General features: G+C 49.2%; 10 protein-coding genes, 1 long non-coding RNA gene and 2 pseudogenes across 21 annotated transcripts; 10 read left to right on the forward strand and 3 right to left on the reverse strand.

Moving 5' to 3' along the window:
• The first annotated feature begins 11,605 nt into the window (after positions 1-11,605).
• On the forward strand, positions 11,606-40,244 carry TMEM39B (transmembrane protein 39B). Of its 5 annotated transcripts, none has more exons than XM_030823302.1 (9): positions 11,606-11,758; positions 13,637-13,763; positions 14,287-14,506; positions 15,399-15,482; positions 15,800-15,954; positions 29,336-29,672; positions 32,284-32,471; positions 37,602-37,722; positions 39,812-40,244. In XM_030823302.1, exons 1-9 carry the CDS (start codon positions 11,755-11,757, stop codon positions 40,052-40,054), a joined length of 1,479 nt encoding a protein of 492 aa, XP_030679162.1. In that variant the 5' UTR covers positions 11,606-11,754; the 3' UTR covers positions 40,055-40,244. The 5 variants fall into 5 exon arrangements, with proteins under 5 accessions (XP_030679162.1, XP_030679163.1, XP_030679164.1 ...); XM_030823303.1 differs by lacking the exon at positions 39,812-40,244 and adding an exon at positions 33,155-33,257 and having other exon boundaries at positions 37,602-37,687; XM_030823305.1 differs by lacking the exon at positions 11,606-11,758 and adding an exon at positions 12,413-12,581.
• Positions 40,245-45,700: 5,456 nt separating this feature from the next.
• Positions 45,701-116,905, forward strand: KPNA6 (karyopherin subunit alpha 6). Its single transcript, XM_030823307.1, has 14 exons — positions 45,701-45,812; positions 94,748-94,881; positions 97,000-97,092; positions 97,493-97,592; positions 98,717-98,811; positions 99,835-99,966; positions 101,047-101,135; positions 102,376-102,475; positions 102,791-102,954; positions 103,667-103,745; positions 106,529-106,654; positions 107,573-107,700; positions 110,258-110,436; positions 111,084-116,905. The coding sequence occupies exons 1-14, from the start codon at positions 45,809-45,811 to the stop codon at positions 111,269-111,271; spliced, it is 1,611 nt and encodes a 536-aa protein (XP_030679167.1). The 5' UTR covers positions 45,701-45,808; the 3' UTR covers positions 111,272-116,905.
• A 3,098-nt stretch (positions 116,906-120,003) lies between these two features.
• Positions 120,004-138,189, forward strand: TXLNA (taxilin alpha). The gene is made up of 11 exons (XM_003276358.3): positions 120,004-120,105; positions 120,656-120,856; positions 121,573-121,908; positions 124,538-124,629; positions 127,960-128,130; positions 130,070-130,264; positions 132,218-132,337; positions 132,566-132,640; positions 133,108-133,200; positions 133,993-134,088; positions 134,831-138,189. Exons 2-11 carry the CDS (start codon positions 120,688-120,690, stop codon positions 135,122-135,124), a joined length of 1,641 nt encoding a protein of 546 aa, XP_003276406.1. The 5' UTR covers positions 120,004-120,105; positions 120,656-120,687; the 3' UTR covers positions 135,125-138,189.
• A 2,078-nt stretch (positions 138,190-140,267) lies between these two features.
• CCDC28B (coiled-coil domain containing 28B) lies at positions 140,268-145,247 on the forward strand. 2 transcript variants are annotated; one of them, XM_003276359.1, is made up of 6 exons: positions 140,268-140,591; positions 141,792-141,978; positions 143,747-143,913; positions 144,046-144,239; positions 144,458-144,480; positions 145,051-145,247. In XM_003276359.1, the coding sequence occupies exons 2-6, from the start codon at positions 141,815-141,817 to the stop codon at positions 145,103-145,105; spliced, it is 603 nt and encodes a 200-aa protein (XP_003276407.1). In that variant the 5' UTR covers positions 140,268-140,591; positions 141,792-141,814; the 3' UTR covers positions 145,106-145,247. The 2 variants fall into 2 exon arrangements, with proteins under 2 accessions (XP_003276407.1, XP_012366686.1); XM_012511232.2 differs by having other exon boundaries at positions 144,458-145,244.
• A 102-nt stretch (positions 145,248-145,349) lies between these two features.
• IQCC (IQ motif containing C) lies at positions 145,350-148,525 on the forward strand. The gene is made up of 5 exons (XM_030823308.1): positions 145,350-145,593; positions 146,022-146,165; positions 146,366-146,618; positions 146,860-146,978; positions 147,098-148,525. The coding sequence occupies exons 1-5, from the start codon at positions 145,552-145,554 to the stop codon at positions 147,914-147,916; spliced, it is 1,377 nt and encodes a 458-aa protein (XP_030679168.1). The 5' UTR covers positions 145,350-145,551; the 3' UTR covers positions 147,917-148,525.
• Positions 148,526-148,625: 100 nt separating this feature from the next.
• DCDC2B (doublecortin domain containing 2B) lies at positions 148,626-156,315 on the forward strand. The gene is made up of 9 exons (XM_030823310.1): positions 148,626-149,197; positions 151,396-151,447; positions 151,886-151,962; positions 152,193-152,324; positions 152,606-152,752; positions 152,870-152,909; positions 154,891-155,026; positions 155,543-155,646; positions 155,905-156,315. The coding sequence occupies exons 1-9, from the start codon at positions 148,932-148,934 to the stop codon at positions 155,998-156,000; spliced, it is 1,050 nt and encodes a 349-aa protein (XP_030679170.1). The 5' UTR covers positions 148,626-148,931; the 3' UTR covers positions 156,001-156,315.
• On the reverse strand, positions 154,572-155,634 carry LOC115837532. The gene is made up of 2 exons (XR_004032546.1): positions 155,242-155,634; positions 154,572-155,143 (listed from the first exon to the last, which is right to left on the reverse strand). It is a non-coding gene; the product is annotated as an uncharacterized LOC115837532 (long non-coding RNA).
• Positions 156,316-162,501, reverse strand: TMEM234 (transmembrane protein 234). The gene is made up of 4 exons (XM_030823309.1): positions 161,930-162,501; positions 161,205-161,271; positions 157,380-157,472; positions 156,316-157,070 (listed from the first exon to the last, which is right to left on the reverse strand). The coding sequence occupies exons 1-4, from the start codon at positions 161,954-161,956 to the stop codon at positions 156,976-156,978; spliced, it is 282 nt and encodes a 93-aa protein (XP_030679169.1). The 5' UTR covers positions 161,957-162,501; the 3' UTR covers positions 156,316-156,975.
• EIF3I (eukaryotic translation initiation factor 3 subunit I) lies at positions 157,067-171,560 on the forward strand. The gene is made up of 14 exons (XM_003276360.3): positions 157,067-157,327; positions 161,781-161,831; positions 161,966-162,095; positions 162,420-162,507; positions 162,601-162,693; positions 164,118-164,205; positions 164,494-164,559; positions 166,526-166,675; positions 166,758-166,885; positions 168,834-168,944; positions 169,064-169,153; positions 169,461-169,534; positions 170,891-170,983; positions 171,079-171,560. The coding sequence occupies exons 1-14, from the start codon at positions 157,153-157,155 to the stop codon at positions 171,158-171,160; spliced, it is 1,419 nt and encodes a 472-aa protein (XP_003276408.3). The 5' UTR covers positions 157,067-157,152; the 3' UTR covers positions 171,161-171,560.
• Positions 171,561-171,654: 94 nt separating this feature from the next.
• On the reverse strand, positions 171,655-181,537 carry LOC100584554 (annotated as a pseudogene).
• Positions 181,538-184,272: 2,735 nt separating this feature from the next.
• LOC115837533 lies at positions 184,273-184,580 on the forward strand (annotated as a pseudogene). Its single transcript, XR_004032547.1, has one exon. The product of XR_004032547.1 is annotated as a 40S ribosomal protein S29 pseudogene (transcript).
• Positions 184,581-186,393: 1,813 nt separating this feature from the next.
• FAM167B (family with sequence similarity 167 member B) lies at positions 186,394-188,401 on the forward strand. The gene is made up of 2 exons (XM_003276362.3): positions 186,394-186,905; positions 187,908-188,401. Exons 1-2 carry the CDS (start codon positions 186,645-186,647, stop codon positions 188,142-188,144), a joined length of 498 nt encoding a protein of 165 aa, XP_003276410.1. The 5' UTR covers positions 186,394-186,644; the 3' UTR covers positions 188,145-188,401.
• A 2,231-nt stretch (positions 188,402-190,632) lies between these two features.
• LCK (LCK proto-oncogene, Src family tyrosine kinase) lies at positions 190,633-224,128 on the forward strand. Of its 5 annotated transcripts, none has more exons than XM_030823313.1 (13): positions 190,633-190,733; positions 210,793-210,902; positions 211,206-211,287; positions 211,453-211,543; positions 211,781-211,879; positions 212,028-212,131; positions 213,715-213,864; positions 214,138-214,290; positions 214,408-214,587; positions 217,785-217,861; positions 217,954-218,107; positions 218,192-218,323; positions 223,473-224,127. In XM_030823313.1, the coding sequence occupies exons 2-13, from the start codon at positions 210,798-210,800 to the stop codon at positions 223,673-223,675; spliced, it is 1,530 nt and encodes a 509-aa protein (XP_030679173.1). In that variant the 5' UTR covers positions 190,633-190,733; positions 210,793-210,797; the 3' UTR covers positions 223,676-224,127. The 5 variants fall into 5 exon arrangements, with proteins under 5 accessions (XP_030679173.1, XP_030679175.1, XP_030679172.1 ...); XM_030823312.1 differs by having other exon boundaries at positions 190,654-190,733; positions 217,695-217,861; XM_030823314.1 differs by lacking the exon at positions 190,633-190,733 and adding an exon at positions 210,586-210,695 and having other exon boundaries at positions 223,473-224,128.
• Positions 224,129-229,225: the final 5,097 nt, after the last annotated feature.

The raw sequence follows: 229,225 nt of genomic DNA on the forward strand, positions 1-229,225 counted from the left end.
CCCATTCTTTTGACCTATTTGTACATCTCACAGCCACAAGTGCTTTGAAATATTAAAGCATTATGTTTGCATGAGGGGTTCATCTAGGATGACAGATCATCTAAGTTTACCCAAGAGAGAGTTTCTGGGATATGGGACTTCAAGTGCTAAAACTGGAAAAGTCACAGGCCAGCCTCGATGAGTTTGTCACCCTGTGTTTACATTAGATGCTCTGAGTCCAGGGCTGACAAGGGAGGAGTTTGGGGTGGGGAATTAGGGAATCAGATGGCATCCTCATCATATATAAATGGAGGCACAGAACCTGAGTCACTGACTGAGGGGCCAGTGTTAGGTTCCTAGACCGCTAGGATTTCTACTCGGGAGCCACAGAATTTTATAGGAAAGCTTACAGGGCTGAAGCCAAACAGATCTGAATTCAAATCCCAGCTCATCGTTTGCTTATTTCCAAAGCTTGTTTTATTTTATTTTATTTATTTATTTATTTATTTATTTATTTATTTGCTTTTTGCTTTAAGAAGAGCTGTAGAGCCTGTTTACTCCATCAAAGTAGGATAAGAATTGCTACCTACTGGCCGGGCGCGGTGGCTCACGCCTGTAATCCTAGCACTTTGGGAGGCTGAGGTGGGCGGATCATGAGGTCAGGAGATCGAGACCATCCTGGCTAACATGGTGAAACCCTGTCTCTACTAAAAATACAAAAAATTAGCCGGGCATGGTGGTGGGCGCCTGTAGTCCCAGCTACTCAGGAGGCTGATGCAGGAGAATGGCGTGAACCCGGGAGGCGGAGCTTGCAGTGAGCCGAGATTGTGCCACTGCACTCCAGCCTGGACGACAGAGCGAGACTCCGTCTCAAAAAAAAAAAAAAAAAAGGAATTGCTACCTACTGAATGGGACCTGAGAAGCAAATGATGTGTCTGAAATGCCTGGCATGGGGTCTAGACACGATACTCTGAACCCTTGAGTTTCCCTCCTCCTTTTTTCCCAGGCTTGTGGGTCTTAGCCAGTCCTGTCACCTGTCACAGCCTTCATCTTCCTCCTGTTACCACTTACGGCCCTTGGGATCTTCCTTTGAGAGTCCCGACTTTTTGGGCTTGGCCCACCCACCCAGCTGCCCTGTATGTCAGTCACCTCCCCTGTAAGCTGAGAAGGGATGACATCAGCCTTTCCCTCTTCCCCCCTCCCAAGCCTCTAGGCTGTTTTGAGCCATAAATATTTTAGCTGGGCCTTTCTCTGGCTGTTGCCAAGGTGATGGGCTCTCAGGGGACTGGGGTGGGAGTGTGGAGGTGGGGCTGGCAGCCTGGGGCCTGGCAGCAGAGCTGGCCCTGGAGGAGTGGGTATGAGGCCTGGCCAAGAGCCAATGCTTGCAGCTTGACAAGCAGGCTGTTGCTCCACCTGCCTGCCTTCCCTTTCCTCGGCCTCTCAGAGCCACTCCTGTTGCCTACAGGCCCACTTCTGCCCTTGGCTGCTGCTGTTCGACCTCAGGTAAATTGTTCACTGTCCCTAGGCTTTCATTTTAATATCTGTAACAAAAATCCAAGGAAGTAAAGGAGGTTTTGTAAAAATGCTGTAAGATGCCAGGCTAGTGAATCGTGATTGGAGAAGCTAGGTCCCACTGCCCTTTCTGATAGACCTAAAGGCTGAGGTCTTGATGCCACGTGGATGTCACCCTAAAGACAGCTCTTAGACATGCCACTCTCTCCCCTTCCTCCTTCCCCATGATGCATCCCTTACTCTTTTTTCTAAAGTTCCCAGGTCTAGCTAGATGACCTGGCCTGCCATGGGGTAGCGCAGGAAGGAGCTGCCTGGTGGCTTATGAGCAGAGTTGAGGGTCTCTTTTGCTTGAGATACAGAAATTCAGGTCCCCAAACTAGATCTGGCCCTCATCCTTCCCCACCTCACCTCCTTCTTGGTGACCTTACATCTGGCTAGCTGCTAAATTCTAGGTTGTGGCAGCATGCCCCACCCCCTCCCCTTGGGATGGGTCTAAGAAGGCCCATAGAGGGGGCACTGGGATCCATTCCCTGCCCTACCGTTGAGAATCGCTGCAGTTGTATCCAGGATTCCACATCTTATGCCCAGCTTAATTTCTCTGTTGTACTTGGAGTTCAGGTTTCTTTGTATCAGGCTCTCTCTGGTGGTGGAGATGTGCATTGCAGAAAAATAAGATAAATGAGAGGCTGAATTTCAGGCCACCCTGAGAGGTGGGTATGGTTTACACTAAGGAAAAGAATCTATGTCTCCAACTCCTAATAACATCCGCTCCATTTGTCACGTCTCTCCCATGTGTCTGCTTCTCTCCATTAATCCTCATAACATAGTAACTTTCATAATTGTACAGATGAAACAGGCTTAGAGAGTTGAAATCAAGTCCCAATTCTTTACTGTGTGTAAAGAATCAAGTGATCATCAAGTGATCTGAATTGAACCTATTTTTCCAACCTCATCTTCAATTATTCTCAAGCCAAACTGGACTCACCCTTCTGGAACATAGCCTATTGACAGTCCCTCTATCTTAATTACCTTGAATACATTACCTGCCAAAATCTTACCTCTTTTTAAACTAAAGAAATACGATATTTTCTGGGTTTTCTATAGTTTACATATATTTGTAATAAATACAAGATGTGGGAAGACGAATGTCTGGATGAGAATGAGGGTGGGGGGATTGCTTGACAGGTGGGAGGTTGTGTGGGGAGACTAATGTATACATGGAGTGAGAATGGCCCAGGAAACTGGAAGAACATGAAGACACCTAGATTCTCTGGTATTGAGAATCAGATGTAAGTATTCTTGCTGGCAAGAGAAGGTGAAAGCAAATCCCTGGTGGGCTGGGACCAGGCTGCAGGCGACATTTTTTTCAAAGCCTTCAATCTTAAATTCACATTAGTTTGTTTTGTTTGAGATGGAGTTTTGCTCTTGTTGCCCAGGCTGGAGTGCAATGGGAAGATCTCAGCTCACCACAGCCTCTGCCTCCGGAGTTCAAGCGATTCTCCTGCCTCAGCCTCCTGAGTAGCTGGGATTACAGGCATGCGCCACCATACTCGGCTAATTTTGTATTTTTAGTAGAGACGGGGTTTCTCCATGTTGGTCAGGCTGTTCTCAAACTCCCGACCTCAGGTGATCCGCCTGCCTCAGCCTCCCAAAGTGCTGGGATTACAGGCGTGAACCACCGCGCCTGGCTTGTTTTTGTTTTTGACACAGGGTCTCGCTCTGTTGCCCAGGCTGGAGTGCAGTGGCACAATCTCAGCTCACTGTAACCTCCACTTCCCAGGTTCAAGTGATTCTCATGCCTCAGCCTCCTGAGTAGCTGGGATTACAGGTGCACAACACCACACCTGCCTAATTTTTGTGTTTTTAGTAGAGGTGGGGTTTTGCCATGTTGGCCAGGCTGGTCTTGAACTCCTGGCCTCAGGTGATCTGCCCATCTTGGCCTCCCAAAGTGCTGGGATTACAGGTGTGAGCCATCATGCCCAGCCCACATTAGTTTACTTTGTACTTCACAGTATATCCATGTTTTAATCAAAATAACTAATGCTTCAATAGCACTGAATGTATGCCACGTTCTAGTCTAAATACTTTACGTAGACTTTCAAACCCATAATTCTTGAGGAAACTGAGACCCAAAAAGGTTAAGTAACTTGCTAATGTCATACAGCCAGTAGGTGATGGGGCTAGGAAGTTTGGCTCCAGAGCACGTGTTCTTAATGCCTGTGATTTGATGTTGAAAATTCTGCCTTATAGGCCGGGCGCGGTGGCTCACGCCTGTAATCCCAGCACTTTGGGAGGCCGAGGCGGGCAGATCACAAGGTCAGGAGATCGAGACCATCCTGGCTAACGCGGTGAAACTCCGTCTCTACTAAAAAATACAAAACATTAGCCAGGCCTGGAGGCAGGCACCTGTAGTCCCAGCTACTCGGGAGGCTGAGGCAAGAGAATGGCGTGAACCCAGGAGGCGGAGCTTGCAGTGAGCCGAGATTGCGCCACTGCACTCCAGCCTGGGCGACAGAACGAGACTCCATCTCAAAAAAAAAAAAGAAAAAGAAAAGAAAATTCTGCCTTATATTTCCATTGAATAAAACTGACATTCCAGAAAGCTGCATTGTGTTTTATCCTGCGGATTCATCACTTCTGTGTACCACCAGAGGTCTGCATAGTCTGGTCTGAGAACTGCTGATTTAAGGCCAGGCGCAGTGGCTCATGCCTGTAATCCCAGCACTTTGGAAGGTCGAAGCGGACGGATCACCTGACGTTCAGGAGTTCGAGACCAGCCTGGCCAACATGGCGAAACCCCAACTCTACTAAAAATATGGAAATTAGGTGTGGTGGTGGGTGCCTGTAATTCCAGCTACTCAGGAGACTGAGGCAGGAGAATCGCCTGAACCCGGGAGGCAGAGGTTGCAGTGAGCCGAGATCATGCCATTGCACTCCAGCCTGGGCAACAAGAGCAAAAGTCCATCTCAAAAAAAAAAAAAGAAAACCTGCTGATTTATAGGACAGATTTGGGCCAGGTGTGGTGGCTCCATTTTGTAAACCCAGTGATTCGGGAAGCCCAGGCAGGAGGATCATTTGGGCCCAGGAGTTGAAGACCAGCCTGGGTAACATAGTGAGACCCTGTCTCTACAAAAAAAAAAAAAATTTTTTTTTCTTCTGAGATGGAGTCTTGCACTGTCGCCCAGGCTGGAGTGCAATGGTGCAATCTCAACTCGCTGAAACCTCCACCTCCCAGCTCCAGGCAATTCTCCTGCCTCAGCCTCCCAAGTAGCTGGGATACAGGTGCACACCGCCATGCTGGTCTAATTTTTTTTTTTTTTTTGTACTTTTAGTAGAGACGGGGTTTCACTATGTTGGCCAGGCTGGTCTCGAACTTGTAGTCTGCCCACCTCAGCTTCCCAAAGTGCTAGGATTACAGGCCTGAGCCACCACGCCTGGTCAATTTTTTTTTTTTTTAATTAGCCAGGCACAGTGCTGTGCACCTGTAGTCCTAACTACTCCGGAGGCTTACGTAGGAGGATAACTTGAGCCCAAGAGTTGGAGGCTGAAGTGAGCTATGATTGCACCACTGCATTCCAGCCTGGGTGACAAAGTGAGGCTGTGTCTCTAAAAAACAGGACAGATTTGCCAACTTTTGGCCATGGTCCCAGAATAACATGACCAAAGAAGAGATCTCAGCTTCCAGTACCCAGTGACAGGATTGGCTTAGAGCCAGTGGCATTTCCTCAAAAACTGAAGACTCCTGGAAGGGCCAATAGATAGCAAGTTTATCAGGAAATGAAGGCTCAGGGAGGGGAAGTGAGGGTTTCAAAGTTACAAAACAGCTGAGACGTGTGGCCACAGGTCTGGAAGACAAGAGCCTAGCCAAAATCCTGCCGTCTTACTATTTTCTCAGAGATTGGTAATGATTGTATGTGGGATATAAAAATATTTTTTACAAAAGAAAAGATAAACGCCGGGCGCAGTGGCTCACGCCTGTAATCTCAGCACTTTGGGAGGCCGAGGTGGGTGGATCACGAGGTCAGGAGATCGAGACCATCCTGGCTAACACAGTGAAACCCCGTCTCTACTAAAAATACAAAAAATTAGCCGGGCGAGGTGGCGGGCGCCTGTAGTCCCAGCTACTCAGGAGGCTGAGGCAGGAGAATGGCGTGAACCCCAAGGGCGGAGCCTGCAGTGAGCTGAGATCGCGCCACTGCACTGCAGCCTGGGCGACAGCGAGACTCTGTCTCAAAAAAAAAAAAAAAAAGAAAAATATTTTATCCAGGGAAACTGTAAGGGGCAGATTTGAAAAGGACAAAAACCCTAGGTGTTTCAGGTAGATTCTATGATAGAATTGTAGATTCTAGATTATTTCAGTTGCAGTTGTCAAACACCAGGCACAAACTGGCTTTCTGCAACAGAAAAAAATCCATAAAAGCTTCAGGTATGGTTGGATCCAGGATTCAATCGATGCCATCAAGAAAGTGTCGGGCCAGGCATGGTGGCTCACGCCTGTAATCCCAGCACTTTGGGAGGCTGAGGCAGGCGGATTGTGAGGTCGGGAGTTCGAGACCAGCCTAACCAATATGATGAAACCCCATCTCTACTAAAAATACAAAAATTAGCCGAGTGTGGTGGTGCACGCCTGTAATCCCAGCTACTCAGGAGGCTGAGGCAAGAGAATTGCTTGGAGCTGGGAGACGGAGGTTGCAGTGAGCTGAGATCGTGCCATTGCACTCCAGCCTAGGCAACAGAGCAACAGCAAGACTCCATCTCAAAAAAAGAAAAAAAAAAAGTGTTTTGGCTGGGCCTGGTTGCTCACACCTGTAATCCCAGCATTTTGGGAGGCCGAGGCAGGAGAATCACATGAGTTCGAGATCAGCTTGGGCAACATAGACCTTGTCTCTCCAAAAAAAAAAAAAAAAAATTTTTTTAATTAGCCAGGTATGGGCCAGGCGTGGTGGCTCATGACTGTAATCCCAGCACTTTGGGGGGGCCAAGGCTGGCGGATCACCTGAGGTCGGGAGTTCAAAACCAGCCTGATCAACATGGAGCAACCCTGTCTCTACTAAAAATACAAAAATTAGCCGGGCATGGTGGTGCATGCCTGTAATCCCAGCTACTCAGGAGGCTGAGGCAGGAGAATCGCTTGAACCCGGGAGGTGGAGGCTTCAGTGACCTGAGATTGTGCCATTGCACTCCAGCCTGGGCAACAAGAGTGAAACTCCATCTCAAAAAAAAAAAAAAAAAAAAGCCAGGTGTGGTCACGTGCACCTGTAGTTCCAGAAACTCTGGGGGCTGAGGTGGAAAGATCACTTGAGCCCAAAAGGTAGAGGCTGCAGTGAGGCATGAACACACAATTGCACTCTAGCCTGGGTGACAAAGCAAGACCCTGTCTTGAAAAGAAAAAGAAAGAGGCTGAGCACAGTGGCTCACGCCTGTAATCTCAGCACTTTGGGAGGCCGAGGAGAGCAGATCACAAGGTCAGATGGAGACCATCCTGGCTAACACGGTGAAACCCCGTCTCTACTAAAAAACACAAAAAATTAGCCGGGCATGGTGGTGGGCGCCTGTAGTCCCAGCTACTCGGGAGGCTGAGGCAGGAGAATGGCGTGAACCCAGGAGGCGGAGCTTGCAGTGAGCAAGATCGCGCCATTGCACTCCAGCCTGGGTGACGGAGCGAGACTCCGTCTCAAAAAAAGAAAAAGAGAAAGAAATGTCTACTGATCTCTTGACCTTTTTTTTCCTTTTGAGACAAGGTCTCTGTTGTCGAGGCCAGAGTGCAGCCTCAAACTCCTGGGCTCAAGGAATCTTCTAGCTTCAGCCTCCTGAATAGCTGAAACTACAGGCATGCACCACCATGCCAGGCTAATGTTTTAAATTTTTTGTAGAGATGGATCTTGACTTCCTGGGCTCAAGTGATCCTCCTGCCTCCACCTCCCAAAGCACTGGGATTATGGGCATGAGCCACTGCAGCCAGGCGTTTCTTGATTCTTCTGTGTTTCCTTCATTGTCGGCTAAATAATTCTCAAAAGATGGCAAGATGGCCACCAAGACCTCCAAGTTTATAACTTACTTGCTCAGCCAGCCCAGAGGGGAATAAAAATTTCCTTCCCAATAGTTCTAACAAAGATCCTGGGATTGCACCTCATTTGGGCTGACAGGTCACTAATCCCCTCCTACTCCTCAACAGCCCCAACCAGTCACTAACTAGCCTTAGGAGGCAGGGATATTGGAATGCTTTGATCTGCCAAGCCTGTGTCTTCTGCCCACAAAGGAACTGCAAAGTCAGGTAACCCCACCAAACCACACATACTGAGAGAGTCAGAGGAAGAGTAGTTCCCCAAGGGAAAAATCAGTGTTCTTATGAGAAGGAGGAAGAATAGATGCTGAACGGGCAACTTCAGTAGTCCACCACCACAAGGTGGCCTGGAGCCACAGGTAATAGCTGGGTCACATTCATGGCAGTCCATACAAGTGCACTTACCTCCCCCCCTTTTTTTGAGACAGGGTCTCACTCTGTCGCCGAGGATGAATGCAGTGGTGCGATCGTTTCACTGTCATCTCAAACTCCTGGGCTCAAGTGATTTCTCTCCCTTCAGCCTCCGGAGCAGCTAGGACTGCAGGCACGCACCCACCATACCCGGCTAATTTTTAAATTTTTTGTAGAGACAGGGTTCCCCTGTGTTGCCCGTGCCGGTCTCAAATTCCTGGACTCAAGTGATCCTCCCACCTCAGTCTCCCAAAGTGTTGAGAAAGTGTTGAGATTACAGGCATGAGCCCCTACACCCAGCCTCTAACAGAATTTTGTTTTTTTCTTTTTTTCTCTATAAGAATTTCTATGGCTGGAAAAAAGAACTCCCAGTCCTGCCTTCTTCTTTGCTTGTTGAGCCAAGGATAGTCATTTTCCATCCCTGGGCCACTTTTCCCCTTGAAGGGAACGACTGACTTGGTGTAAAATCTGTCATAATTGGCCGAGCGCAGTGGCTCAAGCCTGTAATCCCAGCACTTTGGGAGGCTGAGGTGGGTGGATTATAAGGTCAGAAGATCGAGACCATCCTGGCTAACATGATGAAACCCCGTCTGTACTAAAAGTACAAAAAAATTAGCCGGACATGGTGGCAGGCGCCTGTAGTCGCAGCTACTCGGGAGGCTGAGGCAGGAGAATGGTGTGAACCTGGGAGGCGGAGTTTGCAGTGAGCCGAGATTGCGCCACTGTACTCCAGCCTGGGTGACAGAGTGAGACTCTGTCTCAAAAAAAAAAAAAATCTGTCATAATTTAAAAATATACATCTGTTGAATTGGACTCCATATTTTCTTTTTTTTTTTTTTTTTTTTTTTTGAGACAGAGTCTCACTCTGTCGCCCAGGCTGGAGTGCAGTGGCGCAATCTCGGCTCACTGCAAGCTCCGCCTCCCGGGTTCAAGCAATTCTCCTGCCTCAGCCTCTCCGAGTAGCTGGGACTACAGGCGCCCGCCACCACGCCCGGCTAATTTTTGTATTTTTAGTAGAGACGGGTTTCACCGTGGTCTCGATCTCCTGACCTTGTGATCCGCCCGCTCGGCCTCCCAAGTGCTGGGATTACAAGCGTGAGCCACCGCGCCCGGCTGGACTCCATATTTTCATTAGTGCAGCCTAAATACCTTGGAGTCATCCTTTTCTCTTCCACACACACTCCTATCCATTTTGTCAACAGGCCCTGTTTTGTTTTTGTTTTAATTTTTTTTAGATGGGGTCTTGCTACATTGCCCAGGCTGGAGTGCAGTGGCACTATCACGGCTCACTGCAGCCTCAGTTTCCCAGGGCTCAAGTGATCCTCATACCTCAGCCTCCCAAGTAGCTGGGACTACAGGCGCATGCCACCATACCTTGCTCATTTAAATTTTTTTTTTTCTAGAGACAGGGTCTCACTTTGTTGCTCAGGCTGGTCTCAAACTCCTGGGCTCAAGCAATCTTTCCACCTCAGCCTCCCAAAGTGCTGGGATTACAGGCATCAGCCACCATAGTCAGCCCAACAGATCCTGTAGACATTACCTTCAAATCCAGAATTCAACCATGTCTCACCATCCCACCCAACCTGGTGCAAACGATCAACATCTCTTGCTAAGATCATTGCCACAGCCTCCTGCCTGGTCTCCCAGCTTCCACCCTGGTGCCCCTGCAGTCTATTCTCACCACACAGCTGGAATAGTTCTTTTAAATAGAAGTTCAAACCCTATAATAGCTCTGCATCTCATTCAAAGTAAAAGCCACACAGCCCTAAATGATCTATCCCTTCCCATGTCCTACTCTTATATCTATACCTATGTCACACTGGCCTCCTTTTTATTTCTTAAACACACCCTCTTGGCTGGGCACGGTGTCTCACGCCTGTAATCCCAGCACTTTGGGAGACTGAGATTGGCAGGTCACTTGAGGTCAGGAGTTCAAGATCAGCTTGGCCAACAAGGTAAAACCCCGTCTCTACTAAAAAGTACAAAAATTAGCCGGGCGGGGTGGCGCGTGCCTGTAATCCCAGCACTTTGGGAGGCCAAGGCAGGCGGATCATGAGGTCAGGAGATTGAGACGGTTCTGGCTGACATGGTGAAACCCCATCTCTACTAAAACTACAAAAATTTAGCAGTGTAGTGGCACACACCAGTAGTCCCAGCTACTCGGGAGGCTGATGCAGGAGAATCACTTGAAACCAGGAGGTGGAGGTTGCAGTGACCCGAGATCACACCACTGCACTCCAGCCTGGGGACAGAGTGAGACTCCGTCTCAAAAAAAAAAAAAAAAAAAAAAAAAACCCAAAAATTAGACCAGGCGCCGTGGTGCACACCTGTAATCCCAGCATTTTGGGAGGTCGAGGTGGGTGGATCACTTGAGGTCAGGAGTTTGAGACCAGCCTGGCCAACATGGTGAAACCCCGCCTCTCCTAAAAATAGAAAAATTAGCCGGGCGTGGTGGTGCGCGCCTGTAATTTCAGCTTGTTGGGAGGCTGAGGCAGAAGAATCGCTTGAACCCAGCAGGTGGAGGCTGCAGTGAGCCGAGATCGAGCCACTGCTCTCCAGCCTGGGCAACAGAGACTCCATCCCCCCGAAAAAACCAAAATAATAAAAGAAATACACCCTCCTGCCTGAGGGACCTTGCGCTAACTATTCCCTCTGCCTGAAATGCCCCCTTTCTCCAGAAATCTGCACGACTCACTCACTCATTTCCTTCATGTGTTTACTCAAGTCAACTCTGAAGCCTACTCTGCCTGCCCTATTTAAAACTGCAGCCCCATCCCCCTTTCCTGTTTTTCCTTCACACCAATCATTCCCTTCTAACATGCTACAGAATTTACTAATTTTGTTCATGTCTGTCTCCTCCCACTTGACTGTAAGCTCTATGACTATTAATATCTACTAATTCATTCAATTAATTGAATACTGCTATTAAGTGCCAAGCACTGTGCTAAGCAATGGAGCTACAAGATGCCTAAAACCGCTTGTAGGTCTTGTGAGGGAAGAAATCCTAATGACAATAAATGTAGCTCATTTAGTGACTGCTTCTCCAAACATCACGATGGCTAATACTAACACAGACTCAGTTCTGCACGCTCCGTTTCATTGAACTCTCACCGAAACCTTCACGGTGACCATCAGCAGCCTCATCGTAAAGCATAAAAAACAAGATTGCAAGGCTGGGAAATGGCAGAGTCAGGATCTGAACCACGGTGTTGACAATGAGAACGGCGAGTAACGTCAAATGTGAGAAATATTTAGGACTTAGGCTCAAAACACTAAGGCAAAGATCAGACGTCGGGACCGAGGGAGGGAGGAAATGACTCCTGGGTTTTGACTGGGGTGGACTAAAGCGCAGTGAGGCCGAAGAGAAGGATGAAGCGCAAGGTGGGGCTGGGCTGGAGGTGCCCGCGGACCGCTCAGGGATATGGTCCACCCTCCCCCGCTCGCCGCCGCCCCGGTCCTGGAGATGCTGGGAGAAGACACGCACGGGAAGAGCAGGAGGTGGGTTCCGTTCCCCTCCCTCTGGAGTCTCCTCAGCAGCAGCTGCAGGAAGGGCGTGGGGGACCGAGAGACAAAGAGCGCGCAGGCACCGCCTCCGTCCGGGCGGCCCCTTTAAGAAGCGCGCGCCAGCTGCCAGCCCGCCTTGTATGCAAATGTAGCAGCGCGGCGGGAGCGCGCGGCTGGTACCCGGGACTGGGCTGCGGCGGTTAGTCCTCTCCCGGCCGCCGTCGCCTCCGACATATTGCCCGCAGGAGCTGCGGCGGCGAAGCGGAGAGCACCGGGGGGAGGAGATGGGTGAGCAGACCGGCTCAGGCTCGGCCTGGCAGCGAGCGGGCGCGCGGGTTAGGATGGCCAGGCTGCTAATTGCTGCCCCACGCGGACAGGAGCCCGGGTGACGGGAGGGGGAGGGGATGCGAGCGCAGACGGGATCCCGCCCCCTCCTGTCGTTTTGCGGGGTGGGGCCTTTGTTGTGGGGGCGGGACATCGGACGGTGGGCGGGGCTTCTACGACGAAGCCCTGTGGGGGCTTGGGCTTCGGTGAGGACCCGCTGGTCGGGGCTAGAGAGGGGGGCGGGGCTTAGCAGTGGGCGTGGCTGCAGCGCTAAGGGCGGAGATTCTGGGCAGGGGGCGCTAGTGCAGTCGGCGTTTCTGGGCGGGAGGGGCTTACACTGGGGGCGGTGGGGCGGGGACACGTCCGACTGAGGGAGCCCGTTCTGGAGTGGAGCTTCTGGGCTGAGAGGACTTTTATTGGCTTGTGGGCGGGGTTTCTGGGCTGACAGTTGTGTGTAGGCGGAGCTTCTGGGCTGAGGGGCTTTATGTGGGTGCAGAGCTTCTAAAGAGAGGAGAGTGGGTGTGGGCAGAGCTTCTGGACTGGACTAAGGGTGTTTGTGTGGGATTTTCTAAGCCAAGTATAGTAGCGTATGAACAGAGCTTCTGGTCTGGGGGTTTATGGAGGACAGAGCTCTTCGCCAGGTACTTTTTAGGGACTTGTGGAGGTTTATAATTTTGGGCATACATCCAAGCCCAAAATTGGCTCCGAAGTGTGGGAAACGCTTCCGAGCTGAGATGCTACGGCGTGGGGTGTATGTGAATGGAGGCTGCTGTGTTACTGTGAAGAGGTATGAACAGGTTATAACTTTTTAAAAATATGTATATATGTATATATATATTTTTAATAGAGACCGGGTTTCGCCATGTTGCCCAGGCTGGTCTCCAACTCCTGGCCTCAAGCGGTCCTCCCGCCTCGGCCTCCCAAAGTGCTGAGATTACAGTCGTGAGCCACCGCACCCAGTCAGGTTGTGACTTTTTTAGCTGCTTAGGAGCTTCGTGCCGAAATTTTGTGCATGGGAGCTTGGGCTAGACTGCTCAGCCAGTAGGTCCAATTTTTTGGTCCACAGCCACAGGATTCTCGCAGCCATATCCTTGGCTCTTTATTGAGGCCCTGGGTCCTGCCCATGAGATGCCAGAATGCCCTTTGAGCTGAATCATGGGGCCCTGGATGAAAAAGCTGCCCCAAAGGTACCCAGAGTTATAGGCCTCCAGAAACTTATGTCTGAATGGGGCCCAATGTGTACCAGAGTTGAGAGCACAGGACCCAGCCACGATACTGTGACATAGTGTGAGCTGAGTTTCCTAATGTGTGAAAAAACCTACCTTGCTGGGTTCATTCACTCATCAACATATACTTGCTGGGCACTGTGGTAGGGGGTATAGCAGTGAAAAAGACAGATAAGGTAACTGACCTCATTGACCTTCCATTGTAATAGGACAGACAAGCAATAAGCATATTAAATAAATAAGATAATTTCAGAGAGTGAATTGTGGTGGAAAAAAAGAACAGAAATTGCAGAGAGTGGTGGAGAGAGTTACTTCAAAATTTCAGAAATGGCTTTCCCGATAGGATATAGTAAGTGCTAGAGGTAGCAATGAGCTTGGCTTGCTGAGGAAAGAAAGATCAAGATGTTTAGAGCATGAGGGGGGATGGCAGAGGGTGGGTGTGAGGTAGAGAATGATAGCGGATGAAGCTGAAGTTGTAAGAAGGGGCCAGATCATAGGTCTCAGGGAGGATTAAATGATAAAGTGAGATACTAGGTGACTGGTAGCTGGTATCATTGCTGTTATCCTTGATATATGCCCCCTGGCTTGAGGCTCTATTTTATGTTGAGCCCCACAGGAGGACGAAGAGGTCCCAACAGGACATCTTACTGTCGAAATCCACTCTGTGAGCCGGGATCCTCGGGGGGCTCTGGTGGAAGCCACAGTTCCAGCGCATCGGTGACCAGTGTTCGTTCCCGCACCAGGTAAACCACCTCTCTGTCTCACCCCTCACTGTGGCCTCACAGGGACAGTGTGGACAGGGCTCTCTCTGACTAGATTCTAAGATGTGAAATCCTAGATGCCAGTGAGGGCTTAGAGGGAGTAATCAGCAGAAAAGACCCAGAGGGAGCTCAGTTGAGGGTGATCACTTGGACAGTGCAGTGGGACATGGTAGAATAAATCCAAAGGCCTGGATTCTAATTACAGCTCTGCTCCAGATTTGCTGATGGCTTGCACAAGTTGCCTCCCCTCTCTGGACCTCCTTTTCCTCATCTGTAAGATGGACCTAATAATTCTTTCTCTCCTAGGGGGTGTCGTAAGACCTGAATAAGATTAGGGATAGGAAAAGGCTTTGTCGGGTTCCTTTGTGTGACAAGCAGGATTAGGAAGACCCCGTCCTTGCTATGAGCTGCTTTTCTCATCTTATCCCGCAATCCTTTGCCTCGGAAGCGCTTCCTGGTAGGGTTCTCAGGTCAGCTGCTGATGTTTTTCCCTCCCCACTGTCAGGAGCAGTTCTGGAACAGGCCTCTCCAGCCCTCCTCTGGCCACCCAAACTGTTGTGCCTCTACAGCACTGCAAGATCCCTGAGCTGCCAGTCCAGGCCAGCATTCTGTTTGAGCTGCAGCTCTTCTTCTGCCAGCTCATAGCACTCTTCGTCCACTACATCAACATCTACAAGACAGTGTGGTGGTATCCACCTTCCCACCCACCCTCCCACACCTCCCTGGTAGGTACCCAACAAGGGTGTGTGTGTGTGTGTGTGTGTGTGTGTTCTGGTTTCATTTAGCATATCCTACTAAGCACCACTGTGCACTTGGCTCCATGCTGAACATGGAAGGTGCTGCAGGAACAGGAAACTGATGATTCACTGAATACTCCTAGTGTGTTTCGTAGCACATTGGGCACTGTAAGTGTATGGGAGATGAATCTGACAAAGATTTTGCCTAAAGGAGTTCAGAGTCTTTTTCTTTTCTTTTTTTTTTTTGAGACGGAGTTTTGCTGTTGTTGCCCAGGCTGGAGTGGAATGGCGCAATCTTAGCTCACTGCAACCTCCGCCTTCCAGTTTCAAGCAATTCCTCTGCCTCAGTCTCCCGAGCAGCTGGGATTACAGGCATGTGCTGCCATGTCCTGCTAATTTTGTATTTTTAGTGGAGACAGGGTTTCACCATGTTGGTCAGGCTAGTCTCGAACCCCTGACCTCAAATGATCCACCCACCTCAGCCTCCCAAAGTGCTGGGATTACAGGCGTGAGCCACTGCATCCGGCCAGGAGCTGAGAGTCTTAATCCAGTAGTGGAGATGAACCACAGGCATACATGAGTGCTTCAAGGGGAGGAAAGACTTCAGTGCAGAAACAGTGTAGGGACAGGGGCATGTGTGAGCAGAGCAAGAGGGCTCACATACCACTCTCTTATCCCCAGGGACTGTCCCACTTCCCTTCTCGGGGTCCTGTCCTACTCCCGTAGGTAATTTCCTGGCCTGACTCAGCTGGAGGCCGATGCAGGTCAGAGAATGAGGACAGTCTCTGTGGAAAGAAATGGGCAGGGGGAGGTGGGTATGAAAAAAGCCTGCGTATGGGCAAGGGGCCCACATGACCCCCAGGCCTCTGCCCCCTGACAGAACTTCCATCTGATTGACTTCAACTTGCTGATGGTGACCACCATCGTTCTGGGCCGCCGCTTCATTGGGTCCATCGTGAAGGAGGTGATTGGGTCCTAGAGGCTGGCCAGGGACTTTGGGATTCCCCTTTTCCCCTGGGGATGCCAAGGAAACATGCCCAGCCCTTCAGCCTTAGGGTATTTCCTTGGGGCTCCCTTTGGACTTGGTTGAAGAACATTAGTTACATCCCATCTTAGAGTTTACTGGGCATCAAAGAGAAGGATTTACCTTGCCAGGTTCTGCCAAGCCTGCTGTGCCACCTCTCCCTGGGTGGGATCACAGGTCATGCTGGGTGGGATTTGGGCACAGCCCCTTCGGCCTCCATCCAAGGCCCCATCCCGTCCTATCTTGCCCTGACCCAGGCTTCTCAGAGGGGGAAGGTCTCCCTCTTTCGCTCCATCCTGCTGTTCCTCACTCGCTTCACCGTTCTCACGGCAACAGGCTGGAGTCTGTGCCGATCCCTCATCCACCTCTTCAGGACCTACTCCTTCCTGAATCTCCTGTTCCTCTGCTATCCGTGAGTACCCCTCACTCCACCCCTCACTGCCCAGCACCTGGCCCCTGACCTCTGCCCTGACCGTGGCTGGCTCACCAGGCCTCCATATCTGGAAGATCGGAGGCAGGCAGCAACATCCTCTCACATTGTCTGATGACACTCACTGAGGTCAGGATAATTAGCCTTTTTTTGCAGAAGAAACTGAGGTGGCATAATTTACCCAGCTCTCACTAGGGGGGAGGTCAGAATGGGACTCAGATCTGCATATATATCCCAAAGGAACATTCCCAAGAGGGAATGCATGGGCTTTGTCTCTCTCGCTCTTCCTTTCCCCTCTCTCTGGTTCTTTCCCTTTCTCTGTGTCTCTCTTTGTGTATCTCAGTGTTTGTATAATCTCTTGGTATCTCCCTGAGTCTGTGTGCCGGCAAACAGCTGCATGGTTGCATGTCTCTGTGTGGGTGTCGATGCATGAAGCATGTGTGTGTGTGCCTGCATATGCATGTGTGTATGCCTTTGTGCCTGTTTTTGCTCTCTTTCTCCATCTCACCAGACCCTAGATTGTTGAGGATGGAGAGACTGTTTTGGGGATGTGCCCAGGACTGCCCATTTCTGGCCTTGCATCAGGGAGAACTTTGGTGAGGTGCTGGATCTGGCTGCTTCTGGGGAAGGCTCCTGGCTGCCTGAGCATTAACAGTCATTTCCCAACCCCAGGTTTTCTGGTTCACAAAATTCTTCAAGCTAGGTCAATCCTGGTCTCATGGGAAGCTTCAGAGCTGGCACTTCCCCCTTTCTACCCTGCATGTCCAAAAAGGCACTGGCATGGGAGCCCTGTCACACTTCCTTCAGTTATATCTACTTTTTAATTGTAAGAGTGACATGTGGCCAGGCGCAGCAGCACACATCTGTAATCCCAGCACTTTGGGAGGCCAAGGCAGGCAGATTGCTTGAGTCCGGGGGTTTGAGACCAGCCTAGGCAACATGCTGAAACCCTGTCTACTAAAAACATAAAAAACTAGCCAGGTGTGGTGAGGCGCGCCTATAGTCCCAGCTACTCAGGAAGCTGAGGTGGTCGAGGCTGCAGTGAGCCAAAATTGTGCCACTGTACTCTAGCCTGAGCAACTGGAGTGAGGTCGTGTCTCAAAAAAAAAAAAAGTGACACGTGTGTCTTATAAAAACATTAAACTTTACAGAAGCTTTTAACATGGAAAAAGAAAGTCCCACATAGTCTTATTCCCCCAGAAATCCATTACTGGCAGCATATTTTCCCAAAATATTTTCTGTGCAAGTACACATGCGTGCAGTTTTTTTGTTTGTTTGTTTTTGAGACAGTCTTGTGTCACCCGGGCTGGGGTGCAGTGGCACGATCTCAGCTCACTGCAACCTCTGCCTCCTGGGTTCAAGCAGTTTTCCTGCCTCAGCCTCCCAAGTAACTGGGATTGCAGGTGCCCACCACCACGCCTGGCTACTTTTTGTATTTTTAGTAGAGATGGGGTTTCACCATGTTGGCCAGGCTGGTCTTGAACTCCTGGCCTCAAGTGATCTGCCTGCCTCGTCCTCCCAAAGTGCTGGGATTACAGATGTGAGCCACTGTGCCCGGACACCTGCAGTTTTTTAAAAAACAAAAATGGTATTATGCTATGCATGATGTACAATTTATCGCACTTTTCACTTAATCATATAACAGATATTTTTCTGTGCCAGTACATATGGGTCTGTCTCATTATTTTATTTTATTTTAGAGATGAGGGTCTTGCTGTATTGCCCAGGCTGGAGTGCAGTGGCTATTCACAGGTCTGTTCCCACTACTGATCAACACAGGAGTTTTGACCTGTTCTATTTCTTTCTTTTTTTTTTTTTTTTTTGAGACAGAGTCTCGCTCTGTCATCGAGGCTGGAGTGCAGTGGCACGATCTTGGCTCACTGCAAGCTCTGCCGCCCGGGTTCACACCATTCTCCTGCCTCAGCCTCCCGAGTAGCTGGGACTACAGGCGCCTGCCACCACGCCCAGCTAATTTTTTGTATTTTTAGTAGAGATAGGGTTTCACCGTGTTAGCCAGGGTGGTCTCAACCTCCTGACCTCGTGATCTGCCCGCCTTGGCCTCCCAAAGGGCTGGGATTACAGGCGTGAGCCACCGCGCCCGGCCAACCTGTTCTATTTCTAACCTGGACCAGTTCATCCCCTCCTTAGGCAACTATGTGGTCCCCCACTCCCAGGAGGTCACCATACAGATGCTGAACTTTGATGCAGGCACCTCAGCGGCATAGCACATTATAGCCTAGAATTCCTCAGCTGAAGCAATCCTCCCTCCTCAGCCTCCTGAGTAGCTGGGACTATGGGCATGCACCACCGTGACCAGCTGCCTCATCTTTTTAATGGCCTCACAGGATTCTATGTTATAGAATTTTCACAATTTATTTGTCTTCTATTGGCAAACTTTTTTTTTTTTTTTTTTCTGAGATGGAGTCTTGTTCTGTTGCCCAGGCTGGAGTGCAGTGGTGCAATCTCAGCTCACTGCAACCTCCAACTCCCGGGTTCAAGCAGTTCTCCTGCCTCAGCCTCCCAAGTAGCTGAGATTACAGGCATGCTCCACCACGCCCAGCTAATTTTGTATTTCTAGTAGAGATGGGGTTTCTCCATGTTGGTCAGGCTGGTCTCAGGTGATCTACCCACCTTGGCCTCCCAAAGTGCTGGGATTACCTTGGCCTCCCAAAGTGCTGGGATTACAGGCATGAGCCACCATGCTTGGCAATTTTTTGTATTTTTAGTAGAGATGGGGTTTCACCGTGTTAGCCAGGATAGTCTCGATCTCCTGACCTTGTGATCTGCCCACGTTGGTCTCCCAAAGTGCTGCAGTTACAGGCTTAAGCCACCGTGCCTGGCCTACTGGCAAACTTTTAAGTTGTTTCTAGCTTTTCCTTATTCATAACAATGAGGCATATATCTTTGTGTATGTGTCCAATATCTCTGCACAGTAGATTCCCAGAAGAATTAACTACACCAAAAGATGGATTCATTTAGATTTTTCATAGTTATTAACAAATTGTCCTTCGAAGGGTTGCACTGGTTAGAACTTAAGAGTTGCCTACTGGGCGTGGTGACTCACGCCTGTAATCCCAGCACTTTGGGAGGCTGAGGCGGGTGGATCACGAGGTCAGGAGATTGAGACCATCCTGGCTAACACGGTGAAACCCCGTCTCTACTAAAAAAATACAAAAAATTAGCCGGGCTTGGTGGATGGCACTTGTAGTCCCAGCTACTCGGGAGGCTGAGGCAGGAGAATGGTGTGAACCTGGGAGGCGGAGCTTGCAGTGAGCCAAGATCGCGCCACTGCACTCCAGCCTGGGCAACAGAGTGAGACTCTTGTCTCAAAAAAAAAAAAAAAAAAAGAGTTGCCTTAATTTGACAGTTTATGGTTACTATCTGGTGAATCTTTTCTTCCTGGATGCAGATAACACCCAATGTCCATATTATGCTTTATTTTTCATTATTTAATTTAAAAATGTTTATTGACCAAATATAAACATATTATAAAAAATCAAATCCAATAGTAGTAAAAAGCTCAATGAAAACCATTGCTGGGCACAGTAGCTCATGCCTGTGATCTCAGTGATTTGAGAGGCTGGGGTGAGAAGATTGCTTTAGCTGGTGAGTTTGAGGCCAAAGTGAGCCATGATCACACCAGTGCATTTCAGCCTGGACAACAGAGTGAGACCCTGTCTCTAAAAATAAATAAATAAATAAATAGAAAAACATTAGTCTTCAATCCCACCTCCAGATTTTTAGTCTCACTCTTCAATGGAAGTCTCTTTTACTTTCTGGGTTTTTTTGTTTATTTGTTTGTTTGTTTGTTTGTTTGTTTAGAGACAGAGTCTGTAAACCTATTATCCAGTTCCAAAGTGCCACTGCACTCCAGCCTGAGTGACAAGACCCTGAGTCAGGGTCTGGCTCTGTTGCCCAGGCTGGAGTGCAGTGGTGCAATCTCAGCTCACTGCAACCTCTGCCTCCCAGGCTCAAGCCATCCTCCCACCTCAACCTTCTGAGTAGTTGGGACTACAGGCATCAGCCACTGTGCCTAGCCTGCTTGTTCTTTTTAAAAATTTATTTGTTGGCCAGGCGCGATGGCTCACGCTTATAATCCCAGCACTTTGGAAGGCCAGGGCGAATGGATCGCTTGAGGTCAGGCGTTCAAGACCAGCCTGGCCATCATGGTGAAACCCTGTCTCTACTAAAAATACAAAAATTAGCCAGGCGTGGTGGTGCACGCCTGTAGTCCCAGCTACTTGGGAGGCTGAGGCAGGAGAATTGCTTGAAACTGGGAGGTGGAGGTTGCAGCGAGCTGAGTTGGCACCACTGCACTCCAGCCTGGGCAATAGAGTGAGACTCTGTCTCAAAAAAAAGAAAATTATTGATTTATTTTAGAATTGAATAAGAGGTTTACATAGTTAAAATTCAGAGGGTTTAAAAGAGTATACCATGAAAAAGTCTCTTGACTGCTGCCTCCCAGCCACCCAGTTTCCTTTCCAAGAGGTAATTATCAGTGTTTTTGGTTTCTTGTATATCCTGGAAACAAATGTTCCATGCATATACAAACATACCACATACACACATATGCAAGTGTATTGATGCCCTGCAATGACAGATGATTTAGCTCACCATCCCATCCTTACTGTTCACAGTAATTGATAGCTTTTAATATTTTTAATTTTCTGTTGGTTATTTTTGTCAGTAGTATAATTATCCCTATCCTTTTTTTTTCCATCAACAATAGTCAGTATCTTGAATCCTTTTTATGTAAGACAAGAATATTAGGCACCCTACCCAACCACTTTTCCTCCCCTCTTCCTCTTTTCACTTCCTGGCATCTGTATTTTTACTTTTATATTGTCAAGCTTGACATTCACATTCTCCTGTGTAACCACGTTTAAGCCTTCCATTCTTTGTCTGAGCCTAATTCTGAAAATTAAAAACCAGTATGTGGCTTTGATATAATTATGTGTATGAAAATATCATTCACTCCAGGGCCCAGTAGTATGCATACATTGTATTTCTTTTCTATAGTTACAGAGTTACAGTCTTGGACCTCTTTATTTATTTATTTTTATTTTTATTTTATTTTATTTTTTTTTGAGATGGAGTCTCGCTCTGTCACCCAGGCTGGAGTGCAGTGGCGCGATCTCGGCTCACTGCAACCTCCGCCCCCGAGGTTCAAGCAATTCTCCTGCCTCAGCCTCCTGAGTAGTTGGGATTACAGGCGCGCTGTAATTTTTGTACTTTGAGTAGAGACAGGGTTTCACCATCTTGCCCAGGCTGGTCTTGAACTCCTGACCTCATGATCCACCCGCCTCGGCCTCCCAAAGTGCTGGGATTACAGGCGAGAGCCACCACGTCCGGCCTTTTATTTTTTTTTGAGATGGAGTCTCTCTGTCACCCCGGCTGGAGTGCAGTGACACAATCTCAGCTCACTGCAACCTCTGCCTCCCAGATTCAAGCAGTTCTCCTGCCTCAACCTCCCGAGTAGCTGGGATTATAGGTGTGCACCACCATGCCCAGCTAATTTTTTGTATTTTTAGTAGAGACGGGGTTTCACCATGTTAGTCAGGATGGTCTCGATCTCCTGACCTCCTCATGCATCCACCTCAGCTTCCCAAAGTGCTGGGATTACAGGTGTGAGCCACCACGCCCAGCCTTAAAGGACTTCTTTAAAGGACCTGTACTCCCAGCTACTCAGGAGGCTGAGGTATAAGAATCGCTTGAACCCAGGAGGCAGTGGTGCAATCTCAGTTATTGCAACCTGTGCCTCCCTGGCTCAAGCCATCCTCCCACCTCAGCCTCCCAAGTAGCTGGGACTACAGGTGCAGGCTACCATGCCCAGCTAATGCCAGAGGTTACAGTGAGCTGAGATTGTTCCACTGCACTCCAGCCTGGGCAATAGAGCAAGACCCTGTTTCAGACACACACACACACACACACACACACACACACACACACACACACACACACAAATGTTCCTAGTGTCAAGGTGAAATGGTTTTTCTTACATTCCGTCAGTTACTTAAAATCATAGCACATTTTAGTTTGCTTCATGTTTACATCATAACTTTCTTATATGGCTTTTTATTTTTCTTGGACTTTCTAATTGCCTTTCTTTTTTCTTATTGACAAAAGAATGATGAGCCTTCATCATATCCTCGTTTATCCAGCCTCTCAGTCATACTGCCTGTTGCCTGGAGTCCATTTCCTCCTCCCTACTACCCCTTACAAAGGTGTCCCTCCTGGAGCCCTTCCTCCTCCTGCTGCAGTCTGGAGTGTTTGCTCTTTAGGTCTGCGGTACAGCTCTTAGCCTGGGACTTCCCTTCGCTGCCCTCCTGGGTTGGACCCCCTGCTTCCTGAATCCCATGCCTTCCTCTTTCTTGGTTTTCTTATTTTGCTGGAGTAAATTATCAGGTAATTACCTTAACAATGGGTACGCTGGAGATGAGTCCTTGCATGTCTAAAAGTGTGTTTGTTCTGCCCTCATACTTGATTGATAGTTTAGCTGAATGTAGATTTCTTTTTTTTTTTTCTTTTTTTTTATTTTTGAGACAGAGTCTCGCTCTGTCACCCAGGATGGAGTGCAGTGACACGATCTCAGCTCACTGCAACCTCCGCCTCCTGGGTTCGAGTGATTCTCCTGCCTCAGCCTCCTGAGTAGCTGGGATTACAGGCACGCCACCATGCCCAGCTAATTTTTGTATTTTTAGTAGAGACGGGGTTTCACCATGTTGGTCAGGCTAGTCTCGAACTCCTGACCTCGTGACCCGCCCACCTCTGCCTTCCAAAGTGCTGGGATTACAGGTGTGAGCCATCGCCCCCAGTCTCAGTGTAGATTTCTAAGTTCAAAGTCACATTCTGAGAACTTGTGCAGTTATTACTCCATTGTCTCTAGTATCCAGTGTTGCTAGTGAGAAGTCTGTTGCCAGTTTTGAGTTTGATTCCAATTCTTTTATAGATGACTTGTATTTTCCTTTCTGAAAGCATTGAGGATATTCTGTTTATCTTTTGATTACTTGAAATTTCAAAGGATGTGTCTGTTGTGGGACTTTTGTCATTCATCCTATCAGGACTCTAGGACTTTTTTAACCTGGAGATTTGAGTACTTTTTTAGCTTGGGGAAATTTTCCTTTGATATTTCTTTGATAATATCTTTCTCTCAATTTTTTCTATTATCTCTGGATTTCTGTTCATCAGATGGTAGACCTCATAGATTGGTCATCTTTTTCTCCTATATTTCTCTAATATTTAATCTCTCTCTCTCTCTCTCTCTTTGTATGTGCATTGCCTTCAGAGAGATTTCCTCAACTTTATCTTCTAGCTTTTTTACTGAGATTTTTTCAGCAATCATATTTTTCATCTCTAAGGCCTCTACGTTTGCTGATTGTTCTTTTCTCATAGCATGCTATTCTTGTTTTAAAAATCTCTTATTTGGCCGGGCATGGTGGTTCATGCCAGTAATCCCTGCACTTTGGGAGGCCAAGGCGGGCAGATCACAAGGTCAGGAGTTCAAGACCAGCCTGGCCAACATGGTGAAACCCCGTCTCTACTAAAAATACAAAAATTAGCTGGGTGTGGTGGCGCATGCCTGTAATCTCAGCTACTCGGGAGGCTGAGGCAGGAGAATTGCTTGAACCCGGGAGGTGGAGGTTGCAGTGAGCCAAGATTGCGCCACTGCACTCCAGCCTGGGCGACAAGAGCGAGACTCTGTCTCAGAAAAAAAAAAAAAAAAAAAAAAAAATCTCTTATTTTCCTCAATTTTGTCTTTTCACTGGGGTCAATTTTTCTGTTTCATGCTGCTTGTTTTACAAGTATAGTTGGCTTCTTTGCTTGTCTCTTTATATGTAAAAATGAAGGACTGAGTAGCAGGAGTGCATTTTCTTTTTCTCTGTCATTGTTTAAGGGGGTGGGAGCTTTGACTGGAAGCTCTAAGTACATGGGCAGGGCACACTAACTGGCAGGCTTTGCTTTGAGGATGAGTGAGTGAAGTGCTGGTTGTTAGGCTTTGAGCCTCCGTAGGCCAGAAAGGGAGCGGTGGGGGTGTTACTCTAAGATATCGCCATTAGAGACCTCAATTCTCAGTTTACTCAATTTCTTTAGAAAAGAATCCTTCAGGGTGTGTTGTATGAGGTGAGTAGGGGAATAAAGGGACTGATTCTTATAAATCAACATGGGTCATTGTTTAATCCCATTTATTCAGCCCTGCTCCCCACTTCATCTTCTATCATATGTGCCCACTTCAAGCCAGAGTCTCTCTTGGGTCACTCTGGGTAGATAAGCTCCCACCTCCAGTCCAGTTCGCTCATGGCATGTTCTAGACCTGTACCGTCCAGTTGAGTAGCTACTAGCCCCCCGTGGTTATTGAGCACATGAAACAGTGTAGTCTGAGTTGAGATGTGCTCTAAGTGTAAAATACACACCGATTCTGAACCCTTAGTACACACACACACACACACACACACAAAAGAAAGCAGGCTGGGCATGGTGGCCCATGCCTGTAATCCCAGCACTTTGAGAGACTGAGGCAGGCGGATGGCTTGAGCTCAGGAGTTTGAGACCAGCCTGGGCAACTTGGCAAAATGCCATCTCTACCAAAAATACAAAAATTAGCTGGGCATGGTAGCCTGCACCTGTAGTCCCAGCTATTTGGAAGGCTGAGGTGGGAGGATGGCTTGAGCCTGGGAGGTGGAGGTTGCAATAATCTGAGACTGCACCACTGCACTCTAGCCTGGGAAACAGAGCTAGGCCCTGTCTCAAAAAAAAAAAAGAGAAACTTAAGGCTGGGCACAGTGGCTCACACCTGTAATCCCAGCACTTTGGGAGGCCAAGGCAGGGTGGATCGCTTGGGCCCAGGAGCTTGAGACCAGTCTGGGCAACATGGCAGAACCCTGTCTCTACAGAAAATATAAAAATTAGTTGGGCATGGTGGCACGCACCTGAAGTACCAGCTACTTGAGAGGTCCGAGGATTGCTCCTGAATAGCTGGGACTACAGATGTGTGCCAGCACCTGAGCCTAGGAGGTAGAGGCTGCAGTGAGCCATGATTATGCCACTGCCCTCCAGCAGCCTGGGCAACACAGCAAGACCCTGTCTTAGTAAAAAAAAAAAATGAAAGTAAAACATCTCAAAATATTCATTATATGTTGAAGTGATAGTATTTGCATGTATTGGGTTAAGTAAAATAGAATCTTAAAATTAATTTCAGGAGGCTGATGCAGGAGAATCTCTTGAACCCGGAAGGCGGAGGTTGCAGTGAGCTGAGAACACGTAACTGTACTCCAGTCTGGGGCACAGAGTGAGACTCTGTCTCCCAAAAAAAAAAAAAAAAAAAAAAAGGCCAGGTGCGGTGGCTCACACCTGTAATCCTAGCACTTTGGGAGGCCAAAGCGAGCGGATCACCTGAGGTCAGGAGTTCGAGACCAGCCTGACCAACATGGAAAAACCCCGTCTCTACTAAAAACACAAAATTAGCCAGGCGTGGTGGTGCATGCTTGTAATCCCAGCTACTAGGGAGGCTGAGGCAAGAGAATCACTTGAACCCGGGAGGCAGAGGTTGCAGTGAGACGAGATCATGCCACTGCACTCCAGCCTGGGCAACAAGAGTGAAACTCTGTCTCAATAATAATAATTTCATCTCTTTTTTTTTTTTTTTTTTTTGAGACGGAGTCTGTCGCCCAGGCTGGAGTGCAGTGGTGCGATCTCTGCTCACTGCAAGCTCCCCCTCCCAGGTTCACGCCATTCTCCTGCCTCCCGAGTAGCTGGGACTACAGGTGCCTGCCACCACCCCCGGCTAATTTTTTGTATTTTTAGTAGAGACGGGTTTCACCGTGTTAGCCAGAATCGTCTCGATCTCCTGACCTCGTGATCCACCTGCCTCAGCCTCCCAAAGTGCTGGGATTACAGGGATGAGCCACCGCGCCCAGCCCATCTCTTTTTTAATGTGGCTAAATTATGCGACTCTGGTGGCGGGTGCCTGTAGTCCCAGCTACTCGGAGAGGCTGAGGCAGAAGAATGGTGTGAACCCGGGAGGTGGAGCTTGCAGTGAGCCAAGATCTCACCACTGCCCTCCAGCCTGGATGACAGAGCCAGACTCCGTCTCAAAAAAAATAAAAATTATGTGACTCATCTTTCTGTTGGAAAGCAGTGCTCTAGACCATGACTGCTTCTTCGTCTGTCATCATGTCTCCATCTGCTTTCTAAATTCGTCAGAATCATTTGTGCACTGATGACCCTTGCTTCCATTTTTTTTTTTTTTTTTCTGATACAGATTTATTTTCTACTTTGATAGACTCACATGTAGGGTGGAGGAGATGGGAGGGAATCTGCTATCATGCCTATGAAGCTGCTTCTAACTTCTAACCTGTCAGAGCAGTCTGTCACCAAATAATTTAATTGATCATAGGACCTATCTGCAGTCCTTCTTAGAGACAAAGCCAGCGAGATTCTTTAAGTTTAACCTGGAGACCTTTGTATGTTCACACAGGTGCCCCCACCCCCTCATTACCACAAGATAGCCTGAAGAGTATTTCAGGAATCCCATTTTAGTCTTTTTTCCTGTCCCCATAGAATCACTGGCCTCTTCCTTTTCTAGTCAAAATTCTATTGATCATCGCCAGAAACTATGCTAGGGGTTGTTGTAGGACTAAAAGACAGTATTTATGAGAACACTAGTGTAATACCTTGCTGAGAGTGGGATCAATACAAGCTATGTAATTTAGGGCAAGTTAAGGAAACTGAGGCTCATAGAGGTTAAATAACTTGCCATAAATCACAGAGCTAGTAAGTGGCAGAGCTGGGGTTTTTTTTTGTTTGTTTGTTTGTTTGTTTTAGACAGGGTCTCATTCTGTCACTCAGGCTGGAGTGCAGTGGTGTGATCTCAGCTCATTGCAGCCTTGAACCCCGCTAGGATCAGATGATCTTCCCACTTCCACCTCCCAAATAGCTGGAACTATAGGCATGTAGTCTGGCTACTTTATGTATTTTTTGTAGAGACAAGGGTTTCGCCATCTTGCCCAGGCTGGTCTTGATCTCATGGCTCAAGCAGTTTCTCTACCTCTGACTCCCAAAGTGCTGGGATTACAGGTTTAAACCACCACACCCAGCCCAGAGCTGGGATTTTGATCTAAGCCTGTTTGACCCCAAAGGTTATGCTCTTGACCACAGTTCTGTTTTTATATTATGGACTGTACAGTATAATTGAGCACAATTCTCTAAGCTATTTTATTTAGCCTTACCACAGGAAAAATGGTAGCATCCCTATTTTACAGACTGGAAAACAGAAACTCAGGGAGGCTAAATGACTTGCCAGGGACACTCAGATATTTCTTCTTGGGACCCCCAGAAAAAAGTAAAAGGAGATTTTTTTTTTTTTTAGATGGAGTCTCACTCTGTTGCCCAGGCTGGAGTGCAATGGTGTGATCTCGGCTCATTGCAACCTCTGCTTCCTGAAATGTAGCATTGTCAGCCGGGTGCAGTAGCTCACACCTTTAATCCCAGCACTTTGGGAGGCTGAGGCAGGTGGAGGTCAGGAGTTCAAGACCAGCGTGGCCAACATCATGAAACCCCATCTCTACAAAAATACAGAAATTAGCTGGGCATGATGGCAGGTGCCTGTAATCCCAGCTACTCGGGAGACTGAGGCGGGAGAATCGCTTGAACCCAGGAGGCGGAGGTTGCAGTGAGCCAAGATCGTGCCACTGCACTCCACCCTGAGCAACAGAGTCATACTCTGTCTCAAAAAAAAAAAGAAAAGAAATGTAGCATTGTGATCAGCCCTAACTCCTGGGGGTAGCCCAGGAACCCTTGTGGGGGTGTGTAATTCTGAGGACCTGGGGAAACTGAGAGGCCCCAAGCTGAAAAAGGGAATATTTATGAAAGCCCCTACTATGATGGGCGTGGCACTTACTCACTTTCTATAATTACTCTTCTAGACTATGGGCCCATCTAGTTTTCTCCGCATACAATGGCAGCCACACACATAATTAGCTCCAGCCCTGCTCTCAGGGTGCTGCTCAGGGAAAAAGATTTGTTCTGTTCAAGGGCCCATTTCAGTGCCTGGTACGTAATAAACATAAATATTTGTTCCTGAACCGCCCTCCTCTGCAAACTAAAGAGCTGTTCCATAACGACTCATCACTTACACCTCTCTTGTGTGTGTATTTTATTTTTTTTTATTTTTTGAGAGAAAGTCTTACTCTGCCCGGCCAGAGTGCAGTGGCACAATCGTGGCTCACTGCAGCCTCAACCTCCTAGGTTCAGGTGATCCTCCTACCTCAGCCTGCATAGCTGGGACTACAGGCATGTACCACCATACCCACCTAATTTTTTGTTGTTGTTTTGTTTTTTTTTTTTTTGAGACGGAGTCTCACTCTGTTGCCCAGGCTGGAGTGCAGTGGCGCGATCTCGGCTCACTGCAAGCTCCACCTCCTGGGTTCACGCCATTCTCCTGCCTCAGCCTCCCGAGTAGCTGGGACCACAGGCGCCCGCCACCATGCCTGGCTAATTTTTTGTATTTTTTAGTAGAGACAGGGTTTTATCATGTTGGCCAGGATGATCTCAATCTCCTGACCTCGTGATCCGCCCGCCTCAGCCTCCCAAAGTGCTGGGATTACAGGCGTGAGCCATTGCGCCCGGCCCATACCTGCCTAATTTTTAAATTTGTTTTGTAGAGATGGGGTCTCACTATGTTGCCCAGGCTGGTCTTGAACTCCTGGGCTCATGTGATCTTCCCACCTCGGCGTCCCAAAGTGCTGGGATTACAGACATGAGCTACCGTGCTTGTCCTCTGTGTACACTTTTAACTAATTACTCATAATGATTTGTTGAGTAGGTGCCTTGATCTTTGGTACCAAACAGTTCTGATTTTGAGCCCCACCCGCACCTGCCCTATAACTTCCTAACTAATGTGTAAGCTTTGGGAATTTACTTCACCTTTCTGAGCCACGGCTTCCTCAGCTGAAAAGGGGACAAAATAACAGTACCTGATGAATAGTGTTGTTATGAGAAAAGAATTTGCCTGAAAGCATTCGGTGCAGTGCCTGGAACATAGGCCATGCCCAGCGAATGTGGGCTGTTGCTGTTGTGAGTCATCCCTAGGCTGCGAGTGCAGGGACTTGTCTCTTGCTTCCTACTGTAGCCCCAATGTCAGCAGTTCTGCTATACCCCTAGTGCTTGGCACGTACCAAGTGGTAATACATGTGCTGAATGACTGGCCATTGGATGGGGGGTGGATGGATGAAAGGACTGGTAAATTCTCCCCGCTGGGCAGCCAGGAGAGCTGAGGCCCAGGAAGGAAAGAAGATCCCCTCAGTGGCTGAGAGTTGGGATCCTGGCCCACGGGCAGGCCTTCCCTCACCACCGTCTTCCCCAGCAGGTTTGGGATGTACATTCCGTTCCTGCAGCTGAATTGCGACCTCCGCAAGACAAGCCTCTTCAACCACATGGCCTCCGTGGGGCCCCGGGAGGCGGTCAGCGGCCTGGCGAAGAGCCGGGACTACCTCCTGACACTGCGGGAGACGTGGAAGCAGCACACAAGACAGCTGTATGGCCCGGACGCCATGCCCACCCATGCCTGCTGCCTGTCGCCCAGCCTCATCCGCAGTGAGGTGGAGTTCCTCAAGATGGACTTCAACTGGCGCATGAAGGAAGTGCTCGTCAGCTCCATGCTGAGTGCCTACTACGTGGCCTTTGTGCCCGTCTGGTTCGTGAAGGTGCGTAGCTCAAGCCAGGGAGGGAAAGGGCCTAGCTGGGACCTGACCCTGCTGCCTGCCCTACGTGAGTTCTCCTGCTGGCCTAACTAACTATGCGTTTTTGATGTGATTTCCCATCTCTTCTCTGGAGGACTGGAGCAACTACTGTCTCCATTTTATTTTTTATTTTTAGAGACCGGGTCTTGCTCTGTCACCTACACTGGGGTGCAGTGGCACAATCATGGATCACTGCAGCCTCAATCTCCTGGTCTCAAGTGTTCCTTCTGTCTCAGCCTCTTGAGTAGCTGCGACTACAGGCATGAGCTACCATGCCCAGCTAATTTTTAAATTTTTTATAGAGATGGAGTCTCACTGTGCTGCCCAAGCTGGTCTCAGAATTCCTGGTCTTAAATGGTCCTCCTGCCTCAGCTTCCCAAAGTGTTGGGATTACAAGCGTCAGCCACTACATCCGCCTGTATCCATTTTCTTTTACTTTTTTTATTTTTTCTTTTACTTTATTTTTTTGAGACAGAGTCTCATTCTGTTGGCCAGGCTAGAGTACAGTGGCACGATATCAGCTCACAGCAACCTCCACCTCCCAGGTTCAAGCAATTCTCCTGTGTCAGCCTCCCAAGTAGCTGGGATTATAGACATGTGCCACCAGGCCCAGCTAATTTTTGTATTTTTAGTAGAGACAGGGTTTCACCATGTTGGCCAGTCTGGTCTCAAACTCCTGGCCCCAAGTGATCCACCCACCTTGGCCTCCCAAAGTGTTGGGATTACAGGCATGAGCCACCGTGCCCGAGCCTGTGTCCATTTTAAAGTGAAGAGAACTAGACTCACTGAAGGGAAGTGACCTATCCAAGGTCACCCAGCCAATGAGGGAGACACGGCCTTGTTATTCATAATACTTATTACAAAGACTAGTGAGTTTGTATTTCAGCAGCTAGTGTGACACAGACATGTCACAATGCCTGGTTTTATCATTTAGTAAGGAAGCCAGTGTTCATCCAGATTTGAGTGATCCCAAAAGCCTGTGCTCTCTTTGTCCTAACCTCTCAGTCTCCTGGGAAGGTACCTCCTCAGCTGCAAGCTGCAGTGGGCTTGAGAGAACTTAATGCCCTTTTCTGAGACGGAGTCTTGCTCTGTGCCCAGGCTAGAGTGCAGTGGTGCAATCTCGGCTCACTACAAGCTCCACCTCCTGGGTTCACGCCATTTTCCTGCCTCAGCCTCCCGAGTAGCTGGGACTACAGGCGCCTGCCACCTCGCCTGGCTATGTCTTTTTTTTTTTTTTAGAAGGAGTCTCGCTCTGTCGCCCAGGCTGGAGTGCAGTGGTGTGATCTCGGCTCACTGCACCCTCCACCTCCCAGGTTCAAGCAATTCTCCTGCCTCAGCCTCCCAAGTAGCTGGGATTATAGGCACGCACCACCACACCCAACTAATTTCTGTATTTTTAGTAGAGACGGGCTTTCACCATGTTGGCCAGGCTGGTCTTGAACTCCTGACCTCAGGTGATCCACCCACCTCAGCCTCCCAAATTGCTGGGATTGTAGGTGTGAGCCACCACGCCCGGCCCTTTTTTTTTTTTTTTTTTTTTTTTAAGACTGGGTCTTGCTGTATGGCCCAGGCTGGAGTGCAGTGGTGCAATCTTGGCTCACTGCAGCCTTTGCCTCCTGGGTTCAAGCAATTCTCCTATCTTAGCCTCCTGAATAGCTGGGACTACAGGTATGCGCCACCATGCCTGGCTAATTTTTGTATTTTTAGTAGAGACAGGGTTTCGCCATGTTGGCCAGGCCAGTCTCAAGCTCCTGACCTCAAGTGATCCACCCACCTTAGCCTCCCAAAGTGCTGAGATTACAGGTGTGAGCCACCGTGCCCGGCCCTTAATGTCTTTTGAGCACCTATAACATGCCTGAAGCTTTCATAAGTGTTACAGTCCTCCTAACACCTCTTGGAGGTGGTTCGTAGTTGCTCTTTTTTTTTTTTTTTTGAGACGGAGTCTTGCTCTGTCGCCCAGGCTGGAGTGCAGTGTCATGATATCGGCTCACTGCAACCTCTGCCTCCCAGGTTCAAGTGATTCTTCTGCCTCAGCCTCCTGAGTAGCTGGGACTACAGGCGCACGCCACCACGCCTGGCTAATTTTTGTATTTTTAGTAGAAACAGGGTTTCACTATATTAGCCAGGCTGATCTCGAACTCCTGATCTCGTGATCTGCCCACCTCGGCCTCCCAAAGTGCCAGGATTACAGGTGTGAGCCACCGCGCTGGGCCTAGTAGTTGCTCTATCCTCATTTGACAGATGAGGAAACTAAAGCACAGAGAAGGTAAATGACTTGCCCAGTGTCACATAGTAAATAAGCAAAAGAGCCAAGATTTGAATTCAGGTCTCTTGGACCCCAGAGCCTGTTCTCTGGCTCAGAGTGGTGGGCAGTAGGAGCAGATTTCCTTGTAGAAAACCAACTAGTGGGCACAGGGCCTGAGCCTTCTTTGTTGGGTGTTTGATTCTTGGTTTCAGGCTATTCTGAGGTCTCCCCGGGACTGTCCTAACCTCTCAGTCAGGTAGAATCAGGGAAGGAAAGGGAATGAGGCCATTATGGGGATCCCAGGCCTCACCCACCTTCTGCTACCCCCAGAACACACATTACTATGACAAGCGCTGGTCCTGTGAGCTCTTCCTGCTGGTGTCCATCAGCACCTCCGTGATCCTCATGCAGCACCTGCTGCCTGCCAGCTACTGTGACCTGCTGCACAAGGCCGCCGCCCATCTGGGCTGTTGGCAGAAGGTGGACCCAGCGCTGTGCTCCAACGTGCTGCAGCACCCGTGAGTCACCCTACCCTGCTCAACCCAATCCCAGCCCTTCCGGTCAGCATCTGGAGTCACTTGTCCACCCGCTGATTAACTTATTCAGTTAGCAAATAGTTACTGAGCGTGTCTTGTGTATTAGGCCAAGTGTCCAGGGTGGGGTATGGTGGGGCCTGACACACGTTCCCTGTCCTTGGGTAACTTGCAGTGTACTGAAGACAGGAGGGGAATGATGGTAATTCATGGACTTGTTGACGTTCTCTTTGCTGACCGTTTATTCACTCATTGCCTTACTTGCTCATGCTTCACTCTTCTCTTACGTGCTCACTCATCCCCTGGGTCATTACGTCACCTACTCTTTCAGCAGACATTTGCTTCCACCCAGTCCATACCAGGCCTGCGGATGTACCAGGCAAAAGAGGTTGGACTTTGACTTACGCCTAGCGGGGATAGAGGATTTTTAGCAGTGGAGGGACCCATGCCAAGGTGTGCTTTAGAATCATCAGCCTGGTGCCAGGATGTGGTGCTGTGCTAGTTGATGCCGAACCCTGGCCAGGGAGGGACGAGATGGGCAAAAGAGACCTGCTGCAAGAAGGCACTGCACCCGGAGCAGACGCAGAAGTCACACTGCTCAGGGGCCCTTTTCAAAGTACTTTTCCCCCCAGGTTATACTAATTTTCCTGCCTGTATTTCCCCAGTAGACTGGAAGCTCCTCAAGGCCAGGATCACCTCGGAAGCACATCTGAGTCTTGGGCCCAGGACAAGGCTTGGCAGAGAGGAGGCCCCTAGGACAGGTTTGCAGAGGTAGGCCCACCAAGGAGCAGAGATGCAAGCAAGGCCATAGAAGCTAAGCCTCCTGGTGTTGGCCATGCGTGTCAGTCAGGGTCCCTTTCAGGCTCTGTCCTGGAGGTCCAGAAGAGTGACTGGGCATTGCTGATGGGGCCAAAAGGAGGTTTGGCTTAGCCTTGGGCTCTGAGGGGCGGGAGGAATAGAAAGATAGAACATAGCTGAACATGAGGATATACCTGTCCATGGCTCACCGTGGTCCTTCGCGTGGCTTCCCAGATGATGAGCTGGGTCCTGCCAGATGTTTCTGCCTCATCTTTTACCATGCCCCCAACCCATCCTCTGCTCTTCAGCAAAGCAAAGCAAATCTCCTCAGGTTCTCATATGCTTTATGCACTTGCGCCTCCAGGCTTTTGCATGTGATGTGTCTTTTGCTTGGGATGGTCTTTCCATTCTTTCTATCCTGATTAACTCCTATTCATCCTTTAGCACTTTGCCTCCTCCAGGAACACTTTCCTGACCATCCAGAATGGGTTCAGTGCCCCTCCCCTATAAGGGGCCCCTCCTTTCAGTGGCCCATAATACCGTGATCATTGCATTTAATGCTTTCTACTATGTTTGCTTAATTACCTGCCTGTCATTTCAGAACTGAAAGTTCACAAAGGTCAGGGCCCTTGCCTGTCTAGCACTCAGTTGTCTCCTCAGGCCTTTTTTTTTTTTTTTTTTTTTTTTTTTTTTTTTTTGTGAGATGGAGTCACGCTCTGTTGCCCAGGCTGGAGTGCAGTGGCACAATCTTGGCTCATTGCAATCTCCACCTCCTGGATTCAAGCGATTCTCCTGCCTCGGCCTCCCAAGTAGCTGGGACTACAGGTGTGCACCACCACACCTGGCTAATTTTTATGTTTTTAGTAGAGACGGGGTTTCGCCATGTTAGCAAGGCCGGTCTCGAACTCCTGACCTCAGGTGATTCACCCATCCTGGCCTCCCAAAGTGCTGGGGTTACAGGCGTGGGCCACTACGCTTGGCCTAGGCCTTTCTTTTTAAGGTGAAATTTCCATACAATGAAATGTGCAATCCTTTTTTTTTTTTTTTGAGACAAGGTCTCACTCTGTCCTCCCAGGCTGGAGTGCAGTGGTGCAATCACAGCTCATTACAGCCACAACCTCCTGGGCTCAGGTGATCCTCCCACCTCAGCTCCCAAGTCACTGGGATTACAGGCACATGCCACCACGTCCAGCTAATTTTTGTTTTTTGTTTTTTGTTTTTGTTTTTTTTTTTTGAGACGGAGTCTCGCTCTGTCGCCCAGGCTGGAGTGCAGTGGCGCAATCTCGGCTCACTGCAAGCTCCACCTCCTCGGTTCACGCCATTCTCCTGCCTCAGCCTCTCCGAGTAGCTGGGACTACAGGCGCCCGCCACCACGCCCGGCTAATTTTTTGTATTTTTAGTAGAGTCGGGGTTTCACTGTGGTTTCGATCTCCTGACCTCGTGATCCGCCGGCCTTGGCCTCCCAAAGTGCTGGGATTACAAGCGTGAGCCACCGCGCCCGGCCAATTTTTGTATTTTTTTGTAGAGACTAGGTTTTGCCATGTTGCCCAGGCTGGTCTAGAGCTCCTGGGCTCGAGCGATCCACCCACCTTGACCTCCCAGAGTGCTGAGATCACAGGCATGAGCCACTGCACTTGGCCTACAAATCTTAAAGGGTACAATTCTTTCAGTTTTGATAAAGGTATATATGCTCATGTAACCCACCCCTCATTCAAGATATAGAACATTTCCAGCCTTTCAGAAAATGTCCTCATGGCCCTTCCCAGTGATCTTTCCCCCAAGACAACTACCTTTCTGTTTTCTTTCACGAGAGGTTAGTTTTGCCTATCATAGAACTTAATATAAATGAAATCGTGTCCAACTTCTTTTTTTTTTTTTTTTTTTTTGCGACGGAGTGTCACTCTGTCACCCAGGCTGGAGTGCAGTGGCACGATCTTGGCTCACTGCAATTTCCGCCTCCCAGGTTCAAACAGTTCTCCTGCCTCAGCCTCCCGAGTAGCTGGGATTACAGGCCTGTGTCACCATGCCCCGCTAATTTTTTTTTTTTGTATTTTTAGTAGAAACGGGGTTTCACCATGTTGGCCAGGCTGGTCTCAAACTCCTGACCTCAGGTGATCTGCCCACCCTTGGCCTCCCAAAGTGCTGGGATTACAAGTGTGAGCCACTGTGCCCAGCCAACTATTTTTTTTTTTTTTAATGAGTGAGTCAGCAAGGCAAGAGCATTGGGTTGAGAAGGGGGCTGCTTACAGGCCCTTGGGTCTTTCAGTCCTCTGGTCCAGGCCCTTGGGATTCCTGGGAGATCTCACAGGACATTATAAGAAAGCTCACTGGGCTGGGTGTGGTGGCTCACGCTTGTAATCCCAGCACTTTGGGAGGCCAAGGCGGGCGGATCACGAGGTCAGGATATCGAGACCATCCTGGCTAACACGGTGAAACCCCGTCTCTTTTAAAAATACAAAAAATTAGCCGGGCGCAGTGGCGGGCGCCTGTAGTCCCAGCTACTCAGGAGGCTGAAGCAGGAGAATGGCATGAACCTGGGAGGCGGAGCTTGCAGTGAGCTGAGATAGAGATAGCGCCACTGCAGTCTGGCCTGGGCAGAAGAGCGAGACTCCATCTCAAAAAAAAAAAGAAAGCTCACTGGTCCCACCATCTCATTCACATGCTCACTAGGGCCTCTCTGTGCCAGGCCTTGCGGCATGCTCTGAGGACACAGGGATGGATTAGATCCTCCCGCTCAAGGGCGCTCAGCCTAGCGAGGTACACAGATGGAAAATAAATAAATGACCAGCATTGGGGAATGTGGACTAGTAGCAGGAGATGCAGGGAACAATTAAAGGATGCCAGACGGGCCAGGCACGGTGGCTCATGCCTGTAATCCTAGCACTTTGGGAGGCCGAGGCAGGCGGATCACCTGAGGTCAGCAGTTCGAGACCAGCCTGGGCAACATGGTGAAACCCCGTCTCTACAAAAAATACAGAAAAATTAGCCGGGCGTGGTGGCGGGTGCCTATAGTTCTGAGGCAGGAGAATCACTTGAACCCAGGAGGTGGAGGTTGCAGTGAGCCAAGTGCCACTGCACTCCAGCCTGGGCAGCAGAGTGAGACTCTGTCTCAAAAAAAAAACACTCATAGGTGGGAACTGAACAATGAGAACACTTGGACACAGGGTGGGGAACATCACACACCAGGACCTGTCGTGGGGTGGGGGGAGGGGGAGGGATAACATAAGAGAAATACCTAATGTAAACGACGAGTTAATGGGTGCAGCACACCAACGTGGCACATGTGTACATATGTAACAAACCTCCATGTTGTACACATGTACCCTAGAACTTAAAGTGTAAAAAAAAAGGATGCCAAACTCTAGGGAGTTTGAGAAAGGCTTTGTGGAGGAACCTGGGTTTTGAAGGATGATGAAGAGCTTACCAGAAGGATTAGGCTTTGGCAAGGGCAATCCAGTTGGAGGGAGCAGCTTAGGGAGAGACATGAAGCAGTACAGAGTGCTGGAGGAACGAGAAACAGCATGAGCTGTGTGGTGAGGGTTGTGGAAAGCCACACAAGATCTCAGAGGCCATGCCAAATCCTTGGGGCCTTGACCCCAAGGGAACTAGGAAGCCTTCAAAAGGTTTTGAGCAGGACCAGGCGCTGTGGCTGACGCCTGTAATCCCAGCACTTTGAGAGACCGAGGCGGACAGATCACCCGACGTCAGGAATTCGAGACTAGCCTGGCCAACATGGTGAAACCCCATCTCTACTAAAAATACAAAAATTAGCTGGGCATGGTGGCAGATGCCTGTAATCCCAGCTACTCAAGAGGCTGAGGCAGGAGAATTGCTTGAACCTGGGAGGTGGAGGTTGCAGTAAGCCAAGATTGTGCCACTGCACTCCAGCCTGCGCGACAAGATCAAAACTCATTCTCAAAAAAAAAAAAAAAAAGCCCACAAAGAGTTTGAAGCAGAGGGTGGTCAGGCCGAGCTTAGTATTTTACAGAGACCACTCAGACAGCTGTGTGGTGGACCACCTGGAGGCAAGAGGTGAGACCAGACGAAGCAAAGGGACCCAGAGAGGAAAAGGGTTTTCTCAACAATCTCTTAGTAATTAGTGTCAGCCCTAGACCACCTAACTTACAGTGCAGTGGATTCCTCATGATTCTTACCCCACTTTACAGAGGAGGCAGCTGAAACCCAGAAAAGGAAAGTCAGTGTGTCTAAGTGATAGAAATGGGGGTAGAGCCCTGGTGATTCCCTCCTGCCCATTCTTCTGGTATCCCTCTTGTGGGTGAGCTGGGGATAAGGGGCACCATTGAACTGTGCCTCCAGGTGGACTGAAGAATGCATGTGGCCGCAGGGCGTGCTGGTGAAGCACAGCAAGAACGTCTACAAAGCCGTAGGCCACTACAACGTGGCCATCCCCTCTGACGTCTCCCACTTCCGCTTCCATGTGAGTCTCCTCCCTGGGGAAGGAGGGTGGGAGGATCTGCAGGGCAGGAATGTGATGTCATTGCAAGAGAAAGCTATTTTCAGTATTTCCCCAATCCACAGGAAGACAGTGCACACATGTAGCACAAGGACAGCCATATAAATTGTCACTTAATAACTGCAGCTCGGCCGGGCATGGTGGCTCACGCCTGTAATCCCAGCACTTTGGGAGACCGAGACAGACAGATCACCTGAGGTCAGGAGTTCAAGACCAGACCAGCCTGGTCAACATGGTGAAACCCTGTCTCCACTAAATATACAAAAATTAGCCAGGCATGGTGGTGGGCGCCTGTAATCCCAGCTACTCGGGAGGCTGAGGAGGGAGAATCACTTGAACTCAGGAGACGGAGGCTGCAGCGAGCCGAGATCACACCACTGCACTCCAGCCTGGGCAACAGAGCAAGACTCATTCTCAAAAAAATAAATAAATAAATAACTGCAGCTCATTTGGTTGTAGATCTTTGAGAACATTGGACAGAGGGAGAGAAGATGATACAGTAAAAGAAGGGGCTCTTGGCAGTGAAAGACAATACTGTCTCCATGTGCCTTCCTACTCAGCCTTACCCTGAACCTTGTATGTGAAAGATACGCTAGGCTTATCTCTGTTTTTAGATACTGAAATCAGCGTGGAGAGTTTAACTTGTTTTTTTTTTTTTTTTTTTTTTTGAGACGGAGTCTCGCTCTGTCGTCCAGGCTGGAGTGCAGTGGCGCAATCTCGGCTCACTGCAAGCTCCGCCTCCCGGGTTCACGCCATTCTCCTGCCTCAGCCTCTCCGAGTAGCTGGGACTACAGGCGCCCGCCCGGCTAATTTTTTGTATTTTTAGTAGAGACGGGGTTTCACCGTGGTCTCGATCTCCTGACCTTGTGATCCGCCCGCCTCAGCCTCCCAAAGTGCTGGGATTACAAGCGTGAGCCACCGCGCCCGGCCTGAGTTTAACTTGTTAAAGGGTGCCTTCTTGGGAAACTTGAGAACTAATGGTAATGACTCATGGCTTAGCTATGGAAAGGGCTGCTCAAAATTATCTAAACTAGTAATCTCTATTTTTTTTTACTTTCACTATGAAATCCCCTCCCCCTTTTTTTAAAAAAACACAATCGGAGGCCAAAATCCAATATACGGGACCTCCCGGCACTGCTGTGTTTGGAGGAGTTAGAACCCCCTTCACTTCCTGCTCACCCCCACTGTAACTCCTAAAGGATCCCCATGAAACCTGGGGCTCTAAGGGACACGGCATGAGAAATCACTGACCTAGGCTGATGTCTTCATTTCACAGTTGAGAAATCCAAGCCCCAGAGAGGAAAGGGACTTGCCCAAAGTATTGCAACCTGTTAGGTGCAGAGCTGAGCCTGACATCTTGGTCTCTTGGCCTCCCGTTTCCTACCACTTCTCCTGTCCTGTAAGCAACTCTTGAGATTTAGGTACCTTGGCCCCTGTGGAATAAAAATCCCTAGACACTGTGCACTCTTGTGAACTGATCCGAGATTTTTTTTTAGTCCCTACATTCTACCTTGCTGTTGAGAGTGAGCTGTTGCCATGTCCCTTGGCAGCTTCCAGCCTAGCTAGGGATGTACCTATGAAGTAGTAGGTAATTCAGGCTGTGGAGTCTGTAATAACTTTCCATGCCTATGTCATAGGATTCTAATTTGTTCAGGCCCAACAATACCCAGGAGATGACATTAAAAGGTGTTGATTTTATTGAGGGTCAGTGGATGAGGGAGAAAAAATTTTTTAAAGGTATTGACTTTAGACCACAAAAAGAGTTTGAGAGAGCAAGCAGAACCTGTCGAGAAAGACTTCCTAGGGGAGGTAGAAGTTGAACAGGATCTTAGATGACTTACGTCAGAAGCAGCAGTCCTATCAGGAGGAATACCACAAGCAAAGGCAGATGAGGTGGCAAAGTCCACATCCAACCCCAGAAAGTCTTCGTCCCCACCCATGTCTGCATGGGGCCCCAAGAGCCTGTCCCCTTCACTGGCCCACCCAGAACCCCCATCCAGGAGGAAGGTTTCTGGAGCACACCTTTTAGCCGTGCCCACCCCCTTCCGGGCAGTTCTTTTTCAGCAAACCCCTGCGGATCCTCAACATCCTTCTGCTGCTGGAGGGCGCTGTCATCGTCTACCAGCTGTACTCCCTAATGTCCTCAGAAAAGTGGCACCAGACCATCTCGCTGGCCCTCATCCTCTTCAGCAACTACTACGCCTTCTTCAAGCTGCTTCGGGACCGTCTGGTACTGGGCAAGGCCTACTCATACTCTGCCAGCCCCCAGAGAGACCTGGACCACCGCTTCTCCTGAGCCCTGGGGTGACCTCGGGGACAGCGTCCAGGCTTCAGCCAGGGGCTCCCTGGCAAGGAGCTGTTGGGTAGGAGTGGGGGGTGGGGGGACAAAAGACAAAAAAATCCACCAAAGCTTTGTATTTTTGTTACGTACTGTTTCTTTGATAATTGATGTGATAAGGAAAAAAGTCCTATTTTTATACTCCCAAGAAGCCTGTGTCCTGTGGTTCTTTCCCTTCGTGTGTGTGAGACCTATTGCAGAGGTGTGGGATTCTGGTTTAGGAAGCCCCAACATGTGGCTTCTGAAGCCTCTGTGGGTACTGCCTTCTTCAGTAGAGAGGAGATGAGAAGGCACTGGAGGCCGTGGTAGCAGTGATAGCTACTGCGAACTGAATGCTCACTGTGTACCAGATGCTGCTCTGTGTGTATTTCAGGCCTTGCCTTAATCTAACTTTTCTGATAACCCTAGGAGGAAAGTGCTGTCACTCCAATGGATGAAGAACTGGAGCTCAGAGAGTTACAGTGACTTGCCCATAGTAACACAGCTAGGAAGCGGTAGAGCTGGACATAAAACCTCTGAAAGACCGGGCACAGTGGCTCAAGCCTGTAATCCCAGCACTTTGGGAGGCCGAGGTGGGCAGATCACTGGAAGCCAGGAGTTCAAGACCAGCCTGGCCAAGATGGCAAAACCCCGTCTCTACTAAAAATACAAAAATTAGCCAGGTGTGGTGGTGCATGTCGGTAGTCCCAGCTACTTGGAAGGCTGAGGCACGAGAATCACTTGAACCTGGAGGCAGAGGTTGCAGTGAGCTGAGATTGCGCCATTGCACTCCAGCCTGAGTGACAGAGCAAGACGCTGTCTCAAAAAAAATAAAATAAGGCCGGGCGCCATGGCTCACACCTGTAATTCCAACACTTTGGGAGGCCGAGGCAGGTGGGTCACCTGAGGTCAGGAGTTTGAGACCAGCCTGACCAACGTGGAGAAACCCTGTCTCTACGAAAAATACAAAACTAGCCAGGCATGGTGGGTGGCGCATGCCTATAATCCCAGCTACTCGGGAGGCTGAGGCAGGAGGATTGCTTGAACCCCAGAGGCAGAGGTTGCAGTCAGCCAAGATCGATCCCGCCACTGCAATCTTGCAGTGCCAAGACTGAGCCAAGATCCAGCCTGGGCAACAAGAGCAAAACTCCATCTCAAAAATAAAAAACCTCTGGAAGATGACACTACTATCCCGGCAGAATGTGATGTCTTGATCATCTCAGCATGCCGTCACTGAGACGCTCCTTGCTGGGTGTTACGGTAGATGGTGAGGATGCCAAGACGCTGGAACGAGCAAGTAATACTACACGGGGATGAGCCCAAGAGTTACAAGGTACAACAGAGCAGAGGGGAGAAAATGCTTAATGTTCCCTGGGCTTCTTCGAGGAGGGGATAGTCTGAATTGTATTAGCCACTTCCTAGGTGGACAAGAGAGGAAAAGGGTGTTTCAGTTAGAGAAGCAGGCAAATGTAATAGTGCACGTGAAGTAGCACATAGATTTAGAATATCCTGGTGTGTTTCGGGGAAGGTAAACAGAATGTGGATCTTAGAGCAGGAAGGATTTAAAAAAAAGTGGAGCGGGAAAGGTCAACAGAGGATGGATCAGGGAGGACCAGCCGTCCTAGGCTAGCAAAGGTGTACGAGCAGGGTCACGTGCTAGAGAAGAAACAGCTGCTTGTAGGGTCACTGCCTCCTATGGGCATAGGATGGAGGGTTCAGGCTGAAAGGAGAGGAAACGTGGACACTCAGCCATTCTCATCTATTCAGCCCACGTTCCCTGAGCCCTTCTTGGCCATAAGGTATGCAGACGAGCTCACAATGGTATATGGGAGACACACACCTCAACAAATATTTTTGGTGCCTCTATTGAGGCAGACGCTGTGCTGAACACTGGGATGGTTACAGAGATAAGGAAGATACTGTCCCTTCCATAGACAACAAGGAGAGATGGACACACACTGTGAGCAAATTTGGGTGTGAAATGCTAAGGAAAATCAGTGTCCATTTCCTCCTGTAGTAGCAGAGAAGGCAGGTGCCCTATCTGGAAAGACAGGCTTACCCAAAGAGCTGATAGCTGAGTTCGGTCTTGAAAGTGAGTAGTTCTCAGAGTCGGGCGCGGTGGCTAACGCCTGTAATCCCAGCACTTTGAGAGGGGCGGGGGCGGGTGGATCACCTGAGGTCAGGAGTTCAACACCAGCCTGGCCAACATGGCAAAATCCCGTCTCTACTAAAAATACAAAAATAAGGCCAGGCGCCATGGCTCACGCTTGTAATCCCAGCACTTTGGGAGGCTGAGGCGGGTGGATCACGAGGTCAGGAGTTCGAGACCAGCTTGGCTAACACAGTGAAACCCTGTCTCTACTAAAAGTAACAAAAATTAGCTGGGTGTGGTGGCAGGCACCTGTAATCCCAGCTACTCGGGAGACTGAGGCAGGAGAATTGCTTGAACCCAGGAGGCAGAGGTTGCAGTGAGCCGAGATCACGCCCCTTTACTCCAGCCTGGGCGACACAGCTAGACTCTGTCTCAAAAAAAAAACAAAAAACAACAACAAAAAACCCAACAACAAAAAATTAGCCGGGTGTGGTGGCGCATGCCTGTAATCCCAGCTAGTCAGGAGGCTAAGGCGGGAGAGTTGCTTGAACCCGGGAGGTGAAGTTTGCAGTGAGCTGAGATCATGCCATTGCACTCCAGCCTGGGCAACAAGAGCAAAACTCCGTCTCAAAAAAAAAAAAAAAAAAAAAAAGTGAGTAGTTCTCATGGTTAAGTGGGGAAGGGAGGGCACGCATTCTAAGCAGAGGGAACAGCATATGCAAAGGCACATGAGAAGATAGGTGCATGTTTGAAGAAATGTGGTTCTCCAAATATGGTTGGAGTCTGCGTTGCCTGGTGGGGAGTGTCCCAAGAAGCAGGTAAGGACCAGTCTATGTGCCAGATTAAAATGTCTGGACATTACCTAAGGGCAGGCAGTAGGAAGTTGCTAAGCAGAAGAGTTATACTGTAAGGTTTCTGTTTTTTTTCTTTTTCTTTTCTTTTTTTTTTTTTTAAATGAGACAGCCTTTCTCCGTGTTGCCCAGGCCGGTCTTGAACTCCTGGGCTCAAGCAATTCTCCCACCTCAGCCTTCCCAGTAGCTGAGATTACAGCTCTCTGCTTTTCAGGAGATAGTGGGTGGGAGTCAGAGAGTCTGGAGGCAGGAGGCCAGAGAGGAGGCAGGCAAAATAGAACAGGGCAAAGTGATGACGTGTCACCTTAAGCAGGGGCAGTAGGAAGGGAAATATAGTGCGCCCCTTCCTGACCTCCATCCTACAGTTTTCCTTTTGATTTCTTTGCCTCAATAAAATGGGCCAGGCGCACAACTAAAGTTGGCAATTTGTTGTGACAGGCCCTCGTTCTGCTTCCAGAAGATAGATCCCTCTGTGTCTTGAAGATATAGCCTGGCTCTGTGTGTCGAGGTGGGGGACAGGAGGGCTGGCATGTCATGGAAAAAGAAAGGCCTAATATGTACTAGCCATACGTCCCATGATTGAAAAGGCATATGATCAATAAGAGCCTCAATTTCCTCATCTCTAAAAGGGGAAATCATGTCCCTTGCTCTGTGTAACTCAATTTTTTGTTCATTCGTTTATTCATTCAATAGTTATTTATGGAGCACACACAATGTGCCAGATTCTGTGCTAGGTGCTGGAGATACGGTGGTAAACAATATAGAACCCACCCCTGCCTTCAAGGAGCTTGTTGTGAGGATAAATGAAATAATGATTATGAAATCACTCTGTCAACTATACTGCATGGGTCTCATTGTTTTTCTTTCTTTTTTTTTTTTTTTTTTTGAGACAGAGTCTCGCTCTGTCACCCAGGCTGGAGTGCAGTGGCACAATCTCAGCTCACTGCAAGCTCCACTTCCCGGGTTCACGCCATTCTCCTGCCTCAGCCTCCCGCGTAGCTGGGACTACAGGCACCTGCCACCACCCCCAGTTAATTTTTTTGTATTTTTTTTTAGTAGAGACAGGGTTTCACCGTGTTAGCCAGGATGGTCTCGATCTCCTGACCTCGTGATCCGCCCGTCTCGGCCTTCCAAAGTGCTGGGATTACAGGCATGAGCCACCATGCCCGGCCTTTTTTTTTTTTTCAGAGACGGGGGATCTTGCTATATTGCCCAGGCTGGTCTCGAACTCTTGGGCTCAAGCAATCTGCCCGCCTCAGCCTCTTAAAATGCTGGGATTACAGGAATGAGCCACCACGTCCAGCCTATTTCTTTCTCTCTCTCTTTCTCTGTCTTTTTTTTCTTTTTTTCAGAGACAGGGTCTCACTCTATCACCCAACCTGGAGTATAGTGACACAGTCATGGCACTGCAGCCTTAACCTCCTGGGCTCAAGTGATCCTCTCGCCTCCCAAGTACAAGTGCGCATTACCATGCCTGGCTAATTTTTTTCTTTTAATTTATTTTTTGTGGAGATGGGGTCTCACTGTGTTGCCCAGTCTGGTCTTGAGCTCCTGGCCTCAAGTGATCCTCTGGCCTCAGCCTCCCAAAGTGTTAGGATTACAGACAAGCATGAACCACCACATCTAGCCCTATTATCTATTTCTCATCTCCCAATAAGATTGCAGCCTCAACTAGGGCTACCTGTGTAGGCCTAATCAGAAAACCCGAGTTTAGTCTTACTTCTTTGTTTCCTTCTCTCCATAGCCTCATTGAGCAAGGCACTTCCCCTCTCTAGATGATTCGTTATTCATATTCAGCCCAAGGTCTGTGATTGTTGTTTTTGTTTTTAGAGACGGAGTTTTGCTCTTGTCTCCCAGGCTGGAATGCAGTGGCACAATCTTGGCTCACTGCAACCTCTGCCTCCCGGGTTAAAGCAATTCTCCTGCCTCAGCCTCCTGAGTAGCTGGGATTACAGGCATCCGCCACCACGCCCAGCTAATTTTTGTATTTTTAGTAGAGACCATGGGCAGGCTGGTCTCGAACTCCTGACCTCAGGTGATCCGCCCGCCTCCGCCTACCCAAAGTGCTGGGATTACAGGTGTGAGCCACAGTGCCCAGCCGATTGGTTTCAACTATTAAAAGAAGGGATAAACTGGCCCGGCGCGGTGGCTCAAGCCTGTAATCCCAGAACTTTCGGGGCGGGCGGATCACCTGAGGTAAGGAGTTCGAGACCAGCCTGGCCAACATGGTGAAACACCGTCTCTAGTAAAAATACAAAAATTAGCCAGGCGTGGTGGCAGGCGCCTGGAATCCCAGCTACTCGGGGGGCTGAGGCAGGAGAATCGCTTGAACCCGGGAGGCAGAGCGTGCAGTGAGCCGAGATCGCGCCATCGCACTCCAGCATTGGGGGAGAAGAGCGAGACTTCGTCTCAAAAAAAAAAAAAAAAAAAAAAAAGGAGGGATAAGCTTCTGGGAGAAAAAGTTCCGGGGAAAGAAATCTCACTATAAAAAAGAAATAGTAGCACAAACAGCTGGGAACTCCTAGACACACTTAACTTTCTTAGGTATCCCTCCCAGCCACTCCTTTCGTATTCATTTCCACTCCCCACCTTTAGCAGCTGCGGTCTCTTTAAGTGCGCACTTTCGGTGTAGTGATAGGCGGTTGGGCCAATAACGCGTTTCGTCCTGGAGTTAACTGGTTTGTCCCTTTCGCGCTGCCGTCCTGCAGGTCCGCCATATTGTCTGCTGAAAGCTGCCGCTGAAGCTGCCGCCGCTGCCTCCGCCGCCCAGAGTGAGCGAGCGGAGCCGCGATGGGTGAGTGAGGAAACCACGCAGCAGGGTTCTTGGGCTCGGGGAGTGTCAGGGCCTGGGATTTGGCGAGAGCCTGTCTCCGGTCTGCGGAAGATGTCTGCATCCCCTCTACCCAGGTCTGAGGGGAGTAGTCAGGCCGGGAGTGCCCCTCTTGCCAGTTTTGGGCCGAGCTGGGGCCCGTGCTGGAAGCAGTCCTTTGGTGCTGGTTCCGGGGACACCTTGGCACGCCTGGAGTCCCCCACATGGTGGCCTCGGGCAGGAGCCCACGTGTTCCTGGGAGGTAGGAAGGGGCCTGCTCTCTGTCCTGCGCCCAGACTGGGGCTGGGGGACGGGCTCCCGGCGGCAGGCCTGGGCGGCGCTAGGGTAGCTTTCTCCTGGGTTGTGTTTGGCCAACGTGCGTCTTGACTAGATTCAGTGGCTCCCCTGAACTCAGGGAAGTCCTACCTACGTAGCGAGGTGGAGTCCTCTGGTGAGGGGACGCCAGGCGAGCCAGCACCAGGCCGGTAAGCATGGGCAGCCAGGCCGAGGGCAGCTTGCGCCGCCGAAGGCCGGGGGAACGGAATCAAGGCGGAATAGTGTGGTTCCGTTGGGCTCAGACTGGCATCCCTCGTGATGGTAGAGCACCAAAGGCCGAGTCCTCTTGGCCGTTTTTAGGTTGGGGACTTTAGGTTTCTGGGCTGGCCCTGGTAAGGAGAAAAGGAGCGACCTGTTGATCTTTCCGAGGGGACTCCGGCTGGCAAGGCCTCTGTTGAGAGAGAATACCATGGCGAAGTCTTTGCATTTAGAGTCAGAACCAACAGTGGTAATTCCTCTAAAGCAGTAAAAATTGTGAAATTTGCTAAGCTCTTTCTACGTACGGGCATCGTTCTGATTGCTTTACATGTCTTGTTTTACTTAATTTGTACAACCTAAGGAAATAGATGCTACCATTATTGCCATTTTACAGATGTGGAAGCCGAGCTTTACAGAGGTAAAGTAACTTACCCAGGGTCATGCAGTGGCTAAGCCAGGGTGAACACTCCAAGCCTAGATTGTAACTGCTGTTTGTTGTTGTTGTTGATAGAGTCTTGCTCTGTCGCCCAGGCTGGAGTGCAGTGACGTGATCTCGGCTCACTGCAACCTCCTGCCTCCCGGGTTCAAGCGATTCTCCTGCCTCAGCCTCCCGAGTAGCTGGGATTACAGGCGCCCACCACCACGCCCGGCTAATTTTTGTGTTTTTTTTGGCAGAGACAGGGTTTCGTCATGTTGGCCATGCTGGTCTCGAACCCCTGACCTCAAGTGATTCACCTGCCTCGGCCTCCCAAAGTGCTGGGATTACAGGTGTGAGCCACTGCGCCAGCCTGTTTGTTTTGTTTTGTTTTGTTTTGTTTTTTTTAAATGACCTGGCCCTCTAGTGGTTGGGCAGGGAGAAAAGGGGAAAAAAGCTTTTAACCCTAGGCAAAGTTGTAAATGTGTTTGGGTTTTCTGTTTGTTTATTTTGTTTGGTTTTGCTTTTTGTTTTTGCATGTGGGCCCACTTTGAAATCTTTTTTTTTTTTTGAGATGGAGTCTGGCTCTGTCGCCTAGGCTGGAGTGCATTGGCGCCATCTCGGCTCACTGCAACCACCTTCCTGGGTTCACGCCATTCTTCTGCCTCAGCCTCCTGAGTAGCTGGGACTACAGGTGCCTGCCACCACGCCTGGCTAATTTTTTTGTATTTTTTTGTATTTTTAGTAGAGACGGGGTTTCACCGTGTTAGCCAGGATGGTCTTGATCTCCTGACCTCGTGATCTGCCCACCTCGGCTTCCCAAAGTGCTGAGATTACAAGCGTGAGCCACCATGCCCGGCCACTGTGAAATCCTTTTTCTGAACGAAACTGAAAGAATCCAGAGTGAATTGATAACTCTAATTATTGTGTGTGGGGCAAGCAAAATGAGAATCTGGAATTGAATTTTTTTTTTTTTTTTTTTTTTTTTTTTTTTTTTCTGAGAAGAAATTTCACTCTTGTCTCCCATGCTGGAGTGCAGTGGCCGGATCTCGGCTCACTGCAACCTCTGCCTCCCGGGTTAAAGCAATTTTCCTGCCTCAGCCTCCTGAGTAGCTGGGATTACAGGCATCCGCCACCACGCCCAGCTAATTTTTGTATTTTTAGTAGAGACAGGATTTCACCATGTTGGCTAAGCTGGTCTCGAACTCCTGAGCTCCGGTGATGCGCCCGTCTCGGCCTCCCAAAGTGCTGGGATTACAGGCATGAGCCACCACGCCTGGCCTGGAATTGAATTTTTTAAGATCTGTGATTCTAAGGAAGCAGAAATTATTCACTTGAGCTTCAAGGCAATGACTTTAGAATCAGATCTGGTATTGGAAGTCACTTAAATGTCAGACACAACAACACATATGGAAAGCATCTAGCACGGTCCACAATAATGTTTTTCTTCCTTTCTGAGCCTTCCTTTTCTCACCTCTAGAAAGAAGGGGTGGGGCTGTGTTACCAAGATATTTGGGGACTAAATAAGAGAATGGCATTTGGGCTGGGCAGGGTGGCTCAAGCCTATAATCCCATAGGCCGAGGCGGGTGGATCACCTGAGGTCAGGAGGACGACACCAACCTGACCAATATGGTGAAATCCTGTCTCTACTAAAAATACAAAAATTAGCCGGGCATGGTGGCATGCTCCTGTAATCCCAGCTACTTGGGAGGCTGAGAAGGGAGAATTGCTTGAACCCGGGAGGCGGAGGTTGCAGTGAGCCGAGATCGTGCCAGCCTGGGCAACAAGTGAGACTCCCTCTCAAAAACAAACAAATAAACAAAAAACAGATAACAGGGCGGGGCGCGGTGGCTGACGCTTGTAATCCCAGCACTTTGGGAGGCCGAGGCGGGCGGATCACGAGGTCAGGAGATCGAGACCACGGTGAAACCCCGTCTCTACTAAAAATACAAAAAATTAGCCGGGCGTGGTGGCGGGCGCCTGTAGTCCCAGCTACTCTGAGAGGCTGAGGCAGGAGAATGGTGTGAACCCGGGAGGCGGAGCTTGCAGTGAGCCGAGACTGCGCCACTGCACTCCAGCCTGAGCGACAGAGCGAGACTCCGTCTCAAAAAAACAACAACAACAAAAAAAAAAAACAGATAACAGTGTTTGGAGCCTAAAGGGCTCCATGAATATCAGAACAGATTCTTTTCCACTTTCAATAATGTTCCTTTCCTTTAAGCACTGGTTTCCAGGTTTCCCTATTGAGTAATAAGTCTGATAGGCCTTTCTTAGTAGCTGGAGCTTCATCTTTCAGTGAAAAAAATTTAGAGGGTTTTATGTTATAAACTTTGTTATAAATTTTATGTTGGTCTTCAGTTTCAGAAACACTGTTGCCTCAAAGGGAAGGAACTAATGTTTAATAAGCCCAGTGAAATAAGTAGAGATTTACTCAGTTTTATAGATTTGGAAACTGCCTCAGAGAAGATAACACAGCCAGTAAGCCACAAAGCCAGGAGTAAGATTCTTACCCATTTTGCAGCACATCAATCTATAAGACTTAAGGCTTTAAGAAATAAAGTTAGTCCTATTCTGGTACAGTTCAACATGAAAGTTCTTCAGTGGAGGAACAAAACCTGACCAAGGTCTCCAAGGGGATTTTTAGCCTAGAGTCAGGTAACTTCCTCTTTCCAGCTCCATCTCAGTTACCTCTCCCTCATCGTAGCTTGTCTTTATGAATGTCAGCTTTTTGTTTGTTTTATCTATACCCCATGTAGACCAAACTAATGCATTCATTTAATTCTAACATCTAACCTAAGGTATCTTGGGTTATCTCCATTTACACTTATAAACTGAGGCTTTGAGAAGATGAGGTGACTAGTCCAAGGCTAGTATTCTGGATCCTTTGGGCACAGGAGACACTAACACAGCCTGCCTTCACATGCCCACAAGTACGGAACCTGCTGTATTTCACTGCCTCTTAAGTGTACTCTTAGTCTATATCCTACTAGCTCAGTCGTATATCCTACACTATTTCTGCTATGCCACACTTCATTACCCTTAACAGACCTTTGCAGTGATTTCCCTGCCACTAGGTGTCCTGTAGGGGTGATATTTGTAGCTCTGGAGATTGCTTTATTCTGACTCTCTAGCAGAGACTACAACCTCATGAGTCTTGGCAGACACTACTTGTCTTTTCACTATTACTACTACTTTGCTAACTGGGAATCTGGCCACCCTTCCTTACCCCAGGGGGTGGGTCTTGATATAAACTCTAAACCAATCATTGTAACTCTAGCTCCCTAGACAGTGATTGATTTAGGCATGGGCATATGATTCGGTTCTTGCTAATTAGATGGGAAGGGAAGCCTGGGGAACTTCTGGAGAAGCCTTCCTTATTTAAAAGAGACTTGCCAGCTTTTATTTTATTATTTTTTGCCAGTTTGTATTTTAACCCAGGTTGCAAAATGTGTGAGCCACAGCAAAAGACAGAGATGGGAAAGCTATAATAGTAACAATACCCAACACTTGTATAGAAGTTACTATGTGCTAGGTACTCTTCCAAGTAGAGGCATACCTCAGAGCTAAGGCAAGTTTGGTTCCAGACCACTGCAATAAAGCAAATATAATAAAGCAAGTGACACGAATTTTTCTGTTTTCCAATGCATATAAAAGTTATCTTCATACTATATTGTAGTCTCTTAAGTGTGCAATAATACGTATAGTAAAAGTACCTCTTTTATTTATTTATTTATTTTTTTGAGACAGAGGCTCGCCCTGTCACCCAGGCTGGAGTGCAGTGGTGTGATCTCGGCTCACTGCAACCTCCACTTTGTGGGTTCAAACGATTCTCCTGCCTCAGCCTCCTGAGTAGCTGGGATTACAGGCACCCACCACCACACCCAGCTAATTTTTGTATTTTTAGTAGAGACGGAGTTTCACCATGTTGGACAGGCTGGTCTTGAACTCCTGACCTCATGATCTGCCCGCCTCAGCCTCCCAAAGTGCTGGGATTACAGGCATGCATGAGCCACCGTGTCCAGCCGAAAGTACATATCTTAATTTAGAAATACTTATTGTGAAAAGTTGCCATTCGGTTAGCTGTAATCGTTGCTGGTGAAGGGTCTTACCTTGATGTTGATGGCTGCTGAGACTGATCAGGGTGGTGATTGTCTGGGGTGGCAGTGACAACCTATGAAATTTGTGACATCAGTTGATTCTTCCTTTCACTACAGATTTCTCTGTAACATGATACTGTTTGATAACATTTTTCTCCACAGTAGACCTTTCAAAATTAGAGTCAATACTCTCAAACCCTGCCACTGCTTTATCAACTAAGTTTATGTAATGTTCTAAATCTGCCAGTCTTGGTGGCTCACGCTTATGATCCCAGCACTTTGAGAGGATGAGGTGGGAGGATTGCTTGAGCTCAAGAGTTTCAGACCAGCCTGGGCAACATAGTGAGACCCCGTCTCTAAAAAACATTTAAAAAATTAGCTGAGTGTGGTGGCGCATGACTGTAGTCCCAGCTACTCAGGAAACTGAAGTGGGAGAATCACTTGGACCTGGGAGGTTGAGGTTGCAGTGAGACGTGAGTGTGCCATTGCACACCAGCCTGGGCGACAGAGCAAGATCTTGTCTCAAAAACCCCAAAAATCCTTTGTTGTCATTTCATGTAGATGTGTATGTATGCATGTATATATGTATTTATTTTTTTATTTATTAAGACAGGGTCTCACTCTGTCATACAGGCTGGAATGCAGTGGTGCTATCAACAGCTCACTACAGCCTTGAATTCCCAGGCTCAAGCAATCCTCCTACCTCAGCCTCCTGAGTAGCTGGGACTATAGGCATGCACCACCGCACCCGGCTAATTTTTTTAATTGTTTTTAAAGAGTGTTGCCTAAGCTGATCTTGAACTGGGCTCAAGTGATCTTCCCGCCTTGGCCTCCCGAAGTGTTGGGATTACAGGTGTGAGCCACCTTGCCCAGCCTATTGTCATATCAACAGGATTAACGGCATTTTCACAAGGAGTAGATTCCGTCTCAAGAAACCGCTTGTTTGCTCACCCGTAAGAATAGCTGCTCATCCATTCAAGTTTGATTGTGAAATTGCAGCAATTCATCACATTTTCAGTTATCTAGTTCCCACATTTTCTAGTTTTCACGTTGTCTTGCTGTTTCCACCCCATCTGCAGTAACTTGCTCCATTGAAGTCTTGAACCTCTTAAAGTCATCCACGACAGTTGGTGTCAACTTCTTCCAAACTCTTATTTATGGTGATATTTTGACTTCTCATGAATCGTGAATGTTTTTATAAGACCTGAAAGTTGAAATCACTCCTTAATTCCTACAGAATGGATGGATTCTGTATGGCCACAGAATGGATATTGTGTTAACAGGTGGGAAAACAACATTAGGCCGGGCGCCATGGCTCACACCTGTAATCCCAGCACTTTGGGAGGCCAAGGCGGGCGGACCACTTGAGGTCAGGAGTTCGAGACTAGCTTGGCCAATGTGGTGAAACCTTGTCTCTACTAAAAATACAAAAAATTAGCCTGGTGTGGTGGTGCACACCTATAATCCCAGCTACTCTGGAGGCTGAGGCAAGAGAATTGTTTGAACCTAGGAGGTGGAGGTTGCAGTGAGCTGAGATCACGCCACTGCACTCCAGCCTGGGTGACAAGAATGAAACTCTGTCTCAAAAAAATATATATATATATTCAGTAAATCAAGCTGTAAACAGATGTGCTGTCATCCAGGCTTTATTCCATTTATAAAGCAGCAACACAGTGGATTCAGCATACTACATTTTAAGCTTCTGAGATTTTCAGAATGGTAATCGAGCACTGACTTCAACTTAAAGGCCCCACCTGCATTAGCCCGTAACAAGAGAGTCAGCCTGTCATTTGAAGCTTTGAAGCCAGGCATTGACTTCTCTCTAGCTGTGAAAGTCCTGGATGACATCTTCCTCCAATGGAAAGCTGTTTCTTCTACGTTGAAAATCTGTTGGCTAGTGTAGCCACTTTCATCAATGATCGTAGCTAGATCTTCTGGATAACTTGCTGTAGCTTCTACATCAGCACATGCTGCTTCACCTTGCACTTTTTTTGAGACAGTGTCTCACTCTGTCACCCAGACTGGAGTGCAGTGGCATGATCTCGCTTCACGGCAACCTCTGTCTCCTGGGTTCAAGCAATTCTGGTGCCTCAGTCTCCTAAGTAGCTGGGATTATAGGTGTGCACCACCATGCCCAGAACATTTTTGTATTGTTATAGAGACAGGGTTTCGCCATGTTGGCCAGGCTGGTCTCGAACTCCTGACCTCAAGTGATCCGCCCACCTCGGCCTCCCAAAGTGCTGGGATTATAGGCATGGGCCACCACACCCGGCTTCACTTTTTTTTTTTTTTTTTTTTGAGACCGAGTCTCTCTTTGTTGCCCAGGCTGGAATGCAGTGGCGCGACCTCGGTTCACTACAAGCTCGGCCTCCTGGGTTCACGCCATTCTCCTGCCTCAGCCTCCTGAGTAGCTGGGACCATAGGCGCCCGCCACCACACCCGGCTAATTTTTTTTTGTATTTTTAGTAGAGATGGGGTTTCACCGTGTTAGCCAGGATGGTCTCGATCTCCTGACCTCGTGATCCGCCCATCTCAACCTTCCAAAGTGCTGGGATTACAGGTGTGAGCCACCGCGCCCGGCCTTTTTTTTTTTTTTTTTTAGATAGGGTTTTTGTCTATCACCCAGGCTGTGGTGCAGTGGCAAGATAGCACACTGCAATCTCTAATTCCTGGGCTCAAGGGATCCCCCCATGTCAGCCTTCTAAGTAGCTGGGGACTACAGGTGTGTGCCACCACACTCAGCCAATTTTTAATTTTTGTGAGACAGTGTGTCACCATGTTGCCCAGGCTGATCTTCAAGTCCTGTCCTCAAGTGATCCTTCTTCCTCAGCCTCCGGAGCCACTGGGATTACAAGCATGAGCCACTGAGTTTGGCCTCCACATTGATGGCTTCTTTCGTTAAACCCTTTTTTTTTTTTTTTTTTTTTTTTGAGACGGAGTCTCGCTCTGTCCCCCAGGCTGGAGTGCAGTGGCATGATCTCGGCTCACTGCAAGCTCCGCCTCCCGGGTTCACGCCATTCTCCTGCCTCACCCAGGCTGGAGTGCAGTGGCATGATCTCGGCTCACTGCAAGCTCCGCCTCCCGGGTTCACGCCATTCTCCTGCCTCAGCCTCCCTAGTAGCTGGGACTACAGGCGCCCGCCAACACGCCCGGCTAAGTTTTTGTATTTTTAGTAGAGACGGGGTTTCACCGTGTTAGCCAGGATGGTCTCGATCTCCTGACCTCATGATCCGCCCGCCTCGGCCTCCCAAAGTGCTGGGATTACAGGCTTGAGCCACCGCGCCCGGCCTAAACCCTTTTTTTTTGAGACGGAGTCTCACTGTTGCCCAGGCTGGAGTGCAGTGCCATGATCTCAGCTCACTGCAAACTCTGCCTCCCAGATTCAAGCGATTCTCCTGCCTCAGCCTCCCAAGTAGCCAGGATTACAGGTTCCCGCCACCACATCCGGCTAATTTTTGTATTTTTGGTAGAGACGGGGTTTCACCATGTTGGCCAAGTTGGTCTCGAACCCCTGACCTCAGGTGATCCACCCGCCTCAGCCTCCCAAAGTCTTGGGATTACAGGCATAAGCCACCGCACTCGGCTCCTTAAACCTTATGAACCAGTCTTGTTAGAGCCTGGCTCTGGATTAGGCTTTGGTTTGAGGCAATATTCTGGCTGATTTGATCTTCTGTCAAAACCACTAAAACTTTATCCGTATTGGCAATAAGGCTGTTTTTTCTTTTTTTTTTGAGATGGAGTCTCGCTCTGTCACCCAGGCTGGAGTGCAGTGGTGCGATCTCGGCTCACTGCAACCTCCGCCTCCCGGGTTCACGCCATTCTCCTGCCTCAGCCTCTCCGAGTAGCTGGGACTACAGGCACCCGCCACCATGCCCGGTTAATTTTTTGTATTTTTAGTAGAGATGGGGTTTCACCGTGGTCTCGATCTCCTGACCTCGTGATCCGCCCGCCTCAGCCTCCCAAAGTGCTGGGATTACAAGCGTGAGCCACCGCGCCTGGCCTAAGGCTGTTTTTCCTTTTCTTTTTTTTTTTTTTTTGAGACGGAGGCTGGAGTACAGTGGCCCTATCTTGGCTCACTGCAAGCTCTGCCTCCCGGGTTCATGCCATTCTCCTGCCTCAGCCTCCTGAGTAGCGCCCGGCCGGTTGTTTTTTTTAAACATTTGTGTGTTCACTGGACTAGTACTTTTCATTTCCTTCAAGAGCTTTTCCTGGCCAGGTGCAATGGCTCATGCCTGTAATCCCAGCACTTTGGGAGGCCCAGGCAGGTGGATCACCTGAGGTCGGGAGTTCAAGATGAGCCTGACTAACATGGAGAAACCCTGTCTCTACTAAAAATACAAAATTAGCCGGGCATGGTGGCACATGCCTGTAATTCTAGCTACTTGGGAGGCTGAGGCAGAAGAATCGCTTGAACCCAGGAGGTGGAGGTTGCAGTGAGCTGAGATCGCCCCATTACACACTCCAGCCTTGGAAACTCCTCAAAAAAAAAAAAGAACTTTTCCTTTGCATTCACAGCTTTGCTAACTGGCACAAGAGGCTTAGCTTTCAGCATATCTTGGCTTTTCAACATGCCTTCCTCACTAAGCTTAATCATTTCTAGCTTTTGACTTAATGTGGAGACATGCAACCACCCCTTCCACTTGAACAGATAGAGGCCATTATAGGGTTATTAATTAGCCTCATTTCAATATTGTTGTATCTCGGGGAATAGGGAGGGAGAGAGACTGTGGAATGGCTGGTTGGTGGAGCAGTCAGAACATACACAGTATTTATCAATTAAGTTCTCCATCTTATATGACCATGGCTCATGGCACCCCAAAACAGCTGCAATACTAGCGTCAAATATCACTGATCACAGATCACCATAACATAAAACAAAAAACAAAAGTTTGAAATATTACGAGAATTACCAAAATGTGGCACAAAGTGAACACATGCTGCTGGAAAAATGGCACCAGTAGACTTGCTTAACATAGGATTGCCACAAACCTTCAATTTGGTTTTTTTTTTTTTTTTTGAGACGGAGTTTCACTCTGTCACCCAGGCTGGAGTGCAGTGGCAGGATCTCAGCTCACTGCAACCTTCACCCTCCGAGTTCAAATGATTCTCCTTCCTCAGCCTCCTGAGTAGCTGGGACTACAGGCGCCTGCCACCACGCCCGGCTAATTTTTTGTATTTTTAGTAGAGATGGAGTTTCACCATGTTGGCCAGGCTGGTCTTGAACTCCTGACCTCGTGATCCACCCGCCTCGGCCTCCCAAAGTGCTGGGATTACAAGCGTGAGCCACTGCGCCTGGCCCAATTTGTTTTCTTTAAAAAACACACATTGGCCAGGTATGGTGGCTGACGCCTGTAATCCCAGCACTTTGGGAGGCTAAGGCAGGTGAAACTCTTGAGCTCAGCAGTTTGAGACCAGCCTGGGCAACATAGTGAGACCTTGTCTCAAAAACAATAACAACAACAAAAAACCACACACTGTCTGTGAATCACAGTAAAATGAGATATGCCTGTACTTTATATATTCATTTAATTCTCAGATTCTCATGTTTTAGTTGAGAAAACCAAAGGATGGAGAGGTTTCAGTAACTTGGGCAAAATCATAGCTAATACATGGAAGAGACGCTTACTCAGTATGATTCTAATCAAAATATGGGCTGTTTGTACATAAGCATTCCTGAAGTAGCTAAAGCAATCTCTTCCCCACCCATCTTTTCCTATAGAAATCTCACCTGTTTTTCTTTTCTTTTTTTTAATTTGAGATGGAGTTTCGCTCTTGTTACCCAGGCTGGAGTGCAACAAACCTCTGCCTCCCGGTTCAAACGATTCTGCTGCCTCAGCCTCCTGAGTAACTGGGATAACAGGCATGCACCACCAGGCCCAGCTAATTTTTGTATTTTTAGTAGAGACAGGGTTTCACCATGTTGGTCAGGCTGGTCTCGAACTCTCAACCTCAGGTGATCCACCCGCCTCAGCCTCCCAAAGTGCTGGGATTATAGACGTGAGCCACCTTGGCCAGCCATCTCACCTGTTTTTCAAGATATAATTTAAATGCTGCCTTCTTCAGGAACCTTTCTGAAATACTTTATGCCGTCCAATTTGGAAATGAACTCTCCTAAATTCTATAGCACTTTGTTCTTACTTTTTTTTTTTTTTTAAATGGAGTCTCGCTTTTTCTCCCAGGCTGGAGTGCAGCGGTGTGCGCTTTTCACATCCTTTTTTCTATTACAGTTATTTTATTCCATGTTATTAGTTTTTCGACCAGTTACTTACTCTACATAGCCTCATTTCCTTATCTTTAAAATAGGTATAGGTTAGGTGCGGTAGCTCACGCTTGTATTCCTAACACTTTGGGAGGCTCAGGAAGGAGGATCGGTTGAGGTAAGGAGTTCCAGACCAGTCTGGGCAACATGGCAAAACCCCTACCTCTACAAAAAAAAAAATTAGTTGGGCCTGGTGGGATGTGCCTGTACTCCCAGCTACATGGGGAGCTGAGGCAGAAGGATCGTTTGAACCTAGGAGTTTGAGGTTGCAGTGAGTTATATGATCTCACCATTGTACTCTAGCCTAAGTGACAGAGCAAGATCTTATCTTTAAAAAATAAAAATGAAATAAAATAGAGATAATAGGATTGTTACAGGAATTAAATGAGGTAATGCCTGTAAAGCATTTTAGCTCAGTGCTTAGCACATAGTAAGTACTCAATAAGTGATAATTAATAGCTGTTAATCACTTAGTAAACAAAGTACTTTCTATGTGTCAAGCCATATATATAATATATATACGTATATATATTGTGTATATATATATACGTATATATATTATATATATATATAATTTTTTTTTTTTTTTGAGACAGAGTCTCACTTTGTTACCCTGGCTGGAGTGCAGTGGCCTATCTCAGCTCACTGCAACCTCCGCCTCCTGGGTTCAAGTGATTCTCCTGCCTCAGCCTCCCAAGTAGCTGGGATTACAGGCATCCACCACCACGCCTGGCTAATTTTTGTATTTTTAGTAGAGGTGGGGTTTCACCATGTTGACCAGGCTGGTCTCAAACTCCTGACCTCAGGTTATCCGGCTGCCTCGGCCTCCCAAAGTGCTGGGATTATAGGCATGAGCCACCACACCCAGCCAGGCCCTATATTAAATATAAAGTTAAATTTACCAGTCTTTGTCTTTGAGTGGAGGACAGAAACATATTGTGAATGCTTGTCAGAAACTCACACTTTTAGGACCAGGCAGACAGCAATTAATTTCAGCAAATGATTATTAAGTGCCCAGTATGTGCCAGGGACTTTTCTAGGCCCTGGAAATACAGTGGTTAACAAAACAGACAAAACCTCTTTCTGGTGAAGTCCCAGATTTTATATTCTAGTGAATAATTTTATGAAATAAACCAAAGGGAGACTGTTAGATGAACAGGACAACCCTACTTCCTGGCTGTCAAGCTCCAGCCAATTGTTGCCATGGGGAAATGTGGTTCTAGTGTTGTTGATTTCCCATCCTTCCCACAACTCCTCTCCCTCTTGAAACTGGAAATCTGGATTTTTTTTTTTTTTTTTTTGAGACGGGGTCTTGCTCTGTTGCCCAGGCTAGAGTGCAGTGGCACGATCTCAGCTCACTGTAACCTCCGCCTCCCAGGTTCAAGCAATTCTCCTGCCTCAGCCTCCCAAGTAGCTGGCATTACAGGTGCTCACCACTGCACCTGGCTAATTTTTTGTAATTTTAGTAGATTTCACCATATTGGCCAGGCTGGTCTCAAACTTCTGACCTCGTGATCCACCTGCCTCAGCCTCCCAAAGTGCTGGGATTACAGGTGTGAGCCACCACGCTCGGCCTGGATTTTTAAATAATACTTACTGCTTTGTAAAGGTTACAAGCTAACTTTCAAAATCTGAAAACATTAACAAAAGATATTTGAGGCCAAATATAGCCTGAGAATTGTCTGTCTTATTTGTAAATGTTACTTCAATTAATATTCTGTGTATCTTATGAAATGTTATGTAGTCTCTGTATTTTACAAAATTATATGTATTTTTTTAAATGTTAATTTTTTTTTTTTTTTTTTTTTTTGAGACGGAGTCTCTCTCTGCTGTGCAGGCTGGAGTGCAGTGGCGTGATTTTGGCTCACTGCAACCCCTGCCTCCTTGGTTCAAGCAATTCTCCTGCCTCAGCCTCCCGAGTAGCTGGGATTACAGGCATGGACCACCATGCCTGCCTAACTTTTTTTGTATTTTTAGTAGAGACGGAGTTTCACCATGTTGGCCAGGCTGGTCTCGAACTCCTGACCCCAGGCCATCTGCCCTCCTCAGCCTCCCAAAGTGCTGAGATTATGGGCCTGAGCCACCGCACCTAGCCAATTAATTTTTTTAAATTAATTTATTTTTTATTTATTTTTTTGAGATGGAGTATAGCTCTGTCACCCAGGCTGGAGTGCAGTGGCGTGATCGCAGCTCACTGCAACCTCCGCCGCCTGGGTTCAAGAGATTCTCCTGCCTCAGCCTCCCAAGTAGCTGGGATTACAGGCGCCTGCCGTCACACTCTGTTAATTTTTTGTATCTTTAGTAGAGACGGGGTTTCACCATGTTGGCCAGGCTGGTCTTGAACACCTGACCTCAAGTGATCCTCCCTCCTTGGCCTCCCACAGTAGTGCTGGGATTACCACCACACCCAGATGGAGTTCCTTTTTTTTTTTTTTGACAGTCTTGCTCTGTCACCCAGGCTGGAGTGCAGTGGCGCGATCACAGCTCACTGCAACCTTCACCTCCTGAGTTCAAGCGTTCAAGCGATTCTTCTGCCTCAGCCTCCTGAGTAGCTGAGATTACAGGCATGTGCCACCATGCCCAGCTAATTTTTGTATTTTTAGTAGAGATGGGGTTTCAGCATGTTGTCCAGGCTGGTCTGGAATTCCTGACCTCAAGTGATCTGCCTCCCTCGGCCTCCCAAAGTGATTACAGGCGTAAGCTACTGCTCCTGGCCGTAACTAGGAGCTCTTTGAGTAATGTGGTAGTCCTGGCAGGAGATGATGGCAGCAGCTGAGATGGGAATAGTAGGGAATAAGAGAGTTAGGAATTTGAATCATCGGGACTTGGTTATTGATTTCATCTGGTGGCTGAAGCCAAGGGGAAAAAAAATTAAGAATGACTCCTATGCCTGTTGCCTTGAGAGCAGAATGGATAGTGATGCTGTTAATTGAGATGAATTTAAATTTGTATATTTTAAGGATTCTCTGACCTCCGGGGAAGTTGTTCAAAAATCAGTTGAATGTAGAAGTCTGGAGCTCAAGAGTGAGGCCTGGGAATGGAGATAGAGGTTTGATCATCTATTTATCTCTATACATGGCAGCTAAAACTATGGAGTGATTCATAACACTCAGGAAAAATGTGATGAGAGCTGGGCTAAAAAGCTGGCCAAGGTAGATCAGCTGTGATGTGCAGAAAGGAAGGAAACATCAGTCAGAACTAAAAGAAAACAACGAGTGCTTTGTGTCTTAAAAGCCACGAGAAAGAGGCCAGGTGCGGTGGCTCACTCCTGTAATCCCAGCACTTAGGGAGGCCAAGATGGGTAGATCACCTGAGGTCAGGAGTTCGAGATCAGCCTGGCCAACATGGTGAAATCCCAGCTCTACTAAAAATACAAAACTTAGCCGGGCGTGGTGGTGCGTACCTGTAATCCCAGCAACTCAGGAGGCTGAGGCAGGAGAATCACTTGAACCTGGGAGGCAGAGGTTGCTGTGAACTGAGATCCTGCCACTGCCCTCCTGCCTGGGCGACAGAGCAATGCTCCGACTCAAAAAAAAAAAAAGCCAAGAGAGGCTGGGCACGGTGGCTGACGCCTGTAATCCCAGCACTTTGGGAGGCCGAGGCGAGTGGATCACCTGAGGTCAGGAGTTCGAGAGCAGCCTGACCAACGTGGTGAAACCCTGTCTCTACTAAAAATACAAAAATTAGCTGGGCGTGGTGGCAGGCGCCTGTAATTCCAGCTACTCGGGAGGCTAAGGCAACAGAATCGCTTGAACCCAGGAGGCAGAGGTTGCAGTGAGCCGAGATCATACCATTGCACTCCAGCCTGGGGGACAAGAGCGAGACTTTGTCTCAAAAAACAAAATGAAACAAAACAAAAAAAAAGCCAGGAGAAAGAGAGAATTTCAAAAATAAGGAAGTGGTTGTCAGGATTGAGTGCTGCCAAGAGAACAAGCAAAAAAAAAAAAAAAAAGACTGAAAATGTCTATTGAATTTAGCATCATGTACTTGGTAAGTGGCCTGTACAAAGACAGTTTTGATGGCATGGAAGTGCTAAGTAAGCTAAGAAATGAGAAAGGAGAGGCCTGGCACAGTGGCTGATGCCTGTAATCCTAGCACTTTGGGAGGCTGAGGTGGGAGGATCACTTGAGGTCAGCAGTTTGAGACCAGCATGTGCAACTTAGCAAGACCCTTTCTCATTTTTAAAGAAAAAAGAAAAGAAGAGAGAAGAGGCAAGCTGTTTTAAGAAGTTTGGGTGGGCCGGGTGCGGTGGCTCATGCCTGTAATCCTAGTACTTTGGGAGGCAGAGGCAGGCAAATCACCTGAGGCCAGGAGTTCGAGACCAGCCTAACCAGCATGGAGAAACCTCATCTCTACTAAAAATACAAAAAATTAGCTGGGTGTGGTTGTGCATGCCTGTAATCCCAGCTACTCAGGAGGCTGAGGTAGGACAATCGCTTGAACCTGGGAGGCGGAGGTTGCAGTGAGCCGAGATCGCGCCATTGCACTCCAGCCTGGGCAACAAGAGTGAAACTCCATCTCAAAAAAAAAGAAAAAAAAGTTTGGGTGTAAGGAGCAAAAAGGCAGTTTGATGAGGCTCTTATAATATCTAGGCAAGAGATTATGAAGACCTAAATCCGTGCAATGGCGGTAGGAATGGAGAAAAAGAGACAGAGTCCAGAAATAATTAGGAAATAAAGCCGGCCATTCTTTATGATTGGATGTGATTGGATGTGGGGTGGGAGTTAAGGGAAACAGAACTGTCAAAGATTATTCCCATGTTTCTGGGTTGAAAAACTTTGCAGGTATTGGTACAGATCACTAATCCAGTGTTTCCAGGCGTTGTGTTTCTCAATTTTTTTTTTAATCACCTTCCTAAGGAGACTTTTTAGACCTTTTTTTTCCCCAATGTACCTGTCCTATGAAATATTAATACTGAGATAAACTTTCTTTTTATGTACTATGTCTGTGCTTTATACATAAGAGTAAGTGTACAATTTAGTTTTTATTCAATGCATGGTTAAGAAAGACTAAACAGGGCAGGGCATGGTGGCTCATGCCTGTAATCCCAGCACTATGGGAGACTGAGGTGGGTGGATTGCTCGAGGTCAGGAGTTCAAGACCAGCCAAGACAACATGGTGAAACCCTGTCTCTACCAAAGATAAAAAATTAACTGGGTGTGGTAGCATGCATCTGTAGTCCCAGCTACTCAGAAGGCGGAGGTGGGAGGATTGCTTGAGCCCCGGAGATTGAGGCTGCAGTGAGCTGTGATTATGCCACTGTACTCCATTCTGGGCGACAGAGTGAGACCCTGCCTTAAAAAAAAAAAAAAAAAAAAAAGCCAAGTGGCTCACGCCTGTAATCCCAGCACTTTGGGAGGCCAAGGCAGGTGGATCACGAGGTCAAGAGATTGAGACCATCTTGGCCAACATGGTGAAACCCCATCTCTACTAAAAATACAAAAATTAGCTGGGCGTGGTGGTGTGCACCAGTAGTCCCAGCTACTCAGGAGGCTGAGGCAGGAGAATTACTTGAACCTGGGAGGTGGAGGTTGCAGTGAGGTGAGGTCGTGCCACTGCACTCCAGCCTGGCGACAGAGCAAGACCCTGTCTCAAAAATAAAGGAATGACTAAACAAAATTTTTAGGTTAGGCTCAAACTCCTGAGCACTTTGGGAGGCTAAGGAGGATCGCTTGAGCCTAGGAGTTTGAGACCGGCCTTAGCAACATGATCAAACCCGTGTCTACAGAAAATACAGTAATTAGCGGTGTGTAGTGGCATGCACCTGCAGTCTCAACTACTTCTGAGGGTGAAGTGGGAGGATAGATTGAGCCTAGGAGGTAGAGGCTGTAGTGAGCCAAGATCACACCACTGCACTCCAGCCTGGGCAACAGAGTGAGACCTGTCTTTTTTTTTTTTTTTTTTTTTTTTTTTTGAGATGGAGTCTCGCTCTGTCGCCCAGGCTGGAGTGCAGTGGCACCATCTCAGCTCACTGCAAGCTCCACCTCCTGGGTTCACGCCATTCTCCTGCGTCAGCCTCCCGAGTAGCTGGGACTACAGGCGCCCGCCACCGTGCCCGGCTAATTTTTTTGTATTTTTTAGTAGAGATGGGGTTTCACCGTGTTAGCCAGGATAGTCTCGATCTCCTGACCTCGTGATCCGCCCGCCTCGGCCTCCCAAAGTGCTGGGATCACAGGCTTGAGCCACCGCGCCTGGCGGGAGACCTGTCTTTAAAAAGAAAAAAATCTATTTGGGCTGGACAAGATGGCTCACGCCTATAATCCCAGCACTTTGGGAGGCCAAGGTGGGAGGATTGCTTGAGGCCAGGAGTTCAAGACCAGCCTGGGCAACATAGTGAGGCCTCATCTTTTTTTTTTTTTCCCCCGACAGTCTCTCGCTCTGTTGCCCAGGCTAGAGTGCAGTGGCGCGATCTCGGCTTACTTCAGCCTCTGCCTCCTGGGTTCATACAGTTCTCCTGCCTCAGCCTCCTGAGTAGCTGGGATTACAGGCCCCCGCCACCACGCCTGGCTAATTATTTGTATTTTAGTAGAAACAGGGTTTCACCATGTTGCCCAGGCTGGTCTCAAACTCCTCAGCTCAGGCAATCCTCCCGCCTTGGCCTCCCAAAGTGCTAGGATCACAGGTGTGAGCCAACGTGTTCGGCCAGCCTCGTCTTTTTTTAAAAGCTGTTTGCGTTTAACTTACTTATTTATTTATTTTTGAGACGGAGTTTCACTCTGTCACCCAGGCTGCAGTACAGTGGCGCAATCTCAGCTCACTGCAACCTCCACCTCCCAGGTTCAAACAATTCTCCTGCCTCAGCCTCCTGAGTAGCCAGGACTACAGGCGCATGCCACCACGCCCAGCTAATTTTTTGTGTTTTAGTGGAGATGGTGTTTCACCGTGTTGCCCAGGCTGGTCTGGAACTCCTGAGCTCAGGCAATCCACCCGCCCTGGCCTCCCAAAGTGCTAGGATTACAGGCCTGAGTCACCTCACCTGGCCTTAACTTAATTTTTGTGGCTGTATTTGCTATGTAACTTGTAATGCAGTTTACTTGCTTACATAAATTGTATCAAATTACAATCCAGTTTGGCAGTTTGTATAAAAACAATGTAATCGAAACTTTAAAAATCATTCAAAACTAGAATTTATCCAACAAAAGTAAAACAATTTGAAACAATTAAAAATTATTTAGTGAGTTTTTAGACTTTTGCTTGATAATGACCAAAGCCCAAGTCACACAATCCACTGAGGATAAAACATAAATAACATTTATGAGGCAGCCAACAGACCTGCACAGGCCATCTCTTGCCATATTGATATCCAGTGATCAATCAAGAGAAAGTTCCCCAGTCACGGCCATCTGGTCACCATAATTTTGTAGCATAGATCCTGCATATATTTTGGCTGCCTTCCATGAAGTCACTGTGAGTCCTGCTCATGTAATAGTAAGATTTTGTTGGGTAAGGTTGAGCTTTGGAGGGCTACGTACCATTCTAACATCTAACTTTTTTTCTCCCTCATCGACAAACCTATTTTGCCCTTTTGGGTGTGATATTGCCCCCCATTGAGAGTATATGCCTTTTAAGAAATTATTTATGCCAGATGTTTCAGAATCCTAATTTTTTGAATTTTAGGAAGGCATTATGGTGATATAACTTGTATAACACCTCCAGTGAGGTTTGGGGTAGAACCCTGTGTAGTCAAACATTGTGAATATTTCTGTAGCAAAAATATCCAGTTTAAAATTAATTGAGACTATATATATATATATAAAGACTATAAATAATCTCATGTGAGGTTCAGATTTTGCTGCCAAATGTGTTTTGAGACTATATTTACTAAAAAAAAAAAAAAAAAAAAAAACAAAAAAAAAACCTTTCTTGTTTTTCTTTTAAATTTTTTTTTTTTTTTTTTTTTTTTGTAGCGATTGGGTCTTGCTTAGGTCTTGCTTAGTTGCCTAGGCTGGTTGCAAACTCCTGGCCTCAAGCAATCCTCCTGCCTCGGCCTCCTAAAGTGCTAGAATTATAGGTATGAGCCATCGTGCCTGGCCTTGAGAGCCCCTTTGATTTCAGAATTCCAGTTAAGGAATTGTGGACCATGAATTAAGAGAAATATATAAGGAACAGGTTTATGGAGAAGAAGATGCTTTTTTTTTTTTTTTTCCCCATTTGAGGTACTTACAGACGTGATTGGAAGGAACCCGTGTTCCCTCTAGGGTTAGGTATAGATTGCAGAAGTCATCAGCATTTGTTTGTTTATTTTTTGAGATGGTGTTTTTGCCCTGTTGCCCAGACTGGAGTGCAATGGTGCGATCTTGGCTCACTGCAACCTCCGCCTCCTGGGTTCAAGTGATTCTTCTGCCTCAGCCTCCCAAGTAGCTGGGATTACAGGCGCCCACCACCACACCTGGCTAATTTTTGTATTTTTAGTAGAGACGAGGTTTCACCATGTTGGCCAGGCTGCTCTCGAACCCCTGACCTCAGGTGATCCACCCGCCTCAGCCTCCCAAAGTGCTAGGATTACAGGTGTGAGCCACTGCATTTGAACAGTCATCAATATTTAAATCACCCAAGAGGCTACAATTTTCTAATGAGTCATGATTGGAATTGCCCACTTTGAGGTGAAGTAAAGGGGGAAATAGGCCCTTTTTTAAACCCCTGGTCATTGGTTCCTTAAGTGTAGCTTTCAAGGGAATGAAGACAGAATGGAAGGATAAAGATTAAGAGAAAGAACTGAGTGTTGGAAGGAAAAGGAAAAACCAACTGTTCAATAGAAAGCAAGAAAATAATGGTTTTTTTTCTTTGACCCTAACTTCCTGAAAATTTCCCTTATAAGGAATTTAGGCCTTTCACTGCAGGAGGTGAGAAGAAAAAGGGAACACCATTGATTCAGCATTTAGGCCCTAGATACTTTCACATTACCTCATTAATCCTACAGGGCCCTGTAAAGTTTATTGTGCCCATTTTATTTTATTTATTACTTTCTGAAGACTTGTGCCATGAGAAATACCCCCGTTTTAGAGAGGCAGAAGCAAGACTAAGATAGTGGGTACTTTGCCCACAGTTACACAGTTGGGCTTGGAACTCAGGTCACCTGACTTCCAAATCAGTGCTCTTTTCACTACATCATGTTGGATCGAGTTGATAGAGTTTGAGGGTGAACATTGGATGTTTGTTCATGGCATGTCTTCCGGGAGTGGAGAGGATTCTTTGTGTGGCCTTTCAGCCTGGCTTTTCTCTCCCATTTCACCCTGGGCCTTTCTCACATGAGGCTTTAGAAGATTGCCTCCTAAATCTAACTCGTTTTTGATGAATACATACAGGTTAGAGAAATCCCTGTTTCCAATTTGTCAGAAGGGCTGTTGGAAAGGCCCTTTCTTGTATTGTTGCTAAGAGCTAAAACGAAGAGCTGATGAGAGGGATTTTTATAATTCAGCTGACAGACAATGCAGAACCCTCTTTGTCTGAAGACTGGAGTTGGGGGTGGAGGGTACTGCAGAATAGAGGCCAGGTAGCCAGCAGTTTTGCTATTCTATCTCAGAGGCATTTTGCTGTGTGGACCTTTGTTTTTATGCCTCTTTAACCAAACTGGTCTTGTGCCCCAAACCCTTCAGAAATATTAACCATCTAGCCTTCAAAGACCACTTCAGAGCTTACCCACTCAGTAAAGAGAGTTCTCACTCTCACTCTCTGAACTCATTGTACAGTTACATTCGTTATCTTTTGTATTCTTAGAGCTGTGAGTCTAAACTAAGTTGTAAAGCTTCCTGAAGGTAGAAACCATTACACGGTGCCTATTTGAGGTTGGAGATAACCATTTGGTTATCTGCAACACGCACACATACACACAGACACTGCAAGTGCTTAGGAGCTACTCAGTGAATATTTTTGTGCTGGCTTAAATGGAAATTGAGCTCTTTCATTTTCCTACTTTAATTCGTTTTAGTCCCTTGTGGTACCTAGTGGTAGTGGCAGTGAAGTGTTCCTAGAAAGATAAGAGCCACCTGATTCTGTTTCAGATGAGATCGCTGGAAAATTTCTTTTGGAGAAACTGTTTGGACTATAGTTATCCTAGTCTTCTCCTGTGTCTCCCCTCCACCTCTTACCTCCCTTCCGTAGATCTGAGCATTGTGTTTACATATTTATATATACACTCAAGGGCCAAAGGACTAGTAAATCCTAAGAGAGAATTAGGATTGGCAAACTAGAAGAACTAGGAATATATATATTTTTATATTATATATGTATTTTATATATCTATATATACATACACATATTTTTTTCCTTAGACCCTGAGCTTTGAATATATAGTCATGTGTACAGGAGATAGTTTTCCCCCGGTGGCCTTTAGCTAAACCACCTAGTTTATAAATTTAGCTTTGTTTCCTAGAGTGATTACTGCTCAGCCCAGTTCAGTGAAGATGCTACCAGAATATGAGCAGCCTTATTATGGTCCCATTGTGGACTGACCCAATTGTCCAGTAGAAGAGGAGCCTCTGCCATTGTTGTGGTGACTGGCAATTCTGACAGGCTTGCACATAACACCCTGAGAGCATCATACTGCCAGATCTGTTTCAAACTGTTTTCTCTTTGCAACATTTCCTGGTCGTGAAGCTCTGAGAGAAATTCATTAATTTTGAAAAGCCATCTTCAAATCTAACCCTACTTTACCAGCATAGCATTTTACTGTTTACAAAGTACTTGGCTATATATTCTCATTCAATCTTCACTGTGACTCTGAGATAGTCTGGGTAAGGGTATGAACATTAAGATACAGATAAATGATACCCCAGTTGCACAATTATTAAGTAGCAAGACTAAGAATTAGATCTGTCTTTGTAGCTCTTTTCACCAGTACCACACCACTTCCAATGTGCCTGTTGGTGGTCCATCCAGCACAGCTACCTTCTGTCAATACTAGATATTTCCCTCCCTCTCTCCCTCCCTCCCTTCCTTCCTTCCTCTTTTCTTTTTTTTTTTATTTTTATTTTTTTATTATTATACTTTAGGTTTTAGGGTACATGTGCACAATGTGCAGGTTTGTTACATATGTATCCATGTGCCATGTTGTTTTGCTGCACCCATTAACTCGTCATTTAGCATTAGGTATATCTCCTAATGCTGTCCCTCCCCCCTCCCCCCACCCCACAACAGTCCCTGGAGTGTGATGTTCCCCTTCCTGTGTCCACGAGTTCTCATTGTTCAATTCCCACCTATGAGTGAGAACATGCAGTGTTTGGTTTTTTGTCCTTGCGATAGTTTACTGAGAATGATGTTTTCCAGTCCTTCCTTGGCTCTAGCTCTGTTGCCCAGGCTGGAGTGCAGTGTGAGATGTCAGCTTACTGCAACCTCTACCTACCTTCCAGGCTCAAGCCATCTTCCCACCTCAGTCTCCCTAGTAGCTGGGAGGCATGTACCACCACGCCTGGCTAATTTTTGTCTTTTTTTTAGTAGAGATGGGGTTTCACCATGTTGCCCAGGCTGGTCTTGAATTCCTGGGCTCAAGCAATCTGTTTGATTCAAATGCGCTTGTTTTTGTTTTTCTTTTGAGGTGACAGCCTTCAAATGACTACCTAACTACTTGCCAGTCCCTATAATTTTGTTTCTCTGCATATTAGTATTTGTATCATTTGATATTTGTATTTTTTTTTGTTGTCGTTGTTTTTGTTTTGTTTTTATTTGGAGATAGGGTCTCACTCTGTCACCCAGGCTGGAGTGCAGTAGCGCCATCATAGCTCACTGCAGCCTTGATCTCCTGGGCTCAAGTGATCATCCTGCCTTAGCTTCCCAAGTAGCTGGGACTACAAGTGTGCACCACCGTGCGCAGCCAATATTTTTTATTTTTATTTTTAGTAGAGACGAGGTCTCACTACGTTTCCCAGGCTTATATTCCTTGTTCACAGCAAGAACTGGATCATGCCTCAGTTGAGAGATTGAATCAAACGTGTGGTGGAATTGAAAAGCAGCATTGACACTCCTGGGAGCACACTCCTTCCAGGAAACAACAAAGGAGTCCTCTTGTGGTTGGTATGCTGTCAAATGAGGAATATGTAGTGCTGTAAACATTGGCTCTCATGGAAATACCTGGTTTAATCTCTCCCACTTATTAGCTGGTTCTTCTGCAAGTTATGCCTCAGTTTGCCTGCCTCTAAAATGAGAATTCTATGTGAGTCTAAGCTAATAATCAAATCCTTACTAAATCAATTATCAATCAAATATGAATTTTGCCTGAGAATGCCTCCCTCTACAGATATTAGAGATTGACTTTGGGGTATTTGAAACATATTTCAAATATAATATCTTGGTTTTTAGTCTGGATTTAGTAGATACAGATTTTTTTTTTTTTTTTTTTACCATGGCCAGTGATTTTGAAAAGCATTCTATACTGAACTTGAGAAGACTACTTCACAGCTAGTAGAGAGGACACAAATGTGACTTTCTTGGCAAAGCATTGTGATCCTTGCCTGCCTTGGTGCCTAACAGAGGTCCTCTCCCAGCAGGTCATGGAAAATAAGTAACTTGACCCAGAAAAGGAACTTGTATACTGCAAGTCAGTTGGTTTGATAAGTCGGTTTAATCACAAAAGTCATTAACATTGAAGGCATCTCAGGCCAGACACAGGGGCTTATGCCTGTAATCCCAGCACTTTGGGAGGCCGAGGCGGGCAAATCACTTGAGGTCAAGAGTTTGAGACTGCCCTGGCCAACATGGTGAAACCCCGTCTCTACTAAAAATACAAAAATTAGCCGGGCATGGTGGTGCATGCCTGTAGTCCCAGCTGCTCAGGAGGCTGAGGTGGGTGAATCACTTGAACCCCAAGATTGCACCACTGCACTCCAGCCTGGGCGACAGAGCAAGACTCTGTCTCAAAGAAAAAAAAAAAGTCACAGGCATCTCAGAAGTTCATTAAGAAAGGGCTCATGTGGATCACTGACTTATTTTTATTATCTTAATGTGCTAATTGCTATATATAATGCCTGAAAAGAATAGATAAAATATACACAGAAGAATTAATTTGGACGCCTGCCTCACATCATACACAAAAAATTAACTCACTGGATCAAAGACCTAAATGTAAGAACTAAAACCATAAAATTACTATAAGAAAAAATAGGGGGCCGTGCACAGTGGTTCACACCCGTAATCCCAGCACTTTGGGAGGCCAAGGCGGATGGATCACCTGAGGTCAGCAATTCGAGACCAGCCTGGCCAACATGGTGAAACCCCATCTCTACTAAAAATACAGAAATTAGCCAGGCCTGGTGGCGGGCGTCTGTAATCCCAGCTACTCGGGAGGCCAAGGCAGGAGAATCACTGGAACCCAGGAGGTGGAGGTTGCAGTGAGCCGAGATTGCGCCATTGCACTCCCGCTGGGTGACAAGAGCGAAACTTCGACTCAAAAAGAAAAAAAAAAACTTAGGGGTACATCTTCATGGCTTTGGAGTAGGCAATGATTTGTTAGATAAGACGCCGAAGGCTGGGCACGGTGGCTCACGCCTGTAATCCCAACACTTTGGGAGGCCAAGGCAGGAAGATCACTTGAGCCCAGGAGTTCAAGACCAACCTGGGCAACAAAGTGAGACCCTGTCTCTACTTTTATTTTTTAAAGTAAAAAAAGATTTAAAAATTTAAAAAGACACTGCAAACACACACAACCACAAACATACATACACATATATATGTATGTATATATATGTTTAAATCTTAAGTCTATATGCACACACACACATATATACATATATATGTGTGTGTGTGTATATATATATACATCAAAGGAGTTGTGTGTGTGTGTGTGTGTGTGTGTATATATACACTTAAGATTTAAAACTTTCGGCCAGGTGCAGTGGCCCACACCTGTAATTCCAACACTTTGGGAGGACAAGTCAAGCAGATTGCTTGACCACTGCACCCCACATTTTTTTCTTCTAATTTTCTGTCTCCCTGTCATGGAATCCAACCTGGTCTCCTGTGTGACAGGCAGGGATACTATACAAATGAGGAGATATTTTCACTTTCTTGATGGTGTCTTTTATTTACTTTTTATTTTTTATATTTATTTATTTTTATTTATTTATTTATTTTTAGACAGAGTCTTGCTCTGTTGCCCAGGCTGTAGTGCAGTGGCATAATCTGGGCTCACTGCAACCTCCGCTTTCCAGGTGGAAGCAATTCTCCTGCCTCAGCCTCCCAAGTAGCTGGGATTACAAGTATGCACCACCATACCCAGCTAATATTTGTATTTTTAGTAGAGACAGGGTTTCACCATGTTGTCTAGGCTGGTCTTGAACTCCTGACTTCAGGTGATCTGACCGCCTCGGCTCCCCAAAGTGCGGGGATTACAGGCATGAGCCACCACGCCTGGGCCAATGGTGTCTTTTAACGCATTAAAGTGTTTTATTTTGTTTTGTCTGAGACAGTATCTCACTCTGTTGCCCAGGCTAGAGTGCTGTGGTGTGATCACAGCTCACTACAGCCTCAACCGCAAGGGCTCAGGCAATCCTCCCACCTCCCAGGTAGCTGGGACTATAGGCACATGCCCCTATGCCTGGCTTTTTGTATTTTTTATAGAGATGGGGTTTTGCCATGTTGCCCAGACTGGTCTCAAACTCCTGGACTCAAGTGATCTGCCTGCCTCAACCTCCCAAAGTGGTAATACAAGCGTGAGCCACTGTGTCCAGTCAGTGCAGCCATTTTATTTTAAAAATATGGGGTCCCGGCCCGGTACGGTGGCGCAAGCCTGTAATCCCAGCACTTTGGGAGGCCGAGGCGGGCAGATCACAAGGTCAGGAGATCGAGACCATCCTGGCTAACAAGGTGAAACCCCGTCTCTACTAAAAATACAAAAAATTAGCCGGGCGTGGTGGCAGGCGCCTGTCGTCCCAGCTACTCGGGAGGCTGAGGCAGGAGAATGGTGTGAACCCGGGAGGCGGAGCTTGCAGTGAGCCGAGATGGCACCACTGCACTCCAGCCTGGGCGACAGAGTGAGACTCTGTCTCAAAGAAAAAAGAAAAAAAAAATATATATATATATGGGGTCCCACTCTGTTGCCCAGGCTGGTCTCAAACTCTGGGCTCCGGTGATCCACCTGCCTCAGCCTCCAAAAGTGTTGGGATTACATATGTGAACCACGGTGCCTGGCCCCAAAGTATTTTTTTAAGTGGTTGCATGGCTGGGCCTGGGGTCTCACACCTGTAATCCCAGCACTCAGGGAGGCTGAGGCAGGCAGATCACTCGAGCCCAGGAATTTGAGACTAGCCTGGAAAACATGTTGAAACCTCATCTCTACAAAAAAACATGAAAATTAGCCGGGTGTGGTGGTACACACCTGTAGTCCCAGCTACTTGGGAGGCTGAGGTAAGAGGATTGCTTGAGTCTGGGAGGTTGGGGCAGCAGTGAGCCATGATTGCACCACTGCACTCCAGCCTGGGTGACAGAGCAAGACCTTGCCTTAAAAAAAATTGTGGAGGTTGGAAAGCAGTAGGATAACAATGTGCTGAAAGAGGCCAGGTATAGTGGTTCATACCTGTAATCCAGCACTTTGAGAGGCCAAGGCCAGAGGATCACTTGAGCCAAGGAATTCAAAACCAGCCTGGGCAACATCACAAGACCTAGTCTCTTAAAAAAAAAAAAAAAAAAAAATTACTTGGACATGATGGCATGGGCCTGTGGTCCCAGCTATGTGGGAGGCTGAGATAGGAAGATTGCCTCACAAGGTCGAGGCTGCAGGGAGTTGATTGCACTACTACATTCCAGCCTGTATGACAGAGCAAAAACCTGTCTCAAAAGCAAAACATAACAAAAAAGCAAAGTGCTGAAAGAAAAACCGTCAAGCAAGAATTCTACATCTGGCCAGGCGGCATGGGCATGGTGGCTCACCCCTGTAATACCAGCACTTTGGAGGCCAAGGCAGGCGGATCACTTGAGGTCAGGAGTTCGAGACCAGCCCGGCCAATATGGTGAAACCCCGTCTCTACTAAAAATACAAAAATTAGCCAGGTGCAGCGGCGGGCACCTGTAATCCCAGCTACTGCGGAGGCTGAAGGAAGAGAATTGCTTGAGGCTGGGCGTGGTGGCTCATGCCTGTAATCCCAGCACTTTGGGAGGCTGAAGTGGGTGGATCACCTGAGGTCCGGAGTTCGAGACCAGCCTGGCCAACATGGTGAAACCTCGTCTCTAATAAAAATACAATTTTTTTTTTTTTTTTTTTTTTTTTTTGAGACGGAGTCTCGCTCTGTCACCCGGGCTGGAGTGCAGTGGCGCAATCTCTGCTCACTGCAAGGTCCGCCTCCCAGGTTCACGCCATTCTCCTGCCTCAGCCTCTCCGAGTAGCTGGGACGACAGGCGCCCGCCACCACGCCCGGCTAATTTTTTTTTGTATTTTTAGTAGAGACGGGGTTTCACCGTGGTCTCGATCTCCTGACCTCGTGATCCGCCCGCCTCGGCCTCCCAAAGTGCTGGGATTACAAGCGTGAGCCACCGCGCCCGGCCCCCAATTTTTTTTTTTTTTTATATTTAAAAAATGGGTGGTGGGCCCCTGTAGTCCCAGCTACTGGGGAGACCGAGATGGGAGAATTGCTTGAACCCGGGAGGCAGAGGTTGCAGTGAGCCGAGATTGCACCATTGCGCTCCAGCCTTGGTGACAGTACAACACTTCATCTCAAAAAAAAAAAAAAAAAAAAGCTATATCTAACAAAACTGCCCTTCTAAAATGAGGGAAAAATTAGGATATTTCCAGATAAACAAAAGCTTGGGGGGTTGTTACCACTAAACCTGCATGACTTAGCCTATGATCTTAGCACTTTAAGAGGCTGAGGCAGGAAGATCACTTGAGCCCAGGAGTTCAAGACCAGCCTGGGCAACATAACAAAACCCCGTCTCCACTCAAAATACAAAAATTAGCCAGATGTGGTGCGCGCCTGTAATCTCAGCTACCTGGGAGGCTGAGGCAGGAGAATTGCCAGAACCCGGGAGGCAAAGGCTGCAGTGAGCTGAGACCATGCCACTGCACTCAAGCCTGAGCAACAGAGCAAGAGTCTGTCTCAAAAAAAAAAAAGTGCTATAAAAAGAATGTACTGATATATGTTAAAACATGGATGAACCTCAAAATCATTACGCTAAGTGAAAGAAGCCAAAGACTGCATGTTGTGTGGTTCTATTTAAATGAAATGTCCAGAGCAGGCAAATCTGTAAGAAATAGAAAGTACCTTAGTGATTGTTTACAGCTTAGGTGGGTGAGCATTGGGGGCGACAGCTAAAGAGTAATGGGGTTTCTTTTTTTTTTTTTAATTTAATTTAATTTTTTTTTTTTTTTTTCCTTCGAGACGGAGTCTTGCTCTGTTGCCCAGGCTGGAGTGCAGTGGCACAATCTCAGCTCACCACAACCACTGCTTTCCAGATTCAAGTGATTCTCCTGCCTCAGCCTCCTGAGTAGCTGGGACTACAGGCACGTGCTACCACTCCTGGCTTATTTATTTATTTTATTTATTTACAGACAGAGTTTCACTCTTGTTACCCAGGCTGGAGTGCAGTGGCACAATCTCAGCTCACTGCAACCTCCGCCTTGCGGGTTCAAGTGATTCTTCTGCTTCAGCCTCCCAAGTAGCTGGGATTATAGGCATGTGCCACCACGCCTGGCTAATTTTGTATTTTTAGTAGAGATGGGGTTTCTCCATGTTGGTCAGGCTGGTCTTGAACTCCCGACCTCAGGTGATCTGTCCCCCTTGGCCTCCCAAAGTGCTGGGATTACATGCGTGAGCCACCGCACCTGGCCAATTTATTTTTAGTAGAGACGGGGTTTTGGCATGTTGGCCAGGCTGGTCTCAAACTCCTGACCTAAAGTGATCCACCCACTTCAGCCTCCCAAATTGCTAGAATCACAGGCGTGAGCCACCATGCTTGGCCATTTTTTTTTTTTAGAGGCAGGGTCTAATTATGTTGCCCAGACTGGTCTTGACCTCCTGGGCTCAAGTGATCTAACCGCCTCAGCCTCCCGAAGTGCTGGAATTACAGGCGTTAGCTGCCATGCCCGGCCATAGAGTTACGGGGTTTTTTTTAGGATGATGAAGATGTTCTAAAATTGTGCTGATGGTTGCCCGGCTCTAAATATACCAAAAATCATACTAAATATACTAAAAAGTATGAATTGTATGTTATATGAATTACATCTCAATAAACCTGTTACGAAAGGAAATAAAAATAATAGGACTTCTTTGCCAACAGGACACTTAAAAGTCTGCACAAAGAGATAGGATCACTTAAAAACCTCTAACATGCTCTTTAATTTGTATTAACAGAATGTAACCAGAGGCTCCAAACTAGTAGTCTGTACGCCACACTTGGCTTGCAGCAGATGTGTCTTACAGGGACTAATGTTTTTCAAAAATTAAACATTAAATAGTTGGCTATATATAAAATCCACATTTCTAGCTTCTTTTTTTTTTTTTTTTTTTTTTTTTTGAGATGGAGTTTCACTCTTATTGCCCAGGCTGGAGTGCAAGGGCGTGATCTTGGCTCACTGAAACCTCTTGGGTTCAAGTGATTCTCCTGCCTTAACCTCCCAAGTAGCTGGGATTACAAGTGCCTGCCACCACACATGGCTAATTTTTTTTTGTATTTTTAGTGGAGACACGGTTTCACCATGTTGACCAGACTGGTCTCAAACTCCTGACCTGAGGTGATCTGCCCGCCTCGGCCTCCCAAAGTGCTGGGATTACAGATGTGAGACCTGCCTCTAGCTTCTCTTGAAAATCAGATCTAGCAAATCTAACAAATGGGACTCATGTAAGTTAGTCATATGTAGGTCTCATTCACAATGATGGAGACCTTAGTAATTACAGCTGTGTGAAATGAAATGGGTTGCTTTTGTAATAATATATTATCACTGGTAGTACTCAGACATAGGTTATAGGTCAGGGAAATAGAACAATGATTCAGAGTATCAGAGAAGAGATCAGACTAATAATCTAAATCTATTCTGATTCAGCCTATGGATTCTGTTTGATAAAGTGGGAAGTTATATGGAATAAGCAGAATGAGATTCTCTAGGCATTTATTCCTCCCCAGTTCATTACATTTGGAGTGAAGATACGGTTAGAAGAGACCATCATACACTGTTACTGCCAGCCTTTCTGGTTTTCAAATCAAAGCCTAAAGGGCAGACCCTAAAGCCTTAGGTATTACTCATTCTTGAAGCCAAGTTTCAGAAATACGTTGCTTTCCTTCTTGAATGAGTAGTAGAGGAGAAAACGAAAATGAAACAAAATTAAAAAATAATTACTTTGCTTTCCAAATACACTTGAGTGTTCTCTTCAAGGACAATGAAAATTATGTAAGTGCTCATTTTACTTTATTTTGGATGCCGGGTAGCTGACATGCCAAAATGCCACTCTGTTTTAATAATTAAGTGGTTCTTTGGGTTCTGCTTACTGCATTCATCTTCCCCCACTTTTTTTTGTTGTGAGAAAGGGTCTCGCTCTGTCACCCAAGCTGGAGCACTGTGGTACCAGCACGGCTCACTGTAGTCTCAAGCTCCCAGGTTCAAGCAATCCTCCGACCTCAGCCTCCCGAGTAGCTGGGACCACAGGTGTGTGTCACCACGCCTGGCTAATTTTTGAAATTTTTTGCAGAGACGGTCTTGCTGGGTTACCCAGGCTGGTCTCTAACTCCTGGGCTCAAGTGATCCTCCCACCTTGGCCTCTCAAAGTGCTAGGATTACAAGTGTGAACCACTGCACCTGGCTACTTCCCCCAATTTCTGTATAAATTTGTATATTCCTAGTCCAGATTCTTGTTTTATTTTTATTTCGTTGAATTTATTGTAAACGACTTCAGATTCTCTAGAAAACTGAAGTTTAAAATGTTAGATGGAACATTTGAGGGCATGCTGTGTACTTTGCTATAGACGCAAAGATAAGTAAAAGAGTCTTGTTCTCAAAGATTTAATAATGTAGAAGTGAGAGGTGATGAGGGTGTAAACTAAAATTTATTGGAGGTGGTCAGTAGGAGCCAATTTGGAGTAACAGATAAAAATCAGTTTACTGAATTGGGGAGGAGAATATTCATGGGTGACTCCAAGACCAGGTGAATGGTGATGGCATTAACTCCGAAATAGGGAAGATAGGCCGGGCACAGTGGCTCACGCCTGTAGTCCCAGCACATTGGGAGGCTGAGGCGGGCAGATCACTTGAGGTCAGGAGTTCGAGACCAGCCTGGCCAACGTGGTGAAACCCCATCTCTACTAAAAATACAAAAATTAGCCGGGCATGGTGGTGGGCGACTGTAATCCCAGCTACTTGGGAGGCTGAGGCAAGAGAATCGCATCAACCCGGGAGGCAGAGGTTGCGATGAGCCGAGATCGTGCCACTGCACTCCAGCCTGGATGACAAGAGTGAAACTCTGTCCGAAAAAAAAAAAAAAAATAGAGAAGATAGCAGAAACTGGTTTAAAGAGAAAGTTGGGTGAAGATAGCCGGTAGGCAAGATGTTTTGACAATAGGGATTTCAAACTTGGTTTAAAAGTAGAGGTGGAAGCTGGCCAGGCGCGGTGGCTCATGACTGTCAACCCAGCACTTTGGGAGGCCAAGGCAGGTGGATCACCTGAGGTCAGGAGTCGAGACCAGCCTGACCAACATGGAGAAACCCCATCTCTACTAAAAATACAAAATTAGCCGGGCGTGGTAGCACATGCCTGTAATCCCAGCTACTTGGGAGAGTGAGGCAGGAGAATCACTTGAACCTGGGAGACGGAGGTTGTGGTGAGCCGAGATCGCACCATTGCACTCCAGCCTGGGCAACAAGAGCAAAACTCCATCTCAAAAAAAAAAAAAAAAAAAAAAAAAAGTGGAGGTGGAAGCTAAGGGAGATCATGTCATGGGCTTGGAGTGGGGGCTCCTCCTGCTGAGAAGAGGACCAAAGGTAGGATTTTGGTACACACTGACATTGAGAGGTTGGCTTTGGAAAACGACCACAGTAAGAAACTTGAAGAGTGGTTGGAAGGCTAAGAGAAAAATTGGGAGAGGATGGTGTTACTAGAATCATGAATAGAGTTTCAGGAAGGCAAAGGTGATCATCAGTGACAAATTAGAAAGCTAAATGCAGTGACTACTGAGTGGGTCACTGGATTTAACAGTCTAAACTTTTTCTGAGGTATTTGTGTCTTGTGTCCTGTAGTTTTTATAATGGATGGTTTTAGTTTAATTTTCACATGAATTCTGGAGGAAATTATGGTTTCTGGGTTTTTAGTAAGAAATTCTTCTGTAATCTGCCTTTGGAGGGTCTGCTTCACTCCAGTCACAAGGAAGGTTTCTTTGCTATATACTCCTTTACTTACCTATCTGGCAACCATTTGTTAAATAGCTGTTGTAGCTAGGCCTTGTGTCTGGAACAACGTATATGCTCAATGAGTATATAATAAATATTTGAGTGGTGATTCAGTCAACAAATATTTGTTGTAGATGCCGGGGATACAACTCTGCCCTTGTGGAACTTAACATCCTACAGAGAGCGGATGGATTGGAATTAGTATAATGAAAGAAAGAAAACAGGTGTTCTGACAAAAATAGGGTAACTTACTTTGGGTTAGGGTAACGGGGAAGGACCCAGCAATTCCAAGAGCTGAGGAAAAGCGTTGAAGGCAAAAAGAGAACAGGAAGTGCAAAGGCTGTGTAGTAGGAAACAGTCTGAAGCACACAGCATCACCTATATATATTCTTGGCCAACAATTACTATATATATATATATATATGTTTTTTTCTCCATCTATAACCCAGCAAGACCAAAAGTTATTTTTAACCTGAATCTATTCTAGCCCCTAGACTTAACTTCCATTTTACAGGAAATACAAGGGATAAGGGTATGAGTTTAATAACACAAAACTAGAATGTGAGGCATTCTATAAGAAAACTGACCTAGTCTCTCCAGAGAGCAAATAAAAGGGTTGGGGGAGAGGAGGACGGGCATTGTAGATTAAAAGTGATGAGATGTTGGATAATGATATTGTAGTTTTTAAAATGGCTCTGTTGTTTGCAGATACATACTGAAATGTGGATGAAGTGATAGGTCAGGAATTTGCTTCAAGGATCTGGGAGAGGCAGAAGCATAGATGAATGGCTGCTAGTTGATCATTTAATCTGGATGGTTAGTGTATGAGATTCATTTTATTTACTGTTTTGTCTACTTTTGTATATATTTGAAATTTTCCATGATAAAATGTTAAAATAACAAATACAATGTGTGAACCTTTACTGGATTCGGGGAGAAAAACCCAGATATAAAGGGTATTTTGACATAATTAAGAAATTTGAATATGGACTAGATATTGGGTATTTTGTTAATTTCTTAGGTTTGAAAATGCTGTTGTCATTATATAAGAAGAAGGTCCTGGGCCTGGCTCACGCCTGTAATCCCAGCACTTTGGGAGGCCGAGGCAGGCGGATCACAAGGTCGGGAGTTTGAGACAAGCCTGGCCAACACAGTGAAACCACACCTCTACTAAAAAATACAAAAATTAGCTGGGTGTGGTGGTGTGAACCTGTAATCTCAGCTATTTGGGAGGCTGAGGCAGGAGAATTGCTTGAACCCGGGAGGCAGAGGTTGCAGTGAGCTGAGATGGTGCCACTGCACTCCAGCCTGGGCAACAGAGCGAGACTCTGTCTCGGGAGAGAAAAAAAAAAAAAGAAGGTCCTTATTATGGGATACATACTAAAGTAATTGGGTGAACTGCCAAGTGATAACATTTACAACTTTCAAATGTATAGTTAAAAATATAGCTATATTATATATACATCTGATAGAATAAAACTAATATGATGTTGTTAAAAATCATTGAATCTTAGTGGATAATTTATAGATATTTATTGTACTATATCAAACTTTCAGTGTTTAAGCAGTTCGTAATGGAAACAGAAAAAATAGTTCGGCTATTCATGAGAACTGAGAAATGGGGCAGTAGCTAAGGGAAAATGAATGAAAAAAATGCACTCACAAGTGTCTGGTTCTCAGTATAAGGAATCACAGGAGGTGAGATTCCTAGAACTGTTCCTACAGTGTGTTTTTAGCTGGCAAAGTTACAACAATACCCAAATTTTGCCATCAACTTTGTATTAATTTACAGTAAATAACTAATAGGTAGACCAGTAAGAAGACAGCAAAATTTAAGCCATCTTTGATGTTTTCTTATGGCATCTTTGGTAAGAAACTGGGCCAGGTAAGATGTGGAAGAACATCTGTGAAATCTTTGGATTTATTGCTGCATCTATCACTTGTATATTGTGTGTTGTCTTCTCACTCATCACATCCCAGCATCATGGCTGGCTTTACCTGCTTTGGGGAAATTAATCCTGATGTTGTAGGTGTTAGTCCATACATGTACGTCAGGTTTGTGATTGGTTGGATCTGTGGTCTAGGGTGAGAACTCATTGTATTAATAAAAGGAAAACCTGTACTATGAAGGTGAGTTCCTATAAAAATCTGGTATGATGGTGGAGGGGAGGCTCAACAGTCAATCGGCCTGAGTTTAAAGTGTTTATGAATCTCAAAATGTTAAACATACCAGTGATTAAATGGAGCACTATGGCAATCTTGCTACTCACTAATGTGTGACCTGAGTGAGCCTCAGTTTTTTCATTTATCCATTAGGGCTTTTTTTTTTTAAGTGAATCCTTTTTTTTTTTTTTTTTTTTTTGAGACAGCGTCTCACACTGTCACCCAGGCTGGAGTGCAGTGGCGTGATCTTGGCTCACTGCAACCTCCGCGTCCCATGTTCAAGCAATTCTTCTGTCTCAGCCTCCCAAGTGGCTGGGGTTACAGGCACCCACCATCATGCCTGGCTGATTTTTATATTTTTGTAGAGACAGGGTTTCACCATGTTGGCCAGGCTGGTCTTGAACTCCTGACCTCAGATGATCCACCCGCCTCAGCCTCCCAAAGTGTTGGGGTTACAGGCATGAGCCACCGTGCCCGGCCTATTAAGTGAATCTTAACCTTTCTTGTTACAGGCGTGTCCTTGTGTCTCACGAAAGCAGTTTACTTTGATTGTTGACTTTGCCCAGATCTAAAGACAAGGCTTAATTAACTTGAATTTGATATCAGACACTGGCAGGAGTCGGTGCCTTCTTTAGATTAGATAATTAGGGCCTATATTAGTTTGCAAGGGCCACCATAACAAAGAACCACAGACTGGGTGGTTTAAACAACAGAAATGTATTTTCTCACAGTTCTGGAGGCTAGAAGTCTGAGATCAAGTTGTCAGAAGAGGTCAGGTGCAGTGGCTCATGCCTGTAATCCCAGCACTTTGGGAAGCCAAGGCGGGTGGATAACGGAGTTTGAGACCAGCCTCAACATGGTGAGACCCTGTTTCTACTAAAAATGCAAAAAATTAGCCAGGCATGCTGGCCCGTACCTGTAATCCCAACTACTCAGGAAGCTGAGGCAGGAGGATCGCTTGAACCCCGGAGACAGAGGTTGCAGGAGCTGAGATTGTGCCCCTGCATTCCAGCCTGGGTGACAGAGCGAGACCCTGTCTCAAAAAAAAAAAAAAGTTGTCAGAAGGGTTGTTTTATTCTCAGCCGTTTGTTGTTGGCTTCTATATAGGTGTCTTCATGTTCCCATGCTGTTCTCCCTCTCTTGTTTTAAGGATACCAGTTACTGGATTAGGGCCTACCTCAGTAACCTTATTTACCTTAATTACCTCTTGAAGGACTCTATCTTCAAATATAGACGCATTTTGAGGTATTGGGGTTTAGGACTTCATAATATGAATTAGGAGCAGACATGATTCAGCCATTTTAAGGCCCCTACCTATTTTGTATTATCATTGCTAGCTCTTTGGTTTTTTTTGTTGTTGTTGTTGTTTTTTTTTTTTTTTTTTGAGACGGAGTCTCGCTCTGTCGCCCAGGCTGGAGTGCAGTGGCGCAGTCTCGGCTCACTGCAAGCTCCGCCTCCCGGGTTCACGCCATTCTCCTGCCTCAGCCTCTCCGAGTAGCTGGGACTACAGGCGCCCGCCACCACGCCTGGCTGTTTTTGTATTTTTAGTAGAGACGGGGTTTCACCGTGGTCTCGATCTCCTGACCTCGTGATCCACCCGCCTCGGCCTCCCAAAGTGCTGGGATTACAAGCGTGAGCCACCGCGCCCGGCAGCTCTTTGGTTTTAAAAGCTTAGAAAGTGCATGGCAACTTTAGACATTCCCTAGAAATGAAAGGTGTGACTTGAGAGACCTATTCACTTTGAGAGAGTTCCTCGACTAAGAAACCCAAAGATAGTCTAGGACAGCCAGATGCTAGAAAAGGTTTATTTGTATTGTGGATTTTAAAAAATTCATCCACAGCAAGTAAGGGATCCCTGAGACTCCAGATGTGCTTTTGCAGATGTTCCTCCTTCCAATCTAACCTCCCTTGTCTGCTTCCCCAGTGAAGTCATAAGCAAATATTTGTGATAGTTTCTTGTCACCATGGTGACTAAAGAAGCTCAGCATGGCTCTCCTCCCAGCTTCACTGTCAGCTGTGCTTGAAGGAGAGGCTAGCGTCCGGGACAGCCCAGGCTCAGTCATGAAAAGCTATGTGTCAGGTAATAGGGGACAGCAGTTCATAGTGCTGCCTTCAGAAATCTGTTCTCTACTCTGTTAGTCTCACAGGGATCATCAGGGGCCTCAAAGGGAGTGCAGAGGTGCAGACACAGCTCACTGCAGCCTCAACCTCCTGGGCTCAAGCAGTCCTCCTGCCTCAGCCTCCCAAGTAGCTGGGACCACAGGTGCACGCCACCATGCCCAACTAATTTTGGTATTTTTTTTCTAGAGATTGTGGTTTCGCCATATTGCTCAGGCTGCTCTTTGGCCTCCCAAAGTGCTGACAGTACAGGCTTGAGCCCAGGCTACAATGCCAATTAAAAAAAAAAATTATTCCAGCCTGGGCAACATGGAGTAACTCCATCTCTACTAAAAATACAAAAATTAGCCGGGCATGGTGGTGGGTGCCTGTAATCCCCACTACTTGAGGCTGAGGCGGGAGAATCACTTGAATCTGGGAGATGGAGGCTGCAGTGAGCCAAGATCGTGCCACTGCCTCCAGCCCAGTTGACAGAGCAAGATTCTATCTTAAAAAAAAAAAAAATTATTAGTGGTAAAATATATGTAACAAAATTTTCAATTTAAGTGTACAATACAGTGGCATTAATTACAGTTACAATGTTATGTGACCGTCATCACCACTATTTCCAAATATTTTACTACCCCTAACAGAAATTCTGTACCCACTAAGCAATAACTCCCTATTTTCCTCTCCTCTTAGCACCCGGTAACCTCTAATCTACTTTCTGTCTCTGAATTTGACTCTAGGTACCTCATGTAAGTGGAATATTTTGTGTCTTGCTTATTTCACTTAGCATATTAATTTCAAGGTTCAATCATGTTGTAGCATGTGTTAGACCTTCATTCCTTTTTTGGCTGAATGATATTCCATGGTATCCATATGCAGTAGTCCTTGCCTTATCCACAGGGAATATATTCCAAGACCCCCAGTGGATACCTGCAACGACAGATGGTACCAAACCATATATACTATATTATTTCCTATATATACATACTTATGATGAAGTTTAATTTGTAAATTAGGCACAATAAGAGATTGAGAGCAATAATAATAAAATAGAACACTTAGAACAATATGCCAGCATCATCACTTTTGCACTTTGGGGCCATTATTAGATAAAATAAGGATTACTTGAACACAAACACTGCAATATCTGCTACTAACTGGCAGTGTGTACAGTGTGGATACACTGGACAAAGGGATGATTCATGTCCCAGGTGGAATAGATGGGTTGGCGTGATATTTCATCATGCTACTTGGAATAGTATGAAATTTAAAACTTACGAATTGTTTTTATCTGGAAATTTCCATTTAATATTTTCAGACCACTATTGTCCATGGGTAACTGACACTCTGCAAAGCAAAACTGAATAAGGGAGGAATAGTATAAAAGTAGAATTGCTGGATTATATAGTAATTCTTTTTAATTTTTTTAGGAACTACTATTCTGTTTTCCATAGTGGCTGCACCATTTTCCATTCTTATCAGCAATTCACCAGGTTCCCGATCTTAGCCAACGTGTGCTTTTATTATTCTTATTCCATCCTAGTAGGTGTGGAGTAGTATGTCATTGTGGTTTTTAAAACTTTTTTTTTTTTTTTTTTTTTTTGAGATGGAGTCTTGCTCTGTCGCCCAGGGTGGAGTGCAGTGGCACAATCTCGGCTCACTGTAACCTCCACCTTCCAGGTACAAGCAGTTCTCCTGCGTCAGCCTCCTGAGTAGCTGGGATTACAGGGATGTGTCACCATGCCCAGCTAATTTTGTATTTTTAGTAGAGATGGGATTTCTCCATGTTGGCCAGGCTGGAGGGTCCCACCCTTAGATAATCTCCCCACCTCAGCCTCCCAAAGTGCTGGAATTACAGGCGTAAGCCACCGCGCCTGGCCTAAAATTTTTTTTTTTTTTTCTTGAGACAGAGTCTCACACTGTCACCCAGGCTGCAGTGCAGTGGTGCGATCTCGGCTCACTGCAAACTCCGCCTCCCAGGTTCATGCCATTCTCCTGCCTCAGCCTCCCATGTAGCTGGGACTACAGGGGCCCACCACCACACCCGGCTAATTTTTTTGTTGTATTTTTAGTAGAGGTGGGGTTTCACTGGGTTAGCCACCCACCTCGGCCTCCCAACGTGCTGGGATTACAGACGTGAGCCACCGCGCCCGGCTGAAATAAAAGCCTTTTTTTTTCAGTCAGCTTTCTCAGGTTGAATCATTGTGGTTTTGATTTGTATTTCTTTTTTTTTTGGAGATGGAGCAAGCTCTGTTCCCCAAGCCGAAGTGCAGCAGCACGATCTCAGCTCACTGCAACCTCCGCCTCCTGGGTTCAAGTGATTCTCCCCCCTCAGCCTCCTGAGTAGCTGGGATTACAGGCACCCGCCACCATGCCTGGCTAATTCTTGTATTTTTAGTAGAGACGGGGTTTCATCCTGTTGGCCAGGCTGGCCTCAGACTCCTGACCTCAAGTGATCTGCCCGCCTTGGCCTCTCAAAGTGTTGAGATTACAGATGTGAGCCACCCCGCCTGGTCTGGCTAATATTTCATTGTATAGAATGTATAAAATATTTCATTCTCTATACAATGAAATATTTCTTTCTCCACTGAATGGACATAATATCCTTGTTGAAAATCAGTTGGCTGGCCATAGATGTAAAGGTTTATTTCTGGACTCTCAATTCTATTCCGTATGTCCATATGCTTATCCTTATGCCAGTACCACACTGTTTTAATTACTGTACCTTTGTAGTAAGTTATGAAATCAGGACATATGAGTCTTCCGACATTTTAAAGAATGTCTTCCTTAATTTGCATATATTTGTGAATTTTCCAGTTATCCTTCTGTTACTGATTTCTAGCTTCATTCCATGTAGTCAGAGATAATGTTTTATATGACTTCAGTCTTCCAAAATTTATTGAGACGCTTTTAGTGGGCTAACATATGGCCTATCCTGGAGAATCTGTACTTGAGAAGAATGTATATTCTGCTGTTATTGAGTGGAATGCCTTGTATATCTGTCTTAGGTCTACTTTATAATTTTGTTCAAGTCCTCTGTTACTTATCGATCTTCTGTCTAGGTGTTCTGTTCATTATTGAACGTGGCTCATTAAAAGTCTCCAAATATCTGTAGGCCACAGTTGGTGGGGACAAAAAAGTCTCCAAATATTTTTTCTGCACTTCTGTCAGAACTTGCTTCATGTTTGGGGCTCTTGTTTATTGCATATGTTTTATAATAGTTTGATGAATTGGCCATATGATGTCCTTTCTTTTTGGTAACAGTTTATGACTTAAAGTTTGTTTTGTCAGATATTCATATAGCTATTCCAGCTCTCTTTATTCCCTTCTCATTTCCTTTTGTGTATATTTTTAATTTTTATTTTCTGTGCATGTAGTTTTTTTGGATATTTCCTTGTGAACACCATGGGGATTACACTTAATATTCTAACACTCTAGTTGGAATCACTACCAGATTAATTCAGTAACACACAAAACGGCTCATGTACAGCACTGTTTCCTCCTTTATGCTGCTGTCATCACACATTGTATGTTTAAACATTGTGTGACCAATAATGTAGATTTATAATTATTGTATGCATTTGTCTTTTAAATCATGTAGGAAATGAAAAGTTACAAACCGATGTATAGTAATACTGGCTTTTATATCTGCCCATATAGTTACCTTTATCAGAGATCTTTATTTCTTCATATGGCTTCAAGTTACTGTGTCCTTTCATTTCAACCTGAAGGGCTCCCATTAGCATTTTTTTTCTTTTTTGACAGAGTCTTGCTTTGTTGCCCAGGCTGGAGTGCAGTGGTCCAATCGCGGCTCACTGCAGCCTGAACCTCACAGGCTCTAGCAGTCCACTTCAGCCTCCCAAGTAGCTGGGACTACAGGTGCATACCACCACGTCCGGCTAATTTTTTTTTTTTTTTTTTGTAGAGATGGGGTTTCAGCACGTTGCCCAGACTGGTCTCCAGCTCGGCTCATGTGATCCTCCTGCCTCAGCCTCCCAAAGTGCTGAGATTACAGGCCCAGCCAGCATTTCTTGCAGAGCAGGTCTAGTGGTAACAAAGCCCCTCGGCTTTTGTTTATGGGGAAATGTCATAATTCTCCCTCATTTTTCAAGGACAGTTTTGTCAGATATAGAATTCTTGCTTGGCGGTTTTTCTTTCAGCACTTTGCTTTTTGTTTTGTTTTGCTTTTGAGACAGGGTTTTGCTGTGTCACACAGGCTGGAGTGACGGTGCAATCACGAGTCAGTGCAGCATCAACCTCCTGTGCTCAGGCAATCCTCCTGACTTAGAGGTCTCCCAGGTAGCTGGGACCATAGGTGCACGCCACCATGCCCAACTAAATTAAACAAAATTATTTGCAGAGACAGGGTCTTGCTCTGTTGCCCAGGCTGTTCTTGAACCCCTGGGCTCAAGTAATCGTCTGGCCTTGTCCTCCCAAAGTGCTGGGATTACAGGCATGAACCACCGAACCCATCCTTTTTTCAGCACTTTGTTATTCTACTGCCTTCTGACTTTTGTGATTTCTTTTCTTTTTCTTTTCTTTTTTTTTTTTTTTTTTTTTTTTTTTTTTGAGACAGGGTCTTGTTCTGTTGCCCAGGCTGGAGTCTAGTGGTGCAACCATGGCTCACTGCAGCTCAACCTCCTGGGCTCTGGTGATCCTTCTACCTCGTCCTCCCAAGTAGCTGGGATTACAGACATACACCACCATGCCCAGCTAATTTTTGTACTTTTTGTAGAGACGGGGTTTTGCCATGTTGCCCAGGCTGTTCTTGAACTCTTAGTCTCGAACACAAGCCATTCGCCTGCCTTGGCCTCCCAGAGTGCTAGGATTATAGGCCTGAGCCACTGCTCCCAGCCTGACTCATAATTTCTAATGAGAAATCACCTGTTGATGTTATTGGGCATCTTTGTATGTGATAAGTCACTTCTTTCTTGCAGCTTTCAAGATTCTGTCTTTGGCTTTCATCAGTTTGATTATGTGTCTCAATGTGGATATCTTCTTTTTCTTTTTTGAGACAGAATCTCACTCTATCACCCAGGCTGGAGTGCAGTCACATGATCTTGGCTCAGTGCAGTCTCTGCCTCCCGGGTTCAAGTGATTCTCCTGTCTTAGCCCCCCCACTTGCTGGGATTACAGGTGCGTTCCACCATGCCTGGCCAATATTTGGTTTTTTAGTAGGTGCCACCATGCCTGGCTAATTTTTGTTTTTGTTTTTTTTTTAGTATAGACACAGGGTTTCACCCTGTTGGCCAGGCTGATCTCAAACTCCTGACCTCAGTTGATCCACCTGCCTCGGTATCCTGAATGTGGATATCTTCATTAGAGTTCATTGAGCTCCTTCATGTGTAGATTCATGTGTATTATTTAATTTGGGAAGTTTTTGACCATATTTTTTCAAATATTCTACCTCTTTATCTTCTGCTTTTAGGACTCCCATAATGTGGTATATATTGGTCTTTTTTTTTTTTTTTTTTTTTTTTTTTGAGAAGGAGTCTCACTCTGTCACCCAGGCTGGAGTGCGATCTCAGCTCACTGCAAACTCCACCTCCCGGGTTCAAGCAATTCTCCTGCCTCACCTCTTGAGTAGCTGGGATTACAGGCGCACGCCACCACGCCTGAGTATTTTTTTTTTGTATTTTTAGTAGAGACGGGGTTTCACCATATTGGCCAGGCTGGTCTCAAACATCTGACCTCGTGATCCACCCGCCGCAGCCTCCCAAAGTGCTGGGATTATAGGCGTGAGCCACTGCACCTGGCCCCCCTACTTTTTTTTCAATAGAGATGAGATCTTGCTATGTTGCCTAGGCTGGTCTCAAACTGTGGGCTCAAGCTGTCCTTCTGCCTCAGCCTCCAAAATTACAATCATGAGCCACCGTCTGGCCATATTGGTCCTTTTAATGGTGTTCCATGGGTCCACTCGATTCTGTTCATTTTTCTTCATTCTTGATTCTTTCTGCTCCTCAGATTGGATAATTTTAATTGGTCTGTCTCCAAGTTTGCTACTCTTTTTTTCTATCTGCTCATATCTGCTCTTGAACCCCTCTAGTGAATTTTTTATTTCAGTAAGTGTACTTTTGAGCTCTAGAACATTTGTTTGGTTCCTTTTTATAATTTCTTTTTATTGATATTCTCATTTTATTCATATATTGTGTTTCAGATTTCCTTCATTCAGTTCATTGTCCAGGTTTTTCTTTATCTCTTTGAGCATATTTAGGACAGTTGTTTTAGAATCTGTCTAGTAAGTCCAGTCTCTGGGCTTCCTCAGGGATGGTTTCCTATTTTTATAAAATTATTTAAAATAGAAACAGGGTCTCCCTATGTTGCCTAGGATGGTCTCTAACTCCTGGCCTCAGGCAGTCCTATCATCTTGGCCTACTGAAGTATTGGGATTATAGGCTTGAGCTACCACACGCAGCTAGGAATGGTTTCTACTTTAATCCATGAACCGGCGATGCTTCCCTGTTTCTGTGTGTGTGTACTGTGCCTTGTTGTTTTTTAAAGACAATTTTTAAATGGCAAAAACGTTATTTTATGTTTATCTGCCATATCTAGTGTTTTTCATTTTGTGGAGATCCGAGTTTCCATCTGGTATCATTTTCTTTCTACTTGAAGAATTTTAGCGTTTCTTTAGTGCAGGTCAGCTAGAGAAAAAGTCTCTCAGCTTTTATCTGAAAAAGTCTTTATTAATATTATTGTTAATTTAGCCCATGACCTGCTGAATTGCTTTCATTTCAAAAAGTATCTTTGTTGGATATAAAATTCTAGTTTACCAGGTTTTTTTTTTTTTTTTCCAGAACATTAAAAATGTTTTGTTGGCCGGGCGCGGTGGCTCCCACTTGTAATCCCAGCACTTTGGGAGGCCGAGGTGGGCGGATCACGAGGTCAGGAGATCGAGACCACGGTGAAACCCCGTCTCTTCTAAAAATACAAAAAATTAGCCGGGCCCGAGTGGCAGGCGCCTGTAGTCCCAGCTACTCGGAGAGGCTGAGGCAGGAGAATGGCATGAACCCGGGAGGTGGAGTTTGCAGTGAGCCAAGATTGCGCCACTGCACTCCAGCCTGGGCCACAGAGCGAGACTCCGTCTCAAAAAAAAAAAAAATGTTTTGTTGTTTTCTGACTTATGGTTTCTGACAAGAAGGTAGGCCATTCTTATCTTTGGTCTTAATAGGTCTTTATCTGGCTGCTTTTAAGATTTTATCTGTTGCTGCTTTTCAAGATTTTGGTTGTGATGGGTCTTGTGATTTTCTTTGTTTTTATCTTGCTTAAGGATTAGCATAGCTTTTAGGGTTAATGGGATTAGATCTGGAAAATTTTTAGTCTTTTTTTTTTTTTTTTTGAGACAGGGTCTCACTCTATTGCCCAGGCTGGAGTGCAGTAGCATGATCTTGGCTCACTGCAACCTCCACCTCCCAGGTTCAAGTGATTCTCCTTCCTCAGCCTCCTGAATAGCTGGGATTACAGGCACCAGCTACCACGCCTGGCTAATTTTTATATTTTTAGTAGAGACAGGCTTTCACCAGGCTGGTCTGGAATCTGGCCTCAAGTGATCCGTCTGCCTCGGCCTACCAAAGTGTTGGGATTACAGGCTTGAGCCACCATGCCCTGCCAATTTTTAGTCTTTGCTTGTAAATGTTTTTCTGTCCGCCTCTCAATTTTTTTTCCCTGTAAATCCAGTTACTAATATATTAGAGCACTTGAAACCATCCTACTATCTACTGAAGTGTCATTTCTGGATCTAACTTTTGACTGATCTTTCTCCTATGGGTCACAATTTTTCTGCTTCTTGGCATGTATAGTACTTTTTGTTGTTTGTTTGTTTGGAGACAGAGTCTCCCTCTGTCACCAGGCTGGAGTGCAGTAGCATGATCTCTGCTCACTGCAACTTCCACCTCCCTGGTTCAAGTGATTCTCCTGCCTCAGCCTCCTGAGTAGCTGGGACTACAGGTGCGTGCCACCAAGCTCAGCTAATTTTTGTATTTTTAGTAGAGACGAGGTTTCACCATGTTGGCCAGGATGGTCTCAATCTCTTGACCTTGTGATCCACCCACCTCGGCCTCCCAAAGTGCTGGGATTACAGCCGTGAGCCACCATGCCCTGGCTGTTTTTGTTTTTTAGAGACAGGGTGGCACTCTGTTGCCCAGGCTGGAGTACAGTGGTGCAGTCATAGCTCACTGCAGCCTTGAACTCCTAGGTTCTTCAAGCTATCCTCCCACCTCAGCCTTCCAAAGTGCTGGGATTTATAGGCATGAGCCAGCATGCCTAGCTCTGGCCCATAATTTTTAATTGGATTCCAAGCATTGTGAATTTTATGTTTTTAGTGTCTGGATTTTCTTGTCTTTTTTTAAAGGATGTAGGGCGTTTTATAGCTGTTCTGTTTTAGCAGTGTAAGGCTTGTTTTTAAGCTTCATAAGTAGCCTTTTCTGGGAATAGTTTAATCCCACTACTAAGCCATAGTCCTTCTAGGGTCTCTACTGTGCCCTGAGTGATCAGGGAGAAATCTCCATTCAGATTTGTCTAAAGTCTCTCAGCCCTGTGTGAGCTCTGGGAACTGTTGAGCTTACATACAGCTTCTCAGTTGCCCTTTGCGTGACTCATGGAGCTTCACCCAGCATGTATGCATCCTTAGTCTTCAGGAAAGATTTAGGGAACCCCAAACAGATTTCCCAATTTTTTTTTCTGCCTATTTCTCTCCTCGCTGGCATGCTGTCTCAGTGTTTTCAGCCAGCTCAGTCTCACTGAAGGCTCTAGTCTCTCCTCCACTAGTCAGATTTCCGTGGTGCTGTTTGGGACCCCTCTTCTGCTATAGAATGTGCCTCTGGGCAGAAAGCCAAGGAGACAAGTAGAGCTCACTTAATTTGTTTCCCTCTTGGAGAATCACAATTCTGCATTGCTATTGCCCGATGTCTGAAACAGTTTATAGCAACAGGGGAAATCCTATCCCTCTTATTCCATCATGGCTAGAAGTGGAAGTGATAACTATATTAACATCCAACAAAATAAAAAGGGCAACAAGGGCATTGTTAAGGAATAATTTGGCTCACTTTATAACAAACTTCTATTCACAGTCAAGATACAACAGTTCTGAATTTGTATGCTTCTAATGAAATAGTATTAAAATACATAAAGCAAAATTAAACTATGGGGAATGGCTACATTCACTATCAATAAGGAAAACATTAGTGAAGTGAAACATTAATAGAAGAGTTGAACAACATGATGGGCGTGGTGGCTCATGCCTATAATCCCAGCACTTTGGGAGGCTGAGGCAGGGGGAATCGCTTGAGGACAGGAGTTCAAGACCAGCCTAGACAACATAGTGAGACCCCATCTCTACAAAAAAAAATAAAAATTAGCCACGCATGGTAGTATGAGCCTGTAGTCCCAGCTACTCAGGCTAAGGCAAGAGAATTGTTTTAGCCCTGGAAGTTGAGGCTGTGGTGAGCCATGATTGTGCACTGCACTCCAGCCTAGGCAATAGAGCAAGGCCCTATCTCAAAAAATAATGAATAAATAAAGAACAACATGATGACAACTTAATTTAATGGACATGATATTCAGAAAGCCATGCACAATAATTTAAGAATACAGATTCTTCTCAAGCACACATGGGACACTTACGTAAATTGAATAAATCAAAAGTAATTAGATATTTAGAACTGAATTACAATACAAATATTAATTTGAAGGAAATTTATAAGCCTTAGAAAGGTAATATAGAAGTATAGTGTGGGGCCAGGCATGGTGGCTCACGCCTGTAATCCCAGCCCTTTGGGAGGCCGAGGCGGGCAGATCACGAGGTCAGGAGATCAAGACCATCCTGGCTAACACGGTGAAACCCCGTCTCTACTAAAAATACAAAAAATTAGCCGGACATGGTGGCAGGCGCCAGTAGTCCCAGCTACTCGGGAGGCTGAGGCAGGAGAATGGCACGAACCCAGGAGGCGGAGCTTGCAGTGAGCTGAGATGGCGCCACAGCATTCCAGCCTGGGCGACAGAGGGAGACTCTGTCTTAAAAAAAAAAAAAAAAAAATTAGCCAGGCGTGGTGGTGCACACCTGCAATCCCAGCTACTTGGGAGGCTGAGGCAGGAGAATCACATGAACCCAGGAGGCAGAGGGTTGCAGTGAGCCAAGATCGCGCCATTGCACTCCAGCCTGGGTGACAGAGTGAGACTCTGTCTCAAAAAAATATATATATAGTGTGAACATTAATTACTTAGATATACAACTTAAATTAGAAAAAATGTAGAAAGGAGATAGAAGTCATATAGTAGAGAAGACTCAATGAAGCTAAAACTTGGATCTTTCAAAAGACTAAAATAAAAATAGGCAAGTCTCTGGTAAAGGTTCTCAAGAACAAAAGAGGGCACAAATAAGATAATATTAAGGATAAAGGAAGTACACAGCCACAGATAACTGATTTAAAAGAACGTGAACAGGCCGGGCGCAGTGGCTCACGCCTGTAATCCCAGCACTTTGGGAGGCTGAGGCAGGCAGATCACCTGAGGTCAGGAGTTCGAGATCAGTCTGGCCAACATGGTGAAACCCCGTCTCTACTAAAAATACAAAAATTAGCCGGGCGTGGTGGCAGCCTCCTGTAGTCCCGGCTACTCGGGAGGGTGAGGCAGGAGAATCATTTGAACCTGGGAGGCATAGGTTGCAGTGAGTCAAGATTGTGCCATTGCACTCCAGCCTGGGCAACAGAAGTGAAACTCTGTCTCAAAAAAAAAAAAAAAAAGAAAAATATTTAAAATTATAGAAACAAACATTTTTCACAGAAGGGGAAACATATGGCTAATAACAACATGAAATCTAACCTCATTAGTAATCTGGGATATGCAAATAATTATCTCTCTGAAATACTTTATGACACCCAGTAGATTGTCAAAAGTATTGGTCAAGATATTTGTCAGTGGCAGTACAATGGAAGACAACCTTGGCACTAGCTGGTCAAGTTAACATTTATTTACCTACAACTGAGTAATTCAATGCTTAGAACAGCAGTTCTTGGCTGGGCGTGGTTGCTCACGCCGATAGTCCCAGCACTTTGAGAGGCTAAGGCAGGTGGATCACCTGAGGTCAGGAGTTTGAGACCAGCCTGGCCAACATGGTGAGACCCCGTCTCTACTAAAAATACAAAAATTAACTAGTTGTTGGCCGGGCGCAGTGGCTCACGCTTGTAATCCCAGCACTTTGGGAGGCCAAGGTGGGCAGATCATGAGGTCAGGAGATCGAGACCACGGTGAAACCCCGTCTCTACTAAAAACACAAAAAATTAGCCGGACGTGGTGGCAGGCGCCTGTAGTCCCAGCTACTCGGAGAGGCTGAGGCAGGAGAATGGCGTGAACCCAGGAGGCGGAGCTTGCAGTGAGCCGAGATCGCGCCACTGCACTCCAGCCTGGGTGACAGAGCGAGACTCCCTCTCAAAAAAAAAAAAAAAAAAAAAAAAAAATTAACTGTTGTAGTGGCGTGCGCCTGTAATCCCAGCTACTCGGAAGGCTGAAGCAGGAGAATCACTTGAGCCTGGGAGGCAGAGGTTGCAGTGAGCCGATATTGTGCCACTGCACTCCAACCTGGGTGACAGAGTGAGACCCTGTCTCAACAACAACAACAACAAAAAACAGCAGTTCTCAAAGTGTGGTCTGCAGACCCCTGGAATTACAGGTGGGAGCCACTGTGCCTGGTGTGTTCCTGTTTTATTAAAGATTAAATTCTGAAGCAATAAAAGTTAAAGGAGCTTGTCCAAGGTTGCACAGCTAACAAGTAGAAGGGTCAGGATTTGAACCCAGACAGTCTGTCTCTAGGACCCACACTTTTAACTACTAAGCTTATACCAATTTCTATAATACCACCTGTTCAGCAAGCTTATTGTAATTAAAGGAGACTGGGGCTGGGGGGCGCGTAGAGATGTCAGGCGCTATTGAGAGCTCCCAGAGAGCTGTATCCCCCCAGAGCAGGGGAGGGTGAAGGGTGGGTAGGGAGAGAAGTCTAGTGAAAAGGAAATGCTGTCCTCTCAAGAGTTTTTGGCAATGTGTATCTTTTCTTCTAGAGACCATGGCGAGCCCAGGGAAAGACAATTATCGAATGAAGAGCTATAAGAACAATGCTCTAAACCCTGAAGAAATGAGACGAAGAAGAGAGGAAGAGGGCATTCAGCTCCGGAAGCAGAAGCGGGAGCAACAGGTGAGTTAATGGGAGTATTCTTAAACATACTATTCTGGGAAACAAGCCCCTATGGTTGGCCTCCACCATGCACCCTGACTTGCCCTGTAGAAAAGTAGCTTACTAGGCGGGCGTGGTGGCTCATGTCTGTAATCCCAGCACTTTGGGAGGCCAAGGCAGGAAGATCACCTGAGGTCAGGAGTTCGAGACCAGCCTGGCCAACATGGTGAAACTTCATTTTCTCTACTAAAAATACAGAAATTAGCCAGAAGTGGTGGCGTGCGCCTGCAATCTCAGCTACTTGGGAGGCTGAAGCAGGAGAATTGCTTGAACCTGGGAGGCGGAGGTTGCAGGAGCCAAGTTCATGCCATTGCACTCCAGCCTGGGCAACAAGAGTGAAACTCCATCTCAAAAAAAAAAAGAAAGAAAAGAAAAGTAGCTTATTTACTGAGTGAGCTACTCATCCAGTTTCCTTTGTTGTAAATAAATGTTGGGAGCTTTGAGAAAGAGAAAACTGACCTTATCCCCTTTTCACAAGTTAGACCAACTTAGACATCATTTATGTCTTTACTATAACATTCTAGTTCAGCTCCTTGTTACCTTTTCTTTTCTTTCTTTTTTTTTTTTTGAGACGGAGTCTCGTTCTGTCGCCCAGGCTGGAGTGCAATGGCACGATCTCTGCTCACTGCAACCTCTGCCTCCTGGGTTCAAGTGATTCTCCTGCCGTAGCCTCCCGAGTAGCTAGGATTACGGGCATGCACCACCACGTCCAGTTAACTTTTTATATTTTTAGTAGAGACTGGGTTTCACCATGTTGGCCAGCCTGATCCCGAACTCCTGACCTTGTGATCTGCCCAGATCTGCCTGCCTCAGCCTCCCATAGTGCTGGGATTACAGGCGTAAGCCACCACGCCCAGCCCGAGACTATATTAATGCCTCACCATCTGCACTCCCACGCCACCCCGCCAACAGATTCAGTCACCTGATGATGATGATTATGATGATTATGATGATGATTATTATTTTTTATTTATTTATTTTTTGAGACAAGGTCTCACTCTGTCACCCAGGCTGGAGTGCAGTAAGTGACACTATCTCAGCTCACTGCAGCCTCAAGCTCCCGGGCTCAAGTGATCCTTCCTCCTCAGCCTCCTGAGTAGCTGGACCACAGGCATGTACCACCACGCCCAGCTAATTTTTGTGGATTTTTTTTTTTTTTTTTTTGTACAGACGGGGTTTTGCCATGTTGCCCAGGCTGGTCTTGAACTCTTGAGCTCAAGTGATCTACCTGCCCTGGCCTCCCAGAGTGCTGGGATTACAGGCATGCGCCACCGTGCCTGGCCAACCTAACCTGATTTTGTCCACCCTTTTGCTATACTATCATTCCTTTTTTTCTTTTTTCTTTTTAAGACAGGCTCTTGCCCTGTTGCCCAGGTTGGAGTACAGTGGCGTGATCTTGGCCCACTGCTGCCTCTGCCTCCAAGTCCTTGAATATCTTTGCCATGTCAGTATTCAGTAGTCTCCTCTTCTCTTTGTGGAATACGTTCCAGGGCCCACAGTGGACGCCTGAAACTGCAGATGTTACTGAACCTTCCCTATACTATGTTTTCTCCCATATTTTTACCTTTTTACTTAAAGGAAGCACTTTACAGCTTCTCTTTGGCACATCTGAATTGCCAGCATCACTACTCTTGCACTTTGGGGCCATTATTCAGTAAAATAAGGGTTATTTGAACACGAGCAATTGCCCCCGATAACCAAGTTGGTTATTAAGTGACTAACTGGCAGCAGTGTCTACAGCGTGGAATGGATACACTGGACAAAGGATGTTCACATCCTGGGCTAGACAGAACAGGATAGCATGAGATTTCAACACTACTCAGAATGGCATGCAATTTAAAACTTATGAATTGTTCATTTCTGGAATTTTCCATGCAATATTTTCAGACCACAGTTGACTGGATAACTAAAATAATGGAAAGCAAAACTGAATAAGGGGAGACTAATGTATAAAGCTTGGCCTCACTTCTCAGCTGCTCTAGTATATCCTTGTCAGTTATGCCATAATTTTACATTGGATTGTTCTTTGTTTTCTTTAGTTCAGAGAGTGCTCTTAACCACTGTCTCTTTACTTTTCAGCTTTTTAAACGGAGAAATGTGGAGCTGATTAATGAAGAAGCTGCCATGTTCGATAGTCTTCTCATGGACTCTTATGTGAGCTCTACCACTGGGGTAAGGCCCCTGCATGTGCCTCAGGCTGACCTGGAAAATACCTGCTTCTAAGAACAGAAATTGGGCCGTTCATATCATCTACTAGCTTTGCCAGTAACCATGACAAGTTCTTTCCTCTGTGGACCCTTTTGTCAGCTTCAGGAGTCAACAAAGATTCAACTTTGTTAGATATATCTGAGGAAACATTTAAGAGAAGCCATCAGTTGCCTCAGAATTAGGAATCACTTTTCAAATGTCCCAACTTGAAGCACCTATAGATTAAACAGACCCCTTCTCCTGAGCCTATTATGCCATCCTCTTGCCCTCAGTTTTTTAGAAAACAGGATGCCGAGCAGTATTATGTGTTCACATCTGGCTCTAACGTTGGTTTGCAAAGTCCTAAACTTGTTTTATGTTCTAGGAGAGTGTGATCACAAGAGAGATGGTGGAGATGCTCTTTTCTGATGATTCTGACCTGCAGTTAGCAACCACACAGAAATTCCGGAAACTGCTCTCCAAAGGTACAAAGCCTGGCCCTTCTCAGAGAGGCCCTGTATGATTTAGCATCTTTTCTCTTCACTGATGTCATCAACTACACATGCCCTCACTCATTCTGCTCTAGCCCTACTGACCTTGGTGTTGCATGTACAAGATAGACACATTCCTACCTTCACACTGGATACTTCCTCTGCCTGATGTCCTCTTCCCAGATATCTTTGTAGCAACTCCCTTACTCCTACGATTAAATCCTACCTTCAACATTTTTATCTTTTTACCTTGCCCTACATATTCTCCTCTCCCCCCGTTATATTTATCTTCTAACATAATAAAATGACTCTTGGCCGGGCGTGGTGGCTCACGCTTGTAATCTCAGCACTTTGGGAGGCCGAGGCGGGCGGATCACGAGGTCAGGAGATCGAGACCACGGTGAAACCCCGTCTCTACTAAAAATACAAAAAAATTAGCCGGGCGTGGTGGCGGGCGCCTGCAGTCCCAGCTACTTGGAGAGGCTGAGGCAGGAGAATGGCGTGAACCCGGGAGGCAGAGCTTGCAGTGAGCGGAGATTGAGCCACTGCACTCCAGCCTGGGCGACAGAGAGAGACTCCGTCTCAAAAAAAATAAAAATAAAAAAAATAAAATGACTCTTCCCACTAGGATGTAAGCTCTCTGAGGGCAGAGACTTTTGTTTTTGTTCCCTCCTGTGTCCTCTGTACCTAGAACTGTGTGGCACACCATAGCTACTTAATAAAACAAATTTAATGTGTGATTGGAAAAATACCTCTTGTTTCAGTATATCAAATAGTCTTCCCAAGAAGAGAATACTGGTCTTTCTTGAAAGGGAAATGTGTAGACCATGGTTGTTCATCCCTTAGGCATTCCTCTCTCCCACACCTTTCTTTGCTTACATTTAGTAAGCCAAAGATGAGCATTCTTAAATTAGGATTGGCTTTACTCTTTAACATTCCAGCTGTATTATACAGTCCAAAGACGAGTAGATATTGTTAAAAACCACCTTACCAGAAGGGAGTTTGGGAATGTTTGTAAGGGTGGTCAGAAGTGTCTAAGAAGGATTGCAAGCTGACCCCCATGAAGGGATCAGCAAAAGTTTCTCCTGCGTTTTTATTTTCCCTTCTCCCTTATCCAGAGCCTAGTCCTCCAATAGATGAAGTTATCAACACTCCAAGAGTGGTGGATCGGTTCGTGGAGTTTTTGAAGAGGAATGAGAATTGTACATTACAGGTGAGGCCTGAGGGAAGGGGTTTCCTTTGTCTTGTCTTGTTTTTTAATTTCTGGAGGATACATAGTAGGTATATATATTCATGGGGTGCATGAGATGTTTTGACACAGGCATGCAATTTGACATACGCAAATCATGGAGAATGGGGTATCCATTTCCTCAAGCATTTATCCTTTAAGTTACAAACAATCCAATTACACACTTTAAGTTATTTTAAATTGTGTAGTTATTATTGACTATAGTCACCCTATTGTGTTATTAAATAGTAGGTCTTATTAATTCTTTCTGGGTTTTTTTGTACCCATTACTTATCCCCACCCCACCCCCAGTCCTCCACTACTGGGAAGGGGTTATTAGATGAAAGCCCTACTTCCAAGAAATTGCAGTGGGATATTTCTATGGACATATTTCTCAGGAAGTACAAAAGTAATGTTAGGAAACATTCAAGAGAAACCATCAGTTCCCTCCCAGCCAGAATCTCTTCCTTAAAACAATTTCAAAGGAAAGACACCAGACAATGATAGACTGATCATTCAGTTATAAATCAGAGGGTATGGTCCACTACCTGTGTGACCTGAGGCAAATTGTTCAGCCTCTTTGGGTCTCTTGTTTCAGAGATGGGTGATGGGTCAATCCGCTGGAACTTGCCAGAACTCAGCTGAAAGGGACTTTGAGAGACCCATTTCATTCTAATCCTCATTTCAGAAATGAAGAAAGTGAAGTTCAGGAAGCATGGGTGTTGTGGTAGTGCAGGACTAAACCTGGGACCCTGGAAGCCCAATGTCTTATTCTCATCTGTATCACATCGCCGCATCTTCCCACTCTCTAAAGACAGGAGGGGAAAGGCTTGTATTTTATGTGTGTGTGTGTGTTTTAAATTCGTAGGCAAGAGGCTTGCTTATGTTTTGTGAGGTTTTGTTTTGTTTTTTTAAATTCATGGGAGGAGGCTTACTGTTCTGAGCCAGCTGACAGGGGGCTGCTCAGTCTGAAATGACCTTTCAATCATTGCTTAATCTCACTTTCAGTTTGAAGCTGCCTGGGCTCTAACGAATATTGCCTCTGGAACCTCTCAGCAGACCAAAATTGTCATTGAAGCAGGGGCTGTCCCCATTTTTATAGAGCTGCTTAATTCAGACTTTGAGGATGTTCAGGAACAGGTAATGCTTAGATTTGGTGTGATTCTTTATAGTACCTGTGGTGTAATAAAAAATATATTTGGTCTTTGTCCTGGTTCTTGGCACAGTGTTAAAACTCTTGGAATTTCCTGAGTGAGAGGAGTGTCAAGTACAGGTGGCCCCTGGGACTTGCAACTGGTATCTCAAGTGGGGGCAGTCTTGTGGGACTAACCTGCGGAGTCTGCATTAACTCTAGGTGTTAGTGTCAGAATTGAATTAAATTGTTGGACACATGGTTGGTATCAGAGAATGGGTGGTTGATGTGGAAAAAACTCTATACATTTGTTGTTGGACGTGCCATTGGAAAAAAGATACCACAGTAGTCATATCTCAGTACCCACCGATCATGGAGATGAAGGTACAACTTCCATTTCTCCCATTCAATTCTTGCTAGTTGGATAGAATCGGAGAGTGGTAGTGGGCTCTTTCATCCATTACTACATACAGAGTTGGTCCAAGGCAGCTACGAGAGTGCAGCTTTCGCCAGGCGCAGTGGCTCACGCCTGTAATCCCAGCACTTTGGGAGGCCAAGGTGGGCAGATCATGAGGTGAGGAGTTCAAGACCAGCCTGACCAACATGATGAAACCCCGTCTCTACTAAAAATACTAAAAAATTAGCCGGGCATTGTGGCTCATGCCTATAATCCCACCTATTCAGGAGGCTTGAGGCAGGAGAATCACTTGAACCCGGGAGGTGGAGGTTACAGTGAGCCGAGATCGCGCCACTGTGACAGAGTGAGACTCCGTCTCAAAAAAAAAAAAAAAAAATGCAACTTTCTGATTACTGTCTCCTTTTCTGGGCGATGTTGCTTTGGCTTCTCTGGCTACAGTACAGATGGCAGCCTGTCTTTCCCTGCTGAACCAGGAACTCCCAGGGATAGGTCCTTGTAGAACAAGTGCTCAGTGAGGATTTCACTAGGGAGGTTACCTGAGCTTGTATAGTGTATTTGGGGCCTTGACATCATCCTCATCCTGGTGGGTACTCACTTTGCAGTTGTGGCTATAAAGTACTCACAGAAGTACCAGGCTTTGTGGGTGACAGTTTCATTATCCCCTTTTCAGGCGGTCTGGGCACTGGGAAACATAGCTGGAGATAGCTCTGTTTGCCGGGATTACGTCTTGAACTGCTCCATCCTTAATCCTTTGTTAACGTGAGTAGTTATAATCATCTGTACCTGGGCGTCTGTCGGGTGGCCACGTGGCAGGTCATTTGGGGGCGGCATACTTGATCCCTTAAGATGATAGGTAAGTGCAAAAACTATAAAAATGCATTCTGATTGCCCAAGTAAAAGATAGGTATCTTTGGAGATTGAGAAGGTTGTGGCCGGGCATGGTGGCTTATGCCTATAATCCCAGCACTTTGGTAGGCCAGAGCGGGTGGATCCCTTGAGCCTAGAGTTCAAAACCAGCCTGGGCAACATGGTGAAACCCCAACTCTACAAAAAAATACAAAAGTTAGCCAGGTGTGGTGGCATGCACCTGTAGACCCAGCTACTTGGGAGGCTGAGGCAGGGAGGATCACCTGAGCCCAGCGAGATCAAGGCTACAGTGAGCTGTGATCACACCACTACACTTCAGCCTGGGCAAAAGAGTGGGAAAAAAAAAAAAAAAAAGATTGTGCCACCCACCTGCCAAGAAGGATCTTGTTCCTCACTTCATGGCACTGCAGAACCTCATGTTAGTCATATCCTCATATCCTCCTCATTGTTGAGCCAGGGGAGAGAGGCAGGACTAGCCCACCCGGAAAAATCCAACCTTCTCTGCAAAATGCATTGATTTGCTATGGGGTTATGCATACATTGGACAGCTCTGTTGTAAATTATAGATCAAAGACCCCGTGAAGTGTCATCGTATCCCTCTCTCATCCTTCCCTCCATGTCCTTAGAGTAAACTATGCCTAAACCAAAACAGATGAATGAACTGTTCTTCAGAGACCACAGTCTCATAGCCTACCACTGTCACTTTCTCGGACCCTTCACAGAAATTATTCCATACTGTGTGGCTAAAGCTGTCACAGTAGACCTATAGCTTTTATTTCTTAGACTTTTAGCTTGTATTTCCAGGGAACACCATTCCTTGTCCTGGACTTGTGGCCAGGGTTATGGGCACGATATATCCCACCTTAGAAGCTGTACAGGCTTACTGAAGATCTAGCCCTCTGTTTCGTCTCTATTATCTGTGGTATTAACTAGCCACAGCTGGTCCTGAAATGAATACTCTGTGTAGAGGTTGGCCTCCTGACCTATACCAGCTCTATTAACTTAGGTCTATGAGTAGGAAGAAACAGGCTGCTAGAGTGTGAGGTCTCACTGGATTTGTCTCTGGGTTCATTGGCAACAGCCCTATGCCAAGGCCTCAGTGCTCAGGATCTGGCTTTGCTGTTTCCTTCAGACTCCTTACCAAGTCCACACGACTGACGATGACACGGAATGCAGTCTGGGCCCTGTCAAATCTCTGCCGAGGGAAGAACCCACCCCCAGAGTTTGCAAAGGTGAGAGAGCTACTTATTAGACCCTGAGTGACATCAGGTTCCTTCATATGGGGTTTTTAAGTCTTTGGGATACTCCTTGGAGTCTCAAATCATGGGAAACAGGAAGAAGCAATTGTTGGTGAAGTAGATGATCTTGTGTACCTGGGTAGTAAAGTGAAAAGATAGACCTAAATGTTTAATGTAGTAGCGATCCCTAGGGTCTGGAATTACTTGTGTGTGTGTGTTGGGAGGGGCGGTGGTTGCAATGTTAGGGTTCGTGATAAAGCTGATATAGTCTTGTCCCCCTATGAGTCTTTCTCACTCTGCATCCCACAGGTGTCTCCTTGTTTGCCTGTACTGTCTCGCCTACTCTTCAGCAGCGACTCGGACTTGCTGGCAGATGCTTGCTGGGCCCTTTCTTATCTGTCTGATGGCCCCAATGAGAAGATCCAGGCAGTCATAGACTCTGGAGTCTGCCGGAGATTGGTAGAGCTGCTGATGTGAGTGGTCTTTGAAGGGGTACAGGTTCTGGCTGGGCACGGTGGCTCACACTTACAATCCCAGCACTTTGGGAGGCCAAGGTGGGCAGATCACAAGGTCAGGAGTTCGAGACCAGCCTGACCAACATGATGAAACCCTGTCTCTACTAAAAATACAAAAATTAGCTGGGCGCGGTGGCAGACGCCTGTAATCCCAGCTACTTGGGAGGCTGAGGCAAGAGAATCATTTGAGCCCGGGAGGCAGAAGTTGCAGTGAGCCGAGATCGCGCCATTGCACTCCAGCCTGGGTGACAGAGCAAGACTCCATCTCAAAGGGAAAAAAAGAATCCCAGCACTTTGGGAGGCTGAGGCGGGTGGATCACGAGGTCAGGAGATCGAGACCATCCTGGCTAACATGGTGAAACCCCGTCTCTACTAAAAATACAAAAAATTAGCCGGGCATGGTGGCAGGTGCCTATAGTCCCAGCTACTCAGGAGGCTGAGGCAGGAGAATGGCGTGAACCCGGGAGGTGGAGCTTGCAGTGAGCCAAGATCACGCCACTGCACTCTAGCCTGGGTGACAGAGTGAGACTCTGTCTCAAAAAAGAAAAAAGAAAAAAAAGAAAGAGTACAGGTTCCTTAAGCTTCTCCAGGCTCAGACTAAAGAGAGAGAATCGGCAGGGCCGAAAATGGTGTGGTGGCCTTCTGCTGATCAGATCTCCCTCCTCTGTAGGCACAATGATTACAAAGTGGCTTCTCCTGCCCTGAGAGCCGTGGGTAACATCGTTACTGGGGATGACATCCAGACCCAGGTAAGAAAGAGGAGGGTGCAGGATCTTAGACCAGCTATGGAAGAGCTTGTGGAGAGCTGCCTGTGGACAAAAGCCTTTTCCTGCAAAGGGCTGTGGTCCTGATGGGAGGCACTATGGTCTAAGAAAGTGTGGGCTTGAGTGAAAAGTTCCAGCTCTGTTATTCTCTAAGCAGTCATGGGAAACTTGGTTCCTTCTTTTCTTCCATAAATTGGGAACAAATCATCATCTAATGGGTGAAGGAAAACTAAATGGAATAACTGGACTTACCACCTGGGACATTGTGAGGTAGTTAAGTTTGAGTCATGGTCCCTTTGAGATACTGAAAGCTATGGAACTCCACCCCTACTTCCTAGATCTTTAGGGTCTCATGGTTATCATGGACCTTGGATTCATCTTTTGTAAATAACCCCTCTGGTGAGGGCATAGTAAACAAGATTCCCCTGCTCAAAGGCTAGAGATTTGGGTATTCTTTGGGTTTTGAGTAGCGGGCATAATTCTGTGGGATTCTGGACAGGTTCCTTAACAGGTGAGTAGTCTCACTCAAACCCACACACTCATTTTCTGGGTTACTTTGTATATGTATATGCATGTACTTTAAAATACAACATAAAATTTACCATTTTAACCATTGGCATAAAGTACATTCACATTGTTTTTCTGTTATTGCCACTAGCCAGCTACAGAATTTTTTTATCATCTCTAACTGAAACTCCTTACACATTAAACAGTAACTCCCCATTCTCCCTTCCCCTAGTGCCTAGTAACCACCATTCTATTTTCTGTCTCTGTGAGTTTGAGTGCTCTAAGTACCTCATGTAAGTGGAATCATACAGTGTTTATTCTTTCTTGTCTGGTTTGTTTCACTTAGCCTAGTATCTTTAAAATTCGTCCATGTTGTAGCATGCATCAGAACGCCTTTGAAAGGCTGAATGATATTCCACTGTATGTATATACCGTATTTTATTTATCCATTTATCCATCGATAGACATTTGGGTTGTTTCCACCTTTTGGCTATTGTGAATAATGGTGCTATGAACATTGGTGTACAAATATTTGTTCAAGTCCCTGTTTTCAGTCCTTTTGGGTATATACCCAGAGTGGAATTGCTGGATCATGTTCTAATTTTATGCTTAATTTTTTTGAGGGGCCACTGTACTGTTTTGCACAGCTGCTGTGCCATCTTACATTCCCACCAACAATGCAGCATGTTCCAGTTTCCCCACAGCCTTGCCAACAGTTGTTATTTTCCTTTTTTTTTTTTTTTTTTTTTCCTTGGGTAATACCCACCCTAATGGGTGTGAAGTGATATTTCATTGTGGTTTCGATTTGCATTTTTCTAATGATTAGTAATGTTGAGCATCTTTTCATATGCTTATTTGCCATCTGTGTATTTTTTTTTTTTTGGACACATGTCTATTCAAGTCCTTTGCTCATGTTTTAATTGGGTTGTTGAGTTTTCTGGTTGTTCAATTTTAGGAGTTCTTCATATGTTCTGGATATTAATCTCTTATCAGACACATGTTTTGCAAATATTTTCTCTTGTTCTGTGGTTTTATCTTTTAACTTTGTTGTCTTTAAAAAAAAAAAAACTTTAATTTTTTAAGATTGAGACAGAGTCTCTCTTTGTCACCCAGGCTAGAGTGCAATGATGCCATCTCGGCTCACTGCAACCTCTGCCTCCTGAGCTCAAAGCAATCCTTCCACCTCAGCCTCCCAAGTAGCTGGGACTACAGGCATGCACCATCACGCCTAGCTAATTTTTTGAATTTGTTTTTTTTTTTGGAGAGACAGGGTTTTACCATGTTGCCCAGGCTAGTCTTGAACTGCTGGGCTTAAGCAATCCTCCCACCTTGGCTTCTCAAAGTGCTGGGATTACAGGCATGAAGCCACCTCACCCAGACCAACTTTCTTTTCTTTTTTAATTTTTTTTAGAGGGTCTCACTATGTTGCCCCAGCTGGCCTTGAACTCCTGTGCTGAGGTGATCCTACTGCCTCAGCCTCCTGAGTAGCTGGGACTGCAGGTGCATACCACTGTGCCCAGCTTACTCCAATGTCTTGATGCACAAAAGTTTTTCATTTTGATTAAGTCTAGTTTACACGGGCCAGGTGCAGTGGCTCACGCCTGTAATTCCAGCACTTTGGGAGGCTGAGGTGGGAGGATCACTTGAGCCCAGAAGTTTGAGACCAGCCCTGCAACATGGGAAGACCCTGTCTCTACAAAAAAAAAAATGTTTTTTAATTAGCAGGGTGCGGTGGCACCCTGCTACTCAGGAGTCCCCAGCTACTCAGGAGGCTGAAGTAGAAGGATTGCTTGAGACTGGGAGGTCAAGGCTGCAGTAAGCCGTGATCATGCCACTGCACTCCAGCCTAGGCAACAGAGTGAGACCCTGTTTCAAGAAAAAAAATGAGGCCAGGCACAGTGGCTCACGCCTGTAATCCCAACACTTTGGGAGGCCGGGGCAGGCAGATCACCTGAGGTCAGGAGCTCGAGACCAGCCTGGCCAACATGATGAAACCCCATCTCTACTAAAAATAGAAAAATTATCCGGGCGTGGTGGTGGGCGTCTGTAATCTCAGCTATTCGGGAGGCTGAGGCTGGAGAATCACTTGACCCTAGGTGGCGGAGGTTGCAGTGAGCCGAGATTGTGCCATTGCACTCCAGCCTGGGCGTCAGAGCGAGACTGTGTCTCAAAAAAAAAAAAAAAAAAAAAGAAAGAAAAACATTAAAAAAATTAAAAACAGTTTAATTTTTCTTTTGTTTCCTGTGCGTTTGGTGTTCTAGGTCATTCTTAACTGTTCAGCCCTACCTTGCCTTCTCCACTTGTTGAGCAGTCCCAAGGAATCAATCCGGAAGGAAGCTTGCTGGACTATTTCAAATATTACTGCTGGCAACAGGGCTCAAATACAGGTAAAATAGGCAGGGAGGTCAAGGGGCATGGGAAGTCATAGGAACATGGGAGGTTGTTGGAATATTTGCTTTCAGAAGAAAGAATTTGTTTCCCTTTAAAAATTGGAGTCAATTGGCCGGGCACGGTGGCTCATGCCTGTAGACCCAGCACTTTGGGAGGCCGAGGTGGGCGGATCATGAGGTCAGGAGTTTGAGACCATCTTGACCAACATGGTGAAACCCCATCTGTACTAAAAATACAAAAATTAGACTGGTGTGGTGGTGGGCGCCTGTAATCTTAGCTATTCGGGAGGCTGAGGCAGGAGAATTGCTTGAACCCGGGAGGCAAAGGTTGCAGTGAGCTGAGATCACGCCACTGCACTCCAGCCTGGGCAACAGAGCGAGACTCCATCTCAAAAAAAAAAAGAGAGAGGCCGGGCGCGGTGGCTCACAATCCCAGCACTTTGGGAGGCCGAGGTGGGCGGATCACGAGGTCAGGAGATCAAGACCATCCTGGCTAACGTGGTGAAGCCATGTCTCTACTAAAAATACAAAAAAAAAAAAAAAAAAATTAGCCAGGCGTGGTGGCAGGCGCCTGTAGTCCCAGCTAGTCAGAAGGCTGAGGCAGGAGAATGGCGTGAACCTGGTAGGTGGAGCTTGCAGTGAGCCGAGATCACGCCAGTGCACTCCAGCCTGGGTGACAGAGCAAGACTGTCTCAGAAAAAAAAAAAAAAAGAAAGAAAGAAATTGGAGTCAGTGTGTACTATTGGTCAAAGAAGCTGTGTTCATCTGTATAGCCTGTCACCTATATAGGAAGAACAAAAGAAAACTCCCAGAATGGGGAAGGTGTCTAAGTCTTAGCTGATTTGGGGACTAGATTTATTTATCACGCTGAAATGACTTTCTCCTTCCATCTGCCTCCTCTCCATCCTCTCTCAGGCTGTTATAGATGCAAATATCTTCCCTGTGTTGATCGAAATCCTTCAGAAAGCAGAGTTTCGTACAAGGAAAGAGGCAGCCTGGGCCATCACCAATGCCACATCAGGAGGAACCCCTGAGCAGATCAGGTATTACATTCCTTTCCCATTGTCTTGAATGATATGGATGCTCTCCCTGTTTGCTCATGGTTTACAGGTGACCTGTAAACTGCTCTTGCTCAGACAGGTCTGCTCCCTAGTCTCACTGTAATAGAATTTTACTGGTAAACTGCTACAGTGTCACTAGCATCTGGAATAGATTCCACGTAAGCCACGTGGGAATCTATTCCAGATTCCAGTGACACTGTAACAGTTTACCAGTTTTCCCTTCTGGAGAAGAGAAACATGAGATGGACATCCATCCTTTCTCTACCTTTTCCTATCCAACAGAGAACTGAAATCTATGTAGTTCTCAATTCAAATGAAGGGGAACCGTGCTATGGCTCACTCAAAACAGTTTCTTCAGCCTGGCCAACATAAGAAGACTCTATCTCTACGAAAGATACAAAAATTAGCCGGGCGTGGTGGCATGTGCCTGTAGTCCCAGCTGAGTTGGGAGGATGGCTTGAGCCTGGAAGGTCAAGGCTGCAGTGAGCTGTGATTGTACCACTGCACTCCAGCCTGAGTGACAGAGCCAGAGTCTGTCACACACACAAAAAAACAAGCAAGCTGGTGTAGTGGCTCATGTCTGTTATCGCAGCACCTTGGGAAGCTGAAGCAGGAGGATCCTTTAAACCCAGGAGTTCAAGACTAGCCTGGGCAACATAGGGACTTTGTCTCATGTGTACAAAAATGTAAAAATTAGCAGATTGTAGTGGCATGTGCCTGTGGCCACAGCTACTCATTAGGCTGAAGCAGGAGGATCACCTGAGCCCAGGAGGTCACAGCTGTAATAAGCCGTGATTGTGCCACTACACTCCAGCGTTTGCTACAGAGCAAGGTCCTGTCTCAAACAGAAAAGCAGCTTCTTTGAGAAATTGATTTGGGGTATGAGACTTGAAAGAAGCTAATAGAAAGCTATTTTGTGTATGTGTGCTCTTTTTGAGACCGCAGCCTCTGCCTCCCAGGTTCAAGCAATTCTTCTGCTTTAGCCTCCTGAGTAGCTGGGATTACAGGTGCGTGCCACCACGCCTGGCTAATTTTTTGTATTTGTAGTAGAAACGGGGTTTCACCACGTTAGCAGGCTGGTCTTGAACTCCTGACGTGAGATGATCCTCCCACCTTGGCCTCCCAAAGTGCTGGGATTATAGGCATGAGCCACCTGGCCTGTGTACTCTTTTATTTTAGTTTCCATTATCTGAACATTAGTGGAAAGTGGTGGGAATAGATAAGTGTTTTGCCCGTCACTTGTTGCCTATTAAGGGGAGCATAGTTAGTATATATAAAGCCTTAGGAGAAAAGAGATAGCTGTTGAGTTAAGCTTTGAAAGATAAATATGGGATTGTAAAAGGCCTCTTAGACAGGGAAAAGCATAAGTAAAGGTACAAGAATCAGAAACCTGGAGACCTTTACAAGTGTGACTAGAATGTATTGTCCTTGGGAGGGAATAATGGGAGGCAGAGCTAGAAAGGAACTAGGAGCCAGATTGCAGAGCATGCAGGCTGGGCTGGCTTGTGGTATTATGGTATTGTTGTGCCACAGAGTTTGGAGTCCAGGGAAATAGGGAGCCTGTGAGAAATGTTAAGCAGGGAAGTGATGTGTTCAGAGGGGTCATATTGCAGCCAAGGAGACATTAGAGGCAAGGAGGAGGAGTGTTTGGTAGCATCCACATGTGACATGAACTAGACCAATATCAATAGGAAGGTAGAGAGATAGAGAAAGGATAAGCGGTTATCAAGGCTCAGTAAGAGTAGAGGCTCACACCTGTAATCCCAGCACTTTGGGAGGCCAAGGTGGGAGGATCACTTGAGACCAGGAATTTGAGGCCAGCCTGGGCAACATGCAGCTTTGTCTCTACAAAAAATTTTTAAAAAATTAGCTGAGAATGGTGGCACACACCTGTAGTCCCAGCTGTTTGGGAGGCTGAGGCAGGAGGATCACTTGAGCCCAGGAGTTTGAGGCTGCAGTGAGCTGGGATTGCACCACTGCACCCCAGCCTGGGTGACAGAGCAAGACCTGTCTCAAAAAAAAAAAAAAAAAAAAGAGAGACTTAGTTGGGGAACACTCATTCTCTGGCATGGAATGGGGTGTTGCACAATTCTTTTTTTTTTTTTTTTTTTTTTTTTTTTTTTTTTTTTGAGACAGAGTCTCGCTCTGTCACCCAGGCTGGAGTGCAGTGGCGCAATCTCGGCTCACTGCAAGCTCTGCCTCCCAGGTTCACACCGTTCTCCTGCCTCAGCCTTCCGAGTAGCTGGGACTACAAGGTGCCTGCCACCACGCCCGGCTAATTTTTTTTTTGTATTTTTTTAGTAGAGACGGGGTTTCACCGTGTTAGCCAGGATGGTCTCGATCTCCTGACATTGTGATCTGCCCACTTCAGCCTCCCAAAGTGCTGGGATTACAGGTGTGAGCCACTGTGCCTGGCCTCACAATTCTTAAAAATAAGAAAATAAATTAGTAAGAATGGGTTGCTGAGAGTACAGGGCACCTGCCCAGTACTTCATGTGTCCTGTACTAGTTTAGAACTTGCCCGGTCTCTGGCCCCTAGGTACCTGGTCTCACTGGGCTGCATCAAACCCCTATGTGACTTGCTGACTGTAATGGATTCGAAGATTGTGCAAGTGGCCCTCAATGGACTGGAGAACATCCTGCGGCTTGGAGAGCAAGAGGGCAAGCGCAGTGGCTCAGGGGTCAATCCTTATTGTGGCCTCATAGAGGAAGCCTATGGTATGTGCCCGCTCTTCAATCTAGGTCAGAACCTGAGACTGTAGGCCTCCAACGTGGTATACATATGTTGGTGGTGGCGGAGTGTGGGTTGGGGAGCATCCGTAGCCTCCATGAGACTGACGTCTGTGTCTCCAGAACAGTTAAGAGCTCTTGCCCTAGCCAAGTTTCACCATCCACAGGGTTTCAGACGTTACCATGAGTATAACGGGGATGTACTGAGTAGCTGGGGTACAGCTAGGATTTGGATTTGGCTCATCTTTTGAGTTGAGAGTTGTCTCTCACCAGTTTCTTCTCCTTCTAAGGAGCGATAGGTCAATTCTCTTTCTGATAGGCTGTACCTATAAGAGTGCTGGATTGACTCATCACTCATCCCTGAGAGGCTGATGATTTGCCCAGGTCATGCTTCTAGTTTAAAGCAGAATCAGGACTTAGAGCCTCTGTAACTGACATTTTGGTCTCTTTCCTTTGGGATTCTGTAGTTTTGAGAAGAAATCTTAACTCTCCTCTTTCAGGTACAAGAGTGATCTGATCATATGACTTGTGTTTGTAAGCACTAACATACCTCAGGGAAGGAAAAATAGGTAAATGTTTCACCTGCCCATAGAAAAGCACTCACACTTCCCTTTCCTTCCTTCTTACTACTGTAGGCTTGGATAAAATTGAGTTTCTCCAGAGCCACGAGAACCAGGAGATCTACCAGAAGGCCTTTGACCTCATTGAGCACTACTTTGGTGTAGAAGACGATGATAGCAGCCTGGCTCCCCAAGTGGATGAAACGCAACAGCAGTTCATCTTCCAGCAGCCTGAGGCCCCCATGGAGGGCTTCCAGCTATAATATCTGCCTCCGGGGAGGGGAGGGGATGGGAAGCACCACCAGCCAGCGGAAGAGCAGCCCTCTCTGGTGGGCGGGAAACCAGTGTCCCCACCATCAGCCACCACACACCTCTGCTGCCCTGGAGACTGTGCTCTTGACCTGCTCCGCCCCCTTCCCTGGAGGGAGCACCCTCTGGACAGACAGAACCATCTGAGGCTCACCTTTGGGTTTTGTGACAAGAAGGGGACGTGTTGGGTTTTTCTTCCTTACACTATATTTTGGCTGCACACATGTCTTTAACCCAGGAGCCCAGGGGTAGACAAAGGACTAAGGTAATCAATTTGCACCTTTTTTTATTTTTATTTTTTTTTCTTTTTTTCTTCAGTGGTGACTTCCTTCCCTTGATCTTTTTTCATTCTCCCCGGCCCTCTGCCCTGATCTGTGTAACTGTTATCTTGGGTACTTGAGCAGACGGCATATTCCAGAGGTGGGAGGTGGGAGGGGAAGGGAGAAATCCAAAACAAAGTGTTCTTGCTCTGACAGAATATTAATCTTGTACGCTTGGATTGAGTTATTTAATTTTTTTTTCTTTTGCACATTTTTCTTGTATTAAGATTGCTCTTCCCAAGAGCCACAAGTTCCTGGTTTTAGTAAACCCAGCTGCCTGCATTGCCTGAGACTAGAGGCTGGGGAGGTTACCATGAAACAAAGGTCCCTCCCTCCCTCTGACTCTGCCCAGACCTCTCTAGTTTGGGAGTTCCTCCTCACTCTCCTGGAGTGTCAAGTATACCAGTGGGAGTGCAGGGGAGGAGCACAGGCCTTCAGATGGGGCTTCCGACGTGTAGCTACTGATCCCATATTTCCTACTCACCTTCCAAATGGTGCGACCCAACTTCATTTGTTTACTTGAAAATTCCCCCTCGAGGTTGAGAGAACCTCTGAGGTGGCTGTATTTTCTCCTAAGCTTGAGACAGGGGGCTGTGGTCCTTCCTTTCTCCTGAGGAGAAAGTCCTTGCTCTGGTGACCTGTAAGTTGCAGAGGAGGGTGGAGTGAGAGTGTCATGTATTGGGATAGTCAGGGATCCCTGCCTTTGGCCTTTCTTCTTCTTCCTCTTCCATAGTTGGATCATGTATATTTTACTTCTAAAGGAGAGAATGTCAAAAGTTCTGTATTTTTTTATATTCTATATATTAGGTAGGTCAATCTTAATTGGTCTCAAGAGGAAGAACTGTCTGTCATTTCTGTAAGTAGGATACTGTGAGGAAGACCAAAAAGAGATGTGGATGCTTCCTCACTCAGGAGGCCTAAGCTTGGTCCTTTTCCTCTCTGCTTGGATTCTGGACCACCACCTGGGACCAACCTTCAGCTCTGGAACCTTCATAAAGCAGGTCAGCCTGGCCTGATTGTCCCAGGACCTGAAGGGAGCAAGGATGGCCTCAGGGCCTGGTGAAGTCTGCTGCTCTGTCCTTACTGTGGAACATCCTGCTTGTTATCAGGAAACTCAGAAGCAGTTTGCCTTGTCAAATTCAATCTCAATGGCCATTGTCCACATAACTGATCACCCATGGCTGCCTCTTCTATTATGTATTATCACTGAAACTTAGTAGCCTGTTTTTGTTTTTTTTTTTTAGAGCTATTGCTTATCTTCCCTGTTTGGCATCCTTGTACCTGGTTTGGGTTTTCCCTCCCTTGTACAGTTATAATCCAGATGCCTCTTCTTTCTGTTTGAATTACGGTAGTGCATTGCCTCAGTGGCTTGCCTGTGCCTCTGGGATTACATACGATAGTAAGCCCACCTGTTTGGATGGGAGTAGAGGAAGTTGGTGTAGACCAGCTGTGGAGCTGAAGGCACAGTCTGCCCCACCCCCAACTCCCCCCTGTGGTTAGTCAGAGGCATCCTGCTCCAAGCTCTGCTTTTCCTTCCTCTGAAACAATGCCATGCCTGCTTCTATTGCTACACATCTCCTTCTGGCTCAGGTGAAATCCATGCCCTTCTGCTTATAGACCTAAAGTTCAGGCACTTACTGTTGGCCATTGGTCTTGAATTTGCCCTCTCCTAGTGCTGCGGTCCCACTTCAAAGCCATTTTCTGAGGAGGATGGTTTAGGGCTGGCAGTTGTCCTTGAAAAATCACACCCATGTTGTACCACCTTGGTGAGTCAGATGCCACTCATCAGCTTGGGAATGATGGCTGCCAACTCCCAATCTCCCAGGAAGGCAGGGGGCAGAATCTTTTTTTCACTTGGCCTGCTACCTCCATTACAAAACCATTCTCTTACAGTTAAAAAAAAGAAAAAGCCCTCCCCCACCCAACCCCCGCCCATTGTTGTCATCCAAAGGACAATTTAGTAGGATCTACTTTGTACATCCGAAGTAAGAGTTAAGTCCCTGATATAGGGACCAGTTTCTTAGTGTAAGACACACATCCTGCTTGTCCAGCTGTTCCTCCAAAATCTACTTTGGCTTCAGCTCCGGGTCCTGTACCAGATGGAAAATGTTTTTGGTCATCTGGCTGCTGCTTAAAGCCAGTTTTCCCTAAGAACTCCAAAGGCTAAAGTCTACTAGGGGCAGAGTGTGAGGATAGATTTCTAATCAGAGAAAAGTGGCCTCCAGGAGCTTTCATTTATGTCTTCTCCAGACCGGGTTTTCCTGTTACCTTCCTTTAATCCCCTTTCAACCAACAGGTGAAGTTCTTCCAGCCCACAGAGGCAGTAATATCATCTTTTCTATCTCCTCGTCTCCTTTGGCCATGTAATGAAGCAAAATATTATTTATTTACCCCAGGCCTGAGAGCCACTGTTTGTGGACAGTCTTCATCTGGATTCCATACCCTGGCCTGAGCGAGGTCAGGCTCTCTGGTTATTGCCAGGATGGAGACCCCTGCCCCAGTCTGCTGTAGGGAATACCCTGATTAGTTGAGGCATGCTTTTGGAATCCTGGCATGTTGGCATATGGCTGGTCTATCCTTTTTAAGATCTCTGGTTGGGGGTATCTAGATATGGATTAGGAGGGACAAGGAGCCTTTTTCTTGGCTAATGTGTTCAAATACTTTTTTGAACAGTGCTAGCCCCTCCAGGCATCCTACCCCCAAATCATCATCTTTAGTACTAACAGGGTCTCTGGTCTTAGAAGCCTTCAGATCCCAGCTTACCCCAGTGACTGCCTGGCCTTGATGTTGGCTGCAACCTTCTGATTGAACCACATGGATTCCACCCACAGCTGGCCAGGCTTGTTACATGGGTCAGGGAATACAAATGGCCCCCTCCCAGGGAGCAGGTGTTGGCCTCAGTTTTCAGGGACCCTTGGTGTTCCTCCTTACCTAGAGCCCATTAATCTACCCCATCAACTCTCTGCCATGAAAGCCATCTTCCAGGAGCCCTGTTTTTTGGAGCTGAACTACACAGATTATAGCTGCTATTGTACTTAAATAAGGGAGAGGAAAAAAGGTTCTCAGGCACAGACTTTCTATTTTTCTCAAGCCAAACCTGTTTAACATGTCTAGCAGAATGAAGTGTATTTCCATTTTTTCATGTCTACCTGCCTTCCCCCACACCCTAAAGTTGTACTTGTTTCTAGCAAACTAGAAGGAAAGGATAGGAAAGCCTGGCACTACTAACCTCACCTCTCATACACCTCTTTGAAGGCCCCAGCTCTTTTGTTCAGGCCTCTCTTCTCCCCTAGACTCACTCAGCTTGGTATCCATCATCTTGAGCATTCTTCAGTAGATTCATCTAGGGTTCAGATTCCAGACTCTCAGCTGAAGACAGGGAGCCAATTTCCCCCAGGTCCCTGCAGGTAATCCAGAGACCCAGTAGGGAGAACAGGCTGGCTGGGGCATTAGGAATGTATGTACCTCTCTGCCTCCCTCGCAGCCTGGGGAAGGGTGCAGGGCTCAGTGCACTAAACCATGGTAAACATCTTCGATAGAACTACCCTAGAATTTAGTGAGTGTAAGACTGAGATACTGCTCAGAATAAATTTCTTCCATAGCCATTTAGGATTGCATGTTCTAGACCAACCTTGTCCAGTATGTTTTCTGTTTGAGCTTTTTCATTCTTTTGTTAAGCCAACAGGTTGAGAATTTGGCCCTGCTGGGATCCATGTAGTGGGCACTAGCAGCTCTTTGGCCAAGGCCTTCATAAATGATTCAGTCTCTCATTATCTGTCCTCTAGCCCCACACCCTGATTTAGACCGTGGCAAAGGAAGAACTTGAGGTCAAGACCAACCAAATCTGTGAATTAAAGCTGTTATTTTTTTCTTTGCAAGGGCGCTTTGCTTCAGGTCTGGGCCATGTGCAGAACCTAAGCTGGCTGTGAGAGTTAGAAGAGGCAGCATTACATGTTAGGCCCAGAACACCATGGGAAAAGGTTTATGTAGCATATCTTAGTGGCCTGCCTAGCTGCCACTAGGCCAGCCTGACTTCTCATGTCCACATTAGCTCATACCTGAACCCTGTTGCTGAATGCCAGCCCTGTTCTCCTGTAACTATTATATATGCCATGGCCTGGGGGGCATTGAAGGAAGTAAGCTCTCAGAGATCCTAACACTGGCTGGGAGCCTCTGACTCAGAGCATGTCTTTAAAGAGTCCACATCTGGGCGCGGTGGCACATGCCTGTAATCCCAGCACTTTGGGAGGCCGAGGCGGGCGGATCACGAGGTCAGGAGTTTGAGACCAGCCTGGCAACATAGTGAAACTCCATCTCTAATAAAAATACAAAAAATTAGCTGGGCGTGGTGGCAGGCGCCTGTAATCCCAGCTACTTGGGAGGCTGAGACAGGAGAATCACTTGAACCCAGGAGGCGGAGGTTGCAGTGAGCCAGGATCATGCCACTGCACTCCAGCTCGGGTGACAGTGCAAGACTCCATCTCAAAAAAAAAAAAAAAATCCACATCTTCAGCTGGGCACGGTGGCTCACGCCTGTAATCCTAGCACTTTGGGAGGCCGAGGCGGGCAGATCACTTGAGGTTAGGAGTTCAAACCAGCCTGACCAACATAGTAAAACCCCGTCCCTACAAAAATAAAAAAATAAAAAAAATAAGCCAGGTGTGGTGGTGGGCACCTGTGATCTCAGCTACGTGGGAGGCTGAAGCAAGAGAATCTCTTGAACCCAGGAGGCAGAGGTTGCAGTGAGCCAAGATTGTGCCAGCCTGGGCGACAGGGCGAGACTCTGTCTCAAAAAAAAAAAAAAAAAAAAAGTCCACATCTTCATGAACCCTCAGACTCTGGAGTTGAGTGTTGGCTTTTTTAGCCAGCTTTTGTGGGAATTGCCTTTGACCTATTAAAGAAGGAAAGTGGGTAATGGAGTCCCAGCCACTCGAGAGACTGGATATCCCCCAAGAATGGCTTGGGTTACCAGCTACGGACCCTTGGAAGATGAATCTAATCCTTCTCACTGGTTTTTCTTTGCAAATTCATTTGCTTTTATTTTTCTAATAACAATAAACTCTATTTTCCAGGTTCTCAGGGCCCCTGGGTAGACAGACACAGCTTAATTTCAGAGCAGACGTAGGCCATGAAACCATGGCATTGAGTGTGCTGAGTCCAGACAAATGTTATTTATATACACATCCAAATTTGAAGAGAAAATGTATTTCTTTAGGTTTCAAACACTGTAATAGATATAAAGCAAAAATAAAAACCTGTTGCAAAGTTCTAAATTGTCTTCTTTGGCTTGGAGTGACCCTAGACTGGATTTGGGGGAAGAGAATGAGGAGGTGTTTAAACTTGTAGCTTAACAGTGGAAATAAGAGTTGTACCAACCTGCACCTGCTGTGAAGTTTTTTTCATCAACTTCATTGAAATATAATTGACATACAATAAACTGTACATATTTAAAGTATATACACTTTGATAAATTGAAACACATATGCACCCATAAAACAACCATAAGATAGTGAATATATCTATGACCTTCATAAGCCGTAAGCTTCCCACTTGAGAATCCCTCCTTTCTGCCCCACCTCCAGCAACCACTGATCTGTGGCTATCACTGTAGTTTAGTTTGCATTTTCTAGAGTTTCTCTAAATGATTTTGACTTAGTTTCATCAGCACCACTCTACAGCCCTTTGAACCTGTTTTTTTTGAAATGGAGTTTTTTATTCTTGGCATCCAGGCTGGAGTACAACGGCATGATCTCGGTTCACTGCGACCTCCGCCTCCCGGGTTCAAGCGATTCTCCTGCCTCAGCCTCCCAAGTAGCCGGGATTACAGGTGCCCGCCACCACGCCCAGCTAATTTTTGTATTTTTAGTAGAGACGGGGTTTCATGTTGGGCAGGCTGGTCTTGAACTCCTGACCTCAGGTGATCCGCCTGCCTCCGCCTCCCAAAGTGCCGGGATTACAGGCATGAGCCATCGAGCCCAGCCTGAACCTCTTAAGATCAAATAGTTCACAGACTCCTCCCTTCAGTTTAGATCAATTCCTAAAGCAGAGATTACAGACAAGCAGCCAGAAAGTTGATTGAACCCACAGGAAGGTTTTGCTTGGCAGAGTGTGTTTAAGTTTGAATTAGTTGCCAACATTTTTTTAAAAAATCAAGAAATGTCTGTCTTGAAAAAGACTGTCCTGAAGTCTCCATTTTTAAAAAGAGGCCAAGCACTGTGGTTCATGCCTGTAATCCCAACCCTTTGGGAGGCCAAGGCAGGAGGATCACTTGAGGCCAGGAGTTCAAGACCAGCCTGGGCAGCAAAGTGAGATCTGTCTCTGCAAAAAAATTTAAAAGTTAGCTGGCTGTGGTGGCACATACCTGTAATCCTAGCTACTTGGGAGGCTGGGGCAAGAGGATCACTTGAGTCCAGGTGGTCAAGTCTGCAGTGAGCTATCATGATCACTGCACTCCAGCCTCAGCAGCTGAGTAAAAACCTGTCTAAAAAACAGAAAAATACTATCTGGCCCTACCTGGCCTGAGTTTCTGCTTGGTAACAATGTGCAAGAGCTGCTGTATTTTACTGCAGTCACCACCTCTCTCTCAATCTGGCAGGTGCTAATATTGTTGCTATATATTGTTTATAGCAAAGGAGAAAGTAACTTGTTAACCCATGTTTCTGTCAATTCTTGCCTGTTCTCATTACCCAGCCAGCCCCTCTAGGCTACTGTTGACCCTTCTGCTAAATCCTCTACCCCTCACCCCCTGCATACATTTTTATGTTCTTTATCTCACCTAGAACACCCTCGTTATATGGAAATCTATCAAGGCCTGATTTATATGGTGCCTTCTCAAGAGATTTCCAGAATGCTTTTCTAGAAATAATCAGAGCCTTGGTTTCAGGACACCTAGATTCCAAACCTTTCTGAGCCTCAGTTCCATCATTATACAACAAGTTGAATATCTCTTATCCAACATGCTTGGGACCAGAAGTGTTTCGAATTTGGGATTTTCTCAAATTTTACCGGTTGAGCTTCCCTAATCTGAAAATCTGAAATCCAACATGCACTGCTCTGAAGTCTTTCACTGAGCCTTTGGGGGAAATATTTAACATCCTAACAGCCCTAAACCAATGTTCAATTAGCACAACAGTTTACAATCTTCTCTACCCACAGCCTGATGCGAGGCTCTGGGACTAGAATATTTAGCCAACAGTTCTTGCAAAATTCACTGACTTATAAGCAAATAGTAATTTCAACACCTCACTGCTAATGCTGTAACAGAACTCTGCAGACCTAGGGAGCAAGTACGGATTGCAGAGCACTGGGAAGGCTCTAAAGTGACCTTTGAGCTGGGCCTCAAAAAATTTTGGGTTTGGCAAAAGCCAAATCTCTTAGGCTTCAAATTCCAGGCACAAGGACTGTTGGGTTTGATTTCATTATCCAGAAGCAATGGGGATACAGAATTGTGATCTCACGTGTAGGGAATTGTGGGGGTTTTTTCTACTTTAAAACCCCAGTGAGACTTTGTAGAGTGTGGGATAGAGAAAAGGCTCATGAATATGCCTGAAGCCTAACTCAGCACCTTTCTGAGGAACTGACTGCCAAAATGGTAATGGAGAGGGGAAAATATGACCTACTTTCACAAGTTACCTTGACTGCCTCAGGGAAACCTGCTGTGGTAGTGTTTCTTCTGGGTGACAGGGTGAAAGACCAGGTAATTACCAGGGTGCTGGTGTCAGACTTACCAGTTTTGAATCCCTGTTTTAACCACTCACTATCGATGTGACCTTGGACAAGTTACCTAGCCTTTCTCTTACTGTCCTTTTCCGTAAAATGGGGATAACAGATAGTAGTTATTTCTGTGAGTGGTTATGAGGACCAAGCTATTAGATACCGGGAAAGCACACAGTAAGCGTTCAAGGAACTGCAATTGTTACTAAAAGCCTCCTTTGGAAGAAGGACATTGAGGCCCAGAGAGAGAAAAGAACGTCCAGCCACACAGCAAATCCGTGATGAAGTTGGGACTGGGGTATGGGTCTCCTCTTCCCGAGTCCTCGGAGTTCCTGGATGGAGTCACATTTGTTCACGGCCAGGGAGGAAGGTTTGATGGAGGCCTGCAGGAAACAATAACCAGGCGCAAGGCTTTGGGAGTTGAAGCATAACTTCTGCGAGATAGAAACAAGATTGACATGGGCACTCGTGCAGAATGACGGGCTCCTTTCGGACTCCCAGAACTACAGCCCCTTATGCACCTTGGGATCCGCGGCCAGCCCCTGCGTAAGGAGGGACGCGTAGTCTTTTCCCCGCCCCGCCCTCCCGGCGCGCCCGCCTCCGAGGCCGCCCTCGCTTCGTCCTTCCCAGCAAGCTCCGCGCCGGCGCCGGCTATTGATTGGCTGAGGCGGGAGCAGGCGGCTCGCCGGCAGCAGTTACTCGGGGTTTCCGGTGCGAGGCCAGAGCTGGGGAAGCCGTCGGACGTCGGCGGTGAGGTACGTGCCGCGGCGGCCGGTGGGCGAGACTGTCTGAGGGTGTGCGGGCCGGGATGTTCTCGGCCTGTGTGGAAATCACGCCAACTCCCCGCGTGGCCCGGGGGGGGGGGGGGGCCTGTCTGGGGGTATGCGCATGCGCGGGCGTGCCTCGCGGCTGGAGGGCGCGCGGGGCGTGGGTGGCTGCGCGCGCGGGGGGCGCACGTGGGGCCTGGGGGGCGGGGGCGGCGCCGGGAGTCCCGCCACGTCAGTCTCCGGCCCTGAGCCAATCCCGCGCCCGGCCTGCCGCGAGGGGGCCGGTTGTGCCGGGAAGTGGCTCCAGGGAGAAAAGAGGCCTCTTCCCTCACCCGCTGCGGGAGCGGCGCCCCGAAAGCCTGCCCCGGCACGCCGGGCTCCCCTGACCCGCCAAGACCAGAGAGCCGTTGGCGCCTCCCGCCCGGGCCTGCCGGTCCGTTTATTTTAAGAAGCTTTGTGCGCCTGCCGTGGGGATTTCTGATCCAGGCTGCGAAGAATTTCGAAGTCTGGAAAATAGCAACTGTGTTTGTTTCTAAAGGATCTGCTGCTGACCCAGCATCGCTCATCACAATGAAGAACCAAGACAAAAAGAACGGGGCCGCCAAACAATCCAACCCAAAAAGCATCCCGGGACAACCGGAAGCGGGATCCGAGGGAGCCCAGGAGCGGCCCAGCCAGGCGGCTCCTGCAGCAGAAGCAGAAGGTCCCGGCGGCCGCCAGGCTCCTCGGAAGCCGGAGGGTGTGTGCCAGCTCTGCGCTGCCGGCGGGCAGGGGGAGGAGCTGTGGGGTCGGCCTCGCTTCTGGACTTAGAGGTGGAGGCCGGGTTGTCCGGGAGGAGGAGATGTAGAGTGAGAGGACAGTGCTGGGGCCGCGGTCCCCCCTGCGTTCTGGCGAGTTGGCGGAGCTGCCCCCTCTAAGCACAGGAACAGAGTTCGGGAGAGAAGCTCTGACGGGATTGAGTCAGGTGGCAGCCAAGCGAGGCACACAGTCAGGAAATCCAGGTCCCGTTAGAAACACCTCAGCCACCAGCAGCTAACTGCCCTTCCTGTTTGAGGCATTTCTAGAATGATCTGAATGGCAAGAAATGGTTTTGTGTGTGTGTGTGGGGGGGGAAGGAGATGGACTAGAAGTTGCTCCATATGCCATCCATACTTTTATGATCTAACAAATATGTTCGGGTGGTAGTGAGAAATAGTTGTGTCATTTCACAAGTAGACAAAGAAGTTAAGCAACGATTACTGTAATTTCTTGATTTAAAAGACGTTTCGAATCTAAATTCCGACAGAAACTAGATTTGCTGAATGATACTCCATTCTTGCTTCTCAGTTTCCATAAAAAAAGAAAAGTTAGGCAACATTTAACTCAAACTGATGAGTTTGGCTGGGCCTGAAAAATCCCAACCAGTGATACAATCGTCTTCTTTCTCGCTCTACCCCTCATCCTCTCCTGCTCTAGGGGCTCAAGCCAAAACGGCGCAGTCTGGGGCCCTTCGTGATGTCTCTGAGGAGCTGAGCCGCCAATTCGAAGACATACTGAGCACATACTGTGTGGACAATAACCAGGGGGGCCCCGGCGAGGATGGGGCACAGGGTGAGCCGGCTGAACCCGAAGATACAGAGAAGTCCCGGACATATGTGGCAAGGAATGGGGAGCCTGAACCAACTCCAGTAGTCAATGGAGAGAAGGAACCCTCCAAGGGGGATCCAAGCACAGAAGAGATCCGGCAGAGTGACGAGGTCGGAGACCGAGACCACCGAAGGCCACAGGAGAAGAAAAAAGCCAAGGGTTTGGGTGAGCAGAGGGCAGCTCTTTGTGAAGCTGGTGAGGAGAGGGAGTTTGGACTTGACGTTCTCTGGGCCAGTCTGTTCTGCCAGGATTCAAAGGAAAACGGTACTTCTCAGAGCAGCAAGTCACTCTAGTCTAATCAAAGCCAGGGATGTGGGGGCCACGGCATAGAGAGATGCAGGAGTTCCCAGCACAAAGCCTTCTGGCTTTTGAAGCAACTGGAGCTTGGCATGGGACCTGTTCTCTCTTTGAGAAAATGGAGACAGGAGGCCAGGGTAGGCTCCTGTGCCAGCCAGTACTACCTGCTGTGTGACCTTGGGTGTGTCCCTTCTCCTCTCTGGGTCTTAGTTTATACTTCTCTTTACAGCAAGAAAATTAGACTAGGCCAGAGTTGAAAACCCAAATATCTGCATAAGTTGGGCTGGCCATGGGGCCACATGAAGATGGAGGCTTTACTGCTTCCTGATTAGTTGCTCTCAGCTAGCCAACTGAGAGCAGGCAAAACTGCAGGCTGGGTGTAGCCAGGCTTTTTTTTTTTTTTTTAAGAAAAGCCAGAAATCTAGAGTTATGTGAGAACTCTAGATTTTTTCATAGTTAGCAGCTAAAATGGTAAGAGCCAAACAAAACCCATCCGTGGGTTGGATTTGGCACACATGCCTGCGAATTGCAGTCTCCATGCTGATCTCTTGGGCCCTTCTGGGGAGGCAGAGGGAAGGCTCCCTGACTCAGGCACAGGCAATGGGGAATAGGCAGTGACAGTCATTTTACAGCAGGGTATGTATGTTTAAGAGTCTAGGCCGGGTGCGGTGGCTCACGCCTGTAATTGCAGCACTTTGGGAGGCCGAGGCAGGTGGATCACCTGAGGGTCAGGAGTTCGAGAACAGCCTGGCCAACATGATGAAATCCCGTCTCTACTAAAAATACAAAAATTAGGTGGGCATGCTGGCACACGCCTGTAATCCCAGCTACTTGGGAGGCTGAGGCAGGAGAATGGCTTGAACCCGGGAGGCGGAGGTTGCAGTGAACCGAGATTGTGCCACTACATCCAGCCTGGGTGACGAGTGAAACTCCGTCTCAAAAAAAAAAAAAAAAAAGAATCTAGAATCTAAGTCGAGTGTCATTATATCCATGTTTTATTCCTATTCCCTCCTCCCCTTATGTATCATCTTACTTTAAAGAGGAATTTTTAAAAATCTTAGGGACGGCTAGGCACAGTGGCTCACACCTGTAACCCCAGCATTTTGGGAGGCCAAGGCAGGCAGATCATGAAGTCAGGAGTTTGAGACCAGCCTAGCCAACATGGTGAAACCCCGTTTCTACTAAAGATACGAAAAATTAGCCGGGCGTGGTGGCATGTGCCTGTAATCCCAGCTACTCAGGAGGCTGAGGCAGGAGAATCACTTGAACCTGGGAGGCAGAGGTTGCAGTGAGCTGAAATCATGCCATTGCACTCCAGCCTGGGTGACAGGGTGAGACTCCATCTCGAAAAAAGAAAAAATCTTAGCGTCACATACATGGAAAGCATCATCTTCTTCTTCCCCCGCCGTGCCCCGCCGAGACGGAGTCTTGTTCTGTCACCCAGGCTGGAGTGCACTGGTGCGATCTCAGCTCACTGCAAGCTCCACCTCCCAGGTTCACACCATTCTCCTGCCTCAGCCTCCCGAGTAGCTGGGACTATAGGCGCCTGCCACCACGCCCAGCGAATTTTTTTGTTTTTTTTTTTTTTAGTAGTGACAAGGTTTCACTGTGTTAGCCAGGATGGTCTCGATCTCCTGACCTTGTGATCCGCCCACCTCGGCCTCCCAAAGTGCTGGGATTACCGGCGTAAGCCACCGTGTCCTGCCTTTTTTTTTTTTAATTAATTTTTTTAGACAGAGTCTCACTCTGTCACTAAGCTGGAGTGCAGTGGTGCGATCTGGGCTCACTGCAACCTCCGCCTCCTGGGTTCAAGCGATTCTCCTACCCCAGCCTCCAGAGTAACTGGGACTACAGGCATGTGCCACCACACCCAGCTAATTTTTTTGTGTATCTTTAGTGGAGATAGGGTTTCACCATGTTAGGATGGTCTCGATCTCTTGACCTCGTGATCCGCCTGCCTCAGCCTCCCAAAGTGCTGGGATTACAGGCGTGAGCCACCTCGCCCGGCCGAAAGTATCTTCATTTTAAAGTTCACTGTTTGGCTACTTTGTTGACAAGAGTTTAGTATTTCTCAAGGAGGCTAAGATACCTATTCCTTTTTGGATCCTACCGCTATCAAGAGGGTGGGCCTTCCTTGCATTGAAACAGTATGAAACAGAAGCCCTGAATTCATAAGTGGGACACCTTTCCTCTCTTGGTAGAGCAGGCAGTTTTTTTCTCCTGCCAATGGTGCCCACTAAGGAGATGTCACGAGGGTACAGTCGTTCATTTGATAAGCATTTGTTGAGTATATCCTCTGTGATGGTACTATGGACAGTACTGGGGCTACAGCGAGGGCAGGATTGAGTTGGTCCCTATGGCAAGGAAGGCAGCTAATCGACAAGCAAAATATAAAGTATGATGGGGAGGGCTATCTTCAGCACTCACGAGTGTGAGCCCAGGCCTGGAGGCGACCCCTGGAGAAGGGGGTGCATGTCTTTGCTCCTGTGCTTTGCAGGGAAGGAGATCACGTTGCTGATGCAGACACTGAATACTCTGAGTACCCCAGAGGAGAAGCTGGCCGCTCTGTGCAAGAAGTACGCTGAACTGGTCAGTTCCCCCTCCGCGGGCACCTTCCCTGCCTTGGGAAAATCAGCATGCCACCTGATGTAGGGTTGGGGGTGCAGAGGCAGGTAGGTGGCTTCATTCCTGTTCAGCTTTTCTCTGAACTATCTGTTAAATGGGGGATCACTCCCAGCCAGCCTCTTCAGGACTGTGCATCAAGAGGAGAAACTGCATATTCCTTGAAAGAACTTTCTCAAAGAATGATTCCAAGGTGGTGGAGCCCTTGTTCCTGGCCTGAGTCCAAGACACCTTGTGGTCTTGATGCGTCTTCCTCAAATACAGATGTATAGAGCCAATCACAATGAATAAAACTAACACTAGTCACTTGATACTTTTTCCTTTTACTCCAGAGCAGTCTTCTTGTCACTGCCTCCTCATATTCCCCATGACATTGACTTTTAACAGAAACTAGACTAGCTGTCTTGTAGGATGCCCCCTTCTAGCTTTGTCATCTCTGTGGTATCATTTTACTTCTTTACCTCCTAGTGCCTGTAAGTGAAGTAGAGGTTAGCTCTAAAGCTTGATCCAATTCAGCTTCAACTTTTTGACAAGAATTCTTCATAAGTACTTCATGTTCCATCACAATAAATGCAAAGCATGCTCTTCCCACTCTGTTGTAACATTGTTCAGTGGGTTGGGGGTGGGGCAGCCAGATTCTTCCATCATCAGGTCCCCTGTCAGAATTTGAACTAACAGATTTATCCATTGATGGTCACAGCCTATGTATGTATGTATGTATTTATTTATTTTTATTTATTTATTTTTTGATACGGGGTCTTGCTCTGTCACCCAGGCTGGAGTGGAGTGGCACAATCTCGGCTCACTGCAAGCTCCACCTCCCGGGTTCACGCCATTCTCCTGCCTCAGCCTCCCGAGTAGCTGGGACTACAGGCGCCCGCCACCATGCCAGGCTATTTTTTTTTTTTTTAGTAGAGACGGGGTTTCAGCGTGTTAGCCAGGATGGTCTCGATCTCCTGACCTCGTGATCTGGCCGCCTTGGCCTTCCAAAGTGCTGGGATTACAGGCTTGAGCCACCGCGCCCGGCCTATTTATTTATTTATTTATTTATTTAGAGTCAGAGTCTCGCTTTGTCTCCAGGCTGGAGTGCAGTGGTGCAATCTCGGCTCACTGCAACCTCCATCTCCTGGGTTCAAGTGATTCTCCTGCCTCAGCCCCGCGAGTAGCTGGGATTACAGGTGCATGCCACCATGCCTGGCTAAATTTTGTATGTTTTATTAGAGACAGAGTTTCACTATGTTGGCCAGGATGGTCTCGATTTCTTGACCTCGTGATCCGCCCGTCTCAGCCTCTCAAAGTGCTGGGATTACAGGTGTGAGCCACTGCGCCTGGCCTCTAAGTATTTATTTTAAAATTAATTCATTCCACACACATTTATTAATATTTTCCTGTAAGGAACTTTACTCATCTGTAAAATGGGGAATGTCATACCTGCCTAATGACATTCTTATAAGGATTAAATAAAAGGTATAAGGAAGATAAGCACCCTTTTAGAGTGATCCAGCCAGGGAAAAATTGCTGATGCAAGAGAGGAAATGAGTTGCTGGAGTGGTGTGAGTAGGGGAGGGGAGTTGAGGCCCAGTGCCCAAGAAGGGGGCTTGGCTGTGGTAACCACATGGCTAGGTCTGTGTGACTGGAGGAGAGGACGGGGCAGGTGGACTGGCAGATGTGGAGCTTGTGCCCCTGATTCTCTAGTTTTTTCTGTGTTTTGAGATTTGATGAGAACGATGAAATAGTTGTCTGGAAGGAGAGGAGTGAATAGCATATGCATTGTGTTGGGATTGCTGGTCTTCCTGAAATTGGTGGCCATGAATTTAAAGTGAGACTCTTCAAGTAGGGTTGTTTTAGTACTGGTGTAAAGCAGGAAGGTGCTTTACTAGGGTTGCAGTACTACTGGGGAAGGGCCAAGAGAGTTGAGGGTGTAAGAAATCCAAGCCAGGTAATGTGGTGATTTTAAAGGAGAGTGGAAGGATGGTTGAGTCAATGGATTGGAGGTCCTATAGGGTAAGAGACTTTCTGAGGATCACAGATATTGATTGGAATGAGCTAAAAAGATAAGTGATGGTAGTCCTGGCCCGGGATGCTGGAAATTGAGATAGTGGGTGTGCTCTCTGGTGGTGACAAAGTCTAGATCTGTGCTGTCCAAGATAAATTCGTCTCTAGCTAATTGACATGTGGCCAGTTTGAATTTGAACATGCTATAAATGTAAGATACACATCAGATTTTGAAGACTTAAGCAAAAACAAAGAATATAAAACATCTCACTCTTTTTTGTGAGATAGTGTCTCAGTCACCCAGGCTGAAGTGCAATGGCGTGACGTCCTGCTCCCAGGTTCAAAGGATTCTCCTGCCTCACAGCCTCCCGAGTAACTGGGATTACAGGCGCATGCCACCATACTGGCTACTTTTTTGTATTTTTTCTAGTAGAAACGGGGTTTCACCATGTTGGCCAGGCTGGTCTTGAACTCCTGAGCTCAAGTGATCTGCCTGCCTCAGCCTCCCAAAGTGCTGGGATTACAGGCATGAGCCACCGCTCCCGGCCTCACTTTTTTACATTGATTCCGTGTTGAAATTGTAATGTTTTGGATATTGGGCTAAATACATATATTACTAAAATTAATTTCACCTGTTTTTTTTACTTTTTTAGTGTGGCCAGTAAAATATTTTTAATTACTGATGTGGTTTACATTATATTTCTGTTGTACAGGCCTGGATAGGGTCATGGGAGGGGAACTGAGCTGGGGAAAGGAGTGGGTTTGTGGAAGAGGTGATGGACTGTGAGGCCAGGTAGTCAGAAGGATTATCTGTTGATACTGAAGTGGCCACAAATGAGAAAAGTAATTGTATTGGGGAGAACACTGATGAACCCAGTGCTAACGTTTTGAAGGAATGTGAGGGAGCGATGGGGGTCTGTCTGTTCATAGGCACAAGGTACGGTGGCAGGTGGTCTCATCCTCGGGCATGAGTGTCCAGCAAGTTGGGGAAATGCAACAGGTTGAAGTGGCTCTAGTGGCCCAGAGTCAGAGCTGGAATAGGAATTGGCATCTGCTGGCTGTGTGGCCCCTGCTTGCCCTAGTGAGTTACCATTTCTCTGTCCCTACGGTGGAGCCTTTGCGGTTATTGTGAGTTCATGGGAGGAGCGTGTAAGCACCGGCACAGCATCAGCCCATGAGAGCGCTCCTGGCCTGAGAGGGTATGGGTCAGGGCAGCTCAGGGGACCCTAGACCTGCACAGTGATCCCCCCACCAGGAAGGCCCCACAAGATGCTCACCTGCCTTCCCTATCCCTGTCCCCAGCTGGAGGAGCACCGGAATTCACAGAAGCAGATGAAGCTCCTACAGAAAAAGCAGAGCCAGCTGGTGCAAGAGAAGGACCACCTGCGCGGTGAGCACAGCAAGGCTGTCCTGGCCCGCAGCAAGCTTGAGAGCCTATGCCGTGAGCTGCAGCGGCACAACCGCTCCCTCAAGGTAGGCCTGGGCCCCCTGGAACAGGTGACTCTGGTTTCCTTGACTTCCACTTAGTGTTTCTTTCGTGGGCTTTCCTCTTAAAAAATAATTCAGGCTAGGGCCAGGTGCAGTGGCCCACATAAGTCATTAAAAATCTTCTGGCCACTAAAAAAACCAGGTGAAATTAATTTTAGTAACATACTTAACCCAATATCCAAAACATTACAGTTTCAACATGGAATCAGTGTAAAAAAGCAAGGCTGGGTGCGGTGGCTCACACCTGTAATCCCAGCACTTTGGGTGGCTGAGGTGGATGGATCACTTGAGGCCAGGAGTTTGAGACCAACCTGGTCAACGTAGTGAAACCCCATTTACTAAAAATACAAAAATTCGCCGAGTATGCTGGCACATGCCTATAATCCCAGCTACTCAGGTGGCTGAGGCACGGGAATTGCTTGCACCCGGGAAGCTGAGGTTGCAGTGAGCCAAGATTGCATCACTGCGTTACAGCCTGGGCAACAGAGTGAGACTCAGTGTCCCAAAAAAAAAAAGTAGTGCAGGCTTGTGGCATAGAAATACACTTTCTCAATAATGCCTTATGTTAAGAGAGTACTGCTTGTAACCATTTGACATGTATTAGATAAGGTGAAGGATAAAGTACTAAGAGAATCCGTAATGCACTGGCGTCAGTATTTCTCAATGAAATGGCAGTCCCCTGGTAAGCGGAGGCCTGGCCCTGACAAGCAGCTCTTGTCCCAGAGGTTGGTCAGTCAGGAACCTGGGTCCCTCCCATGTTCTGCTTCTTCTATGGTGAGGTCAGTCTGTGGTTACACCAAGTTTAAATACAGCCTTTTAACTTTCTTTTTTGTATGTAAAATCTTACATGTAGTTTTTAGAATGAAATTATTATATATGTACCATTTCATATCCTGTGCCTTTTTTCACTTTACATAACGTTTTTCCCTATCAGCATGTGTAGGGCTATCTTCTAATTATATGGATATATTATATTAGTGCCCTAGTTAAAGCATTTTGGGGGTTGTTTACAATTTTTCATTATTACATATAGAACTATAGTGAAAATTCTTGTTACATTTATCACTGGTCAGTTACATAGAACTTATCTGTAGAATAAGTGATGGAAGTGAAATGGCTGGGTCACAGTACATGCAGATTTCTCATTTTAATAGATTTTGCTGGATTGCCTTCCAGTGAGGGGCAGTGTGCCTCCCCCATCAAAAGTGTCGAGTGCCTAATTCTGCACAACTTTGCAAACCCTGGGTGTCACTAAATTTTAACAGCTTGGTCTCTGGGCATACAGAGGGGACAAATGCACATTAATCTGAAATCTGGAAGAAAAGGCCTTAGGAGATCCGACTTGCTTCAGAACGGCACTTAGCACTACATGTGTGCATGTGCGCCTGCGTTGTTTCTTTTTTTTTGTTTTTTTTTTTGCGGGGGGGATGGAGTCTTGCTCTGTGGCCCATCGCTCAGGCTGGAGTGCAGTGGTGCGATCTTGGTTCACCACAACCTCCGCCTCCCAGGTTCAAACGACTCCTCTGCCTCAGCCTCCCAAGCAGCTGGGACCACAGGTGCACGCAATCACGCCGGCTAATTTTTGTATTTTAAGTAGAAATGGGGTTTCACTATATTGGCCAGGCTGGTCTCAAACTCCTGACCTCGTGATCCACCTACCTCAGCCTCCCAAAGTGCTGGGATTACAGGCGTGAGCCACCGCGCCTGCCATGTACCTGCATTTTTCTAGGGGGAGAATCTCACTTGATGTCACCTGATGTACAGAGGGGCCCATTGGAACCTGCATTGCATAACATCTTGGAGCCTGGCTACTCCTCACTTTGGGAGCAGGGAGGGCTGTTGGCAGAGACCATCTGTGGACTAGCTGGGGGACCCTTGTGAGGCAGCAGTGGATGATGGCTCTCGGGCTGACTTCTTTGCCCAGGAAGAAGGTGTGCAGCGGGCCCGGGAGGAGGAGGAGAAGCGCAAGGAGGTGACCTCGCACTTCCAGGTGACACTGAATGACATCCAGCTGCAGATGGAACAGCACAACGAGCGCAACTCCAAGCTGCGCCAAGAGAACATGGAGCTGGCCGAGAGGCTCAAGAAGCTGATTGAGCAATATGAGCTGCGAGAGGAGGTACGGGTATCACGGACAGCAGTCATGGCCCAGAAATTGTGAGGTTTTAAGTGTGTGCTAGGCACTGGGACAGTACCTTTTCAGGCTTCATCCCATTCTCCCTTTCTTCCTCCTCCTCCTTGGGAGGAGAGTAATGTTATTCCTCATAGATAAAAAACAGGTGTGGAGAAGAGACTCCCAGCCACACAGCCCCAGGTCCACAGTGCCTTGTCCCAAATGACTGGGCCAGGCATCTTTTGGCATTTGAACTATCCACATTTTAGAATGGAGGTACATAGATGGACTGTGTGTTATATAGCACCCTCAGCAGGGCCTTGGGGAAGCCAGACACATTAATGTGTTTATGCAGTAGAACTTCCAAATACTCACCTACATTGTGAGCTTACAATGATGCAGGTCAAGTTTGGCTGCCAGCTTATGGCAATTTCCATTTTCAGAGCTTTGTAGAATTTGGAATTGCAGGGGAGGGGCTGTACCTGTGATCAGTGATGGACTCCAGAGACTGCGTCCACTGATGCCTTGTTGCTCCTGCCACTTAAAAGGCAGAATTATCAGGCCGGGCGTGCTGGCTCATGCCTGTAATCCCAACACTTTGGGAGGCCAAAGCGGGCGGATCACCTGAGGTCAGGAGTTCAAGACCAGCCTGGCCAACATGGTGAAACCCTGTCTCTACTAAAAACACAAAAAATTAGCCAGGTGTGGTGGTGCACGCCTGTAGTCCCAGCTACTCGGGAGGCTGAGGCAGGAGAATTGCTTGAACCCAGGAGGCAGAGTTTGCAATGAGCCAAGATTGTGCTACTGCACTGTAGCCTGGGTGACACACCAAGACTCCATCTCAAAAAAAAAAAAAAAAAAGCAGGATGTCACTCCCTTTGTCACTGCGTTGGCTGCTACCGCAGGCACTTGAATCTTTGGATCTTCCATGCCAGTCACCTGGCTGTTCTGGGCATGTTCTCATCATGAGAAGGGAGACCTGCAGCCCCCTTACAGGGCTGGCAGAGGACCTGCTCTGGATTAGGCCCTTCCCTAGCCCCTAGGGTGTGGCAGTGGGTGAGACCGGGAAGATCTACCCTCTTAGGTTCATAGGCCAAAGTGATGATGATGTGTGTAGGACCTAGAGGGCACTCCCCTGACCCACCCCTTTCCTTGCCATACTTCATCCTCTGGGAACAAAGCTGCTTGTTTGGTTTGAAGGGAGTTGGTTTGGTTCTTATCCCTCAGTGCTGAGACATAGAGGCTTCCTGGGCCACTATAGTGAGACACGAACTTCAAGAATCTGAATACCCCCGTTTTCTCTCCCCGCCAAGGCAAAAAAGGACCTAGTACTGCCTGTGGAGAAGGAGATGCAGGACTACCAGGCCCTGCTGCTTTGCATTTACAGCCCTCCCCAGACAGACACAGGCACTCTCATCATACCCAAACTGGACTTACCTGAAGTAGCACCTGAGTCCTTCACCTTCTCTCCATCCTTTCTCTCTCACCTGACACAGGTCTCCAGCGCTCCTCTAGTAGGCAGGACAGCCATTCCTTGGGGATGCACATGTCTAGTCTTTGCCAACTGAGCTAGGCTGTTATGTTCTTAGAGGCATTGTTTTTCCCCATTCTTCCCATTTACAAGAGAATCAGGGACACAGCAGTGAGGGCTTCCAGCCCCATAGGCGATCAATCCTGGGGTCAGAGATTTGAGTGTGTTTATTGCTTGGCTTCTTGGGAGCAGATTCCATCCATAAACCATGTGCTTACCAAGGTCTGATTCACTGGGAGAGAAACCAGGTGAGGTTGGAAAGCTGACCTTCCAGAGACTTGGGACCCGTGTTGTGTGGTACACATGGGAGTCCATCATTATCAGATTGAGATGGGGGGCTGGGCAAAGTGCCCTGTTCTGTGGCTGTGGGGCCACCCTGAGAAAGGGAGCACCTGACAAGCTGACTGCTCCCACCATCTTTGTTGCAGCATATCGACAAAGTCTTCAAACACAAGGACCTACAACAGCAGCTAGTGGATGCCAAGCTCCAGCAGGCCCAGGAGATGCTAAAGGAGGCAGAAGAGCGGCACCAGCGGGAGAAGGATTTTGTGAGGCTCAGGCCCCAGGGTTGGGGTGGGGGTGTGGGAGGAGGCAGGTTGGGCTCTGGCTCAGCTCATAGCCAGGTTATATGGGAGAAGTCTGGCCAGACCAGGCACAGATTCCTTGAGTACCAGTCTGAGAGCAGGAAGCCTCAGTGGGTCTGGTGCTTGTGGCTAAAAACCAAACATAGCCCCTGGGGGCTTCTGACAGGATCTGGGGTTCTGTCTTGGAAATAGCTCCTGAAAGAGGCAGTAGAGTCCCAGAGGATGTGTGAGCTGATGAAGCAGCAAGAGACCCACCTGAAACAACAGGTGAGAGCATATAACCTGACCCTGTGCCTTCAAGGTCCCCTCACTGGGCCCCATCCTGGGGATAGTGAAATGGGACCCTCATTCTAGGACTGGCTGTGTCCTGGCTGCCATGAGACCTTGGTTGAGCCTTTGTTCTTTCCGGACCTGCACAGTACCTATGTGGTGGTGACCAGGTAGTTAGGTGGGCTCAGAGGATTTCATTTGTAGCTCAGAAATGTATTGCTTTTGAGGAGGTAGGAACAGAAGAGTTTGAAAATCAACATAAAGGCAAAATAAAAGTCACCCTACTTTCCAGGCTTAGCATTTTGGATTATATCCTTCCAAATATATAGCTTTGCTTTGTTTTAAGGAAAAATAGTATCTCAATAGAATTACTGGGTCAGAGAGTCAAGGACGGGTCTGACTGTGTTGCCCAGAGTGCCTCCCAGAGAAACCCAGTCTCACCTGTGGGCTGCTTTCTCCCCCAGCTTGCCCTGTACACAGAGAAGTTTGAGGAGTTCCAGAACACACTTTCCAAAAGCAGCGAGGTATTCACCACATTCAAGCAGGAGATGGAAAAGGTAACTGTGGGCCAGGCCAGGCATGGCTGCTGGGGCATAAGCTGCTTCATTCAAAATTGTTGGGCCTGCCTTCAGGAAGCTCCCATCTGGGGTGTCTCAAGGGCAGGGCTGTTAGGAAGGTTCACAGCCTTTCCCCTCTCGAGGCAGTATCAGTGGTATGTATACACTCCAGGTTGTCCCGGGGGATGGGACAGTCTTATTTCTTTTTTTTGTTTGTTTTTTTGGGGTTTTTTTTGTTTTTGTTTTGTTTGTTTGTTTGTTTGTTTTTGTTGTTGTTGTTGTTCGAGATGGAGACTCGCCCTGTTGCCCAGGCTGGAGTGCAGTGGCATGATCTCAGCTCATTGCAGCCTTTGCCCCCCGGGTTCAAGTGATTCTCCTGCCTCAGCCTCCTGACTAGCTGGAATTACAGGCGCGTGCCACCATGCCTGGCTAATTTTTTTCTTTTTTTTCTTTTTTGTATTTTTAGTAGAGACAGGGTTTCACCATGTTGGCCAGACTGGTCTCGAACTCTTGGCCTCAAGTGATCCGCCCGCCTTGGCCTCCCAAAGTGCTGGGATTATAGGCGTGAGCCACCATGCCTGGTCCCTTACCATTTCTTGTTATTGGTGGTGGACACCTGTGACTTCCTGGTGGTGAGGCGGCACAGAGGGCATTGACTGCACCCTGTAATGCCTTGCCCCTTGGGATCAATCAGTCCCCACCTTGGAGACACAGGTGCAGTCCCCACCTTGGAGACACAGGCCTTGGAGAGGCCAGCTCTGACCATTTTCTTCTGTCTGTCACATAACCTAGATGACTAAGAAGATCAAGAAGCTGGAGAAAGAAACTACCATGTACCGGTCCCGGTGGGAGAGCAGCAACAAGGCCCTGCTTGAGATGGCTGAGGAGGTGGGGCTGTCTGATCTGCAGCCGGGTGGGGGGTGTGCACTTAGCGCATATCAGGCCCTTTCCTATATGTTCTACCCGTCAGTGACACAGCTAGCATGAGGTAGAGCTGAGATTTGCACACATTGTCCAAGTCCAAAGTTAATGCTGTTCTCTCCCCATGGGAGGTGCTGAGCCCAGGGGTAGGTCTCCCGTGGGAGTGAAGGGAGCAAATGGAAGAGAGGAATAAAAGAGCAGAAAAAACGGGTGCCAGTGATGTGCCTGGTTTACATATAAAGCAGCCCAGGTAATTTGTGATTTCATGGCCTGTAATGTAGAAGAAAGGAACTAATTGATGGAGCAGCAACTGCAAGCCAGACCTTGCTGAAAGTTTTTGGGTTTTTTTGGTCTTTTTTTTGCTGCTGAATGTTTTTAGGTGCGTTGTTCATTGAACCTTCTCTTGAGCTCTGAGGATGGTATTAGTAGTCCTGTTTTACAGATGAGACAGGCTCAAAAGCCAAGTCCTTTGCCAAGGTCATGTGGTAGATAAATGGAGGACTATGTTATCTCCAAGCCGTGCCCCTTTTCTGCACCATGCTGCCCCACCTGACAGCCTAGTCATGGCTTCAACTAGGACTGTTTCCTAGAGGGGGCCAGCTTTGGACTCGGTCCGTTCCCAGCCTTGCTAAAGTGTTTGCCGCCAAGTGGTGATGGTAAGTGGGAGGTTGATGGGACATGGCACTGAAGGTCTCATTTCTCTCCCCAGAAAACAGTCCGGGATAAAGAACTGGAGGGCCTGCAGGTAAAAATCCAACGGCTGGAGAAGCTGTGCCGGGCGCTGCAGACAGAGCGCAATGACCTGAACAAGAGGGTACAGGACCTGAGTGCTGGTGGCCAGGGCTCCCTCACTGACAGTGGCCCTGAGAGGAGGCCAGAGGGGCCTGGGGCTCAAGCATCCAGCTCCCCCAGGGTCACAGAAGCGCCTTGCTACCCAGGAGCACCGAGCACAGAAGCATCAGGCCAGACTGGGCCTCAAGAGCCCACCTCCGCCAGGGCCTAGAGAGCCTGGTGTTGGGTCATGCTGGGAAGGGAGCGGCAGCCCAGCCAGGCCTGGCCCATAAAAGGCTCCCATGCTGAGCAGCCCATTGCTGAAGCCAGGATGTTCTGACCTGGCTGGCATCTGGCACTTGCAATTTTGGATTTTGTGGGTCAGTTTTACGTATATAGGGCATTTTGCAAGGCGTTGCAAATGCATTTATACCTGTACGTGTACAGTGGGCTTGCGTTGGGGATGGGGGTGTGTACAGATGAAGTCAGTGGCTCCTCTGTGAGCTGAAGAGTCTTGAGAGGGGCTGTCATCTGTAGCTGCCATCACAGTGAGTTGGCAGGAGAAGTGACTTGAGCATTTCTCTGCCTGATTTGAGGCTCAGACCCCTCCCTGCCCTTCAGAGCTCAAGACAAGTAATACACCCAGGTCTTGACTGCATTTCTTTTGTGAGCAGGGCTTGCTTGGGCAGCTCAGGCCCTCCTAGCTGCTCTGGAGGCTCCTTTGATTCTCTGGACCTGGAAAAGGTGTCCCCAGGCAGAGCCCTGGCAGGGCGCTCAGAGCTGGGGATTTCCTGCCTAGGACAAGGGACCTGGAGAATGTTTTTGCGTGGGATGATGTGCTGGTCAGGAGCCCCTTGGGCATCTCTTCCCCTGCCCTTTGGTAGTGCCAGGACCAGGCCAATGATGCTTCTCAGTAGCCTTATCATTCACAGGTGCCTCTCTAGCCTGCACAAATGGTTGACAAGAGATCACCCAAAGGATTATTTCTGAAGGTGTTTTTTTCTTTTTTTTTTTTCTTTTTTTTCTTTTTTTGCACATGACAGTGTTTGTATTGAGGACCTTCTAAGGAAGAGGGGTGGTGTAGCAGTGGTGCCTGGGTGCCTGGCCTCCAGTGTCCCACCTCCTTCACCACCCCACTTGGCTCCTTTGCCATCTTGATGCTGAGGTTTCCTGTTTGGTGAGATCAGGTTGTTTGTTGCAAAAGAAAGGAAAGGGCTTCTGATGGCTTTGCCACAAGCTTACCTGTGGGTTTCAGTCCTGAGAGGCCACCACCAGTTCCCATCAGCACCGTCTCCATGCAGCAGTTGCTGGGCCCCAGGTCCAGCTGCCTCCTTGGCTTCATGGGTTTTTCGGCTTCCTGCCCCCAGCCCCACATGTGCAATCCTCAAGATTTGTCCTGATTCCATTTCCTGGCACCTCCCTGCCTGTCCTTGGGGATTCTACTTCTTCCTGTGTGGGAGCCCATAGCTGTTGTCTAACAGGTAAGAAATGAAATTGAACTATTGACTGGGCCCCAGAAATCCATAAAATGGCTGCAGACAGTTGTTCTCCCCCCACTCCAGTACGTAACTACTATGTACTGTGTAGAGCCATTCTAGATGCTGAATGTTCTGCTGTTGCAAACTTGCCAGGGTATTAGCCAGTGTTTGTGCAAAGCAGTTTTCTGGGACAACAGAATGACTCAGACCAAGATGGATAGGATGGTTAGGACTTTGCTTCTTGCTGTTTTTCTTTGAAGCTAGTTCATTGTCCTGCAGGTCCCTTCATCTTCCATACCTAGCCCACTCTTTTAGCCCTTACCTTAAATCTCTCAGATAAGTTGGTTCACAAAGAATGTTAAGTACTGAATCGTGTGTGACTGAGACCAGAGATGGCAAATGAATGGCACACCATTTCTCCTTCTCCTGCCCCAGGGCAGGTACCACTGATCTGCATCAGAGTTGCCTGCTATTCTCTGGTGTATCCTTCACATCTAGGTGCCCTCAGGCAGCTGTGTGAGTGTTGAGATCTCTGCCATCTCTGGCTGAGATACTGCTGTCCTGTGAAGTGTTTCCCGTGATCTTTTTCTTCCCCTTTGAATCCCTCTGTCTGCAGTAGTCCTTGCCTCCTCCTGCTCCAGTAGGGCCTCTTCCCTACCCCAGCCCCTGTGCCAGGCTAAGCTGGTACAAGAGTTGCCAACCCCACAGAGTGTTTGCTAGGCGAGAGAGGTGCAGGGAAGAGCCAGAGGTATGCACCTTCCCCCTTGAAGAGAGGGGAAAGGCCTGCAGTGGCCCACATAATTGCCTGACTCACACTTCAGCTACCTCTTAAAAGCCCGCGGAGGGACTGGAGCTGCTGGATCCCAGTGTGGTGGTGTAGGAGGCCACAGTGAGCAGGTGGCCCCAGCTGGGTTTCCCAGGTCAGGAATGTGGGCCCCAGGCAAGGTGCAGCCTTTGCTCACAGCTCCATCCATGTCGACCTTCAGGCCAGTCTGCAGATGAGGGTCCCTACCTTTTTCTTCTCTTCATTGACCAAATCATAACCAATCACTACAGCTGCTCTGCTTCTGCTTTCCAAAGTAGCCCAGGTCCTGGGCCAGATGCAGGGGAGGTGCCTATCCATGAGTGAAGGCCGGTGCCTTCCTCACCCGGGTGGGTCCCACACTCGTGACCTCAGTTTTAGGACCAAGATCTGTGTTGGTTTCTTAGATTGCTAGCTTTTCCTCCAGGGGACCACAGCAGGTGAAGCTCAAGAGCCCATGGCTCTGCTAATAGTTGTTTTCAGGGCCTTGTCCAGCTGAGAGCTTCATGTCCACCAGATTCTGAGAGGTGTCAGCAGCACTTTTTTTTTTTTTTTATTTGTTGTTTGTTTTCCATGAGGTTATTGGACCATGGGCTGAGCTCAGGCACTTTCTGTGGGAGAATGTTATTTCTGTAAAGATGGTTATTTAACCCTCCTCCACCCCATCACGGCGGCCCTGAGGGCTGACCTGGAAGCCAGTGGAGCTGCCTGGTGTCCATGGGGGAGGGCCAAGGCCTGCTGAGCTGATTCTCCAGCTGCTGCCCCAGCCCTTCCGCCTTGCACAGCACAGAGGTGGTCACCCCAGGGACAGCCAGGCACCTGCTCCTCTTGCCCTTCCTGGGGGAAGGGGGCTGCCTTCTGTCCCTGTAACTGCTTTCCTTATGGCCCAGCCCGGCCACTCAGACTTGTTTGAAGCTGCACTGGCAGCTTTTTTTGTCTCCTTTTGGTATTCACAACAGCCAGGGACTTGATTTTGATGTATTTTAAACCACATTAAATAAAGCGTCTGTTGCCTTACTTGTTTCTCTCCTGACCTGTGTGTTCCTTTGTTTCTGGATCTGATCCATTTAGCCCCTTCCATCATCACTGACTTGTCCGGGTCTGCTGCAGAGTGCCCATGGTGGTGCCCTGGTATCTTACATATTCCACAGTGTCTTCGAGCAGTCTCCACAGCCTCAGGACGCTGGCACATTCACTTGAGCTGCCAGAGTGGAGCCCTTAGCAAAGTTGGCAAGACCCTTGCATCAGAGAGGATCACACACACAAAAGTTTTCCCTGACCTGGGGGCTCACAGGCTAGTGAAAGGAAAAGGTACTTTTAGCTATAGACAGGTAAATGGTGCTGAGAGCAGAGAGGAGGCCCCTGCCCCCTTTAGCAAGGGGAGGGGGTGATACCTGAACCAAAGGGCAGGTAGGAGATTAACGTCATTTAGTGATGAAATGGTACAGCTGGGAAGCAGGTGCATGGGACTGGGAGAGGGGGTGAGGCTGGGCCCAGAGTCTGGGTACCAGGTTGAGGAATGTGGGCTAGAATCCAGAAGGCGGGGGGAGGGGGGCAACTGAAGGTGTTTCAATAGGAAATTGATAGGTTCCAGGAGTAAGGCAAAAGGCATAGAGCCAGGCATAGGCCATTTGAGGCCCAGGTTAAGAGGGGTGGACACTCATCACTGCTATTTGGGTCTGTGCTGTGGGTAGGCTCCTATAGCCCTGGCCTGCCCAAGGGAATGCACAGGGGCCTCTAATTGTATGCATTCCTTAAGGAGAGCACATTGTCTGTTCAGTTTTTACACCCCCCATTTACCCACCTCAAGCCTGGGACTCCTATGTGGGAGACATTCTGCTGGTGGCCTCACCCAGCACCCTGTTCTCTCTGGGTCCTGGGTTGGTCGGGCACAAAGGATGGTATGTGCTGAATGCCCAGGAAATGGCAAAGATGACCCACCTGCCCTTCCCTCCAGGCCTGCACAAATAGATGTGTCCACACTGGCTGTGACAGTCCCAGCAGAGCCTCTGACCCTTCTAGCTGGGACCCGATACATGTTTTCTGTGCCGGCCATGTCATTTCTAGTCGCAGATCATCTGGAGGGTGTAGGGGGTGCTGCCCCAACTTGGAGATTCCAAGCAAAGCAGATCTGAGAAGAATGAGGTTTCTGACCCCCCAGTGAAGCAGCTGAGGATGGGAACCACAGGGGTGCTCCCTCTGTCAGCAGCATTACCATTGTGTACTCTAGCAGCTCGGGTGGGGAAGGAGAGGGATTTCTGTTGTCCCCAGTCTGGGCCCCTGGTTATTGAAAAAGTTCAGAATTACTCTCTCCCCTTGTGGAGTGTTCTGAGTGTTTGAAGTACCCAGGAAGAAGCCCTGAGCAGGCGCCCTCAGGAGCAGTGCCCATGGCTCCCCACATCAGCCAGAGGCCCAACCCCAGGAAGCCACTCCTGCCCGGGGACGGGGAAGGCGGGCTGGGTGGCTGTGTGCACTGCCCTGGGCCAGCTCACTTGAGCCTGCTGAGCCGCCTGGCCAAACATAAGCCTCTCTCCTGTTGTATCAGATGCCGTTCTGGGGACCTGCGCCAGGAGCCTCTGCCAGGGCTTTAAATAGCTGCCCCCATTGATCTGGCTGCAGGCAGCAGCAGTCACACTGGGTCAGCCTCCATCAGGCGCTCAGGCTTCCCTGAGGACTGGAGTCAGGTGCCAGGGAATCGCGTGGTCTTCCCTATGACCTGGTGCTCCCCACACCTGTCTCCTAGGCCTGGGGGGTGGCGAGGACTCCTGTCACTTCATCTGCGGCAAAATACAGCCGCCACTACTTACCAGAGAAAACTGTCTGGCATTGTAGGGAGAGGGGTTTTGCCCTCAAAAGACTGTTGCTTACTTTCAGTAAAATGGGGAATGACACTGGTATCTTCCTTAAGGGTCTTTATGGGGATGAAATGTATGTAAAGTGCTCAATAGGGCACTGGACTCACTCCATTGATGGCCGTCTTTGCTTGAAGTGTCTTCCTGATGCTGCTGCTGTTGCTGCTTGTGCTGCTTCTGTGCTTACATTCTCTCACTCACTCTCTCTGTCTCTCCTCTCCCCCGCCCCACCCCCTTTCTGACAAAGCCACCACCATTTTGTAAGGAACTGTAGCTTCTCTCTGAAACTGCCAGGAAAGGGAAAATCTTTTTAAAATAGACATCACACAACCAACAGGGTCCCCTAGGTTCAGGCGGGGAGGTGAGGTCGAGTGAGAGGAACGGCTTAGCATACGCGGGGATGCTCCTCCCTTCTCACCCCTCCGAGCTAAGGAGAAGGTCACTTTCTCTTTAAATGCAAATGAACTCCCTCCAGCTTAGCTTTCACCCGGTGGTGTTCCCGGGAGGAGAGGGCGGAGGGCGGAGGGAACTTGCACCGAAGCATCACTCGAGACCCCAAACCTCCAGGTCAGTAGCCCCCTGAGGGAGTGAGGGCGGGGGCGGAATGACGCGGGTCTGACGCTCTGTCTTTGAGCGCGGCTCCGGAGCTGAGCGATGAGTTTGGCACATGGCTTTGGAGCCCGGGCGTGGGAAATAGATCCCCGGTCGCCCCAGCAGCTCCTGCGGAGCACAGGCTTCGGCTCCAGTTCTTCCATCAAGTCCCTAATTGGGTCAAGCTGCTGCACGGAGAGACAGAGGATGCGCTATCTCCCCTCCCCACACCCGTAGACCCCGTCGGCGCCAGCCAGCTATGTGCCAGTGTAAATGCTTAAGCGCCACCCACCCCCCCAAACCCCCAGTCCCAGAATTCGAAGTTAGGCTCGGTAGCAGCAGCCTGGAATGAGACCCCCAGAGGAGGGAACCCCAGCCGACCAGAGGCTTGGGGGGCGCGGCTGGACCGGGGACCGAGGAGCAGCCCAGCCACAGGCGCAGCCTTTGTCGGAGGCCCAGGCAGCCAGCGGCCGACCACCCAGCCCACCCTGGCTGCAGCTGAAGCCCAGCAGGGACTTTCCAACTGGGAAAAATGAAGCAGCTGGAAGCACACCCGGGGGGACCTATAGGGAATCCCTAATGTTTTCAGTTGGGGGTCGGTGGAAGTGGAGGGATGCCGGTGTCTATGTGGGGGAAACCCACAATGAACCCTGCCCTGTGTGCCGCGGCTTCTCCTACAATTACCCACACCCTGGGGCCTTCCCAGGCGCCCCCGCCTGCACCTTGTCCCCCTCCCATGCTGACAGGGTTTGTTAGCATCTGCTTAGGCCACTGATAAACAGAATAGGGCCTAGTTAAGACACCCCTAATCTTCGGCTGGGCTTCTGCAGCTCACCTCCGTCCTGTCTCCCACCACATTTCCTCTGCCAGCCCCGTCCCCCAGCCACGGGGACAGGAAGCCCCAGTAGCGCCGAGATAATTATGTCTGGTCCCACCCTTTCAGGAAGGGCCTAGGTTTTCAGGCAGAAGGGGAATTAGGGTGGGCCTTAGAAGGTCCTTCAAGTGTACATCCACGATCCCAGCAGCAAACACTGGTATCTGGCTCTGCCCCTACTGTACAGATGAGGGGACCAGGTGGAAGGTGCCAGGGCCCTTCCTTGGTGCAGCTCTCAGGGATTTCTGGGTGAAGGGCTAACTTTGCCCCTGGCTATCTTTGTGGCATTGCTTCCCTCCTAGGCCTGAGGCCCAGCCAGCGCCCAATGGATGACAAAAAGAAGAAACGGAGTCCCAAGCCCTGCCTGGCCCAGCCAGCCCAGGCCCCAGGCACACTACGGAGGGTCCCTGTGCCTACCAGCCACAGCGGCTCCTTGGCCCTAGGACTTCCTCATCTGCCATCCCCCAAGCAGCGGGCCAAGTTCAAGAGGTGGGTACAGAAGGGAAGGAAAGGAGGATGGACCCCACCTCTGGGTTGCACTGTAGAGAGGAAGGCAAGGGGGGCCTCCGCCTTTAGTTCCTAAGCAATAATTGATGCCTTTCTGGAGCAGGCCCCCGAGAACTCAGAGCTCACTCAGACCCAGTCCCTACCCTCAACTGTGTGGCAAAAAGGCCAGGTGGGTCACTGGGATCACACAGCATGAGGATGCGCCTCAGAGGGAGTGAGCAACTCTGCCGGAAAGTGAATGTTCCACGCTGAGAGGCTTACCTGGTATAAATATGGAAGAAAGCTATTACCTGAAAGGTTTCAAGAACCACAGGTGGTTTGGGGGCCCTGGAGTATCAGGGGACAGGAAATGGTGAGGGAATACCTGGGGGCACAATTTGAATTCTCTGTTGAATTTTTTTTATGATTGGGAGTTTGCATGCTGCCTTATGATGTGTCCATGTTTGTTCCCCACTAAATACAATGTATTCTTTCTCCAGTCGTTCCAAATAAGACTATGTTTCCCTGTGGTTTTGCACACCACTTGCCTAAGGGGCATGAAGCTCAAGGCTGTGGGGAGAGTAGCAGGAAAGGCAACTGGGAAGGCAGGAGGGCCAGGCTGGCAGGGGCATTCAATTTTATCCTGAGAGCAGTGGAAATTTTAAGACAGTTTTGGTTTATTGGTTTGGCTTTGTTTTCTATGTATTTTTGTTTTTGTTTAAAGGTTTTTAAATAGAAGAGGGTTGGCTGGGCATGGTGGCTCACGCCTATAATCCCAGCACTTGGGGAGGCTGAGGCAGGCAGATCACCTGAGGTCAGGAGTTTGAGACCAGCTTGGTCAACATGGTGAAACTTAATCTCTATTAAAAATACAAAAATTAGCCGGGCGTGGTGGTGGGCGCCTATAATCCCAGCAACTTGGGAGGCTGAGGCACGAGAATCGCTTGAACCCAGAAGGCAGAGGTTGCAGTGAACCGAGATTGTGCCACTGCACTCCAGCCTGTGTGACAGTGAGACACTGTCTCAAACAAAAAAAAATTTTTTTTAATTAAAAAAAAGAAGAGGGCTAGGGGCGGTGGCTCACGCCTGTAATCCTAGCACTTTGGGAGGCCAAGGCAGGCAGATGACCTGAGGTCAGGAGTTCAAGACCAGCCTGGCCAACACAGTGAAAACCCATCTCTACTAAAAATAAAAAAAAATTAGCAGGGCATAGTGGCAGGCGCCTATAATCCCAGTAACTTGGGAGGCTGAGGCAAGAGAATCACTTGAACCCAGGAGGTGAGTTTGCAGTGAGCCGAGATCATGCCACTGCACTCCAGCCTGGGCAACAGAGCGAGACTCTGTCTCAAAAAACAAAAAAGAAAGAAGAGGGGCAGAAAGATATTTTGGGAGGAGGTAAGATAGCCCTGGTGGCAATAAGGGAGTAGCTGTCTCTATATACACTGAAGACTAGGGAGGATAAGTGACTCATTCAGGGTCATAAAACAAGTGAGTGAGGCACTCAAGACAGGAACCCAGGGACCCCCTGTCACGCACTGCTCTGGCTGTGTTATTAGCAGAAAAGACTTCTTTTTGACCTCTTCACGCCTCCTCACCCCTTCCCAGTGCCCAAGGGGAACCATAAACTTACCCATTTATGCTAGTGAGTAGATGGGCAGATGAGTTAGTGCAGATAGACAGATAAATTGGTGCATAGGCAGATGGCACAAAAGATCAGGAGATGCCTGACTGCCCCCTACCCTGTGATCATGGTCATGTCCACCCCACCCAGAGTAGGCAAGGAGAAGTGCCGCCCAGTCCTGGCTGGAGGTGGAAGCGGCTCTGCAGGCACGCCCCTGCAGCACTCCTTCCTGACCGAGGTGACTGATGTCTATGAGATGGAGGGGGGACTCCTGAACCTGCTCAATGATTTCCACTCCGGCCGGCTGCAGGCCTTCGGTGAGTCCTGGGGGCTAGTTTCTGTGGGTGTGTGGATGGGGCTGGAGGTCCCGGTCCATGGGGCATGGCTAGGACCAAGGTTCCAGGGTTCCAGGACTCTTTCCCAGGATTCAGACAAGGGCTTCATTCCAGGGAAGGAATGCTCCTTTGAGCAGCTGGAGCACGTTCGGGAGATGCAGGAGAAGCTAGCCCGGCTGCACTTCAGCCTGGACGTGTGTGGGGAGGAGGACGACGATGAAGAGGAAGAGGATGGGGTCACTGAGGGGCTGCCAGAGGAGCAGAAGAAGACGATGGCTGACCGTAACCTCGACCAGCTGCTTAGCAACGTGGGTTCATGTCTGGGTGCTTTGGTTCCTGGGGGCACCAGGGGTGGAGGAGGTACATACTCCCAAAGCCATTCCTGGGCCCTGGGTGAAAAGGTGGGAGTGCATGGATCCAAGAGCTCTGGGCCCCTCAACCTCCCCAGCAGATAGCCCCCAGAGCACTGGGGATTTGGCCTGGTTCCCCTCCCAACAGAAGCCTCCCTTTTTCTCTTTGTTGACAGCTGGAAGACCTGAGTAATTCGATGTATCCTTTCCAAGGAACCCGTCTATGTGTGTGTGTTCCTGAGAGGTTAGTTTCCTCCTCCCCAGCTCTCCAGTATTCACACACAGCCAACTTCCCCACCTCTTGCAGTCCTGTCAGATTTAGCCACAGACTGCCCAAACCCAGGTACGGGAATTTAGAATTTCCCCAAAATTAGAAGAAAAGTGGTTGTAGGGAATGTTTTACTACTGATCAAAATCTTTGTGAGTACTCCAGCTGACATCAATCATCACAAAGCTTGTCCGATGTCCTCCTATCCTTTCAGCATTGAACAATTATTTTTACTAATTTACACTACCACCTCACCTGGTCCTCGGTCAGAAACAGTGCGAGTGCGCGCGCACACACCCCAGTGTGTCTGACCTGCACGATCTGGATGAAGAGAGAGGGGGTGAGAGAGGGCAGGCGGGGACTGCAACCTCAGTCCACAGACGGCCCGAGACCCTCGTCCCCGGCCCTTTGCACAGGTGAGGGAACTAAACCCGTGCAGGATGGGAGACCAGGGCGAGAGGAAGGACTGGTCCAAAGCGCCACGATCCTTGACGGGCACAGCCAGAAGCTGCACCTGGCCGAGAACGCCGAGCCTGAGGAGCAGTCCGCTGCGTAGGTGTCCCACGCAGGCCCACACTGCCCCTCTCATTCTCTTCAAACTGTGACTTTTTACGGACTCGGGCGGGTGTTCCGCGGCCCCCCAGGTGCTATGGGGGAGGGGGGCGTTGAATGGAATTAAACCAGAAAGCAAGCAAGCGGCTCCGTGTCCTACTTCCTCTCCTGGCGCCTTTCCTCCCGGCCTCCGCGGAGACAGAGCAGCGCCGCGAGCCTTCGGCTATGGAGGTCCCGCCTGCGGGACTGGAGGGCCCCTTGCGGCTGTGGGACGGGAGTCGGGGGCTGGGGAGCCGCAGGTACGCCTGTCGCGAGGACGCCTCTGCGCTGGACGGTAGGAGGTTGCCGTGGGAACGGCGGGGGCAGCGCTCACGCCCGCGCACGCTCAGGAGCGTCGCCGACCAATGACGTACTTGGCAGGCGCGCGGGCCGGCCTGGCCGTTGGCGCCCATGGAGCCGGAGCTGCTGGTTCGGAAGGTGTCTGCCTTGCAGGTGCGGGGGCGGGCGCGGGGTTCACGGGATTTTTCCCTTAGGGAAATCATGGGGTCTCGTACCTGGACCTCCCAGCGAGATGCTACCAGGTTCAGTCCCCTAACCGCGCGCCAACCCTGGAGACACCGGCTGTCCCCAGCCGCGCTCAGGAAAGCTGGGACCCACGGACTCCCTGCCTGCGCACCCCCACTCCCACCACACGCTCGCGCGGGATCGGGAAAACGGGAAGAGCCTTAAGGCGAGGAGGGGCATCCAGTCCGGCATCGTCCCTCGAGCCCCCTGGAGCCCTAGCGCACGGCCCACCTATCCTTTCCCCGCCGTCGGGTCCCCTCTTGCATTCGCCGGGACGACGTCTCCAGGACAGTCCCCCGAGAGGCCCCTTCTCTTACCGCGATACGGGACTTCTTTCCTCTCGTTCTCCATACCAGGCCTGCGTCCGGGGCTTCTTGGTCCGACGCCAGTTCCAGAGCCTGCGAGCTGAGTATGAGGCGATTGTACGAGAGGTCGAGGGCGACCTGGGCACGCTTCAGTGGACCGAGGGCCGCATTCCCAGGCCGCGATTCCTCCCAGAGGTAGAACACACCTAGAAGAGAAGGGAAGGAGGGACCTGAGCAGGGTGGAACCCACCCTTCCCGGTGACAAGCTTTTCTCACTGGAAGAGGCAGTAGACTCACCTCCTCCTTAACCCTCACCAACTTGTCTGCTAGATCATGGTGCCCAGATACTTGGAAGGGTTTAGCCCTGGGGCTGTCACATCTCTCTTGTTTCTCAGAAGGCAAAATCCCACCAGACCTGGAAAGCAGGAGACAGGGTAGCAAATCCAGAGCAGGGGCTGTGGAACCACTTCCCATGTGAAGAGTCTGAGGGAGAGGCCACCTGGGAGGAGATGGTGCTGAAGAAGTCAGGAGAGAGCTCAGCAAATCAAGGAAACCTCTGCAGAGATCACAGCTCCTGGCTTCAGATGGAGCAGAACAGGAAACCCAGCCAAGAGGAGACCAGAGACACGACAAGGATGGAGAATCCAGGTACCTCTCTGCCAAGATCAGGGCAAGCCCCTGACCCTCACTGTGCCTCTGCCCCCACATCTGAAGAGTGAAAGGCTTGCGCTAGATAAGCTGCATCCCTTTCCCGCCTTCCCTCTGCTGGGATAGGGCCACCACATGGTTGGGCAGTGGTGGGGAGGGAGTTTCCAAAGTCTAAGGCTAGGCCATTTCCCAGGGTCTGGTCCCTCAAGGTTTTCTCCTTCCTTTCTTCCCTCCTTCACAGAAGCCACAGATCAAAGACTGCCCCACAGCCAACCTCAGCTTCAAGAGCTTCAGTACCACCGCAGCCACTTGGCCATGGAATTGCTGTGGCTGCAACAGGCCATCAATAGCCGTAAGGAGGTAACACTAACCTGGAACTCTTTCTGAACATTTAGGGTCAAGGGTGGGGGTTAGGGAGAGACCTCCTGCCATGCCCAAGCAGGCCTGCTTGGTACAATGTATGTTCTCTCCCCCAACAGTACCTACTTCTCAAACAAACACTGAGATCCCCAGAGGCAGGCCCGATCAGAGAGGAACCCCATGTGTGCCTTGAACATGGGGAACAGGCCTGTGAGAGGGACCAGTCACAACCAAGTGCACCACTGGAGGACCAGTCCTACAGAGACGGGACCACTGGACAGGTAGAACAGGAGGATGACTCCTGTCACAGGGTCAGATCACCCCACAGATCCCCAGGAAGTTTGGCCACTACACAAAAAAACATTGCTGGGGCTAAGTGCAGAGAACCATGCTACAGCAAGTCTGGGCCACCATTGTCTATACCATCAAACAGCCAGGCCTTGGGGGACAGGCTCACCAAAGGGCCAGTCGATGGAAGACAGACCTTTGGAGGGACCTGCCTGCTGCAGATGAAAATCCTGGAAGACCAGACCCCCAGAGGCTTAAAACCTAGGGACCATTGTCCCAGGAAGTCCAGAACACAGCTGTCTGCACTCTATGAGGACTCACATATTAAGATATCTCCCAGAAAACTAAACCACAAAGAGCCTGACTGCCGAACAGCCAGGACACAAGAGTTGGGCCTCTCAGAGGACCACATCATCTGGGATGGTACCTTGGCGGGGCCAGAGCACAGTGTCCTCCATCTCTGGAGGACTAAACCACCCAAAGGCCAGGCCCCCACTGATAGAAGCTCCAGAGATGGAACCTCCAATGAGCCTAGTCATGAAGGACGGAAAAGCCAGAGGACTATACCATGGAGATCAAAGTCACCTGAGATCTTGTCTTCTATAGCGGCAGGCTGTACAGGAGAGGAACAAACAGGACTACCTGGCTAGACCCCAGGAAGCCAGGAGAGGATCAAGTTCCAAAGGGGAACGCTATGAAAGGGCAGTGAGACAAGACCTCATCCTACCTCCCTGACCAGCTCTGGCTTCTGCTCCTGCCCCTGGCCATTGGTGGCTAGTGGGGCCAAGAGAAGCTGGAGCAGAGAGCTGGCATGAGTATAGGGAAGGAGGAAGGACACGCTTTCAATCCTCTGCCTGTGGCTCAATCCAAATTTGTGGATAAGGGGCCAGATGCAGTGGCTCACACCTATAATCCCAGCATTTTGGGAGGCCAAGGTGAGTGGATCACCTGAGGTCAGAAGTTTGAGACCAGCCTGACCAACATGGTGAAATGAAACCCCATCTCAACTAAAAATATAAAAATTAGCCGGGCGTGGTGGTGCATGCCTGTAGTCCCAGCTACTCGGGAGGCTGAGGCAGGAGAATCGCTTGAACCCAGGAGATGGAGGTTGCAGTGAGCCAAGATGATGCCACTGCACTCCAGCCTGGGCTACAGAGCGAGACAGTCTCAAAAAACAAAACAAATTTGTGGCTAAGGAGTTACCTGGGGGAAGTGGAATGAGAGGCCTGTTGGGAATAAAGGTTTTTCTTAGATTCTGAGCCTGGCTGCTTTCATCTTCTGCTTCTGGCCAGGACAGACTCTGGGCCCTGCCGTTCACTTCCTACTGGCATGGGGCATTGACCCCGGAGCCAGCTGGGAGCCATGGCCCAGGAACAGATCTAGCCATCCTCCTTAGGGAACAGCTCCCAAAGCTGATCCCCAATTGAGCTCAGCCTTGTGCTTTAGAGTGGCAAGGAGGCTCTGGAGAGTAGGGTAACCCCTATGTTTAAGTGTGATCTCCCCAGAGCAGATTGGATATAACCCTGAATGCAGATAAATGCTCCTGCCACAGTCTCCCTCTGCCTTCCTGAGTGAGAGGGCAGGACTCCACCTCTGATTGGCAATGTTCCCAGCCCGCCCTTGGTTGCCTGGCAACAGGTCTGTGTCTCTGACTGAGGATACACTATGGCGGGTGGCAGTCCAGCAGCCAAGAGGGTAGTGGTGTACCGGAATGGGGACCCATTCTTCCCAGGCTCCCAGCTGGTGGTGACTCAACGCCGCTTCCCCACCATGGAGGCCTTCCTCTGCGAGGTGACATCAGCTGTGCAGGCCCCATTGGCTGTGCGTGCCCTCTACACACCTCGTCATGGCCACCCTGTCACCAACCTGGCAGACTTGAAGAACAGAGGGCAGTATGTGGCCGCTGGATTTGAACGATTCCACAAGCTCCCGTGAGTGGGCTGGGACTGGTCAAACAGCCTAGCAAGGGAGGTAACGGCAAGAGCGTGTATTCAGTACCTACCATGTATGTACCAGCATGTTACTGGTACTTACTGAACTCTATGTGGGGGGGGTGGTTTTGCCTCCATTAGAAAGGGAAAACAGATAGAAAACCTGCCTAAGAGTACACAACAAATAGCTGAACTGAAATTCAAATAGAATTCTCTGTGTTACTAATGTTTATGTTCATCACAGCCAAGATCAGCCTGTGGGAAGGCCATTCTCCCGCAGGGTGAGCCCCCTTTTTCCAAAAGCTCTTCTTGCTTGGACCCCCTATCACTGAACACTCTAAATCCACCCATCCATTCCTCCCCACTGTGCACAGGCATCCCAGACTCTCCCGTCAGGCTAGGGCCATCCCCTGTTGCAGGAGGAGACTGTCTCCCAGGGTGGGAGAAGAATTTGAGTACCTGAGTCTCTGACTCATGTCTGGCTTCCAGGTCCTACTCTTATCTCTCAGCTGAGGTTGCTTACTATAATGTAAGGATCAAGAGGGGGGAAGTGGTTGGGCACAGTGGCTCACGCCTGTAATCCTAACACTTTGGGAGGCCGAGGCGGGTGGATCACCTGAGGTCAGGTGTTCGAGACCAGCCTGGCCAACATGGCGAAACTCTGTCTCTACTAAAAATACAAAAATTGGCCGGGTGTTGGCCGGGCGCGGTGGCTCACGCTTGTAATCCCAGCACTTTGGGAGGCCGAGGCGGGCGGATCACGAGGTCAGGAGATCGAGACCACGGTGAAACCCCGTCTCTACTAAAAATACAAAAAATTAGCCGGGCGTGGTGGCAGACGCCTGTAGTCCCAGCTATTCAGAGAGGCTGAGGCAGGAGAATGGCGTGATCCCGGGAGGCGGAGCTTGCAGTGAGCCGAGATTGCGCCACCGCACTCCAGCCTGGGCGACAGAGCGAGACTCTGTCTCAAAAAAAAAAAAAAAATTGGCCGGGCGCGATGGCTCACGCTTATAATCCCGGCACTTTGGGAGGCCAAGGTGGGCAGATCACCTGAGGTCAGGAACTCGAGACCAGCCTGACCAACATGGAGAAACCCTGTCTCTACTAAAACTACAAAATTAGCCAGGCGTGGTGGCGCATGTCTGTAATCCCAGCTGCTCAGGAGGCCGAGGCAGGAGAATTGCTTGAACCCGGGAGGCAGAGGTTGCAGTGAGTCGAGATCGTGCCACTGCACTCCAGCCTGGGCAATAAGAGTGAAACTCCATCTCAAAAAAAAAAAAAAAAAAAAAATCAGCCAGGCCTGGTAGCATATGCCTGTAATCGCAGCTACTCAGGAGGCTGAGGCAGAAGAATCGCTTGAACCCGTGAGGCGGAGGTTGCAGTGAGCTGAGATCGCACAACTGCACTCCAGCCTGGGGAACAGAGTGAGACTCTGTCTCAAAAAAAAAAAAAAAAGAAAAGAAAAAGGCCAGAGGAGGGAAGCTAGGTAGACTTAGAATCTAGGCTTCATTCCTTGTGTGACTTTGGGCAAGTCACTTAATTTCTTGGAGTCTCATACAAAATGAAAACGACCTATCTCATGAATGAGGATATTCTTGGGATACAGCAGGATGCATAATGCACTAGTTTCTAGTTTCTCTTGACTTTTTTTTTGAGACAGGTTCTTGCTCTGTCACCCAGGCTGGAGTGCAGTGCACTGGCGCGATCATGGCTCACTGCAGCCTCGAACTCTTGAGCTCACGCAGTCCTCCTGCCTCAGCCTCCCAACTAGCTAGGGCCACACGTGCATGCCACCATGCCTGGCTAATTTTTGTTTTTGTTTTTTGGTAGCAATGAGGTTGCCCAGGCTGGTCTCAAACTCCTGGGTTCAAGTGATCCTCCTGCCTCAGCCTCCCAAAGAGCTGGGATTACAGGCGTTGAGCTGCCATGCCCAGCCCTCTTGACCTTTAATCTCATAGCATTGAGACCCCAGTCTGGATTTCCAGACTTACCCAGCACTTACCCAGACAGCACTTGAGCACTCAAGGGGTCCTAGGGCAGATTCAACTGCCAATATCTTGTTTCCGCACTGAGATGATTGCCACTGTTCCATGGGGAGGGATATCTGGTGAGCTGCGCCCCAACCCAGCACTGACATCTGCCAGGCTATTGAGGCCTCAGTCTCCACAAGATGACCTGTGACCTATCTGTCCTTTCAGCTATTTACCCCATGGAGGGAAGGATCCAGGTGGGAAGAGCTGCAGACTACAAGTGAGTCCTGGGGAACCTGTGCCCCATCCCCTCTGTCTTCCCACTCCTCCTGGAACTGCCCCCAATCTGGTCTGGGAAGCCAGGGAAGCAGCAGGATCTGCCAGTTCCATGGGGGGTACTTTGGAGCCAGCTACTATCTTTCCTGGGGTGTGGGATTTCAAGACACTATTTCTTGCTTCTGTCGCAGCCTTTGTCTCCACACTGGGGTCCCCAAAGGAAAGAGGAAGCTGTGAAACACAGATTGGGGGAGGGGGTGGTTAGAATGTGACTTAGGGAACATCGAAGCACCTTTTGGTGAAAGGTGTGACCTGTCTTACTCCTCCTCGCCCCCTTCCTGCCCCTGTCTGGTTCCGGCCCCCTCACTCCACACCTTGGATGGACCCACCCCTAACAAAAGGCCCCAACTCTCCTGATTTGGAGGCCTGACTTCGGTTTCAGGGTCCTCCTGTGACTCGCCGCTTGTGTGATGGGGCCGTTGGACAGCGGCTGCCTGCAGGTGCTCCCAGCTATATCCAGTGAGTGCCAGTGTGGGGGAGCAGGGGTGTTGAGGTTTGTTTTAGTAAGACCAAGAAAATGGTGTTGGGTTTACTCCAGGAGCCTCTGGTTACTGTTGGGAATGTAGAAGTCCGGCAGGCTTGATGGGTGAAGAGGCCAGTGTTATGGTTACTGCTGGCCCTGTGCCACCCTTCCCCTCACATGTAGGGACTCCTGGGGACACTTCCCCTTACCAGGCTTTTTGTCTCAGTGTGTTCAGGAATGGGGACCTGGTAAGTCCCCCATTTAGTCTGAAGCTGTCCCAGGCTGCCAGCCAGGACTGGGAAACTGTGTTGAAGCTCCTGACGGAGAAGGTCAAGTTGCAGAGTGGGGCTGTGTGCAAGTGAGTATGGGGACTGGGAGGCCCAAAAGTCCCCAAAGAGAGCCTCCCCACTGGCTTCAGCTGTGGCTGAGGATGAAGAGGCAAAAGGAAAGCACGTTCCCCCACATGAGACTTCCCCCATGCCACTGGGAGAGGGCCCTCTGCCCTCAGAGGCAGGGTAGAGCCTCGGTGCCCAAAGGCCAGAGGGCACCTTGGAATAGCTGCACCCACCCCTTCAGTCTGCTGAATGTGAAGAAGCATCGAGTCTACCAGCCCTTATCCTGCTCACCTCTTTCTCCCAGACTCTGCACCCTAGAGGGGCTCCCACTGTCAGCAGGGGAGGAGCTGGTAACTGGCCATTACTATGTGGCTGTTGGAGAGGATGAGTTCAAGGACCTTCCCTATCTGGAGCTGCTGGTGCCCAGCCCCTCCCTGCCCAGGGGCTGCTGGTATGTATGTGGGAGGTGGAGCGGTAACAGGCCAGGCAGAGGAAGCTACCCTGTGGGTCTGTGTGCTTTGACTCTATGCCCTCTGCCCACTACAAGCCTTTCCTTTTGTCATTGTAGGCTTCCTCCAGGCTCGAAGTCTAGGCCCCACAGGCAGGGGGTAAGTGACGCAGGGGATAATAAGGGGTGGGCAGGAAGGGGAGTGACTGGCTGACAACTCTTCTGGCACAGGCTCTGACCTTATTTCACTGCATCCTCTCTTTTTCCTTTTTTTTTTTTTTTCGAGTCAGTCTTGCTCTGTAGTCCAGGCTGGAGTGCAGTGGCAGGATCTTGGCTCACTGCAACCTCCACCTCCCAGGTCCCGGTTCAAGCAATTCTCCTGCCTTAGTCTCCCAAGTAGCTGGGATTATGGACATGCTCCACCATGTCCAGCTAATTTTGTGTATTTTTAGTAGAGATGGGGTTTCACCATGTTGGCCAGGCTGGTCTTGAACTCCTGACCTCGTGATCCGCCTGCCTCAGCCTCCCAAAGTGCTGAGATTACAGGCATGAGCCACCGCGCCCGGCCTCCTTTTTTATTTTAAATATAGAGATGAGTCTCACGATATTGCAAAGGCTGGTCTTGAACTCCTGGGCTCAAGCAATCCTCCCACCTTGGCCTCCCAAAGTGCTGTGCCCGGCCTGCATCTTCGTAATAATTTTTATTTTTATTTTTGGAGACGGAGTTTCGCTGTTGCTCAGGCTGGAGTGCAATAGCACAATCTCAGCTCACTGCAACCTCCACCTTCTGGGTTCAAGCGATTCTCCTGCCTCAGCCTCTTGAGTAGCTGGGATTACAGGTATGCGCCACCACACCCGGCTTTTTTTTTTTTTTTTTTGAGACGGAGTCTTGCTCTGTTGCCCAGGCTGGAGTGCAGTGGCGCGATCTTGGCTGACTGCCAGCTCCGCCTCCCTGGTTCACGCCATTCTCCTGCCTCAGCCTCCCAAGCAGCTGGGACTACAGGCACCCACCACCATGCCTGGCTAATTTTTTTTTTGTATTTTTAGTAGAGACGGGGTTTCATCGTGTTAGCCAGGATGGTCTCGATTTCCTGACCTCATGATCAGTCCACCTCAGCCTCCCAAAGTGCTGGGATTACAGGCGTGAGCCACCGTGCTCAGCCACACCCGGCTAATTTTTTTAATTTTTAGTAGAGACAGGGTTTCTCCATGTTGGTCAGGCTGGTCTTGAACTCCCTCAGGTGATCTGTCCACCTCGGCCTCCCAAAGTGCTGGGATTACAGTCGTGAGCCACCTCGCCTGGCCACTCTTAATAATCTTGTGAAAGAAAGATTATCCCCATTTTCCAGAGGTGGAAACTGAAGCTGAAAAGAGTGAAGTGGGCCTTGGGCACGATGGCTCACGCCTATAATCCCAGCACTTTGGGAGGCCGAGGAGAGTGGATCACCTGAGGTCAGGAGTTCAGGACGAGCCTGGCCAACATGATAAAACCCCATCTCTACTAAAAGTACAAAAAAATTAGCTGGGCATGGTGGTGGTTACCTGTAATCCCAGCTACGTGGGAGGCTGAGGCAGGAGAATTACTTGAACCTGGGAGGCGGAGGTTGTGGTGAGCCGAGATCATACCACTGCACTCCAGCCTGGGTGACAGAGTGAGACTCAAGTCTCAAAAAAAAAAAAAAAAAAAAGTGAAGTGATTTGTTCAGGGTGACAGAGTTATTGAGTGGCAGGGGCCAAACCAGAATTCTCATCTGATTTGCAGGACTTAAGGCCTTCTTGCTAGGTTGGACGCTGGGAGAGAGAATTGGCATATTTGGCACAGCAGGGTCCAAGGGAACTTAGATTATCCAGGTCTAAGCCCTCCCAAGAAATGAGCCAGTGAGCATGGGGCGTGGGGGTGGGGGAGCACAGTCTGCTTTCACTGGGCATCGAGGAGTGCCAGGCACCTACTGCTCTGTCCCTGGATAAGTCAGGCTGGTGGGAAGAGGCAGCAAGGAGGGAGGACGTAGTTTGCGAAGACAGACGGCATCTCCTCTGCCATGTTCCTGCAGGCGTCAGGGGCTCTCTGAAGCCTGAACTGGGGAGTAGGACAGGTAAGAATGGCCAGCAACCAGGGTCCAAGCCCAGTGTCCCTTCTCTAGGCCCAAGGCCACAGGGCCCAGGTAACCCAGCCCTCTCCAAAGGAACCAGACCGAATTAAGCCATCTGCTTTCTATGCCAGACCCCAGCAGACCATTCAGCCAAGAAGCAAGCTCCCCACACTCTCATTCCCACCAGGTGAGGGGCCCTGGGGGCTCAGGCCCTTCTCAGCTGCCCTTTGACAGTGACATGGGTTGGTCCCTGCTGTTGTTGGGGATGTCCATGGGAGCAGAATGCTCAGACACAAAGCTGGCACTGAAAAAAAAAAAAAAAAAAAAAAGATAAAGGAGTCTGAACCTACTCTGGCTCAGGAGACTGCCAGTAAAAAAAAAAAAAAAAAAGCTGGTCCTGACCTCATCATAACTGTCTCCAGCTGCCCCCGTCTGTATATCCTGTCTCTTCTTCACAGGGCCTCATCACATGAAAAGAAGCACCTGGAAAGGGCAGTGCTTAAAGCGATGAGACTTCAGGGGTGGGATCTAGAGGGGATGGGGGTGGGACCAAAGGCCCACCTCTCACTTCCTTGCCATCCTGGGAGGTGGTGGGGAATGCAGAACCAGGTTCAAGGGAGGGAAAGGGGCTGGCATGAAGGTCCAGGGCAGGAATGCTGAGGGCTCTTCAGCCTGGGCATCACCCAATGCTGCCTCCCTCTAGGAGTTATAGGAGTATACGGAGCTCCCCACCCAAGGAAGGAGACAGCGGGGGCCCAGGAAGTAGCAGATGATGAAGACACCCAGACAGAGGAGCCCTTGGATCAGGTAAGCTGTTGGATCAGGAAACAGTATCTTGGGATGGGAGGAGCTCTGAGCTGGAAACTGGCAGCCTTGGGCCCCAGGAACAGTTCTCCTCCCTTGTGATTGAAGGTAAATCATCTCCTAACTTCCTACCTTGTTAAATGAGGAAGCAGTTCCTAATTTCCAGTTTCTTCCTTCCTTGGGGTTGGGGACCTCCTGGCTGAGAGCTGGAGGCTGGCCATGCTCACGGCCCCATTCTGTATGGCCTTCCACCTCCTCCAGAGGGCAGCACAGATAGTGGAAGAGGCCTTGGCCCTGGAAAACCAGCCTGGGGCTGGGGCTGCTATCTCAGCCTCAGCCCCAGCTCTGCCATCTTGAGAGCCAGCAGCTCCAGAGGGCAACTGGGGACCACCACTCTGGCCACCTTTTGTCCTCAGCCTCCAGCAGCTTGTTCCTCAGGAGCCAGCACCTCCCCTGGGCTCACAGGGTACACTGCGGCCTCCTCAGCCCTCCCCGTTCTCCTGCTCCTAAACCCACAGCCCAGCCTTCCCTTCCTCTGAGCAGAGCAGCCCTGGCTGTGGGGGCTATTTCCTTATGGGATTCTCTGGCCAGAGAAAGGAGTAGCTGACTGAGCCTGGGAGACAGGCCACAAACGGGGGAGCGGGTTTGTCACAATAAAAGAATACTAACCTCTGTCTGTTTACCACAGATTTATTGACAGCTACTACTCGCCAGGTGTGCTGGGTGCTGGAGTCAGGTGGGGCTGGGGCTCACAGCTCTCTACCTGTTTTAAGAGGGGCTGGCAGTGAGGATTTCTGCCCACCTCATGGGTGGGGCAGGCAAGGCTAATAGCTCATTTCCTGCATCTGCCACTCCGACGCACCTTCTTCCCCTCGGTTCCACCCCTCATTCGGCCAAAGCGCTCTGACTGAGCCCCAGAGGCCTCCCGTTTGCATTTCTGGCTCAAAGTCTGCAGCTGGCCCTTTCCATGCAGCTGGGGTTCTGCAGTCCATGGAACCTGCCACCGTGATAGTCCAGATCAGGCCACAGTAATGGTGGCTGGGCTGGGGGCCTGAGATGTCAGCAGGAAGAGAGCTGCTGGGGCAGCAAGGTTGCTGAGGGTGAGCGTAGAGTCTCCTGTGCTAAATCCCTGCAGCTGAACAGCACTTGAAGGTTACAAAACTCCTTCACTCTTGTTCTCTTATTGTGATCCATGAGGTAGCTGTTATCCCCGTAAGAGAGGAGGAAGCTAAGGCCAGAGAGGGGAAGTGCTAGGTCCATCCGCTCACTGCCAGCACTTCACGGCCCAGGGGCTTCCTGGAGGCAGCAGAGCTGGAGGTGGGTTCAGCCCACTCAAAGGGTAGACTGTTGTCCCTGGGTCTTACTCACTGAGCTCGTGATGCAGAGTGAAATTCCTATCACGGTGAGCACCATGCCAGTAACTGCTCCTGGGATAATAGGCAGAAATCAAGGGGGTCTGAGCTCAGCCATGCCAGTAGGAGCTGGTACAGGGCTGGAGGAAGGGCTCAGATGGGGTCTGGTCCTGAATCCCGCCCCAGCCTCTGTCTTTCCCCAGACTGTCCAGGGGAAGGGAACTCTGATGGCCACAAGGAAGCAGAACAGCTGCAGAGGAAAGGGCAGGATGGGAAAAGGCCGTGTCCTCACCCACTCCGGGGAGATGGGTTCTGGGAAGGAACTGACACAGGTATGTTGAGATCCACAGAGCTGCGTCCTGCACTCGCAGTAGCCTGACTTACGTTTTCCACCAATATCTTCTCCAAGGGCCTTGCCAACAATCAGTGTGAAGATGATGGCCAGAGAGTTACAGATGGGCACAGCCAGGGTCAGATCTGGGTGGTCAGAATGAAAAGAATGCCTGAGATGCAACAAATGCCTTTCTAGGCACAAAACACTTCCATCATTACCATTTCATACCTTTAAAAAAGGTATCAAAACCCCATCTTCCAGATGAAGTCACAGCAAATCTCAGGACTCAAACCCACATCTCCTGACTCCACGTTCAGTGCTTCCCAGGATTCCAGCGTGAAGACCTGAACTCTGAGGTCTGGGACCAGCCTGGTTTGATAATGAGAATGAGGTCTTTGCACTCAAAGAGAACTTGTGAGATCTCAAGGACATCTGGACAGACAGGCAGGCACCCGAATCCCAAAGGATGCAGTAGAGAGTCAAGTGACACCAAGCACAGCCACCATGTATTAAGCACATACCATGGCCTAGGCGCTTTGTGTACATATCTCAATTTTCACAACACTGCAAGAAGGGGATTATCACCATTTTGCGTAAAAGAAACAAAGGCTCAAATAAGTCGCATAAACTAAGGCAAGTTGAGGATTTAAACCAAGACTTGCCTGACTCCAAAGCCTGCGCCGTTATTGAACTGTGGATATAGACAGAGCAGAACATCAGGTGAAGCCCAAGCTCAGGCCTTATGGAGTTAAAGTGTCAGAAGGAGGAAGCCAGGACCTGTTCAGGATATTGGGCTGGACCTGTGGTGTGGGTAGAGGGCATCACAGCCCAGGATCTGTTCCTTAATTTTGAAGTTCCAAGGGACTGACTGCCAATAAGCAAACTTGAAAAAGAGTAATGGAGTTGGCCGGGTGCGGTGGCTCACGCCTGTAATCCCAGCACTTTGGGAGGCCAAGGCGGGCGGATCACCTGAGGTCAGGAGTTCGAGACCAGCCTGGCCAACACGGTGAAACCCCATCTCTACTAAAAATACCAAAAATTAGCCAGGTGTAGTGGCAGACGCCTGTAATCCCAGCTACTCAGGAGGCTGAGACAGGAGAATCGCTTGAACCCAGGAGGCGGAGGTTGCACTGAGCCAAGATCACGCCATTGCACTCCAGCCTGGGAAACAAGAGTGAAACTCTGTCTCAGAAAAAAAAAAAAAAAAAAAAAGACTAATGGAGTTAACTTAAAATTTGTTGAGGGTAGATCTCCTGTTAAGTGTTCTTATCACATCAAAAAAAGAGCCACAGCTGGGCGCAGTGGCTCACGCCTGTAATCCCAACATTTTGGAAGGCCGAGGCGGGCGGATCACCTGAGGTCGGGAGTTAGAGACAAGCCTGACCAACATGGAGAAACCCCGTCTCTACTGAAAATACAAAATTAGGCCAGGTGTGGTGGCTCACGCCTGTAATCCCAGCACTTTGGGAGGCTGAGGCAAGTGGATCATTTGAGGTCAGGAGTTCAAGACCAGCCTGGCCAACATTGTGAAACCCCGTCTCTACTAAAAATACAAAAATTAGCCAGGCATGGTGGCGCATGCCTGTAGTCCCAGCTACTTGGGAGGCCGAGGCAGGAGAATTGCTTGAACCCGGGAGGCAGAGGTTGCAGTGACCAGAGATTGCACCACTGCACTCCAGCCTGGGTGACAGAGCAAGGCTCCATCTCAAAAAACAAAAACAAAAAAAATTAGCCAGGCATGGTGGCACATGCCTGTAATCCCAGCTAGTGGGGAGGCTAAGGAAGGACAGTCACTTGAACCTGGGAGGCAGAGGTTGCAGTGAGCCGAGATCACACCATTGCACTCCAGCTTGGGCAACAAGAACGAAACACCGTCCCAAAAGAAAAAAAAAAAAAAAAAAAAAAAGAGCCACATACACACAAAAAAGACCAATGGATAAATCAGCTGAGTTATCCATGGTAAGAAGACTCAACTGCAGACCAGATGCTCACACTGGCTCCTCAGCACATTCTTTCCCAGCACTCCCAGGGCTTGCCCGTGTGAGGCAGAGGAGCAAACTGTCCTGCTCCTCATCCCCTGGGAGGCCCCAGCATGGAGGCATTATCCATCTAAGAAATTGATACAACAACCCCACTTACAAAGAGCTGCTTTTTTTGTTTTTCGTTTTTTGTTGTTTTGAGACAGGGTCTGTCTCTGTTGCTCAGGCTGGAGTGCAGTGGTGAGGTCACTGCTCACTGCAGCCTCAGCCTCCTGAGCTCAAGCGATCCTCCCACCTCAGCCTCCTGAGCAGCTAGGACTACAGGCACACACCACCAAGCCCAGTTAATTTTCGTATTTTTGTTGTTGTTGTTGTTGCCTAGGCTGGTCTCCTAGGCTCAGGTTATCTGCCCACCTCAGCCTCCAAAAGTGCTGGAATTACAGGCCTGAGCCACTGTGCCCTGCCCAGAGCTGCCTTCTTAAGTTTACATACCTTACAAGGAGTGTCATGGCTGCTAAGGTCTGGTTTGCAACAGGAGATGGAAGAAGGATGCAGCACGGTGCAGTGGGAGGTGAGGGCACTGGAGTGAGGCAGATCTGAGTTTCCCTTGTAATCTTGGTTAGGATATGCAAACACTCAACCTGTTTCCCCGCATGTAAAATAGGGATCACAGTATACCATTTCTTTTGTTGGGTTGTTGTAAGATGAACTGTGATAATGCATGGATAGCTCCTGGTTGAAGTGGATGCTTCATAAATAGTGATTACTGTTCTGGTTATTAGAAAGGATGGATATTAAAGGATACAGGCAGAAAGGGTAATGAGATAAAAAGAACCTAATACTGCAATTGGATTAAAACTTGGTGAATGGCTACCTGTAGTCAGCTGGTCAAGGGTTCAGCATTCTTCCACAGCAGTGAATGCATGAGGCCAGAGGCTTTCAAACTCTTTAAATAAGTGCATATTATTTATTTCTTTTCTTTTTTGAGACAGAGTCTCGCTCTGTTGCCCAGGGACTGGAGTGCAGTGGCGTGATCTCAGCTCACTGCAAACCTCCGCCTCCCGGGTTCAAGCCATTCTCGTGCCTCAGCCTCCCAAGTAGCTGGGACTACAGGCACACACCATCACACCCGACTAATTTTGTTATTTTTAGTAGAGACGGGGTTTCAGCATGTTGGCCAGGTTGGTCTCAAACTCCTGACCTCAAATGATCTGCCCTCCTTGGCCTCCCAAAGTGCTGGGATTACAGGCATGAGTCACCATGCCCTGTCGAGCATGAATTTTTAATATATGGCTTCAAATCCTTCTGCACTGACATGCTGTGGGACTTGAGAGGTGAAATTGCCCAAAGTTTTGCAACTTCATTTTCTAAGATAATCATATCTGCTTTACAGAGTCATGATTGGAATTAAATAATGTGTAAGACTAGTGCAGTATCTCACGTAGTAGAGGGCAGTCAACAAATGTCAAGAGAAAGGAAATTTGGAGCTCTGTGTGCCAGGCACTCTCCTAGATGTTTCCCATTCATTAACTTTGATCCTCACAATGCTATGAAGCCAACTATATAAAACCAAGGCTCAAATGAGGGACTTGCTCACACAGTGGAAGCAAGAATGTTAAAGCCAGCACTCGGCACAGCAAAATGAACCTTCCTTCTTCCTCCGCTGGTCACACAAGACTGCCAGGTTTCAAACCAACTCCAGTGCCTAGCAACATACTCATAACCAGCCCACTGTGCCCCTCTTGTTCAGAGAAGAGGGTAGTAAGAGGGAACTAGAGCTAGTTAGCCCTCTCTCACTGATGGGAATGAGGTGCTTCAAGCTCCACCCCACCCCCGCCCCCAATCACTCTTCCAGGTGGCCTCAAACACTAAGAACAGTTCCAAGCCAGGACCCACCTGTCGATGCCAAGGTGAGGTAATAGAGAAGGGACCCACACTGGTTGAGGAGAAAGGGCATCAGGTACTGGAAAGAGGAGAAACCTACAGTCAGTGTCATGGCCTGACTGAGCAGCACTGCCTTCTTTGAGCTCCTAGCGAATGCCTTTCCTTGGAGGGAGGCAGGGTTACAAAGACCCAGAGAACACTAATCCCTCTAAGGAGGATCCTTCCAGGGCAAAGAGGGAAACAGACTGAACTCTGTGCCTTTTCTCAAACTACCCTCTCCCTCACCTCTGCTAGTTCCCATCCTGCAAGGCCTTGATGCCAGTGTCAGCCCCTCCAGGAAGCCTTCCCCAAGTCCTCCAGCTCCAGCCTTCCTCCTCTGAACTCTTCCCCTGCAGGGCCAATTGAGCCCCAAGCCCTCCCTCTGGAAAGGCTCACAAATGTGGCCTTATGTAACTAAGGAATCACAGTAAAATGTGAACAATGGCAGCCATAGATTGAGCGCTTACTATGTTCTCGGCTTAATGCTAAGTGCTCTATGTATCTCACCTAATTCCTGCAACTGACCTATCAGATGGTTATTATTTACAGATGATGAAACTGAGGCTCAAGGAGGACAACTGACTCTTCCGAGAATTTCTAGTGAGTAAATGGTGGGGCTGACCCAGACCTGTTTGACTCCAAAGACCAAATTCTTGGCGGCAACTCCCCCGAGAGAGGGGCCTTTCACAGCGACGCACCTCAGTATTCAAGAAGAGGGTCTTCATCTCCTGTAGCAACTGCCGGGTCCAGGTCGGCTCATGAACCCGCTGCAGGCCGGCGGAGGCCCGCTTCAGCAGCGGCTGCGTGCCACCCCACAGAGCGGCCACCAGCACCAGAGCCAGCACCTGCCCTGAATGCAGACGAGTGAGTCACCCTGACCCTCACCCCAAACGGCCGCCCACCCCGCCCTCTCCTGGCCTTCTAGCCCCAGCTAGCCGCCCCCACTTCCCTCCTTCGCTCTTTTCGCCTCGGCTGCGACTGGCGGCTAAGGCAGGCCCAGGGAAGCTGGGGAAATGAATCCAGGAGTCCGGCCTCTGGGGTTGTAGCAGGGGTCGGGGTTAGAGGGTAGATGTGGCGCAGGAAATGAATTCGAGGCGAGGGTCGGGAAATCCATAGAGGGGCGGGGCCGGCTACCTACCCAGAGACGCCGCCATGGCAACGCCGCTGTGTTCAACTTCCGGGAACGAGGGGGCGGAGACCCATGATCCGGAAGTGGCCTCGAAACCTTTTCCGGTCCTACTCACGTTGCGGCCTTCGTCGCGTCACCGCCGGGATGGTGAGTTCCAGAGTTGGGGGTATTGCAGTGGGGGTCCTGGGCTGAGGCCGGGGCCCAATTCCGAGCACTGACGTTACTGTCTTGTCCCCACAGAAGCCGATCCTACTGCAGGGCCATGAGCGGTCCATTACGCAGATTAAGTATAACCGCGAAGGAGACCTCCTCTTTACTGTGGCCAAGGACCCTGTGAGTGTTGGCTGGAGGGCGGGCGGGAGCATGCGGAGGGGGTCCGGGAGGGGCGGGATCCTTCTGCCAGGACGGTGGGTGGACACGCCAGTTTTGCCGTTAGCGGGGAACCAAAGAGCAGCCCATTCTGAGAAGCAGGGAGAGGTCATGCCGGGGGTAGGCTGGCGAAGGTGTTTTACCGGGAAAGGCGGGGAGGAACCCTATTGGCCGAGTGCGGTGGCTCACGCCTGTAATCCCAGCACTTTGAGAGGCCGAGGTGGGAGGGTCGCTTGAGCCCAGGAGTTGGAGACCAGCCTGAGCAACGTAGTAAGATCCATCTCTACACACACACAAAATTAGCCTGACGTGGTGGCTCGCGCCTGTGGACTCAGCTACTTCGGAGTCTGAAACGAGAGGATCGCTCGAGCCCGGTGAGCCGAGATCGTGCCACTGCACTCCAAGAAAAGCAAGAGACCACTGTGGAAAGGGGATAAAGATGAGGGTCAGCTTGCCCAGAGAACGGGATGCAACCTTTAGGGATAATCTAATTTTTCTACCAGGATAGGTGCAGGCTGTGTTATTCAGACACAGGGAACTTAATGAGGGTGTTTCTAGTCTCGTTTTAAGTCAATCCCATCCCGCTACTCAATGCAAAACAATCCCTCATGATACTGCCTTTTGAGGCACCTGGCCATTTTATTTTATTTTTTCTTGAGACAGAGTCTTGCTCTGTCACCTAGGCCGGAGTGCAGTGGCGCAATATTGGCTCACTGCAACCTCTGCCTCCCAGGTTCAAGCGATTCTCCTGCCTCAACCTCCCGAGTAGCTGGGACTACAGGCTCGTGCCACCATGCGTGGCTAATTGTTTGTATTTTTGGTAGAGATGGGGTTTCACCATGTTGGACAGGCTTGTCTTGAACTCCTGACCTCAGGTGATCTGCCTGCCTCGGCCTCCCAAAGTGCTAGGATTACAGGCGTGAGCCACCACACCCGGCCTGGCCATTTTCAAGATGAGAGAACTGAAGCTCAGAGGAGAGAAGCACTGTATTTGAGATCACATAGTGAGACAGTGGCAGAGCAGGTACCAGAACCCAGACTTCCCTACCACCAGCTGCTCCCACTTGGATAAGACATCAGAGACACTGTTTTTCTAGATTGGAGCTCAACTTGGCCTTTTATTCTTTGGAGCCATTGGGAGTCCCAGGAGAGCTGGAGCTAACAAATGAGGATGCTTTTGCAAGCCGCCTGCCTCCTCTGTTGCTTACCTTTAGGAAGGGAGGAGAATCCAGGAGTTGGTCTTTTTACCAGCTCCCTGCTGTTTCCCAAGAAATGAACAGAAGAGGGCAGAATCAGCCTGGCTACAGGCTGCTGAGGGTTCCTGGGGCAAAATAGGAAGCCATTGCTCTTATTGGGACGTGTACTATCCTGTGGTTTGCCTTTTCCAGATCGTCAATGTATGGTACTCTGTGAATGGTGAGAGGCTGGGCACCTACATGGGCCATACCGGAGCTGTGTGGTGTGTGGACGCTGACTGTATCCTTGTTTTGGTTCCGAGTCCGTGTTGCTAGGGTCTGTCAGCGATGGAGAGGCTGAGTTGGGAGTTGGGAGTTGGGGGTGCTGTTGAGGGCCTAGAGAACGATACCTCCTGCTGCCTGGTCTCTTCACTGGCTGGGGGAACGTTCAGGACAAGTTCCAGTTCTGGATAAGGAGGTGAGAGGGGAAGAAAGGCCCTTTGGGGCTGAACAGGGAGGTGATTCACTTGGCCTCCCAAGAGGACAAGGGCTCAGGTGAGCCTCGTCATGTTTCTTAACAACTCTTCAGGGGACACCAAGCATGTCCTCACTGGCTCAGCTGACAACAGCTGTCGTCTCTGGGACTGTGAAACAGGTAAGCTGGGTTCATTCACTTTTTTAGCAAATATTGAGGACCTGCAATGTACCTGTTTGAGTAAACAGGTCCTAGGAAAATAGAGATGAAATCCATAGATAGTTTCCAGTCTAGGGAATAAGAGACAAGAAAGACAGATGAGAAAATATACACCATGGTAGAGGAAGCATAGATTAAGTTTTGTTTTTTTTTCTTATTTTTGAGACAGAGTCTCGCTGTCACCCAGGCTGGAGAGCAATGGCACGATCTCGGCTCACTGCAACCTCTGTCTCCTGGGTTCAAGGGATTCTCCTGTCTCAGCCAGCCCGAGTAGCTGGGATTATAGGTGCACGCCACCATGCTTGGCTAATTTTTTTTTTTTTGAGACAAATTCTCTCTCTGTGTCACCCAGGCTGGAGTGCAGTGGTACAATCTTGGCTTACTGCAACCTCTGCCTCCTGGGTTCAAGCGATTCTCCTGCCTCAGCCTCCCGAATAGCTGGGATTACAGACATGCGCCATCACACCTGGCTAATTTTTGTATTTTTAGTAGAGACAGGGTTTCACCATGTTGGCCAGACTGGTCTGAAACTCCGGACCTCAGGTGATCCACCCACCTCGGCCTCCTAAAGTGCTGGGATTACAGGCATGAGCCACTGCACCTGGCCGCCGGCTAATTTTTGTATTTTTAGTAGAGACAGGGTTTCACCATGTTGGCCAGGCTGGTCTCGAACTCCTCAGCTCAAGTGATCCACCCCCTGGCCTCCCAAAGTGCTGGGATTACAGGCATGAGCCACTGCACCTGGCCGCCGGCTAATTTTTGTATTTTTAGTAGAGACAGGGTTTCACCATGTTGGCCAGGCTGGTCTCGAACTCCTCAGCTCAAGTGATCCACCCCCTGGCCTCCCAAAGTGCTGGGATTAAGGCATGAGCCACTGCACCTGGCCGCCGGCTAATTTTTGTATTTTTAGTAGAGACAGGGTTTCACCATGTTGGCCAGGCTGGTCTCGAACTCCTCAGCTCAAGTGATCCACCCGCCTTGGCCTCCCAAAGTGCTGGGATTACAGGCATAAGCCACTGTGCCCAGCCTAAGTTGTTCTGTTTAGTGCCAGGTCTATGCTGGGTACTGGGGACATGCAGGGAAATCAGATCAGGTCTTTGCTGTGGAGAAGCACAATCTGAGGGAGAGACAGATATATTGCAGTCTACGTATGAGCAGTGCCACATTAGCAGGATGTCTGAGGAAAGAGTCTGGGTAAGAAGTTAAAATACTTGGCCAGGTGTGGTGGCTGATGCCTGTAATCCCAGCACTTTGGGAGGTCGAGGCAGGTGGATCACCTGAGGTCAGGAGTTCAAGACCAGCCTGGCCAACATGGCGAAACCCCGTCTACTAAAAATACAAAAATGAGCCAGGCATGGTGGCGGGCGCCTGTAATCCCATTGACTCAGGAGGCTGAGGCAGAAGAATCGCTTGAAAGGTTGCAGTGAGCTGAGATCATGCCATCACACTCCGGCCTGCAGGACAAGAGCGAAACTCCATCTCAAAAAAAAAAAAAAGTCCGGGCGCAGTGGCCCACACCTGTAATCCCAGCACTTTGGGAGGCCGAGGCGGGCGGATCATGAGGTCAGGAGATCGAGACCATCCTGGCTAGCACGGTGAAACTCCGTCTCTACTAAAAATACAAAAAATTAGCAGGGCGTGGTGGCAGGCACCTGTAGTCCCAGCTACTTGGGAGGCTGAGGCAGGAGAATGGCATGAACCCGGGAGGCAGAGCTTGCAGTGAGCCGAGATCGCACCACTGCACTCCAGCCTGGGCGACAGAGCGAGACTCTGTCTCAAAAAAGAAAAAAAAAAAGAAAAGTTAAAATACTTTTTAAGTTTGGGTCACTGGAGCAAGAGAAACAGTGAGATGTGATGGTAGCATTCTCTAGAATGTCCTCCCTGCAATTGCAATGGATGGTGTAGCCCAGACTCTGCCTGACTCCAGGAAAGCAGCTGGCCCTTCTCAAGACCAATTCGGCTGTCCGGACCTGCGGTTTTGACTTTGGGGGCAACATCATCATGTTCTCCACGGACAAGCAGATGGGCTACCAGTGCTTTGTGAGCTTTTTTGACCTGCGGGATCCGAGCCAGATTGGTGAGGGCTGGGAATAGGGCTGGGGTTGAGGTAAAGGGTGCAGTTCTAGCGCCCAGGGCCTAACATCTACTGCCCCACACAGACAACAATGAGCCCTACATGAAGATCCCTTGCAATGATTCTAAAATCACCAGTGCCGTTTGGGGACCCCTGGGGGAGTGCATCATCGCTGGCCATGAGAGTGGAGAGCTCAACCAGTATAGTGCCAAGGTAAGAGGCCACATGGGGCCTGAGCCTACCAGAATGATTCTTTTTTTTTTTTTGAAGATGGCATCTCTCTCTGTCGCCCAGGCTGGAGTGCAGTGGCGCCATCTCGGCTCACTGCAACCTCCACCTCCCTGGTTCAAGCAATTCCCCTGCCTTAGCCTCCAGAGTAGCTGGGATTACAGGTGCATGCCACCGCGCCTGGCTAATTTTTTTTTGTATTTTTAGTAGAGACGGGGTTTCACCATGTTGGTCAGACTGGTCACGAACTCCTGACCTCAGGCAGTCCACCGCTCCTGGCCTTTTTTTTTTTTTTTTTTTTTTTGAGACAAGAGTATCACTCTGTCACCCAGGCTGGAGTGCAGTGGTACGATCTCGACTCACTGCAACCTCCACCTCCCAGGTTCAAGCCATTCTCCTGCCTCAGCCTCTTGAGTAGCTGGGACTATAGGCACCTGCCACCATGCCTGGGTAATTTTTGTATTCTTAGTAGAGATGGGGTTTCACCATGTTGGCCAGGCTGGTCTCGAATCCTGACCTCCTGACCAGATGATCCACCTGCCTCGGGGACTGGTGATAGCACACTGGTTCAGAACAAGGGCAGGGCTGTATGCTGTGGCTCACATCTGTAATCCCAGTGCCTTTGGGGGCCAAGGCAGGAGGATCTCTTGAGCCCAGGGGTTGGGGCTGCAGTGAGCTATGATCACACCACTGCACTCCAGCCTGGGTGACAGTTGAGACCCTGTCTCTAGAAAAAAAAAAAAAAAAAAAATTAATAAAAAATTTTAAAAAGAGCAGAGGTGAGATTCAAATGTAGATTTCACCACTTTCTAGCTGTGTGATCTTGGGCAAGTTACATGACTTCTCTGACCCTGTTTATCTGTAAAGTGTTTCAAGGATCAAATGATATCACGTTTGAAAAACTTGTCACAAAGTACTCAGGACATGTTAATAAGGATCACAGGCCGGGTGCGGTGACTCACACCTGTAATCCCAACACTTTGGGCGGCTGTGGCAGGAGGATTGCTTGAGCCCCGGAGATTGAGATCAGCCTGGGCAATATAGGAAGACCCTGTCTCTCCAAAAAAAAAAAAAATTAAAAATTAGCTGGGTGTGGTGGAGCGCACCTTTGGTCCCAGGTACTCAGGATGTTGAGGCTGAAAGATTGCTTGAGTCTGGGAGATTGAGGCTGCAGTGAGCCATGATTGTGCCACTGTACTCCAGCCTGGGTGATAGAACAAGACTCTGTCTCAAAAAAATAATTAAGGATCACAAATGAGCATTTCCCTGCCACCACTGAGTATAATGCCCTGTGCTGAGCTCCTAGAACAAAGAAGTAAATCAGACACAGTTCCTTCCCCCATGGGGAGACAGACTTGCAAACAGCTAGCACCTGAGTCAGATTGTGAATTATGCCACCATAGAGGTCTCAACCAAGTGTGGAAGGTGCACTGTCCCAGGGAGGTGGCGTGTACATTAAACCCTGAAGAATAAATGGAGCTTCAAGCAGGAAGGAAGGAACATCCCACAGGCAAAAGGAACAGCAAAGGCAAAGGCACAGAGTTAAAGTATGGAGTCTGCAGAAACCCTTGGGATGTGGTCTTGGGGACAGAGGACGGGGAGTAGATTTTAAACGTCCTTACGTGTGAAGAGGTGAAGAGTTTTGATTTTCCTCCAGGCAGTAGGGAATCTTCAAAGGGTTATCGATGGCCAGATTTTCCTTCCACAGCTTTTGCAGGTTATGTTTGGAGAATGAACCTGAACTAGCCAATAGGCATAGGATGTACATTACTGGACAGAGTCAAGGGATATTTAGGGGTGACTGATAGGATAGAGGGGGTGAGGAAAACACAAAATCCATGCTGTCTCAGCTCTCATTTGGGTGCTTGGGTTTCTGGGGAACTGAGATGAGTAGGGATTGGGCCCAGTCAGTCTCACTCTTCCTCCTTCCCAGTCTGGAGAGGTGTTGGCGAATGTTAAGGAGCACTCCCGGCAGATCAACGACATCCAGTTATCCAGGGACATGACCATGTTTGTGACCGCATCCAAGGACAACACAGCCAAGGTGAGCCTGGGCAGGGGTCTGGCGGGGCTGCTCCCTCCCTCCCGCTGCACAGCTCACCCTGCCCGACCTCCCCCAGGAAGGCTCTTTTTACCGATTTCCCCCCTGCTTTCTCTCTCCAGCTTTTTGACTCCACAACTCTTGAACATCAGAAGACTTTCCGGACAGAACGTCCCGTCAACTCAGCTGCCCTCTCCCCCAACTATGACCATGTAAGAGAACCGCCCCCCCCGCCTTCCTGTTGAAGCCTCAGGAAGCTTCCAAGTTCTAGATGCTTGTCCAGAAGTTGGGCTACGACATTGTGGGGGAAATGTCAGGCAGAGAGGAGATTCCCAGAGGAGTGACAAAGTTGGAAGGATTGAATAGCCCCAGGGAAGCCAGCAGGAGGTGGCAGAAGTGTCTGGTCATCCCCTACCTTTGGTATCCCCCCATGGGGCTGTGTGAGATGTTAAAAATGTATATGGCAGGAGAAAAACAGAAATGGACTTGGTCCCATCTAGAGTTTCTTCTTCCATTCAGGTGGTCCTGGGCGGTGGTCAGGAAGCCATGGATGTAACCACAACCTCCACCAGGATTGGCAAGTTTGAGGCCAGGTAAAGAAGAAGAGAGCTCTTCCAGATTGAAATCTCATGGGGTGTACCTTTTTTGTTTGTTTGTTTTTGTTTTTTTTGTTTTTGAGATGGAGTCTCGCTCTGTCGCCCAGGCTGGAGCGCAGTGGCGTGATGTCTGCTCACTGCAAGCTCCGCCTCCCAGGTTGACGCCATTCTCCTGCCTCAGCTGCCCAGGTGCCCGCCACCATGCCCGGCTAATTTTTTGTATTAGAGACGGGGTTTCACCGTGTTAGCCAGGACGGTCTGGATCTCCTGACCTTGTGATACGCCTGCCTCAGCCTCCCAAAGTGCTGGGATTACAGGCATGAGCCACTGTGCCCAGCCTTCATTATATTTCTCTATGTCCAAATTTCCTGTACTGTATAATGAGACAATGACAATATACTTACCATAAAATTATGCAGATTATTCAGTTAATATTTATTAAGCTCTTTAAGCACTGCCCAGCACATAGCAGGCACTCTATAAGTATTAGTTATGTATTCAGGCAGACATCTGGGTCCAGTCTTCCCCTTATTATAAAAAAGTTAAAAAAGTAAGAGACAGGGTCTCACTATGTTGCCCAGGCTGGCCTGGAACTCCTGGGCTCAAGTGATCCTCTGGCTTCAGCCTCCCAAAGTGCTGGGATTATAGGCGTGAACCACGGCACGCAGCCACCAACTTCCATCTTATTTTGTTCACATTCACTTCTTAATTTTTCTGCTTTATTATTATTTTTGAGACAGGGTCTCACTCTGTTGCCCAGGCTGCAGTGCAGTGGCACCATCTCTGCTCACCGCAACCTCCTGGGCTCAAGCGATCCTCCTACCTCAGCCTCTGGGTAGCTGGGATTACAGGTACACGCCACCGTCCCTGGCTGCTTTTTGTATTTTTAGTAGAGATGTTGGCCAGGCTGGTCTCAAACTCCTGGCCTCCAGTGATCCACTGCGCCTCGGCTTCTGCTTTATATTTTGTGATACAATTTGCATTTGAGGCCAGGTGTGGTGGCTCATGCCTGTAATCCCAGCACATTGGGAGGCCAAGGAAGGCGGCTTGAGGCCAGGAGTTCGTGACCAGCCTGGCCAACATGGTGAAACCCCGTCTCTACTAAAAATACAAAAATTAGCCAGGCGTCTGTAATCCCAGCCACTCAAGGAGGCTGAGGCAGGAGACTTGCTTGAACCCAGGAGGGGGAGGTTCCAGTGAACTGAGATTGCGCTACTGTACTCCACCCTGGGTGACAGAGTAAGACTCCATCTCAAAATAAATAATAATAACAGTTTGCATTTGGGGAGTGCCACCTCCAAAGTGTTTTGGAAGAAGATGGAAAGTGAATTAATTGTGTCCCTTTTCCTCCAGGTTCTTCCATTTGGCCTTTGAAGAAGAGTTTGGAAGAGTCAAGGGTCACTTTGGACCTATCAACAGTGTTGCCTTCCATCCTGATGGCAAGAGGTAGGGTCCCAGTGAAGCAGCTGAGCTAAGCCTGGGTTGGGTCTCTGCCTCTCCCAGGGTAAGCACCTGACTGGTGCCTGGCTATCTTTTTCCAGCTACAGCAGCGGCGGCGAAGATGGTTACGTCCGTATCCATTACTTCGACCCACAGTACTTCGAATTTGAGTTTGAGGCTTAAGAAGCTGGATCTCCGGCCGGGTGCAGTGGCTCATGCCTGTAATCCCACCACTTTGGGAGGCGAAGGCGGGTGGATCACCCGAGGTCAGGAGTTTGAGACCAGCCTGACCAACATGGAGAAACCCCGTCTCTACTAAAAATACAAAAATTAGCCGGGCATGGTGGCACATGCCTGTAGTCCCAGCTACTCAGGAGGCTGAGGTGGGAGAATCACTTGAACCCAGGAGGCAGAGGTTGCAGTGAGCTGAGATCGCGTCATTGCACTCCATCCTGAGCAACAAGAGCGAAACTCCGTCTCAAAAAAAAGGTGGATCTCCATCCAGGCCAGAGAAGATTCTCACAGAAGGTTTTGAACTCTAAGAAATAAATTGGTTTGGTAATAAATGGCTTCTGGTCAGATATTTTGTGGTGTCTCTTTCATCATCTTTCCTTTTCACTGACACCCCAGGAAGCTGATGCTGGTCATGGAGACTTTTATGATTTAGACCTCCCTATACTCTGGACACTTCAAACTTAAGCCCCTCGGTACTTCTGGCTAACCTGGGTTGCAGGCACCCTCATCCACGGTGTAAAGGTCCTAAGGGGCCTTCAGAGGTTTCAGGAACATCTTAGCTGCTGTCCAAGGAGCCAGTGCTCAGAGTAGGGGCTCGGCTGAAGCAGTTGGCTGAGAGACTTCTGTCTTCTCCCTTCCTGTCACTATTTGCCACACTCTTCCCCCATGCGGCTTCTGCAGGCTCAGGTGAGCAGGTCCAGCGCAGAAACAGGCCTGAGGAGGAGGAAGACGGGTCAGGACGCTGAGCAGAGGGGTAATCCCCGGGGAGAAGGTGTGGGACTCACCACAGCCGCAGGCTCTGGGGCTCCACAGATGGCCAAGCGATTGAGGATGTAGAGTGGGTTCCGGAGTCTTTGTTGTTCTTTTGGCTGGTTGAGCGCAGACCACAGGGAGTGCGTCCGAGTCCTCACTTCACTTCACACAGCAGAAAAGCAGGGAGTGAGTTTCCAGCCCCAGGTATGCCCTCTGGGAGTCTGGGCGGGCAGCCCTGGTTAGTAGGGTGACAGCCACTTCGGAGCCGGGATAACCTCTCCTCCTTTTTCTTGCAAACATTATTGCCAGTCAGATCTTGTACTGGGCACTGGAATAAAAGAGGAACAAGACAAAGTCCTACTTCTTAAGGAGTTCTATTTAAAGGGAGAAACCAATTTAGTTTCGCCTCAGTGTCACAGAAGGCTAATTAAGAATGTGATGTTTGAGCTGAGTCTCAACAGACCCAGCATACCCACTGTGCAAAGCAACAGCCAACACTTGGGGAGAACGGCATGAGCCAACGAAAGAAGGCAGGAAAGGGCCCACTGTGAATATTGATAGGTCTGGACCCAGGAGCTTTTGAGAGAAAACTGATAACAACGAAGATGCAGAGAACAGTGAGGCGGCTGCGGGAGAGTCCAGATGGAAGAGACTAGTGTGGATGAAGACGGGGGGGGAGGACCAAACTCGGACAATTTTAGGAGAAAGACTAAAGATGAAGGATGGGGGAGAGGGAGGTAAACAGAGATGATCCAGCACTAGTGGGGTTAGTGAAGCAGGATGGGGTATGGAGGAAGACTGAGCAACACGAGATAACTCAATCTGATCTTCACCCTGGAAAGGTGAACCCTCCCTCCCCACATCTCTCAGTCTCATAAGACAGCTGGCATCTGGGGCTGATAGGCAGCATGTGCAACAAGCCAACCAAATAATAATAAAAGTACCACTTTATTTATGTATTTATTTATTTAATGGAGTCCCACCCTGTTGCCTAGGCTGGAATGCAGTGGCATGATCTCGGCTCACTGCAACCTCTGCTTCCCAGGTGCAAGCAATTCTCATGCCTCAGCTTCCTGAGTAGCTGGATTACAGGCATGTGCCATCACGCCTGGCTAATATTTTTTTTTTTTTTTTTTTTGAGATGGAGTCTTGCTCTGATGCCTAGGCTGGAGTACAGGGGCGGGATCTTGGCTCACCGCAACCTCGGACTCCCAGGTTCAAGTGATTCTCCTGCCTCAGCCTCCTGAGTAGCTGGGACTACAGGTGGGAGCCAACATGCCCGGCTAATTTTTTGTATTTTTAGTAGACAGGGGATTTCACCATGTTAGCCAGGGTGGTCTCGATCTCCTGACCTCATGATCCACCCACCTCAGCCTCCCAAAGTGCTGGGATTACATGTGTGAGCCACCGTGCCAGGCCTAATTTTTTGTATTTTTAGTAGAGATGGGGTTTTACCATGTTGGCCAGGCTGGTCTCTAACTCCTGACCACAGGTGATCTGCCTGCCTCAGCTCCCAAAGTGCTGGGATTACAGGTGTGAGCCACCGCTCCCGGCCGATTATAACTACTCTTATCCCCTTCATGCTACCGACGAGATTGAGACTCAGGTTTGCTATGAACACCCAGCAGGTGAATGGCGAAACTGGAATTTGAGCCCAAATAATTCCACTCTGCTTTCAACATCTGTTCTATTGCTTTGAAACAATCGACCTTGCAAAGTGGTAGAGAGTCCTAGAAATTATTTTTGCAGCAAATTTCCCCTTTAATCCTTGTTTTCAAGGTAGGGATTCACTTGCAATTGGCTATGGACAGAGTATGTCTGTCTAAAGGATTGGCCTTGGACCTATTTATCTCTGGGTTTGCAGAAGTTAGGAAGAAGTATGAGATTTGGAGATGGGGCAAGGACAACACTCAGTTTTCCGAAAAGACAAACCCACTTGAATTCGGGAAAGATAGCTCCTAAGGAAGTAAGGTGCTGGCCGGGCGCGGTGGCTCACGCTTGTAATCCCAGCACTTTGGGAGGCCGAGGTGGGCGGACCACCTGAGGTCAGGAGTTTGAGATCAGACTGGCCAATATGGTGAAACTCCATCTCTACTAAAAGTATAAAGATTAGCTGGATGTGGTGGCGCGTGCCTGTAATCCCAGCTACTCGGGAGGCTGAGGCTGGAGAATAGCTTGAACCAGGGAGGCAAAGGTTGCAGTGAGCCCAGATTGCACCACTGCACTCCAGACTAGGTGACAGAGTGAGACGTCGTCTCAAAAAAAAAAAAAAAAAAAAAAAAGGAAGTAAGGTGCTGATGGCACAGGTATCCAACCCTTTCTTGTGCCTGCCCCTAACCTACCTCAACATCCCCTCAGCTCACCTCTCCTTTTCGCTGTTGCAGAGGAAGGTGCCAAAAGGGGAGGCATGGGGTGCCCAAACAGCGCCAACAGTAGCCCTTCCCCAAACTCCAATGACAGTGGGAACTGGCGGCCCAGCTGCCACATGCAGTCCAGGAAGAGGAGAAAGGTGGGTGCCTCGTGCTTGGGGTGGGCATGGGAGAAGGCTGAATGGGCACAGCACAGCTGGAAGGGGCGGCCGGCCTGGGGAGGAGGCAGAGCAATGGACACGAGGAAGCAAGTTTCTGGATGGAGGGTAAGGCTGGGCTTGGGTGGTCGCTTACTTTCCTGGATCCACTCCCACTCCAGCAGTTCCTGGAATCCAGCCATGGTCCTGCTCAAGGGGTCCAGGATGAGTTGGGCCAGTGAAGTCACAAGCAGGGTGCTGTCTGTGCCTTCAGCCCCATGTACCAGGCCAGGAACAGAATGGACCCAGTTCTAGGCTATATTTGCTTACTGAATCAGTTTTGCGTCCAGGGGTTGAGAGCCCTGCCCATCCCACCCTATTCTCTGTGTCAAGGGGGCCTTACCTCTCCATGCCCTGGACTGCCAGGCAGGCGGTGCTCAGTGCCTCCTTTACACGTTACAACCAGCAGCAGCCATCCAGCCGACTCAGCCAGTTGTCCATGCTCTGCTCCGCGTCCCCACAGGCCTCCACCAGGCGCATGAAGCTCTCCTGCAGGGGCCGCCCTGGTCATCTTTCCCAGCCCAAGCCCTTGCCAAGTACAGCCAGGGAGCAAGTGCTCAAGACCAATGAGGGAGACACAGAATCCTGTCAACAGCCTATCTGATAAAAGGGACACAGAACCCTTTAGGGAGTCCAGTCTCACGGCACACACAACCCACAGAGGAGTTCCTAATCTTTGAGACAGGGTATCATTCTGTCCATGAAATGGTTTCTTTTTTTCATTTTTTTTTTTTTTTGAGACGGAATCTTGCTCTGTCTCCAGGCTGGAGTGCAGTGGTGCGATCTCAGCTCACTGCAACCTCCACCTCCCGGGTTTAAGTGATTCTTCTGCCTCAGCCTCCAGAGTAGCTGGGACTACGGGCGACCACCACCACGCCCAGCTAGTTTTTGCATTGTTAGGTTTCACCATGTTGGCCAGAATGGTCTCGAACTCCTGACCTCGTGATCCGCCCACCTCGGCCTCCCAAAATGCTGGGATTACAGGCATGAGCCACTGCGCCCGGCCTAAAATGGTTTCTTAGCTTTGAGGATTTCTCAATCTGATGGGAGAGACTCAAGACCCTTTGAGAAAGCACCTGGGGAGGGGTCACATAGCCCTCTGGGGAAACACAGAACGTCCTGGGAAACCATCGCTTTGATGGAAGTATCACAACACCCTTGATGTACACCAGTCTGATGGGAGCAACACAGCACTCCCTGGGGACCCCCAGTCTGACAAGAAAAACACAGTTCTCCTGGAATTCTGCATCTGCTCCTTCCTCCCAGAAACTGCTCTGTTCAAGGTTACCGGTGACCTCCTGCCAGAAAATCTAACAGCGACTTCTCAGCTCTGTTTAAAAGCCGTCGGTGGCCGCCCACTGCCTTGAGGATAAAGTCTAAGCTTATCTGTAGCCTCACATGTCCTCCCATTTCATACTCGACATTCCCACCACACCAAAGGACATCAGTCGACCCCATCCATGGTTTCACTTTCTGAGGTTTCAGTTACCCGTGGTCAACGGTGGCCTGAAAATATTAAATGGAAAATTCCAGAAATAAACAATTCATAAGTTTTAAATTGTAAGCCCTTCTGAATGTTGTGATGAAATCTTGAGTCACCCTGCTCTGTCTCGCTGGACGGGAGTCATCCCTTCGTCCAGCATATCTACGCTGCACACGCTCTCTGCCCATCTGTCACTTAGTAGCTGTCTTGGTTATCGGAGTGACCGTGGCAGTACTGCAGTGGGCTTGTGTTCAAGGTCAGTAGGAGCCTAAGGCTGCATTACAAGGCCTGTGTCATTCACCACATCTCATCACATGGGCATTTAAGCATCTCACATCATCACAAGAAGGGTGAGTATAGTACAATAAGACATTTTGAGAAAGAGATCACATTCATACAACCTTTTTTTTTTTTTTTTTTTTTAGATTGAGTCTCACTTTGTCACCCAGGCTGGAGTGCAGTGGTGCGATCTCAGCTCACTGCAACCTCCGCCTCCTGGGTTCAAGCGATTCTCCTGCCTCAGCTTCCTGAGTAGCTGGGACTACAGGTGCCCGTCACCAAGCCTGGCTAATTTTTTTTTGTATTTTTAGTAGAGACGGGATTTCACTGTGTTAGCCAGGATGGTCTCGATCTCCTGACCTTGTGACCCACCTACCTCAGCCTCCCAAAGTGCTGGGATTACAGGCATGAGCCACCATGCCCGGCCTCATACAACCTTTTTTTTTTTTTTTTGGAGTTTCGCTCTTGTTGTCCAAGCTGGAGTGTAATGGCGTGATCTCAGCTCACTGCAACCTCCACCTCCCAGTTTCAAGCGATTCCCCTGCCCCAGCCTCCTGAATAGCTGGGATTACAGGCCCGCACCACCACACCTGGCTAATTTTTTGTATTTTTAGTAGAAGCGGGGTTTCACCATGTTAGCCAGGCTGGTCTCGAACTCCTGACCTCAGGTGATCCGCCCGCCTTGGTCTCCCAAAGTGCCAGGATTACAGACATGATCCACCGCGCCCGGCCGTTTTTTTTTGTTTTTTTTTTGAGACAGGGTCTCATTCTGTCAGCCAGCCTCGAGTGCAGTGGTGTGATCACAGTTCACTGCAGCTTCCACCTCCCGGGGCTCCAGTGATCTCCCATCTCAGCCTCTTGAGTAGCTGGGCCTACAGGAGCACACCACCATGCCTGGCTAATTTTGGGACAGGACCTTGCTCTCACCCAGGCTGGAGTGCAGTGGCACAATTACAGCTCACTGCAACCTCTGCCTCCCAGGCTCAAGCCATCCACCTCAGCCTCTTGAGAAGCTGGGACTACAGGTGTGCACCACCACACATAGCTTTTTTTTTTTTTTTTGAGATGGAGTTTCATTCTTGTTGCCTAGGCTGGAGTGCAATGGTGCGATCTCAGCTCAGTGCAACCTCTGCCTTTTGGGTTCAAGCGATTCTTCTGCCTCAGTCTCCCGAGTAGCTGGGATTAAAGGCATGTGCCACCATGCCCGGTTAATTTTGTATTTTTAGTAGAGATGGGGTTTCTCCATGTTGGTCAGGCTGGTCTCGAACTCCTGACCTCAGGTGATCCCAAAATGCTGGGATTACAGGCATGAGCCACCACACCCAGCCAATTTTTGTATTTTGTACAGAGACAGGGTCTCCCTATGTTGCCCAGGCTGGTCTCAAACTCTTGGGCTCAAGCGATCCACCAAAGTGCTGGGATTACAGGCATAAGTCACCATGCCCAGCCACCGTGCCCAGCCACAATCTTCTAAATCTCCAAAAATACCTATCTTTTACCTCAGCACCTGACCTGTACAACTTTTATTATAGCATATGGTTGTACTTGTTGTACTTTATTATTAGTTATTGTTGTGCTTACTATATAAATTAAACTTGGCTGGATGCAGTGGCTCACGCCTGTAATCCTAGTACTTTGGGAGGCTGAAGCAGGTGGATTGCCTGAGCTCAGGAGTTCAAGACCACCCTGAGCAACATGATGAAACCCCATCTCTGCTGAAATACAAAAAAAAAAAGGCCGGGCGTGGTGGCTCACGCCTGTAATCCCAACACTTTGGGAGGCTGAGATGGGCGGACCACTTGAGGTCAGGAGTTCCAGACCATCCTGGCCAACATGGCGAAACACCATCTCTACTAAAAATACAAAAATTAGCCGGGCCTGGTGGCACGCGCCTGTAGTCCCAGCTACTCAGGAGGCTGAGGTGGGAGAATCACTTGAACCTGGGAAATGGAGGTTGCAGTGAGCCAAGATCACACCACTGCACTCCAGCCTGGGCAACAGAGAGAGATTCCATCTCAAAAATAATAATAATAAAATAAAATACAAAAAAAAAATTAGCCAGGCATGGTGGCAGGCTCCTGTAGTCCCAGCTACTTGGAAGGCTGAGGTATGAGAATTGCTTGAATCTGGGAGGCAGAGGTTGCAGGGAGCTGAGATCGCACCATTGCACTCCAGCCTGGGCGACAGAGTGAGACTGTCTCAAAAAATAATAAAATAAAATAAAATAAAATACAAAAAAGAAAATCAGCCGGGCGTGGTGGCACGTGCATGTAGTCCCAGCTACTTGGGAGGCTGAGATATGGGAGAGTCACTTGAACCCAGGAATTGGAGGTTGCAGAGAGCCAAGATCACACTACTGCACTCCAGCCTGGGTAACAAAGCGAGACTCCATCTTAAAAAATAATTATTATGATAAAATAAGATAAGATAAAATACAAAAAAAAAAAAATAGCTAGGCATGGTGGCAGGTGCCTGTAATCCCGGCTATTTGGGAGGCTGAGGCATGAGAATCACTTGAACCTGGGAGGAGGAGGTTGCAGTGAGCCAAGATAGCGCCACTGCACTCCAGCTTGGGTGACAGAGCGAGACTCTGTCTCAAAAAAATAAAATAAAATAAATAAAAATAATAAATTAAACTTTATCACAGGTACGGAAAAACATAGTGTCTGTAGGGTTTGGTACTATCTGAGGCTTCAGGCATTCACTGGGGATCTTGGAACATACTTCCCGAGGATCAGGAGGGACTACTGTACTTGGCAGTTCCCCAAACAGGACAAATGACCAGGCTGTCTCTGCACCTGGACACCTGCAATTCCCTCCACATGCAGCATCTTTCTTTCTTCTTCTGGCTCACCCCTCGTCCATTTTTGGGTCTCAGTTAAAGCATCCTATTCTCAGGGAAACCTCTGATTACCTGAAGTCGGCGTAGGAAGAGAGGGGCACCTCCTCTGCGCTGCTGCTCATCTCAGGGGAGCCCCATTGCCCATTCTCTGCTGGTCTCTGCCATGTCTGAGCTGGCCACGGTGGCAGCCCCTGTGCTCAGTGCTGGGTAAATAAAGGAATAAACAGAGCCTTGTATTTCGGATGGGGAAGCGGTCTACTCGCCTCAAAACACAAAACCCCCTCAGGACCTCTCGACATTGCCATCACCTGGAGGCAGAGGGAACCGATCACATCTGTGCAGGCGCAGCCCTCAGGGAGGCGGTGCACGTGTGCAGGGAGGTTGTTCCGGGAAGACAAATTGCAGTTTAATGTAAAGAGGTGCTTTTTCTTCCCAGGCAAAGTTGGGGTGCCTAGAGAGTAAGGAGCTCTCCCAGTGGTGGTGTGCAAGTGGGGTTGCCCATGTGCAGTGATGACACCAGGAAAGTCTTGGGTCTTCAAGGTTCCTGGAGGACCCCCCCACCCCAACACATATTCACACACATGTACATTCCCAGAGCCCTGCAGGAGAGGGCCTGGGAGAGGGTGGGAGGCCCCTTACCTCTCCAGGGACCAGTGCAACCGTTTCCAGCCAGGGTAAGCGGCCTTGGCCTCCGTGCCTCCGCCAGTCACGCGGGCCTGTTTCGCGGCCTGGGACAGGAGCGCGTCCATGATGAAGCCCCGCGCCCAAGGACGAGCCCCCGCCAGCACAGTTCGCAGCAGCTCCCGGTCCTTCTCGCAGCGCCGCTTCTGGGGACCAGTCAGGGGCTGGCTGGAGCGTAGCAGAACCTGCGGGCCGGACTCAGTTCTGGAAGTGACCCCCCAGCCTTAGGGGGCCTCTAGGCCAGGTCTGCACACCGACAGGCTGGAGTGCAGCGACCAGGGCGAACTCACGAGGCTTCGGACCAGTCTGCGGGTGTTGTGGCCAAAGTGGTTCGGGACCCTATGAACAGACAGACCGTGGGCGGGTCCTGGCTTGACAAAGAAGGTTCTGCGCGGCCCAGAACCGTCAGGGGCGGGGCCGGAGAAAGGTGCTACCCTCCCCCGCGGAAAGGCGGGAGAGGGGCGGGACCAGGATGGGGCAGGAGCTGGGGCAGCGGCTAGGCCGGAAATTGGCCGGGCCAAAAAGAAAAGGCCCAGAAAGGACGCAGCCGCCTGGGGGCGGAGCGTGGGGAGGGCGCGCTCCCGGTGCCGCTGGGAGCCGGGCGGTAGCTGAGCACCGGGAAGCGGGTGCTGCGGGCCGGGGCATCCTCGTCCACCACGTGTGGCACGATCACCGCACGGGGGTATCTGGAGCACAAGCTGAAGTCCTGGTTCACCTCGCTCAGATGCCACGCGTTGGTCTGCGGCGCAGGGAGGAGAGAGGCCAGGTCTAGGGCACCCAGGGAGTGAGTGCCCTGTCCCCGCGCCTCTTCCTGGCCCTGCGCTTCCACCTCCCGGGGCCCCCAAGACCGCGCCCACTTCGCGAGCTACTCTCTTGTAGCAGCGTTCGGGCGGGAGGAAGTGCCAGGAGTCGCCCAATCTCAAGTCCTTGGGACGGTAAAATAAAGGGAAGGAGGTGATGACCGATTCCAGGGAGGACAGCGTCCGGAGCTCTGGGGAGGGTCGGAATTGTCTCGCCCGCGCCCCTTCCAGCCCCTCAGCCCTGTAGCTTCAGCTTCGGCCTCTCCAAGTACCCCGGACCACCCTGCATCCCCCGGCCATTTAGCTGCGGCTGCGGACCCTCTTTGAACAGAAGCACCTTTTTATTCCCCTCTACGCGAGACAGGGAAAGCTTAAAGGGCTCGGGCGCGCCCTCGGCGCACCTCGATGGAGCGGGCGATGCCCAGCGTCGCTTCCGCGCCCTCTATTTGCAGCTGCAGCACGCGCAGGTCCTTACGGCGCGGGGCGATGGTGGGTGCCCGAGTCACTCGCAACCCTGGGGAGGGACGGGCCCAGGCTTGGTGTCCCTCGCTAAGGAGGGATGGTGTCCTCCTGAGTAACGCCCAATCCGGGAAACTTGTTGCCCCTCTCTGGGACTCGTTATCCTTTTCCAGGAGAGGGGAGGGCGCCAGCTCCGACTGCGCTGGCCGTGCCCCCTACTCCGCCAAGTCGCGCGCTCCCCAACTCCGGGGACCCCCTCACCCAGCCACATCTCGCTGCTTCTCGAAGGAGTCGACGCTACGAAACAGCAGCAGCCACAGGTCCGGAGAGGACGCGGGTCCTGGCGACAGCAGCAGGTGGTGGACAGTGACGCACAGCGTGCCGCGAAGCGAGGGCGGGGGGGGGGACCCCGTAGAAGCTCAGCTTGGGCTCAGCCGGTATGGATCAGCTCGGAGAACTCCATTCTGCCTGTAAGAGACCCGGGGCCCAGCAGAAGGCCAGACTCTGAGAGCGTCAGGAGGGGCAGGCTGGAGCTCCGAAAGGGATACGAACTGCCTGGGCAGCTGGCAACGCCGTCTGGACAGCTGTTAAGGAGGCCCCTCAAAGGAAAGGATCATAGTTTCACAGGAATTTCCCCTCATATTGCCAATATCTCTTAGCGAGGTCCCCGGCAAGAGACTGTTATAAGCAAATCTCCATGTCATAGTCTGTGAAATGGGGAGAATAATCTTGCCTAAAGTCCTTAACCCCGTGCCTGGGTTGCAGGAGACACTCAATGTTTTTGTATTTTTGTTTTTTCAAGCCCTGAGGTGCTAGCACTACTGCTAACTTTAAAAAGAAAGAAAAGCCGGGCGCAGTGGCTCACGCCTGTAATCCCAACACTTTGGGAGAGCGAGGCGGGGCGGATCACCTGAGGTCAGGAGTTCGAGACCACCCTGGCTAACATGGTGAAACCCTGTTTCTACTAAAAATACAAAAAATTGGCCAGGCATGTTGGCTCACACCTGTAATCCCAGCACTTTGGGAGGTGAGGTGGGCCAGCCACGAGGTCAGGAGATCGAGACCGTCGTGGCCAACATAATGAAACCCCATCTCTACTAAAAATACAAAAATAACTGGGCATGGTGGCGCGCACCTGTAATCCCAGCTACTCGGGAGGCTGAGGCAGGAGAATCGCTTGAACCCAGGAGACCGAGGTTGCAGTGAGACGAGATAGCGCCATTGCACTCCAGCCTGGGCAACAAGAGCAAAACTCCGTCAAAAAAGAGGAAGGAAGGAAGGAAGGAGGGAGGGAGGGAGGGAGGGAAGGAAGGAAGGAGGAAGGAAGGAAGGAAGGAAGGAAGGAAGGAAGGAAGGATAACTATTTCTTCCACCGTACCCTGGTGGAAGGGCCGGAAAGTGGATGTGAAACTGGAAACTGCCTACTTCCTCCCATACATAAGAAACTTGGAGGCCGGGCCACGGTGGCTCACGCTTGTAATCCCAGCACTTTGGGAGGCCGAGGTGGGCGGATCACGAGGTCAGAAGATCGAGACCACGGTGAAACCCCGTCTCTACTAAAAATACAAAAAATTAGCCGGGCATGGTGGCGGGCGCCTGTAGTCCAGCTACTCCTAGAGGCTGAGGCCGGAGAATGGCGTGAACCCGGGAGGCGGAGCTTGCAGTGAGCCGAGATCGCACCACTGCACTCCAGCCTGGGTGACAGAGCAAGACTCTGTCTCAAAAAAAAAAAAAAAAAAAAAAAAAAAAAGAAACTTGGGTTGGGGAAACCCTTTGGTCCACCTTAAATGCTGCAGCTGTGTAGCTGGCGCCCCTCCCCCACCTCGCAGTCCTGCCAGGGCGCCCTCTGTGCAGCCCACTTTTGGCGGAGTCCAGACCTCAAGAGCCCCATCTGCTATCACGCCATCGTTTCAGCAAGTGTGTGTTGCCAGTACAGTGAGCTAGCTGGGCCCTGTGTTTGGTGCTGGGGCCCCGGGATGACTGGGGAAGGTTCTGTTCACAGGGTTTTCAGTCTGGCAAGAGACACAATTAAGCTGGTAAAATTGCAGGAAGAGAGCTGAGCCAATTCACCACAGGACCCATCTATTCATCCATCCACCTTCTTTTTCTTTTGTAAATATTTTTGTGGAGATTGGGGTCTCCCTGTTTTACCCAGGCTGGTCTTCAACTCCAAGCCTCAAGCAATGCTCCTGCCTCGTGGCCTCCCAAAGTGCTGGGATTACAGGCATGAGCCGCCATGCCCAGCTTATTTTATTTATCTATTTATTTTCTTTCTTTCTTTCTTTTTAATTGAGAATAAAGGAATAGGGTTGGGTGCAGTGGCTCACGCCTGTAATCCCTGCACTTTGGGAGGCTGAGGTGGGCGGATCACTTGAGGTCTGGAGTTCGAAACCAGCCTGGCCAACATGGTGAAACCCCGTCTCTACCAAAATATACAAAAATTAGTGGTGGCAGGCGACTTAATCTCAGCTACTTGGGAGGCAGAGGCAGGAGAATCTTTTGAACCCGGGAGGCAGGGGTTGCAATGAGCTGAGATTAAGCCATTGCACTCAAACCTGGGGGATAAGAGTGAGACTTCTCTCAAAAAAAAAAAAAAAAAAGAATAAAGGAATAAAACAATGGTACTTCATAGGCAGAGAAGCCTTTTTTTTTTTTTTTTTTTTTGAGACAGGTCGGCCTCTGTCACCCAGGCCTGGAGTGTAGTGATGTGATCAGGGCTCACTGCAGCAGCTTTGCCCTTCTGGGCTCAAGCAATCCTTCCATCTCAGTCTCCCAGGTAGTTGGGCACAGGCATGTGCCACCATGCCCTAATTTTTTTTTCTTTCTCATCCTCTGACTTTCAATCCTGCTATTTTTTTTTGAGATGGAGTCTCACTCTGTTGCCCAGGCTGGAGTGCAGTGGCAGGATCTCGGCTCACTGCAAGCTCCGCCTCCCGGGTTCACGCCATTCTCCTGCCTCAGCCTCCCAAGTAGCTGGGACTACAGGTGCCTGCCACCATGCCTGGCTAATTTTTTTTTGTATTTTTTTAGTAGAGACGGGGTTTCACCATGTTAGCCAGGATGGTCTCGATCTCCTGACCTCATGATCCACCCCTGTCGGCCTCCCAAAGTGCTGGGATTACAGGCATGAGCCACTGCTTCTGGCCGAGTTCGAAACCATTATGAGCAACGGAGGAAGACCTCATCTCTATCAAAAATTAAAAAAGAACAAATGCTTTTACCTCGTTGCACTGCTGAGAGCAAGATGGGTCATCAGCAGCTGTACTGGAGCCACCCGCGTAAATTCGGCCAGGGTTCTCGCTCTTGTCGCGTCTGTTCAAACCGGCACGGTCTGATCCGGAAATATGGCCTCAATATGTGCCGCCAGTGTTTCCGTCAGTACGCGAAGGATATCGGTTTCATTAAGTTGGACTAAACGATCTTCCTTCAAAGGATTATCCAAGGCATCTACTCAATGAAAAAGCATGATAGTTCTTTGTACATAAAATAAACATTTAAAAAAAAAACAAAAAACAAATTAGCTGCGTGTGGGGTCTTGGCCCTGTAAGTCCCAGCTACTGAGGAGGTCAAGCAAGAGAATCACCTGAGTCCAAGAGTTCAAGGTTGCAGTGAGCTGTAATCCCACCACTGCACTCCAGCCTGGCAACAAAGCAAGACCCCGTCTCAAAAAAAAAAAAAAAAAAAAGAAAAAAAAAAGTACAAATTGTAAAACTCCAGACCAGCAGCAGCAGCTGGGTTGGGAATTTGGTAGAAATGCAGATTACCAGGCCCCCACCCCATACATACTGAATCTGACACTCTGGGTAGTGGGGCCTAGCAATCTTAGCACGCTTTCTAGGTGATTGTGATGCATGCTAAAGTTTGTGAACCACTAGAAGGTATACAAGCAGAGAAAACTATGCTGCTAGAACGAGGGTGGTGTCACCCTTAGGAGATTAGTGACAGGCCAGGAGCACGCGGGAGGCTAACAGCCGTTCCTGGGTGCTGGTGATACTCTGTTGCTTGATCTGGGTGCTGGTTACATGGAGATGTTCAGTTTGGGAGAATTCATCGAGCCATACATTTATTTATTTATTTATTTACTTATTTTTTGAGATGGAGTTTCGCTCTTTTTGCCCAGGCTAGGGTGCAATGATGTGATCTTGGCTCACCGCAACCTCTGCGTCTGGGCTCCAGTGATTCTCCTGCCTCATCCTTCTGGGTAGCTGGGATTACAGGCATGCACCACCACGCCCAGCTCATTTTGTATTTTTAGTAGAGATAGGGTTTCACCATGTTGGCCAGGCTGGTCTTAAACTCCTGACCTCAGATGATCTGCCCGCCTCGCCCTCCCAAAATGTTGGGATTACAGGCGTGAGCCACCGTGTCTCCATGCATTTATGATATGTACAGTTTTTCTGTGTGTATGTTATGCTTCTTTCCCCTTCCTTCCTCCCTTCCTTCCTTCCTTCCTCCTTCCTTCCTTTCTCTCCTTCCTTCCTTCCTCCCTCCCTCCTTTCTCTCTCTCTCTCTCTTTCTTTCCTTCTTTCTTTCTTTCGACAGAGTCTCGCTCTGTCACCCAGGCTGGAATGCAATGGCTCAGTCTCGGCTCACTGCAACCTCTGCCTCCCGGGTTCAAGCGATTCTCTTGCCTCAGCCTCTCAAGTAGCTGGGACTACAGATGCGTGCTACCACGCCTGGCTAATTTTTTGTATTTTTAGTAGAGATGGGGTTTCACCGTGTTAGCCAGGATGGTCTCAATCTCCTGACCTCGTGATCTGCCCACCTCAGCTTCCCAAAGTGCAGGGATTACAGGTGTGAGCCACCGCACCTGTCCTTCTGTGTGTATGTTATGTTTCAAAACAAAGTTTAAAAAAGGGAACTGCTCTGGTTGAAGCCCTGGGAGGGGCAGGGAGAGGGAGGGCAAGGAGCCCATCCACAGCTCTGCCCTTCTCCTGCAGGCAGCCCTTGAGGGCTCCTTAGAGTATTAGCCTGAAATCCTTCATCTGTCCCAACAGAGCTCTGAGAAGGTCAGTAACTTGCCCAAGGTTTTGCAGACCCAGCACTAGAACTCAGGTCTCCTGACTCCTAGGCCATGGCCCTGGAGGCTAGTCCTTTCCTGAAGGGCTGGTGTCACGAGTAAGGACAAGGGGTGGCTAGGCAGCCTCCTCCCGGATCTCAGCTCCCTTAACGTGAGTCTTGGGAGGAGGGCCAAGACTCTGGTATGAATGATGCTTTTCTCATCCTGGAGCAACTTCCTTTCTGGGAACTGGGTGTCTCCTTCTGGGCAAAGACAATAAAATTCATCCAAAGGGCCAGAGGAGCATGGTTCCACCCAGATGGGCATCACGTGGCTCCCAAGTTAGCAGTCCAGGAAAATTCCAGCCCTTGCATACTTGGCCTCACACACCCATCTGCTCACTCACCCTGGCACACTCACCCCCCTAACCCACCTTGAACATTGACCACCACACACTCCCTGGCACGCTCTTCTCACCCTCAACTTCTGCCACCTCTCCCTGGGCAATATTGCCAGCCTTTCCCTAATCCCAGAGCTGCAGCCCTGCCCTGTCACTCACCTCAAACCTGCCATGTCCCTGGGGCTACTGAAATTCCAGGCGGTGGGTGAAGAGGACGAGGAGGATGAGGAGGGGGAGAGCCTGGACTCTGTGAAGGCACTGACAGCCAAGCTGCAGCTGCAGACCCGGCGGCCCTCATATCTGGAGTGGACAGCTCAGGTCCAGAGCCAGGCCTGGCGCAGGGCCCAAGCCAAACCTGGACCAGGGAGACCTGGGGACATCTGTGGTTTCAACTCAATGGACTCCGCCCTTGAGTGGCTCCGACGGGAGCTGGTGAGTCTGGTGGGGTGGGCAGCTTTGCACAGGGCCTTCAGGCTGGTCCTCCTTAGGGTCCAAGACTACAGGCATGGGGAAGGGATGAGAATGGACCCTGCCTCCAGCAACTGCCCACTCCGGTGTCCTGGGCTGAGGAGCCGGGAATGGACTTGTCCAGTGTTGTATTCAGGGAGCCTTGCTGAAGAAGGATTCCATCCAATCTACTGACCTTGTGCTCCTGTTGCTTAGGGGGCAGAGCACTGGCGTTGGGGAGTGTGGGGCACTATTATAAATAGGGAAATAGCCGGGCGCGGTGGCTCACGCTTGTAATCCCAGCACTTTGGGAGGCCGAGGCGGGCGGATCACGAGGTCAGGAGATCGAGACCACGGTGAAACCCCATCTCTACTAAAAATACAAAAAAATTAGCCGGGCGTGGTGGCGGGCGCCTGTAGTCCCAGCTACTCGGAGAGGCTGAGGCAGGAGAATGGCGTGAACCCGGGAGGCAGAGCTTGCAGTGAGCTGAGATTGCGCCACTGCACTCCAGCCTGGGTGACAGAGCGAGACTCCGTCTCAAAAAAAAAAAAAAAAAAAAAAAAAAAAAAAAAATAGGGAAATACACAGCCTCCCCTACTCTGGGACTTTCTATGGCCCAAAGATACAGCGAAGTACAAAAGGAGGCACTGGCCACGCTGCAGGCAGATTCTGAAGAGGTGAAGGCTCAGTAGGTGGCTCCCAACTCAACATGTGCAAATACAAAGATACGCAGGCTCCAACGCAGAGATTCCGCTTAGTTGATCTGGGATGGGGCCCAGGCAGTTGGATTTGCTTAATAATGACTCCTTAGCTGGGTTTGAGAACCACCAGGTGAAGCCAGATTGGGAGATAGGGAGAGATCAAGCTGGGGCGAGAGGGGGCTGGGGAGGACACAGCCGGTGCAAAGGCCCAGCCTTGCCAGGAAGGGAGAAACGGCGCGCGGCCGAGGGCCTGTCCGGCAGGCTCACGCCCCCTCTCGGCCGCAGCGGGAGATGCAGGCGCAGGACCGGCAGCTGGCAGGGCAGCTGCTGCGGCTGCGGGCCCAGCTGCACCGACTGAAGATGGACCAAGCCTGTCACCTGCACCAGGAGCTGCTGGATGAGGCCGAGCTGGAGCTGGAGCTGGAGCTGGAGCCCGGGGCCGGCCTGGCCCTGGCCCCGCTGCTGCGGCACCTGGGCCTCACGCGCATGAACATCAGCGCCCGGCGCTTCACCCTCTGCTGAGGAACACCTGTGCCCCCCTGACTCCCCGCCCCCCTCTCCCAATGCCGCTTCCCCTGCCTGCCTGGGAAGAGGAAAGGGAGGGGTGCCCCAGAGGCACCAGCTCCTGGCGGGGGAGGAGGAACATTCAGGTTTCTGAGAGCTGAATTCCAAGAGTGCAAAACCCCAGCATCCTGTTTCCTCTGCTGCCCCATCTGGGAGGGGGAGGAGGAGGAGCTCACGCTCTCAAACTCCTCAATAAACGCCCTCTCTGGTTCCCATCAAGGTCTCTTGCAGTCGTTTATTCAGGCCCAAGGCCGCTATCTGAATGTCGCCTGTCACTGGGACCATCCTAGTTCACTGCAGGCCTATGGGAGGTGACAGGTAAACTGGGCTCCTGAAGAATGCAGAATCTGGGAGACACGGGTTCAAAGCCAGCTACCCGGTTTGTTTCTTTTTGTTGTTATTTCTTCTGCTTTTTTTTTTTTTTTTTTTTTTTTTGAGACAGAGTCTCACTCTGTCACCCAGGCTGGAGTGCAGTAACACAATCTCAGCTCACTGCAACCTCTACCTCCTGGGATCAAGCGATTCTCCTGCCTCAGCCTCCCAAGTAGCTGGGGTTACAGGCGGCCGCCACTCCGCCTGGCTAATTTCCTTTCTTTTCTTTTCTTTTTTTTTCTTTTTTTGAGATGGAATTTCACTCTTTCGCCCAGGCTGGAGTGCAGTGGCGCGATCTTGGCTCACTGCAGCCTCTGCCTTCTGATTTCAAGCGATTCTCCTGCCTCAGCCTCCCGAGTAGCTGGGATCATAGGCAAACCGCCACCATGCCCAGCTAATTTTTGTATTTTTAATAGAGACAGGGTTTCAGCATGTTGGCCAGGCTGGTCTCGAACTCCTGACCTCAAGTGATCCACCTGCCTGCGGCTCCCAAAGTGCTAGGATTACAGGCCTGAGCCACCGTTTATTTCTATTCAACCCTGAGGAGCTCCCTTGACCCCTGAGTCTGTTTCCTCACCTCCACGGTGGAGATGCTGATTCTCACTCCACAGGCAGCAGATGTGCCTTCAGGGAAATAGTGCACAGTGAGCACTCAGTGAATACGAACTATTACTCACTCCCAGCGTGGCAGTCTTTCTACTCTGTGCTGAGACCGGGAGATAGACTGTGAAGTGTTCAGGCTTACACTGCAGGGGAGTCTGGGCCCTGCACCAGGCCTGGAGCTCCAACTCTAGGCTCTGTGTCACTGTGAAGGTTTTTCACTTTGTCTTTCTCAGCCTTTGTTTCTGTGTTACCCTCTTTGTCTGACTTTCCAACTCAGGCTTCCTCTTCCCCCCACCCATTTCCTGCCCCCCCTTCTCTCAGCAGCTGAGGTGCATGCAGCATCGCTTCCACCTCACAAGCCCCAACAATGCTCTGTGGGTTCCCCTCCCCCTACCAGCTCATTCAGGCAGTGACTCATGGGCACTTTCCTCCTGGTGGGGTCAAGGCCGGGTTCTTGGACCTGATGAGGCCACCTGGAGTTCCTCATATCACTGGTGACCCGGCCCTCAGCTAATGATGGGCGCCCCCTCAGCCTGGCCCCAGGGGAAATGGAAATTCTTTGCCTGCCTGCTGCTCGTGACAACCTTCTTGCCTCCTGCTTATAACAGAAAGTCCTGACAGTCTGTGGCCTGCACCTGGGGGCCTGAGTGGCCCTGTTTGCTCTGTCTTCCACCTGTTGCAGGAGATAGTGCCAAGCCCTCCACCTCTGCCAGGGGCTGTGGCCTTGCCTCTACCTGCATTCGAAGTGTTGCCCCACTCTCCAGCCATGATGAGTGGGTGTTGTCCTGGCCTCTGACTACAGCAGGGGCCGTTACTCTGCCCTCTTGAAGACATGAGGTTGTCCTGTCTGCCTCCTGAAACAGGCTGTTTTCCAGCATTCTGTCTGTAAGAGGGATGGTAGCCTACCATTCACCTACCCTTGACTATAATAAGGCTACTGTTCCATGCCCTGAGATGACATGGGAATTGTTCTCTCGGCCTGACCTGACTGTAACATGCATGGACTGCTCACCAGCTATTTAACAGGGATATTGTCCTCTCCTCTGACTCTGAACGATGCTACCTTTGCTGTCAGACAGAAACAAAAGGGTCTCTCAGCTGCAACGGTGGTGCTGCAGTGCTGTTTGCCTCTCACCATAAGCTGAGTGTGTGTCCGCTTGCCCCCCCTGCTCACTGGGCCCAAAGGCTGCCCTTGAATCTCTTGCCCAGACGCACCCTGGAGGGCAGAAGGGAGGGTCTATCAGACTTCCTCCCCTCAACTTTAAACCTCCCAGTGTCACCCTGGGACAGTAGGGGAAGTAGGACCTGGCCTGGAGATGTAGGGGACCCCCAGGGGCTGAGAGGCGGGGGTCTATGGTGGCAGGAAGCTTGGGGTGCTAGAGGGTTGTGGTTGGGCTGCTGGGGCCCGGTTGGCTGCGGAGCCCTCCGGAGGAGGCAGGAAGTCAGAGTGGGACGTGGGCGCGGGGAGACAGGTGGTGGCTACGACGGCGAAGGGAGCTGAGACTGTCCAGGCAGCCAGGTTAGGCCAGGAGGACCATGTGAATGGGGCCAGAGGGCTCCCGGGCTGGGCAGGTAAGGAGCGCTGGTACTGGGGGCGCGGGCGCCCGGGTGAGAGGCCTGATAGCAGACGGCTGCGGCTGTGCGGGCCCAGGTTCCCTAGGGATGCAGCAGCCCTTTGTGGCTGGGGAGAGAAGATCGTCGCTCAAGGTCAGGTGGGAGGCAGGCAGTGTAGCTGGATCACCTCTTTCCTGCAAAGCTGGTGGCGCTTGCCTCTGTCGTGCTGTCCACCAGCGGCCCCACCTCACTGGGAGCGTGTTTCCTGGACACCAGGCACATGGACAGTCAGGTGTTAAAAAGACTTCCAGAAACCACCAAGTCCAGTCCCTCATGCCATGAGGATGAGGCTCCTGAGGCCCAGAGAGAACAAGGCACTCACTGCCCACGGTTTCTCAGCAAGGCAGTGGCAGGGCTGGGCCTCCGGAGAGAGTGATGGCCGAGGCTGTGACCACCCCGCCTGGAGCAGGGTGATGGACAGGCTGGACTCAGAGGACCCAGGAATCCTTCTGGTTTCTGGGGCAGACCCCAGTGACAAGAATCTCCTGAGAAAGAGAGAGAGAAAGAGAGAGAGAGCGATCACCCAGGGCATCCAGATGGACATGCGAGGAGTGATTTTAGCCTCAGCGATCGAGGGAAGAATCTCCTGATGGGTGTGGACTGATATGTGTGGGGGTGTCCATCATCCGGGATGGAGCTCCAGGGTGGATGGACATATCTGATCTGAGTCTGGGAAGTTGGAAGTGAAAGAGAATGATGGGAGAAAGGAAGAGGAAGTACTATTTTTATCCCAGACAGGGGTGCAGTTGGTCCTGGGTGAGGAAGCGCTGAACTCCCATCTGGGAAGTCACCGTTCCTGCCCCTGCCAAGCGTCACGGCAGGATGTCCTCCCCTCGCCCCTGGCTCCCTCCCGCTTCAGCCCTGCCTGTGTAGGGCCAGTTGGTTTTGCTGATTCCTGCTTCCAACCCCAGGGAGGTGGAGAGAGACTGGGGAGGCGTATACTTGCTACCTGCTCACCTCCTCACTTTTTAACTCTGAGCCTTAATTTTTTGGGGGAGTCCCCACTCAGCCAGATTTCCAGGTTTCCCCTGCTTCGTTGGAGTTTTTCTTGACACACACTTTCCGCCTAGTCAGCAGGTCGCAGCCTTTCTCCTGTCTACAGCTCCAAGTCCTGTAGCCTCTTGTGGGGGCTAGGGAACATGGTGGCTCTCCCCGCACTTCAGGGAGGGTCATTCACCCTGCACAGGCGCGAGCAGTTCCTTCCACCCAGCCTTATGCTGACAGATGAATCAGACAGGGTCCCTTGCTCTTGGGCCCCAGGAACAGAGGCTCTTCTCAAAGAGAGAAGGGCCAAGTGGACAGGGGCCGAGAACAGGCTGAGGGTTGCTTCAGAGGAGGGGAGAAGGTGTCTCTTAAGATCTGGAAAGCTTCCTGCGAGAGTCAAGACAGTTGTGAGAAGGAGAAAGACCCAGTTTTGAGAGTGCCTAGGACATGAAGCCAAGGTCACTATCCCTGGATTCTGTTCCTTGGGTACCATGAGGGCAGAGATCTCAGAGCAAGACCAGAGGCAAAAGAGCCCACGGGTGTGGCGTGGGGCAGAGAACATGCATTTCAGAGACAGGCCAACCCAGTCACAATTCTGCTCTCCCATTTCCTTGAGCAAGTGGCTTCGTCTCTCTCTGAACTTCAGTTTACTTCTCTGTAAAGAGGCAATAATCAAGCCAGGCACGGTGGCTCACACCTGTAATCCCAGCACTTTAGGAGGCTGAGGCGGGCAGATCACTTGAGGCCAGGAGCTTGAGACTAGGCTGGCCAACATGGTGAAACCGTGTCTTCGTTAAAAATGCAAAATTAGCCGGGCGTGGTGGCAGGTGCCTGTAATCCCAGCTACTCAGGGGGCTGAGGCAGAATCGCTTGAACCTGGGAGGCGCAGGTTGTAGTGAGCAGAGATCGAGTCATTGCACTCCAGCCTAGGCAACAGAGCGAAACTCCATCTCAAACAAAAATGCCTCCCGGGTTCAAGTGATTCTCCTGCCTCAGCCTCCCAAGTGCTAGGATTAACAGGCACGCCACCATGCCCAGCTAATTTTTGCATTTTTAGTAGAGATGGAGTTTCACCATATTGGTCAGGATGGTTTCGATCTCCTGACCTCGTGATCTGCCCACCTCGGCCTCCCAAAGTGCTGGGATTACAGGCCTGAGTCACCGCACCTGGCCAGCACATAGTAGGTGTTTAAGGGAGGTGAGGCACTCCCTCCCCCTGCAAATGATGCACCAAAGGGAGGGCTGTCCACACCCAAATTACGCCCACTCAGCACCTTGGTGGGCCAGTGAACCACCCATTCCCTCACACTTGTGCTGTGGCTTTGCAAATCAGCCTGTTTCCTGTATACAGTGTGAGGGGTGTGAGAACTCAGGCAGGCTGGACTCTGAGCAGGGTCATGGGATCTACTTTAGAAGAGGGTCTCACACACACACACACGCCAAAACACCATACATATCATAGGAAAATGTATGTGTACAGATGTGTTCAGAGGCAGGGCAGGGACTACACATAAAACACAGACTACATCCTATAACTCCATACACACACCCATGAGCTGATGGCTTCAAGGCCAAGCTCAACTCAGTGAAAGTAATTCTCAGTGGGGTGGGGTGGGGTGGGGTGGGGTGGGGTAGGGGGTGAGAAGCAGGTGGGACCAAGGTACCATCCAGTAATGTGGCCTGTAACAATCAACCTCAGTGTTGATTTTAAAGTATCTGGAGCTAGGGGTCTGAGGCTGCAGTGAGCTATGATTGCTCCACTGCACTCTGGCCTGGGTGACACAGCTAGATTCTGTCTCTAAAAAATAAATACGGCAGGGCGCAGTGGCTCACGCCTGTAATCCCAGCACTTTGGGAGGCCAAAGCAGGCGGATCACCTGAGGTCAGGAGTTCGAAACCAGCCTGGCCATCATGGTGAATCCCCGTCTCTACTAAAAATACACAAAATTAGCCAGGCATGGTGGCGCATGCCTGTAAACCTTCGCCTCCCAGGTTCCAGCGATTCTCCTGCCTCAGCCTCCCTAGTAGCTGGGATTACAGGCGTGTGCCACCATGCCTGGCTGAGTTATGTTTTTGTTTTTGTTTTTTGAGACAGAGTTTTATTCTTGTTGCCCAGGATGGAGTGCAGTGGTACGATCTTGGCTCACTGCAAACTCCGTCTCCCTGGTTCAAGTGATTCTGCTGCCTCAGCCTCCCGAGTAGCTGGGATTACAGGCACGCACCACCACACCCGGCTAATTTTGTGTTTTTAGTAGAGATGGGATTTCTCCATGTTGGTCAGGCTGGTCTCGAACTCCCGACCTCAGGTGATCCGCCTGCCTCAGCCTCCCAAAGTGCTGGGATTACAGGCATGAGCCACCTCGCCCAGCTGTTTTTGTTTTCTAATTACAAAATTAGCACATTGCTGTTTTAAAAACACTCAAACAGGCCAGGCAGTGGCTCACACCTGTAATCCCAGCACTCTGGGGGGCCGTGATGGGAGGATCACATGGTCCCAGGAGTTTGAGATCCACCTGGGCAACATAGGCAGACCCCATCTCTATTTAATTATTTAAAAAAAAATACAATAAAATTTAAAACTCAAACAGTACAGAGGCATATAAAGAAATACAAGAAATGCAGCCTCCTCCAATCCCACTTCTGGGATATGCCCATCGGGAAAAATCTGGTGTGTGTCCTTCCAGATTTTCCCATGTATGCCTGCTGAAAAACATGGAGGTTAAGTCTAGTCTCTGCAGGCTGGCAGACCGGGACTCACGTCACAACTCCACTGCTCATTTGTTTGTTATGAGGCCTCAGACAAATCATTTTACCTGGTTTAGGCCTCAGTCTTTGCATCTGTAAAATGGGGATAATAATAGCATTTCATAGGATTATTATGAGAATTACATGAAATAATGCAAATAAAGGCTTAGCACAGAGCTTATTTAAAAGAATCCCCTATATACATATGTCAATGCAAATAGGCATATACTCTGCATTCTGTTCTGCAACTTGCTTGCCATGGTGTATGCGGGATGTCTTTCCATGTCAATACATGTCAATACAAAATATCTCATCCTTTTAACTGTTTCACTAAACCTTAGCTTGGTAAATGGTTAACGGTGGTGATTTTGAAATGTTACTTCCTGGCAACTGTTGCTGTCATGTGCGGCCATGTTGTTGGCAGTCACAGATATTTTTGATCAGTGAGCTAACTACAAGCCTTATAGCCTCCTGTGAAAATGAAGTGACCCACCAGAGGGGCACCCACCTCTGTCACAGAGGGCAGGGCCAAATGCATGGGACGCTCTCTGTCTGCTCACCTCTGCGTCCTCAGTGCTAGGTCAGAATCTGGCACATAGGAGGTACCCATTAAAATTTTTTTTTTTTTTTTTTGAGACAGTGTCTCAGTCTGTCGCCCAGGCTGGGGCACATGGTGTGATCATAGCTCACTGTAACTTCACACACCTGGGCTTGAGTGGTTTTCCCACCTCAGCCTCCTGAGTAGCCTAGGACTACAGATGTGTACCACCATGCCCAGCTAATTATAAAAAAATTCTTGGCCAGGCAATACTCCCAATACTTTGGGAGGCTGAGGCAGGAAGATCTCTTGAGACTAGGCATTCAAGACTAGCCTGGGCAACATAGCAACACCCCGTCTCTATTAAAACATAATAATAACAATACAATTTATTTATTTATTTATTTATTTATTTATTTATAGATGGAGTCTTGCTCTGTCACCCAGGCTGGAGTGCAGTGGCACAATCTCAGCTCACTGCAACCTCCGCCTCCGGGTTCAAGCAATTCTCCTGTCTCAGCTTCCCAAGTAGCTGGGACTACAGGCACCTGTCACCAAGCCCGGCTAATTTTTGTATTTTTAGTAGAAACGGCGTTTCTATTAAACTCCCAACACTTTGGGAGGCTGAGGCAGGTGGATCATCTGAGGTCAGGCATTCGAAACCAGCCTGGCCAACATGGTGAAACCCTATCTCTACTAAAAATACAAAAAATTAGCCAGGTGTGATGGCAGGCGCCTGTAATCCCAGCTACTTGGGAGGCTGAGACAGGAGAATCGCTTGAACCCAGGAAGTGGGGGTTGCAGTGAACCAAGATCATGCCATTGCACTCCAGCCTGGGCAACAAGAGCAAAACTCTGTCTTAAAAAAAAAAAAAAAAAAAAAGTGTGTGGAGATAAGATCTCACTATTTTGCCCAAGCTGCACTCACACTATGTATGGTCTCAAGCAATCGTCCTACCTCACCCATTAGATTTTTGTCAATAGGCCAGCTCCTTTGATCCACAAGCAGCAGCCTAAGCCCAGAGTTCTCTCTTGCAGTGCGGCATTTCCTAAAATATGACCTGTACACCACTCAGGTGTGTGAGTGATTTTAGGGGATAATGGATGAACATTTACGAATGTTAATTTATGTGTTTTAGTGTGCGCTGTTGTTTCACTTGTATTTATGTCTCATGATTCTGGTTTCCCATTTATGGTAAGTAAAGTTTCCATTTTAGGTACATATATCAAAGGTGAAAAGGTAGCCTGCGGAAGTGCCAAAAATCATGAAGGAAAATGAAAATGATCAATCATTTTAGCCTGAAAGATGTTGAAGGCCAGTGTATATGTAGCAAGCACTATATTAAGCATTTTATGTTATGAGACCGTCTATATATCACGTATAATGCTCACCACAGCCAGCCTTAGAGGCAAGTCTTATTTTTGTCATGATTTTGCTGATGAAGGAACTGAGGGAAGTGCAGAGGTTTAGTAAGCTGCCCAATAGCCTTCTGCCAGTAAGTCTTGTTTTCTCTTTTTTCTTTTCTTTTTTTTTTTTTTTTTTTTTAGGCAAGGTCTTGCTCTGTCGCCTAGGCTGGAGTGTAGTGGCTCAATCTTGGCTAACCGTAGCCTTGACCTCCCCAAGCTCAGGTGATCCTCCCACCTCAGCCTCCCAAGTAGCTGGGACCACAAGCATGGGACACCAAGTACAGCTAATTTTTGTATTTTTTTTCTTTTTTTTTTGAGACGGAGTCTCGCTCTGTCGCCCAGGCTGGAGTGCAGTGGCGCAATCTCGGCTCACTGCAAGCTCTGCCTCCCGGGTTCACGCCATTCTCCTGCCTCAGCCTCTCCGAGTAGCTGGGACTACAGGCGCCCACCACCGCGCCCAGCTAATTTTTTTTTTTTTTTTTTGTATTTTTAGAAGAGACGGGGTTTCCCCGTGGTCTCGATCTCCTGACCTTGTGATCCGCCCCCCTTGGCCTCCCAAAGTGCTGGGATTACAAGCGTGAGCCACCGCGCCCGGCCTAATTTTTGTATTTTTTTTTGTACTGATGGGGTTTTGCCATGTTGCCCAGGCTGGTCTCAAACTCCTGGGCTCAAGTATCTGTCTGCCCACCTCAGCCTCCCAAAGTGCTGGGATTATAGGCATAAACCTCCACGCCTGGTGCCCTTCTGCCAGCAAGTGATTGGGAGAAACTGGATTGAACTTGAGTTGCCATGGCATGGACGTGGTGAACTGAGCTTCCAGAACTGCCAGACTCCCAGAAACGTTCATAAAGCAGTGTGGATTGCCGAGCTGTAAGTAAGGCTCCATCCTAATAAAACTCCCATGATACAAAAAGCACACCAAGCTACCCAAGGGAGTGGACTCAGTAAAAGGGATTATCAGGTACATTCATGCTACTGGTTAGGGGACTTCTACTAAAATACCAGTTAGAATAATTGCTCTATATCCCTTACTTATAGCGATACTTGACCAGCAGAATCGGTTCTATGTTCAAGACACTCCCAATTTGTGAAAATAAATCCATTTTGTTTGCATACAAAATAATGCTTTTTTTTTGTTCTCTGTGTGAAGAGGCTACAGAGTTAATTCAAAAAAGGTATTAAGCCAGGTGTGGTGGCTTGCACCTATAATCACAGCATTTTGGGAGGCCAAAGCAAGGGGACTGCTTGAGCCCAGGAGTTCAAGACCAGCGTGGGGAACATAGGCAGACCCTGTCTCTACAAAAAATAAAAAAATTAACTGGGCTTGGTGGTGTGTACCTGTGGTCCCAGCTACTCAGGAGGCTGAGGTGGGAGGATCACTTGAGCCCAGGTGGTTGAGGCTGCAGTGAGCCATGATCATGCCACTGCACTCCAGCCTGGGCAACAGAGTGAGATCCCATCTCTAAAGGAAAAAAAAAAAGAGAGAGAGAGGAATTAAAGGCAGGTGCAGTGGCTCGTGCCTGTAATCCCAGCTATTCGGGAGGCTGAGGTGGGAGGATTACTCAGGCTGCAGTGAGCTACAATCACGTGCTGTACTACTCCAGCCTGGGTGACAGAGTGAGATGTGAGACTCCATCTCTTTAAAAAAAAAAAAAAAAAAAAAAACCAGGCTGGGCGCAGTGGCTCACACCTGTAATCCCAGCACTTTGGGAAGCCGAGGCAGGTGAATCACTTGAGGTCTGGATTTCGAGACCAGCCTGGCCAGCATGGTGAAACCCCATCTCTACTAAAAATACAAAAATTAGCCAGGTGTGGTGGTGCATGCCTGTAATCCCAGCTACTTGGGAGGCTGTGGCAGGAGAATCTCTTTCTTTCTTTTTCTTTCTTTTATTTATTTATTTTTTTTTGAGACAGAGTTTCGCTCTGTCGCCCAGGCTGGAGTGCAGTGGTGCAATCTCGGCTCACTGCAAGCTTCGCCTCCCAGGTTCACGCCATTCTCCTGCCTCAGCCTCCGGAGTAGCTGGGACTACAGGCGCCCGCCACCACGCCCGGCCAATTTTTTGTATTTTTTAGTAGAGACGGGGTTTCACCGTGGTCTCGATCTCCTGACCTCGTGATCCGCCCGCCTCGGCCTCCCAAAGTGCTGGGATTACAAGCGTGAGCCACCGCGCCCGGCCCTTTCTTTTTCTTTTTTTTTGATGGAGTCTAGTTCTGTCGCCCAGGCTTGAGTGCAATGGTGTGATCTCGGTTCACTGCAACCTCTGTCTCCCGGGTTCAAGCGATTCTCCTGCCTCAGCCTCCTGAGTAGCTGGGATTACAAGCATGCACCTAGTATGCCTGGCTAATTTTTGTATTTTTAGTAGAGACGGGGTTTCACCATGTTGGTCAGGCTGGTCTCGAACTCCTGGGCTCAAGGAGTCCTACTGCCTCAGCCTCCCAAAGTGCTGGCATTACAGGCGTGAGTCACCATGCCCAGACTCCTTCTGGTCTTAGTTTGATAAAGATTGCTGAAAAGCCAACATGATCTAACCAGGTTAATAAATGAGGTCAGTAAAAAGAAAATCAAAATTAAAGCTTAATATAAATTTCTCATTGTCTGAAAGAAAGAAGTGGAAGAAGGGAAAAAAAAAAAAAAAAAAAAACAGATGAAAGGAATCCCCAGGGCTCCCAGAACCAGCAATGAGGGCAGATTCTGGGGTGAATGAAACAGGACATTCTTTTCTCCCAATTTAGGAATCCAAGGTCACGAGTAAGAATTTCGTAGAGTCGAGGCTGCCTCTGACTAGGGCATGTAATGTTCTCAGTCAAACTTAAGGCTGCCTGTGGTCCACAGAACATTTTGTGATGATTATAAAAAGGCCAGCGACCAGGTCTGCCAGCTCATGCCTGTCATCCCAGCACTTTGGGAAGCCAAGGCGGGGAGGCCACCTGAGGTTGGGAGTTTGAGACCAACCTGGCCAACATGGTGAAACCCTGTCTCTACTAAAAATAATAAAAATTAGCAGGCATGGTGGTACACGCCTGTAATCTCAGCTACTTGGGAGGCTGAAACAGGAGAACTGCTTGAACCCAGGACGTGGAGGTTGCAGTCAGCTGCAATTGTGCCACTGCACTCCAGACTGGGGGACAGAGCAAGACTCCGTCTCAAAATAAATAAATAAATAAATAAATAAATAAAATAAAAATTAGACTGGGCATGGTGGCTCATGCCTGCGATCCCAACACTTTCAGAGTCTGAGGTGGGAGGACTGCTTGAGCCCATGAGTTTGAGACCAGCCTGGGCAACGTGGTGAAACCTTGTCACTGCAAAAAAGTAAAAATAAAAGGCTGGGCACGGTGGCTTACGCCTGTAATCCCAGCACTTTGGGAGGCCAAGGTGGCAGGTTACTTGAGCCCAGGAGTTCAAGACCAGCCTGGCCAACATGGCGAAACTCCATCATTACAAAAAATAAAAAAATTAGTCAGGCTTGGTGGCATGGGCCTGCAGTCCCCACTACTCAGGAGGCTGAGGTAAGAGGATCCCCTGAGCCTGGGAGGCAGGAGTTTGCAGTGAGCTGAGACAGTGCCACTGCACTGCACTCCAGCCTATGCAACAGAGCAAGACCCTGTTTAAAAAAAAAAAGAAGAGGAAGACGGGAAGGATGGGGTATACCCACATTTTGTATAAACAGATGTATGCCTGTATGACCTCACAGTTACACAGGGACAGTCGCTGCTATTGATAGTCTCATTCTGTTACATATCCCTCTGCACACACATACTCCTGCAAAGCCACAGATACACACCCATAAGCACAGTGCTCCCTGCATATGTTTTCATATGCACAGACTTGCATTCAACAGTCAGGTAAATATATACCCAGAAACATGCATTCCAGGCAGAGGGAGGATTGTCTTGAAGAGAAAAGCCTTTGTTAACAGCACAGTGGTCAAATTTTTGACGGGAAATGGACCCTACCCTGTCAGACCTGCCTTCCTGTCTCACATTCTCCTAGACCTCTCAGCCCTCCCCCTCCACCCTTAGACTTCTTGATAAAGGATGTAGGAGCCAAGCCAGGCATATGCCAGCGATCCCAGCTATTTGGGAGGCTGAGGTGGGAGAAGTGCTTGAGCCCAGGAGTTAGAGACCAGCCTGGGCAACATAGTGAGACCTCGTCTAAAAAAAAAAGGATGTAAGGTTTTTATTTGAGTTTTGAATCTGCCAGGAACCCTCAGTGTATTATTGGGACAATCACTTAGCCTCTCTTTTTCCCCAGTTTTAAAATGAGGCTGATGAACTGTATTAGTGTTTCCTAAACTCTTGTGAAGACAAAGTGTCTTTTACCATTTCCTGTTCTACATTCCCTCTTCCCCAAATGGATCTCATGATTTTAAAGTTTTTACCTACTAAGCTACATTTAGATGCAAATTTTCTTATTTTCAAGTTAAAAAAAATTTTTTTTAATAGAGAAAGGGTCTCACTACATTGCCCAGGCTGGTCTCAAACTCCTGGGCTCAATCGATCCTCTCTCCTCAGCCTCCCAAAGTGCTGGGATTACAGGTGTGAGTCACCGCACCTGGCCTCAAGTTTACATTTTAATCAAACATTTGGCTGGGCACAGTGGCTCTCGCTTGTAATCTCAGCAGTTTGGGAGGCCGAGGCAGGTGGATCACCTGAGGTCAGGAGTTCAAGACCAGCTTGGGCAACATGGTGAAACCCCATCTCTACCAAAAATTGAGAGATTAGCTGGGTGTGGCGGCATGTGCCTGTAATCCTAGCTGCTTGGGAGGCTGAGGCACGGAGGTTGCAGCGAGCCAAGATTGCACCACTGCACTCCAGCCTGGGTGACAGAGTGAGACTTTGTCTCAAAAAAAAAAAATTTTTTTTTTTTTTTTTTTTTTTTGAGACGGAGTCTCGCTCTATCGCCCAGGCTGGAGTGCAGTGGCGCAATCTCGGCTCACTGCAAGCTCCGCCTCCCGGGTTCACGCCATTCTCCTGCCTCAGCCTCTCCGAGTAGCTGGGACTACAGGCGCCTGCCACCACGCCCGGCTAATTTTTTGTATTTTTTTTTAGTAGAGACGGGGTTTCACTGTGGTCTCGATCTCCTGACCTCGTGATCCACCCGCCTCGGCCTCCCAAAGTGCTGGGATTACAAGCGTGAGCCACCGCGCCCGGCCCAAAAAAAAAAAAAATTTAACCAGAGATTTAATTAAGTATGCAATGAAGAAATAAATAATACAATTTGTCAAAATAAGAAACAAAGTATAGTGGAATTTCCTTTCAGATTTTTGAAATATTAAAATAACCTAGGGGCCTCCCGGGCACTAGCCTGGGACTTCCTGGGAGCATGTAAACTTCAGTCTGGGAGCCTCTGACCACAGACATTTCTGGCATTGCCAGATCCTATGGACTTACGATTGCTGCCAAAGCTCACAGAGGGCAGGGTCTGCCACCTGCGGCTCGGGGGCCATAGGGGAAACAGTCGAGGTCAGATACCCTGCAAAGCTAGAGTTCCTCTGATCTTAATTTAACATGGGCTGACTTTTTCTCACTTTTTGCCCAGTCTTTTTTTTTTTTTTTTTTTTTTTTTTTTGGAGACGGAGTCTCACTCTGTCACCCAGGCTGGAGTGCAGTGGCACAATCTCGGCTCGCTGCAAGCTCCGCCTCCCGGGTTCATGCCGTTCTCCTGCCTCAGCCTCTCCGAGTAGCTGGGACTACAGGCGCCCGCCACCACGCCCGGCTAATTTTTTGTATTTTTAGTAGAGACGGGGTTTCACCGTGGTCTCGATCTCCTGACCTTGTGATCCGCCCGCCTCGGCCTCCCAAAGTGCTGACATTACAAGCGTGAGCCACCGCGCCCGGCCCTTTTTGCCCAGTCTTAAGTCAGGGATTTTCTGGCCCAGATTCAGTCCAGAATCTAGGACCTGCCTTGCATGCTTTCCTGGATCCTAGCCCAAGGCCTTGTGGTTCCCTTTCCCTCCCCACCTGACCCCAGCCTGGACCAGGTACCAGCTTCCAGCCCCATGATCTCCAGCCTAGATTCCTTCTGCTGCTTCTACTGGCCTTTTCTCACTGTTGCACCCTAGTTTATCTCTTCTCCTTCTCCTCCTCCTTCTTCCTCTTCTTTTTTTCCTTTATATAGAGACTGAGTCTTGCTACGTTGCCCAGGCTGGTCTCAAACTCTTGACAATTCTCCTGCGTTGGTTTCCCAAAGGGATTACAGACATGAGCTACAGCACCCGGCCTTGTTTTGAGACAGGGTGTTGCTCTCTTGCTCTGTCATCCAGGCTGGAGTGCAGCGGCGTGTTCACGGCTCACTGCAGCCTCAACCTCCCAGGCTCAAGTGATCCTCCCCCCTCAGCCTCCCGAGTAGCTAGGACTACAGGGGTGCACCACCATGCCCTGCTAATTTAAAAAAATTTTTTTTTGTAGAGATAAGGTCTCACTATGTTACCCAGGCGCTGGTCTCTAATTCCTGGGCTCAAGAGATCCTCCTGGGCCGGGCACGGTGTTTCACGCCTGTGATCCCAGCACTTTGGGAGGCCGAGGCGGGCGGATCACGAGGTCAGGAGATCAAGACCATCCTGGCTAACACAGTGAAACCCCGTCTCTACTAAAAATACAAAAAAAAATTAGCGGGGGGGCAGGGGGGAGGGACAGCATTAGGAGATATACCTAATGCTAAATGACGAGTTAATGGGTGCAGCACACCAAAATGGCACATGGATACATAAGTAACACACCTGCACATTGTGCACATGTACCCTAAAACTTAAAGTATAATAATTAAAAAAAAAAAAAATTAGCCGGGCGTGGTGGCGGGCGCCTGTAAGTCCAGTTACTCGGGAGGCTGAGGCAGGAGAATGGCATGAACCTGGGAGGCGGAGCTTGCAGTGAGCCGATATTGCGCCACTGCACTCCAGCCTGGGCGACAGAGCGAGACTCCGTCTCAAAAAAGAAGAAAAAAGAAAAAAAGAGATCCTCCTGCTTCAGCCTCCAAAAGGGCTGAGATTATAGGCCTGAGCTACTGCGCCCTTTCTTCCTCCTCCTCCTCCTCCTTCTCCACCACCACCACCTCCTTCTCCTCCTCCTCCTCCTCCTCCTCTTCTTCCTCCCCCTCCTCCTCCCCCTCCTCCCCCTCCCCTTCTTTCTCCTTGTCCTTCTTCTTCTTCCCCATCTCTCCCTTCCTCACAAAACAGCTCGGCTCATCTGAGACCGGTTCCAGGTTGCTGTTAGTCCTTTACTGGGGGCTTTTGTTGCTAATTACTCCCAGGCTATAATAGTCAAAAAGTCATTTGCAGTCACGGATGGGTGTGCTCTGGTCTAGCAGGATCTCCCAAATGTCCACCTCCCCCCAGGACTCCTAACAGTAGGGGAAAGAGTGAATACGTACCCTTTTCCTGGAAAGTTTCTTGATTTGATTTCAAATTCCATGCACATTTTGCGTTTTCCTCCATAATAGGTCATGTTTGTTTAACTTACATGAATAAGGTCAGGAAACACATGCTCTGGGAAAATGCACACCGTGACATGACTTCCGGTACCCATGGGAGGCTGAGTATTTCAGTTTAAGAAACAAGAGTCGAGCTGGGCGCGGTGGCTCATGTCTGTAGTCCCAGCACTTTAGGAGGTCGAGGAGGGCGGATCACCTGAAGTCAGGAGTTCAAGACCAGCCAGACCAACATGGTGAAACCTCATCTCTACTAAAAATACAAAATTAGGCCGGGCGTGGTGGCTCACGCCTGTAATCCCAGCACTTTGAGAGGCCGAGGCGGGCAGATCACCTGAGGTTGATAGATCGAGACTAGCCTGACCAACATGGAGAAATCCCATCTCTTAAAAAATACAAAATTAGCCGGGTATGGTGGCACATGCCTGTAATCCCAGTTACTTGGGAGGCTGAGGAAGGAGAATCACTTGAACCCAGGAGGTGGATGTTGCAGTGAGCCGAGATCGCACCATTGCACTCCAGCCTGGGCAACAAGAGCGAAACTCCGTCTCAAAAAATAACAATAATAAGGCCGGGCACAGTGGCTCATGCCTGTAATCCCAGCACTTTGGGAGGCCGAGGCAGGAGGATCACAAGGTGAAGAGATTGAGACCATCCTGGCTAACACGATGAAACCCCATCTCTACTAAAAATACAAAAAATTAGCCGGGTGTGGCGGCACGCACCTGTAGACCCAGCTACTAGGGAGGCTGAGGCAGGTGAATCGCTTGAACCCAGGAGGCGGAGGTTGCAGTGGGCCGAGATCGCACAACTGCACTCTAGCCTGGGAGACAGAGCGAGACTCTGTCTCAAAAAAAATAAAAAAGAAAAAGGTAATGAGAGAAATGCAAATGCAGAAAGAGAAATGCAAATACCTAGCAGTATGGTGGGCTTCTTTTCAAAACTTAAAAAAACTTATTATTATTATTCATTTATTTATTTACTTTAGACAAGGGGTCTTGTTCTGTCACCCAGGCTGGAGTGCAGTGGTGCAATCGTAGCTCACTCTGGCCTTGAACTCCTGGACTCAAGTGATCCTCCTGCCTCAGCCTCCCAAACAGCTGGGATTATAGGCATGCACCACCATGCCCAGCTAGTTTTTATAATAATAAATAGTAATAATAATAATAATAAGAGGCTTGCTTGAGGTGATGGATAGCTCATTTATCCCTTTTGTGATTATTACACATTGTATGCCTCTATCAAAATATATCATGTATCCCAAAAGCATTATATACTTAGCAGATACCCATAAAAGTAAATAAATAAATAAATAAATATACAAAATTAGCCGGGCATGGTGGTACATGCCTGTAATCCCAGCCACTTGGGAGGCTGAGGTAGGAGAATCACTTGAACCTGGGAGGTGGAGGTTGCAGTGAGCCGAGATCGCGCCATTGCACTCCAGCTTGGGCAACAAGAGCGAAACTCTGTCTCAAAAAAAAAAAGAAAAGAAAGAAAGAAAAGAAAAGAAACAGGAGTCTAGGGCTGGGCACGGTGGCTCATTGCCTGTAATCCCAGCACTTTGGGAGGCTGAGGTCAGGAGTTCGAGACCAGCCTGGCCAACATGGCAAAACTCTGTCTCTACTAAAAATACAAAACGCAAAATACAAAAATTGGCCAGGCGTGGTGGTGCGTGCCTGTAGTCCCAGCTGCTTGGGGAGGCCGAGGGAGGAGAGACAGAGCTTGCAGTGAGCCCAGATCACACCACTGCACTCCAGCCTGGGCAACAGAGCAAGTCTAAAAAAAATTTTTAAAAAAAGGAAAGAGAGAAAAGAAACAGGAGTCTAGGCCGGGCATGGTGGTTCACGCCTGTAATCCCAGCACTTTGGGAGTCTGAGGTGGGTGGATCACTTGAGGTCAGGAGTTCAAGACCAGCCTGGCCAACATGGTGACACCCCTGTCTCTACTAAAATTACAAAAATTAGCCGGGCATGGTGGCACATGCCTGTAGTCCTAGCTAGTCAGGAGGCTGAGGCAGGAGAATCACTTGAACCTGGGAGGTGGAGGTTCCAGTGAGCCAAGTTCACACCACTGAACTCCAGCCTGGGTGACAGAGCGAGATTCTGTCTGTTTTTTTTTCTTTCAAGATGGTGTCTCGCTCTGTCACCTAGGCTAGAGTGCAATGGCGCAATCTCAGCTCACTGCAACCTCCACCTCCATGGTTCAAGCAATTCTCCTGCTCAGCCTCCCAAGAAGCTGGGATTACAGGCGTGCACCACCACGCCCAGCTAATTTTTGTATTTTTAGTAGAGACAGCGTTTCACCGTGTTGGCCAGGCTGGTCTCGAACTCCTGACCTCATGATTCACCCTCCTCAGCCTCCCAAAGTGCTGGGATTACATGCATGAGCCACCGTGCCCGGCCGAGACTCTATTAAAAAAAGAAAAAAGAAAGAAACAGGAGTCTAAAGCAAAGGAGATTAATTACCCAGTCCCATTCTTCCACCTTCCAAAGCAGGAGTTGGTAGGACAGAATGTGCACTGGTGAAAGTGTTTCTAAGCACTAAACTAAGCTAACATTTATGTGAGCTTACGAGAAATGGATGAAGAGCCCCATTTGACAGAAGAGGAAAAGTGAGGCTTAGGAGGAATGATTTCAGCAAAGTCACATAGTGAGTGTCAAAACCGCTATTTGAACTTAGGTCTCTAACTATGGGGACAGTCTTCTGAGTTTTGCTAATGAGAAACTTCCACTGCTCCCTGCTTCCACTTAGACCCAGCATGAATTCTCTCTCTCTCTCTCTTTTGTTTTTTTCTTTTTAGACAGAGTCTCTGTCACCCAAGTTGGAGTGAAGAGTACAGTGGCAGTGGCAGGATCTAGGCTCACTGCAACCTCCACCTCTTGAGTTCAAGCAATTCTCCTGCCTCAGCTTCTTGAGTAGCTGGGATTACAGGTGTGTGCCACCATGCCCAGCTAATTTTTTTTTTTTTTTTTTTTTTGTATTTTTAGTAGAGACAGGGTTTCACCATTGTTGGCCAGGCTGGTCGTCTTGAACTTCTGACCCCAGGCGATCCACCCACCTTGGCTTCCCAAAGTGCTGAGATTACAAGCATGAGCCACCATGCCCAGCCTGCTTTTTTGAGATGGAGTCTCGCTCTATCGTCCATGCTGGAGTGCAGTGGCTTAATCTTGGCTCACTGCAACCTCTGCCTCCTGGGTTCAAGTGATTCTCCTGCCTCAGCCTCCTGAGTAGGTGGGATTACAGGCGTGTGCCACCATGCCTGGCTAATTTTTGTATTTTTAGTAGAGAAGGGGTTTCACCATGTTGGTCAGGATGGTCTCGATCCCTTGATCTTGTGATCCGCCCGCCTTGGCCTCCCAAAGTGCTGGGATTACAGGTGTGAGCCACCGTGCCTGGCCTTTTTTTTTTTTTTTTTTTTTTTTGAGACAGGCTCTCTCTCTGCTATCCAGGCTGGAGTGCAGTGGCACAATCGTAGCTCATTGCAGCCTTGAGCTCCTGGGCTCAAGTGATCTTTTTGCCTCAGCCTCCCAAGTAGCTGGAACTACAGGCATGCACCATCACATCTGGCTAATTTTTTGATTTTTTTTTCTAGAGATGAGGTCTCACTATGTTGCCCAGGCTAGTCTGGAACTTCTGAGTTTGAATGATCTTACTGCCTCAGTCTCCCAAAGTGCTGGGATTACAGATGTGAGCCACCACACCCGGCCAGCAACTCCAGCTTTGCTCTACTCCAAATAGGTGGTGTGACTTTAAGCATACCTCTGTGGGCCCCAGTTTGCTCATCTAAAATCAGAGGTTTAGCCAGGTATGGCAGCTCATGCCTGTAATCCCAGCACTTTGGGAGGCCAAGAAGGAAGGATCACTTGAGGCCAAGAGTTTGAGACCAGACCGGGCAACATAGCAATACCCCCATCTCTACAACAAATAAAAAATCACCTGGGCTCAGTGGTGCCAGCTACCCAGGAGGCTGAAGTTAGAAGATCACTTGAGCTCAGGAGTTTGAGGTTCCAGTGAGTTAGGATTGGGTCATTGTACTGCAGTCTGGGCAAGAGAGTAACACTCTATCTCAAAAATAAATCAACAAATAATAAAATTGGAGATTAGGCTTGCTGGTTTCTAAGACCTTTGCAGATGGGAGACTCTGTGCATTAACACTCCATGTTCCAGTTGACATTTATTAACTAATTTTGGGTGCTGGTGGCTTTCAGACAAATAAACTACAGCTTCTGCTCTTGATGAACCCCCACTATCATCAAAGGTATGGGAGAGGCAGTAGGACCCTGGGGCTGACATATAAATCAGTAATCATGGAACTCTGTGTCTAAGTTGATTATTGAGGTCTGAATAGAATGTTGCAGGAGAGGCCAGGCGCGGTGGCTCACGCTTGTAATCCCAGCACTCTGGGAGGCCGAGGCGGATGGATCACGAGGTCAGGAGATCGAGACCACGGTGAAACCCCATCTCTACTAAAAATACAAAAAAAAATTAGCCAGGCGTGGTGGCGGGTGCCTGTAGTCCCAGCTACTCGGAGAGGCTGAGGCAGGAGAATGGCGTGAACCCGGGAGGCGGAGCTTGCAGTGAGCTGAGATTGCGCCACTGCACTCCAGCCTGGGCGACAGAGCGAGACTCCGTCTCAAAAAAAAAAAAAAAAAAAAAAGAATGTTGCAAGAGACTGGGGTGAGAGGGAAGCAAAGAGTATTGGGAAGTCTTCACAGACTAGGTGATATTTAGGCCAGATGCCTGTAGTACCAGCAGTTTGGGAGGCTGAGGCAGGAGAATTGCTTGAACCTGGCAGGTAGAGGTTGCAGGAAAAAGAAAAAAGGTAATATTTGGGCTGAGCCTTGAAGGTTGAGTTAGAATTCAGCAGTCGGACAAAAGAGAGCATGCCGACTGGGTTGGGTGGTGCATGCCTATAATCCTAGCATTTGGGGAGGCCAGTGCGGGAGGATTGCTTGAGCCCAGGAGTTCGAGACCAGACTGGGCAACATAGTGAGACCTCATCTCTACTAAAAAATAATCAGCTGGGCATGATGGTGTGTACCTTTAGTCTCAGCTACTGGGGAAGTTGAGGTGGGAAGATTGCTTGAGCCCAGGAGGTCTCAGGGGATTGCACCACTGCACTTCAGCCTGGGCGAGGAAGGGAGACCCTGTCGAGAGAGAGAGAGAGAGAGAGAGAGAGAGAGCGAGCGAGCGCACACGCATTTCAAAGCAGGGAGAACCACAAGTACAAAGGCATTAAGTAAGAAAATAGCATGGGGTGTTTGGGAAAGGCAAGAATAGTTCAGAACACAGGCTGTGTGTGGGGGGGTGGGGGTGCCTGTGTGTGGGTGTTTGTGTGTGTTTGAGTGTGGGTGTGTGGGGGTATGTATGGAGGGGATGCCTGTGCGTGTGCGTGTAAGTGTATGTGGAGGTGAGTGTATGGGTGTGTGCATGGGTGTGGGTGAGTGTGTGGAGGTGCCTGTGTGTGTGTATGAATGTGTGTTGGGGGGAGGGGAGAATGTATGTGTGTGTGGGGGGTGAGTGCGTGTGTGGGTGAATGCATCTGTGTGTGGGTGCATGTGTGTGTGTATATGAGTGTGTGTTTGTGTGTGTGACTGTTGGGTGTGTGGACGAGTGTGTGTGTTCGTGGGCGTGGGAGCCTGTGTGTGTGGGGGGAGTATGTGTAGGGTGTGTGTGTGAATGTGTGTCTGTGGGTACGTGTGTGAGAGTGGGTGCCTGTGTGTTGGGTGTGAGTCTCTGTGTGTGTGTGTGGGGGGCACTTGTGGAGGGTGAGTGTATGTGTTTACTGAGTGTGAGTGTGGGTGCCTGTGTGTGGGAGAGTGAGTCTGTGTGTGAGTGTGTGGGGGTACCTGTGAGGGGTGAGTGTGTGTGTGTATGTGAAAGTGTGTGTGTGTGGATGCCTCTGTGGAGGTGGGATAGGGGGTGCCTCTGTGTATGTGTGTGAGAGTGTGTGTGTGTGTGTGTAGGGTGTGTGTATGTATAGGGTATGTGTGAGTGTGTGTATGTGAGAGAGTGTGTGTAGCAGAATGGACTGTGGAGGTGGATTTGATCTTGATATGAAAGGGCTGGAATGCATGGTACATTAAACTTTGAGGACAGCGCTTTCCAAGCACTCTGAGGAGCAGCCCTAGAGAAGGAGGAGCTGCAGGGACTCCGGGGGCTTCAAAGTGAGGGCCCCACTCTGCTTCAGGCAAAACAGGCACACATTTATCGCTTTATCTATGGAGTTCTGCTTGATTTCATCAGACAAAAAATTACCACTGCTAAAACAGGCAAATAAACAACAAAAAAAGTCATGGCCAACAGAGTCACTGGAGGGTTCTCTGCTGGGGAGAAGCAAGCCCGTGTTTGAAGGAACCGTGTGAGGTGACTGTGGGCTGTGTGAGGGGAACAGCAGGGGCCTGATGGTGGACTTCGGGAGCAGAAGCCTCTTTCTCAGCCTCCTCAGCTAGACAGGGGAATTATAATAGGAGGTGGGGCGTGCACACCTCTCCAGTAGGGGAGGGTCTGATAAGTCAGGTCTCTCCCAGGCTTGGGAAAGTGTGTGTCATCTCTAGGGGGTGGTCCTCCCAACACAGGGTACTGGCAGAGGGAGAGGGAGGGGGCAGAGGCAGGAAGTGGGTAACTAGACTAACAAAGGTGCCTGTGGCGGTTTGCCCATCCCAGGTGGGAGGGTGGGGCTAGGGCTCAGGGGCCGTGTGTGAATTTACTTGTGGCCTGAGGACTCAGAGGGAGCACCGGTTTGGAGCTGGGATCCCCTATTTTAGCTTTTCTGTGGCTGGTGAATGGGGATCCCAGGATCTCACAATCTCAGGTACTTTTGGAACGTTCCAGGGCAAGGCCCCATGATGTCTGTTGTTGGGGGAGCAGATCTTGGGGGACCCCCTTCAGTCCCCTCTCCATTCCCTCAGGGACCATGGGCTGCGGCTGCAGCTCACACCCGGAAGACGACTGGATGGAAAACATCGATGTGTGTGAGAACTGCCATTATCCCATAGTCCCACTGGATGGCAAGGGCACGGTAAGAGGCGAGACAGGGGCCTTGGTGAGGGAGTTGGGTAGAGCATGCAACCCAAGAGAAAGAAATGACCAGCACTACAGGCCCTTGAAAGAATAGAGTGACCCTCTCCCCTGAAATACAGAAAGGAAAAGAGGCCCAGAGAGGGGAAGGGACTCTCCTAAGATCACACAGCAAGTACTTGGTAAACTCAGGTATAACATCCAACCATGCTGGAGAGGCTGAGAGCAGGGCAGGGGGGAAGGGGGGCCAGGGTCTGACCCAGCCTTCTGCTTTCTGACCCCACCCTCATCCCCCACTCCACAGCTGCTCATCCGAAATGGCTCTGAGGTGCGGGACCCACTGGTTACCTACGAAGGCTCCAATCCGCCGGCTTCCCCACTGCAAGGTGACCCCAGGCAGCAGGGCCTGAAAGACAAGGCCTGCGGATCCCTGGCTGTTGGCTTCCGCCTCTCCCTCACCTACTCTCTCCCCGGTCCTGCCTTCTTGTCCCCTGCCCCAGGCTTCCTGCCCATCCCAGCCCGGTTTTCCCTGATGCCCCTTGTCTTTACAGACAACCTGGTTATCGCCCTGCACAGCTATGAGCCCTCTCACGACGGGGACCTGGGCTTTGAGAAGGGGGAACAGCTCCGCATCCTGGAGCAGTGAGTCCCTCTCCACCTTGCTCTGGCGGAGTCCGCGAGGGAGCGGCGATCTCCGGGACCCGCAGCCCTCCTGCGGCCCTTGACCAGCTCGGGGTGGCCGCCCTTGGGACAAAATTCGAGGCTCGGGATTGCTGAGCCACGGCTCGGGGAGGCTGGATCAAGGGGTGGAGGGGTCTTTGAGGGAGGGTCTCGGGTCGACGGCTGAGCGAGCCACACTGACCCACCTCCGTGGCGCAGGAGCGGCGAGTGGTGGAAGGCGCAGTCCCTGACCACGGGCCAGGAAGGCTTCATCCCCTTCAATTTTGTGGCCAAAGCGAACAGCCTGGAGCCCGAACCGTAAGTGGGCACCCGTCGTGGGGGCGGGTGGGAGCAGATCTAGGGATCCCGGAGCAGGGAGTGGGCCTGGGGTGGCGGTGAAGGCTTGAAGGCCACGGAGGAAGATCCGACGACAGCCGACGGCCTTCGTTCGTTCCGCCCTGCACAGCTGGTTCTTCAAGAACCTGAGCCGCAAGGACGCGGAGCGGCAGCTCCTGGCGCCCGGGAACACTCACGGCTCCTTCCTCATCCGGGAGAGCGAGAGCACCGCGGGTGAGCGGGCGGCGGCCTCGACCGGGCGCGGGGGTGCCCCGGGGTGTGCCCGAGGGGGGGCGCAGGGTGAGCCCGAGGGGGGGACACGGGGCGAGTCGGAGGGGGACGCGGGGCGAGTCGGAGGGGGACGCGGGGGAGCGAGGGGGGGCGCGGGGCGAGTCGGAGGGGGGACACGGGGCGAGTCGGAGGGGGGACACGGGGCGAGTCGGAGGGGGACGCGGGTGAGCCCGAGGGGGGGGCGCAGGGTGAGCTCGAGGGGGGCGCAGGGTGAACCCGAGGGGTGCCCCGGGGTGTGCCCGAGGGGGGGCGCACGGTGAGTCGGGGGGGACACGGGGTGAGTCGGAGGGGGACGCGGGGTGAGCCCGAGGGGGGGACACGGGGCGAGTCGGAGGGGGACGCAGGGTGAGCCTGCGGTGGGGAAGCGGGGTGAGCCCGAGGGGTGCCCCGGGGTGTGCCCGACGGGGGGGCGCAGGGTGAGCCCGAGGGAGGACACGGGGTGAGTCGGAGGGGCACGCGGGGTGAGTCGGGGGGGCACACGGGGTGAGTCGGAGGGGGACGCAGGGTGAGCCTTTGGTGGGGACGCGGCGTGAACCCGAGGGGGGCCCGCGGGGTGAGCCCGAGGGGTGTCCTGGGGTGTGCCCGAGGGAGGGCGCAGGGTGAGCCCGAGGTGGGGGCGCAGGGTGAGTCGGGGGGGGACACGGGGTGAGTCGGGGGGGGACACGGGGTGAGTCGGAGGGGGACGCGGGCTGAGCCCGAGGTGGGGACACGGGGTGAGCCTGAGGGGGGACACGGGGTGAGTCGGAGGGGGACGCGGGGTGAGCCCGAGGGGGGGGCGCAGGGTGAGCTCGAGGGGGGGCAGGGTGAACCCGAGGGGTGCCCGGGGGTGCCGAGGGGGGGCGCACGGTGAGTCGGGGGGGGACACGGGGTGAGTCGGAGGGGGACGCGGGGTGAGCCCGAGGGGGGGACACGGGGCGAGTCGGAGGGGGACGCAGGGTGAGCCTGCGGTGGGGAAGCGGGGTGAGCCCGAGGGGTGCCCGGGGTGTGCCCGACGGGGGGGCGCAGGGTGAGCCCGAGGGAGGACACGGGGTGAGTCGGAGGGGCACGCGGGGTGAGTCGGGGGGCACACGGGGTGAGTCGGAGGGGGACGCAGGGTGAGCCTTTGGTGGGGACGCGGCGTGAACCCGAGGGGGGCCCGCGGGGTGAGCCCGAGGGGTGTCCTGGGGTGTGCCCGAGGGAGGGCGCAGGGTGAGCCGAGGTGGGGGCGCAGGGTGAGTCGGGGGGGGACACGGGGTGAGTCGGGGGGGGACACGGGGTGAGTCGGAGGGGGACGCGGGCTGAGCCCGAGGTGGGGACACGGGGTGAGCCTGAGGGGGGGACACGGGGTGAGTCGGAGGGGGGGCTCAGGGTGAGCCCGAGGGGGCGATGCGGGGTGAGCCCGAGGTGGGGACGCGGGGTGAGTCGGAGGGGGCGCGCGGGGTGAGCCCGAGGTGGGGACGCGCGGGGTGAGCCCGAGGTGGGGGCGAGGTGGCGGGCCAGACTCACTGCGTTCTTTCGCCCCTTTGTCCATCCATTCATTCATTCAGGATCGTTTTCACTGTCGGTCCGGGACTTCGACCAGAACCAGGGAGAGGTGGTGAAACATTACAAGATCCGTAATCTGGACAACGGTGGCTTCTACATCTCCCCCCGAATCACCTTTCCTGGCCTGCATGAACTGGTCCGCCATTACACCAGTGAGCCCGACGGGAACCCTCCCTTGTGCCCTATCAGCCTATCTCCCCTCAGTCCCCCTCGGGTGTCCCCCATCCATCTTTCAATGTGCTCCTCCACTCCCCATAGTGGGTGAGGTGTGGAACCTGACCCTACGGTCCCAAGTGTTTGGGTGACAGCCCCACGCCCCCCTGCTAGTCCACTTCACCTAGATGGGGGCTTGGAGAAGTGGGGGAGGTGGTGTCAATACGAGGACTGCCCTATTGACAGCCTTCACCCCTCCCTTGTCCTCGCAGATGCTTCAGATGGGCTGTGCACACGGTTGAGCCGCCCCTGCCAGACCCAGAAGCCCCAGAAGCCGTGGTGGGAGGACGAGTGGGAGGTTCCCAGGGAGACGCTGAAGCTGGTGGAGCGGCTGGGGGCTGGACAGTTCGGGGAGGTGTGGATGGGTGAGTGTGGCCTCCAGGACTGCCTGGGAAGAGGGGAACGGGAGGGGCCGCTGAGGTGGTGAGAGTCCCTGGACAGCTGCCTGGCAACCTTCCCACTCCTTCCCTTCCCCGACCCAGGGTACTACAACGGGCACACGAAGGTGGCGGTGAAAAGCCTGAAGCAGGGCAGCATGTCCCCGGACGCCTTCCTGGCCGAGGCCAACCTCATGAAGCAGCTGCAACACCAGCGGCTGGTTCGGCTCTACGCTGTGGTCACCCAGGAGCCCATCTACATCATCACTGAATACATGGAGAATGGTGGGTGCTGCCCGAGTCGGCTGCCGGGGGACACTGCTGTCCCCGCTGTCCCTGCCGGAGGGTGGAAATACTTTTCTTCTGGCCCAAAGCTCAAGCAAGGAGGGTTTCTTGAGCTTTCTGGCCCCTAAAGACTCACCTCCAGCCGGGCGCGGTGGCTCAGGCCTGTAATCCCAGCACTTTGGGAGGCTGAGGTGGGCAGATCACGAGGTCAGGAGTTTGAGACCAGCCTGACCAACATGATGAAACCCCCCATCTCTACTAAAAATACAAAAATTAGCCAGGTGTGGTGGTGCATGCCTGTAATCCCAGCTACTCAGAAGACTGAGGCAGGAGAATCCCCTTAATCCCTGAGGTGGAGGTTACAGTTGCAGTGAGCTGAGATCATGCCACTGAACTCCAGCCTGGGTGACAGAGCGAGACTCTGTATCAAAAAAAAAAAAAAAAGACTCACTTTCAGGCATGAGAAAAAGGTGTATCCTCTGATCTGGTCTTGTCTGGGGGCAAGCCTAAGGTGGCAAGAATGTTCTGGAAGAGCATTCACCCCAACCTTCCTTGACCTGCCGTTCTGTTTGCCTTCTTCAAAGCCCTACCTTGATCTCAGGATGCTTGATCTCAGAAAGCAAGTGGGTCCCTAGCCCTGTTTCTCTCCCTTCTGCCCCTGAGCCTTGGGAGGGCAGATCTGCCCCCAAAGCCCTCTTTTTCAGTTCTGAGTCAGCCCCCCACCCCTGCACCCCTCTTGGTCTGTTACTGGACAGAGTGAGAGCCCCAGGAAGAGGAATATGAGTTTCTTTTTTTTTTTTTTTTTTTTTTTTTGAGACGGAGTCTCGCTCTGTCGCCCAGGCTGGAGTGCGTGGCGCGATCTCAGCTCACTGCAAGCTCTGCCTCCCGGTTCACGCCATTCTCCTGCCTCAGCCTCTCCAAGTAGCTGGACTACAGGCGCCCGCCACCACGCCCGGCTAATTTTTGTATTTTTAGTAGAGACGGGGTTTCACCGTGGTCTCGATCTCCTGACCTCGTGATCCGCCGCCTCGGCCTCCCAAAGTGCTGGGATTACAAGCGTGAGCCACCGCGCCCGGCCTAGGAATATGAGTTTCTAGCCTCAGCTTTGTTCACGCCAATTTGCTGTGTGACAGGCCAAGTGCCTGCACTGTCTCTGGTGCTCAGTTTCCCCAAGTATAACAGCAGAAATCTAAATGGGCTCACCAGAAATAATACGGAGTATTCATCAAGGCCTCTAGAGTCTGACTGCCTGGGTCAGAAGCCTGGCTTCATGATTTTATGGCTTCGTGATAATTACATCACCTCTTTCTGCCATGGTTTCCTACTAAAATAACGCATTAGTAACTTCCTCACAGGGTCTTGTGAGGATGAAATAATTAATGCATACAGAGCAGTTAGAACTATGCCTACTTCCAGGTGCTGTGGCTCAAGCCTATAACCCCAGCACTTTGGGAGGCCAAGGTGGGTGGATCACTTGAGCCCAGAAGTTCAAGATCAGTCTGTGCAACATAGCGAGACCTCATTCCTACAAAAAATGTTTAAAAATTAGCTGGGCGTAGTGGTGTATGCCTGTAGTCCCAGCTGTTTGGGAGGCTGAAGTGGGAGGATCACTTGAGCCCAGGAGGTCAAGGCTGCACTGAGCTGTGATTGTACCACTGCACTCCAGCCTGGGTAACAGAGCGAGACCTTGTCTCAAAACAAAACAAAAAAACCCCACAAAACTATGGCTACCATATAGTAACTGATCAATAAGTTCGTTGCTGTTATGTGGCTGTGATTCTTTGGGAGTGTAAGATCTATCCTTCTTTCAGGAAGAGAAACAAGCTGTTCATTGGCTAATGGGAAATGGCAAATAGATTACATCATGTGTATTTTTTTTTTTTTTTTTTTTTGAGTCTCACTCTGTCTTCCAGGCTGGAGTGCAGTGGCACGATCTCAGCTCACTTCAACCTCCCCCTCCAGGGTTCAAGTGATTCTCATGCCTCAGCCTCCCAAGTAGCTGGGACTACAAGCATGTGCCACCATGCCTGGCTAATTTTTGTACTTTTAGTAGGACAGGTTTTCGCCTTGTTGGCCAGGCTGGTCTCGATCTCCTGACCTCAGGTGATCCTCCCGCCTTGGCCTCCCAAAATGCTGGGATTACAGGTGTGAGCCACCACGCCCAGCCTATCATGTGTATCGACTTTGATTGGTAGCTGCTCGTAGTGCTGGAGAAGGATTCTGGGGTTCACTGGAAGTGAGTCCCGGGAATGATTAGCAACATCTGCCATGGACATAATGGAAGAATGGCAGTGTATCCATGTCTATGTATTTGCTGTGTGTAGGTGAGGTCTTTGTCTTTGGTAACTAGTTCAGCACTCATAGTGGGGACACTCAGGTTGCTGTCATCCTTTTACAGGGTTTTAATCTCTTGGGAAGGGCCATTGGTCACTCACTGCATCCTAGCAACTCCCATCCATGTCCAGCTGCCCTCCACTATTAGACAGGTGGTCCCTCAGGCCCCCAGACCCCCTCTTTCTTATTCCATCCAATATATTCAGCACATTGTTATTGTTTCTTACTCTCGGCTGGGCACCAGGAACATGGATGGATGAAACAAGGTTCTCATTGTCAGAGAAACCTGATTTTAGTTACAGCTACTGGGGAAACCAGAGTTTGTGCCATGGGAAAGTGCCAGCATGCCCATGGGAGTGTAGATGATGATCCAGTTTATTATGCCTGGTAGGATCTAGAGAGGCTTCCTAGAGGGGCAGTCTAGCTGGGCCATGAAAGAAAAGTAGAGTTTTTTTAGCAGGCAGAGATGAAACAAGGAGGCTTTGGGGTGAGAGCCTAGTGGTCTGAGTGCAGGATCTCAAAATTGCTAAAGTGTTTGAAGTCAAAGGCAGAGCGGGGGAAATAGAAGAAGCTACCAGTGTGGACCATGCCAAGCTTTGGATACTAGTTGAGGAGTCTGGGTTCTACCTTATTGGTGATGAAAAACCTACAGATCCCTCCCAGCATGCTCTACCCTAGCCCCTCTGCAAAAAAACCTTTACATATTCTGGGCATCCTTACCCTGAACACACACTCCCCATTCTCACTCTTCACTCTTCCTTTTCACGTGTCAGACACACTTCTAGACTCCCAGTTGGAGGAGAAGGGTCTGGGGGCCTCCCCCTGGGGCAACTTGGGCCAGCAACTCTTGCTTCTGCCCACAGGGAGTCTAGTGGATTTTCTCAAGACCCCTTCAGGCATCAAGTTGACCATCAACAAACTCCTGGACATGGCAGCCCAAGTAAGGAGACTGGGGAGGGGGCTGGGCAAGGGCACAGGCCAGTGACGTGAAGACATCTGGCTCAGGACTGCTGATCTGTGTTTGGCCTGCAGATTGCAGAAGGCATGGCATTCATTGAAGAGCGGAATTATATTCATCGTGACCTTCGGGCTGCCAACATTCTGGTGTCTGACACCCTGAGCTGCAAGATTGCAGACTTTGGCCTAGCACGCCTCATTGAGGACGACGAGTACACAGCCAGGGAGGGTAAGTGTGAGATTTAAGGGTGGTCTGGGCCCTGCAGGGGCTGGCCAAGCAGACCCAGGTGACCTCACTCTGCCTCCTCCTTAGGGGCCAAGTTTCCCATTAAGTGGACAGCGCCAGAAGCCATTAACTATGGGACATTCACCATCAAGTCGGATGTGTGGTCTTTTGGGATCCTGCTGACGGAAATTGTCACCCATGGCCGCATCCCTTACCCAGGTTAGAGCCAAGGGCAGGAACTGAAAGGGTGATGGGAAGGGCAGCAAGTCCGTGTCTTCGCATTCAATTCTTTCCAGTCTCAGAATCTGAAACTTTGTAGCTGCATCTCCTCTATCCTCTCAGGGGTATGACTCCAACATCCCCAGGCAGACGCCACATCTCCCAGGGCTGGCTTCCATCTCCGTATCTCTCTTTCATAACCCCAGCTCTTTTCTTTTTCTCTTTTTTTCTTTTTTTTTTTTTTTTTTTGAGACAGAGTCTTGCTCTGTATCCCAGGCTGGGGTGCAGTGGCGCCATCTCGAATCACTGCAACCTTTGCCTCCTGGGTTCAAGTGATTCTCCTGCCTCAGCTTCCCAAATAGCTAGGATTACAGGTGCATGCCACCATGCGTGGCTAATTTTTTGTATTTTTAGTAGAGACAGGGTTTCAGCATGTTAGCCAGGATGGTCTCAATCTCTTGACCTTGTGATCAGCCCGCCTCGGCCTCCCAAAGTGTTGGGATTACAGGCGTGAGCCACCTCACCTGGCCCCAGCTCTTTTCTTTGGTTCTGGCCCAGGCAGCCCAGTATGGTAGAAGAGGATCTAGCTCAGGAACAAGAGGCCTACCTTTTATTAGCAGATCTGCCACTGTGGCTAACTTTGTTTGGCCTTGTTCAGATCATTCCTGTGCCTAGTGAAGCTAGTCGCTTCACTTCTCTGAGCCTGTTTCCTGATACTAAAAATAAGAGACTAGGCCAGGTACAGTGGCTCATGCCTATAATCCCAGAACTTTGGGAGACCAAGGTGGGAGGATTGCTTGAGCCCAGGAGTTCGAGACCAGCCTGGGCAACTGGTCGAAACCCCATCTCTACAAAAACAAAAATTAGCCAGGTTTGGTGGCACGTGTCTCTAGTCCCAGCTACTCAGAAGCCTGAGGTGGGAGGATCACCTGAGCCAGGCAGGCAGAGGTTGCAGTGAGCCAAGACCATGCCATAGGGCAACAGACCAAGACCCTGTTCAAAAAATGAAAAAGAGAGACTCCATCTCTACAAAAAAAAAAAAAAAAAATTAAAAATTAGCTGGGCACGGTGACACACACCTCTAGTTTCAGCTATTTGGGAGGCTGAGGTGGAAGGATTGTTTGAGCCCAGGAGGTTGAGGGTGCAGTGAGCCATGATCATTCTATTGCACTCCAGCCTGAGCAACAGAGAGAGAACTTGTCTCAGAAAAAAAAAAAGAAAAAGAAAAAATGAGAGACCATTTGTGAAACAGCCTGACTCATAGTAGGTTGTCAGTATACACTGACTCCTCCCACCATCTCCTGGACAAAGCCCTTTACCCCTGAATTCAGCCAAGACAGGGATGGAATTTTTGAAAGGAACTTGCTAAGAAACTCTGGGGAAAGGAAATGGAGCACAAAGACAGGAGTAGGGAGGTCATGCGGCACAGTGGCTAAATTTGTAGAAGCTTCCCATATCCCCAGAGCAAGGTGAACAGACCTTTGCTCCAAGGAAGGTAAAGACACCTTGGAAGGCCGGATGCAGTGGCTCACGCCTGTAATCCCAGCACTTTGGGAGGCCGAGGCACGTGGATCACAAGGTCAGGTGTTCGAGACCAGCCTGACCAACATGGTGAAATCCCGTCTCTACTAAAAAAAATATATATATAAATTAGCTGGGCATGGTGGTGCGCGCCTGTAATCCTCGATACTCAGGAGGCTGAGGCAGGAGAATTGCTTGAGCCCGGGAGGCAGAGGTTGCAGTGAGCCAAGATCATGCCACTGCATTCCAGCCTGGGCGACAAAGCAAGACTCTGTTTCAAAACAAAAACAAAAATAACCACCTTGGAGACAGGTGAAAAGCTGAGGGGCTTCCCTGCCCTGGGCTTGCCCCAACCCAGAGTCCAGGGATAGTGCTGGAGCTGGAAAAACGGAAATATTCTCCAGTTATCCTGCCAGGCGTCCTCACTGCTCCTCCCCTGTTCCCACAGAGGCAAACCCATAGGGAATGTATCTATTAGAAGAAAATAGGCAGTGAAAGCATGATGATAAATGGCAACTGACATATAGCATTAGGGTCAGGGAGACAATGGGGAGAAATGGGGACCTTGGTAAACTTGCAGCTGCTCCAGCAGATGGCTGCAATTAAGGCGTGGGGGACCCAAAAAAACAGATCTTTTGTTTTTTTAAGAGAAGCCAAAACTTGGAGTTTTAGGAAAATTTGTTCATTTCCATTTATTGGCGATTGATTCAAATTGTTTAAAAGCACTCTAGGGGCCGGGCACAGTGACTCACACCTGTAATCCCAGCACTTTGGGAAGCTGAGGTGGGTGGATCACAAGGTCAGGAGTTTAAGACCAGCCCGGCCAACATGGTGAAACCCCGCCTCTACTAAAAATACAAAAATATTAGCCAGGCCTGGTGGTGGGCACCTGTAGTCCCAGCCACTCAGGAGGCTGGGGCAGGAGAATCACTTGAACCCTGGAGGCGGAAGTTGCAGTGAGCCATGATCACGCCGTTGCACTCCAGCCTGGGCAACAGAGTGACAGTCCATCTCAAAAATAAATATAAATAAATTAAATTAATTAATTAAATGAATAAATAAATAAAACCACTCTAGGGCCAATCCAAAGTGGATCTGTGGGCTATACTCAGGCTGGATTTAGCCTGTGGGCTCGCACCCTTAACTCTGGCCACGGGTGTTTAGTTCCCTGGCCTATGTCCTCCTATGCCTCAATTTTAAAATGGGAGAGTCCCGGCCAGGAGTGGTGGGTCACGCCTGCAATCCCAGCACTTTGGGAGGCTGAGATGGGCGGATCATGTGGTCAGGAGGTGGAGACCAGCCTGACCAACATAGTGAAACCTCATCTCTACTAAAAATACAAAAATTAGCCGGGTGTGGTGGCATGCGCCTGTAGTCCCAGCTACTCGGGAAGCTGAGGCAGGGGAATCGCTTGAATCTGGGAGGCAGAGGTTGCAGTGAGCTGAGACTGTGCCGTTGCACTCCAGCCTGGGCAACAGAAGGAGACTCTGTCTCAAAAAAAAAAAAAAAAAAAAAGCGAGAGTCCCATAGGTAGAGGCTCCCTTGTACAAGTCCCGGGGAAAAAGGGTCTCTGTTGACCAGGCTTTAGTCCCAAGCTTTCCAGGAGCAAAACTTTGATTTTGTAAATACCCTGTAAGGTTTTAGTCTTTGGGAACTGCTTGTCACAATCTTTGTTCAGAAGACTGAAGGAGAAACCAGACACTACATGAGCAATTTAGAAATAGGGAAGGAGGGAGCTATGTTACTGCTGTGATCATGCAGTTCTCCAGAGCAGCTCTTCTTGGGGTCTACCTGCCAAAAGCCTGCCAGAGGGGCCAGGACCAGCATAAAGGGAGGGAACCAGCTCAAAGACTATTTCATCTGGGTCATGGAGGGGCCTGGGGAACCTTCTCAAGCCCAAGCAAAGTCTGCTTTGCGAGGCCCAGGGTCCACTTGGCTTCCTGATGCAGGATGTCATGTGCCTGGTCTTAAAACTGGAGAGACCTGGTTGTGGGTGCCCATCCTGCCCTGGGCCCTGACCTTCTCATTATTCCTACCAAATAATAATAATCCCAGGTGCCCTTTATTATTTATTTATTTATTTCAGACAGAGTCTCTGTCGCCCAGGCTGGAGTGCAGTGGCATGATCTCAGCTCACTGCAACCCCTACCTCCTGGGTTTAAGCTATTCTCCTGCCTCAGTCTCTCGAGTAGCTGGAATTACAGGTGTGTGCCACCATGCCCAGCTAATTTTTGTATTTTTTTAGTACAGCCAGGGTTTTACTATGTTGGCCAGGCTGGTTTCAAACTCCTGACCTCAGGTGATCCACCCGCCTTGGCCTCCCAAAGCGTTGGGATTACAGGCATGACCACCACAGATGGCCTCCGGTGCCCTTTATGAAGCATCTCCAATCCAGACTTTCTATGCCTGGATAGATTTGATGCTTTCTGTGATTTATACATAATAATATATATATTATTTTTCTTTCTTTTTTTTTTTTTTTTGAGACAAGAGTCTGGCTTGAGTTGCTCAGGCTGGAGTGCAGTGGCGCAGTCTCAGCTCACTACAACCTCTGCACCTCCACCTCCCGGGTTCAAGCAATTACTGTGACTCAGCCTCCCAAGTAGCTGGGACTATAGGCACGTACCACCACACCCGGCTAATTTTTGTATTTTTAGTAAAGATGGGGTTTTGCCATGTTGGTCAGGCTGGTCTTGAACTCCTGGCCTCAAGTGATCTGCCTGCTTTGGCCTCCCACCGTGTTGGGATTACAGGCGTGAGCCACCACCCCTGGCCTGTGCACTATATTTGATGCTTTCTGTGCACAATCTCATTCAATCCTCATAACAATTCTGTGAGGTAGGAACAGTTATTTACTCTATTTTCCAAATAAGGAAACTGGGCTCACCCAAGGTTCCACAACTAACATGTGTGTATTATTGAGCATTTAATTTACACCAGGGGAGCTCGTCGTGGTGGTATACACCTGTTGTCCAGCTATTTAGGAGGCTGAGGTGAGAGGCTCATTTGAACCGAGGAGTTCAAATTTGCAATGTGCTATGATTGTGCCTGTGGACAGCTGCTGCATTCCAGCCTGGGCAACATAGTGAGATCCCTTATCTGAAACATTTTTTTTTAAGTAAATAATCAGCTGGGCATGGTGGCTCACGCCTGTAATCCAGCACTTTGGGAGGCCGAGTCGGGCAGATCACCTGGGGTCAGGAGTTCAACACCAGCCTGACCAACATGGAGAAACCCGTCTCCACTAAAAATACAAAATTAGCTTGGTGTGGTGGTGCACGCCTGTAATCCCAGCTACTCGAGAGGCTGAGGCAGGAGAATTGCTTGAACCTGGGAGGTGGAGGTTGCGGTGAGCCGAGATCGCGCCATTGCACTCCAGCCTGGGCAACAAGAGTGAAACTGCATCTCAAAAAAAAAAAAAAAAAAAAAAGGAAATAATCTATACCAGGCACTCCAAGTGGTGCGACTGACATTCAACAGGCACCGCTAGTGTGACCTTACCATCGATGAAGACCAAGCTTCTTTTGGATTGGTGCTCACACTGTGCCAGTTAAATATTCCGAGCATTACCCTCGCCTGTGGGCTTCCAGTGCCTGACCTTGATGTCCTTTCTCCCGTCAACCCCTAGGGATGACCAACCCGGAGGTGATTCAGAACCTGGAGCGAGGTTACCGTATGGTGCGTCCTGACAACTGTCCAGAGGAGCTGTACCAACTCATGATGCTGTGCTGGAAGGAGCGCCCAGAGGACCGGCCCACCTTTGACTACCTGCGCAGCGTGCTGGAGGACTTCTTCACAGCCACGGAGGGCCAGTACCAGCCTCAGCCTTGAGAGGCCTGGAGAGGCCCTGGGGTTCTCCCCCTTTCTCTCCAGTCTGACTTGGGGAGATGGAGTTCTTGTGCCATGGTCACACGGCTTATGCACATATGGACTCTGCACACGAATCCCACCCACATGTGACACATATGCACCTTGTGTCTGTACACATGTCCTGTAGTTGCGTGGACTCTGCACATGTGTCTTGTACATGTGTAGCCTGTGCATGTATGTCTTGGACACTGTACAAGGTACCCCTTTCTGGCTCTCCCATTTCCTGAGACCACAGAGAGAGGGGAGAAGCCTGGGATTGACAGAAGCTTCTGCCTACCTACTTTTCTTTCCTCAGATCATCCAGAAGTTCCTCAAGGGCCAGGACCTTATCTGATACCTCTGTATGCTCCTCCTTGGTGCCTGGCCTGGCACACATCGGGAGCTCAATAAATGTCTGTTGATGACTGTTGTACATCTCTTCGCTGTCCACTCTTTGTGGGTGGGCAGTGGGGATTAAGAAAATGGTAACCAGGTCACCCTGAGTTGGGGTGAAAGATGGGATGAGTGGATGTCTGGGGGCTCTGCAGACCCCTTCAAATGGGACAGTGCTCTTCACCCCTCCCTGAAGGATTCATAGTGACTCCTACCTGGAATCCCTTAGGGAATGGGTGTGTCAAAGGACCTTCCTCCCCATTATAAAAGGGCAACAGCACTTTTTACTTATTCAAGGGCTATATTTGACCTCAGATTTTGTTTCTTTAAGGCTAGCTAAATGAAGCAGCGGGAATGGAGGAGGAACAAATAAATCTGTAACTATCCTCAATATCCTCAGTTTTTTTTTTTTTAGACAGGGTCTCACTTTTTCATCCAGGCTGGAGTGCAGTGGCATGATCATGGCTCACTGTAGCCTCAACCTCTCCAGCTCAAATGATCCTCCTGTCTCAGCCTCCCGGGTACTTGAGACTACTTTCTTGAGGCCAGGAGTTCAAGGCTACCCTCGGCAACAGAGTAAGATCCTGGTCTCCAAAAAAAAGTTTTTAAAAAACCAAACACACTTAGCCGAGCATAGCAGCTCATGCTTGTAGTCCCAGCAGATCAGGAGGCTGAGGCATGAGGATTGATTGAGATATGATTGTGCCACTGCGGCACTCCAGAGTAGGCGACAAAGGGAGATCCTGTCTCAAAAAAAAAAAAAAAAAAAGGAAGGCTTCATTGAGAAGGTAGGTGGCTTTTGAGCAAAGATTCCAAGGTGAAGGAGTGAGCCTTGCATGGAGGATGGGGAGGAGCAGTCAGCCAGAGGGAATAGGGTGAGGCAGGCGTTTACCTGGCATGCTCTGAGAGAGGGGGATAGATCCCTACAGGCCTGGGGCCTTGCAGCCTCTGCAGAAGCCATTTTGAGGAAACTTTGCAGGAATCTCTGCAAAGCTGATATGATCTGAATTACATTTTATCTTATTTATTTTTATTATTTATTTATTTTTTGAGACACAGTCTCGCTCTGTCGCCCAGGCTGGAGTGCAGTGGTGCGATCTCGGCTCACTGCAAGCTCCGCCTCCCGGGTTCACGCCATTCTCCTGCCTCAGCCTCCCGAGTAGCTGGGACTACAGACGCCCGCCACCACGCCTGGCTAATTTTTTTGTATTTTTAGTACAGATGGGGTTTCACCGTGTTAGCCAGGATGGTCTGGATCTCCTGACCTTGTGATCTGCCTGCCTCAGCCTCCCAAAGTGCTGGGATTACAGGTGTGAGCCACCGTGCCTGGCCTATTTTTTTATTTTTAATTGAGATGGGGTCTCACTCTGTCACCCAGGCTGGAGACCAAAGGTGAAACCTCAGTTCCCTGCAGCCTCTGCCTCCTGGGCTCAAACAATCCTCCCACCTCAGCCTCCTAAGTAGCTGGGACCACAGGTACACACCATCACTCCCGGCTAATTTTTTGTATTTTTGGTGGAGATGGGGTTTCACCATGTTGCCCAGGCTGATCTCAAACTCCTAAGCTTAAGTGATCCGTCTTACTCAGCCTCCCAAAGTGCTGGGATTATAGACATGAGCCATAGCGTCCAGCCCTGACTTACATTTTAAAAGGATGGCTCTTACTGCTGTCTTGAAAATAGACTGAGTTAGTCAGTTTATAAAACCGGGGAGATTTTGCATAAAACTCCAGATTTCTGCCTTCTCTTGAAAAATAGGGGCTAGGTGGTTTGGCTCACTCCTGTAATCCCAGCATTTTGGAAGGCCAAGGTGGGCAGGTTGCTTGAGCCCAGGAGTTTAAGACCAGACTGGACAACATGGCAAACCCCTGTCTCTACCAAAAAAAAAAAAAAATTAGCAGGGTGTGGTGGGGCGCACCTGTAGTCCCAGCTACTCAGGAGGAGAGTTTGAGCCCAGGACGTCAAGGCTGCAGTGAGCACGATCCTGCCATTGTACTCCAGCCTGAGCAAAAAAGAGAGCGAAACCCCATCTCAAAAAAAAGGGAAGATTTAGCTATGTTGGACTCACCTGTCCTCGTGGAGCTGAATAATGGCCACCCCTCCAGGTAGGGCATGAACTCTACCTTTGCCAGAGTCCCCTCCACTCCCTGTTGGTCTTAGACAATGAAACTGAGTGTTAGTAGCTATTTACCACCAGGCTCATGCTTGTTGTTCTTATAATAAAGATAAATGGTTTAATAAATGGTATAATAAAGAAAATTATATTATGGTATACCATTTAATAAATTGTATAATAAAGAAAATGGTTTTTTGCACCCACATTTCCATTAAAAAGTGAGAAAATAAAGATATCTGAGGATGGCAGAGTGTTTGATGAAAGATGGGGAAATGTTGGCCGGGCACGGTGGCTCACACCTGTAATCCCAGCAGTTTAGGAGGCCGGGGCAGGCTGATCACAAGGTCAGGAGTTCAAGATCAGCCTGGCCAACATAGTGAAACCCCGTCTCTACTAAAAATACAAAAAATTAGCTGGGCGTGGTGGCAGGTGCCTGTAATCCCAGCTACTCGGGAGGCTGAGGCAGGAGAATTGCTTGAATCCGGGAGGCAGAGGTTGTGGTGAGCCGAGATCACACCATTGCATTCCAGCCTGGGCCACTAGAGCAAAACTCTGTCTCAAAAAAAAAAAAAAAAAAAAAAAGCCAGGCGCGGTGGCTCATGCTTGTAATCCCAGCACTTTGGGAGGCCGAGGCAAGCGGATCACGAGGTCAGGAGATCGAGACCACGGTGAAACCCCGTCTCTACTTAAAATACAAAAAAAATTAGCCAGGCGTGGTGGCGGGTGCCTGTAGTCCCAGCTACTCGGAGAGGCTGAGGCAGGAGAATGGCGTGAACCCGGGAGGCGGAGCTTGCAGTGAGCCGAGATTGCGCCACTGCACTCCAGCCTGGGCGACAGAGCGAGACTCCGTCTCAAGAAAAAAAAAAAAAAAAGAAATATGGGGGAATGTCATATTTCTTTATTAAAGGGAAAATAATCTAATTTTAAAATTTTATTTATTATTTTTATTTTATTTTATTTTTGAGATGGAGTTTTGCTCTTGTCACCCAGGCTGGAGTGCAATGGCGCGATCTCAGCTCATTGCAACCTCTGCCTCCTGGGTTCAGGATTCTCCTGCCTTAGCCTCCCTAGTAGCTGGGATTACAGGCGCCTGCCACCACGCCTAGCTAATTTTTATATTTTTAGTAGACATGGGGTTTCACCATGTTGGCCAGGCTGGTCTCGAACTCCTGACCCTGGGTGATCTGCCCACCTCGGTCTCCCAAACTGCTGGGATTATAGGAGTGAGCCACAGCACCCAGCCTCTAATTTTTATTTTTTATTTTTTTAATTTTAATTTAATTTTCTTTTTTGAGATGGAGTCTCGCACTCTCTCCCAGGCTGGTGTGTAGTGGCACCATCTGGCTCACTGCAAGCTCTGCCTCCAGGGTTCACGCCATTCTCTTGCTTCAGCCTCCCGAGTAGCTGGGACTACAGGCGCCCGCCACCAGGCCTGGCTAATTTTTTTGTATTTTTAGTAGAGACGGGGTTTCACTGTGTTAGTCAGGATGGTCTCAATCTCCTGACCTCGTGATCCGCCCGCCTCGGCCTCCCAAAGTGCTGGGATTACAGGCGTGAGCCATCGCGCCCGGCCCTGATTTTTAAAATATACAAAAAAAGGGCCGGGTGTGGCAAACAAAGAGCATCTGAGTCATAATAATGTAAATCTATCACCTGACTGACCTGCTGCCACACCTCATGATCTCATCTGATCCCCACATGCCTCTTTGGGATACTGTGTGCAGCCATAGCGTCGGTGAACTTTGTATTCCTACCCTCCCCATTTTTGTTATTTTATTTTATTTCTTTTATTTATTTGAGACAGAGTCTCACTCTGTCATCCAGGCTGGAATGCAGTGGCCTGATCTCGGCTCACTGCAACCTCCACCTCCCGGTTTCAAGCGATTCTCTGGCCTCAGCCTCCTTAGTAGCTGGTATCTACAGGCACACACCACCACGCCCAGCTAATTTTTGCATTTTTAGTAGAGGCGGGATTTCACCATGCTGGCCAGGCTGGTCTCAAACCCCTGACCTCAGGTGATCTGCCCACCTCAGCCTCCCAAAGTGTTAGGATTACAGGCGTGAGTCACCGCGCCCGGCCTTCTCCCCATTTTATAGCAAGGGAAATGGAGGCCCAGAACGGTTAAGTAAACCCACCCAGGGCTAGCTGAGAATTAGCAACAGAGAACTGGGAGTAGGATTTGTTCCCTGGCCCTTTGCTGTTTCTATTATAGAGCCACCCAGTCTTAGATTTTCTGTTACCTTATAATTAATGACTCAAATGCAGTTTCTGAGTGAGAAACACAAGTCCCAAACACTCTTTAAAGAGGCATAAAGATGTATCTTGTTGTTTTCTTTTGTTTGAGACAAGGCCTGGCTCTATTGCCCAGGCTGGAGTGTGGTGGCATGATCTTGGCTCACTGCAACATCTGTCTCCTGGGCTCAAGCCATCATCCCACCTCAGCCCTCTGAGTAGCTGGAACTACAGGAGCACGCCCCCACACCCGGGTAATTTTTCCATTTTTTGTAGAGACGGGGTTTTGCCATGTTGCCCAGGCTGGTCTCGAACTCCTGACCTCAAGTGATCCACCCGCTTTGGCCTTCCAAAGTGTTGGGATTACAGGCGTGAGTCACTGTGCCCAGCCTCTTGTTGACTGTAGGACCACAAGTAGGTGGCTAACTTAGAGCACATCGGAAGCACTCATTAAATATCGACATTATTGTAGTTATTTTAATAGCCCAGCATTGCACTTTTAGGTCTTTCAGCTTTCAGTGATGATCAGTTGATAACTGATGATCTGGTGGAGTGGTTCTCAATGGGAGAGTTGGGGGCAATTTTACACTCCCTTACACCCCACTAATCTTCCCCCCAACCAAATGGTAAAGCTATTGCACAGTACTTGGCAATGTCTAGAGACAATTTTGGTTGTCTGTCACAGCCTGGGGGGAAGGTGCTACTGGCATTTAGTGGGTAGAAGCTAAGGATGCTGCTTAATTTTTTTTTTTTTTTTTTTTTTGAGACAAGAGTTTCGCTCTAGTTGCCCA

Source organism: Nomascus leucogenys, chromosome 12 (assembly GCF_006542625.1).
Source record: "Nomascus leucogenys isolate Asia chromosome 12, Asia_NLE_v1, whole genome shotgun sequence".
NCBI classification, from domain to species: domain Eukaryota; kingdom Metazoa; phylum Chordata; class Mammalia; order Primates; family Hylobatidae; genus Nomascus; species Nomascus leucogenys.

What these genes read in the sequence shown, in the direction of transcription:
- TMEM234 (XM_030823309.1), bottom strand. Translation starts at nt 161,956, where the DNA reads ATGAAGACCCTCTTCTTGAATACTGAG. An exon ending in CCTCACCTTGGCATCGACAG is followed by an intron (nt 157,473 to 161,204) that starts GTGGGTCCTGGC and finishes CTGACCACCCAG; the next exon opens with ATCTGACCCTGGCTGTGCCC. An exon ending in AGAAGATATTGGTGGAAAAC is followed by an intron (nt 157,071 to 157,379) that starts GTAAGTCAGGCT and finishes CTATTATCCCAG; the next exon opens with GAGCAGTTACTGGCATGGTG.
- CCDC28B (XM_012511232.2), top strand. Translation starts at nt 141,815, where the DNA reads ATGGATGACAAAAAGAAGAAACGGAGTCCCAAGCCCTGCCTGGCCCAG. An exon ending in CAGCGGGCCAAGTTCAAGAG is followed by an intron (nt 141,979 to 143,746) that starts GTGGGTACAGAA and finishes CACCCCACCCAG; the next exon opens with AGTAGGCAAGGAGAAGTGCC. An exon ending in CGGCCGGCTGCAGGCCTTCG is followed by an intron (nt 143,914 to 144,045) that starts GTGAGTCCTGGG and finishes GCTTCATTCCAG; the next exon opens with GGAAGGAATGCTCCTTTGAG.
- DCDC2B (XM_030823310.1), top strand. Translation starts at nt 148,932, where the DNA reads ATGGCGGGTGGCAGTCCAGCAGCCAAGAGGGTAGTGGTGTACCGGAAT. An exon ending in GGTGCTCCCAGCTATATCCA is followed by an intron (nt 151,963 to 152,192) that starts GTGAGTGCCAGT and finishes TTTTTGTCTCAG; the next exon opens with TGTGTTCAGGAATGGGGACC. An exon ending in TCCCTGCCCAGGGGCTGCTG is followed by an intron (nt 152,753 to 152,869) that starts GTATGTATGTGG and finishes TTGTCATTGTAG; the next exon opens with GCTTCCTCCAGGCTCGAAGT.
- TMEM39B (XM_030823302.1), top strand. An exon ending in CACCCTCCCACACCTCCCTG is followed by an intron (nt 14,507 to 15,398) that starts GTAGGTACCCAA and finishes GCCCCCTGACAG; the next exon opens with AACTTCCATCTGATTGACTT. An exon ending in CTCCTGTTCCTCTGCTATCC is followed by an intron (nt 15,955 to 29,335) that starts GTGAGTACCCCT and finishes CTTCCCCAGCAG; the next exon opens with GTTTGGGATGTACATTCCGT.
- EIF3I (XM_003276360.3), top strand. Translation starts at nt 157,153, where the DNA reads ATGGGGTCTGGTCCTGAATCCCGCCCCAGCCTCTGTCTTTCCCCAGAC. An exon ending in GTCGCGTCACCGCCGGGATG is followed by an intron (nt 162,508 to 162,600) that starts GTGAGTTCCAGA and finishes TTGTCCCCACAG; the next exon opens with AAGCCGATCCTACTGCAGGG. An exon ending in TCAACCAGTATAGTGCCAAG is followed by an intron (nt 166,886 to 168,833) that starts GTAAGAGGCCAC and finishes CCTCCTTCCCAG; the next exon opens with TCTGGAGAGGTGTTGGCGAA.
- LCK (XM_030823312.1), top strand. Translation starts at nt 210,798, where the DNA reads ATGGGCTGCGGCTGCAGCTCACACCCGGAAGACGACTGGATGGAAAAC. An exon ending in GGAGAGCGAGAGCACCGCGG is followed by an intron (nt 212,132 to 213,714) that starts GTGAGCGGGCGG and finishes TCATTCATTCAG; the next exon opens with GATCGTTTTCACTGTCGGTC. An exon ending in ACTGGTCCGCCATTACACCA is followed by an intron (nt 213,865 to 214,137) that starts GTGAGCCCGACG and finishes TTGTCCTCGCAG; the next exon opens with ATGCTTCAGATGGGCTGTGC.
- KPNA6 (XM_030823307.1), top strand. An exon ending in TTGAGGATGTTCAGGAACAG is followed by an intron (nt 99,967 to 101,046) that starts GTAATGCTTAGA and finishes TCCCCTTTTCAG; the next exon opens with GCGGTCTGGGCACTGGGAAA. An exon ending in GGAACCCCTGAGCAGATCAG is followed by an intron (nt 107,701 to 110,257) that starts GTATTACATTCC and finishes TCTGGCCCCTAG; the next exon opens with GTACCTGGTCTCACTGGGCT.
- FAM167B (XM_003276362.3), top strand. Translation starts at nt 186,645, where the DNA reads ATGTCCCTGGGGCTACTGAAATTCCAGGCGGTGGGTGAAGAGGACGAG. An exon ending in AGTGGCTCCGACGGGAGCTG is followed by an intron (nt 186,906 to 187,907) that starts GTGAGTCTGGTG and finishes TCTCGGCCGCAG; the next exon opens with CGGGAGATGCAGGCGCAGGA.
- TXLNA (XM_003276358.3), top strand. Translation starts at nt 120,688, where the DNA reads ATGAAGAACCAAGACAAAAAGAACGGGGCCGCCAAACAATCCAACCCA. An exon ending in AGACCCACCTGAAACAACAG is followed by an intron (nt 132,641 to 133,107) that starts GTGAGAGCATAT and finishes TTTCTCCCCCAG; the next exon opens with CTTGCCCTGTACACAGAGAA. An exon ending in TCAAGCAGGAGATGGAAAAG is followed by an intron (nt 133,201 to 133,992) that starts GTAACTGTGGGC and finishes CACATAACCTAG; the next exon opens with ATGACTAAGAAGATCAAGAA.
- IQCC (XM_030823308.1), top strand. Translation starts at nt 145,552, where the DNA reads ATGGAGCCGGAGCTGCTGGTTCGGAAGGTGTCTGCCTTGCAG. An exon ending in GGAAGGTGTCTGCCTTGCAG is followed by an intron (nt 145,594 to 146,021) that starts GTGCGGGGGCGG and finishes TCTCCATACCAG; the next exon opens with GCCTGCGTCCGGGGCTTCTT. An exon ending in GACAAGGATGGAGAATCCAG is followed by an intron (nt 146,619 to 146,859) that starts GTACCTCTCTGC and finishes CCTCCTTCACAG; the next exon opens with AAGCCACAGATCAAAGACTG.